The sequence below is a fragment of the Sander lucioperca genome, chromosome 5 (genome assembly GCF_008315115.2).
Source record: "Sander lucioperca isolate FBNREF2018 chromosome 5, SLUC_FBN_1.2, whole genome shotgun sequence".
Taxonomy (NCBI): Eukaryota; Metazoa; Chordata; class Actinopteri; order Perciformes; family Percidae; genus Sander; species Sander lucioperca.
Genome location: NC_050177.1, coordinates 26,482,263 through 26,706,027, shown reverse-complemented (window position 1 = coordinate 26,706,027; position 223,765 = coordinate 26,482,263). Strand labels below are relative to the sequence as shown.

General features: G+C 39.2%; 3 protein-coding genes across 14 annotated transcripts; 2 read left to right on the top strand and 1 right to left on the bottom strand.

Annotated features, from left to right (window-relative positions):
• Positions 1 to 70,648: 70,648 nt before the first annotated feature.
• gria4a (glutamate receptor, ionotropic, AMPA 4a) lies at positions 70,649 to 178,328 on the top strand. 6 transcript variants are annotated; one of them, XM_031297234.2, is made up of 18 exons: positions 70,653 to 71,090; positions 74,147 to 74,305; positions 114,586 to 114,825; positions 117,871 to 117,923; positions 118,153 to 118,284; positions 122,915 to 122,968; positions 123,796 to 123,954; positions 128,506 to 128,673; positions 130,385 to 130,489; positions 131,248 to 131,358; positions 140,017 to 140,223; positions 142,007 to 142,222; positions 143,033 to 143,193; positions 157,174 to 157,372; positions 160,972 to 161,219; positions 167,971 to 168,085; positions 169,703 to 169,950; positions 174,844 to 178,328. In XM_031297234.2, the coding sequence occupies exons 1-17, from the start codon at positions 70,997 to 70,999 to the stop codon at positions 169,946 to 169,948; spliced, it is 2,667 nt and encodes an 888-aa protein (XP_031153094.1). In that variant the 5' UTR covers positions 70,653 to 70,996; the 3' UTR covers positions 169,949 to 169,950; positions 174,844 to 178,328. The 6 variants fall into 6 exon arrangements, with proteins under 6 accessions (XP_031153095.1, XP_031153094.1, XP_031153093.1 ...); XM_031297233.2 differs by lacking the exon at positions 167,971 to 168,085 and adding an exon at positions 164,905 to 165,019; XM_031297232.2 differs by having other exon boundaries at positions 70,654 to 71,090; positions 169,703 to 169,840.
• Positions 178,329 to 186,513: 8,185 nt separating this feature from the next.
• Positions 186,514 to 191,432, bottom strand: msantd4 (Myb/SANT-like DNA-binding domain containing 4 with coiled-coils). Of its 5 annotated transcripts, none has more exons than XM_031297236.2 (6): positions 191,335 to 191,397; positions 190,100 to 190,307; positions 189,602 to 189,986; positions 189,247 to 189,342; positions 188,852 to 189,151; positions 186,514 to 188,054 (listed from the first exon to the last, which is right to left on the bottom strand). In XM_031297236.2, exons 3-6 carry the CDS (start codon positions 189,707 to 189,709, stop codon positions 187,293 to 187,295), a joined length of 1,266 nt encoding a protein of 421 aa, XP_031153096.1. In that variant the 5' UTR covers positions 189,710 to 189,986; positions 190,100 to 190,307; positions 191,335 to 191,397; the 3' UTR covers positions 186,514 to 187,292. The 5 variants fall into 5 exon arrangements, with proteins under 5 accessions (XP_031153096.1, XP_035857437.1, XP_031153098.1 ...); XM_036001544.1 differs by having other exon boundaries at positions 189,602 to 189,821; XM_031297238.2 differs by lacking the exon at positions 191,335 to 191,397 and adding an exon at positions 190,825 to 190,906.
• A 411-nt stretch (positions 191,433 to 191,843) lies between these two features.
• On the top strand, positions 191,844 to 209,690 carry aasdhppt (aminoadipate-semialdehyde dehydrogenase-phosphopantetheinyl transferase). Of its 3 annotated transcripts, XM_036001470.1 has the most exons (8): positions 191,844 to 192,269; positions 192,415 to 192,516; positions 193,066 to 193,195; positions 194,973 to 195,094; positions 195,820 to 195,981; positions 201,573 to 201,641; positions 202,212 to 202,394; positions 209,642 to 209,690. In XM_036001470.1, exons 1-7 carry the CDS (start codon positions 192,126 to 192,128, stop codon positions 202,377 to 202,379), a joined length of 897 nt encoding a protein of 298 aa, XP_035857363.1. In that variant the 5' UTR covers positions 191,844 to 192,125; the 3' UTR covers positions 202,380 to 202,394; positions 209,642 to 209,690. The 3 variants fall into 3 exon arrangements, with proteins under 3 accessions (XP_035857363.1, XP_031153102.1, XP_031153101.1); XM_031297242.2 differs by lacking the exon at positions 209,642 to 209,690 and having other exon boundaries at positions 201,573 to 201,708; positions 202,212 to 202,298; XM_031297241.2 differs by lacking the exon at positions 209,642 to 209,690 and having other exon boundaries at positions 191,845 to 192,269; positions 202,212 to 202,816.
• The last annotated feature ends 14,075 nt before the right edge of the window (positions 209,691 to 223,765 follow it).

Here is a 223,765-nt window from a genome sequence, read left to right as displayed (position 1 = left end):
GTTGCAAACTAGTGGGAGGTGTGGAGGAGGTAACGCAGAGCTAGAGAAAGGGAGAGATGAATGAAAGATGAGCCATGGAACGTGGGAAGGAGGTTAATAGCGAATGCTGAAGTTCAAGGTGGTTGGAGAATAAAGCAAAAGGTATCACAAAAGAGAGAAATGTGAAACAAATCTTTTGAAAAGTTAAATCTTTAAAGCCTGCTGAAAAAAAAAAAATGTAGCTTTGAGATGATTCACAGTAGGTAAAGAGTAATCTTACAAAGAAATAGAGATGTTAAGGTGAGTGATAGAAAGTGCAGTGACAGATTATTCTCTCTCTCTCTCTCTCTCTCTCTCTTTATAAGCAGACGACTGACCAGATGTAAGAAATGTATTTACTGCTGTAGCCGTTATACAAAATAAGCTCATCAGCAGAAGTGGTAGGGGGGAAAACAAATGCACTTTGATGCATTCTACAGTTATAGCACATTAAAATGTCTGGGGTGTGTGTACCTCGAGGCTAACAACACATGTGACTGCAGCAGTTGTGGAGCAATCTGTTGTGTTGCATAGTAAACTACCCGATTCTCCTTCACAAAGACAAGGCAGGCTGAAGCCGCTGAGTACAATGTCAGCGAGATATTTTTCTGCCAGTTGCCACGGGACAGTAAAAATACAATTTCAATTTCATTTCATGCCCACAGTGTGACGAGATGTAATTCTTCTACATGTGGGTCCTCAGGAGTCTGCTCAAACATCTGCTGTACTAATGCATTTATTCATTTGTACTTTTAATTCAGTTAAACATCTGTAAGACGAAATATGCCCACTTGATCGTCCCAATAAGATACCTACTCCCTCTCGCTCCTCCTACTCTAATATCAGAGCTAGATTTTCCTAATCGCCCACGTTACATGAACTCACAAAAATCTGATTATCATTCATTACTCAACTGCAGTGTGCCAAACTGCAACTTCTGAGTTACTGTGTGGTGACAAACATGGATAATAATAAAGTCAAAAAAAGATCAGAATTAAAAATCATGACGTAAAAAGCTGGCTCTGCACTGGGGTGTTGCATACCAACTACAGTTTCAATAATCAGATAAAATCAGTTAAAAATAGTCACATTTTACTGTTACTACCCATGATAACTACAACATCTCTGTGTATGTGTGTGTGTGTGTGTGTGTGTGTGTGTGTGTGTGTGTGCAGTGCCTGGCGCAGTGCCAGGCGTCTTGGGAAAGATCTGCACTCAGGGCTGGCTGTTCTGTGCAGAAGACCTCTGAAAGCTCAATGACACTTCTGCCATGTTAACTGCTAACCACTACAGAGATACAGAGCTTGGGGTGGCCAGTAGTATCCGACACGCACGCACACACCCACCCGCACGCACGCACGCACGCACGCACGCACGCACGCACACACACACGCACACACACACACACACACACACACACACACACACACACACACACACACACACACACACACACACACACACACACACACACACACAGAACCACACAGCCAGAGACACTGATGTTTGAGCAGGAATGTCTACATTTTTGAAAGCACACAGAAAGATGCTGTGCTGTACACCCTCTAAACACACATACACACAAGCAACACAAAAAAGACAGAGATGCACACAGACACTCTGCTGTCTCTTTTCATGCACTGATCTTCTACAGAATGCAGCCGTAATTGAAGCTCTCCTATTTTCAGTGTTTTGTACCTGGTTTCCACATGCTGAATAGTTCTGCAGTCTGTTTGACGCTCTGACTGAAGTTAGCTTAACAGTTTTCCTCCTTCTATCTTCGTCTCAATCTTAGGCAGTGATCACTCTGACAGGCTGGAACTGGGGGTTAGCACTGTCTGCCGCTGCACATTTCCAAACGTTTTCAGCAATAAGGGAACATAAACAGCACACTTGTGCGTATCAGAGTGCTGCAATGCAGCTGTTTGAAGTTAAACTCTGTCCTACCTCCACATGTACAGTACAGTCATGTTTTGTGTGGTTATACAGCATAACAAACATTTGTTAGGAGTGAATTTTCTGTATTCTAATTCTACTACTTTTCTAATTTTTACTTATTTTACAATCCTCTCGTCACAATGTTTTTCTGCTACAAACGCAACCGTTGCCTCGGCTTCACCCTGCATCTAATGCTGCAGCTTTGCTGGTCTGGTGTGCAGGATTTCTTGATCATCGGCGCGGACGGATCATGCCGTGGGCTGTGCATTGGATCACGGCTGTGCACCTGTATCGGGTGGTGGCACAGCGGCACATTAGCTTACTCCAGCGATCAGGGTTACAATAATATGTTTATCCACTACAATTATCCATGTAAACAAGTACATTTTCAGCTCTGTTTTCTCAGCGTCAAGCTCAGGTGTTTACTACTACTACTAAACACAAAAGGTGGTGGTACGCAGTAAAAAGTGAGGGTATACTCATGTGGACAAAAATCAGAAGTGCCAGTACTCAGTAAGCTACCATTGAGTTCCGGCCCATTTCCGGCACGCAAATTTAGGAAACCCACTATGGCCACGCCAAGACCCGCCCTACAAAGCAGCTCGATTGGTTGGGGCTAGGCATTTGACCTCGAGTGGTTATGGTTAGGATAGCCGATTGATCAGGGGATAGGACCTGTACAAATGGGGTTACGTTACCTTGTGTAAGCATGGATGCCTGGCCAAAAAATGCTATTGAAGGGTGGGTCTTGACCAAAGGGGTAAGCTTCTCCTCGGACCGCGAACCTCCTATGGCGCCATTTTAATGCTACAAAGCGATCACCCCCCCGTTAGCATTCCATTGAGTGCCATTCATTTTGGCGCCACTTTGACAGCGAATAACTTTACATCTGAAGCGTTTAAAGACTTTATTTGTCCATTGTTTATTTCTAAAGAAACACGACAATGTATAAAAGGCCTTCTATATCACTTATATAATCACCTTGTACCTCACGTTATGGCCCCGTAGTAGACGTTTTTGTAAAAATAGGCTAACGATTGTGTCATAACCACGCGACTTACTGTCGCATAGTAGAGGAATTACCGTATAGTACAGGAGAAGCTCGCAGGCAGTTTCGTCTCACATTAGCTGTTTAAGTGTAATTACTAATGTTAACTATCATTTTAGTTAGCAATAATTAGCCTGTGCCTATGTTATCTCCTTACATATACCAACGCTTTCCGTCTCTGCAAGATTGGGAATGATTGAGATTTCTCTTGGCACAGCTACCAGAAGACTTACAACTTTCAGACACGTTGCTCACGGCACATTTACGTCATCTCTCTCAGTTGGAGGCTGCGCAGTAACGCTCAGCGCTCAGCAGAAAAGTGCTTCTAACGGCCTTCACTAGTCTCCGTCCAGAGCAACGGGATCTGTTGGTCCACTCTTATATACTGTCTATGGTCTTGGCTTGGCCATAGTGGGATTCGTAATATTGCTTCCGGCACTGGTTAAAGATTTAAATCCCTGCCGCCAAGATGCTCCTCCAGCGGTCACGGATCATAGAAAGTGAAATTTAAATCTGTCTTGGGGCGGTTGGACTTATTCACGCACTTTAAAAAGATTTATTAAAAGCTTCTTTCTTTTCACATTTTTATTTACAGCATTAGATATGTTGATAGACTATTTATATCATAAAAGGCTGTATAATAAGTCATTGGGAGAAAACAGTTAGTTCAATGTAAAATCAGACATTGAGCACCCTCATAGAGCCAAAAAATGTCTTGATCCTCGTTTGATAACGCTGTGCGACGATTCGACTGAGATTAGTCAAATCAGTCTCCTTCAATAGAAGCATTGAATAATCAACTAGTGGGGTCACCCTACTTAGTATATCTCCATGTATTCAATATCCTACTGCCTCTCTTTTCTATATTTTCTTTCCTCTTGGATTGACAAAAAATGCATCACTAACCTCACTAAAAGTGCATGGATTTGCTCTTTTGTCTCTTCTTCACTTTCCTGTGTGTTTCCTTCTCAGTATGGCCGTCCTTTTAAATTTTCTTTTTCATTTTTAATTTTCTCTTTGCTTTCACGTTTTTCTTCTTCTGCTCCTGACTCTCATTTCTCCTCTCCTCCACTTGTCCCTGCACGGTTTTCTCAGCTTTCTCCTCTTTCCTCTCTTCTTATTTCACTCTTTTCTCACTGTTCTCTATGAACTCTTTGTTTCTATCTTCCTCTCACTCCTGCTCCCATGCTTCTTCTCCTCTGTCTCTCCCTCTGCACTGGGAGGTGAAAATTGTGAGAGTGGATGAGCCCAGTGGAAATCCCATCTGAGATTCAAAGGTCTTCGCAGTTATTAATTACCTGAGATATTTATATCAGCATACGCCAGGGGAGGAAAACATAAGCAATCCAGCACGTAGATAGAAATGTATACACAATCACACACACACACACACACACACACACACACACACACACACACTGTACACAATAAGCACTGGGGAGAGGGAGGAAACAATTTTATCTTGTACAATACAATATTCAACACATACAGAACCAGAGAAAATCAAGTGGGGTGGGAAGAAAGGCAGGGCAGAGGAATTTGATGAATCGGTGGCATATTTGCCTTGGGTTTGAGACCTTGTCCTGTAAAGGAATAATTCACTAAACACCTGTGTTTTGAGTTGAAACACTCATCCCCTGTATGCTTGGGGGTGAAGGTGGCTTTGAAAACTTGCTGACAGCAGCTGCCAGCTTGGTCTAACAGTTACAGTGGCGACCTTGAGTCTTAACAAAAAACAAATGAAAACATCCATTGAAACTTCTCAAACCTCTCCTGCAGCATCATCCACTGAGAGACTGAAAAGCAGCAAGAGATGGTTTCGCTCACATCAATAGCAGCTGGCTTTACAACCAAAACATGTAGGAACTAATTCAGAATAAGTAGGCCTAGTTACTGTAAATAAATTAGCCTAATCTGTGATCATCAAAACTAGTGACTGGACTGGACCCTCAGAACAGCTGTGCAAACCTAATAGCCTAGGTCATACTGTATATTTACCAGGTGTATATCCACCAACGATCTTCTTTTACAAGGTTGTAAAAGAAGATCATTTGCTAGAAGTGTTTAAAGGTGAACATATTTAGCACGGATCATAGAGCGATAAAATATTTAATGCAAGAGATTTTGATGGAGTCAAATACGGGATCAAAGCTTCGAGCTGGAGTGAGAAGCAGCAGTGTGTACAGAGATTTTTATGGGCAGGGCGAACAAGAAAAAAAAAACCTCAAACTGGAACAGAGAGTGCACAGACTTATGGCAGGGAACTGAGGTCCAGAGATGGGCCGTGGCACACAGAGCACAGTGCAGAGAGCAGGGAAATCCCATATGTCTTTTTGGTTAAATTAGTGCACCTTGTCTTTGGCCAGATGAGGCAATATGTGTGAAAAGTAAGTGTCAACTTTAGCACTTAGACAAAATGGGCAGGGTTGGTCAACTCCCTGTGCACACCAATTACAGGCGTAGGTCTATGTGATGCCAGTTTGTTGCAGCATTGATCTTAATCTATTTTGGGCAGAAAGTTTGTTTCTGTGACCACCTCACACCCCCCAACGTGACAACGCGAGCCCCGTTTTTCAAGTCCATATTTGTTTACATTTTGGCTAATTGGCACCATTAAAAGTATGCCGATTTCGCTCTTTGCAGTTCCTGTTTTCACTGTAGGCCTACTCATGGATGGGCTAACAACTATTAATGGATTACTTCGATACTGAGGAAAACTTAATAACGTGGTGATTTCCAAGTGGATTTATGGACGTCTATTCGCGACGGACCAAATATCATCAGTAAGTGTAAGTCACGTAAATCTGTGTATTGTCTGTGTTGAGATTTGACTGAGCTATGATTCTGAGAGGGAGTAGGGTTTTGACGCTCAGGATTTTAAACAACCTTAATGAGCTGTGTGCCACCACCGCTAACTTTCAGAGCACCTACATACACCTGTCCACACTCAGAGCCTAGCCTACTATATGTGACCACACAGATCCTCCTCCATGTTAACACCGACTATAGCTTTCTCAAAGGCGCCAGTCTTAAACACACACTTAGTCTCACCAGCTAACGTGTTAGTGACAGAGCGAAGAGACTCAGAGAGACAAGACTCAGAGAGAATATGAGTTCTGTAGTGTTGAGTCCAGTGCCATTGCTGCCAGATTGGTGGGTTGGGATTACTGTTTAGTGAGAATAAATCGCTCATGATTCAGCGGTTTAGCCCATCTAATCCATGTAAGCTACCACAGTGGCACCCAAGTCATGATGCCATTTGTCTTCTAGATTTCTTTTTCCTTTTGTTCTTTTTTATTATTTCATTCGATCCCTCCATCTGCTACTCACAAACCTTTCTTAAATGTTGCACTGTCCCCTCCTTCACCTATCCTATAAAATATACAGACTATAATTTGAAATGTATCCACTTTAGCCCTTTCTGGTCTTTTCACCTACTGTCATATTCCAGCTTCACTCAACTGTGCACCACTTACCTCTCACCTGTTTGACTTTCATACATCTGCTCTCTCATTTGTACAATATAATGCTTGCTGTGATTACTTGCCCCCCCCCCCTTTACTCACTTCCTTATGGCACCCTGCTGCAGACATTCCCTTCTACCAATTTACTCTGTTTGCAGCTACATTTCTTAAATGCTAACCAGTCTTTGTTATTATTATGATTTACATTCTCATTATCACAGTATGTCTAACTTGAATCAGGAAGTCAATTTGTAAAATCAGTGCTTATGACGGCAGATGGGTAAAACATAGTTTTGTGTTGCATTTCTTTTTTGCAAGTACTGTAAAACTGGGGGATTTGTTTTTGTTTACAACCTGTGTTGACCTAGCTGTGAAAAGAACAGTGGCGCATTTTAACTGATTATGTAAAATGCAAAGCACAGAGTGAATTTCACACAGACTATGCATCTAGGACATTTTCTTTTAAGACATTTTCGTTTAGTTTGTTTCATGAGATTATTTTATTAGGTACTGTAACTCAATAGCTTGCAGTTTCAGGCCCATTCAAATGCCAGCGCCATGTTAAGTCTCTCCCTGCATAGCCTATATGGTAGTGGAACAGATCATCTTTAAAGACAGAAAAATCAAAACAAAATCACATTTGGGAGGTGGGAAGAAACTCATGTACTCTCAGTACTCAAGAGTCCATATTCCACTGAGCTACCATGGTATCTTTAAAAGAACAATGTGCATGTTGTGCAAAACACAATTTGTACCCACACGCTTTAACAGTCTGCTACACACACACACACACACGCACGCACGCACGCGCGCACACACACACACACACACACACACACACACACACACACACACAGGGTCGATTTGCGTTGTGGATTAATAGTCATTGGTGTGAAGCTGCTGTATCGACTGGCGGAACAGCCTTTATTGATAAGGCCATAAAAGACGAGGCATCTTAGTATTAATAACTCACCACAAAGCTCTCCTCTGTATATAACACAGATATCATTAACTGTGGCACTGCTGTCACACTGGTAATGGCTATAATCAAGCTCCATGCAGCAGTAAAACGGTGTGTGTGTGTGTGTGTGTGTGTGTGTACACAGTTGTCTAATGAAGGAGAATGTAGCAACCCTTTAAGCCTTGTTTTGACAGAGAATGGATAAAGCAGGGCTGCATGCATGAAAGGGAAAGGCTAATTTTGTGTGATATGGCAGTGGTTGAATTGAGTATAATTCTACATTACAGCCTGTAAGGTCTCATTACATTGGTTTCAACTACAGGGCCAAACAGACAGGGTTATTTGTGGTTGTCTGTAAGTGTAGGCTACATATACATGTATGTGTGGGAGAATATTTACAGTTGTATTATTCTTTTTTAAATTATACTAATTATTCTGATCATGCCACATATGGTACTGAATATGTTAACAATTATATTTATTTATGGTGGGCACTCAGCCCCAATGTCTCTTGATCTGAGAACAAATCTTTCCTTTATATCCCCCGATCTCATCTTAAATTAAAAGGTGAAAGAGCCTTTGCAGCTGCTGCTCCACGACTGTGGAACCAGCTGCCTTTAGACATCAGATGTGCTACCTCCATTTCTGTCTTTAAACCTAGGATAAAGACACATTCTTACTCTCTAGCCTTTTAACACACTAAGCGCTCATTCTGTCATGTCTATAATTATGTATTTCTAAATTGCTGCTTGTTGTTGTTGATTGGGATGCTTTTCTGTATGTGTTTTGATTCTACTTTTTTATTTTAATTTTAACCTTTGTATGATTTTATCAGCACCTTGGTGCTTCTTTGTAAAGCACTTTGGTCATGGCTGTGTTTAAATGTGCTCTAGAAATAAACGTTACTTACTTACTTACTATTTATAATGATCTATTACATGAAATATATGTATAAGGAAATTCAAGAGTGGCCAATAAAAAAAAAGATTTGTCAGTATTGAAAAAAGTTATGATCATTTGATATTGGAGGAATGTGATTATTTTAATGAGCTTTGTAGCTAACTCATTGGCTGCAAGATGGACTAGCCAATTCAAGAGTAGAAGGTATCTGCTCAAACCAGTACACTGTGTACATGAGCAGATCTGTGCATACACTGCAGGTGTGTGAAAACCAGTACACTGCTTCAATTTAAAAAAAATCTGATTTGGGGCATACTGATTAAATAAATGGACAAAGAATGGAGAGATGGATATTTGGATTATACTGGAGAAGTGGTTTGAGATCTTTCTGTGGACATTTTCTTAGCACAGTGAAAAGTTGTCACTTTTGCAATCTGTTGATAACTGACTTAAATGTTGTGTATTGCACTTTCATTTCACTTTTTATTTCTCTTTCACAAGTTTGGGGATGTATGAGACAGATTAAATAATGGTAAAATTTAAAGAAACAGAGGCCAAGATATTTTGACTTTCTGTTAAACATGTAAGGTTTCAAGCCTCAGCCAAAATATACCTGATCATCATCATCAGAGCTAATTTTCAAAATTTGGAAAGCTCCACTGAATACATTATACAGATATTTTCACAGGTTTGTAATAGTGTATAGTGTCATTGTGATGAGTAAAATGAACTTGGTGTTAAACCCCTTTAATATTAGCTTTGCAGTTAGAAAAAGTTCCCATTAAAAGTATTTTCAAATAAAACTAAACATGTGTGACCTTGTTGGCAACAGTGATTGGTGTATTTTTCAGAAGTATAGTGTTACAACAACCCTAAGGAATATGAATCTGTAGACATAAAATATTAAAAATAATATAGGAAATTGTGAAAGAGTTAGATGATGTCTTGCTGCTCCCATCCCATCAGTGAGCAGTATTAAACACACAAATTCACTCATTCTTTAACTCTCACACACTTATTATCTAACATACAAATGCGCTCAGAAGATGGACTTTCAGTGGAAACACTTTAATCTGACTGCAATTTTAGGATTAAATATGCAGGAGTTACCTTCAAATACAAAAAAAACATGGTTAATGCATTAGTGTGAGCGTGTAAGGAACATGGGCCAATCTCTATGTTTAGCAGTACATGATAGGTCTATTATAAAGGTTCTCAGAACAGACTCACATTATTTCTGATCCCAGAAAGGACTAACAGGCTCTTTATAGGGTTTACATTCCATTTTTTATTTAACCCCGCTGCAATTTCAAAGTTATGAAGTTTTATTATTTGGTCTTTTGAATGATGATGCAAACCTGTATTTAACAGGTTAACGTGGAAAGTAAGTTATAACAAAGATTCACAGATAATAAAATAACTACTTATGAGAATAATCTAAAGGCAGGGAAGGAGATTTTGGCAGTTTTATTAATAACCAAGGCTGTGCCTTGATGAATGGAAGTGGGATGTTGAAAACCATCTGTCTGCTTAAATGGAGCTGAGCAAAAGTTAAATCAGGAAGACTGCTAGCCTATATTATACATCCAGGCAATAAGAAACCAATGTACAACACCATGTACAATGTAATAAGGTATATCCAACAGAACAGCTCTGCAATAAATACAGTTGTGAAAGGTATTCAATTGTTCCTAAGACCTAAAGATATTTTGACTCAATGTTTCGTAGTTTGTGGATGGTGGTGGTTTCTAGATAGGATAATATTGTTTCTCTAATACTTTTTCCACCAAAAACTTTTGTAAAACAATAAAGACATGTATCCCACACATCAGAAATTGTATTATCACAATTCAGTCCTTAGGTACGTTATAAAATCAAGCCACGAAGAGCCATACCAACATATTACATTAATGTCAGTGATGCATTTGGACAGTCAGCCAAATACAGGCTACCATGTGCCCATAAGAAGTGTATGCGCCTAGTGAGAAACTTTCATTTGATCCGGTTCTTATGATACATTTTGTGTCAGTCAGTTTTCCAGTATTTTGTCCACCCTATTTATATTAACTACAATGTACAATGCACAGCTCAGTATAACACAACATAACTCAAGAGCACCATGACCTACAGTCTCCAAAATGACCACAAAGTGGAATCTCTGCAACAATTTCAACAACATCTAAACATTATAACTTTTATGAAAGGGGAATTTATTGCACGACTCTTAACGACTGCACTAGTTTTAGCTAGGTGGACCTTATTAACTCGCATCTGAGTGTATGTTTTTTTTTTGTAATTTGGATGAAACAACGCTTCATAAAAACCCAAACTTTTCTTACTGTACATAAACAATTTTTAGGTTCCTTTTGACCTCCATTGTCAGTGAGGCAGTACACATTATCTACTATAGCAGCAGTTGCTGCTTTAACCCAGGCTGACAACCATTGGCTCCCAATAGGAGTTACATCCAAACCTCTATGGACTAGTCTTGTTTTTTTTACTTTACATAAAAGGCAAGACATAAATGTAAGCATATTTTAGATATAGTGATACTACACATTGCAGCATATACACAAATAGTTAGCAAGTCATCCTTTAAGGCGTTTTGTCCTCTGAATGCTCTTTTAAGTTCAGTTAAGCTAAAACAAAAACACGATTCAACATAACGAACCCTTCTCATCATTAATATTTAATAAGCCCATCCCTTACAGCTGTAAACACAATGTGCTGCTCTCACAACTGTCATGTAGGTTTGGTCAATGCACAAGAGTGTGTATATCTATGCCTGCTAATGTTATGAAAATGTCTATGTGCGTGTGTTATGACATCTTACACTCATTGCTGTGTGTTGTTTACCAAAGTAGGAAATAAATAAATAAAATACATTTTTCATCACAATAACCTGCGTATCTCATGCACATACAGCACATGCAGACACATACAGCACAAAGGAACACATGTATGCGAGACATACTAATTCATGTAAATCTGCCTCGACAAAACATAGACAACTAACACAACTCTGTCTCCTATGAATTGCGTTTATTCTTCAACAAAATATGCAAATACATGGAAGGAAACATAATTGCTGCCTGGAATATTAACTGGCATCTTTTTTTTTTCCAGTCCATAAAGCTTCCCGTAAAGTTATGTTGAAAGTGCAGGATTAACATCCTCCATTTTTTGGTTGGTTATAGGGGAAAGAATGGTTATTGTCGGTACACGATCCGTTCTGCTTGCACGATCCGTTCTGCACATGCGCAAGATAATACTGTTTTACGTATCCATACGACCTGCACGATCTGTTCCACGCTAGCCTATGGCTAGCCTCCACCGGGAAGCTAACGTTAGTTTAGCTAACAGCTAATTCGGCTAACCGCTAGCTGACAGCTAGATTCAGTCTAAAATAACGTTAACTCAAACGTAATGGGAAAAGCAGGCTACAGCTAAATTAAGACTTCACAGTAATAACAATAAAGACAAGTATTGAGTGATTGTATTTTAAATGAGCACAAGTAAAGTAGAACTGACGTAACAGCTGTTATATATGTTAGGTGTTTGTTATATATGTCAACGTTTATTTTCAAGTTTTATTTTGAGGGTCTTTTAAAGTTATTACATGCTGTCTCAGCTAGCAGTTAGCCGAATTAGCTGTTAGCTAAACTAACGTTAGCTTGGCTGTCGACCGGAAGCGTGGAACAGATCGTGCAGTGTCGTAAATCCTCGTACAACCGCGCATGCGCGAACACTTTGCGCATGTGCAGAACGGATCGTGCAGGCAGAACGGATCGTGTACCGACAGTTATGATTAAATATTGAAAAAGTTCACCTGCTGTGCTTTAAGTCACCATTTCATTATTCCATATTTAACCAATGGCTGCATCTTTCCTAACCTTACGTAACCAAGTGCTTTAAGTTACCTAAACATAAAATGTCAATCATGCTTTTGTTGCCGTGCTCGGACACTATAGGGAAAATAAATTAAATTTTGCAAAAAAGAAAAGCACTGATTGGGTGTCTGTGTCCTTCCAGTAGGGGCTTCCGAATTAGAAAAGTATGAGAACTTGTTGGCATTGCTGACATAAAAATCAGTAGCCTATATATTATAACAAAGACTAGGAGGAGATTATGGAGCTTGTTGGTTTGTTTGTCTGTCAGCAGGATTATGGAACAACTACTGGCCTGATTTACGTTAAACTTGATGGAAGGGTAACGCATGAGTCAAGGAAGAACCTATTAAATAATGGAGCAGTCTGAATCAGAGAATGAGGCAGATAGACAAATTATTCTTCACTTTTTGGCGTTTGTGCTACATTCATGTGGTGTGGGAATAATCGGAAAAATTTGTTCCCGACAGGGAAAATTCATGCTGTTTAAACATTGTGAGATAGAGCATTCCTTGGCATAGGTCTGCACCCTCTGAGTGCCCTTCTAGTTGTTGTTTTTCCAATGTTGCACATTTTTAAATGAATGACTTTATCAATAAGCCAATAGGAGTCAGATGCAGGAGCCGTTAAAGAAGCAGTCTTTAAAGTGCTACCAGTGAGAGACTTTAAAGACTTATTTAGTTTCTTTTTTTCTATTGCAATATTAAAGAGTAGACTTTGTGAAAGAGGGGGAAAATAGAATTTTAGCTGATTTAGATAATGTATACCACACCTAATCAGTTTATTCTATTACACACTTTAGGCTCTAGTGATTGCTGTTTGGTCTAGTTTGGCTATTTGTTATCTAATGAACAGACAAAAAATACACAGACAGCAGAATAAGAAAAAATGTAGCATTTTCCTCATCTTTAATTCTGATTACAGTCTTCTTCTGCTTTGACAATTTTTCAAAAATCCCGTCAATAGCTAGTGGATAGAAGGGTGTTGGGGGTTTTATTGTGTAGATAAACCAAGCATATTAATTATAAATGTCTTTGATTATTCAAGGGCTTATGTATGATACCATCTGTGATCAGTTCAAGAGATTCTTTTTTGTCTCCTTTTGTTCCCCAGAGTCTCTGAAGTTAAATTTATACAATGACTGGAGAATCTGAGAAAGACAGAGATAGCTGTTATACATAGTTAATGATTACTCTGGGGTATCACGTTGCTGATCACAGTAAAAGGGGCTTGATAAATAAAAACATTGGCATAGGTAAACAGTAACAGCATTACAGAACCACTCAGACCTGCTGGATATTAGTCATTGTTGAGCAATGTCACTTGAATGCACAGTGTGTCTATTGATCCTGACTAGCAGCCAACACCTCTGTAGATATATTGATGTTTGCGGGTTATATAGTGTGTGTGCCATCATCACGCAGGTTAAGGGGGAAGTAAACCTGCGGTCATTTTTTATGAATGACATGACCGGACCACCTATGGCGATGGGAGTCGGCACATGAGAGACAGGGGGCAGCGTAAAAGAAGAAAAGTGAGCACAGACAGAAAGATTGAGGCTTACTATGAAAAAAGGGGGGTAGACAAAACCCAGAAAACATTTAAAAGATATGCTTGAGTATGCTTCAATGTTGTATGTGATGATTAAATCAAAGTTTTATCTTAATCTTTGTAAACCGCTCCCCAGTCTGCTATCACTGTAAAGAGCAGGGTTCTTGGCTGAGAGAAGAATTACATGGAACAGCAGAAGGTCTATTTGCCTCATGAGAAGATGTCAGGACACATAGTTATGTAATATCTTCATTGTAAAAAAACAAATTGATACATTTTTCATCTTAGAGAGACTTCCTGTGGAATCTTGTGGGAGTTTTTGACAGCCAACACTAACTGTCATACACAAGCTGTTGGGTTTGTTTTCAAGGTCTGGAGCTTGCAAACACTCACTCCCATTGAATACAAAACAGTGCAGCAATCACATTGAGGCTTGAATGGCACAAGTGTGCAGCGATGGGAAGTACATTTACTCAAATACCATACCTAAGTACAATTTTGAGGTAGTTGTACTTTATTTTAGTATTTTCATTTTCTGCTACTTTATTACATTACAGAGGCAAATATATTTACTCCACTAAATTGAATTGACTTACTAGTTATTTCACAGATTCAAATAAATAACGCAAAATATAATCAACAAAGATTAAGATAAAACTGTATTGATCCCAGTAAGGGATCATTATTAAGCTACTCCACACTCAGCTATCCAAAGAGTATAGAAAATTAATTAGAAAAATAGTTGAAATTAACCCCACCTTCACCAGCTTCAACATTAAAGTGATGTACGTAATGATGCAAAAATATAATATACATTTCTCTGAAATGTGCCATTCTGCATAATGAGTACTTTTACATTTGGTACTTTATAAAAAAATATATAAAAGGAAAAAAAATATATAAAGTATCTTCTGATGCCAATACCTTTGTACTTTTACTTGTAAGAGTATTTCTACACCGTGTTACTCCTACTTTTACTTAAGTAAGAACTGAGTACTTTTTCCATCACTGCATATGTGTCCCTAAAAAGGAAGCACACATTTTATTGATTATAAAACTAACTGGTTTTATGAGAAAAGAAAATATCTACACACAAATGCCCATGTCAATAATGTGTTAATACAATGAAGCTTTAACACAGCAATGATCATATCATTTCCATTTGACTCTTACTGAATTCAGAAAAATAAGAAAGTAAACCAAATGACCCAGGACATAGCCTACTGTAACTGACATTTTCAAGTAAGCCTCAAAATCTCACAAAGTAGTGTTACAGAACAACATTAGCTGGACTATCTTCTACAGGAAAAAAATAAAATGTTCTGCCCTGATATTACTGTATATTACAATCCCCAAAAGCATGCCTTGAAAACCCCAAAACTAGCTGTGACTGTTCAATTGTAATTGTAAAAACTTTTTACTGCAAGATTGTACTACGTAATAAAATAACAAGGTCAATCAGTATTAGAGCTGGGGGTAAACGATTATTTATTAAACGATTAATTGGCCGATTATTTTATCGATTAGTCAACTAATCTAACGACTAATTGGACAATTAATATAACGATTATTTTTCTGTTGCTCGATTAATAAAAACCATAATGTATCTCAAATAAATACCAAAAAATTCTTAATAATATATTTTATTAAACAATTTTGCACAGCAAAAAATCTTCTGCTTTACACAAAATAAAATAATTATTTTACTGTTATACAAAATGAAAGGCCAGCCTGTTTACTCTTTTACAGTACCAACATAACTGTCAAAAAAATCAAGTTGTAGTGCAAAAAAGAAAAACACTGTGCAGTGCACAGTACAGACATTCCTGAGAGTGTTTAACACAACATAACAGTCCCAACATAAAACCTGATGCATAATCAAACTGACTCTTAACTGCTATTCTGTAGGTTTACATGCTAATGTAGCTGTGCACTTTGGTGGTGCTAGGCTAACCAACGCATCTTAGCTCTCTGCGCAGTTTGTTCGTGCTAGGTTAGTAGCTAACGTTCACGTTAGCTAACGTTAGCTACTATAGATAGCTGTGTTCTGCAGCCATAAGCTAGCTACCATTCAAGCCAACATTAGATGATAACTAACGTTAGCTAAACACAGCTGTCTAGGCGCCAGTAGCTAGCTAACGTTAACGTTAGCTACTAACCTAGCACGAACAAACTGCACGGAGAGCTAAGATAGTTAGCTAGCACAACCTAAGTGCGCAGGCTACACAACACACTACACAAACATGAAATTAATTTAGCCAACGTTAGTACTTGGGACTATATTTGAAGTATTCCCATACCTTCGATGATTAAGGACGAGCTGTTTTTTTAGGACTTTTTCTTTTCATGGGGCTTTTTGCAGGGCTTTGTTGGGAATTCTGTGAGGAGGTTGCTGTTTCGTCCTCCATCCTCCAATGTTTTGGTCTCCCACATGTGTGTGTGGCGAAGCGTCAACGCAAAAATACGACGTCGACGTAATTTTGACGTCGATGCGTCGACGTCATCGACGCGTCGCTACAGGCCTAATCAGTATTGTTCGTTTTTATTTGGAAATGCCGCAAACATTACACAGTTGGAAGCATCAAGTCATCAGTTAACATACTGAGAAGAAGTTACTCCAGATTTCCACTGGATGCGGAACGTCTGCAGACCGGCTCCACTGCGAGAACGCTGCGTGCTCCGCCGTCTGTCAATACCCACTAGGTCCGGATTTGTTGCGGCACGGCTGCGGCCATGACTGACAGCTGTAGTCACGAGTACCACTCGTTCACGTAGAATAGAACCACAAAACCAACAACAGTTTGTTTCCATCCAGAGGAGTAGAGGGGAAACAACTCTGTGCTGTGTTTTCAAGGTGTAGTGCAGGGAAATATGATCCGCCGTGAGTGTATTTTATTTTGAAAATTAACCAGATTTTTATTTTGTTTCTGTGCTCGACTGCCGGTCCCGCACTATCTGCCGTGTGCTGAATTGCTGCGGAGCTCTCCGGCGTCCGGCAAAAATAGAAGCTCTGCGTATCTGTTCCGGAGGGCTGCGGACCGCCGGAGTTGGGACGCAGTCAGAACGCAGCCGTTCCGCAGTCAGTGGAAATACACACATTGACTTTCATGGAAACCTAATGACTCCGCCGTTCCGGAACGGATCCGCAGCTGTTACGCATCTAGTGGAAATTGCCGGTTAGTCTGTTGCAAGACTGATTTTGAATAAGCTACATTTTGGCTCACTGTTAAAGCTATAGTGCGTAGTTTCTGCCACCCCCATGAGGAAAACTACGTAATGACAACAAAACTGGTGGTGCGTCCACATGATACAAAACTTACGTGACCGCGCACCGCCCCCACGCCCCCTTCACACAGTTGCTTGTAACCAAGGAGGGAGTAGGGTATTGCAAGGAGGACACAGAGGATTAAAAAAACATGATGGTCTCTTGAGAAGAGGTAATTATCTTCACTCGAGTATCTGCGCAGGAAAGTCACCGGACGACACAATCTTCTGAACATAGCCCTACTGAGAAATACAGAGAGAGTTGTGTGGAACTGATAGTCTTAATTAGCTTTGTATCAACTCATTTGGCTACGGGCTTGAATGTAACGGACGTTCATAAATATCAAAAAGTTATGCACTAAAGCTTTAATTACAGTTTAGGATGAGAGGTATTTGTATAACTTTGTGTGTAATCCCTCTGGGTTATTTTTACTATTATCCGGAGGGTATTTTCTTTTTATTGTCTACCTTTAAAGTCATTAAGATGTAATACAGTGTTAAAGGGCAGTGACTGTTTACAAATATACTGTAATTTACGTACAACTGTGAATGCAGCATAATAGTTAATTAGTAACATTTTGTTAAATAATATTTTATTTGTGGCTTAATATTGTTTTATGTGGTTCATTTGTACATAGGTAAGTGAGTTTTAAAGGGAGCAACAAAAGTGAGGCCATATGCACACTGAGACTTATTTATTTTTTCTGTAAGTAGGTAGTCACCAATTCAATCGTACACAGGCTAGAATACATTACTATTGAGTTGATAGTAAACAAATTTAGGGACCCAGTCACAATGACTGGCTGAGCAGAGCAGTGCTACACATGTCTTCAGACAATTAATGTAAATGCTAAAAATAAAAGTTAAAATTTGACATACTTGGCATTATGAATGAGCACTGCTAAATGTTTCTCACTTCAGGTATCTAATCCAGTTTACAGCTATCAGTGCCAGCATAAACAAATCCATTCCTTTGTATGTAATGCTTCTTGTTCAGAAACTCACTGGCAGTTATCAAGGTTATTGGCTGAGAGGAAGCTACAGACGAAATAAAAAAACACTCTGTTTTCTTTGATGGATTAAAACTTCAAATGGAGAAGGTACTCTGACTGGGGAATGAAATATTTGATGGGATTTCAACTCAGAAATGTTCCCGCAGCAGACTTTAAAGTAGCTGCAAAATTCATATCACAACACACAATGAGCATATGTACTTTGCATACAAAATCATACAAGTGATATAATAAGATAATATATAATATATTATTTAAATGCTCATCTAGGACAGTGGAAAATGGAAAATGTCTTTGTTGTTTTGTTCTTTTTCTTATATTTATTATCTTTCTTCCAGCCAGGGTTGTAATTTTTTTTCTAGTAATTTGGAGGTTTTAGGGACCTGGAGGAAGTTAAGTCTATAATTTAAATTTATGATGAGAGAGACAGATTATGATGTGTTTTCACACAGACGGCGAGCGATGTGTGGTCATAATAGGTTATGGATTTGAAAGTTATCATCCATTAAATCATATATATAATGTATATCCATAAATTGTGTGTAAGGTTGAAATTGCAGGCTAGTAAATGCACGCTTTTTGGTTCACTTTCTATATTTGCGTCGGATTGCATTCTTACATAAAGTGAACCCAACTCTAGTGTAATTGGAAGCGAACTGAGACCCCCGTTTTCAAGCGGATCAGAGTTTGGTTGTTTGGTCTGCATCGGAGTTTGAGGAAGCTTTCACATCACCTCAAACAAACTGGACTATCCGACGAAACGCTCCAGGGTTTGGTTTAAACGGACCAAACTGCTCAGGTGTGACCGCAACCTAAAGCATGTCTCACTTATTGTAATCCTTTTTATAAACTACCAGCATGGAGGTCAACTGTCCTGGGGTTGTAGTTTATTGTTCTTATTTAAAGAAATCCGCTATTAGATGTTCATTGAAATGTATCTACATTTTGTTTGAATTTTTACTATTTTACTTGGTAACATTCTTTAATTTGTGAATCTCTTGTTGTAGAGGCCTTGGCTAAATGAATATTCTTAAAGCACCCTTTACACACACACACACACACACACACACACACACGCACACACACACACACACACACACACACACACACACACACACACACACACACACACACACACTCAGGGACCAAGAGATAACCATCTCAGTCTTAATTGAAAGATGTAATCTTGCAAATGGAAGCCATGAAACATTCAGAGAGAGAGAGAGAGAGAGAGAGAGTGAGAGTGTGTTTATCTGTATATACAGTATTTGAGTACGCCTCAAGAGACTCACTCAGAGACACTTCTGTCTAAATGGAAAAAAAAAAACGCTAGTGACCTCCCCTCATCTTCTCTCATCTTCTCATCTCCCTTTTTATGCTCACTCACTACATTCTGTCCTTCTTTTTCCTTCTTGCTCCTTTACTCTCTCCTTCTCATCTTGCTCTCCTTCTATCCGGCTTTCCAATACCTGAATCCCAATCATTCCCCACCACTGTCCCAGTTTTCAATTTGTGTTTTTTAACCTCCATCTCTTGTTTTTCTCTCTGCTTTCACATCTCATGGTCCATCTGTAACACAAGAAGCTCTTTCTGTTGCTTGAAAGTTGCCCCTGTGTCTGGACAGACATTGCTGTGTCAACTGTGAGATTCTCTTCCTGATCTCCCTGATGTTCAATCATAATCCCCTTTTTGACGAATTCTGATTTCAAAGTTAATTTAACACGTTTCTTTTAGACGTTTGTCCCACAAAGCTACAGAATAGTGCTCAGCGATCTTAATTAACTGATCTTTGGTACACTTCTCCAACACCTGCTCATATGGAGCATCAACAAAAGCTCCCATTTCTTCCTACACAACAGACCAACTGTTCATGCTGAAAAGGGCGAGACAAGCAGTGACGCTTAACTGTGCGTAATATGAGGGCAGACCCTCAGTCAGTTTTGATTTTCCCGCTATCTAAACACACAAAAACCCACTAACTACGCTCCCACCTAGTCTTCATGCAGCTACTTGCGGTGGTTATTTATGCACTGAAGCCTGATGGACCAGCTGAGCAACAAGCAAGCTAGCAACCCACCTGAAATCCATGGATGTGCTCCCAAGCAAATGCTTCAACCGCTTTGGCCACAGCACTACATTCCCCGACGAATCCAAAGGGAAACGCAGCTTCAGCCTACCAGGGAAAATCCGCACCACTTTATCAAAGTTATGCACACAAACACATCAGCTTTCTTGCTCACCTGTTCCCAGCACAAAACTGCATCTGGATTAAACTCACCATTTGGCCCCAATAACACAATACACTCAACTCCAAACTCAAATCAAACATCTCCCAACTTACCCTATTCTGTCCGCCTAACAGCGTCATGTCGTTCCCCTCAGTCACCACATATATGACCGAGCAAAACAATGTTTACCGCCAAAACAATGGAACAAACAAAACCGGATGCGGCACCATCCGACGCGTGACAGCAACTTTGCGCACGTGTACACCAGCCGGTTAACATGGCAAATTTACTGACTCAAAGATGATGGAAAACAATTACAGCCAAGCAAATATAATCAAAACACAGACTAAGGTAAAAAAAAAAACATATTTACCGAGCCGAGCTTCCATGCGCCAAAGTGTTGACCAAAACAAAGCAACCTGCACGAGGCTCAAACCAATCCACAAATATTACAAGTAATTTACATGGCACAAACGGGATCAAAAGCCTTACGAGCCCCCACTTTGTCATGAACCTGGCTCTAGGTCATGACTAAAGACGGGTAAGGGACACAAGATGGCCATGATATAAAGAATGTATTACAAACGAAATATAAATAAGGTTTAATTAGGGCTGGGCGATATGGAGAAAATCAAATATCACGATATTTTTGACCAAATACCTCGATATCGATACCACAACGATATTGTAGTGTTGACTATTGGTGCTTTCACAAAATAGTTACACAATGATATTTTTGATAAATAATCTTCAGTAATGTGGATGCAATGACTAAGTGGGTAAAGGCAAATAATAGAACAGTTACAGTCTGTTAAGTTCAGAAAATGACATCACTTCACTGTAATGCAGCCTTTAAAACCAGGAAAAGACAACACTTATGCCATATTACGATATTACGATATCCAAAATCTAAGACGATATCTAGTCTCATATCACGATATCGATATAATATTGATATATTGCCCAGCTCTAGGTTTAATTAACTTATACAAATGCAAATAGTAACAACAAACAAACAAAACAAACAAATAACCGGGCCTCCAGTGTTGGCAGAATAGGGCAAAGAAAAGAGCGACCTCCGAAGTTCAGGAAGCTGGGCCTTTATTTCCTGTGGAGCCCTGAGCCCAGGTGCTCCAAATCAGCCCCATTAGCAGCTACCTTGAACACAGGGTTACAACAGTTACAACAGGCAGACACACATAGCAGGGGCCGTCACATCCTCCTCCTTCCTCTCTCTTCTCTTCCTTTCCTCCTCTCCAGCTGTCTCAATTCATCCCTTTCTCTTCATATCTCCCGTTCCCCAGTATCTGTCCCCATTTCTCATTTCCATTGCACCTCTGTCATCCTACACCCTTATCCACTCAATCACTGGAATTTCTGCTCCTCCCATTCACACATAGGTACCACATCTCTCAGGCCCAACTCATGTTTTTTTATGCTCCTTCATATCTGCTCTTTTTTATGCCCTTGTGGTCCCCCTTAACGTCTGTCACTCTGAACAATATTTTGCACGACAGTTATTTCTTACTGTGTGTTGCTGTGTTTTGCTGTTGGAAGGCCACACACTATAATAAGAGCCAAGTGGACAGTAACAAAACATTCTTGCACTAGGGTTGTGACGAAACACTCAGCTCAGACAAGACACGATATTGAGTTCAAGAGAACGAAACACTATTTTAAAGAAAACTTCAATGATGAAATAATACATAAATCTTTTATTCAATTAAAAAGTCACACAATTAAAAACAAGCACTGTGAAAGGTTTTGCCACAAACTCAAATGTCTTCTCTCATGTATCGTTAACCTCTTTAGACCTACTAACTGCGGCATGAGCTTCTAACTTCTAATAGAAGCTGTGTGTGACCTTCTAACTGAACTACTTTAGTTTCCTCAAATAAAAAATAAAAACAGTAAAAATAACAAAAATGAATTAGACTAGTTTTTTTTGTCTTATTATTTTTAAGTGCAAACCATAATCAAAGTAGTACTCTCTCAATAATCAAAGTGCAAACAGAGACTGATAACTCTTTTTTTCTTCAAGCATGAAACACTGCTTAGCCTAAGAAATGGTCATGTTCTTTTTCAGGAATATGAGCATGTCCACGTTTTCTGGTAGTAGTTGAGACCAGTTGTGTTGTACTTGAATGTGTCATTGTAGAGTAGAGAGAGAAAAAGAAAGCTTATTTTATGATTGTTTCACAGTGATTACATTCTAAAGCACAAATAAATAACCATCAAACAGTCAACAGATGATTTTGTGGAGACAGATGCTCTTTTCTCCTCCTCTGCATTTCATTCATTGCAGCAGTAAACAAGGAAGTAGCTACTCTAGTATATATACATATATGACCATTTTAAAACAAGGGGAGAACATTTATCTTTGTTTAATATCATTAAAAATAAAGTTAGGCTTTGCTGTCGGCTTCCGGACAAATTTTAAAAAACACAGAGAGAGATTTGCGTGAGTCAGCGCCACACTGAACTGCAGGAGGCAGACGTGTCTTGGGCGAGAGAGAGAGGGGGGGGGTACCCTCTAACGTTGTAACGCTGGGTTTTACAGGCAGCTTTTTTCCAATTGCAACTCTGCTACCGCTCTGCAAAAATTAACTGGAAGTCAACTTTGGAGAATGGGCGTGGGGATCTTCTATGCTAATTTTGAGATCAAAGCCAGACTCCCTCATGCTGGCTGCTGCTCTGCACTTGTGAACTGATATCGCGAGTAAACTTTTCGCCTCAACGAGAAATCTTGACACGTTTTAATATCGGGAGATCTTGTGGGACGAGATCTTGTAACATATCTATTCTGCACTCATCACCCATTTCACCTATCCAAAACATATCATACTGTATGTAAAAAGGGGTTTTCTGTGTTACTCTACTTTTATTAGAAATCATATTCTTGTGTCCACTTGCTACAGTTTTGACAATACACATGGGTTCATACAGTTCCTAAAAGAAAAACAAGAAACTGACACAAGTATTTTAACACATTACACATACTGCATTATGACAAAAATTTTAATGGCTAAATTTACCTCTAGACATTATACAGTTGCAGTACAACTGCAGTATTGTACTTGTACCGTAAGGTATTCCTTACATCGACTATTCCAAGCAAAGGTAACTGTCAAATCCAGTTACATTTTGTTTTGGTAGAATCCATTTTAGACCACACTGTTTATGAAATACAAACGTAATTACTGTGAGATGGAATACACTGTAGCCTCAGCCACCGAAAGCTTGTTCAGACAAGAACCCTACTTTCACTTATTCCTATGTGGCTGCAGATATTCTGTCACCTAGATAACACCTTTTTTATGCTCAGTGATTTCCATCTTATTTTTCGGTTATATATCTGAAGTATATTTATTTATTTTGTGTGCATGCACTAAACCTATAGCTCATGTATTACCTTACTTTTTAACTTCTATATTCTACTTCTTGTTATTTCATATAATTCCTAGAATGATTTCAACACCTGCTGGGCTATCAGTCTAAAGTAGCCATGTTGTCTGTGAACACTTTGATGTATTGATTTTTGTGACTGTAATTTCAGTATGCCTTGGGGCAAGATTGCATTATGGTCTATTGAGGCTACTATTAGTAGAGAAATTGGTGTCTCAACCTCTACTGCAATGGATTTCTACCTGTGTTCTAGTTAAACCTTAGGAACAGAGAAGAAAGATCAGCAGGTAGACAGATAAATACAGAGGAGGATTGGCTTAAAAGACGGAACAAGGATACACAATGTCATATATCTTAAAATCTGCAGTAACAATATCCTTAATTGATTTTCTTTTTTTTAAGTGTTCAAAGTACTTTCTTTGCCTGTAGGTGGCAAAGATTAGCATGTGTAGAATTGATCTAACAATGACTGAACAGCTTCTCCTGTGGAGAGTCTGCCTGCTTTCAGTAAGTTTGAGAGGAGATGTGTATGAGTGAGCAAAGCCCTTAAGGGTGCGTCACATCCAAAAAAACTGTGAATGTGTGAGACATACTGTCTAAAAGAAGTATGAGAGATAGTTTCAGAAACATTTCTGGCATGTGTATTCATCAAGGTGGAAGTCACATTTTTCAGATAATAAATACATAGCACTGGCATGCACACCCAATCACGCATTTAAATTCCCGTACTCACACAAATACACACACGCATGCACGCAAACCACTGAGTTTATATATTGAGACCCAATCCCAGCTGTGTGTGGTATGTGAGCTTAGGAAGCGAGACTGCCTTTGATAGTCCCTGAGAGAGGGGGGGAGGGTGAGGTTGAGGCTGTGATGGTGTATTTGACAGAGTATTTGTGAGTGTGTGGATGTGGTTGGTTAAAAAGTGTGCTCATATGTGAAGTGTCTAGTTGAGGCAGTTCACTCTGAAATGGGCGGGGAGAGATAGAGTGCAAAGCAATATAAATCAGTGAGCCTTTCAAATACCAACAAAGACGAGGACAAGGCTTATTTGATTTATTAAATCATCTTCTGATTATTTTTTCAAGTAATGGTCAATCATCTAGTAGGTAGAAGGTCCCAAATATTGGTGAATGTCCATCACAAGCTCCCACAACCAAAATGGACGTCTTAAAGCCCATGCAAGTTTTCCTCTTTAACATTAAATTTTGTGACTAGAAAAGCAACAATCAAGATTAAAATTCAGATACAAAAACATTCTTAATTATTATTTATTAAGAGTTTAACACTCAAAAACTCAAAGCAACATGAGCAAACAATCCCTCAAATGTCAATCACGCTGGATTCTAATATTGCCAAACTCTAATTGGAGCATGTTTAATACATCTGTACATTACATCACTTCAAACCAATGAGAAAGGCAAGGACATACACAGAAATACAAACATCTCCTGTAAAATAACCAGTGATTATTATTATTATTTGGATCCCATCACTCATCATTAGAAGCTGGTTAAGATCATATGGTTTTATTTTATTAATTTTATAATAATAATTTATTAAGCAAGCAAATCTTAATCTTTCATAAGCTTTTAAGGAACTGTCACTGTGTGTGTGTGTCTTCCTCATTTTCCATTTGACTGCTAGAGAATAAAATTCACTGTCAAATTGGTAACTGCAGTTGGTCACTTTTCCAGTTGAAACAACAATGAGCAAAGAGAGATGTCCAATCAGGTTCAACTTCAGTCGCTGCTGCTTACATCAGCACTGAAGCTGATCACTGAAACCCACTTTTAGACACTTTCAAAGAAGACGACTTATCAACGCTCCCCGCTGTCTGTTCAACATCACGCAAAGTGATGGATGACTCAGGTGAGCTGTGTTACATTCCTTAACTAACCAAAGGGAAAGTTATGGAGAATCAATGGGCTTAGTGGCTAAAACACAGATACCGTAACAGTTTCAATCAAGGCTGAACTGGGATAGTAATTCAGGCTGGGAATCTAACAGCAGTCCATGCTAATCCCTACACATTCACAACCGCCAACGGATACTGTAACTTATTTTCTGTTTACTCTTTGTGCCAGTAATATACACTCAGTGTCTACTTTATCAGGTAGGCTACACCTGTACAATCAATTGCAATTTAATACAACAGCTCTGCCATAAATTTCACCTTTGCAAAGTTTATAATATTCAGTTGTTGACATTGTTGGAAATGTGTAAATTAAATTACATCACATGCATTTATAAATATTGAAGTCATAGTTATAGATGGTGTGACATTACTTACTTACATTACATTACATTACATCACTTACATTACATTACTACATGATACTGAGAGAGTTTCTACCTTTTTTGTCTAATCTTTTGGGGAAATGGTTGTTTTTTTATATGGTTTAAAGATTTAATATGGTAACTCTTGAATAATGGCACTTAATTGCTCATTTCATATTCACCTAGTATGCCATTTATTTTGCGCTGTCATACATTATTTTGACACCTTTGTAGCAGTCTGTAAACTGCCAACCTGAACTATTTCAGTAGACAGTTTGGGTGTACTGTTTTGGGGATTTAATGGCTTTATTTGATTTAAATACTGAAATAAATGTTGCAATGCAAAATAAGAAAATTCAAAACATCACTGCTCAATTATGCACAACCCACTGACTGAACGTCACAAATCTGTAATAAACATTGTGTTTTGGTTGGGCGTGTATTACATTTTTTTTAAAGTTTAGAGTGAATAAGAGCTAAAAATATTATGATGGAAGTATATGATGGCCATTCTCATGCTCAGTTATTTCACATAAGTTGTTGCAGCAATTTCAATCTCATGATTTGGTATAAAATACCTTTGAAATTTTTAGATTTCTGCAAGTATTGCATTTTTTGACGATTGATGGCGAGCACTTCTGCTCTGCTCAGAAACCCCCTTATTGTCAATACAGTTAGAAAAGCCATACATCCTTTGAATGCCCTATATCTCTAGATTGTGGTTTCGTAAGGGTCTGATTATCCTAAGGGTCACAACTGGTCATTTTATAGAGTGAGGTCAGGTTTCAGAAAAAATGTCTCACTAAAGTGGAATAGCTACTTGGTGAGTAACTACCATCACACATAAATGCAATTGGGCTCATTAAATCCACAAGAGTCTCAGCTTTCAGATCATACCGAACTTATTCAATTCCAAGCTGACCAGGCCTGCACTCACTCACTGAAAACTAAAAGTAAGCAAGGAAACAGGAAAAGGGTCATTGAATGACGTTATCAGAAGGTGGAACACATCAGTTTACAATCCGTTTTTTTGTAAGATATTAAGCTGTTTAAATGAAACGTAGGAGATCACAAATCTGCCTCCTTCAAACAGACATCAAAGCTTTGTTCAGTGATTGCTGATTGACCACACAATAGCCATAAATGCGCTCCATGGTCACACACCCTGAGAATGGCAGAAAGCTGCCGCACCTGCCTCGTCAGGGAGCACCTTTATTCAGACTTGGCACTTCAGGAAGCTTTTTAAAAAATACATGTTTACAGCATTAAGGAAGCAGTTGTGTGACTGAAGTAAAAGCAGTCAATCATAAGTGTGGACCTCACCACTGTCAACCTGGGCCATCACAGCTGGGCCTATTGGCAGACAGAGACAGGACCTGAGAGTAAAATAACACTTTACAGCCTTTACTGTTTGGCTGTAGGAGGGCAAACTCACTCTTAACCGACAGTCCGGCAAATTGGCTCTATTTACTGTTCCAAAGAATAAGGCCTGTCAGATTTGACTTTAGTGCAGGTATTGCAAATGCCCAATCAGAGTCATCAGTAGCCTTTGTTACCTGTGATTTCCAATCACAGATCTTTACTATTACACGAGATGAAAGGTGGAGATGGGGTCATCCTTGACTGTTTGACATATGATGTAAAATTGAGTATGTACTTTGTTCCAGCTGCATAGTATGCAGATTTTGTGTACAAAAGAAATGCTCGGACGTATACTAGATTAGCAAGAATTTCTTAGTATGCAACGTGAGCTTTCTCGACATACTTAACCACCCCAAAATGCATTGTCTCTTCAGACTGTCCAATGGCAGCCTGCGAGGCAGACGATTTGAATAATTAATAATGGATAAAATAATTTCGAATTACGTTGAGTGATGTTTAGAGGACAATGCAGGAGTTCACATATATAATGTACTGTAGAAAGAAAATGAACATTTAATCATTTATTTAATTTATTTTTTTAATATTATTTTTTTGGGCATTTCCGCCTTTAATGGACAAGACGGCTAGGTGAGAGAGAGGAGGAAGACATGCAGGAAATCGTCACAGGTCGGACTCGAACCCCAGACCTCTGCCTCGAGGCATAAACCTCTATGTATACGTGTGCCTGCTCTACCAATTGAGCCAACCCGGCCACAAAACATTTAATAATTTTAATTTACCTTAAAATAATACTGGAACATATTAAATTGAGTGGTTGGTTAATGTTGATTTACATTTGTAAAAAAACTCTTTTCATTCAACAGCAGCTTGTTCCGGTAACGCCATGATCGATACAGATGTGTGATGCAGAGAAGAAGTACGGCTTGAGTGTACTTTAAGCTGCTTACACACCAACCAGACGGCCAACCGTTGGCAGAAAAGGCAGTTGGACTGATCAGTCTCCCCGAGTTGGTCAAAAGAATGCCTCAGAACACATCGAAGAGACAAGACGTAACGCTCCATAACAGCAGGCAGCGTTAATCTGTATTGTTGCCCAAAAAATGAAAACCGGCAGCTGATTGGACGAACGTGTCACGTGGGTCTGGTTTCTCCGGAAATGCAAAGCCAGACTGTCATATTTATCTCATATTTTACTAAAATAGTTCACTGAAACGTGTTTCTGAAAACATTTTAAGCGAGAAATAGGCCATGCAGTTGCTGAATCTGTCTTCATTTCAGATCAACAAAGTTTCAGTTTAAAAGATTTTCGTCAGATTTTGAGAGGCTTAGTCACGCTCATTCTGCTCGCCATTTCCGGGTGAGTCCCGACTGCCCTGTCTCCGACTGAGCATGTCAGGTCGGCCAAAATGAAGGCCAACAGCCCCTCCAACGGACGACGGCACGGAACACACCGAACAGACTCGAGTCACCGACCTCGCCAGACTGCCCAACGGCCGATTATCGGCCCGGTGTGTCTCTGCCTTTAGTGTTTGCTGGTAATGGTGTACTTAATTGTTAATTTAGTAAGCAGTATGCAGTACTGATTAAGTATGAAGTATGCAGTAGATTAGTATGCGATTGCAGACACAACCTCAATGATCTGTACTCAAAGGAATTAGGCACCAAGCAGGGTGCACACAGCCATATTATATGTGGATTATATTTGACCGATTTATGAAAGAGTAGGCTTGTATTCAAATTCAATTTTCCATAGAGCTGTCTGTCAGAGGGAAAAGGCTGTGTGAAGCAGAACAGGAACAATTAAAATAGTAAATCTCGTACATTAACCATATGGTAATTCCACTGTGTGAAGCTAAAAAAGTCAACACAGAAAGTAAAGGATATAAGAGATGTATGGAACGCTGGGGGAAGTGATGACATGCAGAAGAGATGGAAGGGATGAGGGAACAAGATGATAAAGAGGTATTGGATAAGAAGAGAAGAGAGGGTAATGGCAGAAAGGAAGAAGGGCAGGACACAGATGACAGAGGGGTGGAGGGCACAAACGCAGGGATGAGAGCTCATGGGAAGATATTTGAGAGATAAATGAATTTAAGGAAGAGAAGCAGTTAAAGTGTCGCTTGGGAAATGTAATGATGGTCCACAAAAAAGTGACAGGAAATTTTACAGGGAGGATTCCTTGGAGAGAGAGACAAAAGAAAAAGGATATGAGAGGATGTGCGGCATGTGATTGAGGGAGGAGACTTAGATTTAATGTTCAAACGAATGGAAATGAGCAGAACAAGAGCTATTAAGTAATGGCCAGATAGTGAGCGAGGGTGAGTTCATTTAGCAAGAGAAATTGGGGTGACAGTAGGATGGGCAAATCAGAGAGAGAAAAAAAGGAAAAGTGTGATCCAGAAAGGGATGGGGAAGGGGGTGGGGGTGCAGGGACAAGCTCAGAAAAGGGGGCTCTTCTTCCGCTCAGCTGTGTCTCTTGGCCGGCTGTGAAAAGCCGCTCTCTTCCTGTCAGCACAGGAAGCCCACAGGGCGCCATTGTACAAGACTCAGAGGGAAAGACGGGGACAGAGGTTTGAATAATTTAGTGGAATTATTGATGAATTTAAATTTCTGAAGGTTAAGTGTTAGTTGACATTCAAGTCACAGTGGTTTGCCTTATACTATCTTACTCTTGATTTTGCTGTTGCATGTCTGCATGGGCAATACCAGGCAAGTCTTATCAAGACTAAAGAAATTCTTAGTCGACTAACACTTATATGATTTTGTCGATTAATCGATTAGTTGATGTAATCGACAGAGCTGTGCTCTTTGAGAAGTGATTAAGAATATAAAAGCACAATATAAATGTAGTTAATGAACCATCTGTAAAACTGAGTTTCTCCACAATTAATCCCGCAAAAGCACCACTTTAAATCTTGTGCTTACCAGAAATGTGCTCATAAGTTTCTTAGAAATGAGTAATTAAGCATGAATAAGCATAAAAAATGACTCATCAACTAAAGAAATCTTAGTCGACTAAGACCAAAACGACCGATTAGTCGACTAATCGACTAAGAGGTGGCAGCCCTACTGATTGTTGGATTGATCCACAGTCCAAATCACCACAAAGACAGAATGAGGCTGCCTTTAAGCATGACAGTTACTCACTGTCGAGCTAAGGCCTAAAACATACAGGCCCCCTCCCTCCCTCTGTGTCTATATTACCAATACATTGAATTACGATGAAATTTCACTCCAGGTCTCTGTTTCACAGACAGTCTATTGTCCTCTTTTTGGTCACAATTGGCCCTAATGCCAGTCACAGATTAGTTGCCAAGAGTCTGCAGCGGTGATTGGTTCTCCTTCAGGGAGATGACTCTTTCAAGCTATTTAAGTGAAATGAGAAAATCTTTCATTTCACTTGTTTTTGTAAGTACTTGATCAAGTCACATACTCAAAAGAACTGGCTCAAATAGCAGCACACAGCTGTGCACTGTTACAAAAATGTAAATCAGTTCTCCTGACTCATTCAAACACTTGCATTAATTAGCCCAAATTATACATCACTGGATTACAGTAGATGACAGACAATCTTCTGTCTTTTTATTGTTTTCTTTCATCATACAATTTATTTTTTCACCATTGCCAGAAATCACTGTGGCTCTTATTGTGACCGCTTTTCTTTGTTGTATTTTTGCATTTTTTCCTCTTCCTATTTTTTAGGATGATACATATTCTTCTTTTGTTATTCTATCTCCAGAGAGCTCCATAGGGTTAATGTAATAGGTTTGGTTTATCAACCATTGAAAACAACAACCCCATTATTCCAGCTTGTCCAGAGAGTAGCTGCTACATATTGCTTTTGAGATCAGTTTCTCACTGTCTAAAGTCTCTAGTAGAGAATTTTCTCAATAAAGTGTGACCCCATTCAACCAACTGTCACTGCACTCTGTCTACCATAGCCAATTGTTATCACACACACATTGGTTTTGCTTGTGTGAGAGGGAAAAGAGACAGAGAGAGCGATAGACATAGATGAAGACGGGTGGCCCCATAGCAGCAGAACAACTTATTTGTTGATGTGTTAATGCACATTTGTGGCAGCCTGTTTACATGACTGTACTCAATAGCCTATTCTGCAGTGCAGTAGCACATATATCCTGCTCCTTTTACTGTATGTATGACTTGTCTTCCATATGCAGGGTTTGATGTATGTCACAGCAGTGACATGACTCCAGAAATTAGAGTAATTGGTAGCAATCTGTGTGAAGGTGAAGGGGCAGAAAATAACTAAGCAACGAGGGGAATAGAAAGGGCAAAAAGAGGAAGCGATGCAGAGATAAGAGAGAAATGCTACAATAAATATGTGCAAAAGAAGCAAGCAACAGTCCCTGAACCTGGAAACAACCCTGAAAAGAGGTAGGTGGATGAATAAATGTTTCACACTCATCAGAAGGTGGCACAAACATTCAGCGATATCCTTTTATACTGTTTGGCCTCTCTTGCTCCTCTGCTTTGTCACACTATAATTTCTCTTTTTCCATGCCACTGTGTCCGTTCCTCTGTATGCCCTTGCAGTTTCTGAGCATTGTTGTCCAGTGATTGGGTTGCTTTTGTTCATATTTCCTGCTTCTACTGCTTGACTCCATTTTCTTTTTTGTTTTCGTCCCACCCTTCTTTCATCTTCCCCTTTCCAATTCCTTTCCTCATTCTTCTCAACTACCGTTTTCTACTTTCCAACTCCCCAGTCTACTTTTCTCTCTGTTATCCTTGCTCCCTCTTCTACCCTGTTTTGTTCTCCTTATTCCGTCCCGTTCTCTCCTTTTGACTTCAACTCTCTCGCTCCCCCTTTTTAAGCCTTCCTTTCCTTTCATGTTATCTTCCCTTATTCCCATTCTCCCATCTCATATTGTCTTCCCTGACCCATTCCAGTTCTCCTACTTTCTCCTCTCCTTCTGCTTCTTCCTTTTCCATTTACTCCACTCATTTCCCTCCCCATTCTTGATTTCTTCTTTCATCTTCTCTCCCCTCCTCCCCTGTCATGAACAATTTCTGCGACTACTCCACCCCCAACAAATGTCAGCATTGATCAGTTGTAGGCTAGTCATAATCTGCCCATTCACCCCTATGCCTTTATACTACAGTAATGCTAAGCCATACTAACCACAACTGTGTCCATTTTACACACGGATGTGAATGTTAGAACAAATCACCTCGGGCAAACTTCTGAACATTCTTAAACACTAATTCTAATTAGCTGCTCGCTACTTAAGGCACAAGGCCCGCTGTGTATTAATATGTTGCACCCTAACAGTGTCAGCGCGTGGTTTCCTCTGCTCATGTTGTTCTTTCACCTAATGTAATGGCTCCCATCTGCAGCCATTTTCTGGTGTTCAGATGTATTCACAGCAGGTGATTACTGAACTGTCCTACACAAAGTGTGACTGTGTTGAAATCACAGTGTTGGGCTCAACATGTTATGCAGATGAGTAGACAGTTCAACTTTCTGTAGTTTTATAAGCTCTTAATTTGTAGGAGTTTTGTTTCTATTTTGCAAACAATTAGCGACATCTGTCATGAAGTACATTAGAACATTACCTGTTATTTAGGCCTACAAAAGATCGTACAAATTGGACCAAAAGCAATGCCTCCGTAATAAATTAAATAACATGATATTCTTTGGTGTCATTGTGAGCTTCATGCTGTGAACTACAGTATACCATGGTAGTGACAAATACAGACTCACTCTAACCCTGTTCCCCCACAAAGAATGACTCAGTTGTTTGCCACACAAGTACCACAAAACAACATATGTTTATATTCAAATAAGTCAGGTGAGCATAGTAGGAGGTCGGGGTGGAAGGATGGGTCACCAAAAGGTCAGACTTTAACACAAGAGACCACTGTTCATTTCCCGTTTCCTACCGACGATCAACTTTGGTTTCTTTTAAAGCATAGTGTTATAGAGGGTATTAACAAATGAAGCATTTTGTTGTTTAACTTGGAGAACTTGTTTAGTACAGCAGTGATGTAAACCAAGACATTTTTCTGTGCGGAAAACCTTCCTGTTGTCCAGCTGTTCCTAGATGTGAAATGGTATTAACACAGTCTGTAGTGTTTGATGAAGGAAAATATTCCTTTGATGAAATAGCACAAATATTCAAATTACTTTTCAGTTAAGCCAATTCAGGTGTAAACCACTGCTTTCCATACAGGAACATTCCACACGCTCAATATGCTTTATTTTTCACCCGCAGAATGAGAAAATACTACTTTGGTAGTATTTTCAGGTTGGCACCAAGCAGTGCCAGAAAAAAATTAAAAATAAATGTTGATCCCATAAAAATGATTAGTAGTAGCTTTGCTTATTATTTATTGTAAAGTTCATCTTCTGCTCCTCTTTGTTAGCACAGTTAATTCACTGTGTCACATGTAGAATCTTAATTCTGTTACTGCAGCAAGGCTGCTATACATAAAGTGTTAAAGTGGTGTTGACTGCCGCACATGCTCACACATGCATGTACACCCACATACAATGCTGACACACACACACGCACACACACGCACACACACCACTCCCTGTCACCCCATATTATCATCATGATCATTTATTAACTGTGGCTTCCGCCAGATCGAGTGAGGCTAAGAGAGGAGTTCAGTGGAAGGAGGGATTGCTTTCTTACAGTTATTTTTCAATTTACTAACATGCATTGGTTCAAACTGAAGTCACATTGTCAAAACTCTTCACACAGAACAGAAGTCTATGTGGACCAAACTATGAGTCATTTTTCATTGCTTTCACATAACATGCATTCAATTTCTCATTCATACTCCACCACCTATACACCACTATATATCTGCAGCACATTGTTAAAATGCTAACACACTGTTAAAACATTCAAAGCAGAATGATGGCAAATTCAGTGCATTTCAGCAGTAACCATATTGAAATATATAGGACATTTTAGCAGAATATTTACAATAAAATTAAGTAATAATCATTTTAAACAGCTGATTTCAGTGATGGTTATGAGAACTTGTGGCCAAATGCAGGAAAGAGGGAGGACTAGATCCCTCACATTGAGTGATTTTGCTATAATAGCCTACATGTTGTTGTAATTACTATTGCACCCCTGGAATTTCGGGAATTATTTATTTGTTTCAACTTTAACGTAAATCACTATATGCAACAATATAAAAAAATAAAGGATATTGAAACAAACTTATGATTAATTCATGTTACATATACTTTAGTACAGTCGATAATGTGAAAAGGTGTTATTGTTATTCTACTATGAAATACGGATTTATGTGAAAAATCATTCACATTTCAAAGATAAAAGTTCATCATTTATGTAATGCAGTGCTATGCAGTGTTTTTTAGGTCAGTGTGTTATGAGTGACAATGTTGCCTGCAAATGCTTGAAAATTGTTGCCAGTGTTTTGGTCGAACAAGCTTATCTTGAGACATGTATGAAGTGTTTTGTTGGCTTCTGTGAGTTTTGGAGGTGAGATTAACCGTTTAGCCAAGATGCATGTTGGAAATGCAGTCTGTATTAAGAGCTTGAAAAAAATAGCTTCAGTATTGAGTGATGCTTGTTAGCAATCGAGAAAACTGTAATTAAATGAGAGGAAAAAAGAGAAGGAGTACAGTGCCACAGGCTGGGCTCCTTTGAATAAAAACACTTATCTCATTCACTGCATTCCCCTGCTCCTCATTTCTCTCTCCCTGAGTTGGCTTAGTTACTGTGTGGCAGTGAACAACCCAGACAAGCATGCACACGTATACACTGCAATGTGCTGCGGCTCATTTCCTTTGTAGAGGCGTAACATGAGGATTGTTAATTTCCAGGTCACAAGAAACCATGCTAACTTACACAACATTAAACATTATTATGCACCTGCCAATTTCACTCTCTCTGTTTGTGTCTCTCTCTCACACACACACACACACACACACACACACACACACACACACACACACACACACACACACACACACACACACACCAACACCAACTTTCCTTTAATGTCATATGCATCATGAATGCATGGATGTACTCGAAACCAACCTTTAGATTCACACAGTAAGGATGTTGTACAAGCATCGCCTGAACTCACCGCACCTGTGCACTTTCTCATATATGTACATATATAACTTATCTGCTTTGCTATTATCTATCTAGGGTAAGGTGGATAGAGAAAAAGGCACAATACTAAACTGCCTTGAACCTGAAGGAACGCCTGATGTTTTTAGGCTTAAAGGTCAGGTTATATGGAGACTTCTGCTCCTATTCATTTTAATGTTCTCCAGACATTGTGGGATAGCAGGCAGAATGGGATTTTCACAGAGAGTGGTTCAAATTTTGTAACCTTATGGAACTTTACATAGAGGCATTGTAGTTATCCACCTATAAAGCTAACTAAGAAACTGTGATGCAGTAATGAGCGAGAAAGACTTAGCAACTGTGGAAAAATTGTTGACCATGACAATTGTTTGTCATGGTCAACAATTTTTCAGTCAAAGTCAAAGCCAGTGGAACAGCTGTCTTGACTGAGAAGACCTTAAATGAAATCTACTGAATTTGCTCAAAGAGGACTCCAGAGAGCTTTGAGCTTCACTGGAAGCTCCCATTGAGGGGATTTAAACACTCTGTCTTCCACCTCACTCCCGGCAGGAAGCATATTAAGTAGGGCTGTCAAAATAACGCGTTAATTCCGATTAATAAATCTGAGAAAAAATAACGCAGATTAATCCATTCCATATTGAACTTTGACCCGGAGCCGTTCTAGCCACCATTCTACTGTAAAATGAAGGAGGGAGACGAGAAAGTGCTGCCTGGATCATCGATTGGAACATTTACTTATAAACATCTTCTTCCTGAATAGGGTTGGGTACCGAAATCCGGTGCTAATACGGCACAGGTGCCTTCACGACCGGTATCTACCAGACCGAATAGCAACGCGGATTTCGGCACCTCATTCCGGTGCCACTGATATCTCTGCGCTTCTCTCGGATGCTCTGAAACAGACGTTACAGGCAACAGAAACATTGCGCAACGTGATGCTAGTTAACACTAGACTACACTCAACAGCAGCTAACGTTAGCCTACCGCTAGCTAGTAGCTGGATTAAACACGGTTAAAATGCTGACAGCTAACGCTAAACGGTGTAAAGTGTGACTGTGTTTTACTGGAGAGGATTCAACACTGGGATGTAACAATGTGCAGCTGCCGTTGTCGGAAAAACACAGATGGTGCGTTCAATGAAACTGGTAACCTACAGCCTCGTGGTGCATTCAAAGTTGTTGTTAAAGGCTCTTTTCCCATCTGGTGGATGTTTTTCTCATTCAACAGCAATTTACTAGTGAAATAAGTTATTGTTATAGTTATTACATTATTATTAAATCATTTGATTTTGACCATATGGCCTAGCAATAAACAAGCCGTTCTTTAATGTTGCCGACTGTTGTTTAGTACCCTTTTTTAATTTTTTTTTTTTACTTTCTTAAAAAGGCACCGTTAAGGCACCGGGCAAAAATTATGTATGCGATTAATTTAGATTAATTAATCACAGAGTATGTAATTAGTTAGATACATTTTTTTTAATTGATTGACAGCCCTAATATTAAGATAAAGTGACTGAACACAGTCCTCTTGCCAAACCCAAATTGACAAGACGAATAGTTGAACCATACACCTGATAGTAGATTGTGACAAGCCTCTGTCTAATAATAGTCCAGTCCAGTAATACAATGTGAAGCTAATTGAACAGGACATTGGGGAAATCCTCTTTTTTTTCTAAGTGCATCCATTTAGATTTTTACGGTGAAAACGTCAAGTGTACTTTTGATCATCCAATGTGGAAAGAACCCTAAATTCACCAGATTGATCCACTCAGTTCCCAAACCGTAAGTAGCTGCCTCAAACTGTCATAAACGGTCTCAAACTAACAAAATGCTCCCTTGAACTAAGGGACTGGCCAGGGTGGCAGCATCATTAGTTGAGTCACTTCTGTCATAAGCTTGGTTACGTGCGTTCTCTTCACCAGCTGCTCCTGCCTGATCCTCACCAACAGGGGAGATATCAGATGTGGCAGTTGTAATGCATCGAACAGCTTCCTGCGAACGCAGCCACCCGCAAGAATGGATTTTGAAATGTCGTGTTGATTCAAGGAAAAACCACAGGGGACAATGAGTCTTCAGCCATGATGCAAACGGGGACACTTCCATCCACATGAGCCGAGTCTCATGATGTGAGATGGCCTGCATCTAGGTATGACATCAGCACTGAGGATGGGAATGCCTGTAAAATGGAGGACTGGATACAAGCAAATATTATCTATGGCCATTTTCCTTACAACACATCCTTGTAGCAAAGGAGTGGCCTGAAGATCAAGATGACGCAGAGCTTCCTAGCCGTAATATCCATCTGTAGTACTGTAGGTTGGTTGATGTGGCAAGTCCTATCAATAGGTCACACACCGCCAACTGATTTTGCTTATGTTGGTCCCCTTTCCATTTCCTCATGGATGTAAACACTGACACGTAGGACACTATTCTAAGAAGTGTTTTCCTGCACAGAACCTATAGGGTTTTCCAGTGGTTTAGTAGCAGATTGACTGCTGCAGAAACAGTTAGGTGTCAGGGTTTGTGGCGTTTCTAGTCCAGTCCAATCACATAAAGCCAGTTCTCATCACAGCAGCTGATGAGTCCTAGGCATACAAGATGCATGCTGACATAGAGGGCCACGCTTTTTCAGGCTTTAGTAATTACAATTACAAGTTTCTTAGTGAGGGTTTTGGCCGACACTAGCTAACTGTTTTGATGATGGTGTTGGTGAGCATTGTCGATCTTGTCAGCCACAAATCTTCCATAGGTGTCTTAAGATCCAGTGGCAATGAGGGGCCATACTATTTGATTAACATCATTTTCATACTCATCAAACTATTGACATCTGCATTTGCAATGCTTCTACTCTCATTATTTAGAGTACACTCATTTATTTAGATATTTCTTTTCAATGCAAAATAACAAATGGAAATGGATGCAGGTTGAGGCCACTTACAGTATATATGATCATACTTTGGGGAATTATTATCCTGATTGTGAGAGATGATACAAACAAACTTTCAATACTCAAGCGGAGGGTGGTTAGTAAAGCCAAAGGACTTTTTTTATGAAATGCTAAGGACGTAAAATGACTACCAATCATATTTAGTCTTTCTCTATTTTGTCCTGATTCTTTTTAGCTTGTGACATACTCTGCTTGGATTTTGCACCTGTGCTGGCGATAAAACAGGGTTTTAAATGGCACGGGCTATTTCCTATTCATCATAAATTATTATTGTTTATTTATCAGGATATATACCTGCACAGGAAGAGAGGAAGATCATTGCACTGCAGATAAAGGCCATGAAAGGTTAGCAACTTCTCCTGCTGCTCACAGTTAGTGCTCAGTCAGAGAGAAGATGGAGGTGGTGTTACTGTAACATAAAAAAATAGGGATGGTGGTAGTGAGAGAGAAGAAAAGGTGAGTGATGCGAACGTGAGGATGGATTAGAGAAAAGGGAAAAGGAAGAGTGAGAGACATAAAGCAAAAGAAAATGGAAATGTGAAGAGAGTAGAGATGTGAGGAGGTTGAGAGAGAGAGAGAGAGAGAGAGAGAGAGAGAGAGAGAGAGAGAGAGAGAGAGAGAGAACGGGTTTCACACAGTAGACCACTGACGGATGGTTGGCATTAAGCTCCCCCCTACCTCCGGAAATAACTAATTAAGCGTGTGTGTGTGTGTGTGTGTGTGTGTGTGTGTGTGTGTGTGTGAGTGAGAGAGCTGGGAACTGTGATGGGAGAACAAGAGATCTTATGTTTGTTATTTTATTAAAACATGCTGTGTCTGTGTCCAAGAAAGATTTGGTTCTTTTAAGATGATTTGTAAATATAAACAGTACTTTATTCAGCTACACTCTGTGAATAATGTTCTCGGTTCAATGTTTTACATCCTACTGTCTAAGGGACTGTTCGGTATTTATGGAATGGACCACCGGAGGAAAATAGGGGAGGGTCATGTCTTTTTATATTTTGCTGAGGGGAGGGTCATCCAACATTTTTTAGTCTGGGTGGGGGGGTCACCCAACTTTTTTATTCATGAAAAGAGCAAAATTTCAAAGTGGCTTGTTTGGTGCATATTTATCCATGTAGCTCTCAGTCTCGGCCCCCTAGCAGATGGTTCTGACCGCATACGTGGAGTTTGCTGGGGGGCAGGAGGAGCACTGCCCCCCTGGTGGCTCAAACAGGTAATTACATTGTTTAAAAAATTAGTGGAATAATTACATTTGGCATGACCAGATATTAAATAAATATCTCAAATAACACAAAACAACTAAATGGTGATAGGTAATACATCTGATTTCATATACTGCTTTAGGAAAAAAAAAATATTACCTGACTGAAGATGGGAGCAGCAGGACACAAAAAACGAAAGTTACTGTTGCACTAGTCTGGACATCTTGCCGTGCCAACCTTGCAATAACGGTTTCCTAAATGCCATCTATATAAATGTGATGTCAGCTTACTAATTGATTGCGGGTTTTGTGTAGATTTGGACTTTTATATGTTTATTCCAGTTTGTTTAAACGGTGAGTGGAGAGGCCTCGTTCACCTGTTCGGAGCTGGCTGCTGAATGTGACGCTCGTGTCGACCTTGCTGGATACACCGTGTCATTTACCTTTTTGTGGATCTACTGATCGCTGTGGATTACTTTTTTTCCGTGTCATTGGATTACGGCAAAATGCGGATCTTTTTTCTCAACATGTCTTAATGTTTTATGGTGTGACTGCGCTTGGTTTCTGCGTTTGGAGAGGCATCTCAACAGAATGTACGTCCAACACTGATTGTTCACTGTTACATTTTAGTTGAATTTAAGCGTTTATCTATTGCGTTCCAAAACAGCCGTGCCGCGACTGGATTTCATAAGGGCGAATTGTTAAATTGTTACAATGTAACTTAAAAACTTTAAAAATAAACATATGTGTTTTGGAATATAATGTTCAGCTTCGGCAGCTTTACCTATGTGCTAAAATATACAATGACGATAGTGACAAGTCCATAGCAACCAGTGTTGAATTGGTTATATCCCAGCGTCCTTTGCTGAATGGTCTCAATGTTTTATTGTTTTATTTAATGTGAATACTAGTTTACTAGAGGAGTAACTTAGTATTTGAAATAATGCAGTAATGCATGAAGTGTGCATTTAGTTTCCATGCTTATTGTGTTTCCACAACAATGTTAGTGAGTAAATCTACTGAAATGGCCACCACACCATAACAGAGGAGTGTGATGTGTAAGATGAGAATGCAGAAGTTAACTCCTGTACATCGTGGCTGTAAAAATCAAATGGTATCTGTACTTCTTTGTTAAGTGCAAACTTGCACGCGAGGGGGAGGGTCATTCCTTTTTTTCAAATTGTTTTGGAGGGTCATAGGAAATTTATTACTGACGAGGGGAGGGTCACGTCTTTTTAGGTTAGAGGCCACAAAACTCCTTCGGTGGCCCCTTAATTAAATAACGAACAGTCCCTAAACTGAAAAGACAAGTTCACTGATTGATGTCTTAAAGAGCACAAGATGATCAAAAACTGCTCAGATAGCAGGCAGTTTTAGAGCCACACCTCCATTAGTTTCCATCCGAAACCTTAAATTATTTTAAACTACAGGCACTGAAGAGGGTTAAACTTTTGATAATACTAGCAGGTCCTGACCAAGGTTATAATGGTTAACGGCAACGAACAAAATAATGAAAACTAAAAACTAAAAACATTGTCGTTAACTGAAATTAAAATAAATAAAATAAAAATGAGGCATTACAAAAAACGATAACTAACTAAAACTGTAATGTCTGTTTGCCAAACTAGCTAAAATAAAATAAAATTAACAAGTAAATGTCCATAGTTTTCGTCTTTGTCAATGTCTTTCATAGAGGAACGTTATATCTTTCAGAGTTGACATTTCCGACCATAGCCTGTTTTATACAGTCTATGCCATAGCCATATATAGTTTCCGACTGGGAACCCAGAAATTCCGACATTCCATGTCAAATTGAACACAACATAGTCCATGCCCCTCGCCTGGCATAATGGCGGTACCGAAAGTCGGAAGAAAGCGGCAGAGTCCTATTTGATTATGACTGTGTCAGATACAGTAAAAGCAAGTGCCTTGCAGTGGAAGGTGGTAAAATGTGTGGACAATTTATTAAAGGGAAAAATCCCACGAATTTGAAAGTACATTTGAGAAGAGCGCACAAGGAGGCTAACCTAGCTTACCTTAACAAGGTAAAGAAGAATGCAAAGCCTGCTTTCCCCGAAACAGAAGCTAACCCCGGTACAGGGCATGGATGTATGGATACAGGGCCAGGCAGCATGACAGAGACAACCGCAGGACAGAGAACACTACAGGCCTGCTTTCACCGGCGACCCGATAGCGGCTGGTTAGTAAATACGCAAGAAGACCATAAGCTGGAGGAAGTGTGGGTTAATAGGTGTATTGATACTGGGATGTCTACACAACTGTGTGAGTCAATTGACTTCAAAAATGTTCGCCACTTTACTCGAACCAAAGTTCAAAACACCTGTTCATGTACAGTATGTCTTCTTGAGTCTATTGGCTATTTAGGTTTTTTCCTGGCACACGTCACTTACACATTTTGCACTTACTGTGGTGTCTTGTGTAGCCTGTTTACGTATTTATGCTCATATGTACATTTTATGTACCGGTGTTATTGTTGAATACATTGTGAATACATATTTCTAAAATTGTATGATGTTTTTGTTGTTATTATTAAACAATACTTTTTTTGACCTTTTCAAATCTTGCCCCTGACAAATATCCCATATTACAAAAAAAGACTAAAACTAACACTAAAACTAATAAAAGCTAAACTAAAACTAAGCTTTTTCAAAAAATCTAAACTAAACTAAACTAGCAAACCCGCTTTAAAAACTAATTAAAACTAAACTGAATTTGAAAACAAAAAGTCAAAACAAAATAAAAATTAAAATTAATGAAAAATGCAAAACTATAATAACCTTGGTCCTGACACATAAGCTTTTGTTTTGATTACCTTTTCTGTCACACCTTTCATATTGTCCCTATTATAGACTATCCCCTCCTGAAATACATTTCCATGTTTTTTTTGCTTCTTTGCATGCACCCTACATAGTTTCTTAAATGTCACTGAGTCTGAAAGCTGTAGAATTGCTTTTGTGGAAGTATTCCAACATAGTTACGGTGAGCCAGTGATATGACCTTCTGGCAAGTCACAAGATGATTTTGGAAGGGTATTTTTTATATTCTCAGCACTTTCCCTCTAAAATCCAAGCCAGATTGCTACATTTCTTCTCATCTGACATTAGCTTCAAGGATCAAGGTCTGTTGATAAAAAGTGTAGACATACACTCACCTTGAAGATTATTAGGAACACCCTACTAATAGCGTGTTTGACCCCCTTTTGCCTCCAGAACTGCCTTAATTCTTCGTGGCATTGATTCAACAAGGTGCTGGAAGCATTCTTTAGAAATGTTGGCCCATATTGACAGGATAGCATCTTGCAGTTAATGGAGATTTGTGGGATGCACATCCAGGGCACGAAGCTCCCGTTCCATCACATCCCAAAGATGTTCTATTGGGTTGATATCTGGTGACTGTGGGGGCCATTTTAGTATGGTGAACTCATTGTCATGTTCAAGAAACCAATTTGAAATGATTTGAGCTTTGTGACATGGTGCATTATCCTGCTGGAAGTAGCCATCAGAGGTGGTCATAAAGGGATGGACATGGTCAGAAACAATGCTCAGGTAGGCTGTGGCATTTAAACGATGCCCAATTGGTACTAAGGGGCCTAAAGTGTGCCAAGAAAACATCCCCCACACCATTACACCACCACCACCAGCCTGCCCAGTGGTAACAAGGCATGACGGATCCATGTTCTCATTCTGTTTACGCCAAATTCTGACTCTACCATCTGAATGTCTCAACAGAAATCAAGACTCATCAGACCAGGCAACATTTTTCCAATCTTGAAAGGTCCAATTTTGGCGAGCTTGTGCAAATTGTAGCCTCATTTTCCTATTTTTAGTGGAGATGAGTGGTACCCGGTGGGGTCTTCTGCTGGTGTAGCCCATCCGCCTCAAGGTTGTGTGTGTTGTGGCTTCACAAACGATTGGCTGCATACCTCGGTTGTAACGAGTGGTTATTTGAGTCAAAGTTGATCTTCTATCAACTGGAATTAGTCGGCCCATTCTCCTCTGACCTCTAGCATCAACAAGGCGTTTTCGCCCACAGGACTGCCGCATACTGGATGTTTTTCCTTTTTCAGACCATTCTTTGTAATCCCTAGAAATGGTTGTGGGTGAAAATCCCAGTAACTGAGCAGATTGGAAAATACTCTAACCAGCCCGTCTGGCACCAACAACCATGCCACGCTCAAAGTTGCTTAGATCACCTTTGTTTCCCATTCTGACATTCAGTTTGGAGTTCAGGAGATTGTCTAGACCTGGACAACACCCCTAAATGCATTGAAGCAGCTTCCCAGTGATTGGTTGATTAGATAATTGCATTAACGAAAAATTGAACAGGTGTTCCTAATAATCTTCAAGGTGAGTGTATAACATGACAGACATTTCCTTATCAGTCCTGCACATCACTATGAAAATCTATATTCCTCAGCCCCTCCAGGATTTTGCGGCCTTTTTTTTTAGATTGTTGCGGCCCAAAATGCCTGATTTTGCGGGAGCTTTTTTAAAAAAAATTTGATAAAAGTTGTCATGTCTTTTGTATTTTTGTTGCAATGAAGTTGCGAGAGACAGTGAAAGTTGCAAAAAAAAGTTGCAATTTTGTTGTTGTTGTTGTATAGTTCTTTAAAAATAAAAAGGAAACTTGTTTTGGGGAGAATAAAACTACTCTGGGCTGAGATTTCCTAGTAACCTTACCAAAAAGGCTCAGGGTGCTGCAAATGTTGGTATAATATGAAAATGCCTGGTGGATTTAAGACAAAAAATAATCATTTATTGAATGAATCAAATTTGAACATATGTGTCAGTGGCTTGTTGATCTTTACATTGTTAGTTAATTTCCTATTCTGGCCTGGGACACACATTTATTCGGTTTCATAAAGTACTTTAACTTATCATTGCACTTACAATAACGAGCGTGGCTGTCCTCAATTTAGGTCATCGTGTATGTCTCATCTCTGGTTTTTCCTGCATCCACCATGTGTGTTTGTGTGTGTGCACGCGTCAGTTGCGGGGGGAACTGAGCAGCAGCCCCACCCGCTGCAGAGAGCCAACAGAATTGAAACAACAGCAGCTTTCAGCGACTTTAGAGTGAAAAATCTTTACAGCGTACATTGATGTTAAAATGTAAACAGGTTTGCAGGACGGTCTGAAATGTGAGATGTTCGAGTCACACATGTCTCGTCTTCATATCAAAAACAAGGAAATGAATTGAAGTGTTACGTCAACCTGTTCTCACTCCCGCTTGGTCAGTGGCTCTTAGAGTCACATACTGACGCAAAGTCTGGCACGTGGGACTGCTGTGGGTGGTTGAAGTCACGGGAAACTCCGGTTATTGGTGAAATTTGCGGAAAAGTTGTGGTGATTGGTCAAAATTGCGAGTCGCACCAAATTCACGGTGATTGGTTGAATTCGCGTGAATTTTTGCAATCGTGAAATTTTGCCCATCTGTTTAAAAATCTGTGTCAATATATTCCATCATAGCCTTTATACTGAATTTGCATTGTGAGCAGAAACCATTAAACACAGTGGAGCTTGCTCTACACTCAGTTAACAACACCCCACTGGACAAATGGCATTATTTCAGCTGAAGGGGCATTCAAGACAGGAAATGAAAGGAAAAGAAATTCTGAATTAATACTTTCATCGTCATGAATAAGATTGTTCCTGAGCTACCTCAGGAAGAAACAAGCACAGAGAACATATTTACTGTTAGAGATTGGCTTCGCACGACATGGTAAAATGAGTAAAGATCACATAGAACTGTTTGGGAGTTCTATCATTCTCTGACTTTTTCCTGCTAGTCAAGACACCTTATGTCACAGTACATGTCCTCCTTCCTTTCCTTGTTTTGTTTAACATCCATATTTTAATCATTAGATATAAACGCAAAAAGACTAATGAACACCAGGTTGCATATTAAGAAAGACCCAGTATTTGCTTAGCAAATACAGCATATTGCTTTGCAAATAGAGATTCATGTGACTCTCTTACAGAAAGTATCAAGTGCTATTTTTTAGACAGGAACATATAATACATAACAGCTTATTGTTGCCAGTATTTATGTTATTTATATGATGTTTGTAGAGTTTAACCACAGGTTTTCTAATAAGATATTTCTTCCCTCATCCATCTGGTAGGTTTTTCTGTGGCTTGTTTATGCTTTTGAATATATGGAGGTTTGCCAGTAAGGCAAGAGTTGTCCTCAAACAGATTTTGTTTTAATAATCAGAGGTTCTGTGGCAGAGATTTAATTTAGTAAAGGAACATTAATGAGATTGTGTACAATTAGCTGTAAGTTTTGTTTGTATACAGTCAACTTAAATAATCTTAGGAAAACGTGTTGAAATATTAAATAAATTATACAAAAGTTTAACTTTTCCTTCAACAAAAATGTGCAATAAAAAACAATTAAAAAAACAACACAATAATAAAAATAAAATATAAAAATGTATCCATGATTACATAAATCACATTTAGTGGACAAGATGTAGATTGCAGATTGCGTTGCTTCACAGTTGATCCACAGTGTGAATGACTCATCCTGAGTAGCTTTGTCCATTATGCAAATAAGCGTGCATGGAGATGTGGAGCTGAGTGGCCAAGTTATTGGACTCCCCATCAGAGAGCTCCGCCTGTGTATTTTTGTTATCTTGTATTTAGTATTGCTGAAGCTATTCCAGGTAAACCACAAACAAACATTAGCACGACATCTGTATAATGCTCAGTGTGAGTCCTTTTGGACGTTTCAAGCAGTAAAATCTTTATTTTAACAATGTTTTAAGATAGTTTCAGTGATTAGGAATATCAAAGTATTTGGTTGTTTTAAGTCATTGTAAAGGCCATTAGCAGCACAGAATGGGTCCTTCCAGGGTACAGAGTGCTCAAAAGAGAGGCAGAAGCGATGGGGGAGTTGCTGAGGAAGCTGAGGAAGAGACACCAAGACAATTGACAGAAATGAAGAGGCACAGGGACAGAAAGCTTTTATACCAAAGGTAAAGAGACAAAGTGTTCTTGAGACAGAGGAAAAAAGTCAAACACTGAGATGAAAAGAGACGGATTCAGCTTTCCTACTAAACCCCACCCAGAGAGACAAAGTGCTCCTCCACTATCTTGAGCTACAGGCAAACCCTTCTCACCCTTCTCACACTCACTCACATACACATGCACACACCATTGTGTGTTAAGAAAGCTCAACAGATAAATTGCACACATCTGAACTGCATACAGACACTTTCTAGGTGGGGATATAAGGTAGAACAATAATGGAACCTTCACTATATATGGACCTGCTGGTATTAAATCTACACTCACAACCTTTTAACACAGACCAAAATTTGATTTTTTTTTTTTTTTTTTAAATGGCTGCACATTGATGTAGCACAAATTGTTGTGTAATATTATATTTAGTTAATATTTTATACATTTATATAGGGCAGGACGAAAAATCGAAAATACATACATACAAATGTGAAATTAAAGGTCCAGTGTGTAACGTTTTTAGTTGTTCATTATCAAAATCTGTGTTGCCTGTTCACAAACTTTTTTCATGAATATTTACCACCACCATCAATTCCAAGTATTCCTTTTGGCTTGAAATTTTACATTTGCATTCGCATGAACTGGGGTAGACTAGAGATGTTCTTCTAAGAGAGTTTTAGGCAGTATCGGAGCTCCGATACTGCCTAAAATGCTGGTATCGGTATCAGGAAGTACTGGAGTTTATGCACCGATCTGATACCACGTAATAAAGCCCTAAAGAAAATCTACGTTAAAGTAGTTTATGTTCTTTTTCCGTTATAACTGACTGTCAAACTGGATAATAAAAGAAAGTTCTGGGGCGTTCATTGCTTGTGTTTGTTCATGTTTCACAAAGAGTTTAACCTGAGCCAGGCCGACAACAAAGATAGAAATCATATCACATCCATACAGGGATAGTAGTATACACTTGTTAAAACATAATAAAATATATGACACACTGGTATCGGATCGGTACTCGGTGTCGGCCGATACGCAAGTTCAGGGTATCAGAATCGGTATCGGGAAGCAAAAAATGGTATCGGGCCATCTCTAGGGTAGACGCTCCATATTCATGCGCCATCTTGAAATACGTTAGCCGGTAAGGGACATACAGGACATACTGCTCTGCCTTTTGCGTTTTCGCTGTCACATGATAAACTCACAGGTGCTGCTAATGCTGCTAATGGGTATCGTAGCTTCCCGGCCCCGGCAAGTTTGAAGAAGGAAACATGGAGGACCACACGTATTCAAAATCCAAATTTCAGGAACAGGATTCTTCTTCTTCACCCAGAAAAAGAAAAAGGATATTGAAAAGCGCAAGAGACCGGCTTTTTGAAGCGTGAAGGCTACCGTAGCTGTAATACGTACTTTGAACTGCGTGGTGCGAGAGAGTTGATTGCACATTGGACCTTTAAATAAATAAATCATAATTGTATTTGCCCAGTGACTGTCATGCATAAAGTATTGCCATGCAAGTCTTGGCACACACACTTAGATACACTCTTCTCGTGTCTCGCACATAACAGTACATGTCGAGGCATGTGTGTAGCGCAGACGTGATTGTCTGCAGTTTACAGTGAAAACAAACAAGTAATCCATTATTCATGTTGATTAGGGAAACAGCTCTGTTTCTGTGTTCCACTAACGAGCCAAACAAGAGGACAGGAAGAAGGGGCAATTGACTTCATTCCCGTCATCACAACAACAGTTACAAACATACACACACATACTATAGTGTACGCAACGCACACAGCCACATTCAGCTAACTGCTTGCCATCCATTGATGACAGATAGCTCAGATTCTGCTCTGTTGCATGGAGGTTGTGTTGATGTTTCCACAAGACTGACTCACCAAAAGTGTGATCTTCCAGATACAAGACGAGGGGTGAATAATTTAGCAAACATGTATTTTGTATCTTTTATGGGCAACTCATTTAGAGCACTTTGATGCAATTTGCTTTCTCTGTGACATTTAATGGTCTTTTTCTGTTTAATCAGTATTAAATCCAATTTGATTCAATGATGTCAAACAAAGAGATATGGAAACTTTCAAGAATATATTTTATAGGCACTATTAGTAAATAAGTATACATGCACATCAATATTTTATACACCAAAAATTAGGGGGAAAGCCTATACTGTGCCTGTATTATAATGGGGGACAAATAACGGGATAGTATCAAATGAACTAATTTGAGATTGTGCTGATTACATATCTTACACAAATGTAATAATATTGTGTACTGTATGTGTAAGAGGACAGAGGGAAGGTAAGGTTGGTATTTTCTGTATCTTTACTGAACATGTTGCAATAGCAGGATTTTTTATCACTGGTGAGAAAAAGGATCTGGAGAAGACCTTGTTGCGTGATCAAAACATATCAACAAAACATCATGTAGATAAAAAAAAATCAAATTAGCAAAAAGCAGAACAGGGCATTATTGAAGATCATTGGAATTCATGGCTGTCACAACACAAATGTCGTTTCTTGGAGGCATAACAGATAAAGATAACCTTGAGATGTGTGTATGACTTCAACATAAAGACAACTTACAATTTCCTGCATTCTTTTATAAAACTGTAAGATTCCTTTTAAATTGTGTTTCCTATGGTGAACCCAAACCTGCATACTGATGAGAGGAAAGACGTTAGCAGAGAAGATGGTACTTTGGTTCTCAAAAGCTGTTGGAATTCTTCAGATTTTCACAACCCTATACCTCACCCCACTCACTCACACACATGCATGCACCCGGGTAATGTTTATTAGGTTGAAAAGCAGACATTTGGACTTCCCTTCTTTTGAATATTCATGAGCACCTGTTTTCTACCACTCAACATGATCACTAACACAACATTAACACAGGCATGTACTATGTGTGCCTCTGTTAGGCTTTGTAGTAGCCTACAGTAATACGGAGAGAGTTATTTTTTAATCATATGCATATTTAGCCATTTGCCATATGATTTTATTTGAAACTGTTGATATTGAAAGGAAGTGGGAGTTGGACTAAGGCAAAGTATTGTTGAAGCAGCATGGAGTTTTATAGTCGGCAAAACTTTACACATGCACATTTTTATTCAAACCTAATTACAGTAACAGTGTATCATACAGAAATTATGCAGGAGGAAAATACTTATTTGTGTATTTTTCTGGTGTTATGCACACCTAGTCCTTTTTGGCATATATATATATAGCTGTGTGTGTGTGTGTGTGTGTGTGTGTGTGTGTGCGTGTGTGTGTGTGTGTGTGTGTGTGTGTGTGTGTATGTGATTAAACAATAGCATTGCCTTTTTATTTGCTGAAAGGATGAACAACCTTGTTTCTTTGAAAAGTGGAGAGCAGAAATGGCTACCTTTGCATTATGTATAATTAGATGTAGTGTAATATACCTATGTATAATCTATGACAAAAGCCAAAAGCACCCAGATAGCTCAGTTGGTAGAGCAGGCGCCCATATATAGAGGTTTACTCCTCAACGCAGCAGGCCCAGGTTTGACTCCGACCTGCGGCCCTTTGCTGCATGTCATTTCCCCCTCTCTCTTCCATTTCAAATCTTCAGCTGTCCTGTCAAAATAAAGGCCGAAAATGTCCCAAAAAAAGCCAACATACTGTAACTTAGTAAAATATGGGGGAGCTTTATTAGTTTCTGGGAAATTGCTTAATCTACTTAATGCCAGAAGCAAGATCAAATACCTAAATGGCTACGCTAATGGGGAAGTGCCCTTTTGCTGTTCTTGCCTTGATTTTTATTTTTCAATGTGTTATTGTAAAATGATAGCACTTTCTTTGTAGTTATATGCATGGCATGGCATATTCAGGCAATACATACTGTAATGCTTACCGGCAATTTCCACTGGATGCCTAACGGCTACGGAACGGCTCCGGAATGTCGGCGGAGTAATTAGGTTTCCATTAATGTGTCAATGTGAGTCAATGTGTGTATTTCCACTGACTGCGGAACGTCTGCCTCCCTACTCCATCCTAGCTCCGGCGGTCCGCAGCCCTCCAGAGCAGATACGCAGAGCTTCTATTTTTGCCGGACGCCGGAGAGCTCCGCAGCAATTCAGCACACGGCAGATAGTGTGGGACAGGAAGTCGAGCACAGAAACAAAATAAAAATCTGGTTAATTTTCAAAGTAAAATATACTGTGCTCACGGCGGATCATATTTCCCTGCACTACACCTTGAAAACACAGCACAGAGTTGTTTCCCCTCTACTCCTCTGGATGGAAACAAACTGTTGTTGGTTTTGTGGTTCTATTCTACGTGAATTCGTGAGATATTGTGGGTCCTCGTGACTACAGCTGTCAGTCATGGCCGCAGCCGTGCCGCAACAAATCCGGACCTAGTGGGTATTGACGGACGGTGGAGCACGCAGCCGTTCCGCAGCGGAGCTGGTCCGCAGATGTTTCGCATCCAGTGGAAATCCACAGTTAGTTTATTGAAGCACGTGAGTAAACTGTGGACTTCTTTTTTAAATATTATACAATGTCTGTAACACCTACTTCTATTGTCATCCATAAAACACAAAAAATATTGTATTAGAACTAGAAAATTAAGATTGTGCAACCAGTTATATTCAAATTCATGATCAGTTTTATACATTACCAATATTTGAACAACCTACTCAAAGATGTGAACAGGCATCCACTCATGCTTCCCCTTATCACTTTAATGTTGAGGCTCCTGGTCATATTCAAGCTGCACATATCTTGCCCTAGCAGTCATAAACACTTTCCAAATGTGTTTTTATCTGTGTGCAGCAGTATTAGAAGGATGGCTGCCTGTGTCAGTTATCAGGATTCAGCTGCCATTTGGCCCCTTTAAAGCAACGGTTTGCTTACACGGCACGTTTGTTAGAAATCCCTAATTATTGGCCACAGTGCTTGAAGTGGCCATTACACATACTATTCATTTGTGCACTTATTTAATTCTCAGAGGGCTCTACCTATAAACATTATGATGACATATTAGACCAGACTCCATGAGTTATATATGAGCATTTCTGATGACATCATTATTATCATTAAAGCTTGGGATTTTAGAAAGATATTTTAATCATTTAGAGAGGCCTGCGCGTTCACCTTTGTGAACAATAAAGATTCTTTGCACTGATAAACAGTTCCAAGAGATGAATTTGAACACAGTTCTGAGGGCTATTTCACACAACCTAGATAGCAGATTAAGCCAGGATGAGAGGCAGAGGCACTTAAGTTACCATGGAGATTTATTCTGTGCAGCTAGCCTGCTCCTGATCAGGCTAACAGCCAGGATTTATTAATCCTGGGGCCTTTTCTGTTCACTCAGCAGTGGTTTTTACCTTATTATTATCAGCATGCATTAAAATACAACAGGTGCATATTGCTGTTCAGTTAAGCACTGTTATTATTTAACTTATGACCATTATTTTTTAGAATCATTGTTACTGTTATATTGCTGTATGAAAACTGCTGTTCACATTAGAGCCCGACCGATATATCGGCCGGCCGATATTATCGGCCGATATGAGCTAATTGCATTTAAATCGGCATCGGCGTTTATAACGGCCGATGAAACATGAGAAACAGAGTCTCATGCTTCACTCATGTTATGAGTGTTGCATAGTTTGCCCACCAGAGGGAGGTCTGCAACTCCCCAGTTGACAACAGCGCCAGAAATCCACTACAGAAGAAAGCTATCAGCCAAGCCAGTGGCAGAGCATTACACCCGGCATGGAGATGTACTGTTTTGACGGTGAGTCTGTCGTTCGTCATGTGAAATGATTGTAGATTTAGTTCATACACTGTATATAAAAACGGTGTGGTAGTTCTAGCTAACGGTCCTATCATTATCACTTCTAAATATTCTGTAACATCACTTACAGCCGCTAATGCATTGCTATATTAGATTAGCCACAAAGCTAACTAATACCATGTTTATCAGTGGAAGAGTGCGAACGTTAATAAGAGGTCAAACTATAACGTTAGCGTTTAACTTATTCTAAATATATCTGCAGTGTTTCCCACATAATGACCGCGTAACTGTGGCAGGGGGGCGCGTGTAGTCAATGACTAGAAGTTATGTACAGCGTGCCTCGAAAAAACAACAACTGTTACGTTATTCTAAAGCTAACATAGCTTCCTTTTTAGCAGGCCCCTTAAATGCTTGCTATTAACTTGTTTGAAGGTGGTTCTTCTCAAAATTGACAGCGCTGTGTTCATGACACTAACGTTAACCATTCAACTTCGAATTGATTCCGTAATCTTCTCTGAGCTGAAAGCCGGTAACAGTAGGCTAACTTTACGTTCCCCGCGCATGACGATGTTTTGATTCAGACTGCACAAAGAGAAGAGGAGAAGATATACGGGACCGTTGTGAATGTGTCTGTGAGAGCAAATATAGTGTAGTTACATTAACTACAGTAGGTGCGTCAGAAATGATTAAACCAGAGGGGACATGTAAATAAATGTGAGCTGAACAAGCGCTTTTTTTTTTTTTTTTTTTTAACAATACAGATTGTTTCAAAGCAGCTTTACAGACATAACAGGAAAATGTTGTAATAATATTGTTAAATATAAATAGGTAATAGGTAATACCTATTGCTTGACAAATAAAAATAAAAAAAATATTTCTCTATATTTCTCATTTTTGCCTATGTAGGAGATCCCTATTTATTATTATTATAATTGTAATGATGACATGAGTAATGATACATGGTAATATTATTAATACACATGCTTATTCTTTCTCTGTCTCTCTTTCTGCCCTACAGATGGCTGAAAAAGGTGAACGCTGTAGCAGCAAAGTGTGGGACTACTTCTGCAAAGATTCCTCTAATGCAGTGTTCTGCAATATATGTGCAGCTAATATAAGCCAGGGGTCTATCAAATTTTCAAATTATTTATTTTATATGTAGCTATACATTTAACTTATTTTAATTTTATTTTCATTCATTGACATAGTTTTGTGGAATATTGAATTTGTTTGGTATAGCTCTTTTACTTTAACTTTAGTATTATAATTTATTTACAGTACACAGACTGTTAAAACCAGCTTCAACTGGAAGTAAGTAAAAGTGTTAAATGTTTAAAACCAGACTGTTTTTTGATCATTAAAAGATATATACTTTTGATGTGAAATTGTTTAGTCATTGAGACTGTAATCTAAGGCTTTTTTTTTAACATAATCCCTTCTGGAAAATGGTTTATACAGCCCACATACATAGAACAGGCAGATATTTTGCTATTGAATGTTGTGTAAGTGCAGTTTATAGGAAATGGGTCTAATATCCAGTTTATTTTCAAAATCAAAATATCGGCTTATAAATCGGCTCTTTTCGAGTTAATATCGGCATCGGCATCGGCCCTCAAAAATCCATATCGGTCGGGCTCTAGTTCACATATTGTTTTTAGAAGTTTGAGTAATATATTATGGCAGTTGTTGAGATAATTAGAAAAGGCTAATGAAGTTGCAAATGTGTTTTAAATGTAGTCTGTTACTAAGGGTAATACATAAAATGCTGTACATGTGTGTTTCTATAGTGGACCAATTAATTCTTTTTTGGTATTCTTTAACAATAAAGGATCATGTTTGTTCCTCTTCCATGTGCATTGTATTTGGCATTCTTAGCACACCATTTTTTCTCCAGTAAACTGGGACTGTAATTTGGGAGGATTGTACAATTTTAAGAACATATCCTAATTTTACAATCCTCCCAAATTATAGACTTAGTTCACTGGACCAGTAACTATCTAGTGTTGTAGGCTACTGTACATTCACGTAACAACAGGGAGAGGACACCCCAATGGTTTTTGACCTTATATTTTGCTGGAAATAACGATGAATATACTCCGTTACATTCATGTTTATAGTGTGCATGAAATTTATCACTTCATTATCTTTGTAGTTTCTAGATTTTACAGTCCAATTTCTTCTTTCTTTTCTATCTCGATATATACGAGGGAGCAAAGCATATAATATCTAAAGAAGGAAACTCTACCCTGTAAAAAAAAAAACAATGAGAAAAAACGTGGCAGATAATAGCGGAACGACTGAATGATAGTCTAAAAATATACAATTACGAACTACTGCTCTTAACTGAAACCATTCAATGAGTCACTTGCCATTTGCTAAAACGAACAGTTGTACACTTTGCATTAAAAGCGAGCAGTGGAAGTTAATATGATTAAGGTCATTTATATTTTAGCCCATGAGAGAGAGGGAGAAACAGAGTGAAAGAGATATTTACTCATCATATTCTAGCGTTGTAGAAAATTGATCTTCATGGTAAATTTCCTGAGAAACATTATCTTCTGCTTACTTTAAAGGTCCTATGACATGCTGCTTTTTGGATGCTTTTGTATAGGCCTTAGTGGTCCCCTAATACTGTATCTGAAGTCTCTTTCCCGAAATTCAGCCTTGGTGCAGAATTACAGCTACTAGAGCCAGTCCCACAATGAGCTTTACTTAGGATGTGTATTTCTGTTACTGTAGCTTTAAATGCTATTGAGGAGGAGAGAGGGGGGGGCAAGGTGGAGGGTGGGGGTGTGGCCTTGACCAACTGCCATGCTTCGCTTGTTTTCAAGCCATGATGTTTCTCTCTTTCTCATGGGTGGGCCAAATTCTCTGGGCAGGCAAAGCAGAGAAAGGGGAGGTAACTTTCCTCCTTATGACCTCATAAGGAGCAGATTCCAGATCTGAGCTTTCATTTTCTCAAAGGCAGAGCAGGATACCCAGAGCTTGGTTTACATCTATCTCCATTTCTAGCCACTGGGGGACCATAGGCAGGCTGGGGGAACTCACATTAATGTTAATAAACCTCATAAAGTGAAATGTTCATGCCATGGGACCTTTAAAGGCAGAGAGTACAACTGTTAATGTGTGCAAATGATTAGTAGCCTAATCCTTGAATGGTATGATTATGACGGTTTCAGTTCAGAGCAGTGGTCAGTTAATGTATATATTTAGGCTACTTACGCATTCAGTCGGTTTGTGATCGTCTGCCACACTTTCTCACTCTGTATAAAGTATGTAAAATGCGTATTCTCCATTTTAGCATCAGTAAATCTGTAATTGACCTCACGGTCTTTTAAGGAAAGCCGTGAACGCGCATCTATCCAAATTACTTAAGCCTGACTCAACCTAGTCGCTCCTCCTCAGACTGGCTTGGCCGTCGTAAAACACACCAAGCCAGGCTGCACAGATTAGACTAGGTCAAGCCTCGCTTTATCAGTTATCCTGGATTTATAAATTATGCTTTTGTGAAACAGCCTCTAGGTCAAGAATGTCAGTGGTGTTAACGTGAAAGTCTGAATGTTGTAGTACACACACATACACACACACACACACACACACACACACACACACACACACACACACACACACGCGCACACACACAGTATGTCTCATTATTTGAGGTTAGGGTTTAACCCTACCAACAACCATGTGGTGAGGATGTGTCTTGTGATGTACACACACAATCACACAGACCACAATTCATTTTCAACTGACATAAAAGCCTTGATCTAGACCCCCACCTTCCTCATTCAATCCAATAATTTCTGTAAGGCAAATTCTCTGCAGGCACGCACGCACGCACGCACGCACACACACACACACACACACACACACACACACACACACACACACACACACAGCTGTATACCATGATTGGGGTTAAGCCTCAGGTTATTATTGAGGAAGGAGGGGGGGGTGTAACATGGAGATGGTGAGATATATTGTGTGTGTGTGTGTGTGTGTGTGTGATAGAGAGGAGGGCGATATTTTGATCTAAACTCAGCTCTTTGAATTAAAAAAAAACTGCATGAAGATCCATTTAAATGGCAAATGGCTGCTAAGAAGGTCAGATCCAAGATCTCAGACAACATGAAACAAGGAGCAAGAAAGGACACAAATTGTGCTCAGCATGCATGCATTTTTATTCTGATCATAATATCAGTGTTGGTCTTAAAAAAGAATTACAAACTTCGACCCATTAAACAGCCACACTATCCACTGTATCTTCTGTTTTCCTATAAAAATAGAATTGTAAGAAATGTAATGTATTGTATACATATACATGTTAACTGTATATACAATCTAAATAACATAACAAAAAAATTATCTTCAGAAACTGTCATCGTATAAAGAACATTAACTCGCTATCCAGAACAACTAAATAGCAGCACATAGACAGAAGGTTTTGCAGTCAATGTGCCACTTTTATCCTCACTTTTAACCCTGTGCAAATAACATGTATTCATGTTATTTTAGTTAAAGTTTAAGTGGAATGAATAGGTGAAAGGAAAAGAGGATATTCAGATGAGGACAGAAAGAAAAGCAAGATCATCAGACTAGTTGTGAGGAAGAGAGATAGGGAGATGGAGGCAGAGGTTTGTGACCGTTACATTAGCCTCTGTGCTCATCTCCCTCCAGCACCATTAGCATATCATTAGAAAACATCTGAACTCACAGATGTTGGACTCTTAGCCTGGCAGGCTTGCTGAGAAGCTGAAACACAGTAACACATGCACAAACAGGCTCACTGCAAAGCTAGTCCACTCTCAGTTTGAACACACACAGTGTGAACTCTCAGATGCTTTACGTTGGCCCGTGGCAGGATCAGAGAAGAGGAGAGAGGAGCTGGCACAGATCTAACTGAGGGATTCAGAGAGATATTCTGTGTGCATATATTCAATAAAAGCATGTTAAAGTACAAACTATTGAAAGATGGGCCTGCAGAACCAACAACACATGCCAAAGGCTGTCCATTTTTATGTTATGAGCGCACAAATGCATATGCATGTGTTTAGATCTGTATTTGGATGTATAGGTAAACATGCACTGGCATCAGTGTGCATTTGTGTGTGTGTGTGTGTGTGTGTGTGTGTGTGTGTGTGTGCGTTCATACGCCCATATTATCAAGGCTGTTTATAGCCATCTGCCAGCCTGTGAGGACAGTGCTGTCTGTGATCTGTCAAACAGTCTGCATTTAGTCTACCTTGCCAGAACCCAGGAAGAGCATTTAGACAATGTGTGTGAAGATTCTGGACCATCGCACAAGAGGGTAATCATTATTTGACAGGCACCCAGGGATGGCATTTAATGGTTTTGGCAACTAGCCCGGCTAAGTCATTCGCCTGCCGGCTTTATACCATATCTACAAGGACTCATCAAAAAAGGTGATGAGGGCAACTTGAGACTTGTGCAGACTCAAGTATAGCAAGTGTCATAATGTATAAGGTGATTTTGTAAACTAAAAATATAAATATTTTGAAACTTAAAGGGATATTTCACAGCTGCAAAGATGAATATGTATTAAATTGGGTAATTTATGTAGTAGAAATGTGAATTTTTTTTTAGAAGTTGGTGCCTTCTAGACCGAGAAAAGACAGAAAATGTATTTTTGGCTCATGTGAATGAAAGACAACTCCCAGAATGTACTTGCTTCGCTTCCCTACGAGTCCACTCCCAAGCCATGCCTACCGGTTACAGACATAGACAGTGAGGCAGTCAAGTCAAGTGTGTTTTATTGTCATTTCAACCATATACATGAAACGTTTCACCGTGGCTCAAGTGGTGTTACACATTTAAAATATATAAAAACAACATATAAAAACGACATACGCAACAGGCAACATTTAGTGCACACACATTATAGGCTCCGTAAAGTTCAGCTAACGCATTGGTAGCATTAGCGCTTGGTGAGATGTAAACACAGAGTATAAACACAGCCGTGAATTGGTGTGGAATGTAGAATGGTCTGCATTTAACAGTCACAAACTCCACCAGCGGTTAGCAGTAGTTGGATAAAAGCACCCCATTTCTGCACCAGTCTGTGTCCATGTTAACACAGCCCACCTCCACGAGTCTTACCCGACAGAGCAGCATCTGCTCGGAAGGCTAGCAGGCCTGGTAGCTGAATAGCGGAGTCCGATACACTGTTGTTCAGCCATGTTTCCACAAAAACAAACACAGCAGTCTCTGAACTCGCATTGGGAGTTTCATTGAAGTTGGATGTAGTCCAGTTTGTTGTCTAATGAGCGGACACTTGCAAGCAGGATGGATGGGACAGGTGGCTGGCTAGCATTAGCTTTCCACCTAGCTCGAACTCCTGCCCTTGTTCCGTGTTTCCGCTTTCTCGCACACCGCTTTCGATGTCCACTTACCCGGCTAGCGGCATCGAGCGACACTGCAGGCTGAGGGGTTAATAGGGCTTTCCTGCATATTCTCCGATCTGTACCAATGTATCCCGGTGGTACACATGTGCGGTAGTTTGAATGCATATAATTGCAAGTTTGCTGCTGAAAAGAGAGAGCCTGTTAGCTTAGCTTAAAGATGGCTTGAAGATGTGTTGAAAACATGCGGAACTAGCTGGCTGTAGTCCATAGCCTCTGGGCTAAAATGCCTCAGATGACGCTAAATGACAATTTTTGCATCATCAAAGGCTTTTTACCAGACCCACAATACAGAGAAATCTAGTCTCAGGGGGACATTAGGGAGGGAAGCACAGTCATTCGAAAATACTACCGTGTTTATACTGATACAAAGCTTAATGCTAATTGGGGAAGTATCCCTTTAATTTGATAATAAAACTTGCAGTATTTGCCAAAGTACTGCAGGTTACATCTTCTGAACAAAAGAAACGGATTCTGAGATTTAACACTCCCCCCTCCATTGCTGTAGCAAAAGTGACACATGAAATTTCACATATAAAACACAAAAATCTTGGTTATGATGAGAGGTGCTCCTGCCAAAATGCTTTCTTTTTACAATGACTTTGTTAATCACAAAGAAAGGCAGTAAATAAACTGGCTGTTCAAATTGATATTGTCATTCCGTGTGTTTAGAAGATGATAAGCAATTAAAAACAGCATTGCTCCTCTACTAGATCAATTATTTTTATTTGATTGTAATTTCTATTTTATTTAATTTTTTAAGCCACATATTATTATATAATATATATTTTAAGATACATGTCCAAGCACTGATCACTTTGTTTAAGAATGTTTTTTTTGTAGGTAATATACAGTAATTCTACTTTTCTGTGCACAAGTAGTTCAAAGAAAACATCAATATTTATTTTCATTTCTGACAGTAAAAGCCATTATACTGTATATATTATTCACATGTGCATGTGTATTGTCTATGCAAACACCGTATGTGCATGTATTAGAATATTAGTTCTTCACACATTAGACAATGGTAGCCTTTAAAAACAAAAATACATTGTGTCTTGTTGAGACAACGATGAGCACAACTGTGCTGGATTAATCGCTGAATTACTAGCTACCTCGCAGTTCCAGCTGCTTGTAATTTAGCCTGACGTTAATTCTTGCCAGTAGTCATATTGATGCGGCACACTGGCACTCTGTCACTGAATCAAACCATAAAACCATTTTTTTACAAGTCGCGGTTTATCGGTGCAGAGGGGTCTAATTTGACAGGTCCAGGAGAGACTGAGTGGAGTTTGTAAACCGTAATGAGCATGCTAGTTCAGTCAATCATCAGTGTGTTCCACAAAGATCTTCAAAGCTCCTCAAAGGTTTGTGAAACTACAGGATGCGTGGGCTGTTCCCTCAGCTATTTACTGCTATACAACCAGCTGCAATGATTTGTTATGACACTTTGTTTCCCTTTTATTGTATGCGCTGACATTTTTAATGGACTTTCAAAAACATAAGAGCCATCAACGCCCACTTTAAATAGATATGCTTGTTTCCTAAAAAGAAAGTATTTTACCCAATTCCGGGAGAGTTGTGGAAAAAAGGTGTATCAACAAGGAGGAGCACGGATTGCCATAACAATGAGAAAAACAACACCCATGTCTATGTTACATGCCCACTGCCTTCTGTTCATTACTGTTGAAATGTTCCATCCATATATTCAATGAAGAAATTAGCCTCAAGTCACAGGGGCTGAACAACTGCTGCTGCATGTTATAAATGCACTGTTCATCTGCTGCCATTGACTTGCATTGATCCTCACCTTACTTAGAGTAATGCGACGAGTTCCCAGCTGCAACATTACAGTGTAACACCATCAACTGATTTGTCTTTGCTGATGTTCCTTTTGTCTGTTTCCAATAAGATACACAATAGCTGCTGGGGTTATTGACGGAATGGGGGGGAGAATGAGTGAGAAAGAAATGAGTGAGAAACAAGGGATACGGCAAAAAGAGATGTTCTTCAGAAGAAATCTGGAGAAAAGAAGCGATTTGGCGCAGTAGGTTGAGAGGAAAGAAAGGCTTGGGGACAAAAAAGGAGATGAACAATAGTGGTGAAGGAAGGGTACAGAGAGAGCTGGTGGATAATGATATTACTCTAATGATGTGCTTATGGAAATGCAGGAGGGTTAAAGAATGGATGGAAAGTTGGAGGAATACAGTTAAAGGGATAAGTCATAGGGCACATTGCTGGCTAAGGTGGATGATAAGGCAGAGGAGTTGTATGAGGAGGAGTATGAGGAGGGTGGGGAAGGAGGAGGTGATGGGGAAGAGTAGAGGGACATTTAGATTGATGAGTCATCACACGCAGCGTAAAGAGAAGGAGAAAGAGAAGGATGGCTGGATGAATAACCAGAGATGAAAGTGGAGGGAAGGAGGTTTAGTCTTGTAACCTTTCAAGCAGGAGCGGTGACAAGTTGGTTGGATGACCGCTGGCACCGACACAACATAATACTCTTGACACAATCTGTAATGATAAATAGATAGCTAGATAGCTAGATGGATAGATAGATAGACATTGCCACCATATGTCGCTATGTCAGAAGAATGATGTTAAAGGTGGCTACTAGCATGGTGTCCATTAGTGTGTAAAGTACAATCTGTGGGAGGTCTATCCGTAATGACCGCTCGCTCTGCATGAGGACTGCAAAAATAGATGGAGTTAGGTCAAGGGAAAATGGCTGAGGAAGTACACACACACACACACACACACACACACACACACACACACACACACACACACACACACACACACACACACACACACTGCTTTTACTTTATTTCTCTCTCACAACTCAAAATGTATATCATATCTTGCACAAGAGGTGTATTTGAGCCATGTGTCTTTTTTAAACATCCATACACACAGTGACTCTTCATCTTGACTGAAATTTTTCAGGCTATTGTCTACATGTGTCACAAGGTCATTTGCAAGGGTTAGATGGCGTTGACAGACACAGATAGGCAATATTAGTAATGTTGTGTATTGACTTATACAGAGCTGAGTGTGTCTTAGGTGGTCCCATTGACTGCTATATCACAATGGCAGAATCACATATTTAGAATGCCTTGGACAGAAAGACAACAAATGTGATATTCATATATATATATATATATATATATATATATATATATATATATATATATTTTTTTTTTTTTTTTTTTTTTTTTTTTCAGGAATTCACTAAGTGAGGGAAAAAAATGTGTTCTGATATTACCATCTCACTTTTGGGCCAGTGGTGTATTGCATCATGTCTCCTGAAAAGCCAACGAAAAATAGGAAAACAGGGAAAGGATGAAAAAGACAATTCACTTGGATTCAGTTCACTTTAGTTTGGATCAACGGAAGTACATATCCAGGATAAAGCCTGAGATGTCAGGCTTTGCCCCTCACCTTCCTCTCTTTCTGTGTGTACGAAGACGAATGTGATTGGTTTAAAAAAAACAAAAAAAAACTTGACAACCCAGAGCATTTTTTCTTCTTCTATCGTAGCATGTATGTGTGGTGTAGACAGACATTACTCCACAGTGCTGTGGAAATAGGTCTGGCAATGCAAGACTAATTCACTTAAATGACCACACAGCTAGGCCAGAGAACATTTTTTTATGGTACATTGTGTAACAGTTTCATCAATATAATTGCAAAGACAAGACTGACATAGCCACAATCACATCAAATATCACAATACACACAGTTACATACAGATTAAAGAGGGGGCAATAAATGGTTGAGGAGCTAAGGAGTTAGGGTTACACTTTACTTGAAGGTTTCTGCATAAGAGTGACATGACACTCTCATGAACGTGTCATAAACATAAACAAGTCATAAACGTTTATGACATAACGCATCTTTTAGTAAGTGTCATTCGGTTTTTGTCATGACAAGTTATGGTTAGGGTTAGAGTTAGAGTTAGAGTTAGGGTTCATGTGTCATGACAGTGTCATGTGTTCATGACTGTGTCATGTCACTCTTATGTAGATACCTTCAAGTAAAGTGTTACCGGAGTTAGCGGGCCATTTAGTGGTAGGGGAATAAAGTTGCTGGCTAAATGGGCATCAGTCAGATTCTTAAACACATAAACTAATGGTCTACAGCATGCTAGAGTCTCTGTGAGGCTGTACTTAGGCATATGTTGCTTTAAGTAAAAAAAAAAAAAATGTCAGCATGCTAACATGCTCACAATGATAACATGTTGATTTGTTTTTATATTGTTAAGCAGGTATAATGTTCAGTATCTTAATTTAGCATGCTAATTGCTACTTAATATGGTCCTTACGTCCTCCACTAATTGCAGAGCTGGTGATGTTGATGTCCTTAGCAAGAGACTTAAGCACAAATTGCTCCCGATGATGACTCCTGATTGTTGGGCCAGCACCTTGCATGGTAGCTTGCTGCCGTCTGTGTATTAGTGTGTGTGAATAGGTGAATGAGAAACAAATATCCCTTTCCCACTTTCCAAAAACCCAGTTACACCCACTAATATCTGGCTTTTGTCACTCTGCAGTAGGCACGCGTAGTTATTGGCTCCAGCTCCGATCTGCAGTGATGGAAACAGTATGCAATGTCAACCTCATGGTGGCACTAGATAAAACTCATTAGGATTCATGCTTGGTTGACAATAAATATTTGTACAAAATTGAATGGCAATCCGTCCAACAGTTGTTGAGATATTTTAGTCTGGACCAAAGTGCTGGACCGACCGACAGACAGACCAGAATTGCAATTCACTAGAGCCATGCCACAAATGTGGCTAAAAATAAAACAACTTTTATGATATTGGTGTTGATTACGAATAAAGAAATGTTGGGTTTAGGGCTCGATAACTATGAATCTTTCTAATTTAAGTGATTTGGTGGTGAAACGTGGCTGTCTCAGCCATGATCCAGCCAGGTTTGGCAGAGTCTTAAAGGAAGTTGAGATGCTGGCATTGGGCCAAATAGGCCATGTTATGTTTGAACTCTGGCCAGTAGAGACTTAGCATTAGATTTGTTAATTTGTTCTCCAAACATGTACTGCTGTACTGCCTTATTGACTATAATCTTAATCTGATTAAACACATTTGTACCAGGAAATGGGGGAGCAGTGTATAAAATAGGATTGCTCATCTGGTTTACCAAAATTGTCCGAATGAAAGGTAAAGATTTCTTGAACATTATCATCATAGTGTCAGTTTTCACTAAGTGTGGTTTGAGTCAGCATGTCAATTACCACCTGCATATGGGACTTTATTAGCAAGGTTGTATATTGAATGTAAACTAAGTAATTTACTTTGGGTAATTCAGCAGACCTGGAGTAAACCTGGGAGGCAATGACTTTATAGATATATACTATTTCTAGTCATAGTTCCATTATCTTTATTGTTACTATAATTGCCACTGTTCATTGTATCCCCAACCGGCACCGTCAGACACTGCCCACCAAGAGCCTGAGTCTGTCCGAGGTTTCTCCCTAAAAGAAGTTTTTCCTCACCACTGTTGCTCTTGGGGGAATTGTTGGGTCTTTGTAAATTATAGAGTGTGGTCTAGACCTACTCTATCTGTAAAGTGTCTTGAGATAACTATTTTTATGATTTGATACTATAAATAAAATTGAATTGACATATTGGATGCTGACGGATTCGACACACTGTGAGATATGGGAGGACGAGCAATATGTTTCTACTGTTACATCATCCATATGGATTTGCTATGAGACGAAAAGAAAGATGTGCATTTATGTGTTCAGTAGAGTTGGGTTGATTTCCGGTTTTACTGGTCTGATATGGTTAGGCTAAACCAGTTTGATTTCATGCTAACCAGTTGAACCGGCATTTGTCACTATGTCACCTTCTGGCAAATTAAAAAGTAGCTGACATTAGCAACCTGTGCCGCTGTCACAGCGCTAAATCTAACTTGTATTGCAATCAGTGTTGGGCTGTAGTGGTACTAGTTTAACTACTTCTCAATAGCATTGCTGTTTTCTGAATAAAATAGATTTTCAGTAGCTTAGCTCTTTTATTGATTAGGTAGTGTGGTAAAGTCAACACAAGCTAACGTACATTTCCGCTTAGCATTTTGAAGCTTGAGCACAGTGGAACTTTTCTGCTGAGGTTAGGGTTGGGTACCGAAACCCGGTTCCACTATGGAACCGGTTCCAACGCAACTGGTAGGAATTGGACCGGATTAGAACGCAAATTTCGGTTCCTCATTTCGGTTCCACTTAATGTGAGGACTGAAATATTTTCCCTCTGTCACTCGGAAACGGACGTAAAAACAATAAGCATGGAAACTAAATGCACACTTCCTGCATTACTGCATTACTTCAAATACTAAGTTACTCCTCTAGTAAACTAGTATTCCCATGAAATAAAACAATAAAACACTGAGACCATTCAGCAAAGGACACTGGGAAATAACCAATTCAACACTGGTTGCTATGGACTCGTCACTAGGCTTCCTCAGTCGTATATTTAGCACATAGGTAAAGCTGCCAAAGCTGAACATTATATTCCAAAACATATGTTTATTTTTAAAGCAGATTTTAAATACATTGTAACAATTTAACAATTCGCCCTTATGAAATCCAATCGCGACACGGCTGTCTTGGAACGCAATAGACAGACGGTGGCGGAATGCCCCGACACTTAAATTCAACTAAAATGTAACAGTGAACAATCAGTGTTGGACCTACGGTCTGTTGAGATACCTCTCCAAACTCACCATAAAACGTTAAGACACGCTGAGAAAAAAGATCCGTATTTTGCCGTAATCCAATGACACGAAAAAAAAAGTAATCCACAGCGATCAGTAGATCCACAAACAGAGTCACGGTGTATCCAGCAAGGCGTCACATTCACCAGCCAGCTCCAAACAGGTGAACGAGGCCTGTCCACTTCGCCGTTGTGGAATAAACGTATAAAAGTCGAAATCTACACAAAACCCGCAATCAATTAGTAAGCTGACATCGCATGGCATTTAGGAAACCTTTATTGCAACGTTGGCACGGCAAGATGTCCAGACATAATGCAACGGTAACTTTCGTTTTTTGCGTCCTGCTGCTCCCATCGCCAGCCAGGTAATATTTTTTTTACTGAAGCAGTATATGAAATCTGATGTGATGTGTTATTTAAGATATTTATAAAATATCTGGTCATGCCAGATATAATTAATTATTCCACTCATTTTTTAAACAATGCAATTACCCGTCTCAGCCACCAGGGGGGCAGTGCTTCCTCTGCCCCCCAGCAAACTCATGGGTCAGACCCATCTGGTAGCGAAGGAGGGCAGAGACTAAGAGCTACATGAAAAAATATGCATCAAACAAACCACTTTGAAATGTTGCTTTTTTCATGAATAAAAAAGTTGGGTGACTCCTAGACTAAAAAATGTTGGGTGACCCTCCCCTCAACAAAGAATAAAAAGACATGACCCTCCCCTATTTTCCTCCGATGGTCCATTCCGAACCGTCCCTTAGCTTTCTACACTTTCCAAGTAGCTTGTCTTACAGTGTTAATACGCAATATAATGTGATTAACATAATGTATGTTTATAAAGTAATTGAGCCGCTAGTTTGACAGCACTTTACTGCCGGGCGGCATGATGAGATCACATTTCGGTAGCGGTGGGATGGGGACCGGCGCATGTTCTGTTTGTTTACTAGTTCATGTGTTTTTGGAAACATTTTCAAGCTGACGAGCTGAAGAGGTGAGCTGAAAAAGACGAGGCAAAGTGTAAACACCTAAACCAAAGAGGTTATTATAAGCTCACTGCAGGTACAAAGTCATGGCTCAGAGGTGCATACCGCCACCATGCGGTCTAGCTTGATATCAAACCAGTTTGAATATTGTTACACCGGCCCAAGCCTAGTGTTCAGTTTAACTGTGTAGTGAAAAAATGTAATGTCCACAACACTGCTTTAAACTCCCATATTTTATTTATTTTATTTTATTTTATATTAAATATGGGCGTTTAAAGCAGTGTTGTGGACATTACATTTTTTCACTTTAGTATTTTTCATTTGTCCTGCACCTGCCAGAAGGTGGGATGTGCACACAGTTACTTTTATAAAACAGTTTAACTGTGTAACCAGATGATGTAGATCATGCATTAGCAGTAGCAGTATTTGTTTTTTTGGCAGCACTGTGGAGTATGTTGAATTCATGCCCTCACTGAATCCTACAAAAGACTAGTTTTTACTGACATGTATGTTGGGTTAAATAAAACTAGTTTATTATTAACATTTTATAGTGCATTAATAATGGGTCCCAGGGTCATGATCCATTTTATGCATTTTCAGAAAATTTCAGCTGCACTAATATACTAGATATACAAAGTTTCAACAGGAGGCAGACATAATGCAATACTTTTTTCTCCAGTGCATCAACAGTGCTGGCAGAGCTAATGTGTTTGTTAGCATGCAAAACAAAGATTGTTTGGTTGTTGCTTGCTTGATTGAATCTTTCATTTCATTTTTCACAAGCCAAATCCTCGCAAGGAAAAAAAGGATTCAAAACATATTCTCAAATAGACTTCCTGTCTTTGAAACACACTAGTAATGAATCTGCTACCTGTATATTTTCGTATAAACATGTAACCCTTCTCTTTAAAATATTCAAAATAAATACTTTTCTGAATATTTACTCACTAACTGTGGTCTTAATGGACTAGTGAAAAAATAACAATTTGTTGGGTATGGGAGAGCATATGAGAGTATTAGCTGTTCTGCAACACTTTGAGCATACTAATGTGACCTATTGCATGTTTTTGGGTGCCTTATTTCATATAAAAAGAATTTTATTCAAGAGATTTCTTTTTTGTGATTACTGATATGGATTTCTGATTAAGGAAAATGTGGATGTAAGAGGTTGACCATTAATGGTGTCATGTGGAGTTCAGTGAGACATATCACTTTAAAGATGCCTTTATACACCCAACAAGTCACTCTACTGTAAAAGAAAAAATATATTCCCATGGGGACGCCTCACAAAGGTGCTATTTGACACTCATATCGTTAGGCTTAGTCAGTAGGAAAACATTAAAATATGTAACTGTGCCAAAACCTTCGACACCATATATATATATATATATATATATATATATATATATATATATATACTGTATATAACCAACTCACAGTAAAACCTCAGGTCCCAAGTTGTTTAGTACAAGCATGAAAACATACTGCTAGTAGGAGTCATTATCACATTCAGTGAGTATTAATAAATAATTAAGAGAACAGAGTCAATGAACTTCTTTTATTAGACATTTTGTTCTGAATTTTACATATACAGCGATTGTGATCTAAACCCTGCTGTGAATTACCATTTATATCAAACAATCAAATTATCGTACAGATGGCTTAACCCTGGTCTACCAGACAAGTTTAGGACTTTAGATGAGTTAGCCTGCAATGCATTGTGCACACTCTGGTAAGCTGGCTGTTGTATAAAGCCAGCACAAACAGTGGATCTATTACAGGCTGCAGACTTCCTTATATTCCAGTTTTGTAATAAGTTTGAGATAAAACTATCCCTACAGTACATGTTCGTTTTTCTACCTGGAACTTTGGTGGACTAATCATTTAAACATGCTTGTTACATGACTGAAAGCATAATTTTGCATCAATGCTGATGTGGCTTATGGTTATTATTATCATTATTATGATTTTGACGGTAGAAAGTGCTGCATTATTCTATTATTGTTCACTGCTAAAAACAGTAGCTGCGTGCTAACGCCAGATAGCTGTAATCTTGGCGGCCAATGTTGGTCATTTCTCCCTAATTTCGGGTCACATTACTCCTGAAACCTTTTCGTTTATGTAGTATTTGGTTTAGAAGCCTTTATTGGTGATTTTTCAAAAGAGAAAGTCCTGCTATATACTCCGTTGCAGTCAGTTTCAGGCTCCGGGGTGAAACAACAGAGCGGAAAATCAGACAATCGCGGACATGCGCTGGCCATTCAGGGCAGACTGTGCTTTTTCGGGAGGGGGGCATAAAGAGAAAGGCGCTACAACAGAGCGTCTCATACAGAGGGTGAATACAGGTATCAGAAGCCATGGGCAGTATGACAAAAATAAAGTGTTTTTTGAACATTAAAGCCAGAAAAAATGTTCTAGTAGAATCACAAAATACAAGTATGAACCTGAAAATGCTATATAATGGGTCCACTTTAAAAGTTGTTTACTTGGCTAAATTTAAGTTTTAAAAAATGAATTATCAGAAAACGCACCACATGTTACATAAGTTTCTCGGATATGTCCCATGGAGGCCAAGTACAAGAGTCACAGACTGCAGCACGAGGTGATTTTACTAATTAGCACACCTTTATCCAGAGAGAAGCAACTTATCAGTGCTATCCCCTGGTGTGGTGTTTGTTTTTCAGCATTGCCTGCAGTCTGTGCTCTCAGTGGCACATGGTTTGATAGCGGTGAAGAGTAGCGCAGTTTGATTTCAGCACCATGGACAGAGTCCGCCAGTCTGATGGGGGAACTGAGGGTGAAAACGGCTGAGTGATGTGCTTATCCTACTGTAGCCTACATTACACCAGTGATCAACCACATCGATCATCTTTCCACTGAAGCAGATCTCTCAGGCTACATGTGGGCAGATCCACATACATTGTATGGCAGTTTAGCCTTCAATTACCTTCAATTTATAAAATAAAATAAAATCAACTTTAAATTAGAGTTGGGGCCCATCCAGGTGTGTTATCTAGAGCAGATAGGGTACAAGTCTCATTTTAAATAAATTAGCATCATGTCTGTGTGGGAACGTGTACTGTAAAATGTAAGAACTCGCATTTTTCCAGTCTATTTGATTTACTCGTATGCTCAGCAGCCGACCGGGAAAACCCATCAGAGATGGACAGACCGTATCTTTCACTGGGACAAGCCGTGAAGCATTCCTTTCGTTTTGCCATCTGGAAAAATGAAACCGTGCTCTCCACCGTGTAACTACGCGATCCCAGCCCGTCTGTCAGTTTAACCGACCTGCTACCGGCAGGCTAGATAAAACGCTTGTGAGTGGGACACGGCTATAACATAATGCACTCTAACAGAATCTACTCCAGGCTATGATTCTTTTTCACCGTTTTATTTTCTTATTTAAATCTACACAAAACATCTCATTCTTTCTAGCTTTTATCCTGCTGTGTCGCTGAGTGATCGCACTTTCTTTCTCGTGTTCCTTTCCGTGCCCAGATGTTTGTGCTCATGAGGTCGTGACGTTAAAATAACGATGATTTAAGCGGGTCCCCGGGGCGCCATCAGCTGTATGCAGCCTGAGGTTTCAGCTGGACTTGGTGGGACGCACCAGTCTGGTTTGGTCGCGGAGTGGACCAATGCGTCAGGATGGATTGGGTTTATAATGCAATTAGTTAGGCGCAGGCAGGCTTTCTCACTTTTACTTTAGTCAGCCTCACCAATCGAAACAGTCAAAGCACAACAGATCAGCAATCTTCATTTGCCATTTTCACTTGAAACACTTTGTCTTTTTTGGTTTCTCTTTTTCTTTCTTGCGCACACGCATTTATGTTAAACATAAATAATCTGGGGGAGTGGTGACAGATAAAAAGAGGCTTGTTAGGTTAAAAGATGTCAAGCTTACACAGAGGGGAGACACAACCACAAAGTAGTGCGCGCAAACACGCACGCTCACCTGATCCTTTTTTTTTTTTTGCTTTTTCGTACATGAACCTCGATAAAGTGTTATCAATAGTCCATATCAATACGATTCAGTGTTACAGCAAGTTAAACACGGCAGACAGCGGAAGAACTGGAAGATGGAAAGGAGAGAGAGAGAGAGAGAGAGAGAGAGAGAGAGAGAGAGAGAGAGAGAGAGACGGGGCGCGCATGTCCAGTTCTTCCATGCAAGCTGTTCTGCCAGCTCGCCAATCATTCTAGCGAGTTTCCCCACTCATTCTCTCCCCCCGTCTGTAGCTACATGTGCACCGGACGCACAGTCCTCTCCTTAGCGGACACTGCAGGGGAAGAAACGAACAAGCCCACCATGGAATAGGAATACTGCTGGACAAAACGGGGGAAAACCTCTCTCTTATCTTCTTCTTTTTCCCCTTTTTCTGACGTCTTTTTTCTCTCTCTCTCTCTCTCTCTCTCTCTCTCTCTCTCTCTCTCTCTCTCTCTCGCTCTCTCGATGTCTCTCAACAGTTTCTGAAGGGATTAAAGGAAAGAAAAATGAGGATTACTATTTCGTCTTGGCACTTTCTCGGGGTGTATTCCGCCCTTTGGGGGCTGGCAACCGGGGCTTTCCCCAGCTCAGTGCAGATAGGTGAGTTGGAGGTTTACTGAATTTACGCACGGGTACTCATCTGTCTGGCACACTACTCTGACTATTAGTTGATTTTAGCGGACAGCAGTCACCAAGGAAAAGGGGTGCCCCTGGACCCCCAAAACACAAAATCAATGTAAAACTCAAGACATGTATGTATGGAACAATTGAACATACAAGTTTAGAAAAATATTTCCTTCTCGTGCTTCTTTTCCTTCTTGTCTTTATCCAATATATGTTGGGGTTAGCGGGAGATTGGTCTGTTACTCTGCTGTGACTCATATGGCTTATAAATGCACACTATCACTTTAGCTATCATTTTACTGTATTTGCATGTATTTTAATGGCATTGCTCATTAATGTTACAGCGAGCTTTGTCCCCTTCTAGTATTCTTCGCTGTTTAGACACTGCAGTATTCTCTCTCTCTCTCTCTCTCTCTCTCTCTCTCTCTCTCTCTCTCTCCCCCCTCCCTCTCTCTCTCTCTTTCTCTCTGCCCTTTTCCAGTTACCCTGGAGTCAGTTGTCAGTGCGGAGCCGTATCTGCCTTATAGATCAGAGATAAAGTTAACTAAATCTGGATCATCATTGGTTTGCTCAGTGCAAACCAATGTGTGGTCCACACATGCATGGACCCCCCCTTCCTCCCTCTCTCTCTCTCTCTCACACACACACACACACACACACACACACACACACACACACACACACACACACACACACACACACACACACACACACACACACACACACACATTTGTACAGGCATGTGTGTGATAATGAATGCACTGCATCACTCCTTGTGGGGGGCACCTGGGAGGTCTTATAATGAGATTTGGCTCCTTGATTCTGTCTTCCTACAGTTGCCAATAAACCTAATACGCTAAATATTTTCTGCTTGGCACAGACACACACACACACACACACCCATATTTGCACAGGTTTCGAAGCATGCATGTGCGCATGTACAGTATGCACATGTAGTCATAAAAATGCATGCATGCTGTATGCTGTGCACACAGCTGCAAATATACATTCCCACACATGTACAGGTACACACTTTTTACACAGGAACACATACATGTGAACATGCATGCATGCAAATACATACTTTATAAAGCCTACTGTATGTGATCGAACAGAGGCACACACATGCACCCTTTCCTCTGTTGACCGCCCTCCATAAACACTCAAATATACATACGTGATCATTCACCCGGCTCTCCAACACGTCTCTTGAGGAGTAATTTGCATATCTCTGCATTGCACACAAGTGTGAAGTCAGTGGAAGCAGAGAGTTTATTTCTGCATATGTGTGTGTAAGAGAGACAGAGACGGACACAGATGATAATATATGGTTGTACTGGTGCAGTAACGTGTCATGTTGGGACACATACTGTATACTCCTCATGTAGTTGAAGTGTATGTGTATGAATGTGTGTGTAGTCTATCCTCAAACAGAAACCACATTTTTTCCCCTGGGACAGTTCACTTGAGATTTGTAATCATAGACATGAGAGTTTAATGTAGATTTGTGAATAATTCTGTTAATGCAAAGATAGGTTGTCTCTGTGAATGCATGTCATTTGTGTGTTAAGTGTCTTGCTTTGGTTACTGATCTAATACTCTAAGGGGTATAATGAGAAACACAGACAAAGAAAAAGACAAGATAATACAAACTTTTAGCATTAATGAGACACAGACAGACACACACATAAGTGACATGTTATGTAGTGACAATTGCTTCGTTCAATATGCTCTGCCTCCCGACACCTCCCCCTACGCTTTCCACCCTCCCTTCACTTTCTCTCTCTCCTGATACGATGTCAAGGCTTCACAGTCTGCCAGTGAAATCCAATTCAGTTGAATTGAGTCTGATTCAGTTAAACTTCGGTAACATCAGTTTATTTCATGTCAGTTCAACCTACCGTGTCAAGCAATGTAGGATTAGCATATCAAATCAGTATATAAGAGATATCCACAGCAATACAACAAAACAGAAGTTCTATTCAGGTAATTAAAATATTAGACACAGAAGATGAGCCTTATTACATTTTTAATTTTGTCATTTTCAAATACAAGCATTTTGTAGTTTCTGTGAATGTTTCGTCAATACATGGCTCAGTTGAGGTTATTCTATCTTCTCTGACTGGCCACAATCTACAACACTTCTTCAGTCGCAGGCCATGGTCAATAGGTCTGGATTATGTTACATGTTGACCTTGCCATTTTAGTTTTTTCCACTCCATTTTGCCAATGGCAAATCTATGTATCTATATTATGTTTGATCCATTTTCAATTGATTTCAGCAGTTATTGGTGTTAGATTACAGTATATGCATCATTCATCAGTCTCTGGTAATGGAAGGAAGAGGAGGTGATCTGACTAGCTTTACCATCTCTCTCTCTTTCTCACATATTTCCATGTTCTTCCTCTCTCTCTCAAGTCTGTCTCTATTTTTTGGACTGTTCAGCAGCTTCTCTGTTTTTTATCATTTCTTCTCTCCTCTCTAATTCTCATTTTGTCAGATGGGCCATATTGAGGGATGCTCTTATTTTGAAATGCCTACTGACACTTAGCACTCACCTCCCTCTCTCTGGCCCATGCTCCTTCTTTATTTATCTGACACTGTCTGATCTGGCCTTCCTCCTCTGTTTTCCTTTATGCACTCTCCAGCTCATTATCCCTTTGACTGCCTTCCTGTTGGCTTAGTTTTCTCTCTTTTCTTCTCCTCTCTCCCTCTTTGTCTTTCTCTGATTTCATCAATAAAATGCCCAGTGTGGGTATCCCTACGTGTGTTTGTATTAATGTTGTATGTCATGAGGATGTGCTGGAAGACAAATTACATTTTGTAACAAAGCTAATGAAGATCTTGGCTTTCTTCTCTCTCCCATCCTCTGTTTTCTCTGCTCTCCCCCTCCCTATCTATCTTTCTTTCCCCACATTACTCCTCTTCTTCCTGTGTCTCTCCCTCTCTTACCAATCTCCCATCCGACCCCTCTCTGCCCTACAATGACTCACTTCTTTCCACGCCATCGTGTTTTTCTCCCTCTCTCTAGGTGGGTTGTTCATTAGGAATACTGATCAGGAGTATACAGGGTTTCGACTAGCTATCTTCCTTCACAACACCAGCCCTAATGCAACGGAAGCGCCCTTTAACCTGGTCCCACATGTCGACAATATAGAGACCGCCAACAGCTTCGCCGTCACCAATGCATGTAAGTACTTAAATGTGTGTTTGTGGCCAAAATTAGGCCAAAAGAAATACACTTTCTCCCCATCTCTTTCTGACTTCCTTTATCTCTTGCTCTCTCCATGTTTGTTGTTCAGTCTCTCTTCTCGCCATACTGTTGGATTAAGAGTGGTTTAATTAGGAACTTGAGTTGTTTAATGGATCAGACCGCAACTTCATTGTCTTTGTCATGCACATTACAGCAGCTAAGTGGTCTTTGGTGGACTTGGTTTAAAAACTGGCTTTTCTGCAACAGTTGCTGAAGAAATTGCCATTTTGAAATGTTGATTTTAGATGATGTGAAGTACATTTTATTAATCCTAAATGCAGAAGTTCTTTCTGCAAGGCATTTTGAGGCAATGTCTGTGGTCTGTGGTTAATTCAGCCAACAATTATGGCCAACAACTTTTTTAAAACATACTTTTGCTCCTCTATATGTTATTCACATATATTCCTACATAGCACTATCCATCCCATCTGCAAAAAAGGTGATATTGCCCATCACAATTGCTAACTATATAATTAGTCTCGGAACAGTAGCAGAAAGTAGTGAAAATGGGTCCTTTGTGTTCAGAACAGAGTGGAACAGTTGGTACTTGTGTTCTCTATGATCTTTTAAAGGATGACAGCTAATCTTTCACAATCTCTTTCTGTTCTCCGGGAGAAGAGATCTAATGCGTCACACTTGCTCTCGACCTAGAATCCTGCGAGAAAGAGTTTGTTACGTTTATTAGTGTCAATTCTAACAGGGCTTTGTGGGCAACATTTCAGAAATGTTAAGCATGCTACAGGTGTCTGTACAGTATTTGAGACTTGAATATACTTACAAAAACAAGCATATTTTCATGTCATAAAAACCTATATATAAAATTGTTCAGTGTCTTAAAAACATTTGAATAAGATTTGTGTTTGTTTGTTTTGTTTTCCTTGAGACCGCAGAGGCTGGGGGGTGGGAGAGGGTTTTTGTTTTTGCGTAATTTGTGTTTCTCTGTTTTGTGCACCATTTGACACTACCTGTCATACATTGTGGAATTTGTGCTGTATGTCTGAACGATATAAATGGTGCTAATAAAAAATTGATCACAAAAAAAAACAAAAACATCCTCTGGTTTGCCCCTTAATGCATTGTTAACCATATAGCGTATATATAGTGTTAGCCATTACACACCTTTGTTAAGACTTTGGACGTGATGGACATTTGTTTGTTTTGGCTTAGAAAATAAATAATAAAAGAAGAAGATTAACTAAACATGACATACTGGAATTCTTTTTTTGTAAAAACACCATCCTAAATTGAAATTGCGCGTATTTGACGCTCACCAGTTTGGCTGTCATCCCACAATTTTGCTTTGCTGTTTTACTGCTCTTCTCCACACCGTAGCATGTTTTTATTCATACTAACCATGTTTTCCCCCATTCAAACACATAGTTGGCTGGTGGAAGAAGTTCAATCTGACTGGCCTCTTGGATCGCCACTTATCCAAGTATTGCAATTTACTGAAAGTGATCTAATCATATTTTGTCATCACAAAACAAAAATGATTGACATAAGCATTAGTATTGTTTGCCAGGACTGTGCGATGCCTTGGTGGATTTGCTAACTCTAGCTTGCTTACAGCGGAGGAGCTTTGCTGTGGCTCTCTGCATGTATTTACATGACTGAAGAAGTTTGGTTGTTTGCTTTCTGACATCTGCTGAGAGACACTGGTTTATGTCACGCTGATCTAAATGCCTTTAATGTTATTTGGCGTGTCTCTGTGTGTGCCTGTGAGTGTTTGCCCTTTTGAGATGAGAACAAATCTCTAAAGAATAGCCTTTGTGTAATTCTCTTGCTCATCTGCCTCCTGGTAAGATATTTTCATGTCAGTGCATGAGAGGGTACCAAGGTTCTATTGTTACTTTGAACAATGTCATTTAGTTTTTGAATATGTGTTGTTTAGTTATTTGCACATTTACACAACACAAAAGTATGTGTTAGACTAGTGGGGCTGAGCAGTGTGTGGTGTTGATTGAAGAGAAAAGCATAATAATATGAAAATAAGTCTCACTTGTTGTAAAATGTGAAGGTGTTCAGAGCACAGCTTTTCCTTACAAGGTGAATTTCCCTCAAGGGTATCATATCATAGCCCCTCATTTACACAGGCCTATGGTGCATTCATCTTATTTTAGGGAAGTTTTCAAGTTATTGTACTGCAATGTTTCACCTCCTTATCTCATTAGACTTTAATAAATCAACCACCAGGGCTGTTAACAAGGCAGGGCGAACAAAATCAATACTGTATAATACAGCAATACAGTGCTTCTCATTGTCATGTAATTGTATTGTGTTTAACAAAATTCTTCATATACAAAGCTGACACGAGCTGCTCCATTGTCAAACCATGCTACCGGAAATGGCAAAGAAATGGTTCCTAAAGGCGTGCTTTAAAGTCTGAAAGATCTTGATTATCATCTAGCAATTGATCTGTGTTGTGTTATGCATGAGCATAATACATCTTGACATTTTATACCCATGAAAGGTATCATTGTAGGATTTAATTGCAGCCAAATGCAAGTCACATAGAATCATAAATCAAAACTGTGTAATGCAATTTTCAAGTTTGTTTTTCTCCTCCCCCTTGTATGCAGCCCCACATGATTGAACAGACTAGTTAATACAACCTGCAATGATTGGAAAATGAATAGTCCATCTACTCCCTCCTACCCACAATATAATTGCATGCTGCATCTGTTTACTGTTTAGCTGTGTGAGTGAGGCACAACTTCAATACACATCAGTTGGCTTTGCTATGATGTACAGGGAGGAGTATGAATTGCATTAGTGATGAGTAAAGGGGTGTGCTGAAGGGAAAAGATTGGGCACAATCAAATTAATGTACTAAACAATCCAGCAGGTGTGTTTACAATATGTATGCAAGCACTGAAGCACGACTGACTGAGATATGTCACAGTGGGCGCCAAAAACCTTGCTCTCTCTTTGTACTCTCACTAATATTTACTATATCCACTTAAACTCCAATGACCTGCCAGGGGTTTAGTTATAACAAAGTTCATGCAGTGCAGCCAAACATAAACCCTTGTAATATTTATTTTAAATACTTAAATATATCCTACAAATTCCATAGATATCAAATATAAATATATTACAAATAAATGTGGGGCAAATGTATGTAAAATGATGCACAAAACATCTAAATATTAATACATTATTAATATCCATTTGACAGAATGATGCAGCTGTGATACTGTTATAGTGTGGATATGTGATGTTTTCCAATCTACTAAAGGCAAAATAAATGAAGTAGCCAATTTCAAAATTAAACTAGATATTTATGACCCAATTTTAAAGATTTACCTCTTCAGTTAAAACAAATAGACTAAGGGCTCAGAGCCACGAACAGGCAAAGCAAGTCGGACAGTATTGGTCTTTGTCATGTGACTTGTTGAAAATACTCTGCATTTCTGCTCAACTAACAACTCTCCTGCTGTTTGTCTTCCTCTCTTTCTTTACTTTTTCTCTTCCCATTTCCCTCTCCAGAGCTTGTATGTGTTTACATATTGTCTACCTTTATCTCATAGGTTACTGATGCACACACACACACACACACACACACACACACCTAGGAACAGCTTCCTGGGAACTTGTTAGGTATTTAATTATAAGTGAGGTAAAAATATACACACTATCTGGTATTTCCTTCTTTCTGAGTACCACTTAGTATAACACAAATTCTGGTTAAACTTACTTTGGAGAAACACTGAACACCTTTGACTGTCTAAGTGAGTGCTGTGGAACCATGATGCAGCATGATATTTAGATTTAGGTTCTGTTAAGTAATTGTACAACACAATTTTATTCAATTTCAATACACACTCATGCAGGCACTGGGCCATAAGAGGAGGAGTGTTTGGAATATGAAGCTCTTACATGTGAACCGTCTCTCTCCGCAGGCTACACATAACAAGCATAACCTCTTCTCTCTCTCTCTCTCTCTCTCTCTCTCTCTCTCTCTCGCTCTCTCCTATTTTGCACACTTGCCTTCTCACTTGTTCCATCTCTCTCATGCCCCTCTGTTACTCTCCCCCTTGTCTCCCCATCTACTCAAATTCTCTCCCTCTCCCACCGCTCCTATATTTTTTGTCATGTTTTGCTGTCTCGCCGCTCTCTAGAGGCGTGTTGAATGGGTCTCTAAATTAATCCCTGACTCTTGCTCCGGGTGGCGAGCAACGCTCAATTAGAATAGGGAATTCTGCTTCTGACCTTGGCTAGTTCCTCTCTATTCTAGTATTCAGGAAGCGTGAACGGATCATAAAAATCCCTGGTCCCCATCGTTTCCCATATTCACAGAGGAATACAACCCACTTTCTTGTCCCAGGGTCACACATTATTTTTTTATTTCACACATTCATATATCCTCATATATAATATATAATTTTTTTTTATCGTTTCCTGCATGCACACGCACATGCACACATCTGTGTGTCTGTCTCTTTTGTAGTAAATAGATGACATTGACAGAATGACATTTCTGTCAATACTGAAGGAATGTGTGCAAACCTGTGTCACTGAGGTGCATGAGATAGACAGAAAGTGATAAGGTGAATTAGGGACGGAGAAGGAAGAAATGGAGAGGAAATCATTTATAATAAAGAGGTGGTTATGCCTGGTTAGCTGAGATATACAATAATGTGCTGCCACGGCTGTTAATGTGATTCTTGATTTGTGGAATAATTGTATTTTAATCAGTTTCATGTCCAAAACGGCAAACAAACAATTCTATTCTATTCTGTAGTAATGGTAATGATGATGATGTTTAGTGTGGTGTGGTGGTTTGGGTGGTTGATTATTGCAGTGATGCATAACAGCAATAGTCATCTCTACTTAATATAGATTGCACTTATAGTGAATCATTCACAAATCAATACCGTTTATGTATTATTGACTGCCACAGATTGCAGCTACATGCAGGCTGAGTCAAACTGTTGGAGTCAGAATCCCCTTTAGGTGTCAGTCTGGTTTTGTCCTTCTGTTGTTAAAGTTAAGGACACAAGTCATTAATTCAGAGATGTAAAAGCAATAAGACTTCTGAATTAGGAACGGTAGTTAGACAGTCATGACAAAAGTTCCCATCTACTTTGTCTTCATAACATCAATTACTGTATTTGCATTAATATAACATTCTAATGAACAATTTACACTTCACCTCAATGTAACCTTGGCTCGCATGTTAAATGTTGGCACTTGCCGCTCTTAGAATAAATCTGTGATCTTCACGCACTTCAAGACCTCTGCCATTTCAAAACATTGTTGATATAGTGTAATTGGGTGGTGATTGGTGTGCGAGTCAGTCAGGGTGGTTTAGGTTGAGTCTGTAAACTCTGCTGTTTACAATCAAAGAAGGACAGTATGTCGTATAAACAGCTAACAGTACTGACATCACTCTGCAGAGCAGTTAGGATAGGGTGTTCGCTACGTGTTCTTTTTTAACTGCCAGTATCTCCTTTTCAAAGTTGTGACCTACTGACTACTGTAAAGGTGTCTTTACAGGTCTCCCTAAAAAATCAATCAGACAGCTGCCGCTGATTCAGAACGCTGCTGCTTGAGTCCTCACTAACACCAAGAAAGTGGATCACATCACTCCAGTTCTGAAGTCTTTACACTGGCTTCCTGTGCCTCAAAGAATTGATTTCAAAATACTTTTGCTAGTTTATAAATCACTAAACGGTTTAGGGCCAAAATACATTTCTGATCTGCTACTGCACTATGACCTCTCAGGTCGTCTGGGACAGGTCTGCTTGTTGTCCCCAGAGTCAGAACTAAACAGGAGGAAGCAGCGTTTAGTTTCTATGCTCCAAATATCTGGAACAAACTCCCAGAAAACTGCAGGTCCGCTGCCACTCTCAGTTCTTTTAAATCAAGGCTGAAGACCTATCTTTTTGATGTTGCCTTTCTTTAAATAATTGTTCATTTCTTATACTGAAGTTGCATTGTTGAAACTGTATGACAATCTATATAAGCTTATAAAGAGAATTAAAAATTAAGACCGGTGGGACCGGCCCGTTCTGGGAACGGCAAGGATTGCGCTTGGTTTACATGGATAGAGCAACGGCTTATACATTGTCCCATACTTGCAGCCTTGTTTAACTGTTTTTAACTGCTCTTTAATGTTAAATTTCTTATACTGCACTGTAACTTTTATTCTCGTATTTTATCTGTTTTAAATTTTTTTAAATCGTTTTTATGTAAAGCACTTTGAATTGCCCTGTTGCTGAAATGTGCTATACAAATAAAGCTGCCTTGCCTTGCCACAGTGTAGCTATGGGAACTACACACATCGCTGCATAAAAATGTAACTGCACGCCAGGGCTACAGCGGCTACCGGGCGACACTGCGTGGGGACAACAAGGACAGTGATTGGTCAGCTTGTTTTCTACTGCAAGTTTCTGATGCCGGTAGAGAATGTTCATAGCAAAGACAACATTAAGAAAGTTGATGAAAGATTTGGTTGTTGTCTCCTTTTCAGTAACACATATCTAACTACACCTAACCCTAACCCTGCAAACCTTTTGCATATGAACGTAAACATGACAATTGTAAGGGCAATATTCTCCTTTTTAGTATTGAGACAAACAAAATAATGTTAAAACATACCTGAATGTAACTCCAGTTCTATAAGTATATTGATAGCCTACTTCTTATCAAACATTAAAGGTCCCATGGCATGAAAATTTCACTTCATGAGGTTTTTTAACATTAATATGCATTCCCCCAGCTTGCCTATGGTCCCCCAGTGGCTAGAAATGGTGATAGGTGTAAACCGAGCCCTGGATATCCTGCTCTGCCTTTGAGAAAATGAAAGCTCAGATGGGCCGATCTGGAATCTTGCTCCTTATGAGGTCATAAGGAGCAAGGTTACCTCCCATTTCTCTGCTTTGCCCGCCCAGAGAATTTGGCCCGCCCATGAGAGAGAGACATCATGGCTTTCAAACGAGCAAAGTGGCAGTTGGTCAAGGGCACACCCCCCCCCCCCCCCCCCCCCTCTCTCCTCCTCAATAGCTACAGACACAGAAATGGCACATATTAAGGAAAGCTCATTGTGGGACTAGCTCTAGTGGCTGTAATTCTGCACCAAGGCTGAATTTCGGGAAAGAGACTTCAGATACAGTATTAGGGGACCACCAAGCCTATATAAAACCATCCAAAGAGCACCATGTCATGGGACCTTTAAATAAACTAACTTAATGTGGGAAATGCCTGATCGCTTACAATACATGCATCTAGTGCATCTATCCGATGCTATAAATGACACTATAGATACAAACCTATGCCATAGGCATGTACAGTGGGACTCCCATTAGCCACTTGCATCCACTATAAATCTAGCTTAAGAAACTTCCTACTTTTCAGACTCTTACATTATCCGAGTAATTTGTATTGTCAAACAATTATAGATTTTCAGTTGCTGAAAGCTCTACCTAGCTCAACTTTTCAATTGCTCTTCACAAACTGACCAATCACAGTTAGAGGTTGGTTGACATTGTTTTCAACAGTTCTCAGGGCCGTTACTTGCCGGCTTGTTTTCAGTGTAAGTGTTTCACATTCCCTCTACATGTCCATGCTTGAAGCTTTGATTAAATAGATTCCTCAAACACACTGCTACAACCCAGCACCACCCACTACACAAACACAAATACAATGTTTTACAGTCTATCTCTCTGTGACACATATACACATTGATTTGCCGCCCTGTCCGAATATTTCCCATCTTCCTCACATACAGCATTTTGACATGCCTTTACCGTGCTCACTTCTTTCATTAATTGGCTCAGTAGTCTTGAAGATGATTTGAGACGCTCAATAATGGCACTGTACCATCATCTTTATTGCTGGTGGTTTTTATGGTTATATGTCTTCCTAATGGCCACACTGGGGGAAATAGAGTGAAATGGTATCTGAAACCCTGGCAGGGCAAGGAGATTTATTTTGCAGCAAGCCTTCGTTTATTCATGTGGCATACTGAAAGCGCCGGATGACTCTGACGGCGTCCTAAATGCGTTTCTTGGCATCAAGACAAATTATCAGATTCAGTGCTAATGGAATGGCTATACAGTTTTTTTTCGATTGCTAACATTGCTAACATGCTAACATAACTATTGGTCAAATCTGAAGTCACATTGTCAAAACTCTTCACACAGTTAGGGAAACAGAAGTCTATGTGGACCAAACTGTGAAGCATTTTTTATTGCTTTCACAGAAAATGCATTCAATGCCATGAATGTTTTAGTCGATTGGGCTTATTTTGAGACATGCATGAAGTGTTTTGGTGGCTTGTGTGAGTTTTGGAGGTGAGATTCACTGGTTGGCCAAGATACATGTTGGTAATGCAGACTATATGAAACGTTTTGAAAAGTGGCGTCAGTATTGACTGATGCTTGTAAGCAATCGAAAAAAAACTGTAATGGACCAGTTAGTAATAACTGCAATTGAAATGCTTTATATGTTCCTATTTAGTGCTGAGTTGAATTCAGTTTTTGTTACTGAAATACTGATAATGAAACAGTAGTAAAGAGCAACAATACACACAGAGATGCATTGCCGCTCAGATGTTATTTTTCTGTGCATACTGTACCTTCCATAATGTCATCAGTCCTGAGCATGCAAGCTCCACAGATGGGAGCTCTACTGATCAAAAAGTTTAAAGCTGCCTCTTGACTCTGGCTCTTATCCAGTCAAGTACATTTGACAGACATTATCAAGTACAGTAAGTTTATGTGCATATTTTTGCATTAACAAACAAACTGCTTAAAAATCACCAGTTTCACAAAGGAGTTCATCTGATTGCACTAGACGCTCCTAGTTACTATGAGATTAGTAAGAGTTGCTAAGAAAAAAATGAAAGGTTATGGAGGGAAGAAACAGAAAGTTCTGGAATTCCTGCAAAGTCTTGAAATTAGTCTGTCTTACTTCTGTTTTACACACAGGGGATAACTGTTGTTAGATAAGTAGATGAAGCAACCGTCTTTACTGTCATTAATGGCTAACATTAATTGTAAAAGTATGGTGGCCATAATTCCACAAATAATGCAAGGTGAAATGTTTTACATCTGATTGCATTCAAACCGTGGTTTGGTCTTAGTGACTCCTCTCATGTCGACTACCCCTAATTTTTAACTTATTTAGGAGCTGGTTTTGCTTTAAGGATGTTCTCATAATTGAAGACAAAAAGCACATACTAGCATGGTGAAGCTGTAAAGGGAAACTATATATGCATGCTATATATTTTATTTTATGCATTTTTTTTATTATTCATTGATATGTTCAGTGTATTTCAGCAGCACTGGGGTCATGGAGCTTCAAACCTTTTGATTTTCTCATCCAGTGAAGACCGTGTGTGTGTGTGTGTGTGTGTGTGTGTGTGTGTGTGTGTGTGTGTGTGTGTGTGTGTGTGTGTGTGTGTGTGTGTCCATGCCTGCATGCATGCCTGCGTGCATGCGCTCGTGCATGCCCTCGTGCTTGCGTGTGTGCGTGCCTGCCTGCGTGCGTGCATACATGCATGACGACTTATTTGGAGTGATGTAAGTGATTCCTGAAGAATCATTCTGTTGCATCATTTTATTCTAACGTCAGCAGTAATGACCCAACGGCAATAAATACTATTGGACCATGCAGCATGTTGCAATGAATCTGCACATTTGCTCCAGGTAATCTGATTTCATTTAGTGGTACAATAAAACAGACTGTTTCTCAGTGTGTCTCACTTCTTTCATTAAAAAGTTTACTGCCGTAAAGTAAAACTGACATCTCACTGCACAAGAGGGGGTTTGCTCTACAGGCAGCTAAAGACAATTGTATAATTGTACAAACTGTATTTATTGTAATTTCTTGTACTTTTTTGCCAGTTGTGCAATACACATGTGGTTCTTTTCTTCAACCAACTTCTAGGTCTGTGCTGAGAGCAGCATTTCCCATGTTGCTTGGTGTTTGATGCTTAAAATAGTAACAGCAAGTGCAGTTTGATAGGGCAAACGCTTCTTGAGCAGCTACTTTGCTAATTTCTTTTCCAATTACTGTACTCCCTTGCAATGCTGAACATTATTGACTCTATATAGTAGAAAAATAATTGCTGAATGTAAATACAGTCAATGGCTATAACAGAAATGAAAAATGCAGAACAAGTGTTTAAAACATGGGATTTGATTTCATGAATATCTTAAGGGTTATAACTTTAGGCAAAACTCATAGAACATATAGTATGTTGTACTTACAGCAGCAACGTAAAAGACCTAGACATTTTTCATTAAGTTACACTAAGAACATTACAGTGAGTCCAAGTTGCTCAGTCTGATACTATTAACATACAGATTTCAAAGCAATGGTGATAGCTGGGTGTGTATATTAGGACCATCTCTATAAAAAAATTTGAATTTCAATTTAAAAAAAGAAAAGGCTGTGAAATAGAACTTTGACTGTAAAGCAAACGGATGCAGCGATGTTATATGTTTTTAGACCAATAACAACAAATATTTTTGGAGTAAAGACTGTTTACATCTGACACACAAAAGGTTTTTAGTTATTAGGGTGAAAAAATCCAATAAAACAACATTTCGGGAATAATATTGATACTAAAGCTGCACTGTTATTAATGAAATTCTTTTTTGTGGGTTTGCAGTTCCTTGAGGCAAGATGAGACAGAGTTTGTTGTTGCAGGTTTTACAGACTTGCAATCCTGAAGCTGGTTGAGTAAAATCCTCCCACAACGTGCTGCAGTGTTTTGTCTGGTTCAGCCAAGGATATTACAGTAACACTCAGAAAAACATTTGAATTATTGTGCTGTGGTCAGATTGGGAAGGGCAGAGTTTTTTTAATCTCCATGTGGATAATGAATTCAGCACTGTATTCTCTCGCTTGTTCGTTCAAGCCTCGGTAGTGATGAACAGTGAACAATATTGAAAGGCCATGCTGTATGTCTCAATGAATCCCCACGTTACCTTGAAGGAAATCTGACTTAACTGAGATAAAAACAGATTCTTTAACCCTCACGCTGACCTACACACAATAATGTATACTTTATTAATCCCACATTATATATTACACACAGGCCTGAATTACACACACAATGCTCAGTACCTATACATGCACTAATGGAGAGATGTCAGAGTGAGGGAGCTGCCCATGGCGACCCAGCTACCAGTCCACCACCATACTTTGGTCCATATGGGGACTTGAACCAGCAACCCTCCAGTTCCCAACACGGAGAGACACACACACACACACACACACACACACACACACACACACACACACACACACACACACTGTAAGAGCCTCGGCTGCCTCTGCCTGTCTAATGTGTTACTTTAAGACCTCTATTTTCCCACTGGGCATGATAGCTGATACAGAAAATGAAATGCTGTTTTCTCTGTGTTTGTTTTCATGCTCTGGGGTTTGGAAGATGAAAAGTATGAGAAGAGATGACAGCGGATTTTAAGTGTTACCCATTGCCTTAGCAAAACACAGGGGTGTTTATATTGAATGGAGCCATGTTCGCAGTAATTGTCTGTGACGTCTTTTTGTTGTTATTCACTCTCTTGGCTTAGCTGCTGTTGTTTCATGTTCTGATCAAAGGATTTCCATTTGCAGTCTTTCTTCTCTTTCATTCCTCTCACTTTGCTTTTTTACGCTTAAAAGCACAAGCATGCACTCGTGCATGGTCACAAACATGGTCCTTTGCTGTTTTATTTTTCTGTGTCTCCGTTATTTCTAACCTTAAATTTCCTTGAGTCATGCTCACCATTTATTTTTTGTTTTCACTTCACTTACAGTATTTCCTTTATCTCTTTCTCTCTCCATGTCTCTCGCACACCCACCTCTGTCTGTCTGTCCTTGCTCTGTTTCATTACTCATTAGCCGTTACTGTAAGAGGCTTTTGGTGTGGTAACAAAAGCTGTGATGTGTGCATAGTGGGTTTATTTTAACTCAAATGGACACATCAGCTGTTTTGATTTACCTATCTCTTTCCGCGATTGTCGCAAACTGGAACTTCAGTAAATATGTATGATTTCAGTTAAATATAGCTTTTAAATAGAACAGTTTTACTGCAATACTGTTGATCTTAAGGCTCACCATGCAATCTTAAGTCTTTGTGTGTGTGTCTGTCTCTCTCTCTCTCTCTCTCTCTCTCTCTCTCTCTCTCTCTCACACACACATGCACACACGCACGCGCACGCACGCCCACACACACACACACACACACACACACACACACACACACATCCCCAAACCCTCATGTGTGTGTTTGTTTCCATGGATTTATGATGTGGATGAAAGGAAGGGCATTAGTTAATATGGATGAGTGCTGCCACTCGGTCCTTCTCACCGAGGCTCACTTAGAGATGAGAGGCATGACCTTTACACACACACACACACACACACACACACACACACGAACACACGCACACACGCACACACACACACACAGACACACACACACACACGTGCGCCCACAGAAACACTTGCACTCACAGATGCACAGAAATAACAAACGACAAAGGTTCAGTTTGTTCATGGTTATATTGTAACATTTGAACTATTCCCTCTCTGTGCCTTTAATTAGAGAAACCTAGCATCTGTGTGTGTGTGTGTGTGTGTGTGTGTGTGTGTGTGTGTGTGTGTGTGTTTGCATGCATGCGTGTGCGCGCACATGCATACACATGCATGTTGGTCTACATTGGTTAAAACCTGTATTTTCTCATCTAGAACATTAAGATTTCCCCAAACCTCAAAGCTATTGCCTTGAACCAATTCACCCCTAATGGTCCATTGGTATTCAGCAAGGGTAATAGATTCCTAGGTAACCAGCAGGTAATTCATCACACTTATGAATAGGAAGAGACAGAGTAGGAAGCAAAAAAGCTATTATACCGATCAGAGCAGCAGAGAGAAAGGCTCTCATGGAAATAGAGGAAAATAATTAATTATGCACTCTGTGGCGATTATCATGGAGGCTGATACACAAGAGGCAGGCAAGGTAGGCAAATATGAACACATGAGCATAAACACAAGCACATACAGTATGCGCACACACACACACATACACACACACACACACACACACACACACTGCGATGCAGTTGAAGCAAGTCATCTAACCTTTATGCTAGACAGAGAGATGGCTGCTGTGTATGTTTAGACATGTTCTTGTTTGTGTGTTTACTGGCCTTAGAGGTCAATTTATTTCTGACAGCACTGGTATTTATCTCCTTAAACCCGCTGCTTTATGTGTGTGTGTGTGTGTGTGTGTGTGTGTGTGTGTGTGTGTGTGTGTGTGTGTCCATGTCCATGTTTCAGCACTCAGTTGCCTACTCACATTCTGGCTCTTCTTTCTGAGGTAGTGGAGTGTATCAAATAGCATGCACACACACACACACACACACACACACACACACACACACACACGCACACACATGCGCGCGCACACACACACACACACACACACACACACACACACTCACTCACACAATCGATCTGGCCCTTCAGTCACAGTGATGGATAGACCCTCCCTTCCTTCTGTTTTTACCCCTGAGCACACTGTGTCTGCCTTATTACATTCAACTATAGAAAAATGAAGGAAATCCTTGTATCATCATAATACAAACTAGTCTGTATGTGTGCTGGGAGGATATTGGTGATTGTCTGTATTTCTGTGTTTATAACATCCTGGTAGCAGCCCAGCAGCAGCATTTTCTTTTTCCTGACTGAGCCACATCTTCCTCATTCAGCCTCCTGACTCTCCTGCTTCTGAGGCAGCAATGAGGCAGAGCTCTGCATGAAACCACTTGCTGTCTCACAAGGAGGTACCTGAGGAGTTTTCCTTCTCTAATCATACAAAATGTCAAAGCAAACACAATGAACAGTAAAGGAAGGCCAGGTATTACTTTAGAAGCAAGTTGCAGACTCCTGTGGTGCTTGGATATGCACTCAAAATGTGTCTCATTGGGCTTTCACTTCAGCTTGTGACTTAAGTACTTTTTTTCCTGATAATTCCATAAGTAATATTTTGAAAACATGATTCAGTAGTTTTGCAGTGGTATTGCTATTTTTTACTGATCTCTGACAGATTTGAGAATATGAATTTGATGCAAAAGAACAATCCGTACTTGATCACTGTAAGGATCACCCTATTTCTTCCTTTGACCCTCACTAAAATCATGTCCAATATAATTAGAAATATTTATAACAGGCTGTGACATTGGCAGCGTTAACACTTAAGGAAACTACAGCTCTTCATTATTTCACAATCCACTATGTTCCCTCTCATTGTAAAGCCAATCAAAACAGCATCCAGAAGATAACACTTAATTGGAGAATAACTCAAATGATATTCATGTAAGTGGAGTGTGCTACCACTTAATAAAGAGTGACCCCTATATTATAAAAACATACTAGTAAAACTGTGTGTCAAACGTGTTTCTATGTGATAATCACAATGTCACATTTTCAATCGTTGCTTCTATGATGACTTCATTTAGAGAGGCATTGAGTTAGGAAATGAAAACTAGCTGAGCATCAACATTACCTCTTGCCAGTGCAGAAAAAGTTCAAAACAAGGTCAAAGCCTTCCCATCTAGGGCCCTTTTAGTTGGAGGAGTCACCAGAGGGTGCTTACTAAATGGGATCACCAACTGCCTAGAGGACCCAACTGCTGTTTAGTTTTTTTCCTCTCTAATTTTCTTAAGTTAGAGGACACTGCTCAGTGCTCACTGTCTGCTCCAGACTTATCCAGTAGTGTCTATATTGTCTCTGTAAGCACAGTACATGAAAAGATATGTATTATATTTCTGAAATGTTGTCTTTCCTCTTACAGTATGTGTCAATTCATCTGTCTGCAGTACACACTGCATTTTAATTCCAGTAGCTAAATACCATTCATTAGCAGCTATTATTGTCTGTCGACTGAGCAGCTGGATGGAAACACTCCACTCTGAAACCCTTGATTGCAATAGTTGTGAACACATAGTTAGTAATTACACATATAGAACTCCCATAGGTAAATGTCAAACTGTGTGCGGGAGTGTCTTTAATGTGCCAAGATGGCGGCCATTACTTTTCTCTGTTAAATTAAGCTATGCAGTCTTTCTTTCTTTCTTTCTTTCTTTCTTTCTTTCTTTCTTTCTTTCTTTCTTTCTTCCTTCTGACAATATCAGTCGATCCACCGCTTTCATCTCGACAGAGGGAAAAGCAATATTACCTCAGACAGGTTGTGGTGTTTGTAAGGCAGTAGGTGAGACTGTAAAGGAAATATTTGGGTCAGGAATGTGTTTTGTGTCTGCTTTGGATGCAAGGGGAGGGATGAGAGAGGGAGGAGAAATGAAGAGAAAGGCAACTCTTCAGCTTACCAAGAGATAGAGTTCAAGGCTGTGCATGTGTACATGCAGCTCTCTATTTGTGTATATGTTGCCATTTGTATCTAATCACATCTATCATCTTTGTGAAAAGCAAGAAGATGTATGCTCTACCTGCTGCGTGATTGTTGTCTGCTTGATGTTCTAGAAAAAAATGTTCTGTGACTTGTATTTAGCTTATGCATGAACAATGATAATTGTGTTTGTGAAGAATGTGACAGAGTCATTAAAACTCCCCCACCGACAAAGAGCATCAACTATGACAATCAGCTCTGTGTGGGTATTACTACACTACACAGACTGTGAAGTATTGGAACCAATGCACATGCACGTAAACTCACTCTTCATCTCACTCATTCAAACGACTATAGACACACACATGTTGTAGTATACACACACACACACACACACACACACACACACACACAATGTCCTTCATCTCTCTTCACTCATTCTCCCACAGGCTCTGTTCCTCACACACGCACACACACGGCCACACGCTCGAGGGGATGGATGATAGTACAGATGGCATACTAGAGTAATATTCTCCATATGGGAAGGTAATATCGTCAGAGCAGTTGTCTGGGAAGAATGAGAGGGAGATTAGATCTGCAGAGAGAGAGTCATGGGGGAGAGAAGCTGAGTTTTTGTTGCATATGGCCACAGGATTGTACAGGACTGAATTTGGTAATGTGAAACAATTGCTGTTTATTTTATAGTAAGTAAGTAAGTCGATAGTAAATGTAGTTATAAAAAGAAAGGTGTAGGTGTACTACTTGTTTTACGAATTATCAGTATTGTAGTACTCAAGATCGAGACCACTTTTTGAAGGTATACTCGGCTCAGAATCGACTGCATTTTTATTCGGTCTTGGACTCGGAGGACTCAAGATTTTATTTCAAGACCGGTCAATACCACAATTGCAGGGATATCACTAAATTGTCCTGTTTACTGTATGTGTTAACATCATTACTGTGATTGGTTGTACAACTTCCTGCTTCAAATGCAACCAATAACTTGACTCATTTCTAATTTGAAATTTGTTACTGTTACCCCCCTCTCCTCATCCCCCTTAACACGCACTCCCCAGAAAGTGAATGCGGGAGTCAGGAGAAGAAGCTCTGGCTGTCTGGGAGCCAAATCGTCGGTAATAACATTTGTCTACCTAAACCATAAGGAGTTTATTTGCAAAACAATATCTAAAAGAAAACACACAGCAGTGTGAAAATTCTGCAATGTAACGCTGACTGAGACAGCTGGGAGCACCTTTGATTTTTCTAGGCACTTAGCAAAATAAAGCATAATGAAACGTAAGCTAAATGTAAGTGAGGGTAGCGAAGCTAGCAAGCTAACGTTATCAATCTGTCTCTGCACCAAAACTCTTCAGAAATCTTCACCCCTCACCCAAAGTGATTTAGCAAATATTAGCTATACATATTAGCTTGATATATACTGTATGTTTCAGGATCTAGTTTCAGTTGTTTACCAGCTAACTGTTGTTTGCCACCATGATACACGTATGGCAATATGAGAAGAAGATTCTTAATTTGTTTTCTGTGTGTGTTTTTTTATGGTAATGTGGATCTTTTCAGATCAATTTGAGGAGTGCCTATGGTTAGCATTTTCCACATTTTATCATGTCATGCAGTGTGGGACTCGCACTGTTCTGGTCTTGGTCTTGACTTGGACTCAACCCCTCAAAGTCTTGGTCTTGTCTCGGTCTTGATGCACTCTGGTCTTAGTGATGACTTGGTCTCAGTTAAGGTGGTCTTGACTACAACACTGCTAATTACTGTAATGCAGAGAGTATCACCCATACACAGCTGATATGTTTGAATCAAAATAAGATTAGTCTACTTTAACTGGGTGAACTGCTGTTTCACCTGAGATTATTACCACATCTGATTACTTAACTGCAAACTGTGCTTTATGTCCTTTGGTGTATATTTTTGACACCATGGTCTGATAAATAGGCCTATATTTTTCTGTGTGGTGGCATGTTTACTGTGGACCCCTCAAACCCAGTTCTGGTCAGCTGCTTTACTATCAGTGGGCAACAGCAGTGATGCTACACTATATTATTATTATTTTTTTTTTAACACACTACTGTAAGTCCACTTTATGTCTCCCCCACCTTGTCTAATTTTTGCTGAAGAAATGGGACATTTTGACATTCATCATTGCTTATTTCATGTATCTGTAGTTTAATTGTATATCTGCTAAAACAAAAGTAATAAGCAATCTGTGTAATCATGCCAGAGACGATGGCATTATGTGACAAAATCTCACAAGTACATGGCCTGCGCTTTTTTCCATCTGAAACAACTGTAATCTGTAAAAAAGGATAATCATCAGTATAATTTACCCTCATTAGATATACTGAATGTCATTACTCTGCAAACTTCTCCAGATCACTTGTGTTGTAGAAACAACCCTAAAAGACTGGAGGATATAGACTGTAGCTTCTTTTTATAGAGCAAATCTATTTTTCATGAGAAGACTTCTGCATTTTGAGCTCACTGGACTTTTTGAGTGTTTGCCTGCTGTGGATGCTATATACAATGCTGGTAGCCGCGAGAAAATGAGAGATGGGAGAAAGAGATACAGAGTAGACACATATGACACTAACTACACATTAAGCTTGGGAAAGATGCCTTTCGTTACTAAGTGGAACAAGAAGGGATATTTTCTCTTGGGCAAATTACAGGCGGCATTCGCTGACTCTGTGTATGTTTCTTCCTGCATTTGTGCTAATCCAACCATCCATCTAAGCAGTTGTTCATATCCTGCACATGTCTTTGCACATTCTTCTTCATATTTCATTTTGTGTGTGCAATTATTTGCCCTGTTTGTTTGTGGTTATCAGCATGCAAACAGCTTCGCCTCAAAATAGAGAGAATGAGTCATTATCAAGCAGAGCCCCTGAAAGCTTGATGTTCAGATAAGGCTCTGAATGTTTATCAGCTAATGTGTAATGATATGTGTATATATTGTATAATAAGCCCAGTGGTGTATGTAAATATCATGGTTACTGCTACAGGGGAATGTGTGTGGTTGACCCAAGCCACTCCATTCATTTTAGCCCTGCAGTTAAGATGCAAACAGATATAAGACTGTATACATAAAATGGAAAAAGAAAGTTGTTAACCACTAGCTTTGTAAACCAGAATAATAGTGCCAAAGCCGTTGTTCAACAGACTTGGTCAATAGCGACAAGCATTCTGCTGACATACAGCATTCTTTTACTTGCCATTGTCAGTGGTTTGGCCCATGTTCCCAAGGCAATTACTTTTAAATGGATTATGTTGAACTGAACTCAGAGGGCTAAAATGTACCTATTAATGTCTTTGCTTGGATTATGTTTGTTTCATGTGCATGTGTTTGCTTTGACTGTAGTTAATTACAAACTGCTGCAATGTCTAAACTAAAAAAAAGAAAAAAAGAAACCTGCTTAACATTTCTTTCTACACAATTTCTCTGTCGAGGAGAAATCTGTTTCACATAGCTTTCTAACTAAGACATTCTGGTTATGTACATCTTAGATAAACTTTTTTCACTGTATTCATTTGGGCAAATCCTCAGCATTAGATTCCCTACCCAAAAAACACAAAACAGTGATATTGCAGCTCTAGCATATGTACATTCTTTTATGGTCTATCTATCCCTGGCAAAACTGGAGCGGTGCAGCACTTAGTGTGTTTTTACATTCTCATCTCACTTCAAGTTCATGAACACTGGATCAGCTGCTTCTAGGGTGTGTACTGTTGTTGTCACTACTCTTCAGGTTTTTTTTAGTTTTTTTAAATGTTCCTCTGTCTTTGTTCATCCACTTTGTTAACAGCACATAGAGGATTTATGCCTGGATGCATATATTCTCCACTACACTAGCTGCAGTTCGGCAGATCTTTAGATTGGTTTACACACTTTTCTTGTATTTTTTGTACTGGGGATTTCATCTAGCAATAATCATATTTTCAATAATGTGCCCCCACTTGGCCTAATTGGAAGCTTCTTTGCACAACCTTCTCTGTCCTTTTTCACTGGCCACTGAACAGCTCCACAAAAGCAATAACTATTGAGTGCCTTGTTCAAGGGCACCTCAACAATGGTTGTTGGGAGAAGTTAAAGCACTACCCATTGCTTCCAACAAACTACACCTGAACCAGCCATGCTCTGGTTTCTGTCTCTCTATATAAAAAATCTTCCCCCACCCCAACTGGGTTAACTTTAACATGGTAAAGATGTTTTGCATGGTTAATTTACTTGAGTTACCCCAGCATTTGACAGATTATTCTATAATAACAACCATAGGTTCCTTGTCTCTTGTCGCTGAAGTGCTTGACCATCAAATTGAAACTGCTCACCAATTGTAATTCTCCAGATGTGAGCCTTAGCAAAAGACTAAAATTTTAATTGAGATATTTGTAAAGGAATAGGGGTTGAAGACGATAAAGCAACCTTTAGGGATGTAAGACTTTTGGAGCCAATTCATTATCCCTTCACTGAGAGAGGGCAACAAACTGCATTTATAGACCAAGGATGTGCAAAATAGTGTAGATTAGGTTCACGGCTATGTTTTAGAGGTCAGTTTTAATGATTATGTGGGCAGCCCAAGAATTTCTAACTAAATAACTTTCTAACTAACTGCTTAAAAGAGATCTATAATGGTCATTTTCAGGTTTATACTTGTATTTTGGGTTTCTAAAAGAACATGTTTACATACTCTATTTATGTTTAAAAAACACATACATTTTCTCATATTGTCTGTCTGAATGTACCTGTCTGAAACGCTCCATTTCGAGCCATGGGTGGAGATACTCAGATGGGGGTCGGTATATTCGAGTCTGCATATGACGGCAGTGATAAGAAGGGGCGCCACATCTGAATGGCTGCCCACATTATTTAACAGTTTGAGGGCTGATAGACACTCCAGATACCCAAATGTATGTGCACAGTTTTTCATAATATGTCCCCTTTAACTACTGTGTAACTCTTTCATACATGACCATGTGTGAACAAGTATCAAAAGAATGTGTTTGTTTGGAATTGGAATGTGTGTGTGTGTGTGTGTGTGTGTGTGTGTGTGTGTGTGTGTGTGTGTGTGTGTGTGTGTGTGTGTGTGTGTGTGTGTGTCTGTTTGTTTAGCTTTCATCAGCAAAGGTTGACTTTTTGCCTGGGGACAAGTACTGTTCACTGCGCTGCTACCCTGCAGTGTGTCTGTGTGTGGAGACTCCCAGGGGGACTGAAAGTGTAGTTACACTCAGGGCAGAACTGTGGACACTCACAGGAACAAGGCAAGGGAAAGGTCTTGTTCTCTTACACACTCACCTCTGTCTCTACATTGCACCTTCTCTTATGTTACTATTTGTTGTACAGGTGTTCTTTGCTGAGCTTTGTGAGCCAAATTGTCTCAAAAATTCCAGGAGATAAATGCAGCAACAGACCCATCTGGCAGCTTTAGATTGGGGATATTGCTGATTACATCATGCTAACTAGTAATCAATCAGTGTGTTTTGTGTAGGTATATACTAATTGAAAATCAAGGCAATCACAGTGTTTGGTAAACAAACAGGGGTAATATAAAAATGTCAAAGTCTAAATACAATCACCACCAATGAGCTGCTATTTTCCTTTTGAAGTAAATTGAAGGCTCTAAGTTTGAGGTGTCAAATTATTTTAAACCGGTAATCAGACCCTTATCTTTCTAACATAATGCAGATATATGTGAAGAGCAAATATTACCTTGTTCAGCATTACCATCAGGCCTGTGACAGGCCAATCTAGGTAAACACTATTGGGGAGAATGCCACTAATCATACACATCACTCACAATCCACATTCACATGTAATTGTGGAGTACAGTGTAGTACACAATAAAACCAATAACAATGCAGGAACACAAATAAAACCAAACTTCTGTCCACATGGTATATGTAGCTTCCTTATACACGTAACAATGGCATACTACAGTATGCAAAAGTGTTCATTGTATGAAATAAAAATAGTATATTATTATTTTAAATTTTAAGTCATACTGTATTTGTGTTGTTAGAGAGCAATGGTAATTTAGGATGTTCAGAAGATCCACAAACTAAATGACGTATGTCTTTCACACTTACCTATAATATGCTTCTTAATCTTATCTGCTTCCAGCAGTGTAGTAGTCTGACAGTGAGACAATAAAACACTAAATAAATACTGAACTAAATACTTTTTACAGGCAATACTAAATGCATTTCTGGTGAATTTATTTCACCTGAATGTACTGGTAGAAACAACCTCATATATTATTACAGGCAGGCTTTACGATACATCAACTAGCCACCCTTTTAATTCAGCAGAATATGTAAGACTATTCAGTGTTCACTCGCTAAGTAGCCTCATCTGTCGTACTTATCAATGTTTTTTTTATTTAACCAACTTTGCCAAATTACTCCCCCATGCCATAATTAATGATTAATGTGTTGGTTTTGGATTCCCAAACCTTCTGTCTAAGACAATCTGTGTTTACCCAGGCTGGGAGCTCAGCAGACACACAAACAGTAGCCACAGTGTGGTGGTTGGTTTTGAGAGAATGCTGTTTTGGTCCCAGTGTTTGACATTTGGTGAAAAGGGTTTGTCTTTGAATACAGTTCAGCCTACGGGTACATTACACAGAGTTTGACTGTGCCCACAGTGGTTGCCAAGCTGTTCTCACAGTTACTGCCAGTTCACATGTGCTCATTACATATGTACTGGCTTTTGATTTCAATGTGAACTACACAGTATGGGTGGTTATACAGTAATCCTAAATTTGTTATACAGAGGAAGGTACACAAGTCTGGCTAGCCAATTCAATAAAACAAAGAAGTCCAAATAATGTCAGCCTATGTCCCTGATTGTGCTGTATATTGCTGGTGGCTGTTAAAGTATGTACTACTTGCTGTTTTTTGTTTTTTAACTAAAGAATAGTAAAAGTATAACCCCTCAGCTGGTGTTTACCCTGCACAGGATACATGGCTGGATACTGTATATAATTGAATTCATAAAGTAAAAAATAGTCAGGTAAGACTGCAACATGTGTGCTGAAACATTATGCTATTAAATTAACAAAACATATACAGGCCTATATTGTTTTGTTTCGTAAATATGGGTAAGAAACCACTCAGAAACCTGTCAATATAGAATACATTCAAATATATACACGCTTGTAATACAACAGACATGCTATTTTCACCTCCATCAGAGACTGCAGGGTCAGCTGTGGAACGACGCTCCAGAGATTCGGTGTCTGTAGGAGCAGGAGGCATATCACTGATTTGGAATAAATACAAATAAATAAGGTTTGGTACTTGCACTTATTAAAAAGCTTTCTTTGCTCATTCTGAGAGAGATAGGAAGCACTTAGGGCTTGAGTCCTTTTTTGAGCTAGCAGCAGCACTGAGCAGATGCTTGTGGAATGTGCTAGTCATGGTTCTTACTGTTGCTATGAGATGATATGAGATGACTGGAAGCACAAGGCTTTTCTGGTTAAATTGGTTTTTAACTTTAATCACACGTGCACATTGAGTAAAAATATGCTCAGCTCTTAGCACTTTACGAAGCAAGCATCTTTTTCATTGCAAACAAGGAGGTAAAGAGGCCAGCGAAGGATCCCATCACAGCTTGACTGTGTACATGCAAACATTTGCAGCTGAAGTGCAAACAGAACAGTGCAAAAAAACACACAGCTCTATTTATATCAGTTACAATAAATATCTCTTTATAGTGAATACTAGTAGCTTCCATCAATACACTTATGTTGTTGCTTTGATTGCATTAAAATGTTATAAAATAGCTAAAAATTAACTTAATTTAAACTGTTAAACTGAAATATCCATGTAAGATGGTAGCGTAACATCCTCTTTCACTTTATCTACTGTGAAGTAAAGCAGTTTGTAAGCTATTGTACCTCCTCAGTGGATGTCTTACACACATTTTGTATTCTTTTTAGAGACAGAGTGTAGTGTAGTGTAACACTATGTTTTTTTTTATCAAATAGTACCGGAACTCAACTTTAAGATCTGATTGGGATGGCATCGGAGACAAATCCTGCCATTGAATTTACTTTGAGATTTTTACTTTTGATTAGAGTAATCTAGAGGCCATCCTACAACATATTGATGACATGCTGGCGTAGACGGTAAAACTGACGGCCCTTATAAAGTAACACACAGAGCAGCGCCTAGCCAGAAGCAATGTGGGGTTCAGTGTTTTGCTTAAGGACATTTTGACATGTGGAGCAGGGTATTGACCCAGCAATCATACTGTTAAGTCAATGGGATATTGGCTCTACCTCCTGAGTCACAGCCCTCCAAGCATGTCCTGTGTTGTGATAAGATGAGCCAGTTGACATCGACAAGCTTTGAATTGAATTGACCAAATCATATCAAAACAAGTCAAATTCTATTTATTGGTAAAGACAAGTAGAGATGTGAGGCCAGGAGATATGAGGAGAAGGAGAAGAAGACAGAGGAGACAAATAGGGGAATGAGATGGATGGACTGAAGGAAAGAATGAGGAATGGCGAGTTGAGGAATGAGACAGCAGGAGAGATGGGTGGTGGGATGGATGTAATTTCCTCTGTTAAATTGTTGCTCTGTTGATATTGTGAGCACACTCAATCACTGTGGACCTGCTCAGCTGGAAGGGCATACAAGCAAACACCTGTGTGTGTGTGTGTGTGTGTGTGTGTGTGTGTGTGTGTGTGTGTGTGTGTGTGTGTGTGTGTGTGTGTGTTTTATTACTTTTTAGAACATTGCATTAAGTAATATTCTGCCATTCCTTGTGGTTATATGTTGGAAAAAAGGATAGACATACAACACACACACACACACAGACACACTGTTGTGCCCAGATGTACTTTTTGACTGGAATGTATTTCTGTCTCATCACTCTGGTCCCCTGAGAAACCACATTCACACTCATTATCTCTCTCTCCCTCTCTCTCATGTTTGACCATTATGTACCCATAAACTTTACAGTAATAGTAGAAGGGACAAAGACAGTGATAAAATGGAAGTAATAGAAGCAGGGAGACATTTTGCATCTTTTACAGCAACACTAGTTGCATAAACGTAACTGTCATTGCCCTGACGCTCACTTTTTTTCTTTATTTTTTTAAGATTTTTTTTGGGGCATTTTTAGGCCTTTATTCACAGGACAGATGAAGACATGAAAGGGGAGAGAGAGGGGGAATGACATGCAGCAAAGGGCCGCAGGTCAGAGTCGAACCCGCTGCGTCGAGGAGTAAACCTCTACATATGTGTGCCTGCTCTACCAACTGAGCTAACCCTGCCATGACGCTCACTTTTTCTGGCTAAACTCAACTACCAAAAAAATGTTTTGTTAAATTTGCAGGTCGCTCGTGTGAGTACATGTAAAAAGTGCTCGCACTGTCTCAAAAAAAATGGTCTGCAGCCCTATAAACTGAGCTATTGTTTCGCAGTGGAAATTACACCAGATGCTTTGCTACCTACTTTTGGCTTTACTAACTATTAGGGGTGTAACGGTACGCAAAAATCACGGTTCGGTACGTACCTCGGTTTTAAAGTCACGGTTCGGTTCATTTTCGGTACAGTAAGGGAAAGAAATGCAAACATTAAACTGCAGGTTGTTTATTACTATAAACTTTTTTAACAGTTTGTTTACACTTTTTTAAACACTTTTTAATAAAATATAATAAATAAAATATATATAAAATAAAAAAAGAATAAGAAAAATGCTGCTGCAAAGTTCTCCACTAAATAAAATACTCTCAGTCTCAAACCAATATCACATAATAAAATATAATGAAAAATATAAATAAATAACTATGGATTACAGTGCAGCATTACCAATCCCAGCTTGTCAACAACCGAGTATGGTCATAGATCAGCTGCTATAAAAACACTTTTGTGTCTTCACAATTGCTTTCGTTATTGCGTTGGCCCGATCGGAATTACCAGCTAAGGTCTGTTTAAATGCCAACGGGAGCTGCGTTTGAATTACGGTCGTTTTTTTCCTTGTAGTAGTGATGTTCACACTCGCGTGATGCCTTTTCAAGTGCGTTAACAAGTTTGAAGTGTTGCCAGAAACATACCCGATCATTCCTGAGCAACGTCAGCACACTGCTTTCGTCTTATCGACTAGTCTTTGTCTGTTGACGTATTTCACTGGGAAACCGAAGCGTTCCCAAACAGGAGACCTTAATGATATGGGTGGCTCTTCAAGCTCCGGCTTGTCCATACTGTCTATGGGCTTGTCTGCATTGGCCATGACGCTAGCTAGCGAGAGGCTGGGCTAAAGCATGCTGTGTATGTTGTTGTACAGCGCGCGTTGTGTGATTATTATTTTTTTCCCCAAACCACTTCAGCGGAAATCCCGCCCTGCAGTCGATTTCATTGGTTTAGGTTACAGTGACGGCGGGTAGGTTTAGAGATCAGTGGCGTAGGCAAGCTGTACAGTGATTGACATATTGACATGACATGACCAATGAAAACTTTAGAATCAGCTGCAGGGCGGGAGACTTCCGCCACTTAATATGTTCGTGTGGAAACACGAAAATTGACCTATGTTCCACACACAAAAGATTGCATTCGGTGCACATGCGCACCGTACCGAAAGCCCTGTGATAAAGGTCCAGTACAAACACACGTACCGTTACACCCCTACTAACTATCTACTCCATCCAGTCCTCACTGATGCATTGAAACTTAAAATTACTAGAAATTTAGCACAATGTGCAGCTGATGTTTCAAGACTGTTCTCCCAAGAAAAACAACAGCATCAATCATTTCAGAAAATGCCTCAAAAACATGCTGATCGGAAGCAAAAGAGGAAGTTAGGTGACGTTGTCATAAAGCCACACAGGTAGAAGGTCCTAACAAAGTTTTTCTAACTTTCAACCCAAACCATCCTAAACCTAACCAAGTTGTGTTTGTGCCTTAACCTAACCAAACATTGAGCATGGAGTTGTCAGATAATATTATGGCTTTATTTTTGCCTGTTTGAGAAGGCACAGACAAATTATGTCATTCTGCCAAATTAGAAAATGCTTTGTGTCATTTTGAAGGGCAGTTACAAACGACATATTTTGACATTTAATTTGGAGAAGTTATTGGTTATTTCAAATAGCTTTAATTCACGTCATGCCATATATTCATCAGTTTGAAAAAACATGAAGAACAGAGAAACATTTGGTGTTACTACATGCACAATTCCATAATAATGTAACTACTTACCCCCTAGTTCTCTCTCTGTAGGAATGTAGTGCAGAAAACTCATGTTTTGGCACTCTTACAGATCACACAGAGATGTGTCTCAACAGAAGTATCCGCTTCAAAAATGCCTAAACCATGTTCAGAAAAATGGCTCTGTGCACTTGGGGCTGCCAGGCCCCTGCTTGAAATTGACAAGCTGAGAATATTTGAAGGTTTATTCATGGCTACAAAACCGTAAGGAAAGTTTTCAAGCACATCACAAGAGAGAAGTGCCAAGTGTGCCATACTGTAGGAAATCAGTGTTTTCTGCAAGTTTGTCTGCATGATCGCGCTTTCAGAGGGAGATGAAAGCGCCGTAGTTATGCACAGTATGAGTCTAGCATTGTGAGTGAGTTTCTCTTCCCCTCCTCACTTTCTTCCCCTTCTCCCCCTGTCTGCTGTGATGAATGGTTTGGAAATCTGCTGTGTGTGTGTGTGTGTGTGTGTGTGTGTGTGTGTATGTGCGCGTGTGCGTGTGTGTGTGTGTGTGTGTGTGTGTGTGTGTGTGTGTGTGTGTGTGTGTGTGTGCGCGCGCGCGCGCATGTGCACATGCACGTGTGATGAATGACTGTGTTCGTACCGGACAGGCCCGCAGGGCTTTAGCTACTGTTAGTAGTGCTTAAAGATAACTGGAGTAAAAAGGGTCTCTGTCACATCTCTCACTCTCTTTCTCTCTCTCTCTCTCTCTCTCTCTCTCTCTCTCTCTCTCTCTCTCTCTCGCTCTCTCACACACACACACACACACACACACACACATATGCACACACAGATTAGCCCTGTTTAAAGGACTATCCTAGGGGTATGCATCACAGCACTACGACAGATGACATGTAGTTTCCTACTTTTTTTTCTCTTATCTTCTCCCTGCCTCCCTCTCCTTTCCTCTATCTTTTATCTCTATGGCCACAGACCTCATTGGTAAGGCAAAGTTTCCACATAGTCAGGATTGTATATGCCGCTCCAAATGTGAGTGTGTGTGTGTGTGTCTGAAGTCTGAATGCATGTTTTACTGTTGTTTCATGCTGTGAGCAGATATGCTTTGAGCCAGTTTTGCCATGATCCTCTTTTTGCCAGGCACAGTTTCTCAAGATTTATAACACGCCTCGGTGAACACAGGTCCAAGGGACATTTTTTTGAATAGTGTTTCCATGATAACAAGCATTGTTTTATACCTTAAAGCACATGAGATTTAGAAGGCTAGAAAGCTTATTGCAATTGCTGCTTAAATTTTTAACAAAAATTATCATTTGACATGGTGACGCAACGATTTTCTGGATGTCACGGACAAAACTGCTTATTTCCATTAACAATGTCATTAAAATGTATATGCAGCCATCGTCAGCTTAGCAGCCAATACTACATTCAAGGATCCTGATTAGGGACACCCTTTCTTATCCATTCTGATTGGATTGTGCTTATAAAACAACAAATAATCCTGCTGTTATCAGGCTAAAGTCAAGTGCTGTTCTGGTGCGTACAACATGGCAGCCCCAACTCTACCAAAACTGCTGATTTATTTCTACTTGGTTTGATTTTTAGAGAAGCAGCAGTTTTACAGCTCAAGTTATAAAATATGTAATCTATATCCACGACGTTCCACCCATCCCGGAATGCTTTATGGACTAGCCAGACCCTCCTCTGCAGTGCTGTGGAACAAGGTCTGGCAATGCGAGACTATAAAATACATAGTACTTTTTGTTGGCATTTTTATTTTTTATAATCATGCCAATAAAGTAAATGGAGTCAGCTGTGTGTCTTTAGGTGCAATAATATAGCTCCAGTCCAAGGGTCCTCTCTCGTTGTCAATTATCTGAAATTATCTGATAATTTTGACAGATGAACAGTATGTGGAGTATATACTCGATAAAGTCACCATACTGCACTTGTCGCTCAAGGCACTTGCCTACTATGTTTTAGGACTGCCACAGGTTATGGTAAGCTCAAATTTATTTAATATATAAATACTTCAGCAGTTCTGTGGGTAATGCCTCTTGGTCGTTTTTCACGGGAGAACAACAACCGAGCCCAGCTCTGTCACTGTGTGTGATTGTCTGTGCCAGACGAGTCTGATGTTCCAAATAATGTGCTGAGCTAAGAGATATGAACTTGAGACACTCATGAGATGTCACCAAAATGTGGTCATTTTCTCATGACTTTACAGAAAAGGAAACAGAAGTGCTGATTGGTCATATCCATGGCTCATTGGACGGAGAAAGTACCAGTTACAAACAACGAACGAACCATTAATGTTCAATCACTTTTGCATGTAATTGCCCCCCATTTTCTTGTCACGCTCCATTTTCACTGTTGACTAATGCAGAGAAATGCCACGAACTTAATATTAAGAAGTAATTTTTGAGGCCCATGATTTCCCTACTGTGCAGGTCTTCACACCACATCAATTGGCTATTTATGAAATGTCAATGTCACAGTCCTGTTACCCATTAGGTATTTATAAAGCAGATTTAGCGTTTATTTGTTTTAAAAATATTACTTCAACTTAAGTTTTTTTGCCAGAAGATATGCATGTCTTAAAGTTAGTGCACTCACTGTTCATAGAAGAAGAAAATAAAATTCTTCTAATAGTCATTTCTACATCTGTTCTATCACTTGTCCTGTTATGAGAGGGCTGGAGTCTTTCCCAGCACCGGTTCCCTTTATCACATTGAAACATACAAAAGGTAAACCCATAAGCAATAAAGTAAAGTTAAAAAACAAACAAATGTTTATCTTCCATTCTAAGATGTTATTATGAGAATATTAACATAACATGAAATAAAATCAATCAATATTGATCAATCAATCAATAGAGGGAAAACCAATCAGAGAAAGGAGTAAATGAGCTGTCAAAGCATACTACGCTGAAGAACAACAAAATAAGTAAGTGTAAGCCAGTTGGAAACTTGAGTGAGGATTGATGCCAGCATCATCCCTTTTGTATCCTAAACATTTACCCAGAATGTGGAAGCCATTACATCCCTACCGCCTTCCTTGTTTTTTTTACTTTGTAATAGTTATTAAAGGTCTCAATTCAACCCGTCAAAGCCAAAGAAAAAAAATATATTGTCATGGTTGTGGTTTTCAGTTGTGGGGTTTCCTGTTTTATTTTGTCAATTCATTCCCTGTGTGTTACTGTTTCCCTGTTTTTTGTTCATGGTTATGTTTTACCCGTGTTCGTTCTGTGTTTTGTTTTCCTAGTTCCATCCTTGTGTGTTTTTTCATGCTTGGGCCCCATTTCAGAAAGCAGGTTTAGTGAAAACTCTGAGTTTGTTAACCCTCAGATGAGGGAAACTCTGGGTTTTCTGTTTCAGAAAGAGAGGTAACTTCACCTCAGAGTCAGTTACTATGGTAACTGAGCCTGTGAACCTAACCTGGTCGGGAGCAGGTTTTCTTTAATAAACCTCGAGTTTCTCTCAGTCTCCGCCCTCTGACACAGCGCTCTTTCATTTCCTCATTCATTCATTCAGTCTGTATCAGGCATGAATAAAAAAACAGTGTTGGCTTATTAACCTTGTTAGGCAGACTATAAAACTTTTTTTTTTCTCAAAACATGGCATTTACTTTGGTCGACGATGATGAAGAAGCTGTATTAGGCCTACTTCACAGGGAGTTAAACTTACGTCGGGAGATGATATTGAGGCCCCCCGACGCATTTTAATTTCCAGATAACTACCTATTTGAGCGGTATTGTTTTTCTTTTCAGCCCATCGTGGACATGCTCTACATCCCAGCAGATTATTTGTGTCACATTACATTTTTTTGCAAACTGCAATTTTCTTTACAACATTGGTGATATGGAGCATATTAGTAAAGCTGTATAGCAAAGCGCCGTCAGAAGAGTGAGACTCGCTCTGAAGCGTGTTTATAACGTTTTTGTAGTGTTCCCTGGACACAAACCAGTAAGAGCCATTAAAAGGAGTCCCACAGTATTGCAGGTGAATTATGTAAACCCTTGGAAATAAAAGATTATGAATTATAATTCTGTTAATGATGGTGCTGCAGCCTCAGAATGGGATTAGTAGGCCTAGTAGACTACTTTTTTGCCCGCAGTATTGCACCTAAATGAAATAGATTATAGGTTCAATACCATTTCACCAGTAATATTAGGCTATACTTAGGATTAAATATGATATACACTATATTGGAACTTATGCATTTACTCTAGCAGCAATTTTCTCCCACGCAAATTCTCGCTCTTTTGCAGCAGCCGCTATGTTGCTTTTGTAACGAAATACATCTTCAAACTTGCTGTATGTGTGCATGAGTATTTCCGCCGACCCGTTTGTTTGTGGTTGTTACCATGGTGAATCATAGTATCATGGCTCCATTCATGCTGCCTTTTTTATTGTGGTGGTGCACATGCGTGAACCTACTCTGAGTTGATTGAACCAACTCAAATCAGCTGTTCTGGAACCGAAAACTAGTTTTCCTATCTCAGGGTAAATCAACTCAGACATCAGGGTTAGACTCAGAGTTTGTTAAACCTCCTTCCTGAAACGGGCCCCTGTTTTACTTAGTAGTGTCTGTTTCTCCTATGTCATGTCTGGTTGACTTCCTGCCTTGTGTTTTCCTGTCTGTGATTGTCTGCCCTGCCCTGGATGTGTCTCACCTGTTCATCAGCCCTCATGTCATCTGGCCCTTGTTATTACCCTCGTTACCTTGTGTATTTAGTTTCTGTGCTTCCTTTGTCTGTTGTTAGATCATTGTGTTTGTTACTCCCGATGTCCGTCCGTTCCTTGTGTTTTGGATTCCCCGGTCTTCAGTTTTCTGAGTGTTTTTGGAACTCTTTTGCCTGCCTGCCTCTACACCTTTTGCCTGCCTGCCTGAGGCGCCTGAGGACTCCCTTTGTTTATAAGCCATTACTTTAATAAATCTTCTATACCTTTCACTACCTCCTCATCTCTGCATTTTTTGTTCCAAGCCTCTCAAATCCTGACAGTTATATATGTTTTGAATGAAGCTCAAGTAAGAAACTGATTTCTCGCACAGTTGGGTGTTGATGATTTCCTTTCTTTTTTAAAGTTTTTTTAATCTCTTCTTATTTGACTGCACAAGGGAGGAAGCCATGTGTCAGCAGCTATTAGCATATTCACTAACTGCGACAACACCAAAGGCCATAGAAATAGCTGTCCCCCCTCTTGGCCTGCCCTCATTTCCCCCAATCAGTACTCTTATTCTTAGAAGCTTTATTCATGCAGCCCGAGGGACACGGCCTGGAGGTGAGGTCTGAGGAAGAGTAGGGGGAGGGGGAAGAGGAGGAGGAGGTGGGCAGGTTCAGAAAAGGTGAAAGATGTAATCAAAGAGAATAAAGAAGTGGCAGTAGAGTGTGGCAGTTTTACCCTGGAGCCTTTTTCTCCTTGTGTCCCTCACCTCTGACCCCATATTCAGCCCTATATGTAAAAAAAAACCTCATATTCTAGGTGACCTTTGACGCAGATTTGTGCATGTGTGAGTTTGAACCTGATTGTGTGTGTATGTACTACATTTATTTGACTCCTTTTATTTAACTCCAGGCACGCACACACAAAGAGCTGTTTTGTCTTTGCTGGCCTGCAGGGCAGCATATCCTCACTTGCTCTTTCTGCCTCTTTGTGTATACAGTATTTACCTTCAGCATCCAGTTTCTTCTGCTTTCTTTCTCTACCTCTACGTTCTCTCTGCAGTGTCTTGGCAGACATACTCTCTCGTCACTGTCTGAGCCTCTTGTTGGTTTTGGAACTGCTCTCATCCGCCCTTGCTCTTCTCTCTCTCTCACTCAGTTTCTTCTTTCTTTCCCACTATGAGTGCAACTGAAGCCCCCTTTTCCTCTCAGCTTGAGGCAGTTTTGTGAAAGAGGGACGATTGGCAGACAGGAGAAGGAGGCAGGCAGAGGGATGAATGGTGGTGTTCCAATCAACCAGACACACACAGCACAGCCCACAATGCACTATCACTCTCAATAATCACTGTTTATGAAGCTATTGCAGCTCAGTTATCTTGTAAACTATGCTCTGGTGGAGAGGATACAATATTAAATCCATAAGGTGGCTGAACTTCACTGCCAGACTATTGATTGTCAAGCTTTATCTTTTATCTTGTCTTTATAATGCTGCAGATGAGCACACTTGAGGCCTGGTGTCAGTATTAACATCTCAACAACTGAAATTTTTTTATATGATAAATGTATTTTATTAAACCAGACAAAGACAATTAGAACATATCTATTAAGTTTATAATTATCATATGTCTCTGGGAAGGAAACAGAACTATGTAATTCTCCAGAGCTCATTCCTAACTCTTGGTTTGGTGTCCTAGTCTAAAAACAGTTGGTCAAAAAGCTCTCCTGTATGCCTTCTAGTTTTTGTCTGTTATAATTTAGTGAGGACGCTCTCTCGAAGAATATTGATCCTCAGGCTTTTAGCTTGTCATCATAACATTGATGCTTAGAATGGATGAGTTGTTGTCCGGGCTAAAATAATTCTGTCCATCTTTATTTGGGATGAGGAGAATGTATTAAGATAGTTTCAAGAACAATGAAAAGCAGTATTGAAAAACAAAAGTTGCTCATATAGATAGACTTTTTTTTTTTAATAAAACACCATGTAAAATAATATAAAAGCATTACATATGACACAATTCCTTTTCTAACTTCTGAGGTGGCAGTGTTTTTTTTCTGAGAAGTTGCCCCATTATGTCATAATCTATGTTGTAGTGTAGAGGAACAAATATGAAATCCATACAGTGACTATGCTCTCTGCCAGGTACTATTGATCTCCAGACTTTGTCTTCTGTCTTGTCTTCATAATACTACTATGTAACAGAGCTGTGGTACCATTGTCAGTAGACAAGTAGTATTTCATTGTCTCTACCCAAGGCCTGTAACAGTTATTACATAATTGTCTTGTCAATTATTTTTACTTTGTTTAACAAAAACATGCCTGTAATTAATTGCTGACATTAGTTAAGGTCTTAAGGGTTATGACTGTTGATGCTAATTGTTGATTTTGTTTAGATATGCTAAATTGTAATGATATAAGTAATTATTGGTCGGACTGTTGAGCTAAAGTTATGCTAGCGGCAGCTGTCACTTGTTGCCATAGCAGCTCCAAACATCCTGTGCTGTAGCTGCCTCAAGCCAGAGAAATTAAACATGCTTGTGTTTCTGGCCCGAAATCTGCCTGACAAACCCACTGATTAAATAACCCACACCTTCCTTCACCTTTTTCTTTTTTAAATGATAATAAAGAGGCGTTATTTACTTCATAGGCTGTCTATTTGTGTTATTACATTATCTGGGTCATATAACACAAAAGGTGTATCCTGGAATTCATTCAAAACTTTAATTTGTTTAAAAGAGTAATATATAAATGAATATTTTAAAATTTGACTGAAAGAGACAATTATATGAAGTATTTCTGAGACAATTAATTGTACAGCAAAATTTGGAATTGTTACAGCTCTAAAAGAACCTTTCAACTGCAATAGCAGGTTTTATGACGGGGCAGGTGGGGCGGCCCGACCCTGTTAGATCACACCCTACTTTCTTCTTCTTTTTCTTTTTTTTACCATAAATTTAATTTTACTGTTGTTTGCTGATTAAATACTCACTTCTTTTAGTCTGTAAGGCAAGCTTTAATATCATGCCTATTCTGTTGGCATTGTGGTGTTCCTACAGTGTTGTCTGTCTGGTACTTATTGTAGGGGCCCCCTGACCTTACATAGTCCCAACAAAGATGAATATTATAACGTTATATAGGGCTTAAAATTATAAACTCTGAACTAGTGTTCCGATTTTTTGCACAAAACAAAGAAAACATCCAAATTGTAAATGCCATTTGAAATAATTTTATGATCTACTTATGTATGATTATAATAGCCAGTATTTTTGTTTTATCGTCTTCACTACTGACCTCCAGATTTATTATTTGTCTTTACGCCACTTTGGAGAGCTGAGATCAGCTATCAAACACTAGAGAAAAATAGGCTGTGTTACCCAGCAAGCAAGTACCATCCACCTTGTGAGAGGTATGTCATTTAAATCACAGAGATCTCCACATTCTTCTTCATTGAATTTTCAACAATCGAATGCTGTCCAGAAAGATAGGCATTTTAGAGGCAGTGGCTCAATTAAAAAAATGGTCCCCAAAACTTTCTGGAAAGATACTGACACTAAAATAGCATTGAAAATAAAGTGTGTAAGAGCTGACTGCAAGATATCATACCATAATTATTCACTTTAAACAAGCCTAGACTTTGCTCTTTATCTCTGTATCTGTACCTCTACCTCTGTGATGGTGCAACCCTGTCTCCTAAAAGTTCTGTTTATATAGTGTACCACTAATTTGCAGCGGCAAATACATTTGGGAGGAAACGTAATGCTGTCTGGATTTTTATCAGCATAATGTTGTTAATTAAGTATCTGGCAAGTGGCAAAATATTCATACATACATTCATGTCAGTAAAAATGTTCATTGAGGACATATTTAACTTGTTTTCAGCCAAACTATCCAATCTTGCAATCAATTATCTGCTATAGCAACCAACGTCTGGTGCTGAAAAATGAAGCAAATGCTGAGGTGCCAAAAACTGCAGTTCGAGTAACCACATGAGGCTGGCTCCAAAAGGGAGTCAATCCCAAATTAAACATGTTTATAGCCTGGTAATAGGGGGGACCTCATACTTACCCCTGTTTCAATATGTAAACTGTTCATGAGTATTCATGTATTCTACACTATGAATTAGTTGTGTCACTCTGAATTAGGACGCTCTAATTCATTGTAAATAAACTCCACTGATGGCTGCAGGATGCGCCACTCTTTGCTTTTATCTGTAAAAAGAAATCTCATGCAGTGCTGAAACGCAAAAGAATCAGGAGCCTAGTTTCCTAGAGGTTACTACTGTAAATGCTTTAAAGGTGAAATGTCAGTGTAAGTTAATGACATGCTCATAACATCTTATTATTTCTTCACTCTCTAGGTATCTCTGTGCTGCACTGTAAGGTAGCTCCTGGCTGGCTTTTAAACTAGTTTGTATTCCATATTTACTTAGGAGTGTTTTTGTCTTGGCCTTTACCTGCAGGTAATGAGAGCTCACTGTATTTTTGCGGTGTTACTGTGGCTGTCTGGAGAATGTCTCTGCAATGTCTCTGCAGCGAGAGGGTTATTAAGACTAATGGGTAAGAAGCAACTGGAGCATCAGGACCAAAAGTCTGAAAGTTGTATGTTGGATAATGGGGGTCTATGATTTTGTGTGTTAAAAATGTGTATAGTTAACTTTGTGTGTCGGTATCTGTGTGTGTGTGTGTGCTCGTTATGTTGTGTGCTGTAGTGCAGTGACAGTTAAATCAGTAGCAGGTTTATCTGTGCTTGCTGTCATGTGAAATAGAAACAAGCGGCCGGACTAGAGACAAGAGCACTATAGAGAGGGGAAGAAAGAGGCAGGGAGGGGAGAAATATGGGAGACACATGGGGAAACAATACCAGAGCAAAGAGAGCTATGATATTTATCTGTTTAGTGTTGTTGTTACTGTTTAGTAGTGGGCATATGATTGAGAGGTCTTTCTAAATGCACAGACACACAAATGAAATGAATCCTAGAGAGGCAGGGATAGCTGGCTGCAGAGGAGGATACAAGGCTAATATGGCTTGATATACTGTATAGAGTAATGCAGATAAAGGAGGATCATTTTAAAAAGATTTATGGAGAGGTCTGCACAGGAAAAGAGTGTGATTTGACAGACAGAGCATGCAATTAAGAATCCTGAAAAAGACAGGAAAGTGTACACAAAAAAATCAAACATTTGGAGAGGCTGAGAGAAGAAGCGAGGGGGAGGAAAGGAGAGGTAGAGGAAGTCCCAGGAGACCTATTGTGTCCTATGCTTTTACTGTGGTCATGATGCACCTTGCCGCTGGTCCCCTCCTCTTATTAAAGTTTTATGAATCAAGCTTAGCACATATTTTATTACAATGACGCCACTGTCGGGCACATTCCAGCCTTGCGGCGGGGTAGTGGTGGTGGTGGAGAGGGTTGCAGAGACAAGCCCATGGAGGCGTACATGAGAAAGGGGAACATGGCAGAAAAACGATTGAAAGAGTCAAAAAGGCAAAGCCAGCATCAAAAGGCATAGATAGAAAATAAGGGAATAAGTGAGTGAGGAGGTAAATGATAGGAGAGAAATACAGAGAGAGAGAGAGAGAGAGAGAGAGAGAGAGAGGATGAATAAAGAATGAGCTCTGGGCCTCTGTGTTTATGGTTGCAGATGTCTTGGTATTGTTTAAAAATAGAATGGTTAGGGATTAAGGCTATCAATATTTCCTTAGGTTTTGATGGAGACCTAGGAGGTGGGTGAAAAAGAAAGTATGCAGACTGATTACAAATTGCATCTAGGCCAGTAGTTTCAGTCAAGATTCAAAAGAAATTTGGCTTAGTAGCAAACTTTTACCCAGTATGTCACTTCACATGGGCAATGCTTTTGTTTTTGTTCTGCTGCTTTTTCTATTTTTTGCTCTGTTCCAAAAAACAGCTGATCCCAAAAACTAAAATTCATTTAAAAGCAAGGGAATGGCATTTACCATGACACTGCTGCCAAAGAAATTCAACTGGATGTTGATTCTCTTTTATCCTTAGACATTGTAAGGTCATCATTTCTTTCTGCCAAAAGCCCTTTTTCTATCAGTAAGCTGCCATTATGAATGAACTTCAAGTTTAATTTTCCCTGCATGTTTCAATCTGAATATACGCAAACATCTTACCAAACTGTCTCTGCTCGCTGTTTGCTTCAGTCCTTGTTATTTTGCTGTATTTTCGCTGTTGTTGTTTTTTTTGTTGTTGTTTGCTCTTATCTTCTGAGCACTTAATTATGATGTCAACTTCAATGATTTAGTGTAAACATCATTGTATAAACTGTCATTTCATTGTTATGCAGATGATTTGCAAATCTATTTGCCTATTAAAGCAAATGACAGTGTCGCACTAAACTCCCTGCTTAGTTGCATCACTGATATTAAGTTGTGGCTTTCAGAAAACTTTCTTAATTTGAATGAAGATAAAACGTATACAACGTAAAACGTATTATTTTCAGTACTTCAGGCACGCAAAATGGTCCAGCTTTAAGTTTGGGAGCTCTAGCATCTTACACTAGGTCAGCTGTCAAAAATTTGGGGGTTACTTTTGATTGCAGCATGAAATTTGACAAGCAGATCAGTGATGTTGTTAGAATGAGCTTTTTCCAGCTTCGTCTCCTGATAATAATGCTCTTTACGTTGGTCTGAATCAGACCTCCATCTCACGTCTTCAACTTGTGCAAAATGCAGCTGCTCGCTTTTTAACAAACACATCTAGACGTGTACATATCACTCCTGTTCTCTACACCCTTCATTGGCTCCCTGTGCGTTTTAGAATCGATTTTAAGATTTTATTGTTTGCTTTCAAGGCCTTAAATGGTCTGGCCCCGGAGTATTTGTCCGAAATTTTAACTTTGCGGGAGCACAACCGGTCATTGCGGTCTTCAAACCAGCGACTTTTAGAAGTGCCAAGGTCTAGATATAAACGGTGGGGTGACCAGGCTTTTGCAGTTGCTGCCCCGAGACTCTGGAACAAGTTACCCCCTGATATCCGCACTATTACAGATGTAGCTCTTTTTAGGTCCAAACTTAAAACGTATCTGTTTAGTCTGGCTTTTAATACGTAGCAGTGGTGTGACAATTTCATTCTTCTGTTTCTCTGTAACTATTTCTGATTTTACATGTTCTTTCTTTATATTGTATGATATGTGTTTTTATTCTTGGTTTCGATGTTAAGCACTTTGGATACCTGCTGGTTGCTGTAAAGTACTATATAAATAAAGTTTGATTGATTGATTGATTGTGCATCCCAGGTACTGGACTGTAAAATATAGCACCTGTCAAAGTTTATCACACACACACAGTCTCATACAACTATATCTACTGTTGCTATGTGTTGTATGAGACTGTGTGTGTGTGATAAACGTTCGACAGAAAGAAGAAATCATCTTGGAAGGCACAAAGTTTGTTGACTTTGAGGGCACCATGACTCAGCTCCTGCTGAATGACGCATGCTACGTATGTAGTATGCTAGTTCCTTGAATTGAAGACATTTAGCTCCTGTCATAATCTGAGACTAAATCCCTGCCTTATCACCTCCTGGGTGCAGGGCCTCAGCTTTGTTTAATTGCCACAAGCCGAACCATCAAAGCTGCATCCCCCTCAGTATTTACCCCCACTGAGGCTTATAGCTGATAATGGAATTACTCTGAGTCCCAGGAGTAGGGAGAGAGGGAGGAACAGAAAGAGGAGGCAGGCATAGAGGAAGATAGGAGAGCAGACCAAGGAAAGTAGATGGTGGAAGCTGTAAGGGGCAGGATGGATGCAGTGTCCGCCTTGAAAACAGAATAAAGGTGAAAAGGTATGAGATGAAGTAATGCACAAGGATATCAAAAGAGGGAGGAAAGGTTACAAAGGGATGACCGGCTGTTGCCAAACTGCAGTCTGCAATCTCCCTGTCTTACGGTTTACTCCAGTTTGACGTATTACAGGGTGAAGAGTGAATTATGACGCAGGATAGATCTCAGGCTCAAAACATGCCTGCCTGAAGGAATCTATCTGAAAGGATGAATGGGGCTAAAGAGAGAAAGGAGGGGATGAAAGAAAAGATGAAAGAAAAAGGAACAGTAAAGTGAAAAAAGAAAAAGAATGAGTTGGCACACACTTTAGTCACTTCACTCGCTGAATCCTTAGAAAGTGAAGCACGTGTTTGTGTGCACATTTCGGTTGATTGGCCAGAATATGCAGGACTCTCCAACTCACACACCCAAAAGGATTTTCTGTGTGTGTGTGTGTGTGTGTGTGTGTGTGTTCAGACACAGTTTTGGTCGAGCTGCACTGATGAACAACAAACCAAAGCAGAGGAGAGATTATTCTGAAAGCGAGATAGCGTAGGACGTCAGTGCTTTCACTCTCCTCTCTGTCACGGATCAAAGCTTCAGGGTGTTTGAAGACTGAGCTGCAGTGTTGTAGTGGAAAATGACTTCATATTTGAAGTGAGCTCATGGCTTGGTCAAGGGTTTTGTATCTGCGTGTGTGTGCGTGCATGGATGGATCTTAAGGATGTTAAACGCTAAGCAGGTGGGATTATTTAACTGTAATTTCCTTAACAACTGTTTAAGCAGCCATGCCAGTTTTTGGCTAGTGGGAATGATTTTGTGCCGTTTTTTTGGTAAACCAGTCACATTTATGGATGCTCGCATCACTCAAAGAGTTTTCGTTTGTGGGTCTAATTAGGAGTGAGATGGCTGACACAGGCTGAAGCTGTCACTCATTAAAATGGTTGAGATGTTTAACCAGATTCTAAATTGTGAATTGAATGTGTCTTTCTCCATTCCATGTTCTTGTTTGCTCTTTTTCTACTCTGTCCATTTACAAAGCCATCAGAAACAGTGTCACTGAGTATACTCTGTGTGTGTGTGTGTGTGTGTGTGTGTGTGTGTGTGTGTGTGTGTGTGTGTGTGTGTGTGTGTTTCCGTGTTTCCTAATTTTTCTCCACTTTTTTTTCCTTCTTCCATCTGGTCTCCAAAACTCCTCCCTCCTCTTCGCTTCCCCCCTCACATCAGTCTGTTCTCAGTATTCGAGGGGGGTCTTCGCCATCTTCGGCCTTTACGACAAGCGCTCGGTGAACACTCTGACGTCGTTCTGTGGGGCCCTGCACATCAGCCTAGTGACACCCAGCTTCCCCACCGAAGGAGAGGGCCAGTTCACCCTGCAGCTCCGGCCGTCCATCAGAGGGGCTTTGCTGTCACTGTTGGACCACTACGACTGGAGTCGATTTGTCTTCCTCTACGACACAGACAGAGGTGAATGCACAATGGCAAATACATTAAAATGTTATATGAAGCGTTGGTGTTCCGAAGTTAAAAAGGTCACACAATTTGATAACCATAAACTTATTTGTACCTAAAAATATTTGATTTTGTGTAGGTTTTCAAATGAGTTTTCATATGGACAGGTATAAACAGTATTACTGCCTTGACATTGAAGACGATTGTTCCTATCATAATCTAAGATAAAATAAGGCAAGATGAGCAAGACTGTCCTCCCCAAAAGACGCCCAAAAAAGTAGTTTGTTCAAGCAGCAATTTCAACTCATTAAGTTTATAGAGGCGGCCCTTATTAGTGGCCGTAGGAATTATGACGTGAGCAACGTAAGCAAATTCTGTGCAAGGGTGCAGGTTAGGGTGGTTGAAGGGTCAAACAAACACAGGACTTTCACCCAAAAGACGGGTTTGTTTCCTGTTTGAAAATAAAAGTATTAAAAAAAGAAAATATTAAAAGAAAGAAAAAGAAATAAAAGTTTTTTTTTTTTTACTTTACGGAACAAACGGAGCAATGTCACGTTCTGTCACATTAGTCCATTATGGAAGAAGATTTCCAAATTAGTCTGGTTTCTAATACTTTTTTTGCATGAAGAATTATCCGTTAATTTAGGGTTAGTTTGGAAGGGCACACTGAGAACAAAATTATAATATCAGAAACAATGGTGTAATTTGGCACTTTTCAGACAGAAACTTTGGCCCCAGCTCTTGCAGTATTCACCTGCCTTCAAGCCTTCAAGCAGGCACAGCTGACGCCCTCGACCCCTAACCACTGTCATGAGAATGCTTAGCACGTTATCTCTCTCTCTCTCTCTCTCTCTCTCTCTCTCACACACACACACACACACACACACACACAGACTCCCTGCCACAGGGAGAGAAACACAGGTCAAACATGACTCAGAGTCCCCACACCATGGTATAGTGGAGTGTTAGGGAATCAGTGAGCTGCAGAGTGTGTGTATATGTGAGTTTGTGTGTGCCTCTGCCAGCCTCCCTCTGGTCCAGGTTGTCTGGCTTAGTACCTCAGGAGGAGCACAGGGAGAACAAGGAGGGACAAAGGGGAGCAGGAGGGACAGGTAAGGTGAGTCAAGCTAGTGAAGCAGCCAAAAAGAGAGAAAATAGGAAAGACAAGTGCGAGTGATGAGGACATAAACAAGGTGACAGGGAAAGAAACGGGGGGGGGGAGGACAGAAGGGAGGAGTAGGAAGACAGGCAGGATCGCAAACCTCTAGGGTATATACAGTAGCACATAACAAGAAGAGGGGGTGAGGATTGAGAGAAATGAGGGAGAAATGGAGCGGAGGATGGATGCGTAGAGTTTGGGCTGTGCTCACCCTTGACTTGGCCAAGGCAGGGCCTTTCATTATAGGCTCCCATCAGGCCCTGCTGCTGGTAATGTGCTGGAAAATGGGCAGTAACGCTGTGATCTGTTTTATGCTCCCTGCTTTGCTCTGCTCCACAGACAGCCTACTGACACACGCATACGCACATACACACACACACACACACACACACACACACACACACACACACACAAAAACTGAAATCTCGCACAAGTTCACACAGAGTAGATGAATCTGTGTACATCTGTGCATGCATTAGATTAATATAAATTCAACGGTACAAACAAAACACGTACACATTATCAACTCACAGACAAGTGTGAAAGGTGAAAGCACAATCACACACACACACACACACACACACACCGTGATTACTGAGGCTTCAGATTTGTTTGATTTCTTTTTCTTTTTCAACTCAAGCAGTAAATAGCTGCCTCCACAAAATTAGAAAAAAAAGGGTAACAGTTGGCACTGTTGCACTGCAGTGAGTGTGTGTGTCCTTTTGTGTTGTTGTGTCATGTCACTGTGTCCTGCAGATAAGGGCTGTGTGGGTCTGTAATTTCCATTGCGTTTGCATTTTATTTCCCACAATAAACATTCTAGCTCAGAGCACAGTTAACAACATATTTGGAGGTTTGATAGAGATTACAACGATCATTATGATAAAAATGCAGTGGCTGTCTGCCAATATTGTAAAGGATTATTATTGTGATATTGAGTTGTCTCTCATTATTGTTATTTTTCTACTTGTTATGACCAATCTAGACAGCTGTTTAATGTAATATACCTTAATTTATTATCGCTCGTGTTGCCACCTGCTGCTCATGGGATCATATTAACTTTGAAACTCATCTAATATCACGCCAAGAGGCATATTCAACCTATTCAAACTTGTACTCCATCATTGTGTAGAAAAAGAACTTTCCTTTCTGATGTTTTTTTCCAGGCTATAAAATTGATTAATTGATTGAAGTGGCAGCGTGTTCTCAGATGAGTTGTATTTGAATCAGAGTTCACCACTGAATAAGAAATGAGTAGTTTTAATGAAATGTCTCTATTGTTTTGGCACATAACTCTTTGTCCTGATAAGCTTTCTGGGCTGGTTGATAAAGTGACATTCAAGAGAAGACTGTTGCTTTAGTGCTTTACAAGACAAGACATTAGGGTGTTGCTTTGGTAAAGCTGATTATTATGCTGGAAAGTATTGTACATTACTGCAATAAAATACTTTGCAAAATATAATAATTACTCGACGTCCCAAGTACAGCTTCTAACTAGTATAGGGCTGGGTATTCAAAAATTCTAAAATGTTCAATACTGGTACCGGTACCAATACCGATACTAATAGCGTGACTTTGATACCGGTAGCTGAACGATTCTTTTTTCGATACCAATTTTATGAAATGTGACCAACACAACGTGTAACGTTAGACAACCAATCACCAGCATTATTAGATCTTGGTAGAAGCATGCTACATGCTTATTGGCTCACTGACGATGATGATTTGCTCCTTAGGTATTGAAATTTGGTATTGAATGACGAGGCATTTTTCGTTACTCGATACTAAGGAGGCAATCCGGTCGGTGCCTAAAAAGTATCGAATTCGGTACCCAGCCCTAACCTAGTACAGCTTTAATTCTGTCTTTCTCCCTTTTTCTTCCCTTACTCTCTGTTGTCTAGGTTATGCAATACTGCAGGCTATTATGGAGAGAGCGGGGCAGAACGGATGGCAGGTCAGGACACACACAAACACACACATTCCTGGAAACAGGCCAGCAAAACACATTCATGATCTCATGAAGCATTTATACAGTGCATGCGCATAAGTACACTATTGTTTTTGTTGTTAATCTTTCAAACACAATTTGTTAACTTGCTTGTGGTTTGTATGCATGACCTTATACCTATATGCTCTTTGTGTTTGTATGCTTATACACATTTCTTGTATGTATGTAAACCAAGGTGAGTGCTATCTGTGTGGAGAGCTTCAATGAGGCAGCATACCGCCGACTCTTAGAGGACCTGGACCGACGTCAGGAGAGAAAATATGTAATTGACCTGGAGCCTGAGAGACTACAGAGCATCCTCGAACAGGTTATATTATTATATATTATATTATACTGCTAACCAAAGTTTCTTTGCACCCGCAACAATAAAGCTGCTTTACACAATTTTATAAGAGTAGTAATCAGAGAATAATTCTGGCATGTAACCCAACCTCACAATATTTTGAAATAATAGCAGAAATGTTTTTAGCAGAAATATTATTTTTTTTTATAATTCATAATTTATTGTATACAGCCGAATTGGTAGAATGGAAAAAATGAAAAAAACAACTGATTAACTAATACTTAACTAACTACTGAGCTTACTGCAGGCACAGAATGATATTTGACACTGATCTGGAACCTGAAGGACCCTGCAGCATTTAAAATCATGAGATACTGCTTTAGGTTTTATTGTGGCACTGTTACTGTCACTGAGATTACTACAGACAGGGCAGAGATTACATCACTGACCTGAACTTAACAGCACTTAACACTTAATTATGAGGTACAAACACACCACAATGACACATTAATGCCACCTAAAACCACAAGCAACATAGCACAGAGTAAGCTTTTTTTGTAAAGTGATTAAAACCAGAACCTTTTGAACAATTAAAATAAAAGTGTTAAATTGCTGATAGTATCCCATTGTTTTTTCCCCCACTGTATTACTGGTGTCTGTCTGCCTGCTGTCTGTTTCACTCAGCTAGTTACAACAACACTCCTTATGCTTTCTGACATCTGGAGAGAAAACAAGATTTGATTTTTTCCCCTGGAGTTCATAATGTGGAGTCAAAAATGTGACTTCCCCAACAGCTACATCAGTGTATGATTGCAGTAAACACACCATACTGTCCACTCCACACACATACACACACGTACACACAGAAAAACATACAGTATATGAAGGCACACACTCTGACACCTTACGCTTGTCCAAGTTTATTAGATTATCTGTCTTGCTTGATGGTTTAGCTCTGACAGATGGCGCAGATGTGTGTGTGTGTGTGTGTGTGTGTGTGTGTGTGTGTGTGTGTGTGTGTGTGTATATGTGACCTTTGACTCAGGTTTCAGTGTAACATCTCATTGGTTCTGCCACCTGTCATCAAATCTGATCCTGTGTCTGCAGAGCTGACAAATTCAGTGACACACACACAGCTAAGCACTCGTGCTCACGCACAAATACATAACCCACACACACACGCATGCTTATCTGTACTAGGTGTGTCATGAAACCAAAAATCCAGTAGTCGGTGCCAATACCAGTAAAATAATGCGATTCTTGATGCCGATTTCGATACCACGGAAAATAAAGATTCCATGTACTTTAACTTGAAACATGAACTTCTTTATTAGAATATTTGAAAAATATACATAATAAAGTGCAATTAATGGTCATAGTGCAACAACTAGAGTCCTCAGACACATTCCAGACTTCCAGGCATCTTTTCAAAGGGTACTGTGCAAAAAAAACAACAACAGTGTTTCTAACAGTTGCGTGACCAGAGACGTTACAAACCCCGGGTAAATATTGGAGGTGTATTTGAAAGATGGAGACAGCTTAGAGCCCAAAATGACGCTGAGTTGGCTAATTCCCTCCTGAACAGGAAGCTAAGCATTAGCTTCAGGCTAATTTATCATGGCTACAAGGGACGGGCATCTTATGTAGGGTGACCAGACGTCCTCGATTTTCAGTTGCGTGTCCCGAGTCCCGACAAAAGCCTGTTGGGACACTAAAATGTCCCAGTTTACACCAACCACTATGAAATTGTCCCGGTTGTCTGCGATTACATAGCCGACGTGGTCTTATTATAGCCCGATCATTAACTAAACCCATGTAGAAAGACTAATAAAGCGTCCAGCGTATGATTTTAACAATGTGTCTGTGTGTCAGTCAATCGTAGCGGTCTGCGTCTGCATAATCTGTGCAGCCAGCGTTACAATGTATATTGTAAACAATGCCTCTTCTTATCTCTCTCGTTTTAATGGTAACTGAGTAACTCGAGTAGGCTACTCTATATAATTTATCCAAGCACATGAATTGTTAGCCGTGATATGAATGAAGCTTACCTGTTAAATTAGGAGGAAATGGGCCAACTCTGGGCTCTAAGCTGTCTTCACATTTTACAAATGCTTCGCCAATATTTACCCATGTTTTACCTCTTCTCTGGTTATGCAACTATTTAGAAAAGATTCAGAGTTTTGTAAGGTCGGGTAGAATGAATCTATATCTGTTAATCCAGTTTGTTTGGTTGCTGCTACCATCGCTGCTACCATCGCTGCAGCCAGCACCTTGTTTTTGCGTGTTTGCGTTTCATGTCCGGCAACCCAGGTGTCAAAATAGGTAACACACAGGCCAAAATATGGAAATTTATATTTAAATATGGAGAACACTGGCTTTGGCATTGTTGTCAGAAAATATAGTATTTCAACTTAGCATGTTTCCTTAATATCTGTTCTGTTGAAATATTGTGGACATTTCTTGATTAAATACAATAAATGTATTACATATTGGACCTTTCAAGTTTTACTCGAGTACTGTACTTATAAGTACTTGTACTTTTTTTTCACCCCACTTTCTACTTCTACTCCACTGCATTTATATGTAAGCTTTAGTTACTTTACAAATTAATATTGTTACACACCAAACATTCGAAGAGTTCATTATTATCATACAACTTGTGCATAATGATACCCACCTTACCTAATGCTTTAGTTGATGTATAGTTCATGCATGAGGTCATGAATGAGAGGCTATGAACTCATGTCAATTCCTGATGATTCATAAGCTATAAAGGAATGAAGTAATGTACAAATCATGAATTTATTCATGCATGAATTCATAATTCATTTACCCTTACCCTAAAGTCTTACCATAACTTTAGTTCAAGCCTGTGGCAGCAGTTCCAAATAATTTGTTTAGTGCCATGCAGTGAAAAATACCTTTTCACAAAGTTTTTCATAAGTTCAGTGGGTGTAAATCAGGAAGAGAGGACTGTGAGTTTGCAGTGAACATGCCGTTTTTTAGGTCAGGTAGAATCTATCTCCGTTGACTCTCGTTCATATTTTTTTCGAAAGACATGCACGGAAGTAGAAGGGCGTGACTTTGGCCACTTGTTCGTGACCTCCTACTTCTGAATGTATCGACTGGAACACTCTGAAGCGTATACTGCCCCCATCAGTTCCGGAAGAGGCGCAGCACTGATGCTGCTAACACTGGAGTCGTCACTAACGGTGCCTACAGTGCTTCAAAAAAGTGGGCATCGTTGGTATTTTGTCATTTTAGAACCGGAAGGTATTGCAAGTATCGGTTCTCGTGACATCCCTAATCTGTAAACATATATACCAGCGCATAATGCACATGCTCATCCAGCTAAATACACACACACACACACACACACACACACACACACACCAGTAGCAGCATCCCAGACAGATAGCCAGACACACAGTTTCTTAGTTGGCTTTTGTGGTGAGTGAATAGAAAGACAGAGACACACACCAGTGTATACTTAGACAGGCATACAGACACAAACACACACTGCTGACAAAGTGGGCTCTGCGGTGCTGGCATTGGCAAGCACCCCTGCTCTGAGACAGAGACTGCTCTGTTTGACTGCCCCTGCCAGCTGTATGTGTGTGTGTGTGTGTGTGTGTGTGTGTGTGTGTGTGTGTGGTGTGTGCATAGCTGTTGATATGTGTGGATGAGAGAGATACAAAAAAAAGTAAGCAATTTAGTAATTAAGTTTAGGCACCATGTTAGAAAAAAGATGTTGCCCCTCCTTTGTGAAAAATATCACAATGCGCCATATTTTACTCCATCCCACTGTACACATATAACGATGACAGAAAACATTACAGATTTTAATTTTGTGCAGAATTACACTTTTGACACTACTGTGCCAAACCGTCAGCCATTCAATCTCACACAAACACACCACACAGACAATAAGTAGTCATATCTGTTCACTGGCAACATGCATTGACTATACGTGAAGTGAAAAGAACATTGTAGACTGGATTTTGTGTTTTAGTTGCCTGGATTTAACCACATCTTAATCAGGCTTTACTTGCAATAAGTTGATGTTGTAGGGAAAGCTGAAAAACTTAATAGATCTGCTTAAAACATAGTCGGTAAACATTTAGTGTATTTTTTTTAATATGCACGGGTTGTCTGTCTTCTGAAATTACATTTCCCTTGTAAGAAAAGGTTGCCTCTTGTGCAGACTGTTGGATCTTGGCACCTATATTTACAGGATGCAGGGATTTTTAAATGAAATTGGATTAGACAGGTTAACACAGCCCTAACCTAGAAAACACATTGCTGAAGCTCTTTAAATGTTCCAAAAGTCTGCAGACTCTGAGCCAGCATGGCACAGAGAACAAGTGAAGTCCTCACAGGCTCATCATGCTTTTAATCAGTACAGAAATATAACCACAGCCACAGATGGGAGGGAGTCCCCTTTATTTGTGTTTTTACACCCCTGCCCTGCTCCCTAAAACTAAATTAAACCCACTGTAACATTGTAACATCTCTTGTCAGTTAATTCAATGATTCATATGTGAATTGAGAGTTCTACATGACCCCTGGTTTGCCACACTACATGCATTGCCAATATATAGTAAATAAATGATGTATTCTCTCTCTCTCTCTCTCTCTCTGTTTTCCTTTCTAGGCTGTCAGTGTGGGGAAACATGTAAAGGGTTACCATTACATCATAGCAAACCTGGTAAGAAGTCTTAATGGCATTGCTTGCCGTTGGCTGTTATTTTGCGACATGTTTAGTAGAATGTTTGTGTGATGTCTTGTTTTAATAGCCTACATGAGGATAATTATTTTTTTTATATTTCAAAGAAACAAGACTATTTGGTAAAAAGACACACAAAGTTATTAAGATAAGGTCTTAAATTATTAGAATCAGCCATGACACACAATTAATCTCTATGTCTTTTAAGCCAACATTATGAGACATGTTTTACTTACCCCTATTTTGACATTCAGCTTGTCCCAAAGTTGTTCTTTTGTTGTTTATTAGCAGAAAAAACAAGCTAAGGTGCCATTGTTTCTTTTACTTCAGAATTAATACATTTGTCCTCCTTAACAAAGTCAGAGCTGCAGGTAGCTGCCAGAACTCATGTCTGTATATGAAGTATTGCTTCAACCTTAATCCCTAAAATCTTTTCCACAGCAGTTCTCTCTGGGACGGTGAAAAGGGGGCCAGTGAGCTCAGGTCAAGCTAGATAGACTTTTAGCAATTAGCATCCATCAACCCAGGATAACCCTCACATGTCTTTCCTCTTTACCTCTCCCAAATGGAACCCTCTCCACGACCACTTCACTATGAAGTGTCACTCTGCAAGAAGTCACACACTCAGCTGTGGTAGCCATTCCATATTGTGTAGGGGTATACAGATAAACTGTTGGAGTATGTGGAGTGTGATTCGTCAGCAAAAGTTCCACACACTGTGTCGGAGGGTTTTGTATTCCACTTCCACTCTGTTCTTTCAGTGCTTGCATCATCCCTCATTTCACCTTTTCTTTCCATCTTTCTCTCAGGGATTTAAGGATATATCTCTGGAGAGGTTCATGCATGGCGGGGCCAATGTGACTGGTTTCCAGCTGGTGGACTTCAGCAAGCCCATCATTATTAAACTGATGCAGCGCTGGAACAAACTGGATCAGAGAGAGTACCCTGGATCTGAAAGCCCACCTAAGGTGAACTAAAAATATGCTGTCCCATCCTTAAATATAAGAATTGGAAAGAGTTGCCACTACCCTAACAAATGTAAGTTGAAATATGTGCAATGGCGGGTTGGTTGTTTGTCCACGTTTTTGTGGAAATGTTGTTCCATATAGCAGCCCTTATTCTACCTTGGCTACTTTATACAGGAAACAAAAATGCAGAACTATACTCTACTCTTACAAATAAAACAAAAGCTCTTTTCCACTATAACACAATGTCAGTACATCTACATATATACTGGAATATTGTGCACAGATACACACACACACACACACACACACACACACACACACACACACATATATATTTAGGGGTGGTGGCATTGGTTTGCAAATATTCTTTGTACCTTAAATTCCCTACAGAAGCCAAATGTACAGCTTCCTTATGCACATCACATGGAGATATGGTACAGCTTCTTAGCCAATCAGAGTGTGACCTCAGGATGTGGGAAAGGTGAATTGGCTTATCCTACTATGATTGACATACATAATTCCTCTATGATTCTGTGATTTAGTGTTAAGGTTAACAATGTGAAGCATGCTTCAGACTTCCCTGTCATGCCTGTCCTGCATGATATTCCTCCATGATATCTCAGTCACCTTTTCTCTCTCTCTTTCTCCTTCCCCTTGTTTCCAGTTCTGTATCCAACCTCACAATTGCATCCCTTGTATATGTGTGTCATTGTCACTCTTATTGTATATCCCTTTTCCTCTTTCCATTCACCATACTCAATGTGTTTTTTCTCTTACTACCAATGTCCCTTCTTCTGTCACATTAGTGTTCCCTTCATTTAGTCTCTCCCACTCCCTCTTCCTTTCTGTCTCTGTCTTTGTCCCTCTCTCCTCCCTCAGCACACCTCTATTGACCGGGTTTTGACCTGCAGCCAATTGCGTTTGATTTGTGCATATCTGGAAATATGTCCACCTACCTATTAAAAATACATCATCCTGCTGCTATCTGTCTTTTCCTCTTTGGCTCACACTCACATGCAGTCACTCTCTGAGGAAATGCACGCTCAGAGCTGCAACTTTATATTGATGGTCATATTCTTTTATTATTGGAATGTCATTTTTCACCCAATGACCTGTGTTAATTGGCTTATCATCATTCTTAGATTGACCTGATGAATTTTCATTAGTTGATGGCAGCTGCATTAATTGATCCGTTTACACGACAGTTGGTGTGTTAATGGAGGTAAACTTATTATGCGTGTGTGTGTGTGTGTGTGTGTGTGTGTGTGTGTGTGTGTGTGTGTGTGTGTGTGTGTGTGTGTGTGTGTGTGTGTGTGTGTGAAAGATAGACACAGTGAACATGCTTAAAAATACAAAACCAAGGTAAACACAACTGCAGGTGCTCTCAACTTTCAGAACTTTGTGAACATATTTGATTAAGTGCACTTAAAAGGTTCTCTTCCCTCTTCCTAAAATTATGTTTTACCAATGCCTTTTGCAAACAAGCAAATATGATTTTGGTGATTTAACACAATTACACAAAACCAGATATCTCTAGTGACAACAGATACTTCCAAATTGCTCTAGGCTTATTTGTGCTGTGAAAAAAGTGAGCTCAGTTAGCCTTGGGCCAACTCGTAGCCTAAGGCCAAGTAGAACTCTGGTCTAATAATATGTGGTGTGAAAAGCACTATGGGGAAATGTCGCTTTCACATTGGAGACTGGATTTTGAGCTAGCTGCTTTTAGCCATCAATCAAAATCTCTTAACCCAGTAATTCTCAGCTGCTATGCCTTGAAATGAGCTCTCGTGAGCCTGGAGATTTTGTTGAAGAGTGATGACAATGACCAGTGACCTGGCAAAGAAATATATTAACTTCATCAAAATTCCGCCACAATGCTAGGCTAATCACACGTTTCCCCTAGTTGCATGGTCAGAATATGAATCGGTTCACAACATCTGTCTAAGCGTATTTAACAGACACCAGTGCAAAGCTCATTTTATAAATTAAATATGCGTTTCCAAATGGTTTTAAAGCTACTGTCTTAATTTTTCATTTCAATTTCTCATCTCATTTGACAACAAAAATGAATGAAAGAGCTTAGTGTTTTTCAGTGTGTCATTAACCCAGCCTCTGCTACATTATGCTACCTGATGCTCAGTCTATGGTGAGATTATTTAAAAGCATTAAAAAGCAGACACACGTACACAGTCTTTGCACTGGATTTATAAATTGTTGCGTATGTATTTCCTCTTTAGCTGCACACACGCATGAAGCGAATGGCCACTCGCGCTGTTGTCCATTTTTTTTTTTTTTTTTTGACATGTTTCAACCTTTGGTCACAAATAAGACGTGTGCTTAGCTTGACACTGGCATCATCCTCTATTGGTGCCACATTTACTTTTGTTCATTATGCTGATGTTGTGAGCCATAATGGCTTGATGATTTATTACACAACTGTTATCTGATTTGCATAATCAATATTCCAATATTATTTTACGAGTCCAAAGTACATGAATACATGAATGAATTAATGAAGACTACAACTTATTATGCTTACAACATCGCTTTATCTCATTCAGGTCAGTTCTCTCATAAAAGTCTTCATACACATGGTGTAAAGCGTGAATGCAGTTATATACATTATAAATGCACTGCTTACATTTTTTTTATGAATATAAGCTTCTGTGTGAAAAGTGGCACATGCTTTCTTGCATACATCGTTTATAAAACTGGTCTTTGGTCTGGTATGGAATGGTAGAGTAAACTTGTAAAACTAAACTTTATCGTTTTGAGAATGGTTGTTTGCACAAACTTCTCTGTTTTGACTTGTGGATTTTAGCTGAAATTTGAGATTTGAACCGACCGTAGGTATATTATCCAGAATTAGGTGTTTAAAAGAAAAAGCCAATACTGTTTTCTATGTGTACCAAAGTATGCTAGTAACAGTATGCTATTTGGCTCAGTTTTGTTGTTGTTTTCTGCTTGATTTGGATGCTATAGCCGTCGTATGTCAGTCGCACCCCTAAAGGCTTCTTTAGTTTCAAAGGGGAGAGATGAAAGGAGGATGACATGGTTGTGCAGCCTTCTAAAACGCACCTTGTAGGATGCAAAGCAAGGGATGTTAGTAAGAGAGTAACCTACCCGCAGAGGCATGGAGAGCATCGGCAGTCTTTCAGTCGACTTCCCTCCCGTTTTCACTTGTTTCCGTGTGGATCCGTTTAATGTGAAGGCAGCCTGCTGTGTGTTTGCCTCTGTCTGTGTGGCGCTTTGTGTCTGTGTGTGGGCTGGGTGGGTTTGTTGCTGCTGAGTGTGTGATGCTGTTCCCCACTGCGCTGTGTTACCTATAATGAATTTGTAGACAATCTGTCAAGATCACCACTACTTTTAAGAGTTTCATTAGAGATCAGATACTGGCCATTTCTTACCTTTTCTCTTACTTTCTATCACGTTTCAAAGGTCCCTTCAAAGTCTTCACTACTGAAGTGCCACATCCTATTTTAGAATAAAACTACATTCCTACTAAATCTTGGGAATCCACATTTCACCATCATAGGGAATTCCCTACCAAAGTGGATTTAATTCATGGATTTAAATGTGTTTTAATGTCATTTTAATGGCCCAGTGATTGTATTTGAAAACTATAAGCCTGTCTAAAACTGGCACATTTACGGTGACGTTACATTTACAGTGATGTTGATTGATGTTCACCGGCGTTAACTGTGGAAGTCAAATAAAAGTCAGAGCGGTGAGATACATTGAGGCACAGGTCAGCATATTTGCATACTAGTGAGGATAGTTCATATGGAGTTAAAATGTACTCAGATCTGATGCAGTAATACAGCTGTTACCAGATCAAATTGGCTCTCATTTTAGGCACAGCCGTGCAACACTAGCATATTCTACTTTGGCTTTGTGAATCACAGAAAGCATCTATTCAGACAATGTGTGCTGTGTAGAAAAGAGAAAAAGACAATATGAATGTTTTGTTTTAATAATACTGAGCATCAAACACATGATGTGACGTGATTTTGCTTTAAAATGACTGGACTGGAATACTGTTTTGGAAATATTTCTTTTTAAGGAATAGTTTATCACCCACCACCAAAATTCAAATCACATCACTTCAAAAAGCTGTGACTCTTGAGTTGTATATTAATAATATATAATAAGATATTTTTAATTGTGTTTATTTGAGAAATTATTATTTAGTTTAGTATTCTAGAAACACACAATTATCGACTTTCAGTCTATCATTTAAACTGTTATGTAGATCTAAACTTTTAAAAAGATACACTTTAGCACCCTGAGTAAAGTCAGTGTCAGTTTCCACACAGGGTCTTCTTACATTTTCACAGGAAACATTTTGATGTCTCTCTCTCTCTCATTTCGAATGTTTGTATTACCTGAGAATTAATTGTATGACAGGACTAATCTCTGTCATACTGTGTACTGACAAAGAAGAAGTATTTATTTGCCTGTTTAAAAAAGTTTAAAAAGTTTTAAAAAATTATAACATTTCTTTTCCTTATCCGGTCTCTTCTTCCTCCCTGTTTTTCCTCCATTCTTTAGTATACCTCAGCTCTAACGTATGATGGTGTCCTTGTGATGGCTGAGGCCTTTCGCAGCCTTCGCCGTCAGAAAATTGATATCAGTCGCCGTGGCAACGCTGGTGACTGCTTGGCCAATCCAGCTGCTCCCTGGAACCAAGGAATAGATATGGAGCGTGCACTTAAACAGGTTGGTACAAGTTTAATGTTGTATAGTTTAGTCAAGACAGCTTGTGAAATGCTTAGACAGATGTTCACACACACACACACACACACACACATGCACAAAAGCAGTGAGTAAAAAAGCTGTCATGAAAAAGGGAAAAAATGTTCCAGAAATCAATGCCGACATTTATGTGTTATAAATTCTTGTCGGGACTTTGATGGAGTACCCACCAGCCCGCACACACTTGGTGTAACACACAAACTTGTATTGCTATACTTGTGGGGAAATTGTAATGACTTTCATTTCCTTTCATTACTCAGGTACTTACCATAGCATTAACAATAAGCACTATACAGTATATCTTTCTCCACCCCTTACCCTAACTTGATAGTCACAATTTGAACCTTAACTCAAACCATGTCTTCACTCTCAATTCCTTGTCAACCTTGTGGGAACAGATGTTTTGTTATCTGATCAATTATTTGCATTATATGAACTATTCATATTATATTCATATTATTATAATCATAATCCTCAAGATCTACTTAAAATCAAACCCCATTTTTGATACTATCTATGGTCGCCATTTTTTCTGCAATAGCCATTAAATGTATTTACATCCAGTAATTATCCCTCTATACTATCGATGGTCGCCATTTTTTTCTGCATTAGCCATTGAAAGTATTTACATCGAGTAATTATCCCTCTATAGCAGTTTTCATTGTAAGAAGGGGGGTCCGCGATTCTTTCACTGGATTCAAATTGCCTTCCTAAGCACAAGAACTAACAGGAAATGATGCATTACTGTTTGTACTATTATCCCATTGTTACTGCTAATGTAGTCTCGCTTTGCCAGACCTATCTACACAGCGCTGCAGAGGAAGGTCTGGCTAGTCCTTCCTGGATAGGAGAATTAATGGTCAGGGGTTGTTTGCATATATTTAAATCAATTACAATTGTCTTTACAATCATTCCCTGAACGAACCAAGCAGGCCTACCTTGTTGCATGATCCAAATGTTCCTTAAAATTTAGCATTTTCAGCCTGTAACGTTGCTCAGAGGTTCCGGTAAATATTGCTCGATGCGACCGGAGTTTAAAGTTAACTCAGAGAAAGAGGAAAGTGAGGAACATCCGGCGGAACTTCCGGCGGTACTGGAACTATCCCACAAATGAACCGTCATCGATACAGAATACTGCTAATGCTAACACAATATTTCCTTTACTGTTGCTACCCGTTAAAGCAACACCAAAGCACTTTTCCTCTTCGGTCCTCCTACAGGTTGAAAGTGGAATTGTGTCCATTATGTCTCATTCGAACTACAGATCCGCAACCCGATCTGGCAAACTTGCATAGTGCAGTTATAGCCAATAGAGGGCCGCAAAGCAAATGCAGCAGTGCCGTTCACCCTGTTACGAGTTGATGAACCACTGAAACGATTTTGGAAACATTATTTCAAGGTACAAAATAATCTTTGGTGTTGCTTTAAATCTGTTAAACTACTTGTAAAAGACTGCTTGTTTGGCTGCACTGTAAACAGATACAAAACTTCTTTTAAATTCCTGACAAGTAGCTGCTCAAGGAGTGTTCCTCCAGAATTCTTGGACTTTGTCTTACAGTCAGTAACTTTGGGTGTTGCCAAATCAATCTAGACTGAAATCCTAAGGATTACAACTTTAAAGTGCTTTGTCTTTATTTGTCAGCAGTCCTTACTATCATTGTTGCTATAAATTCAGGTGCGCATTCAGGGCCTGACTGGAAACATTCAGTTTGATCACTATGGTCGGAGGGTCAACTATACCATGGACGTGTTTGAACTGAAGAGCAACGGACCACGCAAGGTAGGCTCCCTCCTCATGGCTTAGAAACAAAGACAAACAACAAACTCATGTGTGCTGCATGTTTATTTTTTCATCCCTCATGGTGGTTGGTTGTTCAAAATTAATAAAAAAATGATTTACTGGTTAATGATCTCCATTATTCTGAATAAATAACTGTATTGCTGCAGTTTTAGATATCTTTAGATAACTGCAATTGAACCATTGCAGCCAGAGTTGTAATAGCTTTTTGGAGTGTACATTGGGGAAGAGCTCCCAGTCAACCTGGAGGTACATAACACTCTGCAGTGACATAAATAAGGACAGTTTGAACATAATCCTTCGTCATAGGCTCAGGTTGCAAGAACTTATAATGTATCTTTACTGGAAAAGAAAAAGTATACATGCAGTTCCTATAATTAAGAAATAACACTATGTTCCAGCTTCTCAAGTGTTCCTTCGACAGCCATGTGTGTTTATTGAAAGTTCTTGGCTCACACTCAATGTCTCTCAATATATTCTACAGTTCCAATGGGAAATATGTTGGAGTGAGCTCATTCTGTTGACACATTTTTTTTAAACTTTTTTTCTTTCTCTTCATCTCACATAGGTTCCATTCTTTTTTATATCTTTTTTTTATTTGTGTTTTTGTCTATCTTTATTTTATTGTGAGCATTTTACATTTCACTTTTGCATGAATTGCACCATAAAGACTGATTGATTAGATGAATGTTTTTCTTTTATCACTCATTCTCGCTCTGTTATCACTCTGTTCCTCTCAGATTGGCTACTGGAACGACATAGACAAACTTGTGTTGGTCCAGAATGAAAATGTTCTGTCCAATGACAGCACATCGATGGAGAACCGGACAGTCGTCGTGACAACCATCATGGTAATGTACCCTCAGACTGCTTTCATTTCTGCATATGGGTTCTGTTTGAGATTTGGGTTAGGCTGTCCTTCAACACTCACAATCCGGCTATCCAATTCACCTAAACCTTTGTGAGTTTTCAGCTCACATCTATATCATGTAGAGGCAATTTGTGCATATGTGAATGACACATCAGGTGCACAACAGGTGATTAATACCCCATGTTACACGTTCAAAATTCTTTCTTTTTTTCTTTATTTGCAAAGCACGATCAGGTGTGTGTACAGGGAAAGGGAGGGAGGATGATAAGCTTAGTTTTTAAGGAAAATTTGTTTGACAAAGAAATAGTGTAAACAAAAATTGAGCAGTCCTAATTGGGTTGAAACAATGGGTACAGCGTTAAAGTAGTTAGACAGGACTAGGTGCAGTAATGACCAATGCATTACAGGCATGGTTTTGCTGCTGTAGTACAGTGGTTTCCAATCTGGGGTTTGGGACCCCTACAGGGAATTGTAGGACACATCTAAGGGGTTGATTAATAACACAGAAAAGGAGAAAACAATACATAGGTATTTCCACTTCAGGGAATTCTGTTAATTTCTTCCACTCATTTCTGCTTTTTTACATTATTCAAGTAAAACAAAGAAAGAATTCACTCTTGGTCATAACCAGTAGAGATATACAGTATGCAACCAGTATTCAGCCATTGCAATATGCATTGCTTTATTTTGAGGGGTCACAAACCAAAAATGTGAGGAAGTAACTGTACAAGCTATAGATAGAGTTCAGGTTTGAGGCAGGAGTTTACTTTAGTGGCCTAATAGGATACTTTCAATGTCAGAAAGCCAGGGGGTGAAGTACAACATGTGGATGTGATATGGTAGTGTTTTGTTAATGTCAAAAGGAAACTCAGGTTGGAGCAGAATGAGCTGTACGAGTTGAAGAGAGCTCTCAGAGCACAGCCAAGAGGGAGTGGCATTTGTCCAGCTGGAAGATTAAACTAATAGCTCATTAGTAGGCAAATCTAAAACTGACCTCAGATCACCATTTAGAAGTGACCTCAGTCCAGTCTCCTCTAATGGCTTTCACATAGACACTGGTCTGCAGCCCAGTATAATTACTTCTCTTTCTTCTACAAACACGGATAAAGGAGGGCTAATCGGTGGATTTGTGCACATCCTCTGCTTACATTTGATTTCACTTCACCCATCTGCAGCCTTTTTATGGTGGCCATCCTCTTCCTGTAAATGCAATTAGTCTAATTCAATTGGGCATGAAAATGATGCAAGTGAAAGCAACTCAAAAGACTAATTTCAGCCGAGTGATAAAACAAGCCACAGAGGCTTGAGCTTTGGCAATTCAGCATTTTGCTTCAAGCCACGTTGCTTCTTCTTCCAGCAAACTCCTTAGTCTGACCAAAACACCTGTAGTTGTACTGTAGTACTCATACAAATACCTATAAATGGACAAATGTTCAAAGATGTTGATTTAATATTAGAATTAGTCTACAGTGCCTCGAGTGGGCAGAAGTAGAAGTAACCAGTCAGAACTGCACAGAGGAAAACAACCACACATGCTGCAGGAAAGAGTTCAGAAAAATGAATTCAGCTGGACTAAATGTCCCCAGTGACAGTCCTGCCTCCAGACATGCACACTTCAACTGGCAATATGTTAAACCTCAGTGTGTGTGTGTGTGTGTGTGTGTGTGTGTGTGTGTGTGTGTGTGTGGGGGGGGGCTTGTTAACTATATTCATGGAGTCCAAAAACCGGGAGTCCAGTATACTTGTGGGGTCCCGACAGCTTTATGGGGCCAAAATGCTGGACCCCACAAGTTGAAAGGGCTGTTTGAGGGTAGAAGGGTGAAGACTTGGTTGTAGGATTAGGGATAGAATTAGGTTATGGTTAGGGTGAGGGTAAGGGTTAAGGTTAGGCATTTAGTTGTGATGGTTAAGGTTAAGGTAAGGGGCTAGGGAATGCATTATGTCAATGACGGGTCCCCATAAAGATAGTGCCACAAACCTTTGTGTGTGTGTGTGTGTGTGTGTGTGTGTGTGTGTGTGTGTGTGTGTGTGTGTGTGTGTGTGTGTGTGTGCGCGTGCGTGCGTGCGTGCGTGCGTGCGTGCGTGCGTGCGTGTGTGTATGTTGCCAACAGCCAGGCCCAAGACAAGCAAATACAATAAAGGGCAAGTTGTTATTCTGTGACAAAAATCCTATTTTGAATGTGTATATTATGTTAATATATCATTACTTATATATATGTTGTTTTCCCTGTGGCTGTTTGGCTTGTGTCTCTAATTACATTAATTTGATGTGGTTATAAAAGAGATGAGTGTGCAACTCAGAGTTTGGCGCTACTGCATACGTCTTTTCGATGCGTGTTCCTTTCCTATTTCTTCTCACCCATGTCTGTCTGACTGTTTCCAACGCCACTATCCTCTATCTCTCTCTCTCTCTCTCTTCCTCTCTCTCTCTAGCTCTCTCCTTCTCTCCCTCTCTCCCTCTCTCCCGCTGTCTTTCTTTAACTGCACTCCTCAACCCCACACTTCTTGATTTTACCTCCATGCCTCTTCCACCTGCATATTTATCTGTGGATGGTGACCTCAGCAGGCCTTGGCTAACGTTAGCTCAGTCACCTCCTCCTCTTTGCAGCCTCTGATGATGAGGAAGCCACTTCTGCGACACTGATGCCGGGTCTGCAGACAGAGCGACAGACTGAAACAAAGACTCACCTGAGTCGCAGACCCACAGGATACACAGACAACAGACGGACTGAGCGTCTTTAAAACTCTGTACAAAAACTCAGTGTGCTCTGTTTTTGTTTTGATTGTTTGATTGCATAAATAAATATGTATATTTGTTTTTTGTTTTCTTTTGAAGTTATTTTCTTTGTTCAGAAGTGGTTTGCACTGCATTGACATGGGAGAAATGGCAAAAAGGGACTGAAGATGCATTGAGCCTGTGAGGTACTGGGATGCCTTGCTCGCTGTGCTCCTGTCTTCCTCTCACGACAAAAGCCATGGACGAGAGCTCTACCAGGGATTCTGTGGCGGCTGTCAAGATTTGACATTTGGCCACACAAAATCACCAGACCATCAGACAGCCATGTTAATTCAGATTTTTTTTTCACTTCCTTTGAGGACACCACAATCACCACCGCCTTCTCTGCTACACTACAGAGAACCGGCAGGAAAAAATGACCTCACCAAAATTATTTTATCTATCTTTCTATAAATATTATTTTGTATTTGTATTGTATTTTCGGAGGAGAGTGATGCGTGGACAGGTCCTCGTATAAGTTCCTACATTTTGCAGCCCTCAACTTTTGATACCACTCTCCGTCTATCTTCATCTTTCTGCTCCGCCACTCTGTTAATCTACTCAGTCATGCTTACTCGGCCATTTTTCCTCAACTGTATTCAGTTCCAGTGAGAGCTCCACGCTTGAATGGAAAGGTATTCAACACTATATCCCTACACTTCACATTATAATGGTGCCATTATAAATGTGTTGACTTGTCTATAATGTAACTTTCACACTAGCATTGTAGCAAAGTGCATTAATGGGAACTGATTGTCAAGCCTGTTGGCATTTGCCATGTACACTTACTGTACATCCCTGATGACATGACAATCTCTTGTTTTTGCCTTTGCTTCGGCCTTAGTTAACTGCAACATACACAATGCTCCTTGTGCTTCTCCTAGTGATGTGTATGGTTAATTGGCTTTAATATAATATTAAATTATAAAATAAATTCTTTAAACATTTTTTTATGATGGATGGATTACCAAAAGAGCTTTAAAGAAACCTGTACAGTCCACTCACTGTTACATTTTCTCACACAGTGTGTTTATAAATGAAAGGTCAATGTTCCTATCCCACAAGGCTCTTCCTTGGGTTGCAGGACACTCATACATAGAGCTGAAGGTAGGAAATTGACATTAGGGAGGTACATTATTTTTGCGATTGTATAAAGTAGGTCAAATTACATAAATGGAAGACAAAAAAAACAAGTTCAACTAAAATGTATAAAACTAACAAACAGTGTTGTGGATGCTGGTCGACTGGCTGATGGATTGAGTGGGTGTTGGTTCAATCATTATAGACAGACAACAAGGCTTTTTTTCGGCTGGCTGGTTAGTTACCTGGTGGACTGACTTTCTCAGCAGCTGACTGTCTATGTGGCTGGCTGACTTTCTGGGAAAAGCTTTTGAACTGGCAGGTTGACTCGGTTACAGACCAACTGGCATTGTGACTAACAGACTGGGTACTCACTGACTGACTGCTGAACTGCCTTGCTCTCTTTATGGTTGAATAATCATACTGACTCACTGGCCAAATATGAGACTGGGCAGATGATCATGTACTATAATTGCAGTAATGAATGAATGAACTGATTGACCAATTTGACTGACTGAAATAGGCTGTGACTAACTGACTGCCTGGCTTGCTTCTTTGGCCATCTGAATGAGTAGCTCACAGGCTTATTAAATGTCTCGGTGGTTGCCTACATGTAACTCATACTTGAAAGTCTGGCCTGTTAAATGCTGAACTGATTAAACATCCGGCTGGCAGCCTGACTTAATGACTGGACAGTTAGGTGACTGTCCAGTCGGGTGCCTGTCTTTTTCACTGGCTGGCTAACTGGCTTACATAGCAAGTCCTGTCTGCCTTTTGGCTCCTGTGTGAAGTGTTTCATGTCTTATCAGCCCCAACCATTTGCTTCTACAAAGCTGTTCTCCCTCCTTCCCCCACCCATTTTCCCTCTCTGTCTTCTCTTGCTTTCCTTACTCTTTTCCTCTACCTTTTTCACGTTGTCATATTCTCTCTTCCTCTTCATCTCTCTTTCACACTTTCCCTTTTTTCAGTTCCTATCTCTCTTCTATTCTCCCTATAGCCATCACTGTTTATATTCTGATCTGCTCCTTCATCTTTCTTCTGTAGTTTTATGCAGCCAACACTCCTCCCATCTTTCTCTCCATCCACATTTCCCCCTGTTTCTCTTCACCATGCCCTCTCTTTCTTTTCCTTTTAACCTCCTGATCTTTGATCTTTTTTCCTCCTCTTTCCTCCCCTCTTCTCGCCTGTAATTTCTCACCATACCCTGACTTATGATGCAATATGTAACACCCAGACATGATAAAGTAAATACATGTACTGTTATCAAGTACACACACAAACACACTCACACACAGCATTTGCATTATTAGCTTCACACCAAGACAAAGGCTTCTGGGTCAAACTGATAAGAAACCTTAAGGAGGCTTTAAAGTAAAACCGTGCCACTGTTGGTTGAGCTCCCACTGGTATGTATGTGTGTCTGTTTCTGTTGCTTACATGATACTATTTTATATTAAGAAGCCCACTCTGATTTCCAATGTTGTAGTAAAGTAAAGTACAAATACTTGTAAAAAGGCTATTTTGCTTCACTTTTCATTTTAAATCATTGAATTTCAACGGTGAACCATTTAATTTTGCAACCATCTCCATTTCTGTCTCCTCCATCAAATTACGCTGATGTTTATCATGTTAGAAAGTCAAGTGTTTGAAATCAGCAGTCTTGTATAAAGTACTTGAAAGCAATACTTGAGTAAAAGTATCTTACCAGAAAATGACTGTGGTAGACAAATACTTTGTTACTGAACTTAAGTAGAATTTTAGTTTATTTTTAAGTAGTTATTTATATTTCTGGAAATTTTTACTTTTACTCTACTACATTTCCTAAATAAAATGTATACAGTACTTTTACTCCATTTCCTTTTAAGCATGTTCATTACTCGTTACTAAAACATGAAATCATAAGAATAAGAAGCATTGCTCCTAGACTGCAAGTTAATACACACTCCATTCCAGTTTGTGCATAATGCTTGTTTGTCGCCAAGTGCCAAAACCATACACCAAAACTAAAGAAGAAGAGGAGGAAGCATAATAACTGATAGTGCACGTCATGGAAGCATCTGCTGCAGGCTCTGCAAATACGCTTATTTGCATCCTTGCTGAGAGTTCAATGATGAGACCCATACCACTCATGTCTGTCCAACTGATATGTAGCTGTTAGCTTAGCTTAGCATAAAGACTGGAAATAGTTAGCTTTGTTTAGTCTAAAGGTAAAACATCTGTGTACCAGCACCTCTAAGCTCAGTAAAAAAAAGAAAACGTGTTTTTCAGCTCAAATCTTCAGTATTTCTCGTCTTTATCACTACTACAGTACAGAGCAGTCCTCATGGCTGTGTTGATCTATACGAGGGAATTTACTTGAAACTTTTTTGCTGTTCATTAACATTATGGTTCATGTTGAGTCAATGGAATGAGCGCCCCGGGACCTGCTAATGTCCCTGATAATGACATTTTTAGGCGAAATGTTTTTGTGTATGTGACATTGAACACAACAGGGCAAATGTTTGTATTTGATGATGTTGATGTTAGGGATAAAAGTGTAAAGTGTGTCCTTTGTGTGGTTGGTTTAGAAGAAATGTATTTTGTTTTAGCAAATCGTAAACTGATGACTGAATAATGCTTTGTAAAAAATGTGATAGAGCAATGCTTGGTGGTTTTGTTGTTTTGAAATGTGTGTTTGTTTCTTAACCTTTCATATGTAAATTTAAGATTATCCTTATCCAATCTCTAGGTATGGTGAAGGGTATGTGATGATGTGCGGCTACTTTAATTCCAAAGGCCAAGGGAACTTTATCAGGATGCATAGTATCCTGGATCCATGAAATAACTGGCCTTTAAAAGTAAAACTCTGCCTGCCTCTATGGGAATTTAATATAGGGGTGTACTTACTTATGCCCCCTGTATTTTAAGGAAGAACATTTATTTATTCACGATACATTATTCATTCACAAAGAAAATTGGTGTCCTTAAAGGTTGGATTTTTCCTCATTTTTTTAATTAAGGCATTAAGATCAATTTCCAAAAGATGATTTTATTTTATTCCTCTTTTTAGTCAACTCTAGCATGGGTTCATAAACTTATGAGTGCCACTGTATTTGTTGCTATTTGTTTATGCACAGGGAAATGGACATGCACATCCAAAGGTTTTTGACAGGTGCTGGAATTGTAGCTTAACTGTACATTTTCAAACGTACACACCATTTAACAGGAAGAAAACTGAGTTGCTGTAGAAACTGATGATGAATTTACTCTCTGGATTTAGAAACATGAAAAGTCTTCAGCATGCTAACATGCTTAAAATGAAAATGATAGCATGTTGATGTTCAGCAGGTCATATTTATGGTCATATTTACCATGATCACCATATTATTCAAGTGTGTTAGCATGCTAACCTTCTTTCACAAGATTGAATCATGTTTGCATTTGGAAACATGTTAGCCTATTGAATAACTATATTTGAAAAAGGATTTCAAAATAATGGCTCTCTTTTTTACCTTTCAGTCACACACAATTGCACAATTAAATGGGTTTTTTTTCAAGTTTGTTTACTAAAGAGAAAGCAGATTCATTTATAAATCCATCCTCCCTTTGTATGTTTTGTTTGTATAGTTTCCAGTGTAACATTTTTCTAATCCCACTGCATGCTTTCATCTGATCTAGACTTGTTTCTCAATTTCCCGGATTGAAGATTGTTCTCTCCAGATCTGTGTTTATGAGTTTATTGCTCATTTTAACCCTTTTGAAACATGTCTAAATCCTCTATGATTAAACTGTATATAATATGGTTTCAATGTGAATCAATTTCCTGAATGAAAAATTCAACCCAACATATGCTATCATCTTTTATTGTGTTGTATAATCTTCCTAAACTGTTTCTGTTGGGAGCGTTGGATATTATTAAAGCCTGTTTGATTAATTAGATGAGATTAGTCTTTGATTAAAAAGGGTTTGATAGCATTGTAATAGGCTTGGTTTCAGTTGGATTACAGGGTGAGCAGCCTCAGGCATAATACCATAACTCACTGCTTCTGATGGATGCGCTGTCACTCTAAAGTGTGTGTGTGTGTGTGTGTGTGTGTGTGTGTGTGTGTGTGTGTGTGTGTGTGTGTGTGTGTGTGAGTGTGTGTGTGTGTGTGTGTGTCATCCCAAATACATCCACCATCTCACTAGACAACATTAACTCCCTCTTTGCTTTCATCTTTATTTACTACATGCACAGAAATCATTCTACCTCTTACGACACATTACCAAAGCAGCAGCCTCCCTCTCTTTTTGTCCTCTTCCCCTGTATTTTCTCCCTCTCTTGTAAATGTCTCTCCTCTCAGCATTAGAGTTGCAGTGAGCTGCAGGTTCCAGCGGAGGCATGTAGAGTCAGATGAAAGCAAAAAAACAAGGCACTTGAAGTCAGAAAGACACAATATAAAACATCTACCTCATACATGGCCTTTATGAAAAAAACAGCTTTAATTTTAATCCCATAATTATTAACTCTGCAACGGTTTCTATCAAGTTTTGGGTAGCTGTTGTGTTTTCCTGACACGATAGTTTGTCTGTGAGGTGTTTATAGTTCAAATGTGGACTACATAAAGATGTGTGTGACTTTCAGTTTACCTTCACTGTTCTTCATGCATTGTTAAATATCTTATTGAGGCTTGTGTCCAGTTTAATTTGCCAGTTTAACTGCTGGCTTCTCTTAATAAGTTTTCATTTTCCTTCTTTTAATAGTTACTGCTGTCATGTTCCTCCAAACAATTGTGTCTTTATCCCCTTATGCTGGTTTTGTAGGAGGGTCCCTATGTGATGCTGAAGAAGAACTGGGAACTCTATGAAGGCAACGATCAGTTTGAGGGATACTGTGTGGACTTAGCCTCGGAGATCGCCAAACACATTGGAATCAAATACAAGATCTCCATCGTACCGGATGGGAAATATGGAGCCAGAGATCCAGAGACAAAGATATGGAATGGCATGGTTGGAGAGCTTGTGTATGGGGTAAGTTTGGATGGAGAATATTTGGACTTTATTAATTATTTTGTTATTTTTATGGTTAATCATTTATTTGTTTAGTATATTTAATGTAAAAAAAAAACAGTGAAGAAAGTCCATCACTACTCTCAGATCCCAAGATGATGTCTTCAAATTGTTTGTTTATTCAATTTGATTCAATTTGACGTCGACTTCAGTTTATTCATAGTTCATATCACCCAAAGATTCTCTGGCACATTTCAGAGGTTAAAATACATTACATTTATTACAAGTATAACTTGAAGCATAAACTGAATTTGCATGTACGAGCAGACACACAGAATCACAAACATACAGGTAAGAAAATGAATACAACACAAATAACATGTTTTATTTACTGCATTGCAGTACAACATCACAAATTATGGCCTCAGACACATTGTGTTGAATCAACGCTTCTCTGGCACATAGTTAACATAACTTCAACATTGTAATCTTATAATGTCATGTATACTGCAGGGCTATTACATTGCATTACACTGTTCATGCTCCTGCTATGCTATGCAACAGCTGAAAAAATGCTCAAAATAACTCTTATGCAGTACATTAATTTGTCTCGAGCTCTGCGTTTCCTTAGTTACCATGTAAGTTTCCTGCAGAGATGCTGTGTCATGTAGGCTTCAGTTATTTCTTGAGAATTTGGCAAGCTGGCTAATTACACCGTCGACACCCATGCACGGTCTGAGATTTCACATTGCTGTCTCGATGCAAACTTTATCAACATGCAGAAGACAATGTCAGTCGTCACTTTGCGGAAGAGTGAAAGTGGAGACTTTTGCTGCAGAACAGTGACAGAATTAATTAGCCTCCAGAAGGTGACACAGCAGAACCGCTGCATTGACTAATCAGGTTTGATTTGTTCCAAACACTTGCCACATGGAGGAAGTACATTTGAAATATTTATATATTTATTTAAATATTTATATACTTCTTTATGTCTTTATGTTCTTTACTCTCTGTTTATCTGACTTTCTTCTCCCTTTCTTTCATGTTGTATACTTCTGTCTCCTGCCTTCTATCCCTAATTTATTTGATTTATCTGTCTGTAGTGCATTTTGGGTTTTTGATATTCCTCTGCCCTCTCCTCCTCCTACTTCCTTGCCTTTCTTTTGCAGTTCATTCTCCTTCCATTGTAACATCCTAACTCGTTGTAGCGAAGGAAAACTTGTTATTTGATATTCATTTATTGTAGCCTTTTTTAGCTAAGACTGCAGATGTTTAGTCACACGCAAATACTCGGAAACAGATACTCTGCTGTGCTGAATGAATGATGCTATTGACTCTACAGATTTTGCATGTGTGTGTTATTGCAGACAAATTTATATTCTGGCAGTGTCACTTTTGTGCCTAAGTACCTAAGTATGAATTACTTCTCTGTCATTCTACTGGTTTTCCCTCTACCTCTTCTGTCTCTTTCAACCCTTCTCTCTCCCCCCTTTTCTCTTCCCCTGCTTTACCACTTCCATTTCTTTGCCTCCCTAACCTTTATCATTCCCCTTCTTATGTTGTTCCTACTTCAAAATCCAATGATATGTACTGCGATTGTCTACTTCCCCTGCCCTTTGTGTCCTTTTATTTCTCCTCCCTTTATCTTTGTCTTCACTTTCCCCTTCTGCAGACAGGGAAGTTCACAGAGAATTCCTACCCACCATCACTCTCTGCTTTACATAAAGTTGCTGTACATCACCTACCACTACCATATGACAGAACTAAAGTAAACTCACACTATTCTACCCGCCCCTCTTTGCAGAAAGCAGAAATTGCTGTGGCCCCGCTGACCATCACTCTGGTGAGAGAAGAGGTGATCGACTTCTCGAAGCCCTTCATGTCTCTTGGAATCTCCATCATGATCAAAAAGCCCCAGAAGTCTAAACCAGGTGTTTTCTCTTTCCTGGACCCGCTGGCCTACGAGATCTGGATGTGCATAGTGTTCGCTTACATTGGAGTCAGTGTTGTGCTGTTTTTGGTGAGTGATTATTACAAACCAGAAGTCAGCACTTGAGTTGGATTGCAGGGCTGTAGCAGTGTGAAGTGTTTTTAAAGCTTACGAATGAAAGAACAGAGATCTTATTTGGCTCACAGGCTAAAAATATGTCTCAACTAATGAGCTATAGCACATGGTGCCCTGACGTTGGAGATCCTTATACTGTAGGACACATTTCCTGCTGGTCAGAAATCAATTTGGTCAATTTTATTAATATAGATAGAGGAGATGAAACTTTTGTCCATGGCAGCTTTTACTGCTGGATTCACTTTTCTGATGATATAATAACTCAGTGCTCATGCATCTAAATGTTTCTGAGGGTACACCGTGTGTCTGTTTTAAGGATTATTAAAACCCTTCAGTACATTAATGCAGTTAATAACTTTTCAAGTATGGCGACATTGCCTTTACCCCCTTAACTGTAATGACTTTTAAATGTTGAAGATAATGTCTCGGAATCATTAGATACTTAAAGGTGTCCTATCTGGAAAATACCACCACAGACAGCTCTGTATGCAAGATATGCAAATACTTAAAGTAAGACATGTAAGTTCACATAGTCAAGATCATGCCGGCATAACTCCTATGACACCAGTGTCTGCATATTCAAGGAAACATTTTTCCCTTGCACAAAAGTTACAATAAATGTACCCTCTACGGCTTTGTGTCTCTGTTATTTAGCTTAATATAATCCCCCTCTCTTAATTTACTTCTGTCTGTATTAAAATAAGACCCTACTTTATTATATGTAAATGATCTATAACACTTATTTATTCCTTCTCTCTCCCTCAGGTGAGTCGCTTTAGTCCATATGAGTGGCATGCAGAGGAACCAGAGGAGGGCACAACAGAGCTTGGCCCCACCGACCAACCTCCCAATGAGTTTGGCATCTTCAACTCCCTCTGGTTCTCGCTGGGAGCCTTCATGCAACAGGGCTGTGACATCTCACCACGGTGAGGAAGGGAAATGGTGTGTGTGACACAGAGTGCATTTGTGTGCGTGTCTGAGACTGAGAGGATAAGAGATAGTTTTTCAGTAGGTATACAGGATGTGTTCATAAGAGCGTGTGTGGGGGCTGGGGATAGTGTGTGTGTCTGCAATGCACCTTGTGTCTGTCTAACTGTCTGTAATGTTAGAGTGCTTTAGTATTAGGCTGTAGTGATTCAGACTGTTGACCATGTGAATCACCTCTCTTAGCACTATTTTAGGTTCCACTTAACTGGACTGCTTCTCAGAGACAGTGTGTTAAGAAGATGTGCCAGAAATACACACATAGACACAAACATGTGCCACTGAAAAAAGACACGGAAGTGAGAAGGAAACACCTGCACATAGTCCAGTGGTCATGTCCATATGGGTGTGCAGTGGTGGGAGATTTAGCAGTTTGCTAGATGTGTATGAATCTTTAATGCACCACTGAAGAGGCTGTCCAGCTGTATTTTTAGAATATTTATAGGAATATGGCATTTTATTATTGATAACCTGAGAATGCAGTTTAGTGAAATATTTATAGACATCATACTTAAGGCCTTTTGGGAGTAAATCTAAGGAGAGAAGCAGACAGAAAAGAGTGATAGACGATGAGCTGAAAGTAGACAAAGGTGTGATCGGTTGAGCAAAATGTGAATCATAAGTGGTAAGCAGAGATGTGAATGGACATGTCTTACTTTATCATAGACGTGGATATGACATTTTGAATTCTGTATCCAAACATCATGTGCAAGATTCTTGTTTGTCTTGACTTTTGTTACACTCTTATTGAGAAGCACTGCTGTGATGTTTTGCCCTTAATGTAGGCAGAAGCATGTTATAATGATAAACCCACTTGGCTGAAGCTTCCTACATTTTGTTAACTTTCCATTTAATTCCATACAAACTGTTGTTATTGCTCTCATAAATAATTAAAGCTTTTACGCTAAAACACATCACTGCCTGTGCAGAAGGAAATAGGGTTTATTTTGTAGGTCTTCCGAATACTAAATGTTCAATATTATAATGTATATATGAAAATTGTTCATTCTTTTTAACCCCAGAAAGCCTAACTCCATTCTCAATATCAACTTTAGTTAATGTCCAGGCTCACTGACATACATACAATCTTTTTCTCATCTCAAGGACTTTACTTCTGCTTTTAAACCTAGTTTTAGCCCCGGTGTCTCTCAAACATTTCTGCTGCATTCCCATTAGCATTTCACTTTTGGGAAAAGGACAAAAGTTCTACATCAGCGGCCCAAACATCACTTTATTTCTCCTCCTCTTTTGCTCTTCTGCCCTTCTCCTTCGCTCTTTCATCCATCTCTTTCATGCTCTATCTTTTCCTTCCTCCCCCGCTCCCTGACACCTGGCTTCTCCCACTCCTTCCCACTAACTATACTGTGACTGACAAGCCAATTCTAGCCCCAACACACAAAATGGAAAACACTCTCACCAGCTGCACGCACACATACCAAAACACACAAAAATACACAAGATGTGCACGTGAATACACACACATTTCACACTCTCCTTACACACACATGCAGACCTATTCATTACTTGCAAGACTTGTTGTAGATGTGTGTGCATAAGCTACAGCTGTCATAGCGATAATGTGATAGTTAACATGAAGCCAGTGTTCGTCATACAAATCACCCGGCCCTGTCACTTCCAATATAGCACAACTCCTCTGTAGGCCAAGATTACTGCAGTCCTAAATGCCGGATTATATACGTATAATGAGAGGTCTGTCACTTGTGTACTTTTTCTTCATGTTTTCAAGGAGGTTTCAATGCAAACTTAAGTCTGGGATGTCTTTCTTATAAATGCAGCAATAATGATTTATCATGTAAATTCAACATGAGGGGCCCTATTTTAACGCTCTGAAACGCAAGTATCAAACGCAAGTAGCTTTGTGGGCGGATCTTGGACGCTGTTGCTATTATACCGGCGGGATAAATGACTCTTGCGCCCGACGCATATCTAAAATGGGTTGGTCTGAAGTAGCTACATTACTCATAGGTGTGGTTTGGGCGTAACATGCAATAAACCAATTAGAGCGTTATCTCACATTCCCTTTAAAAGCAGGCACGCTTGTTCCATGGCGGATTGCTATTATAATGGTTGATTTTCTAGGCGCACGCTCTTAAAGTGCCCATATTATGAAAAAAACACTTTTTCTGGGATTTGGGGTGTTCTTTTGTGTCTCTGGTGCTTCCACACACATACAAACTTTGAAAAAAATCCATCCATGCTGTTTAGAGTGAGATACAGTTTCTGAATGTGTCCTGCCTTCAGTCTCTGGGTGAGCTGTTCAAAATCAGCACGGCTTGTGACGTCACAAGCCGAAACAAGCAGGCTAACCGCAACCATTAGCTCGTAGCATTAGCATGCTAACGCTAATGCTAAGGCTAGCATGCTAACGCGAGCATGCTACCTCGTTCTCAATAGCAAAGCACTGCTACAACACACACAAGTTCACCATAATCTACAAAAGAACTACTTACATGTGCGCCCTCATTTAGAAGTCTCCCAGCTAATCCTGCCTTGTAACTGACCGAAGTTGTAGAAACAGCCTTTCTTTTACTGTCTATGGAGCTAGCTAGCTGACATGATCTACATCTGAGCTACTGCGCATGTGCGAGTGCAATCAAAGATAGTACAGAAGAAGAAGAAAAGACGTCTCACTCTGTAGCTAAAACAGAGATCAGCTGAAAAGAGGATCTGCAGCAGTGAGAGAGAGCACTGCAGTACAACAAAAATATGGTGTTTTTTGAAAATTAAACCATGTAAACCTATTTCATGTACATTTATTGGTACAACCTTAAAATACAATTATGAACCTGAAAATGAGCATAATATGGCTGCTTTAATACATCCATGGGCACATGCCCAAACATACTTTTCGATGTTTTGGGCTCACTCTCACTGAATCACACGGTTATGAATGCATGTTGATATTTTTGCAGTGTAGTCTAACATTAGACTGAGATTACCTCACTATAGACGATGCAGCTCTTCTGCCTCACCTCTCCCGTGCTGCTGCTGGGGTATTTGGGTTAAGTGGCATCGGCACATGCAGTTCAACATCACATCTCCTTAAGTCCTCTAATATTTCCTCATTTATGTCATCAACACATCCATGATTCATGGAAATGTTGTCTAAACAAGGTCATATTTTCCCTGTATTTATGTATGGTTTGCAAAAATGGAAACTGCTGGGTCCGTGAGATGAGAGAAGCAAAGTGTATGCGCGGTGTGTACACTCTACATTACGGCAAGCATGCGCCCTTAAAATAGCATCTGAATAACACGCCACTGACTTTAGACTAGGTTTTTCCTGGTCTGTGGCAGAACTGTTTTCTGAAACTGCAAAATAGCACTAGAGAATGTTTGCGCCGGAACACGCCTCCTCTTTTTGCTGAACCGCCCCCGGGAGCGCAAGTTCATTCCCTAATTTACCGACGTGAGTCTGTTGAGGGAAGTCCGCTGTGCGTCGGATGCAAAATAGGAATGATACATGCGTCGGTGTACAAAGTCAATTGCGCTGGGTGCAAGATAGGGCCACAGGTCTCATCTATCATCACAATGTCAGTCTCATGAGATAAACCATATTGCAAAGACTGGTGTTACAGCTGTAATTAGTGGTGTGGCTCTGCTCCCAGCATGAACAGGGAGCAAATTGATGGAAACGTGGCAGATTTAGATTGGGGTATGCAACCCCCTGGTGGGTACAGAACCGAGCTTTGGAGATGCACATCTCTAAAATGTAATGTGTAAATGTAATTGACAGTATGGGGACATACAAGCTAACATAAGCTGAATTACTGTTTTCTAATGAGGAGGAGGCCAAGGAAGGGGTGAAAGAACAGCACATGACAATGGTGGTAGCACAAATATAAAAGTAACACTAGCACTCTAAACCACACATTTATTAAAATTAGACTATCATGTAATTATTACATTTATTGTAGGCATTATTTTTTTTGTTCAATAGCCTTGTACCTACAGCTATAATCAATATTTTTATTATAACATTGTATTAGATAACAATGTAAAAAAACAATGTGACAATGTGAAAAGTGTCATACACACATCTCATAATGATGAACCTGCAGAGAATTATCACCTGAGCTGAATCTGCAGCTCCCCTTGGGTTTACAGAGCTTTAGGTGAGTTCATTGTTTAGCAGTTGCTTTAAACTCTAAGGCTATGTTTAGATGGAAACGATCTGAAGAGAAAGCGCAAAAGTGGCGTTGCGTTTTCACTTTTTATTCCGTGTTTAGACGAGCATTATGGGAGGGAAATCTGTCCGCACGCCTGCGTAGAACCTCCTTCTACTTGTCTCCCTCTCTTCCTCCTCTCTCCCTCTCCTCTCCCTAGTAGCGCGAAGTGAACAACAAAAGCTGACAATTTTTTCTGGACAGACGAGGAGGTGGAGTTATTGCTCCAAACAATGCACACACAGACACACACACAGCACACACACACACACACACACACACACACACAGCACACACACACACATGCAGCGCGCACACACGGCACACACACACACACACACACATGCGGCACACACACGCGGCACACACACACGCGGCACACAGTGCGTTTTTACCCTTTAAACGGGAACATGACGGTGGAGCGTTTTTAAGATTTCCATTCTGGAGGGTGGTTTCACTTGTTTGCGTTTTTAAGCCCCAAAAATGCCGTCGCTGTCTAAACGAAAAGCACATCTGATAAAATATTTTGTCGTTTTCGCCCGCGAGCGTATTCATGTAAACAGGACCTAAAAACCCACTGGTGAACACAGTGGAGCACTTAGCAGCTTAAGAGCCAGATATTTCCCTCAGGAGTTGACCAAAAACAAACCTACTGTAAAAGAGAGTTAATGTTGGACATACATTCACCAGGTGACCACAAACATGATTACAAATAAATGATAAAATGTCCTCCGTGATTGCTGAATGTGTAAAAAATCAACTGTTTGCTAATAAGTCTGCCATATCAACCTAAAAGGTGATGATATGTCAATGTTCTTTTTGCAGCTTGTTCATGCTCCCCCCAAGTGGCCAAAAAAAGTACATTATTTTAGGTTTAATTTGGCTCCACAATGGTGGTAGCAAAGGCAGCATCAAGCAGCAGCATACAGTAAATTGTTCAGTATGCTTGAAAGGTTCGCACAAGGTGTCATCCAACCACATCTAAAGGCAAAGGTGTTTGGCCACACTCAGATTGAAAAGCCTGCTGTTGTAGTAACAAGATGAAGCAATGAATCATATGTGGTAGGGGGCATAATGCAACACATTTACTGATGTAGCTGGATTGTCGGTTTCAAAAGTTACAAAAGGTATCGGAAGCAGGAAAGGTGTGGGGGGAGAAGGCACACTGTTAGATGATCTAATGCGCACACATAGGCCCTAAGGCCATGCAGGATAAGTTAGTGCTACAGTGTTTATGTGAACTTATTGTACTAGTTATGAGAAGGCATTGCCATAATTGATAACCATTCAGATCAACTGACATGACCAAAGCTTCCTGCCTGAAGAACAACACTTGTTGTTGTCAGTGTCAATGGTTCTGAGGTAAACAAAACAGTGGGGTGAAGCTTCGCTACATTCGAGTCGCGCTGCTGCACTTACTGTAGCTATTACACACTCTGCTCTTTGCATCCATACCCACCACACTCTGTCACGCTCTGCTCACTCTTTTGTTCTGCCTAAGCTGCTGCTCACTGTGAGCATCATCATCAACATCATCATCATCATCAGCTGCATTCACCTGTAGCTGCTGATTGTAGTGAGTCACTCCCTAGTCTCTCTACGCGTGGGCTTAAGTGTATACTGCAGGGAGTGTTGACTGACTCGCTTAGACGTCAAACATGTACCAGTACCTCGTATGTATCCACATATAACCATTCCACATGAACTCACTGACTGAAACGCCACAGTAATGACGCAATTCATGATTATGTAAGAAGAGATAGAAAGATATAAAGACATAATGTTAAAAGAGTGAAATGAACTCATTCATTACATTTGTTAATGAAGAAATGATATAAGGCTGCAGACCAGGCTTTCTGCCATAAAATCATGTGATGGATGACCCTTCACTGTGACACTGTGCTCTGCAGAAACACTAGATCATGTGCTTAGAAAAGGATACGTGTCGTGCATATCATCATGTCATATCATTTTTCTGTCCCCTCAGTACATTTACTTTAATCTCCCATTCTCTTCTTCACCTTTGCAGGCAGACAATGTCATAATGCTAACTTCACTCACATCTGACAGCAGAAATGTGCTTCAGCTAAAACAAAGACAAAGATATTATCATATCACAAGATGTATTCCTGCATGCAATTTTGCTTTAAAAAGAAATATCCAATATTTAACATGTACTTCTCTTACTACATTAAGGGCATATCACCTTCTCAGTTTATCTGCCCCTCTTTGAGCTGCATAGCAACGTCTACAACAACACACTGAGCCAATTACTCGTAAAGGAGAATACATAAAAGAATTGGAGAACATTTCTTGCTAGTCTTTCTATACTCGGCCAGAATTTCAGATCACATCCACAGGGTCTCAATTACAGAGAATAGCACTCTTCTGTGTGGTGTCATGTTTTAGGACAATAAGGCAGGTGTAATTTTACACAAGTGGAGCTTAAGTTTCTTTATGCAATGAACAAGTCAATTCTTAAAAGCACTTTACAAGGTGGAAACGTTAAAGAATTAAACAATGTTAAAAGCAAGTCAGTTTGTTGGGGTGTCTTGGCACTAAATAAACTACTGAATTGATTCCAAATGAGTTGAAATGCAAACGTACATTCCATTATGCCTACCAACTACTTCCTTTGCCCTACAGTATTTTCCTTCATATAATCATATATATATATGTATGATTTGCAGTCTGTCTGGTTGGCTATTTACAGTGTATTTGTGTTTTTCTTTCTAAATTAAAATCTCTTCTGTCTTGTATATCGTGTCGTCTTAACCTTTAAGAGCATCTGTCTGTCAACTGCTCTCCATGTGTTACACACACTGCTTGTTAGACCATATACACTGTGTGTGTGTGTGTGTGTGTGTGTGTGTGTGTGTGTGTGTGTGTGTGTGTTTTGTAGTTGTGTATTGTGTATTGAGCTGCCATATAGGTACATTGGTATTCAGTGTGGGTCCCACTCTTCCTGCTGCAGTCATCCTGCAGTCTGGGAGACACAGTCTAACACACACTCCTATTCAACTCTCCCACTTTTTCTCCCTTCTTGATCTATCATTTTCCTTTCTTTCTCCCAGCCTTTATCTCCTCTTGTTTGCTCTCTCACATAGTGCCTGTTCCTGCTGCTTTGTTGTCTAATCATCACCTTAGTTAATTGACATTTTCATAGCTAGAAATTACAGCACATGTCTGTGTGGTGGCATGTGTGCATGCTCATATTAGTAAACACTTCTTTTCCTGTGAGACACACATGCTGTTGTCTTTTGCAAACACACCGACTTGTGTTTCCTTCACCTTTCCAATCAAGCATGTAATGGCTGGCAGTAGACATGAACTCATTTATACACACACACACACACACACACACACATACACACACATCGTCAAAGTGACCTTGAGATGGCATTTGCACCACACACACCTGTCATCTTTCGGCCCAGGCTTTTGGGTTTGTATTGTCGTTGATTGGCTCGGTCACCTTGCAAATGGTGAAAACAGTGATGGACAGTTAGATGATGGGACTGGAATTTTTAAAAAGTGGAAATGAAAAAATGGCACAAAATAAGTGACAGGTTGTACATTGAGGAAGACCAAGAGTAAGTGCAGGAGAGGGAGGTAAACTGATCACCAGTGAACATCTCAGAGGGATTGAATCTGTCTCTGTCAATAAACGTCTGAAATTACAGCTCTCTTGTGTGTGTGTGTGTGTGTGTGTGTGTGTGTGTGTGTGTGTCTGTCTGTCTGTCTGTCTGTCTGTCTGTATGTGTCTGTGTGTGTCTGTGTGTGTCTGCTGCTGGCTTGTGCACTTCTGGCTTTGAGTGTGTGTGTATGTCAGTGTGTGTTTGTGAGTGTCATACGTAAGAATTGAGTAAATGGTCGTGAGTGTGTTGAATAGTTAATGATAGCAACAGATCCAGCAATTGGTTCGACTAACTAACTACAGTGGAGCACTGAGGCTTACTGACTAATTAATGATCTCAAGGTAACTGATTAGAACCCAGTCCCACCGACTGACTGTGTTCATGAATTTTACCAGTTAAAGTTTTTATAAATCCTGTGACTCATCTTCTCTCTGGGTGTCTCGTATCTTTTCTGCTTCACCGATATGTTATTATTTTATTTTATCTTGCCTTTCATTATCTGCCTGCTGCATCTAATCTTTAATCTATTAATCAGATTTTCTTTCATGTGTGTCTGTTTGCTTTTACGCCCTTTATTCTGCCTCCATCTACTGTATAGCATTTTCTTTATTTCACACCTGTTTTCCATGTCAGAGAAAGTTAAAAGACAAGAAGAAGAAACAATGTTTGTCTGTATTTCTATTTGCATTTGTCCTTCTGTCCTTTATTGTGTACTAATCAAACATTCATGCTTCACTTTCCCAAAACATCAGACACACTCATAACTATCAGACTCAACATTTGTTAACATGTCAGTCACAATTACTTGAGAAAACATGTCTTGTTTGCTCCCCAAACGGATAACAGCAAAAAGTTTTGCATTTCCCCTGTCGGCATGTCATAACGAACAAGGAATTGAGTTTTTAACAATCTTACGATTTTCAAATGTTGATTTCATATTGTTTTTTGCATCCAGACAAAATAAAACTACTGTAGTTTGTTGAGTGAAAATGTACATGTAAAAACTGCAAACCTATCATTTAAAGCAGTTTCATAAAAAATAACTTTTTGTCACTGTCACTATATCCTGACAGTACAACATGAATCAGATCATCTGTGAAAAAAAATCATGTTCCTCTGCCTCCTCATGGTGCTCCTAATGGCATAAGAAAAACAACCAATCAGAGCCAAGCAGTCTCTAACAATGGCATTGTGAACCACAGTCAAACTGTAAAACTAGGAAGCGCTGATCAAATATGAATGAAGATTCTGTTACTGCATTGCTTATTTCTCACCTCAATGTTTTCAGAAACAGAGAAAACTGTATTTTTCAGTTTGTATGTCTTTGAGTTGAGAAAAATATTTTAGTGTACTGTTGAAATGAGAAGTTTGCTCCCGCCAGTGGGCAGTGATTGGTTTTGGCTCAGCTTGGTCACAAAATTTCTCATTTTACAGCTAAACAGTACACTAAAATATGTTTCGCAACTCAAAGACATACAAACTGAAAAATAAAGCCAATGCTATGGGTGACATCACTGAAATTATGTGCATATTTTATACAGTCTATGTGAAAAACATACTCGTGGACAACAACTATCCAGCGCTGGCTCAGTTTGTTGTTTGTGTCTTTATATTTGTGTGTTTGGATGTGTCAGCATCAATTTACTTTAGCGCTTTAATGTATTTGTGCACAGGCATGTGTGTAAGTGTGTTTGTATTCTGTTCTTATAGCAATTACCTTAACAGTTTTTTCTTCCCAGATGATTGTGATTGCCATCATAATTGTAACGCAGCCAAACAGCGTAGTTTAAGGAAATAAGTTGATGATTAAACGACGGAGAAACATCTTTGTCTTCCATTAGTCCTCATAAGAAGGAAAATAGAACACACATGCAAGATCATACACACACGCGCATGCACACACAGCCTGCCTAAAATTGCAGTCACTTCTGTTCAGATGCAATGGATGAAAATAAACTGTATAGCTCAGAACTGTGTGTGTGTGTGTGTGTGTGTGTGTGTGTGTGTGTGTGTGTGTGTGTGTGTGTGTGTGTGTGTGTGTGTGTGTGTGTCTGTGTGTCTGTGTGTTTGAGAGACAGATATAGAGAGAGTGGAAGAAGAGAGAGAGGGGGGAACAGCTTGCCATTAATCTTTCATACAGAGGATTGGGGAGGCAATCTGTTGGCTATCATAGATGATACATGACCCGCTATAGAATGATTCGCCTGTTGCATACCAACACACATGACACAACTCCACACACAGGTGGCACACCACACATATTCACTCTGCCACAAACACTCTTGCACACTCACACTGTCTTGTCAGACAAAGAATCAAGTACGTCCGTCCCAAAGCTCACCCATGTACACCAAAATGCACTAAACAGGAATAGGAACTAAATATATGTGCACATATGAACACACACACACACACACACACACACACACACACACACACACACACACACACACAAATAAATCAAGTACAACACATTTAGAAAGAGACATGCTGTTCATCATGTTGAACTCAACCAATCTGTTTTTCTTTCCTCTGTAGGGTGGTTGTCTTTCACGCCCACTGAGATACAGAAACATTTTAGATGTCCTTTCTTAGATTACAAAATCCTATCAGCCAAGTACAATACATCCTCCTCTAATGATGTTATGTGGTTACTCTAATTGGCTTCGTTTACACTGCAATTTATTCAATCAGCATCGGTTTTTGCTCTAAAACCTTTCCCTGAACTTAAGTAGACCAGAAAGAAAGAGGTTTTCAAAAATGCACTGCATGCATTCACCTGCTACAGGTAAATCTATGGACCTAAGAAATTAATCTGTCAAACAAATAACCACATACAGCTAGATAAGCAGTTTGGTGTTGACGAATGCATTTTTTTTAGTTTGGGAGGACAACACTAATCTCAGAAAGGAGTTGATGAACAACTTAAAAGACATGTTTACCTGCACTAAGGAATTTTAAAATTCACGAAACAGTTTTTGTGTGTGTGTGTGTGTGTGTGTGTGTGTGTGTGTGTGTGTGTGTGTGTGTGTGTGTGTGTGTGTGTGTGTGTGTGTGGTATTTTGTTAGGGTTTACTTTAAGTGTTTGCATTTATGTTTACAAAAAAACTACTTATAGCTCTGTGTGGCTGCAGCCAAGATCCAGTCCAAAATCTGACTTTTCTCTACCAACTCAAAATCAGGGACATTAAATAAGGTTTTTATATTTTCACAGCTGAACAGTTGGCTGTTTGTAAAAATAGTGTGTACATTCTTGCTGTATTAGTGTGGGCTTCCTCCTGGAACCAAAATTCCCTCCCACATCATAACACATGTGTTTTATAGTAGGTATACTAACAACCCTACTTTAAAAAAGGAAAAGTGGATGTTGGTTTGCAGGCTAGTTAGCTACAGTAATTAGCTGTTCAGCAGTAGCCCATTAAATAGCTTGTAGACGTACCTGCAAATGTCACTTTAGTCCAGTTAGATGCTGGTGTGGGCCTTACTCTTTAATATCAGTAACAACATGCTGCCTCCCTATGACTTGTTGGCACCAGCTGAGACAATAAAGACCTTTTTCCTACCTTATACTAATAGAAAACTAGTGATGGCCAAATGAAGCTTCGTGAACCATTTTCTCTTTTTTCTGAGCCCACTAGATGGGGCTCTCTCTTCAACAAAGGGTTGAAAACACACTGAATTGCCATTCCTTTAACCTTTTCTTTGAACAGAGAGCACCATCTAGTGAGCTCAGAAAATAAAGAAAATTGTTCACGAAGCTTCATTTGGCCATCACTGTAGAAAACTACAATAAGGGATGGCTAAATGGGATTTCACATGAACTTAGATGGATTCTTTATTTGTTATAGTCACTTAAACTGACACAATATACACAAATAAATGAATGTCCTTGTCCTCAAGCTCCACAGGTTCACGAGATAGAAGCCACATTTTGGTAATGACATTATTGTTAACATACTGAGCATAATGATGCACAGTGAAGAAGTGCACTGCTCTTGAACCTCTCAATCTCTTCATCTTTGTCTTCCTCTTCCTGTTTGCATTCTGACCATCCTCCTTTGCTTTGCGTTGCATTTACCCCCCCCCCCCTTCTCTTTTTGTTTGGATGTCTGCTCAAATCACACAGTCACTCCATCAGGTCAGATTAAAATGCTGTCACAGTTCGTTTACCAGCTAACCAATCAGATCGCATACCGCTGTCTCTGCAGGAGACCCTGTAGAACCTATTGAAACGAGTTTCTAAATACATATCCATGTTCCTGGACCCCTCTTGTCCATTGTCAACATTTTCAGTGCAAAACTATCTTAATCTTTCCATCATGAAGTCTGACCTGGTTGAATTTATTTTTGTTCCGCTGTCTCCTAATAATTATAAAACAAAACCTAAGAGCTCTTTGTCAGGATAATCCATCACAGTGTACGCCAGGTTCATTAATTCAGGTAAACAGATCAATGCCTCAAGGACACATGCTATCAATTTATATTTGCGCGTGTCTGTATGAGGATTAAGAGGTGTGCTGGCTTTCGAACAGCAGCAGAATGCAGAGTTGCTCCAAAAGGTGACAATTTATGCCGAGTCAGGCATCGATGCACCTCTCAGCTCTCTCACTCCTCTTTTCTCACTTCAGCATGCACTCCTTAAAACCCAGCCTGAAGAATAACTTGTATGTCACTGCTTTCACATCAGAGTGGTATCACCACCAAACAGCCACCTGTCTGAGAAATGTTGGGCCTTATTTTATGATTGTGTGCAAGGGGATATGAATGTCGCCCAAATTTTGTTAAAGCGGCTATAATCAAGTAAAATAAATAATAATATAAAATAATGATCTAGTGTTGGGGCATCTTTCAGCTCACTGTTTTTGTTTTGTTTTGTTACTTTACTTTTTTAGTTCACTCTCATCGCTCTCATAGCATTACATTACATATTTTCAAGTCAAGGTCAAGGTAACTTTATTGTCCCCGAGGGGCAATTATTTGTACAGCCAGCAGACACACATAAAGACAAGATAAACAACAATACAGCAAAACGTGAAATACCCACAGTATCTAAAATCACAATAGTAAATAAAAATACATACATTCAGAACAATTCTGGCAAATTGTATTGTATTGTATTGTAATTGTATTGTATTTTTGTACAAAATACAAAATAAATTAAAGTAGGCCGTAATTAAATACTTCAGTCAATTGACCTATTTGAGAAAATGTTTAATTACTGTCATCTGGAAATGAGCACACAAACTTTTCAATGACTGAAAGGTGATTCAAAGAGACACATGTGGACTTATCGAACGTAAACAACATGGAGGGATTCATACTGACAGTGAATGTTTCTTTGAGCTACGCTTTTTAGCATAGATTAGGCAAGACCTGAAAGTGAAATGCTACAAAACATGTTCCTTTTCATTTTCTGTGAATGTGATGGCTCTTCCTCATTTTTAGACTTTAGAAAAAGAAAACCTAACATTTTGCTACCTTCTCCCATCTTTCTCTCCTTTTCTCTAATGTGCTCACTCTCGCTTGCTCTCTTTTGCTTTACTCAGTGTAAACAAGTTTGTGCAAACAAAATGAATTGCCACTTACTTTGATGCTTCAGCTCACAACTGGTAGATAAAGAGAGTAAACATGGAGAAAGAGAAAAGAGAGAATGAGGATGAGAGAGATGGTGGAGCACCCAGATTACAATGTGTTTCATGTAGCTTTTGTTATTGTTAGTGCTGATTTGGTTCGAGGGTTGAAAGACATTTGCTTTGGCGGTAATGCCATGCACACATTAGTGTAAAAAAAATGCTTTGTAAAACGACAGTGGGTTGTGTTGCATATCTCTGACTGAGAAACTAACCTTAATTATGTTTCCTTCTCTGTTTTTTTACTCTGTCTTTCTTTTATGTTTTTTTTTTCATCCCTTTAACTTCATCTATTTCTTCATCATCCTCCTACTCGTCCCGCTAATTCCTCATGTACAAATCCTTCCTTTATCTCCTCAATCTTGCCCTCCTCCTTCTTAACCTTCTGCATCTTTCCACCTTTTACTGCTTACTCCCCCTCTTTTGTTGGTTTCTCCCTACCTCGCCTCCGTCTGTCTTCTCTCCAGGTCTCTGTCTGGACGTATTGTTGGAGGTGTGTGGTGGTTCTTCACTCTTATCATCATCTCCTCTTACACAGCCAACCTGGCTGCTTTCCTCACTGTGGAGAGGATGGTCTCACCCATAGAGAGCGCAGAGGACTTGGCCAAACAGACAGAGATAGCCTATGGCACACTGGACTCAGGCTCTACTAAGGAGTTCTTCAGGGTATGGACTCCACACACTCTGCTCATTTATTTGAATGCTTTAGAGGTGTCAGGCTTTTACTATGTTAAGTCAAGTTAATTTGCTACTGAGCTGAAAAGCCAGAAAGTCTCAGATGTCATGCTGATCTCACATTTAATGCTGTTATTAAAAACCCAAGCAGTACTGTACAAACACTGAATGTAAACATAGCATTGTGTGTTTGTAAGAAAACTCCACAGGGTGCTTTTAGGAAATGGTTGCCAATTTGTTGTGTTCTTTACTCCCTTCCAAATGGCTGTTATATGAATGTGATGGTGCCAGCCCATGTGTCCCTCGGTGGTAAAGAATGCCATCCTACTATGCTTTACAGCATTCATCACAACAGATTACAACTTTAAAGACAAACAACACAATCTTAAAGTTACTTCTGAAATAAATTGGCAGTCAGTGAGAGGAAGCAAATGTGAGGGAGGTGTTGTCTCATTTATTGAAGCCAGACAAAAGCCAAGCAGCAGAATTTGTTTCTGACTGTAGGCGGGACAAGGATAAGTGACTAATAACAGTGTAAACCGAATTACAATAGTCCAGGTGGGAAGAGAGGAACGAACGGATGACTTTCTCCTGATCTTAAATTAAGAGAGGCTTACATTCTCGGAAATAAAGCTACGCTGAAATGCAAATTTTTTCTGCAGACATGGGCAAAACACCAGAGTCACTACATGTACAAAAACAAATCTGCTCTGTCATGTAGTCATGCTCTGGAGGAAAATTCGGAATTGGTTGTGTGCTCATGCATTGTGTGTGTCTATATACCAATTTACAGTTATGCTTTGTAAAGACGTGTGCACTAGTATGTGTGTATTTGGGGATTTGGTGGAGGGGTAGGTTGTAGCAGACAGTTTGTGCTTCTGTGAGCGGATCTGGCATAATCAACATAACGAGCAGGCTGAAATCTTTGGAGGGTGAAAAAGCAATTTACTCTCCCACAGCTGAGGGGGATTCGCCACCACCATTAATTATCTATATGTGTGTGTATATTTCTGTGTGGACCTAAAGCATGTATGTATGCATATTCAGCCATATACTGTATGTACATGTATGCATGTACTGTATATGTGCATGTGAGTGTTTGTGTTGCACTTCTCTCGCAGAGCAGGTATGTGTGTGTGTGTGTGTGTGTGTGTGTGTGTGTGTGTGTGTGTGTGTGTGTGTGTGTGTGTGTGTGTGTGTGTGTGTGTGTGTGTGTGTTTTTGTGTCTTAAATGTATATTCAAAAGTGCCTGAAGGTGACTTGCAGCATCCATTTCCTCCTTCAGCCTCACTCATGGTAAAAGAATCTGGAAAGAGTCACACCGCATTGTCACACATCCATCCTTCCGAGGCCAGACGCTGCTTTATACGTGCACAGTCATAACTGTCTCTCCCTCTCTCAGTCTCACACTCTCCAACACACACACACACACACACACACACACACACATGAACAGACATACACACTCAGGCAGATTCAAATACATACAGACAAAAGCAACACACACACAAGCGCATACACATTTTGCTGTGGCCAGACGGAGAAAGTGGTGGATAGAAAAATGTTAAACATAAGTGATAGATGGATGAATGGATTAAACTTGAGGAATGAGGATGATGAAGGGATGAAAAAGGCTCAAGGTGTAAAGAAGTTGATGATGAGAAGGTTTTTTTTTTAATCTACTATGGTAGACAGAGTGAGAAATAAAAAGAGAAAGAATGGAGAGACAGAGGGTAGCATGGAGTAAAGAGGGGCCTGCTGGTCTTCATAGATGTGAGTGACATTATTATGGGATAGTTGTCCGTCAAGCACTAGTGACAAACTCACACACGCGTCCACACACAATCCCCCGGGCGCTGGTTTCGGTGGCTAAGTTTGTGGCTTGTCGCTTGCAGAGCGACAGAATAACACTTAATCACCAGGAGAGAAAGAGAAGAAAGAAGCAGGATGTTTGTGGAGGATGACAGTTTGACTCCTCTGCTTGTTATTTTCACTCTTGAGTACACACTGTCCGCACACACACATGAGAACACAATACATTCATACATACACATACTGTATAGACTGGTGCACAGAACTGCACACGCACACATCCATATGCATGGTATATACACAATATAATACAATCAATTGCATCATACCAGGCAGACATGCCCTCTGAAAAGATCTTCTGTTAGAGCAGATTTCCGAATTTATAACTGCACAACCGGATTAGTATGCCACTATGCAAGTCATAAACTCATTTAAAGTAAGACTGATGATTGACTTGTCAAGGGAGATGTAGTGTTACATTTTAAATGTGGTTATAAATGTCATTATGTGCCAGAGGATCAAAATGAAAGATGGAAGACACAGCCCTCCATCAGCAGTGTAATTTTATTCAAGGACTATATGAGTGGAAATCAGCCTCAGCATACATCATAAGAAACTGGAGCAATAAATGAAATACAGTAAAAACATACAACATAACAATACACTTTGTTGTCCAATCTCTGTACTGTACTGTTGTTTCTATTATAGACTTGTGGAAAAAGCACTTGGGCCTAATTTATAAACAGCATTGAGTGTCATTATGTCAATGCATTGTTTTCACGACCTCAGCTCTTTACATCTCAGATTCATCCTATTTGTCTCAGTCAGCATGTTATGTTGATTTGAATAATCAAATCTGTGGTTTGAGGAGCTGCTCACACTTCATCAGGCTTCAATGAGGTGTGAATGGACACCTGACTTAGGGTCAACAAATCCCCTGAAAAAGCCAACAATGCGGTAATTTGTTTCGCAGTACATTTGAGTTTCCCTACCCTGTCTGTGGCTCTCAGATCCAATCCCATTTGTTTCTATTGAAGACGCAAATCCTTTTAAACAGGTCACATTTGTAAAGTGTTGAGTACATGTACCAAAACAGCTGGGTAGTTTGTAGCAAACAATTTAATCAGGAGTAAATTGTTTATTTGTAGGGGAATATTTACAGTGTTGGAATAATACACATTATGCTATTGACTCAAAATAAACTACAGTAGCCATGTTCATGGTAATGAAGGAACATGACACCCAGTGCAACAGAGTGGCCACTGATGTGTTTTTAATAGTTTTTGCACTACAATGGAGATCATGCGAATCAGCTACTTGGATACACAGGCAATACCTAATTAGTTTAACCTTCAGTGAGCAATGCTGACAGTTTTGTCAAATTGCCTGAATCTTGTTTCACTGGGTCACTTGAATGCAAACTGCTTCTGAGGTTCAGTCAAATTGCACAAATAGCCTAAAATGTTACTCTATGTTCTTTGCTTGTGAGACCTTACCCATCCACACTGTTCTTTCTTATCTACACCTGTCAAAGATGTAGGTAGTTTAGGCGTGACATGGCTACCTTTCTCTCAATCTGTCATATCTTTTCCTCAAATGAAATTATTTGTAAACTATCTGGCCTACATGGTCACTCTTCCCTTGGCAGTCTTCTCCTTACTAGACTATGAAAACCATCATCTGTGAAAATACCCTGGCCTTGGATGTTAGCAAAATGATGTCCATTCATTCCTAATTTACATCTGCTCTCTCCTCTTCTTCCCCCTCCTCTACCCCAGAGGTCCAAAATAGCCGTATACGAGAAGATGTGGTCATACATGAAGTCTGCTGAACCGACTGTCTTCACCAAAACCACAGCGGAGGGCGTGGCGAGGGTCCGCAAGTCCAAGGGGAAGTACGCTTTCCTCCTGGAGTCCACCATGAATGAATACACGGAGCAGCGCAAGCCTTGTGACACCATGAAAGTCGGGGGGAACCTGGACTCCAAAGGATATGGGATTGCTACACCGAAAGGCTCACAGTTAAGGTGGGTGGAATAGGGTAACAATAGGAGACAGTAACAAAGTTGATACTGTCCTATTGCTGCAATATTCCACCTACCCTGCTGTGCCTTTTATACTACACCTATAGATTAACCTGTCACTGCTGTCAGGTTAAAATCACCCACACAAATTTAAGAATTGATTAACACTTGACCAGTATTTGAATATTGATTGTTTTTCACAAGTACTAAATTAACTGCAAAGATTATGGCACCAATACAATGTATTATTATAAACTCCAAAAGCAAAGTTATAGGTTTTCACCTAGCAGCAGCGATATAGATAAGTATGTTGACTATTCAAATTATGTTTCATCACGTCTTGGATGCTTAATTCCTTGATTTTCCTTTTTTTTCTGTCTGTCCGTACTTTTCCCCACTCTTCTCTGCCACCACTCTGTTAATTTAGGGCTTGTTTGCTCCATTTCTGTGTCCTCTGTCACTGTCATTTGTCCGTGCTCACATCCCCTCTTTCTTTCATCTTTTAACCACTCTGTTTCTCCACAGGGCCACCTTGCAGGTAACTTTGTCCATTTGTCTGTTGTCTCGTCTCTTTGTTCCTTTCATCCTCCAAGATAGTCATGATGGTCATGCTGATCATAATCGTTACAATTATTATTGTAGGAGAGATTTATTAACTGAATATGACCACGAGGAGGGGCAGAACCTCAGACTGCTACCGCTAGATCCAGAGCCACAAGGGGGAATTCATAGATGAACAGGAGACAACAAGTGAGAAACAGGAAGTAGAGGGGCCTGGCCAATGGGGGGACTAGAAATTAAACATAATACAGGATCCCACACCAAAAATACTGGGTCTGAAAAGAAAAGAAAATAGTCCTTTAATTCTATACAAACTAAATTTAAAAAAAATAATATTGATGGTAATTGGAAATCACCTAATTAAATCCAGACCAAAGAGTAATCAGTAGTTTATGTTAAAGAATGTACATGAGGGTGTGTAAACATTAATAAAGAGAGCATAAGCTGGAGGAAATGAATGAGAAAGTTTAAGTCCTAAAGTTGGTAATTTTGTTTTGATTTTCCCTCAGCAGACACTTGTTTATCTGGCTTATTAACTTGAGCCTGCAGTAATAGTCCCAGTAGGTTTCACTCAGGTATACTGTCAATGCAAATAATTTATTTTTCAGGTGACTGTGACAGCAGTATAGTGAGGCTTTGTCTTCATAATGTCACAAATGCCTGCTAAGGGGAAAATAATTGACTAAATTCAGCAACGCCGGACCACTTGCTCTCTCTTCTCTCCCTCCATCTCTCTCTGTCAGCATTTCTTATTTGCCTTATGAATGGCAAAACACAAACAGCACATCAGCCTTACATCCTGCTCTATAACTTTCCCCTGTGTGTGTGGTGCAAACAAGTCCCACTGTCGTTTATCCCTTGTTATATACAGTACACAAAGGTTTTTTCGTTTATGAGGGAAAAGTGACAGTGGGTGGATAGGTCCCTTTTTTAAGCCCCCATCCAGAACACATTTCTGGGACTATCCACGGTTGTCTCTGGCTTCTCTCAATCAGCGGAAACCCGATCTACCAGGTGCACACATGTGGCAGGAAAGTGTGCACGTCAGGTGAGCCTGCCTCTCCTCTCGGTGCACTAATCACAGTGCTTGTTTGACCTTGATGATGTTAATTAGGAGAATGAATACCCTGATGATTAAAATGAATGTCAGGAATGCATGCTTTCTGAAGTATAGCTGCTCTTGATATGATTATTGATTTGCGACTGTTATTATCCTGACTGACAAAGTGTCAAAATGTTTGAACTGTTTTCATCCATACCGCTTACGTTGAAGAGATTAGTCATGGCTTGTCGATTAGATCACCCCAGAGAACACTGTCTCTCTCTGAATCTCTTTACTAGCTTTACTCTGAGAGCTTTTTACTCTCACTTCCCTAATGTTTCCTGAACTGACAACATTTCAGTCACAAGCCAGCATCTTCCCTGCCATCTAACAACCCACTCTGAGATGAGATAGGACCTCCAGATAGGCAGGTGTACAGACAAAGGGGCAGACTAACAAACAAGCAGGCAGCGACTGCAGTGACCTTTTTGTAGCGATTTCCCCTGCTGATTACAGCATCTCACAAACAAAAGAGCGGTCAGCAGAGGCTGGTAGCAGGAGTGACCAACAGGAAAGTCTTGTACAGGTATAAAGCAGAGACAAAATGAATGTATTAAAGCATGAAGGGAATAAGTTGACAAAATCATTCAGCTCCTGCAGCAATGTTTTGTAGACACTCCTCTCGCAGTATGGAAATCGAGGCCATCAAGAGACATTTGCAGGAAAAGTGAAATGGTGAGAATTGAGGCAAATTAAAACTGCTGGTTATCTATGTCTCATAAAACCACTGTTGGATTGTCTGTCTTAAAAAGAGCGTTGTTTTTGTGTGTTTCAGCTAAGTATAACATAATGTTGTACAGTATATACTTCATGAGACTAAAGTTTAACATAGCTGTTGAGATTGAATGCATACAGTATTACCTTACAGACAGCCACCAGTTACAGTTCATGTGAGTTCAGTACCAAAATAATCAACTTGGAGATATTCGAAAAATATTCTGAAGATATGTAATCCGTTTTCCTTATAAAGTTGTGTTATTGTTGCATGGTAATTCAGTTGAAATCGTGGATTCTTTGAAGTGTTCTGGGTGATGCACTTAAGTGCGCGTGAGAACACCTGAGATCTAAGAATTGGCTGCTAAATAGCACAGCATTCACAACACACACAAAACCGAGCAAACCTGGGCATCATGAATAGGATGGCTTCCTTTTTGTTTAGAAGCTCACCCTCAATGTTGAAGCTATCCACAACGCAAGAACCTTAACAATCTTTTTTTTTTTTATCATTGCTTTCAACTTCACTCCATGGCAATGTTCATAACTGTTTAAAAAAACAAAGATAACTGATTAACCTGTTCCAAGTGGGTTTCCAATACCAGCAAGTTTATTTTAATCATTTACTAAAATAATGAATTGCTAAGCAAAGAGAAGAGCTTCTCTTTACAAACATGCCTGATACAAAGATCTTGGTGCACACACAGCGTGAGGGCCTGATATTTAGCCCTGTGTCCCTGAATTTTGTTTGGAGGTCAGTCCCTTCAGGGGTACTGTAGGAAACTGGAGCCACACACACACGCATGCACGTATACAAACACACACACACACACACACACACACACACACACACACACACAAACATACAGTACAGAGTAGCAGGAAGGCAGGAGAGCATCAGAAGGGGCAATAGCACCATCAGCAGGCTGCAGAGACCTGGTTAACAAACTTTATAGCAACAATTTGACACTCACTGTAGAGCATCATGTGTTAGTGTAGGATAGATACAGTAAAACATTTTTATTTTTTTTATTTTATAAAAGCAAAAGAAGTAAAAGTAACAGTAATACATTTTGAGAAAGTATCTGAAGTAGAAACAAAGAGAAAGAGAAGAGAGCGTTCTCTGGGGTGCATCTTCCCCACTAACCCACCTTTGTCCCTTCAAACTCTCTGATTCCCCTCCCCTCCTCTGTTCCTCATTTCCCTCCCCTTCTTCCTCCTCAGTGTGGTCCACGTCCATCTTGTCTGTCTGTCCCTCCATCCTCTGCTCTGACCAAACTATCTTATCTGTCCCTCCTTTTTTACATAAAGAAATGCGGTCAACCTGGCCGTGCTAAAGCTCAACGAGCAGGGCCTGTTGGACAAATTGAAAAACAAGTGGTGGTATGACAAAGGAGAATGTGGCAGCGGGGGAGGGGATTCCAAGGTTAGCCCTCTCTGTCTGACCACCCCACCACTAGGGGGACAGGGGACAGGGGCCACTCACCGGCTAAGCAGCTCGTAGCGGCCCCCGTCCCAGGAGCGTATCACATGCATCTGCCCTGGCGAAGAGTCAAGCAGCAAAGAGGGAGGGCAAACGTGACAACATAAAATCTCCTGGGAAACCCTGCAGCTTTCAAAATAGGCACAATGTTGCATCTGCTGTCAGTGGTGTGTGCCTTTTTATATGAAAGGTTAAGATCCAGTGACAAAGGTACAACACTTGAGCTTGTTTATACAGAGAAAATGAAAAAATAAGGGCTTTTTAAAAAAAAAAAAAAAAAAAAAACATTGGTTGACCCAAAAGAGAACCAACATTATTTCTTGACATGTTGAATCATCAGGGAAAAACATAATTGGCTATTTTCAATATCATTCAGGGAAATACTGTATGTCCCCTTTGCAGGTGAGTGTTTGCCAAGCTAATTCAAGCACAGGTCATGATAATAACTATTTTTAAATGTGTTTGACACTGATCTGGTAATGCCCCTCTGAAATGTCAGAGTGTGAAGTTGGAAAGATGAAGAGAGCAATTACTGTCAAGACAGAAATATTTGCCCCCTAGTGGCACTTCTGGGGAGAGAAGGAGAGACTTGAGTGAGAGTCAAATTGCAAGAAAAACAGAGGGACATTAGTCTATATCTACGACGTTCCACGTCCGGGATTGTTCAGGTGCCGCCGGAAATTCCGCCGGATGTCCCTCTTATGTCAGTTACCTTTTGCTTTCTTTGTGTTGTAATTTTAAACTCCGGTCGATTTATGAGGTCTATGGTTAACTGCTCCTCATATCTCTGCAGGGTAAATCCAGACAGCTAGCTAGACTATCTGTCCAATCTGAGTTTTCTCTTACAAGACTAAAATAACTTTTGAACGTACACATTCTGCCAAAACAAGTTCCGTTCCAAGGCTATTTTGCAGAGGCACTGTTGCTCCGTCCGGCGCTTAGCACCGCCCAAGACAATTGTGATTGGTTTAAAGAAATGCCAATTAACCAAAGCACGTTTTTCTCCCATCCTGGAATTCTGTGTGGACTAGCCAAACCCTCCGCAGCGCTGTGGAGGAAGGTCTGCCAAAGCGAGACTAAAGGGACACCAAACGGAACCTTATCACTCCTTCAACTGAGAAATTGTTGGCTGAGTACGTGGCAGATGAAACAGGTTTTAAAGTGCCCATATTATGAAAAAATCACTTTTTCTGGGATTTGGGGTGTTATGTTGTGTCTCTGGTGCTTCCACACACATACAAACTTTGAAAAAAATCCATCCATGCTGTTTAGAGTGAGATACGGTTTCTGAATGTGTCCTGCCTTCAGTCTCTGGGTGAGCTGTTCAAAATCGGCACGGCTTGTGACGTCACAAGCCGAAACGAGCAGGCTAACCGCAACCATTAGCTTGTTAGCATGCTAACGCTAATGCTAACGCTAGCATGCTACCTCGTTCTCAATAGCAAAGCACTGCTACAACACACACAAGTTCACCATAATCTACAAAAGAACTACTTACATGTGCGCCCTCATTTAGAAGTCTCCCAGCTAATCCTGCCTTGTAACTGACCGAAGTTGTAGAAACAGCCTTTCTTTTACTGTCTATGGAGCTAGCTAGCTGACATGATCTACATCTGAGCTACTGGGCATGTGCAAGTGTAATCAAAGATATTACAGAAGAAGAAGAAGAAAAGAGGTCTCACTCTGTAGCTAAAACAGAGACCAGGTGAAAAGAGGATCTGCAGCAGTGAGAGAGAGCACTGCAGTACAACACAAATATGGTGTTTTTTGAAAATTAAACCATGTAAACCTATTCTGGTACAACCTTAAAATACAATTATAAACCTGAAAATGAGCATAATATGGCTGCTTTAAAACGTTTAATCAAGAATGAAATGAAAAACAGGGCCCAAGTGTAGTTGTAGCTCTCGGATTCTTTTAGGCTCAGATTGATTTAAGGCAGAGGGGAGGATAAATAATTGATAGCAGCAGAGTGCAATTACAGGATCAAGTTTCCTCCATCTCTTGTTCGTTTGTTTCAACAATTCTATTTAGAGTCTTATTTTTCAATTCAGTTTTTCTATTGTGTTAAAGATTGAAACATTTTATTTACTCTTTTGTTGCTTTTAGGTCCTGAAATGATTCTTAGGAGCTCCCTAATCTTCTGTATGTCTCATAAGAGTTTGTTTTTTTTATTCATATTTGTTCAAAGTATTTTAGAATCATGTATACACGTCTTGTTTGGAATGAAGCAAATCATTAAAGTAAATCAAGTCCATCTAGCTAAATGTAAACTTTAAACAATATTAGAGTCTACAGCCCACATATAAAATGTCGGATGATTACCAAAGTCAGGATTCACCCTCTGCAGACCATGACTGTCTTTACAAGATTTCATGCCAATCCATCCATACATTGTCAAGATATTTTAATCTGTAACAAAGTAGAGGACCGAACAACTGACAGACAAAAATGCGATCTGAGAAAAGATCAGAGAGGAGTTATCTCTGGCCTTCAAAGTCTAGAGTTTATGAAATCCTCAGCTTCACATTTAAACCTGTCTCACTGTAGCTCTCTCTCCCAGCGGTAACACAGTGCTAGCCCAATGCCAATAGTCCTGGCTTAACAGTACTTGCCTCTGGCTCATTGGAGGATCAGCTGGGGCAGCATGGGTGTGTTACCTGAAGTGACAAAGGTGGGTCCCACTCATATGTCTGTAGCTCGCCTTAGCTCCTCGCTCCCCCCAGGCCCTCCTCAACGAGCATACACACATGTACTCAGTGGGATCCATGCTAGGTCACTTGATGTGAAGTACTTTTCTATGTAACTGAGCTGTGCAATGCAAATGTGAAATACCCTAATAACATAAAATAACATGACCTATGATGTTATTTATGTTATTTTTACACGCGAAGAACCCCGGTAAACCTTGCAGTTTTGAAACTGAGCGAAGCAGGCGTCTTAGACAAACTGAAAAACAAATGGTGGTATGACAAGGGAGAGTGTGGACCCAAGGACTCTGGAAGTAAGGTCAGTCTCACGCTGCTGCGGCCCCTCAGAACGCTAGCCTGAAATTCTCATCCTGAATACGCTCCAGATTACTGCAACTACTGTTTTAGCACTAGTCAATATTCTCAATTAGCCTGAAACATAACTTGAATGTGCTCCACAGTACATTTAGTTACATTTAGTGATTACCTACAACATGTTTTTCCTTTTTGATGCTGGACCACATTTACCTAAATATGCATCAGATTAACTTAAATTCTTGTTCAGTTTCTGTAGCAATCTGTGGCAATCCCATCTTCATTACAGTTAGCATTAGAAATACAATGCAAATTTTGATTATCATCAGCCAATTTTCACTTTCATGTTTTTGTTTTGATCTCATACACGAGCCCATTTATGGTAACCTGAAACTCCAGATGAGATTACTAAAATTTAATTAGGACTATGCTATGTATTTATTTCCATAACTTGGAGTTACGCATGGTAACGCTTCATTTTACAGGTGCATATTTATATATAGTTTTGTGGAATTTGGTGGTACATGTATGGAGAACATAGTTTGCAATAATAAATCAATACTGAACTAATACTTACATGGGTTTAAGTGGAGCAGTTCTTTCCTCTGGAAATCAACAACTGCATAAGCTCAACACAACTGACCCAATTTCAACTAAATTAACTGCAGAACTCCATTGGCCTTTTAATTAGAACCAAACCATGTAGTACTTTTTAGGACATTTCTGACAAAATTAGTAGAAAATTATGGACCTGTGAGATAAAGCGTTGCCATATTTTTTTTATTAGCATTTGCTATTAAAGTGCTCCAGCTAATATATACCCTTTATCTCCCAGTTACATATGTGTTACTGTTTTGTTTCAGAGTAAAAAACGTTCTTATGAAGATGTTTATAACATAGAGCATAGGAGCTGCTCCACTGTAAATGTTTAGACTCCTGGAGCTTTTAAATTTCATTAAAACTGTAGTGAAATGTCATCAACGCTCAGATTAAAGCCTGCACTTTTTTACTTAAATGAATGTTGATTCAAGCTGCTTTGATATCATGTTACTATGTTACAGTTGTAGAAATGTAGAATGTTCTAGTTGTATTGACTGTTACAGATGTGTAGTATGTAGTAGCTGTTGTGGTGATAGTAGTATTAATTGTAGTTGTAGAAGTAGAACGTAAATGTATGATAATTCATAATTAAGTGATAACAAATGTATTTTCTGTAGCATAGCATATTTACAACTGTATAACACAAAATATCACTAAATATTTTTTTTTCAAGACAATCTCCATTTCTGTGTCTAACCCACTGTACCCATTGTCTGTCTGCTTTTTTCCACCTCTTTTCACATACTTCTCACCCCCTTATTCCTCTCCTGCTTACTTACTCCCGTTATTCTCCTCTTTTTCACACACCTACCTAAACTTCATCCTCCATCATCCTCCTATACTCTGCTTCTTTCCTCCCCTTTTGTTTATCATTTTTCACAATTTTTTGCCTTATGTTTTCACTTTTCCATCGACCCCTTCTCTTTTAAAACTCCACCCCTCTGCTGCCTCCTTCACTTCGACTCTTCCTTCCCCTCATCCCGCATTCTTCCCCAAACCTCATCCCACTCCCTCTCTTCAGGACAAGTCGTCCCAGGCTTTGAGCCTGTCCAATGTGGCAGGGGTCTTCTACATCCTTGTGGGTGGCCTGGGCCTGGCCATGCTGGTGGCCCTGGTCGAGTTCTGCTACAAGTCACGGGCCGAAGCCAAGCGCATGAAGGTGGACCTTAGCCCCCCCCACTGCCCCAGCCCCTCCCCCAGCACCCAGAATCTAGCCACTTATAGGGAGGGGTACAACGTGTACGGCTCCGAGGGGGTCAAGATATAGGGGTAGGATTTAGAGGCTCCCGTATAGGTGGGGTTATGGTGGTGTTGATCATGGTGGTGGTGCTGTAGATTATTGTATTGTCGATGTGGAGGCTGACACAGCAGCCCAACGCAACCATGTTGTTCTTCATTTGGTGATGAGGATGTGGTCAAGCATTGTGGAACCAATGTAGCTTTTTATGTTTCGTGAAAGCTTATTTTGGCTGTTTTGTTTCTTTATTGGCCTAATATTTTCTTAGATTTTTGGTTTTGTTACTTGGTTTGTTTCTTTTCATTGTTTAGCATTTCACCCCCGGCTAGATTGGGGTTACATTTGTGTGACTACAGATTTGGTTCCATCGTCTTTGGCTGCAGATGATGATGATGATGATGGTGATGCTCCTGGCTCATGACTTGACTAGGCACCTGCATTGTAGTTTTAGCTAATCGTTAACAAAATAATGATGAGCAGGGATGCACAACTCCATTTACAGGTGCTAGCGTTGTATATAAATACTGTATAGGGCTGCAACTACCAATTCTTTTCTTTATCGATTAATCTGCCATTTATTTTTCTCAATTAATTATTGCTTTTTTGTCCAACCAACAGTCAAAAGTCCAAAGATATTCATTGTACTATCGCATAGGTTGAAAGATAAAGCTTCAGTTGTGAGACTTTTTTGCTTAAAAGAATGATTACCAACATGAGTTTCTCACTTTACTGTCTATGGGCTAATCAATTAATTGAATAATAATTGTAGTGCTAATACTGTACATATAAACTTCTAATAGTGATTAGCATACGTTATAAAGGTTTCAAGTTTATTAATACTAACATTCAAAACCCATGTGTTATTTTTCCCTAATATTTGATTTTTCATCTTGGCTAATCTATTTCAAGGTTGTAGCAATAGTCTACATTTGTACTTACCCTGAGAGCAAAGGTTTGTTACTGTGATGTTCCTCATTAAAATCGGTGACTGCTTCTAGCTACAAATTAATTAGCTAATGTGTGGACACCAATTATCACTTATGTGGGTCTGACTGAAACTTTTCAGCCATAATCTGAGTGTTATCTCAGGAATAAAAAAAACCTAAAAACACTGTTAAGTTGTTTTTATGTCAGTGGATGTCCACCATAATTTTCCTAACTAGACTAATAGCACCACTACAATGTCAGAAAGACATATGAGCATACATGAAACACCTTGTTTGTTAAGAGCACTTTAAAGCCAGTTCACGCTGAGCCAATTCAAAGTAACTGAGTGCGAGACTGCGCTTTTGACAGCTTGAGCAAAGTTTCAGACATTCCCTTAAAATACCGATTTAATCTTGTCCATTCTTGAGCATGTATATTCAAGGCAGTTATTAAGGTAACAAATGAAATAGCTGGATTATTTATTTATTTTTACCCAGCAGCATATTTTAGATGATTTTCATTTTTGACCATATATATTAGTCAACCTGCAGCCATCAGTTGATTGAGTCGCATTGTGTTCCTTAAATTCTGAATCCTTGTTTCTTAATCAATCCTTTATGGGGGAAATATTTACTAATCTTGACTTCTAGGAGCTAATCAAAATAGTAGCAGTGATATAATTTTGATCACCTGATATGTACTCATAGATCTGCATTTACTAAGTGATTTAGTTCAAATGTTAATCAGGCAGACCAGGACTAGAAATATTTAGTGTATACATGTGAATCTAATTTACTAACAGTTCTTCAATGCACAATAGTTAATTAGTTAGAGTTAATTTATTTGTGCTGAATTGACCTTTAGGCACGGTTTCCTAACCTGCATCTTTAACGAGTTGTCCATAAACTGGAGTTGTGCACCCCTGTCGTATACGGTCCAAACAGGCACTCTGAAATATTCCAGCCCTGACAACTTCCAAACAGCCCAGTTACTTAGTGTTAATGCAGAGGAATAATTGGTGAAGCAAACACTTCATAAAGATTGGCTACTTGGTGATGTTGTTGTAAAAACATGACTCATATTTATTGATGTAATAGAGCAATTAACTGAACTGAAAGGAAACACAACCTCAATTTGATGATCTGCTTAACAAACCTTTCAGAGGCATTATAAGGTCATATTTGATGATCGCCTCAAGCAGGATCAATACCCAAGATGCAAAAATACAGCTAAATGTGATACACTAAATGCTGGCTATTATCTGTCCAAAGGAAACCATGCCAACTTCAAATGAAGTTTTATCACATTCTGAGCATCCACACATAGTATACAGTACACATAGTATCTACACACTTCAGATAGGTTTCTTGAACATTTTCTTAGATGTTCCTTTAGACTTAGAGTAGTCTTTTAATTGAGCTGTACATCAGCATGACAGCACTCATTAAAAGAGGAGTAAGGCAAACCTTTGTCTCTGTTCCTGGCAGCGTATCACCAAACACAGTTGGCTGTTTGTAACTGCAGAGTAAACTGTGATAGATAGATGTGATATAGATGAAAAGTAGTACATCTAATTTCCTATTTTCAGATATTGTCCTCTAAGTAATGTATCCAAAAGTAACTTTCACAAGACTAGATACTGTATAAATGCCATTAGTTTATAAGCAGAACATCAAATTGCTATGTTACAGAAACCAAAGATGAAACTAAACCATGTTTTCTTTAGCATTCTTTTCAGAGATAATTCTCTCTAGATTGCCAGTTAAAGCAAAGACATTTAAGTGTCACAATCACAGCACAGGCAACACCCATTTCACTCATTACAAGTTCTCAGAAAATGCATGTTCAATCGTAAAATAAAGTTATTTGGCTGTCAGAGATATGACTGTGAAACATCACAGAGTAGCCTGGCTGTGTGAAGTGTCGCTCTACTCTGAGCAGTATAGTCAGTCACTCCCTCTCTATAAATCTGAAACCTTGAAAGAAAAATCACTCCTTCATGTTTTCCTTTTGTGTTTCCAGTCCTCACCTTCCAAATCTTTTCAAATCCTCACCTGAATTTTTCTGATTTGTGAAACCCAGAACCCAGAAATGCATGGTCACCTATGAAATGCAGATGTCTAAAACCTAAATCCTCTTGTCTACTATGTACGTTTGTTAATTGTTGCCTGCTTTTACATTTACTTTTGCCTTTAGTAAAACTGTTACTGTAGCATTTGCACTGTGTTTTAGCGAAATTTGAATGTTTAGATCGAGGTGCAATCACACGTGAACTCAGACATTTCTACCTGTAGTTCAGTTTGTTTAAAAAGGGGGAAAAATGTCATTCAAACTGATGAACAACAAATAACTGCACCGAGAATATTTGAAAATGCTTTTCCAAGCAGCTTTTGGTGAAATCGGTTCAGAAAAACAAAACTTAAAGTAATAGTTCACGCAAAAACAATATTTATTGTATATAGTACTCAACTCCCTAGACACTCTATAGTCCCAGAATAAGTTTTCTATAGAATAGCGTTAAGGAGAGGGTCACGCCCGAAAAATGAAAGCATATCAGTGTAAACAGACTTCAGGCCGAATGAAAGATAGCAAAAAAGGTTATAACATCTGGAAATTCGTGTGCAGCATTATCCAAGTATGTTGTATCCATTTGTGGGCTCATGAAAATCCAAACACAACTATTTTCGAAAGCATTTTTGGATGATCCTGCATGCGCAACAACAATAAGTTGGCGGGAAGTGTTTTGTTGAGCCCACAAATGGATAGAAGATGTTACATATTGCTACACAAAAAGGTTTTCGGACGTTTGATAACCTTTTCTGCCGCCTTTCTTTTAGCCTCTGTCGAAGTGTGATGCACTGATATGCTTTCATTTTTTGGGTGCTCAGCTCTCCTTAACGCTATTCAATAGAACACTTTTTCTGGGACCACAGAGAGCCGAGGGAGGTGAGTACTATATACAATTGATATTGTTTTTAGGTTAACTATTACTTTAAAGTTCTTCAATAACTCTCCAGTAAATTAGTTACTTACTTCTTAAAGGGATAGTCGAATCTAACTACTCCATAGTCAGTATAGTAGATGGCAGTCGGCACGCCCCCAGTTTAGAGAAGCACGACAGGAGTCCCGACCCAGCAATGTTCTGCTGTGGACGGGGGCTGCAGCACAACCTATTTTAGCCACCTAAAAAAGGACCACCTTAAAAAACAATATCAATGTAAGTGTATGCTATATTAAGAATATTTTCACTGCTTGACCTTGCTCTCTTCAAAGCCATCAGACTCCTAGAACAGTTATTTTACCTCGCAGAACACAGGAGTTGTTAGTCTACCGCTGCCTCGAAAGGTTAGTTTGTGCTATTGTCTGACTTTGGTGTTTTAAAAGGGTTAGGAACTAACAAAACTGACAAACTTACTAACAGACTAACCAATCTAGGCACTGGTAGACCAGAATCTCCCGTGTTCTGTGAGGTAAAAATTTTCATAGGAGTCTAGTGCCTTTAAAGAGAGCATAGATGGATATGGATGGATAACGGCTTCAGTTCCCCATCGTAAAAGGCTGTTTGACGGCAAGGTAAAGTGGTGAAAATAATCTAATATACACTTAAACAGATATTGATTTTTTTAGGCGGTCCTTTTTTTAGGTGGCTAAATTATATTACATTATAAGCAAACTGTTTCAGCACCAGTTTGCTTATAATGTAAGCCTTATAACAACATAAATAGACTGGAATGCAAATAGAAAAACGTTTGACTATGTGTATGCTTGCACCCTCAGACCTTTCTAACTGTTAGCATACTCGTGTGTTCAGTGGGTGTACAGGCACATGCATGTGTAAGCGTTCTTTGTGCATGTGTTTTTATCAGAATTTCTGTGTCTTTACGCAAGTTTGTTGCACAGTTTTTTACGCAAATTGCATGATTTTTTTTTACAACTAAATCTCCACTCTGCTATCTCCACCCTCTTTTCCGTCCTCCCCTCGACCTCTCCTCATATAGCTGTCTTTTTCTGAAGCCATGCGGAACAAGGCCCGTCTATCCATCACAGGAAGTGTGGGGGAGAATGGCCGCGTCCTGACGCCAGACTGCCCCAAAGCCGTGCATGCTGGCCACGTCTCCCTCCGACACCCCGGGCTTGCAGTGGTCTCCTCCGGACTGCCCTGAAAACCAAAAACACCTGCCGTGCCTTAACGACACACAAGCAAACAGACTTTGACAAGGACACATACAAATACACACATCCCACATGCAATCACACACTATCATTTTAACTCATAACACACACACACACACAACATGCACATAATTACAGATACTCAAATACAAATACTCACATTTTTACACACTTGAATACACAAACACACACTGCGCATCATCATCACACTTTCCTGCTGCCATTGACTTATTTTACAAGAGATAAGTGAAATTCAACTGTGGAGTGAACAGTGGAGTAAACATACAAAGGACAACTATGACTATCACACTTGCCTGCAGCATTCATTTAATTGTTTTTTTGGAGGATACCATCCTGATATCAACAAACCGGCAGGAAAGCCAGCACAGACTTACATGAAATGAACTATGAGCTGTGAACATGACCGCAAACTGATCATGATGATGATAGTGATAAAGATGATGATCGCAGCTGAAGTAAAAAAACAACAACAAAACAACAGAAAAGACAACCAAACTCTGTTCCTGCTCTGTCTTCGTTGGACAGTGTTGGCCAATGAGCCGCACGCCTTGACAACGCCTTACTAAGACTATAAACATTGTTTTCATCATCATCATCATCATGGTCATCGTCATCTCAACTTGCCTGAAAAGTGTGCCAGGTATTATCACCCTTAGAAGACCAGAAAACTGTAAGCTTGAACGTTCGGACTGTGCAAACCCGCTACTTTGCCATGGAATGTTCAAACTGAATGAAAATGCTTTCTTATTACGCATTTGGAAAGATTTCTCGCCCCAAAACCAACGAGATAACCAGCCAATATAGAACAGAAGTAACCTCGAAACACAGTGACAGTGTGGCTGATCTCGGCCACAGAATTCACAGGGGTTTGTAAAGAAAAAAAGAAATAGTAGTAATTAACAAAGTACTTCATCAACAGCATCATCATGACAGTAGAAATGCTAAATAGCAAATTGAAGATTACTTTTTGCCGGCGGGCAAAGGCAAGGTTTAAACTGTATATTCAGTGATGGAAAGAAAAAATAAAACACATGGTCAGATCTCAAATGGCTACCTAACATAAGTGATTCTCAACCTGAATGCTGGGACCTTAAATAAGAATGACTGCTGCAGGAAATAGGAATAAATATAGTGTTTAAACATTTGGGATCAAACCTTTAAATTGTGGAAACTAACTCTGCCTCCATGTCCTCTTGAATAATTAATCCATATAGCAGGGCAATAAAAAAAGCAAATCAAAGTTCATAATTCTTTGCATGTTTTCCCACAGTGGGCTGACTATAAACCATTTGTTTCAAGGGCCTTAATAAGGTTGAGAACCACTGGTCTATGCTGTTTGCGCTTCATTTGACTTGAACTACAGGTATACTTTTCAATTTCTCTAAAAGTAATGACTTTTAACGGGCAGTTTGGTTGTCATTTGAGATCTTCAGTCTTTTCCAGTGGCCGTAGAAAGATACCATATCAGAAAGCTTGCTTTTTAAAACTGTTGTAAATAACTGCGTAGCAAAACAGAACTCACCTGTCTTTTTTTAATCATCTTAGATAACAATTCATTGCAATAATGAATATAAAAGAAAATGCCACTACTTGTAATTAAGATCAATTTTTTTATAAATCTACATATTATATAATACAAATAAATATATATCTATAGGTCTATAGAGAGCTATAGAAAACATTGATCACAGATTGTCAGAGGCCATGGCATACATTCTGTTATATGGCTGTTTTTTTGATAACTTGAGAATATTAATATGCCACATTCTTTGTGTGTCCTGCTCAACACTGAATGTCCATCTGGCACTCACACGGACACACACGTAGAAATGCACGCACACACACATTGTTGCATTCACAGGGTCAGCTCAGAGTGATCACTCCAGCACCGTGAGAGGTTCAGACCATTTCATTTTTGCCTGTCTGTCTGTTTCACTAGTGTTTTTACCCCAAAACAGTCTGTTGTTGGGCTGCAAAGGCCCCTCGAAACAGCATGTAGATGCCAGTATTCAACACTGGAGCCGATATAATGAGAAGACATTTAGGCAGGCCTCCAGAAAGGATGGGCCACAGCAATTACCGTACTGTAGGGAAACAATGCTGTCTGACATTTGGAAAGTGTAGCATTTGCGTGCATTTCATATCGCCTCAGTGCTTTTTGTTATTTGTCTTCTCACCAGATGTTAGTCAGCTACAAATGGAAATCCAACACAAGTTCAAACTGAGCAGGGTTTGCACTTTTTAGGGACATGTTTGGATCAAACATGCTTGGCAAGAGCAATCAATCAAATGTTTAAAATCTGTTACATACCGTATGGCAGCCTGTTTTGGCGCATCCACTTACTGCCAGCCTTGGGGAGAGGAAATATACATCACATTAATATCTAAGGAAAAATTAGGAAAATAAAAAAAATATATTTTTAGCGATTCACACCGGTGCAATTTTACTTATTTTGTTGTACTGTATTACAACTTAGCATGGCGGTGATGCTTAGAGATTGTCCTACCTCCCATCTCTCAAATATTCCTTGCTCCTTCTCTTGTTTTGTCTTTCCATTCCCCTCTTTCTGCTTTCCTCGCCCCTCCTGTCCCACTGTCAGACAGAACTCTCTGTACAAAGTGCATCTTAGCAATGACAAATTACTCTATTTTCTGCCCTGACAAATCACAAAATAATGGAATAGAGATGAATTGAAAACTAGAAACACAAACTTACAATCTGAGTTTCTTCTGGCTCTTTGTTCTGAATATTGCGTACCTTTTAACCTCCAACATTTCACACAAAAAACTGCCACTTCTTTGTTAAACTCACACATATCTCATCACGCATCAGTCCTGCATCAGTTGTATCAAAGTCAAACTCAACAGACAAAAGCATAAATAGTCAATAATATCTTAAAACCTCAAGTATCTCAAACAACAACCTTCTTCATGGCTGAAAAGAATAAGCTTCCAATCACCTCCTCTCAGCCCAGGGGATTAGTGCAGCAGTAGTGCAGCAATCCAACAGGAGAGAAATAATGAAAATAGTGGGTTTCTGCAGTGGATTCATTTGTGAAGAGACAGTTGACAGAGATCTAGCTATCACCACACCAGACACACGAGGCAGTTAAACTGTACATGATACTTATGTGTTTATTTCTTTGCCAGCTCCAGCACATAAGGTTTCATGCATAGACAGCAAAAAGCAGACTGCTGGGCTGTCAACACTCTTTAACATTGTTTATTTCTTCCTTTGTTTCTTGTCTTTCCATTTGGCTTCGTTTTCTAGTAAAACATCAATGCTGAACCTGCTCTCTCTGCGTGGTTATTTATCCACCGATCCTGTCCCTGTACTGTAGCTACTGCAACCAGCATGTAGGCCTCATTTACAACTGAATAATAGAAGTGATGCAATTCACTGTGATTTTCTTTATATTTCTTTTTTTTAAGATATTGATATGTTTTCATCTGGACCAAAGTTGTGAACCGAAAATGTTTAAGCCTAGCTGAACATTTCCATTGTAGTTGTGCCAATCAGGGTCTCAGCTGTGGTGGAGGATTTACCTTTGAATCACAGCCAGAACTCCAATCAATTACTCTTACTGTTCTCAAGAACAGCTGAAATGTTAAGCCTCACCAGAGATTTTATGTGTATCTGTTCTGTGTGTATGTGAAGCTTCACAATGCAAAGTCTCTGCTGTTGTAGACCAGCAGCTGTTACGGGGTTAAATTCCCTGCTGCGATTTTGTCATTTAGGCTCCTTTTACAATCCATGGGGACCTAACACTTCTGATGCAGAGCCATCACTGACAAGCATTTCCCATTATTCCTGATCTCTTTCACACAAGGAGCCACACACATACACGCATACATACCATGCTGGGTTATTACTGACAAGTATTTCCCATTTACCCCGAAGATGAAGCAAAATAACAATTTTGAGGTGGTTCCGACCAGCATTTTAACCTTGCACCTTTATGTGCAAATGCACACCCACACCTTCAATCTGCCTCTTTTATTGTTACTACAACAGCAGCAACAGCAGCCTTTCACCTTTTCATTTTTATTGGCTCATTTCATCTCCTCTTTCTTAATGTCAGTCTTTCCCTCTCTCAGCTCTGCATTATCCCCCATCCAGTTCAGCCACTCCTCATTTGTCCTCTGTTCTCACTCTATTCCTCAGCTCGTTCTCTTTATCCTCCCTCCCCCTGTCAAACCCAGATTTCTCACAGCTCCTCTCCCATCATGACCATCTCCCCTGTTCTGACTTTTTCTTTGAGGCATCTCTCATGTTTGAATAGCAAATTAAATTCCACCAATACGTGGCACACCCAAGCAGCTCATCCCCATGCTGCTTTGTCGTTGCTATTAGTTGACTGTTGAGATGTGTGTTTACTATACTGTGCACACTTCCTACTTACTTACTTACTATACAGACTTGTAGTCTGCAGACAAGATTTAAGATGACAATAAATGAACACATAAAGCTGTGATTCTACATGGTTGGATTAATATAAATATAATTTTCTGACTGAATGAACAACAAATCTGAATTTTATTCATTTTAATGTCATCTAAAAAGTGTGACAAACTTTTTTTTCAGTTTAGATTGAACAGTAAATAACATGGAACTGATCACAAGTTCAATAAAAACCAAAGGATTTCTTTCAGGAAGATTATTGTATATATTTAATTTATATTAAATGTACAGTGAAGTGCAAGTAAACCTTCTCTTCATCGGCAAATCTCAGATAGAATTGTAGAGAGGCTGATAGAGAATGAAATACTGTAGCAATGCCATTATAAATTCACATTAGGGATGCACCGAATCCATAGTCTGGCTATCAACAGACCAAGCTCAATCTTTTAAGATTGAACATTAGTCTGGGGAGTCTGCTCTGTATTTTCTCTGCACAAGAGGTGTGATCAACGGGCATAGTTCAAATGACTCTGTACGCAATTGGATAGTCCTTCAACCAATCAGACCAACGATCCGGGTGACGTTGCCGGGACAGCGGCATCAACGGGTTGCTGCGCTTCGGTGGCCGGCTTGTTGAATGAACAAAAAGCTGCTTGGTCGCTTCTCTATTGTTAAACCCGACAATAGCACACCAGATTGATAAGCCAGTTTGCGATTGGTTCCTGCAAATGTGTAACGGAAGCAGGATAGATACGTATAGGTTTCCAGCCTGAGCTGCAGGGCGAAATCAAATCGCCGGCAGATCGGGCTGGGTTTACCCAGTCTACCGAATCCAGGATTTGGCTTCGGATTCGGCCGGATATTGGGCTTTTTGACGGGGTTCGGTTTCTGCCGAAACGTTTTCCACCGAACAGAACCCTACATTTGCACTACACGCGCTACACTGGTCGACGTAATGACGCAGCCGTTGATTATTTTTTTAATTTTATTTTTCTTTTACCTTTATTTAACCAGGAAGAGACTCATTGAGATTAAAAATCTCTTTTTCAAGAGTGTCCTGGCCAAGACAGGCAGCAGTACAACCACACATACAGTACATACAAACACAAGATACACAAAAACACTAAAAACATAAAACAACTGAAACAGCAAATCCTTCAAAGTCAACCACAATCCCAAACACATCAGGCAAAACATCTACAGCCAGATGTGGCAGCCTCCATGTCAATCAACATCCTCTTCAAAGTAATCTTAAAAGATTACAGGAAGGTGTTTACGTGGGTGGACCGTTCAATCCAGTAGGCTGTGAGAAAGTGAAAATGGACCTTGTGAGCAGAAAAAATTTTGTTTGGCAGTAGCCTACTTTCAGTCAACAGAAGGCAATTCAAGTCGAGCTACATGTAATGCCGATTTGTCTCAGGGTGACAAGGACCCTAAACAATACACAACATTGCCGCTGTTAAAACATTTGCGTATGAAACATTTGCGTATGAAACATCCGAAAGAATACGAGTTGTGCATGAAGGAATCTACAGACAGCAGCCAAAATGCAGCAACTTCAGGTACGGCAAATGGTAAAACTTGTGTTAACCATTTGTTTACTTCATTCATGTGTTTACTGTGTTAATGGACTGAGGATGGGAGTAGGATTCGGTTTTCGGTTTCGGCAGCATCTTAACCAGTGGATTCGGTATTCGGCAGAACCCCAAAAATCTGGATTCGGTGCATCCCTAATTCACATCAAGTTTTTGAAGCTGGATGCAAAAAGCAGCATAGAGTGCTTTTTAAAACTACCGACAGTCACTTAAATCCAATAGCCACAACAATATCACATTCTCTCCTAAACGTGATGAGTCTGGTGAATATTTCAAAGACATAATAACATTTGGTTGGGTTGTGAATTAATCTGTAAGCCTTAAATATATCTCGCCCATCCACTCTGTGTCAGAAGCTGACATGGCCCAATTAAGAGTGGCTGACACTGAGCAGCTGTACAAAGTGGATGTCATACCTTCATTCTTTTATTCCAATCATCTTTTTAAAAACAATTTGTAAAATTAGGTAGCATGTGCAATTATCATGCCATTCTTTGAAACAGCTTGGGTCCCTATAAGTAGCCTAACTTCACACCAACCTTAAACTCTACAAAGTTCACCAGAGTTTAAATTCTGAATCTTGTCTAGACCAAAATCCTTATTAGATTAGGATACATATTTGGTAAACTAAATATCAGAAACACCATTCACAGTAGTTTAATATAACACATTTGAACTAGAATAGACTGTGTGCTGGGTACAGAGCACTGCGAGCTACCGGTCGTAGTGTTCGTCAGGTCAGCGGTAGTTGGTGGTTCAGTTACCCCAGAATAGTTGACTGTGCGCAGGGTACAGAGCACCATGAGCTGGCGGTCGTTGTGCTCTGTCAGATCAGCGGTAGTTGGTGGTCTAGTTACCCCAGAATAGGTGACTGTGCGCTGGGTACAGAGCACTGCGAGCTGGTGGTCATTGTGCTCTGTCAGGTCAGCGGTAGTTGGTGGTCTAGTTACACGAGAATGTGCGCTGGGTACAGAGCACCACGAGCTGCCATTCGTCGTGCTCCGTCAGGTCAGCAGTAGTTGGTGGCTTAGTTACCCAGAATAGGTGACTGTGCACTGGGTACAGCGCCGCAAGCTGCCAGTCGTGGTGCTCCATCAGGTCAGCGGTAGTTGGTGGTCTAGTCACCCCAGAATGGGTGACTGGGCGCAAGGTACAGAGCACCGACTGCTGGTCATTTCGTCAGAGGTTACGGTTAAGTTTCGGCAAGAAAAAGTGAGAGTTATGCAGCGACGAAAGATAAGTTTAAGAACCAAAAAGGACTAGTTAAGTTTAGGTAAAGATCGTGGTTTGTGTTAAAACACTCTCAAGTAACACACATTTCCCGGGAAGCGAACTCCACTCCCTGGCTTAAAGCAGCCATATTATGCTCATTTTCAGGTTCATAATTGTATTTTAAGGTTGTACCAGAATAGGTTTACATGGTTTAATTTTCAAAAAACACCATATTTTTGTTGTACTGCAGTGCTCTCTCTCACTGCTGCAGATCCTCTTTTCACCTGGTCTCTGTTTTAGCTACAGAGTGAGACGTCTTTTCTTCTTCTGTACTATCTTTGATTGCACTGCACATGCCCAGTAGCTCAGATGTAGCTCATGTCAGCTAGCTAGCTCCATAGACAGTAAAAGAAAGGCTGTTTCTACAACTTCGGTCAGTTACAAGGCAGGATTAGCTGGGAGACTTCTAAATGAGGGCGCACATGTAAGTAGTTCTTTTGTAGATTATGGTGAACTTGTGTGTGTTGTAGCAGTGCTTTGCTACTGAGAAAGAGGTAGCATGCTAGCGTTAGCATGCTAGCGTTAGTATGCTAGCGTTAGCATTAGCGTTAGCATGCTAACGCTACGAGCTAATGGTTGCGGTTAGCCTGCTCGTTTCAGCTTGTGACGTCACAAGCCGTGCCGATTTTGAACAGCTCACCCAGAGACTGAAGGCAGGACACATTCAGAAACCGTATCTCACTCTAAACAGCATGGATGGATTTTTTTCAAAGTTTGTATGTGTGTGGAAGCACCAGAGACACAACATAACACCCCAAATCCCAGAAAAAGTGATTTTTTCATAATATGGGCACTTTAAGTACAGTAATAACACATGTTAACGCCCACTCATCCTCCCCGACCACCTCCCTACGCGGCTATGGGGTGCCGAATGTAAAAGTTCGATTACAATTTTTTAGCTGATAAATTTTCAACATTTAGCTCACTTTCCTCACATTTAGCGCATTTTCCTCACATTTGAGACAGAAATGATATATATATATATATGTATATATATATATATATATATATATATATATATATATATGTTAAATTTATATCTAAATGTTAAATATATATCTAAATGTTAAATCTAAATGTTAAATTTATATCTAAATGTTATATCTAAATCTAAATGTTAAATTTATATCTAAATGTTAAATGTAAATGTTATATCTAAATCCACAGAAATGTCTTAATATTTGTGTGTACTATAATGCCGTTGTTTTGTTTGACTAATATCTCCTTGTATGTTTAACGTTAGTTTGACTCATCCTTCACAAGCAATCTAGCTCACACACTGCAGCCTTGCTGGGGCATCATGGCAGGTGTTGTGTCAAAGACTGTTTCCCTGTAGATGTGTTTCCTGCTACTTGCGATCTAATTGGAGACAAACAGCCAATCAGAATTGACCTTTTGATTCTGCGATTGGTTGGTTTTGTGGCACACTTGTAACGCTGTGAAAATCTGAGCGAGCATGTCTAGAGCATAGACTGTATAATACAGTCTATGGTCTAGAGTTGAGCGCGCAGAGAGAAGAGGTTGAGAGCGAGGGAGTCATGACCGGAGCGCAGCAGTGTCTACCTGCGAGCAGAGAAAGACATGCAAATACATTTACTGTGCACAGAATAGGTTTTTGTTTACTCAAACTAAATATTTTTTTGCGAGTGTTAATTTCTGTTCAAAATGTAATGTAATGTGCTAAAATATAGTTCTCTGTGCTCAAAACATACAATTACTCGCTCAGGAATGTGACACATATATAACGCCATACGGGGATGTCTCAATGTCTCCTAGACCTAGAGAACCGGCCATGCCTGCCTTTCACCTAAGTCCTTTGCTTTCACCACAGCGTCTTAGTGTGCGGTGAGAGCGGGGGAGTGGGTGGGGGCGGTGCAGCGCAATTTGAAGCCACTGCAGTGGGTGTGGTTTCCTTGGGGATTTGAATATTTTCTAAATATTTAGCTTTAGACTTGGCGACACATTTAGATATAACATTTAGATTTAATATTTAACATTTAGATATATTTTCAAGATTTAGATTTAGATATAATATTTAGATTTAACATTTAGATATAAATTTAATATTTAGATTTAGATATAACATTTACATTTAACATTTAGATATAAATTTAACATTTAGATTTAGATATAACATTTAGATTTAACATTTAACATTTAGATATATATTTAACATTTAGATTTAGATTTAACATTTAGATTTAGATATAACATTTACATTTAGATTTAACATTTAACATTTAGATATATGTATATATATATATATATATATATATATATATATATATATATCCACCACAATTACAGCCTGAGAGGCAGAGACCTTTTCTCTGTACAAAGAGTGAGATCCGTCTGTGTGCTTGGGCAGGCAGCTTTTTAGGTTTTATCATCGCCACCTGTAGAACAGTCTACTAGAGGACCTTAGGGCATCTAAGTCTGTAGACAGTGTTTTAGTATAGTATATTCTTTACAACTTGTTCTGATCTGCTAAGAATCTTTTTTCATTTTAGCTGTAGGCCTAAGGCTCTGAACTGTAATTTTTTAAAGCCTGATTTGATTTTTCCAATAGGACTGCATTACTGTAATAGGTAAAGTATAGGCCATAATAAATGTAGACTTAAAATATAAAAACAGGCACAGTATCAGAAAGGAAATATTGTAGATTCTCCACCTCTGGCCTTAGCTGCCATGTCTCAGACAGTCCACACAGCAGTTGTTCGAGTCACTGCACGCCTCCAGTGCTTAGGGACCCTTTTTTATAACAAATACAATGGATTTTCACACTAGTTTTAAATCCAGACATAGCTAAAGAAGGGCCTTTTATATATAGCTTTCATCTTACAGGAAGACAACAGAATAACCCTAAGCCGGAAAAATAGTCTTTGTGATTCAATGGCCGCTTTTAGTCCCTGCCTGTGTGTGTGTGTGTGTGTGTGTGTGTGTGTGTGTGTGTGTGTGTGTGTGTGTGCATATAAGAATCTGTAGGAGCGCAGGTGATTTTATAGTTTAAAAGAGGCCTCACTGATGGATTTAAAAACGTTTCACTGTCATCTCAAACTGGCCAGCTTGATTGGCTCTGTTCAGTTCAAGGTTTGTGGCTCGTCTTGCAGTAAAAAGCTTTCATGCCACTATGACACAGATAAACAATTTAAATATGAAATGCAAAAAAAGGCACGAGTGTCACTGGGTTACATCAGTTTTAATGAACTACTCAAAAGTTGACTCTTTAGAGATGAAGGTTTTGTGTAGCAGTTGTTATGCTCTCAAAGTGATTTTTAACGCTTCTCTCTTCTTATTAGCCTGCATTGATCCAAAGAACCCCTGATGGGCTTCCTGAGGAGCATCAATACAGAGAAGACAAATGTTTTTTTTTTTTTCTAATTATCTTCTCATTCTCTTTTACCATTATTCTTCAAAGGCAATGCTAAGGACATTAAGCCTCGAGACAGACCACAGAGGCTCCTCGTCAAAAGCATTACTTTGGGGCTTGGATGTGTAACAGATTTTATTCAACTTTGATCATTACAAAGTTTGTCTGGAGGTCACATTTCTTTTTTCAACTAACTTTATTTAAAAAAAATGTACCAACAGGGAAATACGGACTGAGTAAGAAATCATAAAAAAATCAGTTAAATAGCATACAAATATCATAGATAGAATTATAATATAAGGAAATAATAATATAGGGCTGCTGGGCAAATTGATACATTAATGGTAACTCAGGACAAAAAAGAGGTGATTGTTTACAACATAATCAAAAGGCATAGTATATTGTGTTTGATGTGTTGGATGACATAACCTTCAGTAGACAGTCGCAGTTTTTAGCAGCCAGTAACACTAAATAATATATAACGTACTACAGTATATTCATAGCACAACAGAACTGAAGCAAATAGCCATTAAAGGAATATTTCACTTTCATCTTCTAGCATGCACACCCCAACTTCCAGTAGCTGCTCATCACAGATGTTCAAGCTCTTTTCCAAGTCCACAAATCTTAATAGAGAAAACATCAAATCTTAGTACGCCTTATTTCATGGAACATTTTGACATGTCACAGTAGGAAACACACAGGTGTAAATATTCAAATTAATGATTGACTGAATTCCATTTAGCTCCTTCAGTTTCAGAATCCTGGTATGCTGGCTCACTGTCACACTGTCATGGCTTACTGGGACATGTAAATAGAACAGAGCCATTGTTAATGGTATTAGTAACACCTGCACTTTTCATGCTATGACAAATTAAAATACCTGCTGTGAAAAATAGCAAATATCAGTTTAAAATAGGAGGAATGTACAAAGTTATAAGCATTAGCATGTAAACGATATTTTAACACAAGCACTTGACAGTAAAACATAAATAGCATAAAAATCTCTCTGTACAAGTAACAATTGTGTGCTTTCTTTTTTAATGTTGGAAGCTAACTTATACAGAGAAGCACCCATGCAGTAGATAAGTTGGCACTGGTTTGGTGCATAAATGCAGAGTAAAACATCCCAATTCCATTCTTCTTCCATTCTTCCTACCATTATAAAACATGTCTAGTATGCATGTGTTCTATTGATATCCCAGCATCTTATGTTTTAAACTGCACATTTTGTGCATTGTGCATTTGGATGAGGTACTGAACATTTTATGTATCAAATATGTTCAGGGCCAACCAGCTGCATATGCCAAACAAATCCTAGATTTTATCATGACGGCACCTTTTCTGTCCTGTCACCCATTTTATGAAGACATCATAAGGCACTGCTTTATCATGGTGGTCATAAATATGCCCGACCTCCATCTCAGTCTTCTCCTTGACCAAATTCCAGTCAGTAATGATCATTTACAAGTGCCAAACATCTTCCTTAAGGATACATGTGTGGAACTTGAAAGGGGAGCAGCGGCTGATGCAAATCCACACATTCTGGGTTGTTTTAAAGCTCCCCTGATGCTGGTGAAAAATGTATGTATGCATATTTTCCTCTATCTCTTATCAGTCCTTTTCCCAGTGGCCCTGATGCAGCTGCATTCTCTCTTTCTCCACTTGGAGGCGTTCTCTCTCAATCTGCAGTCTGCCCGCCTCAAATTTGAAGAACTGCAGCCTCTCTTTCTCCAGCTGCAGTCTCTCCTTCTCTAGTTTTAGCCTTTCTGTCTCCAGAGCCACCATTGGCACCCAGCCTTTACTTTCTTTCTCTCTCTCCCTCTGTCCATCATGAGTGGAGGATAAAGAAGACGTGGAGGACGAAGGAGGGCCTTGTTGTGGCGGCAGGTCAAATGAGGAGTCCACGCGCTCTGATTGGCTGAGGAGCAGAAGCCTCAGCCTCTCCCTCTCCACCTGTAACCTCTCTCTCTCTAGCTGCAGCCGTTCCCTCTCTACCTCCATCTGACGAAGTCGCTCCTTCTCCACCACCAGCCGCTCTTTCTCCACTGCCAGACGTTCAGTTTCCACAGCCAGGCGCTGTTTTTCCAGTTCCAGTCGCTGTTTCTCAACAGCAACACGAAACCCTGCCCCCACGTTTTCATGATTATTTAGTCCACCCAGAGCTTGGGCTGGCATCCCCATCAGGCCACCAGCGAGTGGCACGTCTCGGTTGGTGGTGGACGTCGGAGCCTTGGAGGAGCTGAGCATGCCCAAGTCATTGTGGGAGTAAACATCACCAACATGCCCCTCACCACGTGACACAATTTCACTGAGGAGGGAGGGAATATCATCTTCATCTATTTCTCTGTGTCCCATATCACCATCACCATCCAGCTAGTGGGAGAGAGTGAGATCATGAAAGGGGCGCTCCACTACACATACATTTAGGTTTAATTGTCTTGAAAGGTACCACTACTCTCATCCTGTGAAAGCAGTATAATGTGGCTCTCAACTGAGCTTTCCAAAGTCTCAGAAAATAACCCTGATGATAGATGATGAAAGATGCAATCAAGACCCATACTAGAGACAAAAAATCAGGATATCTATGCATCTGCAGCTTCAGGTTAATAAAATTGTTAGTTAATAGGCTGGAAGACTTTTTGAAAGGATTATTGTGTATGATTGTAATACCATAGTGTGAACAGAGGATTATTTTATCTTAGAACAGATCGTAATGCAGTCACAAAAAAGTGACATTTAAATGTTTTAGATTAGATTAAATCCTAATAAATTAATAAATAAAATAAATGTCCTTTCATTTAATTTGATCTTTACCTTGTGAACTTACATGAGCCTAATCAAAAGGCCAGATTAACGAGAGCCACTTGAGCTACAAAATGTGCTGGCATCATCGCTGTGATATGTATAACTTACCTACCTCTGCTAATTAAGCTAATTAACACATTATCTTGTAAATTATGGCTACTTGTCTTAACATGAACAGTGTTAATGTGAGCTCTGTATCAAAAAGCATGAAGGTTTTTGAGATATCATTTTGTCCTTATTTACATGCTAAATCAATTTAAAAAATTGTTTTTTAAATCAGAATATACAGTATAATATCTAGTAATCTTACAAACACAGGCACTACTGTGGCACCACGATGTTGATGATGAGTTTCTGTTTCTTACTCTGTATTCACTGACATCATCCTCCATCTTCACACCCAGCGGTGCCATCATGGCCTGACCACTCGGCTCACCGAGAGCCACCAGCTCTGGCCAGTCGCAGTGACAATCCTTTGAGAGGCCTGAGAGGTCAAGCAGCTGGTCACACCCAGATCCCAGAGAAGCTGTCTCATGCTCAGGGGAGGACTGATCATACTCAGTCTTCAGGGCCACAGATGAGGATGAGGAGGAGGAGAGAGAGAGCTCAGCCCGAAGCTGTTTTCTCTTCATCAGTGCACGCCAGTCCAGGTAACGACGCTTCACCTGCACAGGAGATCAGCAAGAAACTTGTGTTTAAGAGGTCATGAATATAAAAAATATAAACGTACAGTATGATTTGAGCGTAGGAATAAGCACACCTCAGCAGCAGTTCGTAGCTCTCCCTCTCCCAGAGAATTAACACCTCGTGCCACTTCCTCCCATGCCTGTCTCTTCAGCTCATTAATGGCTGTGTTCTGTTCACACAAAAATAGAAGAGAAGTTAGAAATTAGATTGATATTCTAACATTTCTAACGTGGCTTTTGTGAAGACTTGGAATAAGTTGCTAATTGGACAGGACAGTGTAGTTAGCTAATTGTTGTGTGCTGCTGTTGATCTGTCCGAGAGAAGAGAAAAGAAGACAAGAGAAGACAAGAGAAGACAAGAGAAGACAAGACAAGACAAGACAAGACAAGACAAGACAAGACAAGACAAGACAAGACAAGACAAGACACCTGCTGTCTGGAGAACAACACGTCCGTCCTCTTGTGGATCTCCCTGATGAGAGTCTGTGTTTCTCTCACACTGTAGTTGCTCTTCCTCTTCCTCTTCAGATGTTTCATCTGTAGGAAATCCAGCTTGGCAGCAAGAAGGGACAGGAAGCCCAGAGACACAAAGAAGAGACAATTGGGGGGAATGGTCAAGGAGAACAAAGAGTCAAAGAGGAGGAAGGTCCTGTATGAAAAGAGGGAGGTTGAATGGACACGGGTACAAAGAGAGATAGATCACAGGTCAGGTGAGGGTTGTTGTAGAGGATAGTCCATGTCTAGCAGTGCAGCTTTCCTTCAAAAGCAAAGCGGTTTTCATCAGGGAGGAATCCCTCAGTGGCTCCAGCAGTCCCTGTGAAGAGAGTAGGAGACGGATCCCAGCTGTTACACTAGATGCTGGCTTTGTGTAATGGCATATGAGACTTGAAGTTGTGGAAAGAAGTGTGTGAAGTGCAGAGGTCACACCTGGTTGGCTGGTGGATTAAATTAGAAAAGCCTTTTTTTCCGTTGGAGGGTTCACTTCTGAGGTGATGTTAAGGCCCTGATTTGATGTAGCTAAGGCCACATAACATTAAGACAAGACTTGCAGGGGTTTCCACCTTCATTGCCTGGCTTGCCCTGCTGCCAGGTAAGTGTACACAGGTAGAGAAACATCACAGGTTGAAAAGGCTTCCTGTATGTAAAACAGAGAGTAGTTAATGTTTTTGTAATATTCAAAGTGTGTCAAGTTAGGTCAATTTGTCATATATCCCAAAATCACAAATTTGTCTCAGAGAGCTTTATAGTGTGTACAACATTGGCCATTCTCTGTCCTTAGACCTTCAATTTGGAAAAGTCAAAACTCAAACAAAAAGAAAAAAATTAAATGGAAAAAAGAGAAACCAAGGAAGGATAGGCTATGCAATGGGCCTCGTAGTATATGCAGTATAGACAGACAGAAAGAAGAGAAGTAGAATTACAATATGGAAAAAAACAGAATTACAATATGAAGTAAATACAAAGTAAAAGTACATAATATTACATAAGTAAGTAAGTTAGTATTTCACTTTCTTTTTGATGTAAATTGCAGACGTGTTAAGCATTTTTGTTAGTTGTCTTGGGTATTTTATGGATCTTTGTAAGGGAATCATCTTTAAATACATTTCATTGTGTTACATTTTCAGTAAAGGCTGTCCCATTAACTAAAATACCTGTCAATATGAAGAAATGCAGATTTTTGAGGTTGTAAGAAATCACATACAATGAAGCCTCCTGCTGATGTTTCAATTTCCTCTGCAGCACATAAACATATATATATATATATATATATATATATATATATATATATATATATATATATATATATATATATATATATAATTTATCCTATCAGGCTACTATAAGCACACAATATCGACAATATCTAATCGCCTATTGTAAGTAGGCTATATTTGACATGTACGTTTCTTCTGTTAGCCTACACCTGAACAATATACCTATACGCAATCTGTGCTTCTAGGTTATGTCCTTCTGTATCTCCCAAATATTTCTAGTCAGAAATAACGTTTTTTTTGAGGAATAGCAGACGCTAGATATTTTTCTAACCAGACGGGTACAACACAATTTTATCATCACAATCATTAATGCAACGTAGTGTATTGCCTATATTACCACCACCTCCAATAAATCATTATTATTAATGTATTGTGAAGACAATTTACCTTACGCGCACAGACGTACCGCAACCAAAACAACATCCTAGAGGTACAATTTTAATGCTACATTCATGTGCAGCTCGGAAAAAATAATTAAACGTCCAAGCTGTAACTCTACACCCAAAGGTGCAAGTCGAATAGAATAATTTGGAATAGAAAACGGGACCATTCAATCAAAGCATTTCTTTTTCTATTGTTGACTCTGCACAACGCTAATTTCGCCATTCTGTTGCAGAAGAAAGACATTTAATGGATGTTCAAGGATGAGGCCTAGCTAAGAGATGTTTATTTAAAGTAACACGATTGATAAACATGATATTTACAGTCAGCAGGCTTCAGATAATTCCATCTCTCTCGGGTATCAAAACAACTCTTATATTATTGAAACCACAATCATGGATGTATTAAGAGAACGACCACAACACGATTTGGCTATTTGTAAAATATTCCTGAGAGCATGTGAAGGTATCGTGAGTTGCGCACTGTTTCGATCGCTCCTATTGGTCAATCCTCCACCGCGCCCACTTATGACGACATTTAATCTAGCCGGGCTCTTCCGGACATGTTTGCTGTCAAATCCAAAACGTAAATAAAGAGTAGTAGTTTTATTAGCAGCCTGTAATGTGCTGATGTGGTGCTTCACTGTGAAATCCCTAAAACATATATAACATTTCCTGAGTTTTGTTGTCAGCCAAACCTTGCAAGCTAACGCGCGATGCTAACTTGTTAGCTCACTAACAACTTGTGAGCAGCCTGAAGTTGTGAAGAAGTCCTGATGACCAGACGAAGGTGAGGAGATGGGCTCTGTTCGCTGGGCTTTCCGCTGCGGGTCGTGGACACCGAGCAGGTCTGACTGGCTGTTAGCTGCTCGCTGCATTCAGCGGGAGGAGAAAAACCGGATCGGACAGTTTGCGTTTGCTAAGGATGCAAAGTCAGCCATGGTGAGTGTGACGGCACACGTTTGTTTCTATCACCTTCTGCGTGCGGTATAATTCATCACACTATCACCCAACTAAGATCCTTTCCTACTTGTCAATATATCTAGGTGTAATCACTGACTGTCTGTCTATCTTTATATTGCATCAGGCTGGCAGGTTGTTGCTGAGGAGATTTGTGTGTGAGAGGATGGGGATCCCCTGGTCACAGATCAGACTGGAGCGATCCCCCAGAGGGAAACCTTATCTGAAGGTTCATACTATGATTTTTTTTTTTTTTTGTATCTAAACTATTTCCATAAACAATTACAAAATACAGTTTTGTGGGTTTGAACAAGGTTTGGATGCACAGCATGATTTTGTACTAACCTGCCCACCAGTGGGTCAGTAATTGTCAAAAGACAGTGATAAAGTATTTTAATTCACATGTTGATAGCCCCTAAACTACACTTGAGTAGTGAAAATTAGGCAAACATAGTGTTTTAGATGGGGAGCCACCAGAACAGACACTTTGCACAGGTGGGTTTATGTATGTACATCTTGTACAGTTTAAATAAATTAACTTTAGATGCTACTTGGGCACTGGTAATTGTTGAGCTCAAGACATAGTTTATGTCTTGTTATACTGGACTGTTGCTCTGACTTAGTTTTCCGTATTTTGATTTAGAGCTTAGAGCATACTTTCCCCCACTTGTTTAATAGCTTTCAGAGGATGTTAAAGTAGTTCCCTGATGGCCATGTTCTTTGTCATATAATTTTAAAAAATCCACTATTTGATTACTGTCTTGCTGTCTGCGCCCAGGTCACTTCAGATTCAGGTCCTGAACTCCCGGCCTGGAGTTTCAACCTGTCCCACCAGGGGGACTACGCTGTGCTTGCTGCAGAGCAGGGGGTACAGGTTGGGGTGGATATCATGAAGACCACCATGCCAGGTAAATGCTGAGGATAACAGATGGAGCAGCATTAACAATATCAACCAATATAGACACATACATTGACATCTGAAGATGCCTTACTGGCAATTAAGTGGTAAAAATAGTACTAAGCTTAATGTTTTTGTACAGTTTTGGGTTGCATGACTGAACAGTTTGACATTAATTTGGGGATTTTATTTTAGGCATTTTGCTCTAAAATAGGGATGGAGTGAAAGGGGTTAAATTTGGGGAAATAGTTTGACTTGGGTACACAAAAGCTCTCACACACACACACACACACACACACACACACACACATACTGGTTGTTACAGATAACAATGGAGAAATAATGATTTTTACGACAAATCTTAATGTCTCCTGTAATATGAGACTTTCCAATATTCAAACATGCTTGAATTAATCATTATGCTACTGTCTGAATCCTGGCAAAAGCTTAAAGATCAAGCTACAACATCCTGTGTTAGCTGTCCATTTCAACCATCTCACATTAATGATAATCAATCCATGACAGTCAAATCTGTAAGTATAATCAGTAGGGTTGGGTACCGAAACCCGGTTCCACTATGGAACCGGTTCCTACGCAACCGGTAGGAATCGGACCGGATTAGAACGCAAATTTTGGTTCCTCATTTCGGTTCCACTTAATGTGTAGACTGAAATATTTTCCCTCTGTCGCTCCGAAACGGACGTAAAAATATCACACTTTCTCTGTAGTCTACCGTTAGATAGCTACCGTAAATGTAGGCTACTTTTAAAATGCCATATTTTCCCTCTGGGCTCACCAAAACGGACGTAAAAGCATATTACGGCTACCACATCTATAAAAGAGCCTTTCTTTGATGTCATTTTTCAGTTTTTCAAGAATTGGTTTAGGAATCGGAATCGTTTTAAAAGTACCGGTTCGGAATCGTAAAAATCCAAACGATACACAACCCTAATAATCAGTAGAAGTCCTAAGAATAAGGCAGAAATTGTATTGCTTATGTATTCTCCAATCTGACCACAAGAGGGCATGGTTGCCTCATATATATATATATATATATATATATATATATATATATATATATATATATATATATATATATATATATATATATATATATATATATGTATATGTGTGTGTATATATGTGTATATATATGTATATGTGTGTGTGTATGTATATATGTGTGTGTGTGTGTGTGTGTGTGTGCTTGTTTTACTATATTCGTGGGGTCCAAAAACCGGGGAATACAGTATACTTGTGGGGTCTGCACAGCCTTGTGGGGCCCAAAATGCTGCACCCCACAAGGTTAAAGGGCTGTTTGAGGGTTAAGACTTGGTTTTAGGATTAGGGTTAGAATTAGGTTATGGTTAGGGTGAGGGTAAGGGTTAAGGTTAGGCATTTAGTTGTGATGGTTAAGGTTAGGGTAAGGGGCTAGGGAATGCATTATGTCAATGATGGGTCCCCACAAAGATGGTGAAACAAACATATGTGTGTGTGTGCGTGTGTGCGTGAGTGCGTGCGTGCGTGTGTGTGTACTAATCTCAGTCCTCACACTAATCTCAAAAGCTGAGTATGTTTGGATAATCTATATGAAAAAAAGGTTGTTTTTATCTCTGTCATACATCTGACGCCTCCCTCCATCTTCCTCTCACCTCATTTTGCTTTCCCTTCGTCTCCCTCCTTCCCTTTTTCTTCTGTCTTTGTCTCTGTCCCTCTTTCTCCCTCCTCTTCCATTTGTTTTGGCCCTCACACCTCTCCACCCTCCCTCCCTCCTTCTTTCCCTCTAGGTAGCATCTCTGTGCCGGAGTTTTTCCGCATCATGACTCGTCAGTTTACCGCGTACGAGTGGAGCGTCATCCAATCAGCCGGCTTGGAGAACCAGCAGCTTGCCGCGTTCTACCGCCACTGGGTAACCATGGCAACCATACTACCCTGTTGTCACATTTCATTACTGCTGGGCCCAACGGGCAGCCTTTCGGTGTGAGAAGGAAGCGTAGGGAGAAATAAACATTGACAATGTCCTTTTGAGACACAACATTTTTTTCCTCCTCAACTCTCATTTTTCTCACACTCTGCCTTTCATCCTCACAGATACTCAATAGCCCTTCCTTTCTTTCCCCTTGTTCAGTTTTTCGTTTTTTATTTCTTTTTCTTGTGTATTTTCTTTTTTGTAGACACTAACACACACACACACACACACACACAGATGGACAGCAACAGCAACGGTGGTGCTAAGTAAAGATGTTGTGAGATTGAGAGGGTGGCACAGAGACGTCAAGCTCTGATATCATCACCACGCTGTTGACTAATGGCAGAGTTCGATGGTTACCATAGCGATTAGCCTTGTAATACTCTTATTGTGGCTCGTTGGCTGCCGAGCAGGGTTGGTTTTGGCTGGACACACACGTATTCACACACAGACACAAAGTGGCTCTTCTGTATACACTACATGTGTGCATAGATTCCCATCTGCTGTGGTTTTAAGTTAAAGTGCTACTGAGCCAAAATACACCACATGCACACACAGACTGTCCTTCTCAGCTTTGTCAGGCATACATTTGTCTTTGGCTTTCATATGTGCTGGTGATCATTTTCCGGGTTTAACTGATTTAGCTTTCTCCTCTTTCTGCCAAGGCCTTAAAGGAGAGCTTCATCAAAGCCATCGGCACGGGTCTGGGCTTCAACCTTCAGAGGGTGGAGTTTCACCTGTCCTCTGAACCGCTCACACAGAAATATGTACTGCGCCAGACCAAGATGCATCTAGATGAGGAAGAAGAAGAGGACTGGATATTTGAAGTGAGTCTGTTTGAAGATGGGTGTGAAGAGTAAGGACAAAAAACTTTCTAAAAAAAGCTAGAAGTTGTGTCTGTCAAATGACAAATTGGAAAAGAACAAGACAGATTCAAGCCTTGTTTGATTTCCAGATAAAAAAATAAAATAATAAAGATTAGACATGAAAACATTCCAAAGAGATCAGTGACATGATGACTTGACAGTTTACGTACAACTCCCGTGCTCCCAGAAGGTTGCGGTGTGTTGGGAGCAGCCTGCAGTGTTTTCTATTAATCAATTGCCAAATTGGCTTTCTCCTATCATCTTAAATCCTGTGACATCTACTTATGTCATATCTTGTTTGAGATTCTGTGGGTTTTTCATTTGTATTCTTCCTTGTTTTTATTCTTCCATGGTTTATATTGCCCAAGAGGAGCTTTGCCTCATGCAAAATATTGTTTTGAGCACAGATTAAAGGAATAGCTAAACGTTTTGGGAATGTGTGTGCCTATTCACTTTCTTACCAAGACATAGATGAGAAAAAATATGCTCTCTCATATCCGTCTGTTAACAGCAAGGAGACAGTTAGCTTAGCTTAGCATAAAGACTGGAAACAGGTGTCCGAAGGTGAGGAAATCTGCCTACCAGCACCTTTAGCTCACTAATTAACACGTTATATGTCATTTGTGAGATCTTAGCTAGTCCCACACGTAACCTCAATGTATTGTTTTAACGGTTCTCTTGGCAACAGTTCGTACAACACATCATAAGTTACGGTTTGTTTTCAAAAGAGACTTGAGGACTTTCAAAAAGCCAATATCAACGTTTCAGCTTTAGTGCCAAATTATCTCTTTACACAAGGCTTTAGTAAAATTTGGGCATGACTATACGGAAAGCTGAGTTTGTCCTAAACATTTTGATATGACACACATGGGAATAAATTATATGCCAATACCTTAAAAAGGTAAATTTAAGATATGTGAAAATGCCCTTAGATCTCAGAGTTTTGTTAGTGCCAATATGCATGTTTGTAGTATATTACCATCTAGATGTATAGATGGAAATTATTTCAAATTATCGTTATCAGTTAAGTGTTTTAAACAGCACTTCCTTCATGCCGAATCTAAAGATACATATCGTCAGGTTGAATAATACAGCTAGTGTTTGTATAATATGAAGAAAAAAAAAGTTTAATAAATACTACTTAGTTCGATCGTATTGGTGGGATTTGTGTAACATGTAGAACCAGTTTGACGCAGCCTTTAGAAATCAACTAGCTTAAAAGCAGCATGGCAGCGCTGATGTGGGGTCCTCCATGCTCCTCCATGGCTGCCCCCCTTGAATGCATCTGCAAAGTGAATCATGAGTGGTCTTGCAGAGAAATACCCACAAGAGACAAGGGGGCCCTCAAGTGGCCCTTCAGCCTTCCTGACACCATGACAAGAGTTTGATCATCTTTTCTGCTCCTCTTCTCTCCTCACCTTCATTCCCTTTCTCTCCACTTCTCCATTTGATGTTTCTCTTCTCTTTCCTCTCTCTCTCTTTACCTTACCTCTTCATTTAACTGCCCCTTGTATTTTTTTTTCTCTCTATTCGCCTCCTACCCTCTTACTCTTTCACCCATGCCCAGTGGCAGAGGGATTAACAAGTGACTGCTAAAAGGTTACCACTGGTTTGAAAAGCCTGATGCCTCCTCTATCCCTCTGGAGGTTGTGGAGGCTTAATGCTGTTTTAGTGTCTGTGTTTTCACACTGGGGAATAACAGCTCCCTTATATCGATCGCAGGTAATGCAGGTGGCCTCTGAAGTAACAGCAACATACAGGATGAAGAATGTGTTAGGGTACAAAGAATGAAGAGATGCATTATAAAAGTGGAAAAACTCCACCACACTGTCTCATTCACAGCTGGTTCATTTCATATTTATTTAATATGGCTTTCGGTTCAAATGACCCTCATCAGGTAAATAAACAAGCATCATAACAGTTAAATGTTAATATATAGATAAATAAGAGCAAAGTTGCCAATGACAGCTGAAACAGTCGATTAATTAATCTGCAAATATTTTGATATATATATATATATATATATATATATATATATATATATATATATATATATAGGCATTTTCTGTGTTGTATATAATTTTAAATAGCATAACTGTTGTTTTGGACAAACTTGGGCTCTAGGTGTTTGTGATTGGCATTTTTAACCAGTTTCTGCCATTTTATGGATGGATAATGAAAATATAATTTCAGCCCTAATGCCAATTTTCATCAATAAATACAAGTCTTATTTTATCATAAGTAAGTTTCAATTTAACAACATCCATTAACTGAGCAAAAGTAAAAGAATGAAATTAGGGAATAAAAAGTATATATGGGTATGATAGAAGTCTGCAAGTTTGGTTTGAAAATATTGAAATAATTGACTGAATAACTGACTTTGAATGCCCCAGCTGGCATCATTAAATATGATTGGTAATGACAATCTATGAATAAAGTACCTAAATTAAAAAGACAAGATAATATTAAAATATAAAATGAAGGCTAAAATAGATTCTGAAGGAGTAAATGAGTGCTAAATAAAATCTCATGTATTAGATGCTTAAATCCTGGAAAGTGTCATTACACAAAGACGTGCTTCACAACGTACAGACGTTCCAGACTGCACTAACGCACCTAAAGAAGAGAAGCTGGTCCGTACCTTTTTCGGATTTGTCTCATATACAAATAGACAAACTAAGAGCTCCAAGCGTTAATAAAGAGATGTGACGAGCGGCAGTGCTGTTGACCTCATGTCCTCTGGCTCACAGTGTGCTGATTGGCTAAATATGAGAGCAGCTATGGGACTTATTACTTCCTGCTGACCTCTGGTGACGTGACCCCTGCAGCCTTTAGACAGGAACTGAAGAACATAATAACACACTTTCAAAACAGACTGTAACAAAGCCAGTAAAACAGCAAAGTATAACAAATATTCACATTTAAATACAGTTCCTGGTGATATTTCTATCCCTCTCTTTTTTGCCATTCTGCCATTTTATAACTAACCCCCTACTACACATAGACACCACCACCACCTGTTACTCTCACATTTACACACTCAGCCTTTGGCTTTTAATGTCCAAGCAATGGCATTGGCAGTTTTATTTATATAGCACCTTTCATTACATGTAAAGCCAAAGTGCTTTGCATTAAAAATAGCATGAACATTAAAACAAAGCATGAATAGAAATAAGAATACAGAATAAGCATCAACATAACAAGACAATCTACAAGTGCAACCACACACACACACACACACACACACACACACACACACACACACACACTCTTACACAATAAATGGTATATTAACATAATATACACATATTCTAATCTGCTTGAGATGAATACATGCACCAATTTCTCAGAGGCAGATTGAGATATGAATGCTCTAAATTTTGATTATGTATTTTTTAAGTGATAAAATGCCGTTTTGGTGATATTGGTGATGTGATTTTCAAAACAATGCCAAGGTTTCTGACTTGCTCACTGTATTTCAGAGACAGTGAATACATTTTCTGTCTATGACTTTTAGGACCAACATCGAGACTCTCAGTCTTAGTATTTAGCTGTAGAAAGTTTTTGCACGTCCAGCAATTAATATCATTAATACAGTCACGACCAGTAGAACGCCGTGCAACGAGTAACCAGTAACATAGCTCAAGCACGGCGTTCGTCGTTCGACTGGTATGTATACATGAACGGTACTGTCTTTCTAAACTATCTTTTTAATAAAATGCCTGTACACTTACAAAGTTCTCAATGCTTCGGTTTACATGTAGGGACCCTCATTATGCTACAGTGGAAGTGTGGTGATATTTTGAGCCTTGTTAGTGGTATAGAAATAGCTTTAACTTTACCCTCTGCCCCGACGACTAGCGTTATAAGCTTATTAGCGGTTTGCAATGAAACTAGTCACATTCGATTAGCATGAAAACATGTCCCAGAGAACGGTCGACTCGGTACACATATGTAATTAACCCCTAGGTTCATTTTGCACCGGATTTGTCCTTTAATGTAACATTTGTTAATGAATCCAACCATATTCGTCTGTTCAATGGAGCACATTACATCAAAAAATATACAATGCTGATCAGAAATGGCAACATCTACAGCTAACATCAAGACCTTTGGGGAAAAAAAAGGTCAAGTGTGCGACCCTTTGTCACTTGAGATTATAAAATCAATAGTTATTTAAAATAAAAGTTCCCCCAGTTCTTCCAAAAATCCCTGTCTCAGTTTAGGAGGATGATAGACAGTAGTGCAACAGGGGATATGGAATTAATAACTAGACCTAAGTATTCAAAGCTCTGGTAAATACCAAAAGACACAGATGTTTGGCTTAAAAAAATCCCCCCCCCCCTTCCTGTTAGTCCTAGTGCAATGTCCAAAATTATAATTAGCAGGTGAAGTTTCAGTCAGCTCCTTTTTTACCAGTTTGATCAAGCCAGGTCTCTGTTAGTAGCATATAATCCACTTTGTGAGCAGTAATGATGTTATAGACAATGAAAGTCATTTTGGCTAAAGATCTAACATTAAGCAGTGCAAGTTTCAGAGTGCAAGGAGAAGTATTAGCAGGGACAGACATAGAAGGCTTGATATGTTTAAGACAGCTATTAACTCTGCTGTCTAATGTTCATAGACAGCAGAGTGGACCCTCTGTAGTTTGGCTGAATGCAGTCTTGTTTAAAAAAGCTTAGCTCCATTAAGAAATCAAGAAAAGTTGTCCACGAAAATGATGTTGATAGTATTACAGTAGACTTTCAGCCAGATATAGAGCTGGTGTATGCAACTGAACTTCATGTTGAGAAGGGGCCGGAAATTACATTTACCAACATATTTTGTCAGCTACAAAGGCAGTTGCATTTGGAGTAGAAGTTATAGAGTGGACAAAATTCCGTACCAAAAAACCCTTGAAAGGATGTTTTTAGGATAAATAAGCCTCAACAGGATGGATATACTGTAGTGGGTGTGTGGACTGAAACATGTATGTTCTTTTAAAATGTGAATATAGGATGCAATGACAATGATAACATGTGTTATGTTAAAGTAAGGAGGCCAACCTTGAGAAAGAAAATCTGCATAGATCCACGTAAGCATGGCCAGAAAACTGGATATGAATCTGACTTTGCCACACGTATTAATCATACATGCTGTAGAATAGATTTATATCTTCAAGCTGGGCATCAACATTTTCCAATGAATGCATGTATGCTTGATGTTTCCTGGTATCATAGGCACCGTTATTGCTTGGGGAAGCGACATGTGACTAGTAAATGCGGCAGTTATCTGACTGAACCTTAGCTCGCTCTCCTTAAAAAATCCTGGAAACAGATTTTTACATGCATATATTTAATAGATGTGGATGCATCCACGGTGAATGTCTGTATGAACGTCTGATAAGGTTGCACATTGGCATTATGTCATATGTCATATCATTTTGCCCTATTTTATATAGTTTTTGTAAGTATTTGCTCTGAATTTGAATGAGTGTAAAGGTTTTTTTTATTTAGTGTGTGTGTGTGTGTGTGTGTGTGTGTGTGTGTGTGTGTGTGTGTGTTTTTTTGCAGGAGAGCTTGCTGGATGCTGACCATCATATTGCTGTAGCACTCGGTCCAACAGACAGAGCAGGCACCGCAGTAAGGACACATAATATTAATGTGTGTGTGTGCATGCTTAAATAGTAATTTAACATCAGGCTGAAAGGTAGTGTTTCACTGCTTTCCCTGGCACATTCTGGAGTACACCTGTAAATCACTGCAGCATATCAAAACACTGGAGATCAGAGAAAAAGATTTTCAGGTGTTGTTGTGTTACCCTTTAAAGCCAGATTTCCTTACAGACTTTAAACAGCATACATTAATTTAAGCCTCCCTTATGTGCAAAAACACAGAATGAAGGCTTGTAGCAAATTCTAATTTACAAATATTGGTTAGCATGAGTAATAATCTATAATCTCAATCTGACATAAGAACCAATTTGACGGTGAGTCGATCAGGTGATGGATAGACAGTTATCGACAACAACTTCTATGCCAAACATTTGTAGGTTTAATCTTCTCCAATAATGAGGATCTACAACTTTTGCCAATCTCTCTCAATGGGGTGAACAGTCCCTTTAAAAACTTAAAATGAAATGAACTTGTTAGTTGCAGCATTATTGGACACTCTATTTCAGTAATTATAGACTCTCTTCTCACTTCATTTCAGCCTCTTCGTTCATCTCTTCCTCCTCCCACCTCATTTACGCTGCTTTCGTTCAGTGACCTCATCGCCTCGGCCTCACCTCTGACGGAGGAAGACCCTGCCTGCTGGGAGAGCTTCAACTTGAAGGCTGAAGCTCCACAGAGACAAAGAGAAACGCACACATCCAAATAACCACCTGTCTCATTCTGACACTCACCACACACACACACACACCTTTCATAAGTGCCAAAAAAGAACACTGAGACTGAAGCTGCTTTCTCATTCAACACGTCCAGTCAAGTTTATTTATAAAGTAGTCTCTAGTATTAGTCTCGGAGGACTTCAGAATCCATACAGCATCTGACACCTTCTATCTTTAGAGCCTCAGTTCAGATGAAAACAAAATCCACAAAAAAACTTTTACATGCCTGATACGCTCACGCAAACATACTGTGCAGTAAACACAAACATTTAATGTTGATGAGTAGATTGATATCCTGTAAATTGTACTAACTTCCTGTGTAATTTTAGGATACTCATTGTCCAAGATTCTGCATTGAGCTCCTCCTTATTGATCTTTGTAAACCCTCAAACAACAAATTGATTGAAATAAATCTGTTATACAAGGTGTATATAATGTGTCATATGTACCGTAAGATAAGTAATGCATAATTCATAGATAAATAGATGATAATTAATAGACCATATTTACTTATTTTAGTCAAATCCTCATGTGGATCATAGATGCAAGGATCAAATAAAGAGTTACACTAAATTGCAATGTCTGCAGGGTGTAAGTGAAAGAAACACTTTTCACATTACATCTATATTTAAGATTGATGTTGCTCTTAGTGATTTTACCCTCTCAAAGCCTCTGTCTTTAATTATTTTCCCCAGCAGTTATTGTGAGTTCAACTCGAAGCAACATATAAAGTATCCGATAACTACTGCACGTTCTGTTGTAAATGTTGATCTTTTCAGTCTTGCCCTCACTCCCCTCTGTGTGTCCTATTGCTCTTCTAGTCTCACATGTACATGTGTACAGACCTGGGTAATTATTCAATGTGATTACTCATCAATATTGAGTGGTATTTTACTTCATGATTGAATTGTGTTAAAAATTCTTCTCATCCAGTTATTGGTTATTAAAAGCTTTTATTTGACATTTTTCAAGAGGTTTTTTTTTCATAATCTGAAGCATTACAGTGGATCACAGTTTGCAAATTAATTCAAAATCCCATTATTGTGGTATTATTATACTATAATATATATACACAATATATTATTATCTTGTATATAGGATTTTGCATTCATTTTTAATGTGACAAAGGAAAGACTATTTTTGTAACCGTGTGTGTGTGTGTGTGTGTGTGTGTGTGTGTGTGTGTGTGTGTGTGTGTGTGTGTGTGTGTGTGTGTGCGCGTTCATGCGTGCGTACGTGTGTGCGTCTTTCCACACTTCCTCTATTTTTAATCTTTCTTTCCTTTTCTCTATCTTGTCTCTCCTTCTGGTAGCGCATCTATTTTAATTGGGGACATTTAGTCGACCATCGCATTATCTCTCTCTTTTTCTTTGCAGTTCATTTCTGCTACATCCTCCCTCTCTTGAGGACACCTCATAGATCTAGCGTCATTCTGCAAGTTTAACCCTTCTTTCTGCATCACATTAATCGCAACATATAATCATACGCCTTCTCCCCTGCACACAGATGGAAATGACAAGTTAGAGGTCAAGTGGTGTATGTGCAATTGGGTATGCGCCATGTTTGTGACATTACACACTGCCTCCCCTTCTCACCCTAGAGGTAAACAGATACATAAACATACAAAGTGGCTGCTGCAGAGCATTCGTCTTGTTACCGTAATTATTTGAGAAAAATGTCAGGAAAAGGACATTATTGGCTATTAGATTTCTGACAGGAAATATACAATTGTCTGAACTGCCATGACCTTACACACACAACCCTGACAGGGCTGTGTGACATGGACATGGTGAGATGGTATGGGCCCGCTATCTGACACCACGACCTTTACACCTGCTGCTCATCTTCATTTTTTTAGCATTGATTGTGCTTTGTGTAATTATGGGAAGTGATGCTATAGTCACCTGCTGTCTAAATGACTCCATAGAGTTCCTTTGTTTGTGTTTGTATGTGAGAGACGCAAGTATAGACTATGTCGCAGAGTAAGTGTTGTCATTTAAGTGGATGTAGCACAGCATGTGCATACACGTGTATGCTGTGAGTGAAAGAAATAGAGCTTGAAAACACACACATGCAGTCATTGCCTCCAGCTGGAGTGAATTAGTTTGCCTCCTCACCATCTTAAATCTTGTGTTCTTTACAGCAGTTAAGGAGGAGAGAGGAGGCAGTGGGGTCAGACTGGAGTCACACAGGCTTACCTCAGAGAGAGGCCATTTTAGTTGCCTCATGTTTACTGGCGTGTCACAGAGGAAACTTTTTTTTTTAAATGGGGACAACAGTGTTTTGGGCATCAGACTGAGAATTTACCCCGAGGAAAGAGATGAGATCCAGCTCAGCCTGCTGTTGAGGATATGAGCAGAGTTTCTTTTTTTAGAGGAGAAGTCAGAGGAGGACACTGTGTGCCACATTTGGACTTTCGCTGCCACACTTTTAAAATTAGATTCAGTTTTAAAGTTGCATAAATGTTTCTTAAGCCCCTGCTTAAAAAATGAAATGATGTACTGTAGGAAGGACAGCCAAAGTGAAAAAGCCTGACTAGCAGTGTGCTCAGCAGGTAAACTTACATATTCAAATGTTTTGCCATGCTTGCTAGAGACAGGGCTCTAAAAACATCTTTCTGGCAGAAAGATGAGAAATTAACAGGCTGCAATTAGCTTAGCATAAAGACTAGAAAATGGAGAAAGAGCTAACCTAGCTCAGTCCAAAGGTAACAAGTCTGCGCACCAGTTACCTTTATTTTTAAATTTCGTTATTTTGTACGAAATATAGAAAGACAAAAGACAGGGCCTGGCTAGCTGTTTCTCCCTGTTTTTGTATGCTAAGCTAATATTGTACAACCTGTTGCTGGTTGTATCCTTAATGGATGGTTATGATCTTCTCATCTAGCTCTCTGCCAGTAAGCAAATAAGCACATTTCCTAATATATTGAACTGACTTGGATTTCCAACTCTTGTTTAGGAGAGGGAGATAGGTAAATATAACAGGTCGTCAGGTTTAAAACATTCCTGAACCACTAAAGTTGAAGAGCAAGTTTTAAGCTGAAGCCTAAAGTGATTTACTCTGGCATCAAAGAACAGACTTTGTTATGTCTGTCTGGCCGGCTGCAAAACATATTTGAAGTTTCTTTTTTTCTTCTTCTTCTTTATCTCATGGATACTTGATTCTTTGGGAGTGGGATTCTACTTTGATGTAGCTGGCAGCTTGGAGACAGCAAAGATGTTGCCCTGAGTGAAGCTTTCCTTTTTCAGTCCAACCTTTGAGGTTCATGTTTGCTCAGATAAACAGTGTCACTGCGACTGATGAAGATACAATTTGTTATAACTCTCAAACACTTTGGAGTTTTATTTTTCAGTGGTCTATACTGTTTAACTTTTGCCACCAGACCAGTTTTTCCTAATTTATTGTTTTTATGTTTGTGTATATGTGTCTTTAGTCAAAAAAGATTATCGCTATTTATTTTCCCCCTGTTTTGAAACATGCTCTGTGCATCCCAATGTGTGATTAGAAAGTTATGCTGAATTTGACACCATCAAAACACACACTTGTACACATGGCAGATACATAATACCTACACAACCCAAACAGAAACATTAGCACATGTTTACACTTCTCTACACTTCTGATTACAGACACATCCATTGTAACTGTCTGCTGCATGCTTAAATAATTGGGTATTTGTGTGAGCTCTTGTGCTGAGTGTTGTGTGTGTTAAAGTGTGGTTCATGTTTATAGGGAATTAGAGGATAGTGTAAAGGAACTAAGTTTAACCATTCCTTTCCTCTCAGGGTAATCATGCAGAATATCACATTGTTGATGAATCTGTGTTGCATACAGTATTTGAAGTATTTGTTCATAAAGACAGCAACACACTTTCTTATCTGATATTTAGGTTTTACCAAAAGCACTTGTTGTAATGGTATACATCTCTACTGTACTTATCAGCAGTCAAAATGTGTTGCTTTCCTTATCTGTACTTTTTGGCTCAGTGTCACCTTTGTTATCATTTAATATTTTGAGGGATAGACTAATCTGCTGACTGATGTGTTTTGCTTTCTTCTGATACCATTTTTACTGCAGCCACATTGGTCAAACACTGCTCTGAAATTGGTTATGACATGGGCTATGGGGGAAAAACTTACAATAACAGGGTATACGCAGAACTCCTAAAGTTAAATTTAATAACTTTAATATCTTCTTTCCAAAGACCCCTTCCATACATTTTAAGACCTCGCCACTTTGAGTTCTAACCGGTTACATTAGCGCCACACTTTAACTTACATTTATCATACATCGATTGTAAGATAGTGCAAGTAAACAGTCTTAGTTTGTGATAAGTTCTTGGACCACTGTATCAATGTAACATAATACAAGATAGTTAATTGACTGACTAACCCAATGCAAGGTTTATTACAAAGAATAATATCAATGAGAGAGAGCGAGAGCTAGAAACACAATACACTTGGACTCTGTGTAATTAGGGTACTATATATTGATCTTTTCAAAGGATTTGGAGAAATAGGAAGCCAAGAATTTGACAACATTGTATAGCCAGTATTTGACCAATAAACTGAACTTTTAAAAAAGGGAATATATCGTCACTGTTTGGCAGAAAACTTGTATCTACATATTTCATCATTTTAATTTCTCTTCATAAATCAATGGTATTGGTCACCCTTTACATCTGTCTGTGGGTTTTACAGATATTTAAATAGTGACAAGGAAACTTTTTCTGACTTTGTCTGAAGTAAATAGCTCAATTAAATTTCCTGAAAAACAACGGTCCGATGGCGACAATATGAAACTTTGGTGAGCTTCAGGGGAGATGTCATAACAAATGTCATAGTAACGTATGCTATATAAATGTCACACTATTGTATGTAATAAAAAATCTCGCCATAAAAATGACATAGAAGTGGCCAGGTTAAGTCAGTTGGTAGAGCAGGTGCACATATATAGAGGTGTATGCCTCGACGCAGAAGGTCCACGGTTCCAGTCCGACCTGTGACGATTTCCTGCATGTCATCCCCCTCTCTCTCCCCTTTCATATCTAGCTGTTCTTTCCATTAAAGGCTGAAATGCCCCAAAAAAATCTTTAGGAAAAAAAAAAAAAAAAAAAAATGAGCCTGATACTGTATCTGAGAGTACAAACAGGAACGTAGGAGAATTAATGTAAAATGTATGTCATAATAATGTCACTATATAGTATGTCATAAAAATTTCATAAAAATTACAGATTTAACCATTTATTGCAACAAATTGAAATACGGTTGTATTGGCGCTGAAGGCTTTGCTCTAATAATGCTCCCTGGATCAGCTAAGCAGCATGCTAAGCTGAAACAGGGAGCACATTGCTGAAACCCCCCTGTATAAAAGAGTGGGCCCAAATAAAGACATTAAAAACCATTTTTAACTTTAAGTCATGTTAACACTCTAAACTTGGTGGTGGAGGCAAGCTTTGCCAGCAGCAGCAGTGTGAGGCAGCATTGGTGTGGCAGGGATCAGTGAGGAGTAGGGAGACATTTAAATGGACCGCCTTGATGTAAGAATGGCTGTGATTGGTTTGTGACTTATGGAAATGATAATTAAATTAGTGGGCATATGACTTCCGTGTCCTGCACGAACTAACGCAATGTCACTAAAAAGTCATAAAAGATGATCTAGTATATTTTGTAATAAAAATGTCATAAAACATTTCATAGAATTGCATATTGTATGTCATAAAAAAATCATAATATATTTAAATGTATGTCATAAAACTGTCAAAACAATGTCATAGTATAGAATGTCACAAAAAAAGTCAGTATAGTATTTTACAAATAGGTCATTAAAAGTCATAGTATAAAGTACAAAAAACGTAAAATAAGGCTGATATCTGAAAGTACGAATAGGAGTATGGTATGTCAAAAATGTCACAGCAAAGTATGTCTTTGTGGTACAAATGTTATAGTAGCTATAGTATGTCACAAAAAAGTCCTAAAAATGTCATAGCCAGTGTTGGGTGTCAGTAACGTAACTACTTTTTCGGGTAAAAAGTAGTGTAACGCGCTACTACTGAAAATGTGGTAACGAAACGCAGTTCCTTTTTCAGTTCGGCGCAACGTTACTTTTCCCAGGGACAGATTTGACAGCGACAGCTGCCTTCTCAGCTGCGCGCTCACAAGCTCCACACGGGACGTGACAGAGGCTGGTAGCAGAGTAATCATGGCAAGCGAGAAGCAGCTAAAGCTAACTTTTGAGAGCGTTTTAAGCTTTGTGGCTTTTTGCTAGACGGCGCTCTGAGCCAGACAGACACAAAGCTGACAACCTCACAGATGGATGCGGTGGAGATGGCCTCATACATACACGCAGCGGACCGCTGTGGACTTGTGTCGGTTGCACGGACACGCAAGGATTTCCAGAAAAGAGGCTGCATGTGTCTACGACAATGCACGGACCATCGTGGCTGCGCGACCGGTACAAGTCCATACAGACATTACATAGTATACACTAACACCGTGTAACGCCGATGACCTGCTGATGTGCATTCAACCCGCGCTGGACTCGTTCATAATGAATCAGCCGTCACTCTGTGAGTAGAGAATCCAGCCTGCAGTGTAGTTCAGACACAGGGCCGTGCAGAGACCTTTTGAGGGGCAGGGGCTCAAATTCAAAAAAGGGCACATGGAACAAGATTTGCTAACAATATACAGTATGTCATCTTTATTTTAAAAACTGTATATTTTAACATAATACTAAATCCACAATACTGTACACCTCAAAATGAAATATGGAGCCTTCGACTACATTCACACAAATATATCCAAAAAATGCAACTGTTGTCCAAGCAAAATGTAATCTTACATACAGTATCCAAACTGTATATAGAAAGTGCAATATGAAATGTTACATAATACTAAATCCACAATACTGTATACCTCAAAATGAAATATAGAGCCTTACATTAGACTACATTCACACAAATACAAGATAACGAGATATCAAACCAGAAACAGTTTAATTGTAGCCTATAAGTGCAACCTGAGCTGACTATCAGATTTCTGTAGCAGTGGGCTAGTAGGCTTTGAATCAGAAAGGGATTTGTAAAGGTATGCAGCATGTTTCAGATTATTTTCTCAAAATATAAGGATGTCCTTTATTAAGTCAAAATGTATAGACCACCAACCTACACCGCAGACTACAAATAACCTAAGCTAATTTCCCAAAGAAGTGACATGTTCTTTTAAGTGGGCTGCTGGTTGAGAGGCAGAAAGCAGACACACACACACACACACACACACACACACACACACACACACACACACACACAACTGTTATCCTACAGAGAACTGCTGCTACACACACACTTCTGTTAACCTACAGAGAACTGCTGCTACACACACACACACACACACACACACACACACATACAACTGTTATCCTACAGAGAACTGCTGCTACACACACACACACACACACACACACACACACACACACACACACAACTGTTATCCTACAGAGAACTGCTGCTACACACACACACACACACACACACACACACAACCAGCGGCACACACACACACACACACACACACAACTGTTATCCTACAGAGAACTGCTGCTACACACACACACACACACACACACACACACACACACACACACTTCTGTTATCCTACAGAGAACTGCTGCTGTCTTCTCTTGTGTATCAGAGAATGAAACGGTGACGCCATAAGGCTATCACACGATGAGTAATTGTGGCCGCGGCAGTTCGTGCAGTTACCGCAAAATGTGACTACTTCAAAGTTAGCTGCCTGCTGGCTGTTTTAATCCTGGAGGAGACTCCAGTATCTAGCGGCAGCGGCTAGAGGCCTTTATAACAAACCAAATGTGCATGCAGGCATTCTCATTCACTTCAAAAGCATACTTACCTGCACTTCAACTTTCTCTCGCTCTTGCTGGCCACGCCGCCGACGGATGGCATGGACTCACTTGTATCTAAGTGGCGCACCTGGCAGGAAGCCTGGTCATCATGTGATATGAAGGTTTAGGTCGTTTTATCTAGCGAATTATTATTGTTAAAGTTACTTTCCATAGGGGGTAACTAAGTAAAGTAACGGATTACTTTTTTAAGAAGTAACGAGTAATGAGCAAACACTACTTTTTAAAAGTAATTTCCCCAACACTGGTCATAGCATAGTACATATAAAAATGTCATAGTATGAAATGTAAAAAAAAGTCATAGTATAGTATATCAAAAAAGGTCATAGTATGAAATGTAAAAAAAAGTCATATAGTATATCAAAAAAGGTCATAGTATAGTATATAAAAGTCATAGTATAGTATGTCGAAAAAAAGTGATAAAAAAGTGATAGAATAGTATGGAGAAAAACTTCATAGTATAGGATAGTATGTCGAAAAAGTCAGTAAAGTATATCAAAAAAGTTATAATAAAGTATGTTGAAAAGTTAGTATATTTGGACTTCAGGACACATGGGTTCAATCCCCGCCTCAGGTACCCCACACAGAAATGTTTGTGTTGAATGAATGTGTACATTTGTTATCATGCGTTTGTCATTTCACGTCGATTTCAACTTGCGAATTTACGAACTTCAACTTGCTAACCTCAACTTGTGAACTTCAACATGCGAACTTCAATTTACGAAGTTCAACTTGCAAATTTACAAATTTCAATTTGGGAATATCCAACTTTGACTGGTATTTAAAAAAAAAAAAAAATATATATATATATATATATATATATATATATTTTTTTGTATAGTTTTTATATGTTAAAAGGCTAATCTTATGATTTTGTTATCCCTGTTCAAATGAGTGTGTCTACAGAAGTCAAAGTATAGTATGTCGAAAAAAGTAACATAAGTCATAGTATACAGTAGTATGTCGAAAAAAGTCATAGTATATTATCTCGAAATAAAGTCATTGTAAAGTATGTTGAAAAAAAGTCATAGTATAGTATGTTGAAAAATGTCAAAAAAATCATAGTATAGTATGTCGAAAAAGTCATAGTATAGTAAGTCGAAAAAGTCAGTAAAGTATGTCAAAAAAGTTATAATAAAATATGTCAAAAAAAGTCTTGGTATATTAAGTCGAAAAAGTCATAGTATAGTGTGATGAAAAAAGTAATTGTATAGTTTCCACATTATTGTATCAATAGCTCTGATCAACAATCTATATCTTAATGTAAACCATGCCCAACGTGATTGTAAAGCAACCAGAAACCCAAACACAGTTACAGGATTTAGTTAAATTGGTTAATTGGTATAAAAGTCATAGTGTAGTATGTCGAAAAAAGTCATAGCATAGTATGTCGAAATAAGTAAAATGAGGTTAGGTGCCTTGCTCAAGAGCACCTTGGCAGTGCCCATGGTATGTCAAAAAAGTCATGGTATAGTATAGTATGTTGAAAAAAGTCTATAGTTTATTGAAAAAAGTCATGATAAAGTCATAGTATAGTTTGTCAAAACAAGTCATAGTATAGTATGTCAAAAAAAGTCATAGTATAGTATTTTGAAAAAAGTGATACAAAAGTCATAGTATAGTATGTCCAAAAAAAGTGCGAAAAAAGTCATAGTATGGTATAGTATGTCATAAAAAGTCATAGTATAATACGTTGAAAAAAGTGATAAAAAATGATAAAAAAGTCATAGTATAGTATATTGATAAAAGTCATGACAAAGTCATAGTATAGTTTGTCGAAACAAGTTATATTATAGTATGCCAAAGAAGGCATAGTATATTGAAAAAAGTCATAGTATAGTATGTCGAAAAAAAGTCATAGTATAGTATTTCGAAAAAAAGTGATACAAAAGTCATAGTATAGTAGTCAGAAAAAAAAATGTATGTCGAAAAAAGTCATAAAAAGCCATAATTTTGTATGTCAATTAAAGTAATAGTATAGTATGTCAAAAAAGTCATAGTATAGTATTTCGAAAAAAAAGTCATAGTATAGTGTGTCGGAAAAAAGTCATAGTATAGTATGTCTAAAAAAATCATGGTATAATATGTCGGAAAAAAGTCATTGTATTGTATGTCAAAAAGTCATAGTATAGTAAGTCGAAAAAGTCACTAAAGTATGTCAAAAAAGTCTTGGTATATTAAGTCGAAAAAAGTCATAGTATAGTGTGATGAAAATAGTCATAGTATAGTTTCCACATTATTGTATCAATAGCTCTGATCAACAATCTCATCTTCATGTAAACCATGTGATTGTAAAGCAACCAGAAACCCAAACACAGTTGCAGGATGTCAAAAAAGTCATAGTATAGTATTTCGAAAAAAGTCATAGTATAGTGTGTCAGAAAAAAGTCATAGTATAGCATGTCTAAAAAAATCATGGTATAATATCTTGGAAAAAAGTCATAGTATAGTATGTCGAAAAAAAACATGGTATAGTATGTCGAAAAAAGTGATTAAAAAGTCATCATATAGTATGTCGGAAAAAAGTGATAAAGAAGTCAAAGTATAGTATGTCAAAAGAAGTCATAGTATAGTATGTCGAAAAAGTCATAAAAAAGTCATAGTATTGAATGTTGAAAAAAGTCATAGTATAGTATGTTGAAAAAATGCATAACAAAGTCATAGTATAGTATGTTGAAAAAAGTCTTAAAAAAGTCAAAGCGTAGGCTGTCAAAGAATCATAAAAAACTCATAGTATAGTATGTCGAAAAAGTCTTAAAATGGTCATAGTATAATATGTTAAAAAAAAGTCATAAAAAGTCATAGTATAGTATATCGAAAAAGTCATAGTATAGTGTGTCAAGAAAAATGCATAAGAAAGTCCTAATATAGTATGTTGAAAAAAGTCTTAAAAAAGTCATAGTATAGCATGTTGAAAAAAGTCATTAAAAGTCATAGTATAGTATGCCGAAAAAAGTCATAAAAAAGTCATAGTATAGAATGTTGAAAAAAGTCATAGTATAGTATGTTGAAAAAATGCATAACAAAGTCATAGTATAGTATGTTGAAAAAAGTCTTAAAAAAGTCATAGTATAGTATGTTGAAAAAATGCATAACAAAGTCATAGTATAGTATGGCGAAAAAAGTCAATAAAAAGTCATAGTATAGTATGGCGAAAAAAGTCAATAAAAAGTCATAATATAGTATGGCGAAAAAAGTCAAACCGTAGTATGTCGACAAGATTAATAGGAAGTCATGGTATGCTCAAGAGTTGAACCCTCCACCTCCAATCTTCATTTTATCTCTAGCAGCTTATCTCACTGAGCTATTTGTGAAGCTTACGATGTATTTGTTGTCCGGCAATTCTAGGTCCAATGTTGTTAAAATGCATGAACGTCTTAAATGGCTGAGTGTTGAAAAAAGACTATTAGCCAATGTGCTTAGTTTTCTTTTTTGTATATGTCATGCAATCTTTTAATATTGTCTGATTAAATGTTGTTTTGGACCCCAGGAAGACTAGCTCGTCGTCTAGGAATCAGCTAATGGGGATCCTTATAATAAATACAAAATAAATAATATAGTATGTCGAAAAAAGTCATTGTAAAATATGTCAGAAAGAAGTCATAAGAAAGTCATAGTATAGTATGTCGGAAAAAGTCACAGTTAAAAAAGCATGGAGCTTTCCTCAAGAATACCTTGGTTGTGCTCAGGAGGAGAACTAGAATCTCTCCAACTAGACTCAATGCTTTGGTCCATACGTGGAGTTGAACCAGTGACCATCCCATGCCCAATCCAACTTCCTACAGACTGAGCTAATGCCACCATAACAGTAAAAAAGTCATAGTATAGTATGTCGAAAAAATCATTAAAAAGTCATAGTACAGTATGTCAAAAAAAGTCATAAAAAAATCACAGTATAGTATGTCGGAAAAAAAGTCGTAGTATAGCATGTCGAAAAAAGTAATTAAAAAGTCATATTATAGTATGTCGAAAAAAGTAATAAAAAAGTCTTGGTATAGTATGTCGAAGAAATGCATAAGAAAGTCATAGTATAGTATGTTGAAATATTTTTTTTGTATATGTCAAAAAAAGTGAGTAAAAACTCATAGTACAGTATGTCGAAAAAAGTCATAGTATAGTATGTCAAAAAAATGCATAGGAATGTCATAGTATAATATGTCGTAAAAAGTCATAGTACCGTATGTCAAAAAAGTCATTAAAAAGTCATAGTATGTCGAAAAAGATGAACTGGGGTTCGGTGCCTTCCTCAAGAGTACCTTGGCAGTGCTCAGGAGGAGAACTGGAACCTCTCCAGCTATGAGTGTACACTCTATACTTTGGTCCGTACATAGAGTTGAACCAGTGACCCTCCCATGCTCAACCCAACTTCCTACGGAGTGAGCTAGAGCCACCCTAACTGGAAAGCAGACATAGTATAGTATGTAGAAAAATGTGATAAAAAAGTCATATTATAGTATATCGAAAAAATTCATGAGAAAGTCATAGTATGTCGAACAAAAAGTAATCGTATAGTATGTTGAAAAAAGTAATTAAAAAGTCATAGTATAGTATGTCGAAAAAAGTCATTAATAAGTCATAGTATAGTATATCGAAAAAAGTCATAGTATAGTATGTCGAAAAAAAATCGTAGTATATTATGTCAAAAAAAAGTGAATAAAAAGTCGTAGTATAGCATGTCGAAAAAAGTCATAAAAAAGTCTCAGTATAGAATGTCGAAAAAAGTCATAGTTGAAAAAATGTATTAGAAAGTCATAGTATAGTATGTCGAAAAAAAAGCTTAGTATATGTCGAAAAAAGTGAGTCACAATTCATAGTATAGTATGTCGAAAACGAAGAACTGGGGTTTGAGTTCAAAAGTACCTTGGCAATGCTCAGGAGAAGAACTTCAACCTCTCCAGCTATCAGACATTTATACTTCGGTCTGTACAGACTTGAAGCAGTGACCCTCCCATGCCCAACCCAACTTCCTACAGACCAAGCTAAAGCCACCATAACAGTTAGAAAGACATAGTATAGTATGTCGAAAAAATGCATAAGAAAGTCATAGTATAGTGTGTCGAAAAAGGTAATTAAAAAGTCATAGTACAGTATGTCAAGAAAAGTCATAAAAAAGTCATAGTATAGTATGTCGGGAAAAAAGTCGTAGTTGAAAAAAGTCCCAAAAAAGCAATAGTATAGTATGTCGAAAAAGTCATAGTATGGTATGTTGAAAAAAGTGATAAAAAAGTCATGGTACAGTATATCGAAAAAAGTCATAGTATAGTATGTCGGGAAAAAAGTCGTAGTTGAAAAAAGTCCCAAAAAAGCAATAGTATAGTATGTCGAAAAAGTCATAGTATGGTATGTTGAAAAAAGTGATAAAAAAGTCATGGTACAGTATATCGAAAAAAGTCATAGTATAGTATGTCGAAAAAAGTCATTAAAAAGTCATAGTATAGTATGTCGGAAAAAGTCATTAAAAAGTCATAGTATAGTATGTCGGAAAAAAAGTCGTAGTATAGCATGTCAACAATAGTAATTAAAAAGTCATAGTATAGTATGTTGAAAAAAAATCTTAGTATAATATGTCGTAAAAAGTGAATAAAAAGTCATAGTACAGTATGTTGAAAAAGATAAACTTGGGTTTGGTGCCTTCCTCAAGAGTACCTTGGCAGTGCTCAGGAGGAGAACTGGAACCTCTCCAGCTATGAGTGTACACTCTTTGGTCCGTACATGGAGTTGAACCAGTAACCCTCCCATGCCTAACCCAACTTCCCACGGAGTGAGCTAGAGCCACCCTAACTGGAAATCAGACATAGTATAGTATGTAGAAAAATGTGATAAAAAAGTCATATTATAGTATATCGAAAAAATTCATGAGAAAGTCATAGTATGTCGAACAAAAAGTAATCGTATAGTATGTTGAAAAAAGTCATTAAAAAGTCATAGTATAGTATGTCGAAAAAAGTCATTAATAAGTCATAGTATAGTATATCGAAAAAAGTCATAGTATAGTATGTCGAAAAAGAAGTCGTAGTATAGCATCTCAAAAAAAAAGTCATAGTATAGCATGTCGAAAAAAGTCATAAAAAGTCTTTGTGTAGAAAGTCACAGTATAGTATGTTGAAAAAAAGTCATAGTATAGTATGTCGATAAAGTCATTAAAAGGTCATAGTATACTATGTCGAATAAAGCATAAGAAAGTCATACTATTGTATGTCGAAAAAAGTCATAGTATAGTATGTTGAAAAAAGCATAGTATAGTATTTCGAAAAAAGTGATAAAAAAGTCATAGTATAGAAAAAAGTCATAGTATAGAATGTAAAAAAAAGTTACAAAAAAGTCATAGTATAGTATGTTTGACAAAAGTCATAGTATAGTATGTCGAAAAAAGCATAGTATAGTATTTAGAAAAAAGTGATAAAAAATCATAGTATAGAAAAAAGTCATAGTATAGAATGTCAAAAAAGTCATAGTATAGTATGTCGAAAAAAGTCATAGTATAGAATGTCAAAAAAGTCATAGTATAGTATGTCGAAAAAAGTCATAGTATAGAATGTCAAAAAAGTCATAGTATAGTATGTCGAAAAAAGTCATTGTATAGCATGTCGACAAAAATGATAAAAATGTCATAGTATAGTATGTCGAAAAAAGTCATATTATACTATATTGAAAAAAGTCATGACACAGTCATGGTATAGTTTGTCGAAACAAGTCATAGTATAGTATGTCGAAGAAGGCATAAATTTGTATATTGAAAAAAAGTCATAGTATAGCATGCTTAAAAGTGATAAAGTCATAGTATAGTAGGTCGGAAAAAAGTGATGAAAAAGTCATAGTATAGTATGTCGGAAAACGTCATAGTATAACATGTTTAAAAAGTCATAGTATAGTATGTCGAAAAAAGTCATAGTATAATAGGTCGGAAAAAAATGATAAAACAGTCATAGTATAGTATGTTTGACAAAAGTCATAGTATAGTATGTCGAAAAAAGCATAGTATAGTATTTAGAAAAAAGTGATAAAAAATCATAGTATAGAAAAAAGTCATAGTATAGAATGTCGACAAAAATGATAAAAATGTCATAGTATAGTATGTCGAAACAAGTCATAGTATAGTATGTCGAAGAAGGCATAAATTTGTATATTGAAAAAAAGTCATAGTATAGCATGTTTAAAAGTGATAAAGTCATAGTATAGTAGGTCGGAAAAAAAGTGCTAAACATAGTATAGTATGTCGAAAAAAGTCGTAAGAGGTTTATTGCAGTATGACGAAAAACGTTATAAAAAAGTCATAGTAGACTTACCAGGCCTATGTACATAATCAGGGGGTGACCTGGATCGGACTTTTACTATGAAAACACGTCAACGCAGACAATATGGCCGGGTGGTTGCGATACACTGCTAATCCACTGTTATGTGCATGCGTTTCATAGAAAAACTCATAGTATAGCATGTCTAATAAAGTAAAAGTATGGTATGTCGGAAAAAGTTAAAAAGAATCATAGCACAGTATGTCAAAAAAGTCATAGTACTGTATGTCGAAAAAAAGTCATAAAAAAGTAATAGTATAGTATGTCTAAAAAGTAAAAAAAGTGTTTAAGCATGTCATACTATGACACAAATGTCATAGTACATTAAAATTGTCATAGTATAGTATATTGTTGTATAGTATGTCACAAAAGGCATAAACTTTTATCAAATGTCACAAAAAAGGCATTGTATATTATGTCATAAAAATGTCATAACAAATATAGAATAGTATGTCACAAATAAGTCATTAAAAGTCATAGTATAAAGTTAAAAAAGTAAAATAAGGCTGATATCTGAAAGTAGGAACAGAAACATATGATTATGTTATGTCATAAAAACGTTGATACAAATGTCATAGTCATAAAAATTGACACTATAGTACGTCATTAAAATGTCATAAAAAGTCATTGTATAGTATGGCGAAATGTCATAAATAAAAGTCATAGTATGATGTTAAAAATGTCATTAAAACATCATAGTTTAGTATAACATCAAAGTGTGAACCTGAAACCCAACAGGTGACTACATACAATATAGCAGATTATAGATACAATTCAATTTGTCTTTGTCTTGTAGCAAATAGTAAAATTGCAGTTCTGTTGAAGTTTTATAAAGTTTTTATAAGATTCAGGATTTCAGTTTGCAGCAAGTTTTCCCCAATTCCGCTCAACACAGCAGAGAGATTCAGGCAATCTGCTGACTGGTTGAATTGTGCACTATGCCAAACTGAAACTAATGATCCTAATGATTATCTTAATCCTAAACCAAATACCTAACCATGAATCAGAACCTTCAAGCATTGAGAATTTACAAAATATTCATTGTGGAGGATTTTACATATCTTCTTATCTCTGGACATGCATGCACACGCACGCACGCACGCGCACACACACACACACACACACACACACACACACACCAGTTTCCGGGATATGATATTTGCTCATCCAGTCCCTCCAGAAAAATGCGATTATGCGATCGCATAATTCAATGCATAATCAGCCAAAGTCCGCATATTTATGCGGGGGCCGCATTTTTTCAAATACGCCGCACTTTCCCCGCATAAATTGCCGATTTCCACGCAAAATATGCGGGGCTTGCATGATTTCATAATCCCCGCATTTTCGTTGCAAAAAAGTCACATATATTTTAGCAGAAAGTTGAAAAATGTTGCATTTACTTTACACAAGAGCATCCATTTTCCCCTGTTGCCATGGGAACGTTATGAAGTGACGTAATTACGCGACATGAACATCATCGAAAAATCTGCAAACCCCGCAATGAAGCCATGATGAAACCGCAGTTTTTGCAAGTTCCCGCAATTTTTGCAAGTTCCCGCAGTTTTTGCAAGTTCCCGCAATTTTTGCAAGTTCCCGCAATTTCATCGCATAAAATTGCATAAATATCCTGCATATTCCATCGCATTTTTTAAGAAAACTCAAATAATCAAGGATTTTTGCTCGCAACAATCACAAAAAAACTCGCATTTTTCTGGAAGGACTGCTCATCCATCTCCTATATGTGCAGAACAAGTTGCCTTAAGAAACACATTTGCACAACTTTATCACAACCCCCGTTGTGCCCTATTTTCCACATGTAACTGGGGCACCTACATCCAGCCAACTGTATTAATGCAAACCAGTGTGTGTGTGTGTGTGTGTGTGTGTGTGTGTGTGTGTGTGTGTGTGTGTGTGTGTGTGTGTTCCCAGCCATCTGCACAAAATGCAATCTAGTGCTGCAGGCAGAACTCCAGCAACAGCCACAAAGGCATGATGGAGAGGAGGGGGTGGGATAGGGCAACAAGAGAATTACTCCAGTTTCCTTGGAGGGAACCAGGGAAGGAAAAATAAAAAGAAGGAAGCAGCAGGAGGTTAAATGGAGGCTAAGACATAAAAGGAAATAAAATTAACAAAATACAGAAAAGATGAAAGGAAGATAAAATAAAAATTAAAAAAGGATCTTGAAAAAGAAAGAGATTTTTTTGAATTTTTTTTTCATCATTTTCAGTCCTCAAATGGAGACTCTCAGACTGGTGATGTGGAGATCCTGGTCATGCAGGAATAGCTGGTTTGGAGAGTGGAGCCGAAGAGAGAAATTGATGTTTATGAAATGGAGACGGATTGGAGAAAAGTGCAATTTCTGGAGAATGTAAGGGAGAAAACATGAAGTGGATCAAATGAAAGGATAATTGAAACTGAAAGCATAAAGAGAGGAAAAGGACTGAAAAGAAAGAAATGCACTGAGAAACACAGAGGATACCTCAACCTGTTGCCAATAACAGCAGCATTTAATCAAATCAATCAATAGCTAGACTTTGAAACGATTCATTACGCAACACACACAGATACCTACATAAGTGCCAGTGAAACTGATCAGTGATTGTGAGCACTCTGGGAATGGTCATGTGTGCACAAAATCAATTCACCTTTAGGCATAGACACATACACACACAGCGCTACTGTAGATTTGACCTCAGTCTTGGACCATAACCCTGCACCTGCACCCCAGAGAATAGGTTGTTTCTGTTAGCTGGCCACTGTAACTATATGTTACACAAACACATTACAGCAAAAATGTTAGAAACTAGTGTGATGGAGACTGTTGGAAGGGATTATTGAACTTGAAGGCCAATGCAATGTTTATAACCAAATATTCTCCTTAAAACCGCATTAAAGGTCCCAGATGTCCATGTCTTTTTTTATTATAAAGCAGGTCGAGGTGCTATATATATACTGTGAAAGTATCAAAACACTTAATCCACAGAGAAATACACACAGCCCATATTCAGAAACTGTGCCTTCAAACAAGCCCTTAGGACTTCTGTACAGTTGTGATGTCACAAATATATATAGGTAGAAAGTGCCGCTACAGTGCCGTAGTAGCCTGCTCACATGCTGTACACGTGCACATACATGCACTCTAACTGGAGACTGACTAGATTACAACATTACACATATAGCCCATCATCCAATCCACATTAGAAAAACAATATCATTCACCGGCTTCTTACAGTAATCTCAATATTACAAGGGTGTGTAAGTAGCAGAGGTGTGGACTCGAGTCATGTGACTTGGACTCGAGTCAGACTCGAGTCATGAATTTGATGACTTCAGACTCGACTCGACAAAATGTACAAAGACTTGCAACTCGACTTGGACTTTAACATCAATGACTCGTGACTTCACTTGGACTTGCACCTTTTGACTCGAGAAGACTTGCTACTTCCCATGAAAACTGGGGAAGAAAATGTTCACACGGCCGCGCCGCTCTCAGTTTATCTGCATCTGTGAAAAAAATGTGCACCACCTGTATGCATGCAGAGAGCACGCGCGCTGCCTGCACGACATCCAATCACTGTAGTCCCACGTTGTTTTGATTCAACAGCATCTAAGCAGGCACATTGCAAGACAGCCAATGAAGTACAAGCAACAACGCACCAGTTGGCAAAATGATACCGAAGATAGTTTCGTTTGGTTATAACAATTACGAGGTAGTCGACAAAAAAAGAGTTGCAATTTGCAAAACATGCGGGTCGAAGATTACAGACGGAGCTGCCACAACGTCCAACTTTGTTCGACACCTGAAGTTGCACAAAGAAAGGTAAGTTTTGAATGAATGCTAAGCACCTTATCGGATGTATGTACCGTAACATACTAGCTGCTGCATATTTACTGTCTCAACGACACAGTAAACGCACGTCTCCCTTGCTGGTTCATGCTTACAAAAATAGGGATTTTGAACCCTGATTATATGAGGTACATGAGTGTAGCACACTCAGATGGAAAACCTCGCCAACATCATGTCAACGTCCGTTTTAAAGTAACGTTACCATAACACAGTCACAGTAGATCCACCATTAGCCTTCCCTTTTCATATCAGGGGTTGTATTCGCTATAACTACCGCCTCGCTATACATTATCCCGCTTATTACATGACTACCTATCAAATAAATCATTACTTTGACACAAAATATTGATTTAAAAAGGAGTTTATTGATTTAAAAGCGATTGTATTGCTTCCGCTAAACCGAACTGCGTCCATAGCAACGCTCTGTTTTTCATGGCAACGGTCTGTTATCAAGAAATAACAGACCGCATTCTACATTGGAATTCAACCAAGCCATGTAATAAAATAAAATAATAACGATTACAGTAGTAATGTTCAGAGATGCAATAGATTATTATAGTGCAGTTCTTAACTAATGGGAATATTGTTTAGCTTATTTTTGGTTTAATTTGGTTTACTTTAGTTATTTAATTTATTCAATTATTTTGTTTTGCTATACTTTTCATGCCAACTTGCCATGGCCCCCCTAGCACCCCCTCGCAGCACCCAGGGGTCCCCGTCCCCACTTTGAAAACCACTGCTATAAAGCATATGACTTCAGTTTCTTGAGAGAAAGGGCTTTCTTATGACTTTTGAAGCAGTGAAAATATTCATAATATTGCATACACTGAAACTGAAATGACTTGAAATGACTCGAAACGAAAATGGTAGGACTTTGGACTCGACTTGAGACTTGTTGGCTTTGACTTGTGACTCGACTCGGGACTTGCCTCATCTTTGACTCGACTTGACTCGGGACTCGAGGGCAAAGACTTGAGACTTACTTGTGACTTGCATAACAATGACTTTGTCCCACCTCTGGTAAGTAGTCATCTCTGGAGTAATCAGCATATCAGACACACTTCATTTATGGTGATCTATGTGGGATCTTTAATGGGTTTTTTTTTACAAAACAATAGGAGCTTGTAACCTTCAAGAGGTCAGCCAAGCCTGCAGCAAAACAGACAGTAACTTCTGACAATGACAAATGCTCTACATCAGTCATTTATGCTAATTAAAGACAAAAATATAGCAGGCTTTCATCTCTTTGCAGCTACCACATTGCTGCCCTTGAGCAAGGCCTTCGCCATACATTTTTCGTGTTTATGCTGTTCAGCGTGATCAAAGTGTATTACAGTGCAACACAGCTTATACTCAGTCTCCACTGAATGAAGAATATTGATATTAATCCACATCAGACCGCACAAACCGCATCACTGCTTGTCTGTCTTCCAGGTCAAAGGTCTTGAAAACATGAATAACATCAGTTGCTTATGAAGCCAAAAGTTTCTTTAGCCAACAAACACACAGACACAAACACATCTTCCTCTTCCTTGTTCTGACCACTAAAGGTTGAAAAATTATCAAAACACCAATAAATTCCCATCCCCAGGATTCTTTGTGTGGATAAATACACGCAGACACACGTACACATTTATTCTCATACACAAACACAGTGAGGATTGTTGTTGCAGCTGAGGAACAGAAGATAGAAGGTCAAATGTCCAACAGGCTGGGGGAATGTTTACTGTTAGACTGTATTTAAACTATGTGCATGCTTGTGGGAGCACAAGCATGAATGTCCATTACCATGACACTACCTACAGTATAGTGTGTGTTTATGTATGTGTTTATGCAGAGTGTATATGCACGTGCCTTTTGATTTTTATAAGAAGCAGAAGAGAGGAAGGGAAGAAGAGTGCAAAGTGAAGACGATATGGACAACATTCCAATCTACTCACTTTAATCTACTTATGATTTATGAATCTTGTGTTATTTTTCTTATGTGGTAAATTTATGCTGCAATCAAACTATCTGTCAGAGAGAAAATTAATATCCAGGACTATCACATTACTCTGTTGTCTAAGTAATAAATAAATTAGGCTTACTAGAAGAGAATTTGAAAAAAATGTGTAATTTTGGCACTTTTGGAAAATATCTTTTGACCCAGTGCATGGCTGCCAAAGCTTGTTATGATGCAGGAAAAGCAGCCGAACTTCACAATTGTATCCATGTACACAGTGTTTAAAGTGCAGTGTTAGGGAAAGGATGCATGCAACTTCTCTCATCTTTGGGCTGCAAATATCAGTTATATTCATAATTGAATATTCTGCTGAAAGAA

Bases quoted from the DNA above. Each gene is read 5' to 3' on its own strand.
- gria4a (XM_031297232.2), top strand. From the start codon at position 70,997: ATGAGGATTACTATTTCGTCTTGGCACTTTCTCGGGGTGTATTCCGCC. The intron at 118,285-122,914 runs GTTATATTATTA...TTTCCTTTCTAG, and splicing joins TACAGAGCATCCTCGAACAG to GCTGTCAGTGTGGGGAAACA. The intron at 168,086-169,702 runs GTCAGTCTCACG...CCCTCTCTTCAG, and splicing joins CCAAGGACTCTGGAAGTAAG to GACAAGTCGTCCCAGGCTTT.
- msantd4 (XM_031297240.2), bottom strand. From the start codon at position 189,709: ATGAAACATCTGAAGAGGAAGAGGAAGAGCAACTACAGTGTGAGAGAA. The intron at 189,343-189,601 runs GTGTCTTGTCTT...TTGTGTGAACAG, and splicing joins TGTTGTTCTCCAGACAGCAG to AACACAGCCATTAATGAGCT. The intron at 189,152-189,246 runs GTGTGCTTATTC...TCTCCTGTGCAG, and splicing joins AGCTACGAACTGCTGCTGAG to GTGAAGCGTCGTTACCTGGA.
- aasdhppt (XM_036001470.1), top strand. From the start codon at position 192,126: ATGGGCTCTGTTCGCTGGGCTTTCCGCTGCGGGTCGTGGACACCGAGC. The intron at 195,095-195,819 runs GTAACCATGGCA...CTTTCTGCCAAG, and splicing joins CCGCGTTCTACCGCCACTGG to GCCTTAAAGGAGAGCTTCAT. The intron at 201,642-202,211 runs GTAAGGACACAT...ACTTCATTTCAG, and splicing joins CAGACAGAGCAGGCACCGCA to CCTCTTCGTTCATCTCTTCC.